The 288,358-nt window shown below is 32.1% G+C and overlaps 2 protein-coding genes across 2 annotated transcripts; both read right to left on the bottom strand.

Annotated features, from left to right (window-relative positions):
• Positions 1-32,750: 32,750 nt before the first annotated feature.
• LOC114338353 (uncharacterized) lies at positions 32,751-42,033 on the bottom strand. The gene is made up of 5 exons (XM_028288946.2): positions 40,959-42,033; positions 38,088-38,184; positions 34,710-34,811; positions 34,144-34,299; positions 32,751-32,951 (listed from the first exon to the last, which is right to left on the bottom strand). Exons 1-5 carry the CDS (start codon positions 41,528-41,530, stop codon positions 32,886-32,888), a joined length of 993 nt encoding a protein of 330 aa, XP_028144747.1. The 5' UTR covers positions 41,531-42,033; the 3' UTR covers positions 32,751-32,885.
• Positions 42,034-74,564: 32,531 nt separating this feature from the next.
• Positions 74,565-237,088, bottom strand: LOC114338381 (D-beta-hydroxybutyrate dehydrogenase, mitochondrial). The gene is made up of 6 exons (XM_028288975.2): positions 236,922-237,088; positions 194,786-195,111; positions 156,740-157,063; positions 118,801-119,011; positions 114,916-115,100; positions 74,565-74,857 (listed from the first exon to the last, which is right to left on the bottom strand). The coding sequence occupies exons 2-6, from the start codon at positions 195,101-195,103 to the stop codon at positions 74,702-74,704; spliced, it is 1,194 nt and encodes a 397-aa protein (XP_028144776.1). The 5' UTR covers positions 195,104-195,111; positions 236,922-237,088; the 3' UTR covers positions 74,565-74,701.
• Positions 237,089-288,358: the final 51,270 nt, after the last annotated feature.

Raw genomic sequence — 288,358 nt, 5'->3', positions numbered from 1 at the left:
TTAACAGAATATAAATATTATGAGGTAGTATCTAAAGTAAAATCATTATTGATATTCAAGTTTCATTATTGATATTGTCAGTTTCAAGAAGGAACGAATAGATCTCTGATATTTGCTTAATATTTGCTCTTTTATTAATTGTCTGTTCAGTCTGATTAATAAATGCCAATTCTAGAAAAGTCCTCTTGAGACAGTTCTTTTTATTTGCCAAAATCTTTACAGACTCAAAGTCCATATTATGGCCTTCGTTCAAAACATGTGTAGCTAAGAGTATCTCTCTGAATATAAGCTACAATCACTTTTATGATATGTAATACAATCTCTAACTCGTCTAGTAGTTTGACCAATGTATTTTTTGTCACAATCAATAAAGGGGATACTGTAAACTATATCAGACAACAGCTCCTTTGGTCTCTTGATCTATCTTTCATCTTTGAAAATAGTGTTAACAGTGTTAACTATTATAACCTATTTTCAAGGATGTACGATAGATGACTGCTGTCTGATGTAGTTTACAGTATACCAAGTATTGATTGTGACAAATAATGCATTGGCGAAACCACTAGACGATTTAAATATCGTATTATCTCTCATAAAAGTTATTGTAGTGTAGATTATATCCAAATAGGTGCTCTTTCTACACATGTTGTGAATGATGTCCAAAATATGGACGTTGAGTCTGTAGATTTTAGCGAATAGAACTTTTCTAGAAATGTAAATTTATATAAATATACACGTAAACAGTATTCTTTTTACAAATATCTATTAATAATTGTTTTTTGTTCTAGGTGGTCGCCGCAATATCTCCCCAGGTAAAAAATTACACGAAAATAAGACTGATTTGCCAATAAGTAAATGTCATGGCATAAACTATTTGCTCAAATCACAAAAACACGTCTATGACAAACACCAAATTTGCAATGTTACATCTTCATAATAAAACTAAAATAAACAAGCATTATCTATAAGCATTTGTAATCATGATCACTGATAAACCGGTCACCAATCACGTATTTTAGTAATAGCCACCCCTCTTTTTGTAACCACGTATTTTAACAATGTATAGTATATCTAAACCGTCAAAGATAGAACCATAGTACTTATATTAATGGAACCATATTTACTTACTTATATTAATGGAAGGAAAAAGTGTTGTTTCTGCAAGAGACAATGCATCGAATTACAAGAGTTTTATGACAATGGTAAAAATTTATGAGTTGGCCCTCTTCGATTATTATAGTTCTCAAATCTGCAGAGATTGTAAAGCATAAAGAAGTTGGAAAATTGCTGGAAACCTATAGTCCAGAAAGCCACTGCGCATCTGCCAGGAAAAATATTCTGATTCGGATTTTTTGCACAATCTTACTCAAAAAGGACTCCTTTTAACAAATTTGCATGTTGCCAGGACCAAAAGATGGCCAAAAATTTTTTAAACGTTTTTTTCTCCTAAAATTATTTTTTTTGCATGGAAAAATGTTTTTTTTTAGGTTTTTTTGGATCATTCCAAACAGAAAAGGTCTTTAGTGACTTTTCTCTAAAAATGATAGTTCTTGACATATGTATAAGCGATTAAAAATTGAAAAATTGCGAAATCGGCCATTTTTAACCCTCATAAACTATGAGAAAAACTGAAAATTTGAATGTTGCCAAGGTAGGTAGATATTCTTTAAACATCGACTGATGAAATCCCGAAAAGTTTTTTGCAATACATATTCAAAACTCCTTTGTTTTTTAATTGCTAATCAAGCGTGCGCGACACTATTTTCCACCGACAGTATGGTGCAAATGAAAGGAATAAATTCGTTATTTCGTAAACCGGCGACTTTAAGAAAAATCCCGAATCAGGTCGATTTTTATTTTTAAGTTATGATATTGTGGCATATATGGTATACTAGTGACGTCATCCGTCTGGGCGTGATGACGTAATCGATGATTTTTTTAAATGAGAATAGGGGTCGCGTGGTAGCTAATTTGAAAGGTTCTTCAATTCTCTATTCAGTAATGTAAACATTTACATAATTATTTATACATGGTGTCCTTCTACTTCTTTTTTTGTCAAATAATTTAATTTAATAAAAATTTTTTGGACACCCTGTATAAATAATAATGTAAAAGTTTCTATTACTGAATAGATAGTTGAAGAACATTTCAAATGAGCTAGCACACGACCCCCATTCTCATTTACGTCATCACGTCCAGATGGATGACGTCACTAGTATACCATATATGCCACAATATCATACCTTAAATCAAAATCAACCTGTTTCGGGATTTTTCCTTAAAGTCGCCGGTTTACGAAATAACGAATTTATTCCTTTCATTTGCACCATACTGTCGGTGGAAAATAGTATCGCGCACGCTTGATTAGCAATTAAAAAACAAAGGAGATTTGAATATTGTATTGCAAAAAACTTTTCGGGATTTCATCAATCGATGTTTAAAGAATATCTACCTACCTTGGCAACATTCAAATTTTCAGGTTTTCACATAGTTTTTGAGGGTTAAAAATGGCCGATTTCGCAATTTTTCAATTTTTAATCGCTTATATGTCAAAAACTATCATTTTTAGAGAAAAGTCACTACAGACCTTTTCTGTTTGGAATGATCCAAAAAACCTAAAAAAACTTTTTCTATGCAAAAAAAATAATTTTAGGAGAAAAACAAAAAAAATTTTTGACTACCTTTTGGTCCTGGCAACATGCAAAGGGCCTAGCCGGGTAAGATGGTGAAAAGTGCCCCCAACCCAATCTAAATTCCATATAGGCCACTTTTTAGCACATATAGAGGAACTCACTTTCTGAAATTTTTAGCCCCCTAGGTGGTCACATGACCCCCCTAGAGCCTAATTAGGCTTTTTATGTTTTTATTTTTTATCTCAGCCGCATTAAGAGCTAGCCAAAAACTTTATTTAAAAAAGTTGTAAGTTTTAAAAAGATCTATATGAAAAAATTTTTTTTAATTTTTTTGGCGGGAAATTCGAATTTTTAGAACAATTTTAAACTTTTAAATAAGTCTGAAAAAAAACTATGACACTCGTTTTTACAAAAATTAATTATAATGTGTATTTTTGCACAATCTTTCACCCTGAATTTTTTCAGATTTTTAAAATTGGTGAAACGTACCTTTAAAAATAAAAAACCGCATTTTTTCGGTTTTTTTTTCGTTTTTTTGATACAATTTTATACATATTTTTCAAAAAATTTAACACCGTCACTAGAATAGGTAAAAAACTGAAAAATAATTGGGATTTCCTTCATAAAAATTTTTTGTAACGCCATCCATTTTCAAGATACAGGGCGTTGAAGAAAACAAAATTTTACATATTTTTTACGATTTTGCCGAAACTACTGGCAACATTGTAATAAAACTTGGCGGGTTTTAAGAGGTAGTTATTGTGCATGTTTTGACATACAACTAAGGATTTAATATTCATCATTGGCGCGCATAGGGGTAATGGTCTGAACTTTTCAAAGAAAAAAAGATAGTACGCCACTGACATATTTCAAATTAACAATCATTTTTGAATTCCTCCTTCAATTTGCAATAAAAAATCGATCTTCTCATTTTTTCATACGACGCGTTGTTTTGCTGCAAAAAATAAAATATCTTAACGCTTCCAAAGTATTCGAATTAATTTTGATAATGGATGTATGAGTTTATTATGTATGTAGATGTAGAAACTACTAAAGGTTCGAATACTTTGTAAGGGTTAAGATCTTTTATTTTTTGAATAAAAATGGCGCGTCGTATAAAAAAATAAGAAGATACATTTTTTGTCACAAATTGAACGAGAAATTAAAAAACGATTGTTAATTTGAAATATGTCAGTGGCGTACTATCTTTATTCTTTAAAAAGTTCAGACCATTACCCCTATGCGAGCCAATGATGAATATCAAATCATTAATTATGTCAAAATATGCACAATAACCAGCTCTTAAATCCCGCCAAGTTTTATTACAATGTTGCCAGTAGTTTCAGCAAAATCGTAAAAAATGTGTAAAATTTTGTTTTCTTCAACGCCCTGTATTTTGAAAATGGATGGCTTTACAAAAAATTTTTATTAAGCAAACCCCAATTATTTTTCAGTTTTTTACCTATTCTAGTAACAGTGTTACCTTTTTTGAAAAATATGTATAAAATTGTTTCAAAATACGAAAAAAAAACTGAAAAAATGCGGTTTTTTATTTTTAAAGGTACGTTTCACCAATTTTAAAAATCTGAAAAAATTCAGGGTGAAAGATTGTGCAAAAATACACATTATAATTAATTTTCGTAAAAACGAGTGTCTTAGTTTTTTTTTCAGAGTCATTTAAAAGTTTAAAATTGTTCTAAAAATTCGAATTTCCCGCCAAAAAATAAAAAAAAATTTTTTTCTTATAGATCTTTTTGGAACTTACAACTTTTTTTAATAAAGTTTTTGGCTAGCTCTTGATGCGCCTGAGATAAAAAATAAAAACATAAAAAGCCTAATTAGGCTCTAGGGGGGTCACGTGACCACCTAGGGGGCTAAAAGTTTCAGAAAGTGAGTTCCTCTATATGTGCTAAAAATTGGCCTATATGGAATTTAAATCGAGCTGGGGGCACTTTTCACCATCTTACCCGGCTAGGCCCTTTGTTAAAAGGAGTCCTTTTTGAGTAAGATTGTGCAAAAAATCCGAATCAGAATATTTTTCCTAGCGGATGCGCAGTGGCTTTCTGGACTACTAGTATTTAGCTAAAATGAGAATATGTCGAATAAAATAAAAGAATTTTTAGTAAATCATGTTTTGTTTTTCTTTTCAAAGGAGGCTACTTATCAGGGTTTACGTATAGCCAACTTAAACGAATTTCAAAGTACTGAAAATTTAAAAATGACACGAGTTTGCTTCCTATTTCAAATAATCATGCAGGAATACCGATTTTTAAAACTATTTATGGTTCTATTTTTAATGACAAATCTTCATAATATGCGAGTCCTTACAATTATTATATTTAAATAATTATGTCATAAATTATTCATCTCATTCCAATTTGTTATTTTATCTTTTATGTTCAATTTTATAACCAACTAATAATACTGTTTAGCCTATGTGGACAAGGGTGCGTTCACTACGGAGACCAAAGGATGGTATCCTAGCCTAGAGCATGGTATCGTACTCTTCATATTCGTGAATTCTCGCATTTAAAATAATGTATTTATTTTACCTGGCGATCGAAACTATATTATCGATCGCTATGTAAAATAAATGCATTATTTTAAATGCGAGAATTCACGAATATGAAGAGTACGATACCATGCTCTAGGCTAGGATAACATCCTTTGGTCTCCGTAGTGAACGCACCCTAAGAAGCATTTTACAGTTCGAAACACACAAAAATAGGTTTTGATCAAAATTATTAATAGAATTGCAACATATAATATCAAAATTGTCAGTAGGGTTGGTTGTAAAGTCCTTTATTCATAAGGCCTATTTGTAATGTATTTACCACATACTATTTTAGCTTAATGATGTTCTATTTGTGACTTGACATTGTGAAGTTTGGTTATATACTTATATTTTTAACAATTTTTTTTGAGACCAACATGGATCTTTTTAGCACGGGAAAAAACAATAATGATTGAATGTTGCTTTAATTATATTCACAAGTAAATAGCCAGTGTCAATGTCAGTATTCACCCTCATTCACTAGTTTTATATTATATTTTTTAGAGTTTTAATTTATCCTTTTCATTTAATCAACACCTTTTTTGGTGGATGAATTGTTTCTTTTTTTGTTCGCATCCACCATAATCTTTTATGCTTCTAAAAATGTTAATATTTATTACACGTCTATTTCATAAAAATGGATGATAACAGAATAAGTACATAGTCGTCAAATATAAATTAAACACTGAAAGGTACACAGTTGATTACGATGTGATATACGGTTTTTATATAATTTTTTATATGTATTAAGTTTTTTTATTTATTTAAAGCGAAAAGAACTCGATACAAATGATTTTAACACAGTTAGGGCATCAATGAGGGTATTTGGCTGCGAATTCCATCCTACTACATCGATTTACTTGATATTTTGACAGTAAGTAGCGATTAGCTTAAGAAGTCTACCCTATGACGATGTGCGCTTTTATCTTGGGGGTGGTTTCCACCCCTTTTTGGGGGTGAAAATTTTTTTGCATTTTAGTTAAAATAGCCACGGAAGAGGCTAGAGAACCTAATTCTAAGCTAAAAATGTTCTATATTTTTTTTGAAAACTCAATACTGTTTGAGTTATTCGTGGTTGAAAATTGGCCATTTTCATTGAAAAATGACACCTTTTCGGACGGATATTTGCTAATACCTTAAAAACTATGCATCTAACAAAAAAACTATACAAAATATTTTTGTACCTTTTAAAAAAAAACAAAGAGATTCGTTCCTTCATAAATCTTCTAGTTATAATACAAAAAGAGATATGGTAGGTGAGAAGAGTTTGTTTTTTTGGTGCATGCTCAAATCGGTGTATTCAACTTGAAATGACAGAGAAACGGTCGATTTTTCGGTGTATAATCATACTAATAACTTTTGTAGTGCTTGAAAAGGCATTTAAAATTAGCAATATTAAATATCGATTACATACATTCAAACTAAGCGAGATATGATACAAAAAAATTGATGACTAATGTATTTTAAAAAAATGAGAAGTATATTTAACCCCTCATCCATCAGAATTATACATCGTTTTGCTTTTACAATACTTTTTATTATAGTGTTATATCTATGTCCAAAAATTTGGACTGGTTTAAAATTAACGGTTTTTGAAAAAAATAAGATCAAATTATACAGCGCATTTTTAATCCTTTTTCTCCATGTAACTCGAAAATGATAAGAGATACGAAAAAAAAATACACAAAATGTGGGGTTATTTTGAATAAAAATTTCTTTTTTATTTTTCATTACTGTATCTCTTATCATTTTCAAGTTACATAGAGAAAAAGGAAGATTTTTAAGAAAATTTAAAAATGCGCTCTATAATTTGATCCTATTTTTTTTAAAACCATTCAGCTTAAATCCGTCCAACTTCTTGAACATAGAAATAACACTATAATAAAAGGTATTGTAGAAGGAAAACGATGCATTTACATTCTGGCAGATGGGGGTTAAAATTACTTCTCATTTTATCTTAAAATACATTAGTTATCAATTTTGTTTGCAGCATATCTCGCTTAGTTTGAATGAAATGGATCTTTAATATTGCTTATTTTAAAGGTCTTTTCAAGCACTACAGAAGGTATTGACAGCATTATACACCTAAACTCGACCGTTTCTCTGTTATTTCAAGTTGAATACACCAATTTGGGCATGTATAAAAAAAACAAACTCTTTTCACCTACCATATCTCTTTTTGTATTACATATAAGTGGAAGATTTGTGAAGGCAAGCATCTCTTTGTTTTTCTATAACCTACAAAAATGTTTTATATAGTTTTTTTTAGTTAGATGCATAGTTTTTAAGGTATTTGCGAAAAACCGTTCCAAAAGGTGTTATGTTTCAATGAAAATGGCCAATTATCAACCACGAATAACTCAAAAAGAATTGAGTTTTCAAAAAAAAAATATAGAACAGTTTTTGCTTAGAATTAGGTTCTCTAGCGAATTCCGTAGGTATTCTAACCAAAAAATTTTTCACCTCTAAGAAGGGGTGGGAATCACCCCCAAGATAAAAGCACACATCGGCATAGGGTAGACTTTGAATTAGGAGATAAGTAGAAGCTAGGCACAAAATTTCATTAAAATCCATGCAGTAGGATAGAATTCGGAGGTAATATCCTATTCTTGCTCCCATTGACTGGCGTAAGTGAGAAATCTTATTGGAACCAACAGGCTGTGGTTATATTACATAGTAATAGCACGGATGCATATCAGATAAGCAGAGGAGTTAAACAAAACATGTGTACTTTCACCATTACTATTTAATATATACTCCGAAAAGTTATTTACACACACACACTTGAAAACTGTACAGAAAGTATCAAGATAAATGGTGAAAATATAATTACATTTGCTATGCCGACGATACAGTTATTATCGCTGAAAGTGGGAAAGACCTGCAGACGCTACTAAACATAATTTGTGATATTAGAGAACAGTTTGGTACAGATAACAGGCATCCAGATACAAAACGAAAAAAAATGAATAAGTGGACAAAATGAAATACTTAGAAATCAGGATTACAGAAGATCTAAATCCGAGATCAGATATTCAAATTGAATATTTTTTAAAGGTGAGGAAATTTCTGATTAACCAAAGACTCAATCTGCAAATCCGATATCGGATAGTAAAATGTTATATCCACTTCTTTATGCTTAGACGAAGCTTTAAAAGCTTGGGCTGTTACTGTTGGCTTAATGAGAAAGATGGAATCTTCTGAGATGTGGCTTTTTGGGAGAATGTTGAAAATACCATATACCGATCAAATTACGAACGAACTGGTGTTACACAGAATGGGAAAAGACACATAACTTTTGACCACCATTAGGAGAAGAAAGGCAGCATATTTGAAGAAAATACTCAAAAATGATAAGTACGAGTTATTGCAGCTGATTATGAAGGGTAAAATCGAAGGAAAAAAGGTCCTGGTAGACGCCAAATATCCTAGTTGAAAAACATTCGCGACTGGACTGGGTTAAACACACAGACGCGTTTAAAAAAGCAGAAGGTGAAGACGAACTTCTAATGGTTATAGCCAAACATTATTGGAGTCGGCACTAAAAGAAGAAGAAAAGTTTTTTATAAGATATTCTAATTTGAGTATAATGGCTACTGTAAATATACATATTGTACATAAAAATAAGTGCAATACACCTTTGGATTATAGATCTTTAAAACGTTTTGACATTTTAGAAGATAATGATGAAAAGACGTTAAGTAAATTAAATATCCAAGCGTTCAAAACCAAGACGAACAAATATCCAATACATCCAGGTTGATCTATTTAGAATAAGACCGTTCATTAGATTTCCAGAAAAACGGAAGATCTGACACCAATGCAAACACCACCATAATATCGCGTCACAGGACCCTTACACACCAAAATCTATCAAATTGTATAAGCAGTTTCCGGGATTTTCATACATCAAACTCACTCTTTATGTATCTGAGAATTTTTAATATACCGTTTAGTACAAAATTGTGGACCGTTTGAACATTTGATAGTGGTTATATTTACACATATTTATATTCCTAAGTTGTTATACAGTACGTAAATAGTTCAGCTGGACATAGGGAATATACTTTGAGAGAATTGTGGCAACTGCGCTAACCTGTGTTAGTTGAAGCTTCTGTTCGAGTACGAGTTTTTGGTGCAATAGAGCTGTTAGAACGAATAGTTTTGAAGTAAGTCTGCCCATAAATAAATTAAAAACAAAGTTTGTGATTAATGAGTTTACTTTAATTTAAATTTTTTTTTTAAAACTAATTTTAAAAAATTAACAGGTTTCCCATTCTATTCTATTCTATTCCCTTAGGCCAAAAATATTTAGTTAATACATTGTCATATTTTGACATTTATTTGTGTCAGTCGAAATGATTGGTCAATTTTGAGGTTAATGCCCCTTAATGCTAACAACCATATTGTCATCGAGAGAGCTCAGTTGCCACAATTATCTCAATATAATACAATGTACATATATATGTAATATACATTGTAATGTTCCCTATGTCCAGCTGAACGATTTACGCACTGTATATAAATTTCCTATTTCAAACTTTATTTCACTAACAATGCACCACAACAATAATAATACTGAGAATTCCCATGGTTTTTGCAAAACAAGATAAAGTCATTTTAACAGTTGACAGCAGATTTGTACAACAATCTCAAATATCATATTTATTTAATACGAGTTTCAGTCTGTTAGATATTTACTTTGGACGTAAAATAATTGGAGAAGCAGAAATACAAGCAGTTGGGATCTCTGATTGCATTTCCCATTGTGTTCTACTATTTGCTCTATGTAATTATGTATTACCGGTAGCGAACAAATTTAAGAGGAAGGAACTGTTTCGTTTATTGGGAGTTGGGATTAAAGAATAACGTCTCTCTTTTTATTTTGTGGATTTCAATTTATTTCCAATAATATTTTTCGAGAATTCGAAATGAATATTTGGAATTGAAGTTTTTGTGTCGGAATAATAGTTCTTATGCTAAAGACTTAAAATACACTAAGTCCGATTTTGGTGATTTTTTTAGTATATTATAGCCTTATTCTTCAAGAATATCGATGTAATAATATTATTGCTAAACAGGTAAGTGTCATTGTATATCGGGTGTAACAATGATAGTGTGTTTTTTTCTCAAATTTTGGAACACCCTGTGGAATATTTTAGCGTATATAAAATATTGAAATTAAAACTCAACTGTAGCCTTAGGCTTTCTTAACATTATGCTTTTTGATTCATTCGTTTATGTGGGATAATAAGAAAGTTAGGTACTTTAACAACTAGCCATGTTCTTCATCAATACAGGGTGTTTCCAAATAAGTGCGACAAATTTTCAGGGGTAATTCTACATTAAAAAAATAATGACCGTTTGCTTTATAAACATATGTCTGCAAATGCTTCGTTTCCGAGATACGGGATGTTGATTTTTTTCTTACAAACTGACGATTTATTTATTGCTCTAAAACCGGTTGAGATATGCAAATGAAATTTGGTAGATTTTAAGAGGTAGTTATTGCACATTTTTGACATACAATTAATAATTTTATATTCACCATTCACCATCTAAAATGTTTATACCCCTATGAACGCCAATGGTGAATATAAAATTCTTAATTGTATGTCAAAAAATGCGCAATAACTACCTCTTAAAATCTACCAAATTTCATTTGCATATCTCAACCGGTTTTAGAGCAATAAATAAATCGTCAGTTTGTAAGAAAAAATTTAACATCCCGTATCTCGGAAACGAAGCATTTGTGGACGTATATTTATAAAGCAAACGGTCATTATTTATTCATGCACAATTACCCTGAAAGTTTGTCACACTTATTTAGAAACACCCTGTATTGACGAATAATATGGCTAGTTGTTAAGGTACCTAACTTTTTTATTATCTTACATAAGTGAATGAATCAAAAAGCAAAATGTTAAGAAAGCCTATGGTTATTGTTGAGTTTTAATTTCAATATTTTATATACGCTAAAATATTTCACAGGGTGTTCCAAACTTTGAGGAAAAAATACAATATCATTGTTACACCCGGTATACAATGACACTTACCTGTTTAGCAATAATATTGCTACATCGATATTCTTGAAGAATAAAGCTATAATATACTAAAAAAATCACTCACATCGGACAACAGGTTTAGGAAATACGAGACCCATTTTTAAGGTGGTGCGTTAATTTTGATGCTTAGTGTATTATTTAAAATTGATAATGGGGTGAGGTTTTCTGCATTAAATCATTACAATACATTCCCGGATTTGAAATTACAAATAATTTTATAACCTTTCATTTTTTCTTTCTCCCCTTCCTTTTTCCTTATCAGGGTGTAGGATTGGGGCTACCTCTTTTAAGGTACGATTCCGACAGCGACTGCAGACGGCAGGCGGCAACTGCAGGCGGCAGTTAGAGTTGTCACCATAACGACGTCATTCTCTCTCTCCTGTAGTTTCCCCATTACTGAGGATCGTGATTTCTTCCAATATTCCTAACAATGTTTCTCCATTGGTCTCTATCTTCAGCTGCTCTAAGAGCTTCGCAGAATGAGTTTCCAGCTGAATGCTTTATTTAGTCAGACCATCTAGTTGGTGATCGTCCTCTTGATCTTCTCCCCGGAACGTTTCCAGAAATAATTAATCTCTCCAAACTGTCGTCACCTCTGCGAACCACGTGACCAAAGAATTCAGCATTCGTTGCAGACATATTGTTGACAGCCTTTTTTTAATATTGAGTTGGTTTAGAATGGAAACGTTTGTCCTATGAGCTGTTCAAGGTATACGCAGCATTCTTCTCCAGCACCACATCTCAAATTCATCAATTTTTTGGAGCTCGCATGCGCTAAGAGTCCAAGTCTCTGCTCCGTATAGAAATATTGAGAATACAAGGGCATTCACCAGTCTCATCTTGATATTTTGAGAGATAGATCTGTCTTTACAAACTTTAGTTAGGCGACTCATCCCATTTTTTGCCATACCAATACGTCTCCGAACTTATGCTTCACAGTTACCATCGTTAGTTATACTAGACCCGAGATAGACAAAGGTGTTTACTATCTGGTATTCCTGTAATATGTTAGTCAGTTAAATAGTGTCAAATCTGTCGACTACCATTATTTTTGTCTTAGCTTTATTGATTTTCAGACCAAATTTATTGCTTTCGTACTCTACTCTTCGCAGAACATAAAACATTTCTTGCTCATTTCTGCTATAAGTGTAGTGTCATCAGCAAATCTTAAATTGGAGATTTTCCTACCAGCTACTGTTTCTCCACCGGCCCATCCTTCTAAAACCATCCTCATGACATGTTCACCATAAATGTTAAATAAGTCAGGTGACAACCCGCATCCTTGTCTAACACCTCTCTCGGTCTTGAATTGGTTTGAGAACTTCTGATCTAGTTGTACTGTCGCTATATTAGACTGTACAGATTTTTAATAAGTGTCACCAGGTGCATTGGTGCGCCCATTTCTATTAAAATTGACCACAGATTTATCCAGCTTACACAATCAAATGCCTTTTGGTAGTCAACGAAGCATATAATCATAGGTACTCGAAATTCTCTAGACTTTTCAATGAGTTGTCTCAGGTTCAGGATTTGTTCCCTTGTACCTTTACCCTTTACAAACCCCGCTTGTTCCTGAGGTATTTGGTAATGTAGAGATAGGTTTTTAATCTGTTTTTGATGATATGCAACAAGATTTTACTAGCATATGTTATTAGTGACAGTGTGTGGTAGTTTTCACATCTGGTAGTAGTTCCTTTTTTGTGTAGTGAAATATAAATTGAGGTACACCAATTAGATGGCCATAATTATTTTTTGATTAACTTTTACCGCCTCTACTACTTTATCCATTTTTTATTACTACTTAATCCGCTGTATCCATTTTTTTCTTAGTCCGCCTCTTTCTTTGCTTCGTGGACTTTTCTTGTAATTCTGTTGAGTTGCATCCTCATCAGTTGCCCATTCCAGTTAATTTATGTCTTTGCTATTTTATTCATTATTGGTTCTTGGTTGGCCATTCGCGTAATAGTCTCGATACTTAATCTGTCCAATTTTGCCTTTCCAACTATCTTTCTTAGGTGTCTCATTTCCATTGAATTTATTCTGCTCTTATGTTTCTCCAAAATTGTCCAATTTCCACTTGCATACAGCACAATCGGTATTACTATTGTGTTATATATTTTGATCCTTGTCTCTCTTGTAAGTTCCCTTTTTCCCAGTATTAGAGCTAACTCATAGAATAACTTGTTTGGTTTCTTTGCTCTATTTGTTATTTCCCAGTCTATTTTTCCGTCGTTAGTAATTATACTTCCCAGGTATTCGTAATTTGTAACTATTTCCAATTCAAAGAGTTTTTATATCTTATCCTTATTTCATTATCTTCTTTATCTTGTTTTCTGCAGATTATCGTTATCATCCTTTTTTCCTCGTTTATTTCCATTTTTAGTTCTTCTATTTGTTCTACCTATATATCCATTTTAGTTTCTGCATTTTAATCTTCTTGCGGAATCTGCTATTAGTACTATGTCGTCCGCATACATTAAGAACTCTATTGTTACCGGTTGTAATTGTCTATGGTATCCTATTATTGTCTGTACTTGGTAAGTTACTTATTTACTCTAGTATTTTTTATCAATTCGTTCATTACTATTATGAATAGCAAAGGCCAGAGACTATCCCCTTGTTTAATACCTCTCTTCCAATTAAATTCTTCTAATTTTTCTCTGTTATTTCTACTCTTCCTTTACCTCAAGTACTTTCTATAATTTTTATTAAGGTGTTTTTTTACATAAAAAGCGAAGTATTAAAAAATAGTACCTTTCAGTGATTTAGAATAAAAAAAAAGCATTAAAAATATGGGTAGATTACTTTATATAAAATTATTTTTATCTAGAATCTATTTATTGGCTCATACACAGTCAGTAGATTTGTTCTGAAAACGAGTGAGAGTCAAAAAGATAGTTGTTAGGGCTCGTAGTAACATTCCAATCCTTGAGGATAAAATGTACTTACTACCCTAGCTGTGATAATCCGATTATACATACCCTGTAGATAAATAGTATTCGTTTATAGGCCTTGGGCACACGCTTAAAAATTATTACCCCTCTCTATTACTTTTTTGGAAAATTTTCGAGAGAGGCCGTTTCGTAAATATAGAGGTTTCTTAACTTTGGTGCCTCCAACAACTGGAGAACCCTTAAAAATTTGTCTTACAATATTAACAGTTAATTGTAAATATTTTTATCAAACAATCCTGCAAAAATCAGGTGTCAGTAAATTGTATGACTCTCTATGATGCGTGTGCCCCTCATATGGGGGCACACTATGGAGTCATAAATGATCATTTTTTTGCAGGACTGTTTGATAAAAATACTTACAATTAACTGGTAATATTGTCCGACAAATTTTTAAGGGTACTCCAGTTGTCGGACGCACCAAAGTTTAGAAACTTCTGTAAAGTATTTTGCAGCTAAGAAGACCGCTTTGCCATTAAATGCTAATAACTTTATTACCAGCGGACCAGATAAGCGGCGATATAACGAGCGATCCACAATTACTGGGATCAAAGCTATCTGTGCAAAAAATTACTTATGTCTTGTTTTTAATCTGAAAGGCCGCCAGAGTGTGACGTCACGGTCAACTGCGGCTATCTTCAGTGTTGTTATGATCACTTTTCCAAACAGAGAATAGGTACAGATTGAAAACACGTTGAAAAGTTACCCAATCTCAAGACCTTTTATTTCGTATAAAGTTACAATTTTGGTTCCTCTGCTACTTTTTATGTTCAGTTATAGTGTTTTTTTAAGTCGACGTACGTACACTGACAAGTATCTGTCAAAGTTGACGTACACTAGAAAGTATATCTGAATTAATAATAGACATGCACTGTATAGCTATCTGTCGTTCAGAGCCACCTATAGTGACAATAATTTTGGATCACACTTTATTTTACACTATCTTCATGAATATCATTTTATTGCTCTGTTGTATCAATCAGCACTACTCAACAAGTTTTCGTTTATTCGTTTTAATATTTTATTGCAATAGTAGGGAATATAATATATTTTTTTTATGTAATTATGTTTATTTACTATCTACATCATTAAAATAGTATTAAGTAAATTTTTTACATGTTTTTGGTCATGAAGAAGAGACTTCCAATGATGTCTCATCTTATTCTATTTATGTTTAAAGTTTTAAAATAGGTCCTGAGGCCAGGTTCTATCTAGTCTCCTTGTGACAGGGCCATTATGAAATAATTCCCTTACTAATTCGTTGTCATGGTGAATATAATATATCTGATTAAAACAGTGAATTTATTACATGTTAATTATTTTTAATTTCTTGTGACGTATCTAATGTAGGTTTAGCTAATAAATCAAAGTTATGCGTTTACAAGAGCATATTATTTGAAAAATAAGGAGTAGCATAATACAATCATTGGAAAATAATTCATGGTATTTAAAAAGATCTGTTAATGACACCGTTAAACGACAAAGTAGATCAATTTCAAACTTGTCATCATATTAGACTTTTGTTTATCGTTAAAAATTAAATGATGGTTGTGAATTGTATTTTTTGTGTTATTTAATATTTAAGCAAAATACATAATCAGCAAAAATCTTATTTAAAACATGTGAACCGTTTTTGAAATCACAATCAATGCAGTGTTTAACTTATGCTTGTTATTATAAAGGTATGCATACATATGCGCTCCGTTCGGTGTGCGAGCCGCTCGCGCGCTGCATGTTCGTCAGATTAGCACGTGTTTTCAAGTGGCGCACAAACGGCGCGCACACGACGCACCACAATTTAACTTCTGTTGGTGTTTCAACAAACGCTTTGAAGGTTCGCAATACGTATTTGGACGGGTTTGCGAGTGGTTTCTTGGTTTTGGGGAGCCGAGTTGAATATTTCTTGTAATGTGGAAGGCGGAAGGAAATATTATCAAACTTATTGATGTTTACCGTGGAAAATCTTTATTGTAACTAATACCGCGGAAATCGTTATGGTATCGTTGTTTCAAGGTTATATTTAATACAGTGTCTGCAGAAAGTAAAGTCCCAAATGTATGTTATTCAAATTTGGACATACCAGCAACTTAACAAGTATTCTCCAATTTTTCTGCATGCAAAAGCATTCGTATAATTTTCGACAAATAATTTTGAGTTTTTAAAATATCCCGTCCCACTTCTTTTAACACGCCCTGTATATACATATTATATTAATTTTATTTGCCTTTGATAGAGTAAAATCCAATATTATTACTGAACATAAAATACAGGAAATTAAATATTTTTACTTTTCAAGCGATCGGAATTAAATATTAACGCCCCACTGTTTGAGACCCACTGATCATCTCTTAATTGCAAAGCGGTCTTCATAGCTGAAAAATACTTTATTTACGAAACGCCCCCTCCCGAAATTTTTTCGAAAAGTCCTGAAAAGTTGTCCGACTCGACATGAATAACTATAATATAAAAAAAGTCTAATGAGGGAGGTAATAAATTTTTTTTTGAGTGTGTGCCCAAGGTCTATTATTAGTTTATATCCGTCATACGTCAACGATTGGAATGTGCTTCTTAGGGTACTTCTTCATGATACCGTATAAATATAGACAGTTTTAATAATGTAACCTATTACTTGTAACGTGTAATAAGAATCAGAATAAACATAGTTGCGTTAAAAACGTTGTTTTATTATAATCCCCAGAATAACATCAAAAATTCAAATTCCAAGTTTTTCAATAGGTGGAGAATAAAAGACAACGAATTCGTCTATTTCACCTATCTATTGAAGACGTTTCGTTTACTAATCAGTAAACATCCTCAGTTCATCTACAAATGGGTAGGTATAAGAAAAAACATCCATAGAGAAATGTAAAAGCACATGGTGTTCCTTATCATCAATCAATCAATCAATCAATCAATTAATAATCTTTATCTACGACTGATACATAATATATGTATTATACTTGTGGTGTTTGCAATATAATGCCATATAATAATCCCTTAGGGATTAATAATGCGGGATTAATAGCTATTAATCCCTCTGGCACAACAATCACAAAATTCACCACGGAAACAAAATAATCAACCTCAAAAAGTGTCACTGTCAAACGAATAGTATATTTGACAGTTTGTGTTGAGATGGACGAAAATGAAGAATCTTTTAATTTATCTAACAATAAAACACGAAAACGTTTGTTTTCTATACTTCCACAAAATTTATTATAACTAAGTGACTACAGCTGTTTCGGCGGAGTGCCTTTCTCAAGTGAAATAGCAACTCTCAACTTAAGCAAATATATTAAGAACAATAAAAGTCGAAAGAGAAAGCAACTACAGAGTGGTGTGTACAAACTAACTTGTGGTGACTGTCCGAAAACGTACATCGGTCAAACTGGCAGAACTTTTGACAAACGGATAGCAGAACACAAAAGGGCATTCAACAATAGAAAAACAGACACTTCTACATACGCACTTCACCTTCTAGATCATAATCATTCTTTCAATGAAGAGTTTCAAATTCTACATATTCAAAATAAAGGCCTTAAGCTATCTTTTTTAGAATCTATGGAAATTAATAAACTGAAAAATACAGATATAATTCTGAATGACCAACTCGAGACAAACAGCTCCCCACTCCTCAACCTCTTCAGTTGAAGACTTAAAAAGGCAAACACATTGTAAACTATTTCACTTGAGAAAGGCACTCCGCCGAAACAGCTGTAGTCACTTAGTTATAATAAATTTTGTGGAAGTATAGAAAACAAACGTTTTCGTGTTTTATTGTTAGATAAAATGAACTTCCATCAAGTAACGGTCGAATCCATCAATCTTTTAATTGTACACCACCAGAAATTGTAGAACTAGCTACAGCAACAGCATCTACCTTAATACCTGAAACATCGAAATCCATTTATAATAAAACGTACGCAACCTTCAACGAATGGCGTGTTCGAAGTCAACACAGGTAGCTGAAGGATACATTAATCAGTCTATGAGAAACAAGGCAACTACAGCAGATACTATCGCTAAAGAGATAAACAGTAATGTACCATCTTCTTGTTCTACAGCAATCGAGATCCCAAATATTTGTATTAAAAACTCTACTAAAGTTAATGATGATTCTCAACCAATTCAGTTTATTAATTGTACTATTACTAATTTTAATGTTTTTAACAAATAAAGTTGTTCATTAAAAATCTTAAATTAATTGATTTGTCGTAGATAAAGTAGAGTATACTACTCGCAATAATGGCTCTCATTCCCTCGGAATGTTACTCCCTCGCCGCTAACGCGGCTCGGTTCGTAAATATTCCTCGGGAATAATAGCCATCATTATTGCCTCGTGGTATAATCTACTATTATTTCATCTGACTTTTACAAGTATTGAAATGCGTCAAATACAATCTATCAGTAAAAAACTATAAATACATAAAAACAGTTAACATAAAAACATATAAAATATACACAAAAGCATACAAATTGTTAAAAAGATGCCTGCAAGTATTCCTCTAACGAATAGAAAGTGTTTACCAGAAGTAAGTTCTTAACTGTTCTCTTAAATACATAAATATTTGACTCTTTAACATAATTAGGCAATTTATTATACAAACGAATGCATGTTGGGTAAGGACCCTTGCCCACAACGGTCAAGTGGCGAGCAGGGGTCACCAAATCATTTCCGTAACGAAAATTGTAGCCACTCTTTAAGGAAACATCACTTCTGCTAATAAAATTGCATATATGTGACTTTACATAAACAACACAACTGAAAATGTACAGTGAAATTACAGTTAAAATATTTAATTGTTTAAAAACTGGTCTACAGGAATCCAAGCGCCTTCTAAACGTCATGGTACGAATAATTTTTTTTTGAAGAACAAGCACCTCATTAATTCGCGAACAATTTCCCCAACAAACCAAGCAATATTGCAAAATTGACTGTACATGAGCAAAATAGTAAAGTTTTAAGATATCTAGGGAGACAAAATTCCTAAGTTGCCATAGAACATAACAGACAATGCACAGACAATCTTCCCACTACATAATCAACGTGAGAGCTCCAAGACAAATTAGAATCCAGGTAAACACCTAACAACCTAGTGGAGTGGCTATTTACCACTGACCCATTGTCAAGTTTTACTAATGGACTCATCTGCATAGTAGAAGGTGAAAAGGTTACCATATTGGTGTTTGATCCATTTAAGATTAGGGCATTATTTAAACAGTAATGAGTCATACTTTTTACAAGACAGTTTGCTTTTTGTACTACATGAAAAAAATTATTGGAATTTAGTGCAACTGTGGTATCGTCAGCAAATTGAGTGACATAACAGCCTGATTGCTGTTCCACGTTTTCTACTCGAACGCTTATTGCATCAGAAAAATTATTTAATGGATTCCGAGCCAAACATGTTGAGCTATCGTTTATCAGTTGATTTAAATCATTGACAAAAATCAAAAATAAAAGAGGGCCAATGATACTTCCCTGTGGAACTCCGGAGAGGACACTTTCTTCTGAAGAAAATATTATATTCCCATTCACATTGACCTTAACCTTTTGAAACCTTTTCGATAAAAAGGTGTGGATCCACTTTAACGCAGTTCCTCTAACACCACTATGATAAAGTTTTTCCAGCAGTATTGGATGATTTACAGTTTCAAAAGCTCGTGCTAAGTCAAAAAACAAACAGATAACTTTATTACCCTTATCAAAGTTCGTTAAAATATGATTGCACAGCGCTAGTAGTGCATCTTGCACACTTATACCTTCACGGAAACCAAATTGAGACTTTTCTATAATGTTGTGCTTGTTAATATACGAGAGGAGACGTGTATGAAATGCCTTCTCATATATCTTTGAAAACACAGATAAAAGTGACAGGCCTCGATAGTTATCAAATTTTGATTTGTCACCTTTTTTATGTATAGGCACAACTAAAGCAGTATTTAGAATTTGAGGAAAAATCCCTTCCTGAAATGAAAGGTTTACGAGAAATCTTAATTGTTTATACAGTCGGAAAAATGAAAGAATACCCATGAACGAACATATAAAACACGCTGTATTTTCCTGTCACCGTGTCACAAAGAAAATTGTCCAGTGCAAGTACATGTAGCAATAATTATTACATGTACTTGCGCTAGCCAATTTTTTGTGTGACACGGTGACAGGAAAATACAGCGTGTTTTATATGTTCGTTCATGGGTATTCTTTCACTTTTCCTAGTGTATATGTTATGAGATACATGTGTTAACATAGAATACGGGATCTCATCCAGTCCAGCCAAGGATTTTTTGGAGATATCTTTAATTATACTTTTCATTTCTTCATCACTAACAGGATAAAGGAAAAGGGAGTATATAGGCGAAGAAAGATTCTTAGGATTATAGTCAGGTGAAGTTTGACTAATTAAATTTTTTACGGAATTCGAAAAATGTTGACTGAAAGATTCTGCTATGTCATGAGGGTCATCCACAGAAATTCTCAAATTATTTTAAAATTTACTTGGGTATTTAGAAGAGTATTATAAGGGTATTTATCCTTATAAAAGATATGCAGCTATACAAGATGTAAGTAAAGAGAGCTTACTCGCCATGGTTATACTCTAAGGGCCAAACCAGACGGACCACTCTGCAGCTCTACTCTGTGGATCCACAACGCAGCTTCCGATGATTTACCGTGGGTTTTTATGTGAAGTGGACGTTGCACCCCAGACGAGCGACTGTGGCCAGCCACAGTCGCCAAGCCTCACTGCTAGTGGCGTCCACTAGTGGCAAAACCCATTCAGACGGACCACTTTTGTAGCTGCCGCAGATGTTTGCGAGAGTTTATAGGGTGAACAGCTAAATGAATTTCGATTCAGAACGGTTTTTGATTGAAGTGCAAAACAGACCGGCTATATGAGATACAGGAACCCAAGGACAGATTTATAGGGCATTAAAAGGAAAAGCGTGGGACGTCATCTTTGAATTATTTGTTTCTGATTTTAAAGTAGGAAGGCCTATCGAAAAGAATAAATCCTGTAAGCAATGTTTTCTCTATTTATATTTACATTTTATTATACATTGGCATTTGAACTGAATAAAACAAATACTCACAATCTTGTTTGTTTATTGTTGTTAAATAGTGGGGTCCCATCCTAGGCCGAAAAAGGTTTTATGTATTGTTTTTTGTTGAAAACAAAACGATAAGATATCAGTTAAAAGAGGGTTGCAAGCTAACATGTTTCTTCTTCTTCTTCTTCAGGTGCCATCTCCGCTACGGAGGTTGGCAATCATCATAGCTATTTTTATTTTTGAGGAAGTAGCTCTAAATAGTTGTTTTGAGCTACATCCAAACCATTCTCTCAGATTCTTCAGCCATGAAATTTGTCTTCTTCCGATGCTTCGTTTGCCATCTATCTTTCCTTGCATTATGAGTCGTAGGATGCAATACTTCTCGCCCCGCATCACATGTCCGAGATAATGTAGCTTTCTTTCTTTAATTGTAAGTTCAACTTCCTTCTCTTTACCTATTCTTCTCAGTATTTCATTGTTCGTAACTCTATCTACACAGGAAACTCTCATAATTCTTCTATAGGTCCACATTTCAAAGGCGTTAAGTCGTCTCATTGTCTCTACATTTAAGGTCCATGATTCCACTCCATAATATAGTACACTGTCATCATCATCATAGTCATTAACATCTTAGTAGATGTGTTGTGGTTCATAATTGGGCTTCAGCAGCTCGGACAGTTTGATTGATAATATTTCTCCACTGGTCGCGGTCATCAGTTATATGTATTGCCTCAGTATACTGTTTGTTGAGAAGCTTTTTAGTAATGTCCGCCCATCGCTGTGGAGATCTTCCGCGTTGGCGTTGAGTCTGAGGCCTTCCTTGGACCACCAACCGCTCCATTTTGTGATCACTCCGATGGATATGACTAAAGGACTTTAAAATTCTAGAGTAAACGATACTGGAGAGACGCTGATCCGGTTTAATTTCATCCAGAAACGAGACATTTGTACGGCGAGCCGTCCATGGAATTCGAAGCAGGCGTCTCCATGTCCACATTTCAAAGGCGTCTATACGTCGTCTATCTGATTCTTTGACTGTCCATGTCTCGCATGCATAGTAAAATATGGAAAAGACCAGAGTTGAAACGAGTCTCTTTTTGTTTGTCATAGTAATGTGACGATCACGCCAGACCCCGTTTAGTTCACTCATTGCTGCTCTTGCTAGTTGAATGCGTCTTCTAATTTCGGGTTCACAACTACCTGTGTTGTTAACTAGAGCTCCAAGATATATCATAGATGAGACTACCTCGCATCCCGCAATAGTTTGGGTTTCAGGAAACTGTTGTTGGCGATCAATAACCATGATTTTGGTTTTGTTGTAGTTAACCATGAGTCCAAATTTAGCACTTTCTTCCTCGAGTTTTTTTAATAATTCAATAATTTCTTCTGGAGTAGAGGCTAGAAGCGTAGTGTCGTCTGCGAAACGCAAGTTAGATATCTTAACACCACCTAGGTTTACTCCTCCCTCCCAACCATCCAAGACTCTGCGCATTATGAACTCCGAATAGATGTTAAATAATAAGGGAGATAAAACGCATCCTTGGCGTACTCCCTTCTCCAAAGTGCATTTGTCAGACAGGTATCCGTCCATTCGAATATATGCCAGGTTATCTTGGTACAGTTTGCTAATAAGGTGAGTCAAGTGTTTAGGTACACCCATTGTCGTCAATATGTTCCATAGTTTGTCCCATCTAACATTATCAAAGGCCTTTGTATAATCGACGAAACATATAAATATCGGGATCTGGTATTCTCTGGCTTTTTCTATGATGTTTCTTACATTAAGGATTTGTTCTCTAGTACCTCTGCCCTTTACAAATCCAGCCTGCTCAGGTGCTATTTGCCAACTTATGAAGTTTTCTAGACGCCGTTGCAGTATGTAGAGGATCACCTTACTGGCGTGTGATATTAGAGCTAATAGCCTGTAGTTGTTACAATTATTTGTTGAACCTTTCTTATGAAGAGGTATGATTATGGTCTTTCTCCAATCCTCAGGCCAAACGCCTGTGTGCCATATTTCATTACACAATCGATGTAATATTTTCACTACACATTCCGGAAGATGCTTCAAGACGTCTGCAGTAATGAGATCATATCCTGCTGCTTTGTTTAACTTAAGTCTTTTTAAAGCGAATTCCACCTCGGAAAAAAGTATGTCAGGTTCAGATTCAAAACTAGTGTGGTGTGTCTCTGTTGAAGGAGAATGGAAATTGGAGGTCTGGCAGTCAGGTACAAACGGGGTGTCCGCTGACATCTGGTCCGTATTGGCGTATAAAGACTTACAATACGCCCTCCAAACATCAATAACCTTGTCCAAATCCGTCTGTACATTACCTTCATCATCTTTGATAGACCAAGATTTCTGTTTGAATTTACGTGTGAGTAGTCTGACTTTATCAAAGAGTTCTTTGGTGTTATTTGTGTCGGCATGTAGTTGAATTTCTCTGCAGATTTTCTCTATATGCTTATTTTTGTCTCGTCTACAAGTAGCCTGAATAGCTCTAGATAGCTGTCGGTACTGGGAATTCCTGAGAGGGTTCTCGATTCCAGCAATTTTAAGTTTTCTACGTTCTTCAACGAGGTCAAAAGTATCTGCAGACATCCACACTTTTTTTGGTCCGGTTGAGACGGCATTAGACTGTGCCTCGCAGTCAGCCAAGGTCTGTATCAAGGTATTTTTAAAAGATAACCAAATCTTTTCGGAATCATGAGTGGCGATAGTTGGTAAAATATTTTCGAATCTTTCATTACAGTGGCTTTTAAATTGTTGTGTATCTTTTATTTTTGATATCCTCTTGTTTCGGATCCTAGCACATGCCTTGAATTTTTGCTTTAGCGTTGCAAAAAGAAGTTGGTGGTCAGAGCCGCAGTCAGCGCTAGGTCGTGTTTTACATTGGCTAATAGATGTTTTCCAGCGATGTTTAATCATTATGTAATCGATTTGATTTCGGTGTCGTCCGCCAGGTGAGATCCAAGTGTACAATCTTCTGGGGTGGTGCCTATACATAGAGTTCATTATTGTCAAGTCATTGTCAACGCAGAACTGGATAAGGCGGTCTCCCCTTGAATTACGTTCACCTATTCCATAGTACACTGTAGACGTAACATTTTGTTAGGCGTACTTTAAGAGCTAATGTTAAATCTTTGCTACATAGGACCTTTTTCATTTTTATAAAATTAGAACGTGCTTTTTCGATTCTGACTTTTATTTCTGTATTCCTTTTCAATTCTTACTATTGCTCGCTGATTGTAATAGAGGTGTGTTGTTATTCTTAAATCTCTTTCATCTAGGTTTTTATTTTTTAGGATTTCCATGAGTCGATCATGTTTTACTTTATCAAACGCTTTATTGTAGTCTATAAAACATACTTAAAGAGGATGGTTAACATCCAAACATCTCTGTGTCAGCACATTGAAGGAGAATAATGCCTCTCTGGTACCCACACCATTGCGAAACCCATATTGAGTGTCACTAATATCCAGCTCCAGTTTAGAGTGTATTCTGGCGTGGATAATTTTCAATATAATTTTCAAGGTATGTGACATTAAGCTTATGGTTCGGTAGTCACTGCATTCTTTGGCATTCACTTTCTTTGGAAAACACACAAATGCTGATGTCAACATTTCTCTAGGGATGATTCCTGTAGTATAGATAGCGTTGAACAGTTCTAATATTATGTCCAGGTTTTTCTCGTTGACCAACTTTATCAGCTCGCTAGGCAATTCATCTGAACCAGCAGATTTATTGGTTTTCATAGAGTTTATTGCCTGACTAACCTCTGATTTGGTTATCTCTGGGCCTGGGGCCTACATCTCCCGTTTGGATATCTACGGATGTACTAGGTTCTCTTTGGTCATGAAATAGTTCCTCGACGTACTCGTTCCATCGTCTTAGTTTTCGTTCTGTCTCCATTATAATATTTCCATTTTTGTCGAGCAGTATATTTGAGGTTCTTCGATTTCCTATTCCGGCTAGTTCTTTGACTTTTTTATGTAGGTTGAAGTTGTTATATGTGTTTTGCAGTTCTTCTATCTCTTTACATTTTTCAGAGAAGTAGGTTTCTTTAGCCTCCCTAATTGTTCTTCTTATTTGGTTTTAAAGTTGTTTATAGCGGGCCTTATTAATGGTTTTGTTTTTTCTTCTTTTATTCATCAACTCTAGAATTTCCTCCGTCATACATTCTTCTTTCTTACATTTGGTTGTAGTAAATGTTTAGATATATTCAATCTCATCATCTCCTTAAGGGCCTCTTTCACTCAGTTGACAGGTTGTATCAAACTATTTTACGCCTGTAGGATACCAGATGTACTGGTTGATTTTTTATGTACTTCTTTCTGTGATATAGCTGTTTTTGTCTGGTTCTTCTTAATTACATTTATGGAGTTTATTGGTATTTTTTCAAAAGCGTTGAAATTTTATAAAATATACACTCACCGGCACAAAATTCCGCCACCCAAAATTTTTGATTAAGTTTGACAATCTATAACTTTCATATTTATACTCCGATTTTCAAGATTCTTGCATCAATTTGTAGGTACATGTATTGATGTCGTCTGTTATTATTCCGGTAATAAAAATATTTTGCTTAGATGGCATTATACGGGGGTGAATGGAAGCGTTGTATTTTCTCCTAACTTTAAAAAATTCGGTGGAAAAATTGGAAGGCTGATTTTGTTTCATACTCCTTTTGTATTATCTTGAAGGTATTACTAAGGTTTTTTTTTGAATTATTCAAATATCTCTTTTTTTGTAAGAGCTGCAATAAAAACACTGCTTTGAAGGTTTATTTAATTAAAAATATCAAAGTCACTAAAATTACCAAAACAAAACAAAATTAACAACAAAACAAAACAATTCAATAGCGGATATGTCCACCTGTTACAGTAACGACTGCTCGCAGTCTGTTTGACATCGAATAACCTTGCCTGGGGAATAGCATGATATTCCTCTACCAGGGCCATAATTGTATCAAATTTTCTGGATGCCTAGGATGACGGCGAATAGCTTTTTTAATTCATCCCATAAATGCTCAATACGATTGAGATCTGGGCTGCATGCGGGTCATTCTAATCTTATCGATCCAACCTCTATTTTATGAGTCCATCAGTGTTTTTATTTACAAAAAATGGTACAGCTCTTACAAGAAAAGAGATATTCGGATAATTCAAAAATCAAAATTTTAGTGATGCTTCCGGGATAATATGACAGGACTATGAAACAAAATCAGCTCTTCCATGTTTCCACAGAATTGTTTAAAATTAGGAGGAAATACAACGCTTCCTTTCACCCCTGTATAATACCGTGCAAGCAATTTTTTTGTGTTACCGGAATAATACCAATCAATACAAGTACCTATAAACTGGTGCAAGAATCTTGAAAATCGGAGCACAAATAATAAAGTTATAAATTGTCAAACTTAATCAAAAATTTTGGGTGGCGGAATTTTGTGCCGTTGAGTGTATAAAACTATGGACATTACAAACACTGATTTTGACGAACACACTTAAAAAAAAATTAGTCGGCAAGTTTTTAATCATTTGAACAAACTTACTGTTTTTTCTCACACATTACATTAAACGCCGCACCCTTCAAAACGATCCACTTCGCAGCGTAGTCGCCGGCGCTAGAAAATCGCCTGTTTCAGCCACTCTGTGGTAGGGATGGGAAAAACCTACCGGTTTAAACCTAAAACCGGTTTTTTGCTTCGCAATAACCGGTTTCACCGGTTGTTTTTTGTCCCAGTTATAACCGGTTTTTTCTTTTTAAAGTAAAAAAGCTGGTTATTAGGTTTTACGGTGATTAGGATTAGGTTAGGTATTATTTTGGATCCCAATCATAATTATTATTCTCAAGTAATTATTCCAAACAAAACCATAATTCAAATTTTATTTTATTTTATAAAATACAGAAGCAAACTGAAAGTGCAATCTCACATCAGCCAGAAACAATTATTTTATTATAATATTTCCTTGAAAAGGTATTTGTAATCATAATATTTACATAAGAAGTGATCTGGTTGAATTAGACGCAAACATCATCTATTTTTCACACTTAACTCTTGACATTGAAAGTGAGTGAATGCCTTTTTCTGATTACCAAAAATAATGCTCTGACTACGAATATCGAATTACTGATTACGAATACGAATCTCCAAGAATTTCGCTACGTTTTCAAAACGATACACTCATACAGGAAGTATTAAATGAGTTAAAATGTACCTATTCTACAAATATACAAACGTGTTACAAGTAATACATGTTATTTCGATAGTACTAATTTTGATCATATTGATATCAAGTCGAATGGAGTATCGCAAACTAAAGTTTATTGTAAATGTAACTTTGTAACCTATTGGATTAAAAAAACCGAAAACCGGTTTTTCCAAAAACCGTTTTTTTGGCCGGTTATAACCGCCAGGTTAAACCGTAAGCAAAATAAACCGGTATAACCGAAAACCGGTGTTTTGTCAAAAACCGCCATCCCTACTCTGTGGATCCACAAAAGTAATTTCCGATGATTGGCCGTGGGTTCTTTTGTGGAGTGGACGTTCCACCCCAGACGAGCGACTGTGGCTGGCCACTGTGGGCAATCACGGTGGCCGATCATCGCCACTATGGCGTCCATTACAAAATCATTGGGGCTACAAAAAATCGCCTGTTTCAGCCACTTTGTGGATCCACAGTGTAGCGCTGCAGAGTAGTCCCGTCTGTTTTGAACCTTAATCTCCTTTTGATTGTTACTTAGATTAGACTATTAGCACGATCAGGGAACACAAAATTTTACGAAAACCTCCAAAAAAATAAAGGAAGGATGAAAATTTGGGAATAGGTAGTTGAAGTTGTCTATTATTATATAAGAAAAAGTTTACAATTCTACATCCCTTCCATTTTACAAAAATTGGAAAATACGGGGTGAAAAATATTTTCTCGGGAGTGAAAAAATTTAAGTTAAATTTCAAAAGAAGTCCGGAATTGGATAAAATGACTAATTCTAAGCAACTTTTTTCTATAGAGATTTTTCACTAAGTCAATACTTTTCGAGTTATTTACGAGTGAATATATTCATTTTTAACGAAAAAAACACATGTTTTGGAACGGTTCTTCGCAGATAACTCAAAAAAATATTCTTAGTAAAAATATAGCTTATAAAAAATTGAAAAAAATGGAGTACACTTGAGGTCTGCAGACCCAGCAGAAGCAGAGTTGTAGCTAATGAAAAGTAGGTTCTTCTTCGTCAAATTCCAAATGGAATATTTCAATGTGAAATAACCAAAAAAACAGAGCACTTTTCGGGGAAAATTCATTACAACATTTTTTAAAGGTTTAAAAAAAGGTTTATTTTTGTTTTTTAAAAAAACTTCTGATATTAAAAATAAGTGAGTTACGCTCAAAATATTGTTGGTTCTTTTCATTTTTTGGTACAAAAATCACGAAAATCACCCCCTAATTAGCTTCCCAAAATAAAGTTAATCATTACCATTTCACAAGTTACTTTACTTATGTATTTTTTATATTATCTATAAGTTTCATTGGTTCAAAGTGCTCATTTTTGAAAAGAATTGGGTTTAAAATAAAACATTCTTTTTAATTTGGAAAAAAAATGGAATTGTTCATGAAATTAACTTAAAAATTATAAGAAATATCAAAAATCTTAAAGAGTAATAAAATGTACGTTTTGCTTTTCTGAATATTTGTGCTTTTTTGTTTTCTTGTTAGACCAAAATTGGTTATACTATGGCTGTTCAAAATTTACCTAAACTCGTGATTAGTTACTCGTTCAAGCAATTTTAACTACAGCTTTTTCAAAAATAAGTACTTTGAACCGATGAAACTTACAGTTCATATAAAAAATACATAAGCAAAGTAACTTGTGAAGTGATAATGATAAAATTTATTTGTGATGCTAATTAGGGGTGATTTTCGCGATATTTCTACCAAAAAATAAAAGGGACCAAAAATATTTTGAGCGTAACTCACTTACCTTTAATGCTAAAAGTTTTTTTAAAAAACAAAAATAAACCTTTTTTTAAACACTTTAAAAAGTTAAAATGAATTTTCCCCGAAAAGTGCTCCGTTTTTGGGTTATTTCACATTCAAATATTCGATTTGGAATTTGATGAAGAAGAACCTACTTTTCATTAGCTACAACTCTGCTTCTACTGGGTCTACAGACCTCAAGCATACACCATTTTTTTCAGTTTTTTTATAAGGTATATTTTTACTAAGAATATTTTTTTCGCTCAAATACTTACTATTTGAGTTATTTCTGAAAAACCGTCTAAAAACATGTTTTTTCTGTTAAAAATGAACATATCCACTTGCAAATAACTCGAAAAGTATTGACTTAATGAAAAAACTGTATAGAACAAAAGTTGTTTAGAATTAGTCATTTTATCCAATTTCGGACTTATTTTGAATGTATATTTTTCACCTTCGAGAGGGGGTATTCCCCTCCATTTTTGGTAAATGGGGGGGGGGCGATGTAGAATTGTAAACTTTTTCTTATATAATAATAGACAATTACAACTACCTATTCCCAAATTTTCATCCTTCCTTTATTTTTTTTGGGGTCAGATTGTTCTTTAATCGGGCTATATGTATACTGAAATTGTATTGTTTTTATTCCATTTATTTCGCCAAAATGAATATGTCTAGTTGGAGCACAGAATATTTCCGTAATACCTGAAAAATATATAAAGCAACTGGCACATAATCTGAAATTATGATTTTCAAAAGAGTATTACAAAAAAAAACATCAAAAGAAATACCTATAATGGCCTTTTTTCTTTTGAAGTATAAACGAATCCTCTCAAAATTGTATTTTAAATGCAATACGTTTGGTTCCCTTTAAGAGTAAAGACTTTTTCACGTGTACAATGTTGATCATTACAATAGTCTAAAAGAAAAAAATATATAAAAAACTTACTAAGGAAGTAAAACTTCACTTGTAGGCAGATGGTTTATAAATTGATTAAAAAAATTTTATCTAAAAAGATCCAAATTGGATTGAAGTGGGTATATCACTAGTACAAGAAACACAAACGTTTTCGGACCAATCAGTCCATCAACAGGTTGAAAACTTTAGATCCAAATTAGTTGGAACTAGCTACATAGTTAATAGTTAGGTCGAAAGACCTTAGTAAAGCAAAAATTAGGCCATTTCGGCTACAACAATGTCGACAATAAGTCGATGTTAAAAGAATATAAAATTTGTTAATGAGTCTTGGCTTCCAAGCCAAGATGAAAACTCCCTTACAGTCTCATTAAAAATTTTTATATTCTTTTAACATTTACTTATTGTCGACATTGTTGTAGCCGAAATGGCCTAATTTTTGTTTTACTAAGGTCTTTCGACCTAACTATGTAGCTAGTTCCAACTACTTTGGACCTAAAGTTTTCAACCTGATGATGGACTGATTGGTCCGAAAACGTTTGTGTTTCTTGTACTAGTGATGTACCCACTTCAATCCAATTTGGATCTTTTTAGATCAAAATTTTTTAATAAATTTATATACCATCTACCTACAAGTGAAGTTTTACTTAGTAAGTTTTTTTATGGTATACAGCCAATGAGAATAATCTTTTCCTTTTTATTTTAAAAAAATATATTATATATTATACACAGTGTGTCTGCGTAAGTTGGGACCATATGGGAATCTATTTTATTATTAATTTTACGAAAAAAGTTATTTTTCATAAAAAGCTCATTTTAAAGCTGCTAGCCGATCTTGAGCCTCAGAGCGCGCTCTTAAAATATCGATATCTTGGAGAAAAAAGAATGTGTGTGTACTTTGTACGCACGTAAGAAGTTATACTTCTACTACATATTATGTGATTTTTAAGACAATACCAAAAATTTAAAAAAATAAAAGAATAAAACGCACACAAACACATTGAAAAATGCCACAAAGAAAAAATGATTTCTGAACAATAATAATTGTTGGCAAAAATTTTAAATACGCATTTTCTGAAAAAAAAAATTATATAACAAATATACTTACAATCATAAAATGCATAAAAAAATAAAAAAATAAAAACTTGCTTTGGGAATTGAACCCGTGAATTTCGGGGCGCTTTGATTCGTAATCGAAGCCTAGACTCACTCGTCCAATTCCACATTATTTGTCATGTGGAAAAATAGGGTAACTGAACGTTTTACTGTTTGACAGTTGTTTTGAATATAATTAAATTATGTAGTTTAAATTTTGTGGAAGAAAATATTAAAATATAACAAAACAGCAAGAAAACAATATATTAGATGAGGATTGGTAGAACTTTTGTTGGTAATCAAGTTAAGTATGTAAATCAAAGCATTACATACCTACTAGATAAATAAATCTACGCCAAAAAATCATAATTTAAAAATAAAAATCGGACCTAATTTGGGAATTCTCTCTAAAATCCCCATTCTTGAGAAAATAAATGTACAGTAGAGCGTCGATTAGCCGAACGTCGATCAACCGAACTACCGCTTATTCGAACTATCGACTCCCGCGTCCCGCACTCGAATACCGAGCAAGCGTTAGTAATTGACGCTTAAAATATCTTCAATTTTCTTCAATATTGTATCCAAAAATAATTATGTTATTGCAAAGACTGCACTTTTTTGTTTAGTTGCTAGTTGTCATTATCAAGATATAAATAAATATGTAGGTATATAAATATGGCTTTTATTCACTTGTGGATAAATATGTATGACTATAAATATGTATCAATATATTGTAGTTCGATTATCCGAACAAATCGGTTTTCCGAACACCTATGTCCCCCTATTAGTTCGGATAATCGACGCTCTACTGTATTTCAACCTAATCCAAATGTATAATTACAATGTGATTATAATAAAAACTACTTACCAAATTAGAATGAGTTTTCCTTGTCCAAAATAGTCCAAAAGTCCAAAAATATAGGTACATGAAAACTATTTAAAAAGGCAGTATAACTATTAACTAAATTTTGTTTGTTGTTTCTTTTCACACAAATTTTAAAACGCAACAACCATAAATAATCTAACTACAGCTGTGCCACAGCCGCCATATTGAATAATTTTTGACATGTCATTTGAACATCCAATCAGAACAAAGTTATAATGCGCATGCGCCGGGATCATAGGTTTTAACATATAAAAATTCACCCTCATATCGCCGGTAAAGAAGTATAACTTCAAAAATAAACTTACGAACATTTTCTTAAGGTCAAAATGTTTCCTTGGAGTTCTTCTACCATCACTGTTAATAAAAGTATAAATGTTTTGTAAATGAAAATCTAAAAAATATACGTTTGCAGAACGTCAGTTGCATTTAAAATTTTGGTGCAACAGGAAAACATATATGTAATACGGGTTATATGATACTACATAAATTATAGTGTTTATCACGGTTGAATAATTACATCGGTCTAGACTTTGCCAAATTTATTTAATCTCATGGGACCAGGTTTGTAAAATGCTATGAAGCAGAAAATAGTTTGCATTAGGGATTAATAAAAATTAAATTACTAAAATTGTTAAACTACATATTTATTATATAAATATTACAAACTATCCATATGGTGCTTGAAATTTTAATAGTTGACTCATTTATAATCTCGCTTAATATATCCAGATCAACAACAAACAATGTGCTGTGAAGACTCAGTTTTTACTCTTCGCACTTACAGTCTTATAGTAAGTTAAAAATCCATGTATTATTTTTATCACCTGAAAAATGATATATTATATTATATTATATTATATGTGGTAATTGTAAAATAGAACTAGAAACTTGTGAAATATGAATTTATCAACGAAAAATTTTTTTTCGATTATAAATTCGCAAAATATGTTAGTTTCTTCGTTTTTTGCATTGCCGCCCTTGCAATACTTGAAACCGATCTACCGACTAATTCATATGCAGTTTTGTCTCTTGAATCCTAATCTGAAAACGTCATTTCGATATCTCGAACCATCTTCGAGATAACCGACCTTAAAGTCGAAAATTGTGTTTTCGTTTAGAAATTCGCAAAATCTGTTAGTTCGTTCATTTTTGCGTTGCCTTCCCTGGAATACTTGGAGCCGATCTACCGATGGATTCATATGCAGTTTTGTCTCTTGAATCCTAATTTGAAAACGGCATTTCGATATCACGAACCTATCTCGAACCATTTTCGAGATAACCGACCTCAAAGTCGAAAATTGTGACGTCAACATCCTTCGTTTCGGCTGACACAAATAAACGTCAAATCGAAATCGTAACGTCAAATAAATAAATATTATTTATTAATGTTATTTTAATGTTAAATGGTAGCTTACTATTTTTTTATTTGAGCTGTCTACCCAATAATATGCATATATTATATTAATGTCCAACTGGTATATTATTTGACAAATAATGTCATGATTTCAAAGTCAGTTAAATATAATATATTTCCCTAGGGCGTTATTTTTCAAAATAACACCCTAGGGCAGTGGTTCTCAAACTTTTTTAGTCATGCACCACAACATACCTTTTATTTTTTTTGGTAGGTACCACACAACTGAGGTAATCTAATTAACTATAATAGTGTCAATTAAATTCTGTCAAGTTGACAAATAACAACCTAATTTAAACTATGGTTACCATAATTACGTTACGACTATTGCTGGTTAATCTACTAAGTAAAAACTAATTAATTCAAAATTTATTCGAATTTTTTGCATATAAAGGATATTTAGTCGGACATTAAACGTTGAAGCCACCAAGGGTATTATGGATAATAACGCTTTCGGTTAACGTATATCCCTCGGACCAAAGGCTCTCGGGTTACACACCATCTATCTCAAGTGTTATTATCCTTATAATACCCTTGGTACCTTAGTAACTATATTGGGTAGTATTATTCTTACTTTGTAAGTTTTTTTGAATTTATTTTACCTTAAGGATCACTTGGCGATTCTGCGTAAAAAATCCGTGACAGCTAATTTCTATAGGTTCTTCAGTTATTATTAAAAACATAAGTAATAACTGTCGGTTTTCTTTATTCCAGCCATGCCAGTTTAACTGTTGAGCACTCAAAAAAATTGTTTCGCACTGAAAAATCGTAACATCTCTTCTAACAGGCCATTTTGTGACATTTGTTTAGCTAGGTACTCATAACTTTCCAGATAGAACTTGAACACTCCTTTTCATATATTATTTACACATTATTTTTATACTTTGTTTAAAGTAGAAACTAGCATTCTTTGATATTTTATAATTACTATCAGCCGCTATCTAGTTACCTTAAAGATAAGAGACAGATTAAGCTCAAGGTAATAGGTTGCTTGCAAAAAATCCAGATTGCACTAGTCTTCAAATGACTACATGGTTGTGTATTAACCACCATTTTTAGAATAGGATATTCTCTTTGCCTCGTCTTTCAACTAAGTTCTGTCTGAAGAGCTAGAAAGAGCGAAACACGTATCACATAATGGCGGGTTAGACGAGATTTTTTTTATTACCTCTGACCTTATCCCTTCGCCTGATTCTGCGATTACCAACATTCCCATAAATGCACCTGCAAAACTACAGTAATAGGGCATTGATTCATATGTAGATACTGCCTAAAATAAATAAATCTAAAATAATAAATTTTTTTATGGGTACCCAATTTTGCTTATTTAAAGTAGGTACGCCTCAGCGTATTTAAATTCAACTTTCAAAAACACGCGTGTTTTTGAGTTACCATGGCAACATAAACAGTTTTAAACATTGATCTGACCTGATAGTAGTTGGTACATACCTTGTAACGTCAAATAAATAAAATATTACTATAATAACAAAAGTTTCAAAAGCTTTATTCAAATATTTGAAAATCTTATGCCCGGTTGCACCAACAGATCTTAAGCTTAAGACGAGAATAAGATAAAAATTAATACAACATAATTATAATATATTATAATAAGAATATTATAATATAATCATAGATATAATTGTTAATAAAGTAAGAATCGAAAATTATGGTGCAACGTAAGTGATACTCAAGGAGACCCTACCTATAAGTAGAGCTTAGCTAAGCTGGAGCTTAAGATCTGTTGGTGCAACCAGGCATTAATCTTTTAAATGAATGTGAAAAGTACAGTGGGTATTCTTTGAAATATTTATATTCTGTTTTTTAAATCAGAGGAAATACTGTTCAAATTAATACTACTCTTCCGACATTTTTTGAAGGTAAGCAAGCACAACTCGTTCATCTGTATCTGTTACCTTTTGCTCTTCCATCCATTTAATGAACTTCTCGTATTCTTTTTTATAAGCGTCTTCCGACTTTTGCGGTATTAACCGCGATTCTGCTTTACTATTTAAGTAATCAATGTTAGAACTCAATTTTAAGCAATATACAACCAGTAATAACAATTAATCTTATGTGACAGATTGCAAATTAATTTTTGTTTTTCTCATTTTCATAACAACGTTATCACAAATTCAACCATATTACATTACTAGCACTTATTTCAATTTTTTGTAGTAATAATACATGGTTTCAAAGTGTACCAATAACAAAAAATAGCGTAAAGTATTTGTAGATAACTGGTGTTTAAAACACTTGCTCGAAAAATCGCGCGTTTTAAAGACCTCAATATTCACTTATATTCTATTTAGTCTATTGATTATGTTCAAAATAAGAGAGCTAAAAGGAACTACAACGTTAACGGGATTTTATTGTCTCATATGGTCAATGGACCTCTATGTTTGAAAAAAACCGCGGAGTGCTACCATTTAAATAGGTGCGTTTTTGAGAAAGGGGCGAATTAGTCCCTAGGCTCAGGGTGAATTAGGGTGAGTTCTATGCACTTTTGGTACAACTACAGGAAAATTGTTCCAGGTTAAATTTACTATCAAAATTTCACATTTTAGAGTCAAAAATATTTTTTTTTGGAAAAATATATTCAAAAGAAAAGCAAGAAAAATACACCAAAGAAAGCAATTTTGTCTTTGCCTTATAACTTTTTTCCTCAGGGATATAAGTATAGGTATTGCTTCAGCAAAAAATAACTTCAGTCCTTTCTCTTTAAAGTGACGTTTAGTAGAAGTCACTAGAATTTATATTTTCCGAAATAGAATTTTTCAAAGTTCGCCGCTCACAGCATTTTTACGGCCATTTTCCCCATTATTTCGTAAACATTGTTCTGCAACTTTTTTCTACGCATTTCTAGGTATATGTAATGGTACATTTAGTAGAAATAGAAGTCAATTACCTTTAAAATAGTCTATTGTATAAGGTTGTGCGACTTTTTTTTAAGCAAGTTAAGCTTTTTCAAGATTTTATACTTTTAATGATTTTTGATATTTTTTATGATTATTGTTTAAATTTCTTATTATGTATGACTTTTTTTCTTGTACATGTAGGTATATACATTGTGCAATAAAAAAAGCTTACTTAATTTACTTTAAAATGGTGTAATGCAAAACATTCTAGGACTATTTTTAAACAAGATATCTGTAAGATATCCAAGGGTATCCGTAATTTGAGAAACATTTTAAAATTTCTTATTTTTTTCAATTAGAAGAATATAGTTGCATATTATAATATAATTTTTAATTTCAAATAACTTTTCTTAATAACACTTTTCGATATTGTGAAATATAAATGCACTTCACTCTTGAGCGAAATTCATATTTTTTAACATACCTCGTACACTATTGATAAAATTTTATATCTGATGATTGCATCTCACGTTCTAGATTATGCAGAGAATTTTATAAAGAATAATTTTTTTTCATAAAGTTAATAATAAAAAAGTTTCCATATGGTTCCAGCTTAGTGTCACATTTTGAGAACCCATATCTTGTTTCAAAATAGTCCTAGAATTTTTTACAATACACCATTTTAAAGTAAAGAAAATAGGCTTTCTTTTTATTGCACAATGTATATACCTAAACATACAATAAAAAAAATTATAATGAGAAATTCAAAAATAATCGAAAAATATATCAAAAATCATTAAAAGTATACAATTTTCAAAAACCATAATATATTGCTTAAAAATAGTCATACAGCCTTCTACAATAGACCATTTTAAAGGTAATTGACTTTTCTTCCTACTAAATGTACCATTGTATATACCTAAAGCTGCGTAGAAAAAAGTTACAGAACAATGTTTGCGAAATAACAAAGAAAATGGGTCAAAATCGCTGTGAGTAGCGAAGTTTTAAAAATCATACTTCGAAAGCTATAAATTATAGTGACTTCTACCAAACACCATTTTAAAGAGGAAGGATGGAAGTTTTTTTTCTGTGAAGCAATGCCTATACCTATATCCTCATGGGAAAAAGTTATGGGGCAAAAAACAAAATTGCTATCTTTCGTGTTGTTTTCTTGCTTTTCTTTTGAATATATTTTTGCAAAAAAAATATTTTTCACTTTAAAATGTGATAGTAATATACTAAATAATTTTCAATAGTAAATTTAACCTGGAACAATTTTCTTATAGACGTATTTGTACCAAAAGTGCATAGAACTCACGCTAATTCGCCCTGTGCCTAGGGACTAATTCACCCCTTTCTCAAAAACGCACCTCTTTAAATGGCAGCACTCCGCGGTTTTTTCATATTTAGAGGTCCATTGACTATATTAAACAATAAAACTCCGTTAACGTTGTAGTTCCTTTTTTAATACATAATAAATAGCCTAATTAATATGTGTAAATTTCAGGAATGTGTCCTTTCTTCAAATTAACGCCATATTTTGACATCTGCCCTGCATAGATGATGTTGTAATAAAGTTGCATAACGTAATGTGTAATTGTTCAAAAGAAATACTAAAAAACAAATCGTATCTGTAATTTAGAAAAAAATTGCATTAACTTAAAAGTATAAAAAAAAAGACGAATACATACAACGATAAATACTAGAGCTGATCCAAGTATTCCACTTATTCCAATAACTAATGAAAATATTCGCCATTTCGAAAAATCAGTGTAACTATTAATAGACCTTAAAATTAAAAAAGTAAACATTAACTTATTTCAGGAGTTTGATTAGATAGGTACGTATGTCACTATACGTCAATATAGCAAATGTTACCCCACTATCGTGACCAGACACCGACAGTTCGTAATCACACAAATGGTAATGGACAATTCGTAACAGCGATAGTTCGTAACGGCGACAGTTTGTAACTATATATATTCGTAACGGACAATACGTAACGTCAAAATTGATTTATTCTGTTTATTTTTGTTAACTTGATTGACTCATCCCAGATACCTACGGTATCAAAAGGATTAAGCTCTGGTGGGGCTCTTTCCGTGTTATCGAGCCCTAGGTGTGGGTTACATAGGGTGCACTAATATCCAAGCTGTCCGGGACTTGGTATGCAGGTGTCTTATCAAAATGTTCATCCAGACCCAGCTGCTTTTTTATGTTTTCTAGGAGGTTCCTTGGAATGACTCCAGTAGTAGAGACTATAATAGTTATTGTTTCGGAACTTTGCATTCTCCATTGTCTTCGTATTTGAACTTCCAGATCTCTGTACTTGGCGATCTTTTCAGTGTGTTTAGCACGCAGGTTATTGTTGTTAGGAATCGCCACGTCAATGAGTGTTGTTTGTTTAATTAATTTATTAACTAATACGAGATCTGGTTTATTGTGTGCCACTGTTTGGCCTGTGAGTACAGTGCGGTCCCAGTATAGCTTGTAGTTGTCATTCTCAAGCATACTCTCAAGAACATATTGATAATATGGAAGATGGTCCGTTTGGAGAAGTCACAGTTTGATAGCTATCTTTTGATAAAGGATCTTTCCTACTGAGTCATGCCGTTCCTTGTATTCAGTTGCAGCAAATGCCTGGCAGCCCCCTGTGTTAAATGATTTCTTGGGCTTGATATCCATATCGGCATTTGTCGTTTTGGACCTGAGGGTCTTTGACGATATATTTCAGGTAATTTTGGTTAATATAACCTTATCCTGAATGCCCAGTAATGAACCTTCTGTTTCCGGAAACATCTTTCCTGATGTCAACCAATAGTTCTACGCTGTATTGTCGACATAATCCTGGCTGACCTCATTGGGATGTCGCCCGTGCAGAAGTTTACCCATCCAGGTGCGCATTTTTTCCTCCCTTGTAAGGTGGTTTATACGCATTTCTGGTTCCCTCAATTTGATCGGTGATATCTACTGCGCAAATAGCGCGATGTAGAGTAGATGTCTCAGCCTGAATCTGAAAACAAGTTTTTAAATTAGCAATTTGTTTATCTAATTGCTCACCTATACTCATAAGCCCCCTTCCTCCTAAATTCCGTGGTAATTTCGTTCTTTCTACTTCACTTCGAGGATGGTGTTTTTGTGCCTTTGTGAGGTGTGTTCTTACTTTTCGCTGAAGATCCTCTATGTCCGTTTTTGTCCGCTTAACAATGCCAAATGAATAACTAAGCGCGGAACAGGCTTAGGTGATATATCACTTACTCACTTACCTATATTCTATGATACATCACTCAACCTAGGTTGCCATTTAAAAAAAGCTTATTTTTTTCTCTTTTCAGCAATACTAAAAAAGTACCTTAGGTATTACAAATGTAATACACCATATCATAATTTTGTCATTATTCTTAAATTACTTTTAAACACTCAAGAGTGCAGATATCAAATACAAGTATGACTAATACAAACTTAACATTTTATTGTATACAAAATGGTTTTTGACATTTTTTCAGTGCTCACTACTGGATTTAGTTTTAGATTATCTATCTATCAGTGGTGTACCAAGAATAGTGAAAAATAACAATGAATTAATAAAATTGCAATGTAATAGAGTTTTTCATAAATAATATAGTACTTTTTTGTGAACAAGAATAGTGAAAAATAACAATTAATTAATAAAATTGCAATGTAATAGAGTTTTTCATAAATAATACAGTACTTTTTTGGTATTGCTGAAAAGAGGAAAAAAATAAACTTTTCTATGATATATAACTCGACCTAGGTTGCCATTTAAAAAAATCAAGATGGCGGTGATACACTAAACGCTGACGTCACATTAATTTGAAATGTTCTCTAGAAAATGCAGAACATCATTACATTCATGATCCTAGAATTTCATAAATATATATTCATCGGTTTCAGAGAAATTACTATGTTTCCATACTCTTTCGCTACCCTGTATACAAGACCTTAATAAGACCGGTTTTGATATATGGGGCTGAATCGTGGACCTTATCTCAAAATGATGAAAAACTTCTTGGTAGTTTTGAGAGAAAAATTCTTAGAAAGATATTTGGGCCGTAAATGAAAATGGGCTATGGCGTCGAAGATACAACTTTGAATCATATCAGTTATACACCGATCCAGATATTGTGAAATTCTTTAAGGTGCAGAGATTTAGATGGGCTGGACACATTGCTAGGATTTTAGATCACGAATACAAGAAGAGATTAACATTTTCAAAACCAGAGCGTACAAGAAGTAGAGGACGACCATGAAGAGGATGGATTGATGATGTGGAAGAAGACCTAAAGATTCTAAGGGCCAGAAGATGGAGCGCAGTTGCCAGGAATCGACAGGAATGGCGACTTCTTTGTGAACAGGCCAATATCCACAACGGATTGTCGAGCCACTTATGATGATGACGAAATACAATTATGCATTTCCACCTATTTTTCTATTGTAGACTTATTTCCTGAGGTCACGTCATCCTGAGCAGCATGCAAAAAGGTGTAAGTCGATAGGATGTGAAAGTTCTCGCGAATATTCTTTAGAAAAATTATACTTACTTTTTTATTCTTAGGTATTGGTTCAAAAAGTACGTCATTTCTCCAAAAACCTCTTGTTGACAATGAGTACATTGCATTTGTTCTGATATGTCATGATGTTTGTTCTTCTGAAGACTTAATTTTATGATTTCTTCATTTAACCTTTTTAGCAAGAATGAATAATGCCACGAAAAGTAGGACATTAAACATAATATACCGTAACTAAAAAAAACACTGTGTGGTATCACAAACGCAAATGTTATTATCTGTACTGCCGGACCGCCTGCGCCTGGAAGGTGTCGAAAAATAATTAATGCAATATTTGTTTTGGAATTACGAATCATCCAATAGCTTGCTGTGTAATAAGGTAACAACATACTAATGAATAAACAAGAATATAACTTAAATTTGTGTCCTAGCCGATTCATTTTACGAAGTAAGTTTGTACTAGCTGGTCTTGTATTCAGTGAAACGAGATCTGCAATTTTCTTTAGATGTCCTTGAATTACTGCAAAATTTCTCATCAAGCTCCCATATAATAATGAAAACTGAAAATTTAAACAAATAATTATTAGTCTAGCACACCTCCTCATTCTCTTTGCGTTATCCCCATGCAGGGTCGGCTTTCCTAATTGCACTTCTCCACACAATACTATCTTGGGTCATATCAACCCTTTACCAACATGTCCTGCCCTATCGTCTCCCCCCAGGTCTTCTTTGGTCTTCCTCTCCTACTCCTTCCAGGAATCTGCACTTCAGCTATTCTTCGTATTGGGTGATTAACTTCTCGACGTTGAACATGACCAAACCATCTTAACCTATGCTGTCTCATTTTGGCATCAATTGGTGCCACACCTACACTTCCCATAATATACTCATTTCTAATTTTATCCTTTTATGTCACTCCACTCATCCATCTAAGTGTTCTCATTTCATCCACATGCATTCGTTGTTCCTCTTTATTTTCCATGGCTGTTTTATAGAATTTTCCCTTCAGCTTCATTGGAATTTTTGTGTCACACAACACACCACTCGCTACCTTCCACTTCATCCATCCAGCCCCAATTCTACTGCATGCATCTCCATCTATTTCTGCATTACTCTGTAATACCGATCCTAGGTACTTAAAACTATTGCTTTTCACAATCATTTTACCATCCGAAGACACCATTTTATTTGTAGTAGCTCCATCTTTAAATGAACATTCCAAATACTTTGTTTTTGTCCTACTAAGTTTTACACCTTTTTCCTCCAGAGCTTGTCTGCACTGTTCCAGCTTGTATTTTAAGTCTCTTTCATTATTTCCTATTATCACTACATCATCAGCATACATTAAGCACCATGGAATGTTACCCTGTAGTTTCGCTGTTATCTGGTCCAAAACTAATGAGAATAAATAAGGACTAAGCACCGAGCCTTGGTGCAATCCTACTTTCACATGAAATTTATCAGTCTCTCCCATACCTGTCCCAACACTAGTCGTTACTCTCTCATACATATCTCTCACAATCTTTACATATTCACCAGGAGCTTCTTTCTTTTTGAGTGCCCACCACAGAATCTCTCGAGGAACTCTATCATATGCTTTCTTAAGATCAATGAATACCATATGAGCGTTGGTTTCTTTATTCCTGTATTTTTTCATCAGTTGTTGAAATTATAATGAAAATTGTATCTGTTGTTGATCTACCCTGCATAAAGCCAAATTGATTATCGGATATTTCGGTTTCTTTACGTATCCGTCTACCAATTACTCTCTCCCATATTTTCATGGGGTGGCTAAGTAGTTTTATAACCCTGTAGATTGTACATTGTCGTATGTCTCCCTTGTTTTTGTAAAAAAGTACTAATATACTGCTTCTCCATTCGTCTGGCATTTGTCCAATTTCCATAATTCTATTAATAGACCTGCTAGCCAACTTGTTCCTGTCTCTCCCAGTGCTTTCCATACTTCCCCAGGAATATCATCTGGTCCGACTGCTTTTCCTTTCTTTATTTTTTGAAGCGCTTGAGCCACTTCCTCGTTTGTTATTTTGGTGACCATTGCTTTGCTGCTACTGTCTCCGTTAACTCCACAGGTTGTCTGTCAAATTCTTCATTTAATAAACTGTCAAAGTACTGAAACCTATGGAGTTAACGAAGAAAGTAACAGCAATGGTCACCAAAATTATTCTAGCACACCTATGTACGACTAATTGTTAAAGTTTTTGATATATGTGTAATTAATATACGAAAAATAATATTTACACCTAGTCTATCTCGCCATTCTGTGACACTTGTTTCGCTATTTTTAGCTCTTCAGACAAACCTTGCTTGAAAGACGAGGCAGATAATATCCTTTTCATTTAAGAGTGGTTAATACAACCATAAGTCATTCATAACTGCACAAATGAGTGCCAAAATCTAAAAATTGATTGAAAATATAAATACTAACGAACAAAACGACTGCAGCAGAAGCTAGATATTCCAAAAGTTCCACTGCTGTGGATTTACTTAAGTACGCAAAAACTGCCATAAGGTATAAACTCGAATTATGATAGTAAAATACTCCACCACTAATATATCTTTGGCAAGGTTTACGATAAAGTAAAGTTCCCCAAAATAGATTCCAATAAAATGGGTCGCCTAAAAAATTATAATTTAGTTAAATAAATGATAATTAAATTTAATTAAATAAATGTCAAAAATAGGAACTGGTAGGGGAGCTCCAGCGGGGATTTTTGCAGTTACTCGAGCGCGTCATATTATCATATAGGGAGAAACCTTGTACCCTGTAAATGTACCTGTACCATGTATTAGCTCTTAATACAGGGGAGTTCGTTAAGGGGGGTCCGAAAACAAAAATCTCTCCTTAGAAAAACTCGAAATCGTCAGATTAAGATAAGGTAAGTTAAGTACATGCAAAACAGTGTACCTATATTTAAAAAATCTGACGACTTGAGCGGGGCGCGTAAGGAAATGGATGAGTCACAAAGTTTCACAAAAAAAGCGAATATTTCGCGAAATGAACGTCAGATCGAAAAACTGAAAAGTACGTGTTCAATATTTTTCAAAAATCTATCGAATGATACTAAACACGACCCACACGGTGAGGTGAGGGGTTGAAGGGTAAATTTAAAATTTTAAATACGAACTCCGCGATATTTTGCGAAATGAATATCAGATCGAAAAACTGAAAAAAAAACACGTAGTCAATATTTTTGAAAAATCTATCGAATGGCGCCAAGCACGACCCGCCACGGAGGTGGGGTGGGGGTTAATTTAAAATCTTAAATAGGAGCCCCCATTTTTTATTGCAGATTTGGATTCTTTACGTAAATAATTGTAAATAAGATTTATTTGGAACAATTTCAGTTTCTACCATTTTTGTCGAAAAGTTAAAAATGGCGGAGATATTGAGCAAAACAGGTTCTCCTTTAAAATCAAGATGGCGGCTAACGTAACGGAGGAATTCATTCGTGATTTTAAATGTAGGCTACTATTGACTCCCCTAAAGATTAGAAAAATAAAATTTTTGGCAGGGCGGCATGCAAGGTCAAATGCTATTCCGGCTGGACTAATATACTTTTGAGTCTGATATTACTGCATGTAACTTTTTTGGTATTGTAATATAATTCAAATCCTTCTAACCACTTAAAGTCCTATGTTTTGGCTATCTGTGGGCAAATTTTCAGCCAAATCGATGATGATATATTTTGGGAATGGAGAAAAAATGTAAAAAACGGTATTTTAACGTTTTCTACACTATAAAATTTGATCAAAACCTTGTTTTGAATCATAATAACTTGTTATAATGCCATATAATGACATTTTTGACTCCCTTCTATTAAAATATTATGTTTTTCATTGATACTTTGCGACAGAAAATGCAAATTTGTTTAAATAAACGCCAAATCACTGTAAAATCGCATAAAATAACATTTTGAGAAAAAAAGAAGAAGAAGATTTTTTGACCTTAAATATCTTATTTTTACGTCACGCAGAAGCTATATACCAATTTTCAGACAAATCGGAGATCCAAAATTTTTTGCCTGAGTGATTTGACATGGAATGTATCAAAGACATAGCCCGACAGGTAAAGATTTATCCAGGGTTATGATGCCAAAAGAAGAAGCAGAAGTGATGGATTCGACAGTTACTTGATGGAAGTTTATTTTATATAAGAATAAAAAGTTTTCAGTATACTATATTCTTATATAAAAAGAACTTTTGAATCACTTATATAAAAAATATCCCTGAAACAGCTGTAGTCACTTAGTTATAATAAATTTTGTGGAAGTATAGAAAACAAACATTTTCACTGTTTTATTGTTAGATAAAATGAACTTCCATCAAGTAACGGTCGAATCCATCAATTATTTAAAAAATATCCATTTATTGGTAAAATACCAAAACGATACTGCTGAATTAAGAGGAAACAGTAGCGATCAACAGCTAGCAACAAACGCGTTCCAACATTGCGGCTCTAATTTTAAATATTTTTTCGAGATATTTGGCACATATATTCGTAATATAATAAAGAATGGCGGTACAGAGTCCGATTTCATAAATATGTTAGTATGTGGAAATTACTCTACAACTAAATAAAATATTGAAAAAAGGAGCCTGTACCGCCATTAAGAAAGACAAAAAAATACACTTTCTTCAAATAAACTTTTTTATCCCATGCCTAGATTTTGTGTAATCTTGGAACTACTAAAAATCGATTTTTTTATAACAAGAAATCGAACGTCACTGACTTGGCAACATTTCGCGCCTATGTGTATAAAAATTATTGTTTTTGATAGTATAAACGTCACTGTCAGTGTCGAATTACCGACGCACTGTTGCCTCACTTTTGAAAGTTCGCAGAACTTTCGCAATATTGGACCGCGTTTGTTGCCACCTGTTGATCGCTACTGTATCACCTTAAGGAGATCAGTTAATCATTAATAGGCCTGGATCCCGCGTACCAAAAAAAGTTGATTAATAGCAAGCTGAAAATTTATTAATAGCTTAACGGCTATTCGGATAAAATTTGATGTACGGGAACACTGGAACAGTTTTAATTGTGGAACAGTTTAAAAATTTGAAACGTCAGATTACGAAAACGTCGCATGTATTTTGTCGGACAGAAAACGTCCCATGTATTTTGTCGGACTGATTTGTTACTCTTTCATTAAACCCTCATGGAAATATCAGACTGCTATTACTAACCAACATGATTCATGCCATTTGACATGTTCTTCATGTTCCATGCTGCCGAATACGAATGCTGCGATTTTATGGCTTTTTCACCCTGTTATATGGAGTGGAGGCTTGGACACTAAAACTGTCAACCATAAAAAACATCGAAGCATTCAAGATGTGGTGCTATAGGCGCATTCTAAAAATATCATGGATGGACCGCGTCACTAACACGCAAGTATTCCAAACTTTAGAAAAAATATGCGAAATTATAAATGAGATAAAAAGTAGAAATATGGAATACTTGGGGCACATTATGAGGGGTGAAAAGTACGAACTTTTAAGAAATATCATGCAGATCAAAAGAAGTGTGGGAGACAAAATATATCGTGACTTCGCAATCTACGTGAATGGTTCGGGTGTAGTTCGATTGAACTTTTTAGGCGCGCTGCTAACAAAGTCGCAGTGGCCATGATGATTTCCAATTTCCGCTAGTAGTGGCACGTGCAATGCCGGTTTATCCACTGGACGCTTGGGGCTGGCGCCCAGGGGCCCGGGGCCCGAAGGGGCCCGTTCCTTTTAATTATAAAAAAAATGAAGACGCTAAATAATCTACATATTCTCCGAAAAAACCTCATACGCAGATACGCCAATAAAAAGCCTATGTTCTATTATTACATTTCTTCACGCCTATACACAGTGGCGTAGTCTAGCTCTACAGGGGCCCCGTGTCAGTGTTTGTGGCGGGCCCTTTTCCAAAAACTACAGAAAGTTATCAGATTTAGCTATGTCTCGAATTGTATTCAAAATAATCGCATAAACGGAGTTTTTTTCGTTTCTAATAATTTCATTTTGAATTGTGGGGCCCAAATAATAATAGGTATATCTCACTTTTCGGCTTTAAAATAAGTTCTCTTTTAAAATAGGAACAAAATAAGTTCTTTTAAAATAGTTAAACGAAAGACAAAAATAGATGTACTGATGTGATCTTGATTATTGATATGAGATAATATTCTTATATGTCATTTAATTTAATCAATGCATTTATAATAATCTAATTAATTTACCAGATCACATATCAATATGTTTTCAATCTCAGGGCTTTTTATAAAATTAATTACTTACTCTCGTGGCTTCTAAGTATTTCTCAATGGTTCCTAATCGGGATAGGAAAGAAAAAGAGTAAAATAATACACACATATGGGTTACAATTATAATCAAAATATTGTTTATTTTATTTAAATGGCAATCACTGCTTAATATTTGCTAGATCTTATTTTTCTTAAACATAACATTTACAAATGGGAATCTTATTTCCTTTTGGTTTCCAATTGAAAGTTTTTATTAACATTTAACTATTAGGATTTATTAGCAACAATTCTATTTAAGTTTGATGAAGCTTTTCTGATATTATTTATTATGTTCTTCAATTTATAATGTGGTATTTAATACGAAAAACCCATACATTCATGTCCAAACAAATGAGACTGACCTTTTTCTGGTGAACTGAGAATGTCTTCACACAAGACCCGTTTCCTGCTATCCTTGGCTGCGATCAAAACCTCGTCCTGGCTTTCAGTAATGTTCTCCTTTGAAAACTAGCTCGTATAGCTCTCGTACCTGCTTCTGTCGTGATGCTGTATTCTACCTTTTTCGAAACTGCAATCAGCTACCGGGACACTCTTGGCTCAAGGAGGTTCTTTTACTCTCAACCTGGCCTACCTCTCGTTCCACGATAGATACTCCACACTCACGGAACTACACCGGCTTTCTCACTCTCCGTACACTACCGTCTACTACTGGACTTCGCTTCTCGACAGCTCCAAACATTCTGATCTATCTTTTTCATTCATTCCCCTACTTTCTAAATATCCCTTCCAGATTCACAAATCAACCTTCCACCACCAACTCTCATTCGCAGTCTTCCTCACAACCAATTTTTAATCTTTCTAAATATGCTTAATGGATTTCCAAAAAAAATAGTTAATTCCCATTCTAAAATTACTTTCTACTATTTACAAAATTTAATGACCTATTATCTACTTCAACTGAGTCTCATTTAGCATAGGCTAATGATCGAACCTTCCGCGAACAACGATAATGACCTATTATCGATTTCACTTGAGTCTTATTTAGCATAGGCTAATGATCGAACCTTCCGCGAACAACGATAATGGTACGCGCCATTCACTTTGTTTATTCTAAGCGCATTGTCCCGAGTTTCGTATGCTTCTTCTAATCACTTCTTAAAATTAAATATAACAATTTGTTGTATACAGGTTGTTCTAAATTTATATGCCCGTGGTTGAGAAAATTGAAAATATTTTATATTAAATTGAATTCTGTTTATAATTATCAAAATTTAATTTTCATATCAAATAGAAATATAACAAATTCCCGCCTTGTATTCGATAAAATTTATCTGCATTTTTAAATAAATTTTCTCGAGGCAAAACCAACTCCCTGTATATTTCCTTACTTTAATCTACGTCTTATACCCCTTCTTCTTGTATTACTCTAATTAGTCCCACCTGTAGAGTAATTGTTTCCTTATTTTCAGTGTACTCATCCTGTGTTAGAGTGTCGGCTATTATGTTGTCTTTCCCTTTTTCCCATATCAATCTTCTGTCTTTTCCTCAGATTTTTCACATACTTTTACCGTGTATTCTGCATCCTCGTTTTCATATGCCTCCTCTTCAAATGCCACTGTTTCGATCATATCTTTTTCGCTTTCATTTGTTAACTTTATTTCTTCTTCTCCTGAGCTCATCTCTTCTTTTGAGGAATCCCAGTTTTCTTTTGCTTTTGATACTCTCAATTTTTCTTCTTCTGGGCTCAACTCTTCTTTTGAGGAGCCACAGGTTTCATTTTCTTTTGTCTTTTTCTGACTTTTTCTCCCTTTTCTTCTTTGTCCTTGCTTCGTTGCCAAATTCATTTCCACTGTTTGTTCTTTACATGATTCGTCCGTATTTTGTTTCTCCTGTTCCTTGTCCTGTTCTTCTTCTTTTTCTTCTGTTAGATTCATCGTATTATTTTTAAAATCTATCACTACATGTTTTTCTGCCAATTCGTCAACTCCTACTATCATGTCATGTGACATGTTTGGCATTATTACACATTGTAGTGCATACATCTTCTTACCCAGTCGTACCATTACTCGTATGCCTTCATTTATAGTTGCCAATGTCCGTTTGTTTGCGCCCACTAAATTTACCCTAGGTATTTTGTAAATTAAATTTGTTAAGTTAACTTCTTCTATTAGTTTTCTGTTGACCAATGTTATTTCAGATCCAGTGTCTATCATAATTTTAATTGGTTTCTCGTTGATAAATCCATCCACAAATTTTAAATTAACTCCATTTTTCTTTTCGTTGTTTCTTGCCAATTTAATAAACTCCTTGGGGTTACAAAAGATTCCTGTTTGATTTTTGGTTTTTAGTGAGCGCCGTCGTGAAAAGACGCCGCGGCCGGTTGCTCATCGTTGTTTATATTTTCGTCATAATGTCTCTCTCCGTCATATTCATCTGTCTGGGTATTATTTACTTCTCTTCTATTTTCTCTTGGTCTGTCGGATCTGTTTCGGTTTTCTCGATATCCCTGTTCATTTTGTCTACCATTATTTCTGTTTTCTTGATTTGCGAGTGTGGTGTTTCTATTCTGGTATTCTCGATTTCTGTCCTCATTCTATTGCCTATTTCTTTGTTCATAATTTCCTCTTCCGTTGTCTCTATTTTCGTTTTCCCTTCTGGGATTAAAATCTCGTCTTGTATAGTCCCTCCTATTTTTATTTCTATCTCTGTAATCCTGTGTTTCTCGGGGCCTGTAATCTTCTCGCGACCTTCTTGATTTTCTTTCTCTTAAACGTGATTCTCTTATTTGTAGGAATTGGCATAAACTATCTATGTCTTTGTAGTTTTGCAATGTGATATGGTCTTCCAGCGTTTCTTCGAAATGTCTTGCAATCAGTTCGACTAATTGTTCCGATGAGTAATTATATTGTAAATGTTTTGCGTTATAGTAAATTTGTAATGCATATGTCCTTTCTGATATACCCATCCTATCATTGTATTTCCCATTTTGCAATTCCTTGTTAATTTCCAATTGTTGGACTTTTCCCCAGAAATAATTCAAAAATTTTTGTTCAAATTGTTGCCAACTGTCAAATTCTTCTTCTTTGCAATCGAACCATAGGCTTGCTTCATATTTTAGATGGTTTCTGATAGTTTCTTTTGCTGTTTCGAAATTTCCGATGTGCTGTATTTTCTTTTTCAGGCTATTTATGAACGGCACTGGGTGTAATCTTCTTACATCCCCGCCAAACCTTATCTTCACGTCATCTGTGCTATGTATAACCATTTCTCTTCTTTCTCCTACATTTTGTTGAATATTGATTTCCGCAATCTTTCTTTCCATTTCTTCTCTGATTGCTTGAATAGCGTTTTCAAACTTGTTTTCCAAATTTTCCATTTCTTTTTTCTGGCAATTCGTTAACTCCTTCATTTTCATTTCTTGTTCTTGCATGTGATCTTTAATTTTCATTTCATACTTTTCTATGCGTTCCTCCATTTTCTTGTTGTTCTCTTCTATTGCTTGTTTCATTTTTTGTTGTGTTTCATCCATTTTTTGGTCCAATTTTTGTTGTGTTTCATCCATTTTTTGATCCACTTTATCCATTTTCTTTGATGTTTCTTCCATGGCTTGTTTCGTTTCACGTTGATTTTCATCCATTTTTTGTTGTGTTTCATCCATTTTTTGTTGTGTTTCATCCATTTTTTGATCCACTTTATCCATTTTCTTTGATGTTTCTTCCTGATTTTTATCCATTGTCCTTTTTGCTTCATCCATTGCTTGTTTTGTTTCTCTTTGATTGTCATCCAGTTTTTGTTGTGTTTCATCCATTTTCTGTTCTATTCTTTGTGACTGGAGTTGCATCATTTGTAATAATTTATCTATTCCTGATAATTCTTGCTGTTCTGATGCCATGATTGTCGTGTCTAAAATATCTTCTTGGTCTGTATTATCCTCTTGATTTGAATGTTCTTTTTGTTTTTTATTGTCTTTGCTTTGGCTTCTTGTCACAGACATTTGTTTTCAAGAAGTACTGTCCCCGCCAAATATGAAATTTTACTAGTATGTTACCAAGACGACTTTTTCTCACCCAAATAATATAGAGAATGAAGAACTGGAAGTCAAGAAAAAAAATGATCTAATTTTTGTCTTTATGTATTTTTTAGAATATGTTTTTTTGCTTGTCATGTGTTGTTTTGTGGAACTTTCTATTTTTTATTTATTTTTTTCGATTATTTATTCCTGTCATTTGACATGTTCTTCGTGTTCCACTCATTAAAATGCCCAGTTGGTGATAAACACCAGTCTGATTTTTGCATGAGAGTTTAATGAAATGGTAACAAATCAATTGGAAGTTCTGTTCGACAAAATACATGGAACGTTTTCGTAGTCTGATGTTCCAAATTTTTTACCTGTTCCACAATTAAAACTCCAGTGTTCCCATACATCAAAGTTTGTCCGACTAGACATCGTTAAGCTATTAGCAAATTTTCAGCTTGCTATTAATCAAATTTTTTTGGTATGCGAGATCCTGGTCTATAACCTTAATCGAAAGGGAAAATAGTTTTAACAAATATAGATAGCATATACGAGTATACAAACAATAATACACGACAACAATAATAGAAGGCATAGATAATAACAGATGACGGAATCACCAAAAATATAGAAATACCAACTACTGGCTACTGGAGTACGACTGGGTGAATATCTATCAACGTCACTATATTTAATGTCGCTATAGAAGAAACTTTGCAAACAAAAACATTATTACAGATCAACTTCAACTAGTAGCATATGCAGATGATCTAGTCATCATAGCGAAGACAAAGATGACATTTATAAAAGCAGTAGAAAAATTAGATAAGTAAGCGAAGAGAATATGGCTACAGATAAACCAGTTCAAAACATAATACATGACGATAGCGAAGGACAACACAACAACTCAGAAATATCTAATAACACAGAACCATAAATTTGAAACTGTATTCACCTTTAGCTACTTGGGAATAACAATAGGGAAAACCGGAAAAGAGAGAACAGAGGAAAGAATTCTGAAAGGCAAAAAAACATATGGAAGGAATAGAAATATTCTGAGAAGCAAGACCCTAAGTAAGAGAACCAAGATGAACCTATATAAGACCTTAATAAAACGTGTTGTTACATATGGGATGGAAACAACAACGATTAACAAGAAAGAGGAAGCTAGCCTTCTGAAATTTGAAAGAAAATTAATGAGAAAAACACTGGGCCACAATGTAACAAGAGAGGGAGAAATACGAATAAAAACAAATGCCGAAATTGAAGAAGAATTAAAGAGAGAAAATATAGTCAGATGTCAGATACATAAAATCGCTTCGCTTAGAATGTATAGGACATATACAGAGATAACTAACTGGACACCACTATGGCCCAGCTGTAGAGGAAGACCCATAAGAAGATGGCTGGATGACGTAGAAGAAGACATAAGAGCAATGGATGTGAAAGACTGGGGTCAGTGCAAGGACAGGAAGAAATGGAAAAGGGTCACAAGAACGGGCGGAGGTAAATTCCTCACCAACCAGTAAAACCATATATTCCGACAGGTATTTTCCTCACCAAACTTAAGGGTTTGTATTAATCCGGTAGGTATTTTCCTCACCAACTCGCTCAGGTAATAAAATAAAAATGTAGATGTAATTTAAGAATGATTATTATGAAAGCATCCGAAATCCGAATAAAAGACATATTTCCTTACATTATAATAATAGTTTATAATATAGATAATGTGAAAAACGTATAAACTATTATTTAATATTTACTACAATAAGAGAAACATTTACAAAATCCATTATAGTTATTTGATTAGACTGATAACTTACATATTAATAAATTTTCTACATTTTTCTCAGCTTAACATCTTTATCTTTGATAGGTTTTGCAATATGCAAACTTGCAAACTGCAATAATCAAAAAATTTCATTTTCTGGTTTGCATGACATTAAATCAAACACAAAACAATCTGATACGTCTTCTGGTTTTATATAATGTAAGGCCAAAAGTATGTTTGAGCCACTTGTCTACTTCAGAATCATTTGTATATTCTGATGTTAAATCAAGAGACTGAATTTTTCTACACCAAGTTTGGTGTAGGTGAAATCTACAATCATGTATAGTTGAGTCCACGAGTCTTTACCCGTGCGTCATTAATACCTGGCGAGATAAAAGACATATTTGATAACTCAAATTTTAACCCGTAATATGAGCAGTAGCTACTTACTGTCACTTGCGGTTGCGTTTAGTAAATTTCAATTTCCGACTTATCATCGACTTTTTCGTATGCTTTAAATGATGACGCACGGGAAAAGACTCGTGGACTCAAATGTATTTTAGTGTTCGGACACATTTGAACGATTGCATTATGTATATAAAGCTTTTTCAAAATCTACAAAAACTTTACTAGGATTAAACTCAATTTCGAGAGCTTTAAAAATTTCTGATTATAACAAATAAAAAAGATTGTTGTAATTTTTTGTTTTTTGTTTGGCAATAAACAGTAGGTATAATAAAGAAATATAATGCCCATTAATTAGCCCATGAATAGTGAATAATTACAAGTAATATGTGGTACAGTGTAATTGTGCCATACATAATATACGAGAGGAGCAAAATTATGGAATAAATTAATTTTCTCTAAAATTGACGATTTTGGAGAAAAATCCCGAAGGAGGTCCATTTTTTTTAAATTACAATTTTTTGGCCTATATTTCATACTAGTGACGTCATATATCTGGGCGTGATCACGTAATCAATGATTTTTTTAAATGAAAATAGGGGTCCTGTGGTAGCTTATTTGAAAGGGTATTAAATTCTTTATTCAGTAATATAAACATTAACATAATTATTTATACAGGGTGGCCAAAAGAATAATTTTTGGATTTAATTAATTGACGAAAAAACAAGAATGTATTTAATTTATTTAACTCCAAATACATTATATTGCTGCCATAAAATAGAAAAAAAAAATGTTTATTTCGTAAATAAACACTGCTTTTCGCTTACATTAAATGTTCCAACTACCAAGAGACAGGAGGGGAGGCTGTTTGAGATTTAATTTAAGTGAAAAGAAATAATCTTTATTTGTAAAATAAACATTTTTGAAGATATTCTTCTTTAGCGGCGAATCGATTGAGGGTAAAATTTGATTGATCCGCGCGCATGCGCACACCGACAGTATGGTATTAGTTGTTATACGGGCTCTGATTGGGTGTGGAAATTTTAAAATGATCTGTCAATAATTGTTCAATATGGAGGTTATCGGTAAACAAAAATATTGTATAATATTAGTTTTTATTGATGTGTGGACAGAAATAAAATCAAATTTATAATTATAGTGAGTTTTTAAATAGTTTTGAAAAGCCGCAGGTAAGTAATTCTAAATGTTTCAGTTGGAAATACCTAATAGTTTCAATACCTATCGATTTGGAAAATGTAAACAAAATAATGTAGTTACCTATTAGTAGACAATGCTTTAATTTACATAATCTGATTACGAACAAACTTTCTACAAATCTTCATCTCATATATCGTTTTCTTACTCTATATTTTGTTGTATTTTATTTCGACAAAAATCAAACTAATAATTTTATTAAATTCATATAAATTTATGGTGTAAACGTTTAGTTTGTGTATATTCCCACATGACGTATACGAGAGTTTGGTGCAGTTTGAAATGTCGTCAACTTTCGTACGGCGCGGTAGACGTGAAGTGGGTTCAAGCCCCAAGCAAGTTATTATTTTTTTATAGATTTTATGATTGTAAGTATATTATTATATAATTTTTGAAGATATTCTTCTTTTTTGAAAGTGGTAGATAATAAAGTTAGTTTGATTTTTAAATAAAATAAGTACAAATAACCTTTTAAGTATATTTACTTCGTTTAAATTACCTATTATATAATAGAAGAATATCTTCTTACGTGCGTACAAAGTACACACACACAGTAATGTGTTGGAACCCAATCGATTCGGATGTACGGTAAAAATTGCTAACGACTATAGTGTTTCAAGTTTTTACGGTCGCCGTAGTTTGAGGATTACAAAAACAAATACGTACCTTTAAAATAAGTAAATTTTAGTGTATAAGTTATATTTTTAATAATAGTTTTAGTGTATAGTTTGAAAAAATAATAACAGTGGTTTGGTTTATGTGCATTTTTGTGAAGTAAGTGACAATGGAAAAAGAAAGTATCCCGCCAGATCGGGGTAAATCAAAAAGGAGTGAACAGGATGAGGAAATTATGGAGACGGAGATCAATGGAAAAAGAAATAAGGAAACCGAAGAGGAAAACGAGAGACTAAAAAGAAGAAAACTAATAGAAAATCCAAATAATGAGGCATCGGTAAGTATTGAAAAAAATGAAGAAAAAAATAAATATGCTGAGACAGACCAAGGACCTTATTTTGTATTTATACAAAACCTGGAGGGGAACATCGGCAGGCTGCACAAGGTAGGGACTGCTCGTTTGATTATTAATTCAGCTCCAGAAATTAAAAATAATATCATTAATATGACAGTCGTAGGAAAAAATAGGGTTAAGGTAGAGTTAAACTCTTCTAAAAGCGCAAACATTTTAGTCAATTCACAAATTTTGAAAGAAAAAAGATACGAGGCTTACATACCAACTTTTTTAACCCAACGTAAAGGTGTTATTAAGGAGGTTGACCTTGAGCTATCTGAAAAAGAACTAGCAAAAATTATTGAATCTCGATATGGAAATAATTTAGAAATTCTAAATGTAAAAAGAATGGTACGAAAGAAAGATAACGAATTGGTCCCAACTTCTACTATAATTGTGACATTCAGAGGTCAAATCGTTCCAAATCAGGTAATAATAGAAAAATTGATTTACAACGTTGAACTATATGTTCCAAGAGTCATTCAATGCATCAAATGTATGAGATACGGACACGTAATGGACAACTGTAGAGGAACTCTGCGTTGCAGACACTGTGGAGAAAATCATGAAACGGATGTATGTGAAAAAACAAGTGAACCAATTTGTATTTTATGCGGAGGCGATCATTCAGCAACAGATCGTAAAAATTGCCCAGAATTCGATACCCAAAAAAAAATAAAAAAGATTATGGTAACGGAAACCATACCATATAATGAAGCAAAAGAGAAAGTTGAAAAAAGTTATGCTAATGTAGTATTAGACCGAACTTCAAACGTAGGACATCGATTTACTTCCTACAAATCGCAATATAGATATAAAAATATCACATCTAATGCAGAATCGTCGGGATATTCCCAGCAACACAAATCAATTTTGGAAACTCCTAAAATAACATCTCACCCTGTATATGAAAAATATCCGAATATTCCAGAATATAGTGAACAAAATTTTACACAATCTCAAAATAATATACACCAACAAAAGTCAAAAATAGAAGAGTTGTGCTCTATTATCTTAACCTCATTTAAAGAACTTTTAACAAATAAGAATTTACAATCCGCAGAGGATTCAATGTTAGTAGATACATTAATAAAAGAGTTAAACAAAACAATAAATAGGTAAATTCAATATCCTTCAGTATAATATAAGGTCATTAATACACAATAAAGGGTTACTAGAAAAATTTTTGTTTGATAATAATATACATTTGAGTATTTTAAGTGAAACTTGGTTGAAGAAACATTTGAGACCAAACTTCAATGGGTATCATTTGTTTCGTTCTGATCGCGAGGACGGTTTCGGTGGCGTTGGTATTCTTCTAAAGAAAAATATTGCTTTTAATAATACAAAGATTTTTAAGAGTATTGAAAATTTAATGACTGTTTCTCTAAGTGTTAAAGTAAGTAACTCATTTACGCTAAATGTTTATTCGATATATGCTAAACCGAAATTAAATATATCTGAAAGAAATTGGACATTGTTTTTTGAAAGCTTGGAAAAACCTTTTATTTTGGCGGGAGACTTTAATTGTCACCATCAAGTGTGGGGTTGTGATATTACTGATAGAGCAGGAATTAATTTACTTTCAGCAATTGAAAATTGCAACTTAGTTTTTCTTAATAACGGTGCAGAAACTCTCATTCCTACATTAAATCAAAAAAATAAATCGGCAATAGATATTTCTATTGTATCTCCTGATTTGGCTACATTGTGCAATTGGCAAACAAAAATAACTAGTTTAGGATCTAATCATTTTCCCATATTAATAGAAATTAAAAGTGATAATGATATTATAAACACAAATAAAAACAGATGGAATTTAAACAAGGCAAATTGGTCGCTTTTTTCTGAAAGTATTGAACAAGGTATTAATCAAAATAATATAAAAGGATATGACAAGTTTATAGCAGAAGTAAACAAAGCTGCAGGCAATTCAATACCCAAAAAGAAAAAAGTGATCAATTCGAAATTTAATAAACATTGGTGGAATGAAGAATGTGACATATTAATGAAAAATCAAAAAGATGCTCTTTTGCGATTTAAACAAAATTCAAATGCAGTAAATTATATTTGCCTACAAAGAGCAATGGCTCTATGTAAAAGACTAATAAAAAAGCGCAAAAAAGAATCTTGGAAGAATTTTTGTACTTCTATAAATAAAAATACTCCAATAACACAAATATGGACAGAGGTTAGAAAGTTAAAAAATATTTATAAAGAACCAGTCAGTAAAGTAGTAGCAGGGGAGTGGACAACAATTTTTATAAACCAAGTCACGCCGCCATGGGTTGCAGAAGAAGAAGAAGCTTATCCTCGTCAAGTAGAAAACATCAATACAATTGAAATGGGCAGTCTACTAAAGAAATTTAGTCTAAAAGAGTTGCAGAACAGTATTAAAAAACACAAAAATACAGCTCCTGGTATGGACAACATTCATTATGTAATGTTATACAACCTTCCATTGTCCTGCAAAATTACTTTGTTGGAAATAATAAATAATATATGGGAAACTACGCAGTATCCAGAAGATTGGAAGAAGTACATTATGATTCCAATGTTGAAACCACAAAAAGATCCAAATTTAGCAGAATCCTACAGAGGTATATCACTGGCTTCCTGTGTTCTAAAAACATTCGAGCGAATGATCAAAACAAGAATGGAATATTGGCTAGAATCCAACCTCAAGCTACCAAAATATCAGTTTGGGTTTAGAAAAGCTCATTCCACAATAGAAAATATTACTCATTTAGTAGCTGACATTAATATTTCGTTCTCTTTAAATCGTTCCACTATAGCGTTATTTATGGATATAGAGGCAGCCTACAATAAAGTAAATCTTGAAACTCTACATCGACAAATGACACGAATTGGATTTAGTTATGAATTCTCTACAAAAATAATAAAATTATACCGGAATCGAATAATTAACTTTAAAGTAAACGAGGAAATTTTAGATACAAGAACAACAAGTCTGGGATTACCTCAGGGCAGCGTTTTAAGTCCTCTATTATACACAATCTACACTTTTGACCTAGAAAGGCTGTCAGACGAATTTAGGGACATTAAGATACTGGAGTATGCGGACGATATATGCATTTACATTGATAATTGTGATCTTGAATCTGGTTACAGTTCTTTAAACCAATTTTTTCTTCAATTTAACGAATGGTGTCATGAGAAAGGCTTAAATATTTCACTAAAAAAATCAAAATCATGTATATTCACACGAAAACGCGCAGTTCCCAACCAGATTGTACTACAAGAGCATAGCTTTCCCGTTACTTCTCACGTAACATACCTAGGAGTAACTATTGATAGAAAATTACTCTGGAAAGAACACATAGAAAGAATATTAAAAAAAGCCGAAAAAGGACTAAATATATTAAGGGCTGTAAGTTCTTACAGCTGGGGAGCCGATCCAGAAATGTCCCTGTTATTATATAGATCATTTATTAGATCAATTCTTGATTACGGAAGCTTTCTATACTCCCAAGCAGCCTCCAGTAACTTAAAAAAGATAGATAATTTAGTAAATAAATGCCTAAGATTGTCCATTGGAGCCTTTAAAAGTACACCAGTTTCAAATCTTTACGTGGAATGCTGCGAAATGCCTTTACAGTTAAGAAGAAAATATCTCTGTAATAAATTTTTGTGGAAAATTTTATCTAAAAATAGTAGTCTAGTTAGTAAACTTCACAACCTATTTATAATGGATTTGACTAATAAGTACTGGAAGAAAAAGGAATCACTTATTTTATGTGAATCATATAAAGACTGTTTAGAATATAAAGACACAATGTATAGAAACGAAATGTTACCAATATACCAAACAAACTTAACTGATGTGCCTGAGTTAGAAATACGATTTCTAAGAGATTATTCCATGTATCCGAATTCGTTGAGAAATATGATGTTTAATTCAGACATAGAAAATTATTTTAAAAATCATCATATCGTATTTACAGACGCATCTAAAAAAGACGATAAAACGTCTTGTGCATTTTGGGACCCTATAGAAAACTATTTCGAGGCAAAAAAACTTCCGAGTGAATTTTCAAGTTATTCAGCTGAGCAAATCGGTATATTAGAAGCCTTAAAATATATAAAAAATAGCTTATTTAGTAAGCAAAATTTTTTAATAATATCAGATTGTAAAAGTATTTTAGATAAACTTAAAAACATATCAACTAATTGTAATATTAATTATCTCTTACTAAATATTTTAGTTAATTTTAAAAACTTGCACGAAGAAGGAAAAATAGTTAAGTTTGTTTGGGCTAAAGCTCACTGTGGGATTATCCATAATGAAAAAGTAGACATGCTCGCCAAGGAAGCATTAGATTCTGATAATTTTGTGAAATATTCGTTCATTCCAGAAGACCTATATACTATTTCCAAAAATATAATTAGGCAGGAATGGATGGATATATATAGTCATTCCACCAAAGGACTTTTTTATAAAAGTATTCAGCCGAAAATTCCTACTAAACCATGGTTCTCTAATGGCATTGTAAAAAAAGATGTAATTAGAATTATTTGTAGAATAAGATTTAATCATTCACTAGCACCTTCACACTTATTTAAATTAAAAATGGTAAATTCCCCAAACTGCGAATGTGGAGAATATAGCACACTAGAACATATGATATTAAATTGTAATAAAAATAGAACGAAGATCAATATGTTTATGGAATTAATTATGAAAATGAAATTTTTAGTAAAACCAATCAATCTTTATGAATTAATAGTGTCTAACAATTTAGAAGTTTATAAGTTGTTATATCAACACATATGCAGTTTAAATATAAGAATTTGAAGTATTAGTTTATAAATAAAATGTATAGCAAAATTGTACCTAATTGGAAAAGATAGAAAAAAAAAAGTAAACAAAAAATAAAAGAAAGATCATTTTAATACAAAAAAAATATTGGTTAAAAAAGATAAAAAAATAAAAAAAAAATAAGACAAAAAAAAAGACCAAAAAATCAATAAACAAAAAAAAAGAATTATGAGCACAATAAAAAAAATATAATAATAAAATAATAAAAAAATATTTCAAAAAAAAAACCAAAAAAAAAATCAATCACTGGGAGCGACACTGAACAATACGGGAGAAATATAACCATTGGATTCGGAACTAGATATGGAACTGGATAGTATTAGAAAACTGTGTACGAACATTAATATTATGTGATTTGCAAGTTTGCCAATTGTAGAATGTAGAATTTTTTACCATACTGATATTGTTTAAAAACATTAATATTATTGATATAAAATGTTAATAAATTTTATTTTTTGTTATAAGAATCAAAGGTAAATATGATTAGGCGAATGAAGCCTTAGGTTTCGCAGTCAATATCCCAACCACACACACACAAGTACACACACATTCTTTTTTTTTTTACTTTCTGACAGCAGTACAATGTATTTTGAGTTAAATAAACTACATACATTCTTCTTTTTGTGTCAACTAATTTAATTCAAAAATTATTTTTTGTATTAGTATAAATATTGATTTTAATGTTTAGGTATACTACTGAATAGAAAATTAAACATTTTTGAGCTACTAAACGTCCCCTATTCGCATTTAAAAAAATCATCGATTAGGTACCTACGTTATCACGCTTAGATGGATGACGTCACTATTATGAAATATAGATATGCCAAAAAATTGTAATTTAAAAATAAAAATCGACCTGTTGCGGGATTATTTTCCAAAATTGTCCATTTTAGAGAACATGAATATATTCCACAATTTTGCCCCTCTCTGTATAAACTTCAATGTTGCTAAAAGTCTTATATTTGTTTCACAACTAAATATAGTTAACTTAGTTTTGACACAGCTTATAAAGAGACAATTTTCCCCCTTGGTTGTTTTTTGAGCACAGCTCTTCACAAATTCTTGAACCTCATCAATATTGGAAGGAAGTCGACCAGACATCATTTTTCGTCAATAATTATGTATACATATATATTTTTTCTTATGTAACTGACATCAATCGTAGTAATTGTTTCGGGAAAATTAGCTGCAAGCTCTTGGCGAATAATTTTTGCTGGTTTTTCAATATATTCTCTTCAGCTTTACGTTTACAAGAGTTAGAAACAATTTTTCGATCTATCTTCTGACGATCTGGTTCATGATTATGTTATAGGCTACTTCTACTTCTAGTCATTGTAAAATTTGCCCCAATAGTAAACAATTGTGCACTACAAGTTGTTTTATTACCTCCAGAAAACTTCTTCACTTTTTAAAACTTTCACCTTATAAAAAATAAAATTTTCAAATACCAGTAGGTAAAGGTTTACCTCGATTACTTTCTATTAAACATGCCATTTTTGTCAAAATTCCAATTATGACCAAAAATAAAATACTACAATTAATTAATTATTATAGGTACCTACTGTAATTTTATAGTAGATAAATAATTCCCTTGAATGCCTTTTAGTAAAATCTATTTACCTGAAACAACCATTTCAGTTTTGGTGAGGAAAATACCTGTAGGATTATGACATACCCATCCAAACGTAGGCAAAAAATTATTTTGGTGAGGAAATTACACCCGCCGCGCCGACGAGAACAGCAAAGACACACAGCAAGCTATAAATGACAGAGGAGTAATCTACCTCACCCAAGAATAGGATTTTAAACGTCATGACGTTAGCTATAATCCCTAGGAAACCCTTAATGAACGAATGAATAGAAAAAACAATACAATCACATATGTTGCTGAAGTAATGTGTCTAACACAGAAAGATGAAGATATATTGAAGATCGTACAGAAAAAATCATTCGTAGAATAGCAGGCCCACTAAATTTAGGTAATAATGAATTTAGAAAACTGATGAACTACGAAGTAAGCGAAATATTGAAAGGAGAAGACATCGTCAGATTTATCACGGCACATAGACTCAGATGGATATGACATACAGAAAGAAGAAACCCAGAAGCAGTTATCATGAAAATCACTAAATGGAAACCAATATCAGGCAGACCACGAGGAAGACCCAAAACTAGATGGGAGAACTAGATAGTTGAGGATATTAAGGGCACCCAAAGTCCAAAAATTGAATTTTTTAAGTTTTTTGGGTTATGATTGAAAATTATTCTCTGAAATCTTCTCTTTCTAACGGTATATAATACATTATAGTATAAAAAATTTCCATGGTTACAAAACTATTTGTTTTCTGAACGTCTGCACTCAACTTACCGTGTACCGGTATAGGCCAGGGTAATAAGACAAAAATATACCCTGTTCGTGACACTTCAGCAGCCAGGGTACTGAAGCGTTTTTTCGACAGGTAATACCTATAGGAACAAATCATAACTATTTCCTGCGTAGGATCTGGCGGCCATTTTTATTTATAAACCAATAACTGTCAAAAAATGGCACTTCCCCCTTTTTTTTTCAAATCAACGGAAAATAGTGAAGCTTATGATTTTTTTAGTACAAATATCTTCGAGATTATGGAAAAAGATTTAAAATGACGTATTACAACTAGTCCTGTCGCCAGGGGGGGTACAGGGCTCCTTAATTAAGATGGACTTACCCAAGTTTTTTTTATATATTTTGACCCGTAGAATACGAATTTTTTGGGTAACAGTTGATCCGGATGTCGATAAGATTGTTATAGACAAAGAACTTGAGGAATTACATAACAGTGATTTCTCGCAAAACAAAACATATTTTTGTATTTTTTGGGTCATTTTAAGCAAAAAATATTCCTACAAGTTTTTTCGTAGAATGCATAGTTTTCGAGATAATCGCGGTTGAACTTTCAAAAAATCCAAAAATTGCAATTTTTGAACCCGAATAACTTTTGATTAAAAAATAAAGTAGCAATTCTGCTTACCGCATTTGAAAGTTTAAGTCAAATTATATCGGTTTTGATTATTTGCATTGCTAAAAATTTATTTTTTTATAGTTAAACTAATCTATAAACACATAGGTTTCCCGTGCCTAATACCTGCGTTTTACCGCATGCTACGTAGAAATTGCCTCGCTTGCACTTGTAGCTACTCTACCTACTCGTTCGATTTTAAATGAGAAATCATAGAAAACATCACTCACATACTCGGTGTTTACTACAGTTTACAGCTTTGTTTAACAATAAAATAATAAATTTTTAGCAATGCAAATAATCAAAACCGATATAATTTGACTTAAACTTTCAAATGCGGTAAGCAGAATTGCTACTTTATTTTTTAATCAAAAGTTATTCGGGTTTAAAATTTACAATTTTTCGATTTTTTGAAAGTTTAACCGCGGTTATCTCGAAAACTATGCATTCTACGAAAAAACTTGTAGGAATATTTTTTGCTTAAAATGACCCAAAAAATACAAAAAGATGTTTTGTTTTGCGAGAAATCGCTGTTATGTAATTCCTCAAGTTCTTTGTCTATAACAATCTTATCGACATCCGGATCAACTGTTACCCAAAAAATTCGTATTCTGCGGGTCAAAATATATAAAAAAACTTGGGTAAGTCCATCTGAATTAAGGAGGCCGTTGTACCCCCCTGGCGACAGGACTAAACGTTTGATATACGCATTTATTGCTACTATAATTGCGAAAAAAATCAGAATTGCAAAAAAAATATTTTATCAATAACTGTTGTAAAAATTAGTGTACAGCTTTGAAATTTTTGTCAAATGAGAGTTCTTTGGTGCTTAATATGTGATAAAAATTTCAAAGCGATTCATTCAATTGTTTAAATTTTATTTAAATTGTTTATCCCAGAGAGCATTTTTTTGCAATAACGTAAGTCAGAAAAAAATGACCCTAGAACCATTCCACAGGTGTCCAATGAAAGAGCATGAGCTACATTTTCAACATGTTTTAAAAAAGTGAATAAAAACGGCATTTATTAGTAATAAATAATTATGCAAAAGTATCGTCAATTTTCCTTTATAAAATTTTTGAATAACTTTTTCCAAAAAATTAACTTTTTTACCCTGATTTAAGTGCACAACTACCAAGTAATGTTATCTATATCATAATTGATAAAAAATTGTAATAAATATGTATAATTTCTTATATAACAAAATAAAAAGTTTATAAGGAAAGCTTTACGATACTTTTGCATAATTATTTATTACTAATAAATGCATTTATTATTCACTTTTTTAAACCAAGTTGAAAACATAGCTCATGCTCTTTCATTTGACACCTGTGGAATGGTTCTAACGTTATTTTCTTCTGACTTATGTTATTGCAAAAAAAATGCTCTCTGGGATAAAAAATTTGAATAAAATTTAAACAATTGAATGAATCGCTTTGAAATTTTTATCACATATTAAGCACCAAAGAACCCTTATTTGACAAAAATTCCAAAGCTGTACACTAATTTTTACAACAGTTATTGCGAAAATATTTTTTTTGCAATTCCGACTTTTTTCGCAATTATATTAACAATAAATGAGTATATCAAACTTTGTAAAACGTCATTTTAAAGTTTTTTCCATAATCTCGAAGATATTTGTACTAAAAAACCATAAGTTTTCCTGTTTTCCATTGATTAAAAAAAAAGTGAAAAATGCCATTTTTTGACACTTAATTGTTTATAAATGAAAATGGCCGCCAGATCCTACCCAGGAAATAGTTACAATTTGCTCTTATAGGTATTACCTGTCGAAAAAACGCTTCAGTACCCTGGCTGTTCAAGTGTCATGGAAAAAACCTTATTACCCTGGACTAGTAGCTTTATAGCCTATTAGAGTGTTTTACGTCTTTGCGATTTCCCCAATACTAGGTTTTTAACTTTTGATGTCAGATATCTCTGGTTACTTAGATGATCGAAGGTCCAAATTTTTACAATAGTTGTAAATAGATAATATCTAGTCCCGCGTAAAGTTTTATTGAAAAATGTGGAAAAACAAGTAAAATAAAAAATAAAATCTTAACTTTTTTGGGTTTTTTTTTGTAAGAGTATTTTAAAAAAATTTAAAATAAATGTTTCTTTCACTGTAACTTTAAAAAAATCTACGCGGGACTAAACAATACATGTAGTTTCAAAATAAAACAAAAATTAGGTCACTAAGTGCTTTGGTTACAGAGCTATGTGACATAATGTTAACATTGTCGTTAAATGGGACTTTGGGTGCTCTTAAAAAGATGGGATTTAGATACCATAAGCAAAAACAGGAACGAATGGAGAAAACAATAATGCAATTTACTCATCAGATCAAACATATAATGTATATAGTTACCTTGGAAGGAACTTATTTCTCCAAATAAAAAAATTAGTAATTTGTTTCTAAAAGCCATTTTTAAAATACTGTTGTTTCTACTTATATAGATAGAATGATAGAAGATGAAAATTAACCTTCTGAGACGATCAATTTGTTTAATATTATTCCTAATATTAATATAATGTTAACAACATTTTATTTTATTATCTCTTCCATTCGAATTAATTTGTAAATTATTATAATAATGGAAAAAATTGAAATAATATGAAAATATAAGAGTTAATTAAATATATTATAATTGATAGATGGGAATAAACATTGGACTTAATTACTACATGTTGACCATGACTTTTTGAGCTTTATCCTGAAAGTCGATCACAGAATAGCGCAAATAACCTATAGGTATAAATGAAAAAGTAAAAGTAGTATATTTTCTGTCTTCTTCTTCTTATTGTGCCACTTCTATCGGATATTGCAAATCATCAAGGCTATCCTGACCTTGTTTACAGCTGACCTAAAAAGTTCATTAGTGGTGCAGCCAAACCACTCTCTCAAATTCCGCAACCATGACATTCTTCTACGGCCTGGATTGCGGTTTCCTTCTATTTTTCCTTGCATTATAGCGTATTTACGTCCTCTTATTAGTTGACCCAGATATTCGAGTTTTCTTCGTTTTATGGTTAACAAAATTTCTGGGTCTTTTCCTATCCTTCGTAATACTTCAAGGTTTGTGACTCTTTTAACCCAACTTATCTTCAGCATTGGTCGGTAGCACCTCATCTCGAAACTTTTTAAAATTTTTTATGTTGTTTTGTTTGAGCGTCCAGGCCTCTACACCGTATAATAGCGTGTTAAATACCTAGCAACTTAGCATTCTTAATCGTAGAGGGATGCTTATATCTCTGTTGCAGAAGAATTTTCTCATCTTTATGAAGGTCAGTGGCGTAGCTGACAGGCCCGCAGGGCCCACAAGGCGGAGGCTTAAAGCCTTCAAGCTTAATAATTCTACTTTCTGTAAATTGGGGACCAAAATATATTTTCCTAATAAGCTTCAAAATATTGAATTTGGAAGGAAGTAATGAAGTGGGTAATTGACGTAACTCTTACTCTTTCTGGATGCAATTTAGCGTTTACTGGACATGTTGGTAGTTTAGATGAAAGTGAATCCCAAAAAGGTAATTTTTGTCGATGGTTCTTTTACTAGCTAAATATGATCCTGTTTTAGCTAAATTAATCGATAAAAACAATAACAATAACTTAAACATTACTTGAGTCCCCGAATACAAAGCGAAGTTATAAATTTGCAGGCTTAAGAAACTGAAAACAAAGTGAACAATTTAATTAAAAAAAGTTGTTTTTATTCAATAATTCTTAATAGCACTCAAGATATCTCCAAAGACGATCAGCTTAGTTTTATTTTTCAGTATGTAAAAATAACTTGCGATGAAAATAATTTACACTCCAAGCAGAAATTGTTTTTGGGATTTATTCGTATATTAGACCAAAGTGTAGAAGGTCCTGTAAATAAAATTTTAAAATTTATATAATCAAAGCACCTTTCCGTACACAACTGCAGAGGAAAGGGGTATGATGGGGCAAGCGTTATGAGTGGTGTATATTCAGGCGTACAAAGGCTCATAACTGACATGAAAAAAAAAACAGTTTCCTATGTTCATTGTGCATCCCATAATCTGAACCTAATACTGAATGTTGCCGTTGCTGGTGTACAGGAGTTGTTTTTTTTTACAATATAGTGAAGAGATTATAAAATATGTCTTTTTTGTGCAAGTATTAAAAGATGGGATGTACTATGTACCATTATGACCTTGGATTCATCGCGTTTGACAACAAAAGGTTATGTGAAACCCGATGGTCATCCAGACATGATGCTGTTATAGTTTTGCGTCGAGCTTTCCGACAAGTAATAAAATATTTAACGAAAATTTCACTGTTATCAAAAAACTATGAAAAATAGAAGCTAAGAGCTGCTTATTAGAGCATATGAATAAATTTGAATTTGACGTTAACATTACTATTCAATCTAAATACTTAACTTTATTCATCTAACATCAAAACTTCTGCAATATGAAACGGCAGAGTTAACGGTCCTTCAACTTTTTGAAAAAACTCGTAATAATTTTCGACAAATGAGAAATTCGTTTTCCGAAATTTTATCAGAAGGAGCAGGAATAGCAGAAAACTGGGGATTACACCGGAATTTAAAAATAAACGGATAAAACGTATAAAAAAATTTACGAAGAGCTCAGCTGCAACGAAAAAATAATTTGTATCAAAAAAAGTTTGTTTTCAATGTATTGCAATATAGTGCAATATAGTATTGCAACAACATAATAATAGTTTTATCGGAATAAGAGACATGAAGGTATACTTAAAAGGTGTTCATGTCTATTCCCAAAAAATCTATTAACACTAACTGATGAAGACTTATTAAAAAAGACCAAATATTGTCATTTACACATATTTTAGAATTATACTGTTATTAGTTATCGTTATGTTTATAACACGGGGGCCCACAAAAATTGTCGCGGGGGGCCCCGCAATCTTCAGCTACGCGCTACGCCACTGATGAAGGTGGCCCTGGCAATTTCGATACGTCTTTTTATTTCATTGTTTTGGTCTCCAGTTTCATTTATTAAAGTTCCCATTTGTAACTTGATATTTTTTCAATTTGATTGTCGTTTATACTAATATGTGCTGGCTGTGTCATGTTTTTACTGAAGACCATATAGGTACTTCATTTTTTTGATATTGATGTTTATGCCATAATAGTTGCAAGCAATATTTATGTTTGTAAGTAATCGTTGTAATTCTTCTACTGTTCTTGCAACTAGTACAGTGTCGTCCGCGCATCGAATATTATTGATTTATATTTTCTGTCAACTGACTGCAACTGTATTCTTATAAAATTGGAAAATTTACCGTTATACTCTTATTGACAATTTTACGCGGAAATGCTTGTTTGCCTAGCAGTTTTACCTTTGTGACCAATAAAGACAGCTGGTTCTATGTTAATTAACTTTACTTTCAAAATATTTGTTACAACAATATTGGTTATTACCTATAATTAATTGAAATTATAATCAGTGAGCTCTCAGAGATTAACATTAGCGTAGAGATTTATTTAATCATCTATATGAATCCCCTTGAATGTTTGACTATTTGGAGAAACTGATATGAATATTTTGATTATTTAGAGATACTCTAGAGATAGAATTTAGAGAAACAATCATTTGAGATGTGAGCTAAATGAACATGGGACCTCAGCCTTGAAATAAAACGACGTATTGAGATGGCCAGAAGTGCTTTCACTAAGACGAAAACAGTATTACGCAATAGAAAACTGGGAATACAAATTAGAACTATGGTTTATTTTTTAACCAGGAGCAGTAAACTAAAAAGACAGATGCACACACTAGAAAATCACTAGAAAAATCCTCAAATACATCTTCTTTTTGGGTTGATCATGTCTGCCCTAAATGGTAATCCATAAATATTATATTATATTAATACGTCGCCAAAGACTTAAATAATTACACTTTTATAAAAATGAACTTTTTATAATAAAACCTTTTTATTATTTTTAGGACCTAATATAAAATTATTTTGTTGTTTCAATTTCTATGTCATAAAAGAATTTTGTAATCGACTTTAAACTCATATAAATCAAAGAAAACTCCGACCCACTACTTTATAAAATTAAAGCTCAGAGCACGCATATTTAACGCAAAAAAGGCCACAGCATAAAATCCACAGAATATAACACTGCGCTGATATCTAAAATTGCTAGAGCTAATTACATGAAAATCTTACCAAGGTGTTACCAAACATTGGTGTGGTGCGATGATAGATCGAAGCGATAGTTAATTCTGCATTATTTTATTAACGCAGCCGGCTGCGTTTTCTGTCGTTGTAATATGGCCTTTCAACCAATTGTGGGATATATTAGATTATTATTAAAATCCTAAGTGCTCTTAACTTTGCTGCAAACACACGCTAAACACAGTTCTCGAAATAACATAGTGTTAGTTTACCTCCGAGGTCCAGATTATAATTCCAAAAATTACACATTCGCTTCGCTCATTCTGCAAACTTTCACATGCGTGCCTTAAAATTGTACTTTTAACACTTATATCATAAATAACTATTAAAATAAAACTAAAATTTTATTTTGCATCCAAATGAAAATATTGTCCTTTTCATGATCATTTTTCAGTGCGTAACAAATGATAGGAAAAAGGGTAATTCCGTGATAATACACATTTATGACATTTATTCTAACATGACATTTTAGTTAAATCTGACAGTTGTCACATTTTATTTTCAATTTGGAATAAAAACAAATCAAATGTGTTTCTTGCATTTATAAAATGGTATTTTCTTTGATTTGTATAGTCTTATAAATTATACAGATTATATTTGTAATATTATTATCTAATTAAAAAAAAATTATTTCTGAAGTTATACTTCTTTACGCGCATATTGAGGGTGAATTTATAAGGATTAAAACCTTTGATCCCGGCGCAGTCGCATTACAACTTTGTTCTGATTGGATGTTCAAATGACATGACAAAAATTATCCAATATGGCAGCTGTATCACAGCTGTGGGACTGTGGTTTGGTTATGTATGGTGTATGGTTGTTGCGTTTTAAAATTTGTAGGAAGAGAAACAACAAACAAAAAGTTAGTTAATGGTTATACTGCCTTTTTAAATAGTTTTCATATTATATTTTTGAACTTATTAACATAGAAGAGATGATTGTTGCATGCCAATGTGAAAGCCTATCAAACTGTGACTAGTATGAGTGCCGCAAAATTACTGATAAAAACCCTATTAGCTCGAAGGCGTAGAGAACTGTGGATAACAACAATCAACCGGGACGATCTACGATCTGCTTATTCAAAGCTAAAGAATCTTACACTGGTAAGTGTTTTAAAAATAGTTGATCAAATTTTGTTATGATATTGTCAAATTGTGAAACGTCAAAATATTTATATTTCATTTATTAACATTATTATTAATAATACAACTTGCGCAATTTGAAAAATGTGGTTTAAAAGGTTTTTTATTATAATTTTGTGTCTTTGGATTTGTCTTCCTTGGGCGTAAAATAATAAAACATCTATTTTTATATTTCACTTGTCACCGTGATGTGTAAATATGTATATCTGACACGTTAATAGTATGTGCCTTGATGGCCTTGTTGGTAGAGCATTGGACCAGAGATTGAGAATTCGCGAGGTTGCGGGTTCAATTCCCGGACGATTCATACTTTTTTCGTTTTTTTTAATATTTGGCATTGTTAAGTTTTGGTTAAATTTTGGTAATTATTGTTAATTTTTTGTATTGTAACTGTTAAGTAGGTATATTTATTTCGTTGAAATTATATTATAATAGAAGTATAACTTCTTACGTGCGTACAAAGTACACACACATTCTTTTTTTTATTATGGCGCCATCTATCGACAACTAGAATAACTAGAATAAATGTTATAAAAATGTCACCGACGAAATGTAATCACCGACGTGCCTTTTTCCTGTCACATACAATTTAATGCGTTAAAAAGAAATCGAAAAACTGTGACGCACTGAAAGATGATCATGAGAAATACTGTACATTTACGCGCCACGTAATATTCATATCACATCTTTTGTAGCTGGAATATTGTATGCGCCACTCATTTTTACGGCGTTTAGCGGTTTTTTTTTAATTCTTGTTAGTCTTATTCTAAGGGCCAATGTTAGATCTCTGCTGCATAAAATCTTTTTAATTTTCACGAAGTTGGCACGTGCTTTTCAATTCTCACTCTTATTTCTGCATTATTACTTATTGCACTATTACTTATTTTTCCACTAGTGTATCTTTTCTCTAAATGAATGTATCAGCTAAAACCCAGTTGCTCCAAATACTGGAAGAATTTGCTATTAACTTTCTCAGTACAGTGGACCGATTAAGTCAAAGCTTTCATTCCTAATCTAAGGTAGTAGATACAGATTACATAAATATAAGAGCTTTGTTTGGAATTTGTAACCATTTTTTCGACGTCTGTGGATACACTCCTATTTTTAACAATAAATAGTAAGTTTTACCGCAAGCTTCTAACATTACTCAAATTTAATAAGAAATAGAGCCATGTTCGTTTAAATTCCTGGGAAAAAACAATGGAAACATAAAGAACATCACTACTCTCCTGAGGATTGTCGCGAATCTCGCTATAATATCGAAAAGTCATTTCTGAGATAGCTTTAAAGAACTATAAAATTCCTTTAAATATAAAAAAGGCTTTTATTTTTAGGGTAGGATAGTAAAGAAAAATAACAAAGAGAGAAAATATATATTGATTAAAGGTCAAAGTGATTAGTCATTTCCAATTTTAATTCTTTCATATAGGGGTCGCACTTACACTTTGTTTCTGTTTTATGTAGCTAGACTATATACGGCATATTTCTGTTCACATACACAAAAATGTCTTTTAACCTTGTGTCTTATGTTTTATGCGGTGTTATTGTATTTATAATGTGTTTCTTCTCATTGATGCTATTTCACCTGCATCACAGACTATTTACACATCTTGCAGATAAGACACTCTAAAATAATTTGTGAGTTTAAAAGTCTAACCCAGATATTTTTGCTCCCAATTTATCCAAGGTCATATTCAAATATTAAAACTGCATTTTTGTACATAGTTTTTATTGTTTTAAATTAGACAATAGATTAACTAGACAATAGATTAAATTAAGACGGTTTGAAAAATTATACAAGGTGTCCCAAAAGTAGTGGAACGGTCGAATATTTCGCGAACTAAACATCGGATCGAAAAACTGAAAAATAAGTGTTCAATCATTTTCAAAAATCTATCCAATGACACCAAACACCAACCCCCACTACACCCCCTGGAGGTGGGGTGGGGGGTAACTTTAAAATCTCAAATGAAAACCCCCAGTTTTTTACAGATTTTAATTCGTTATGTAAAAGTAAGCAACTTTTATTCAAGACATTTTTTCGAACTGTGGATAGATGGCGCTATAATTGGGAAAAACGATTTATCCTGATACCATAGCTAAATTATAAAAACGGTCTAATATCTCACGAAATACACTTCCAAATGAGAAAATAAAAAACAGATGTTTAGTTTTTTTCGAAAACCTTTCGAATAACACCAAACGTGACCCTCCCACCCTTCCCTTGGAGGTGGGGTAGGGGGTAACTTTAAAATCTTAAATAGCAACCCCCACTTTTTATTACAGGTTCGGATCCGTCATGAAAAATTAAGCAACATTTATTTAAAACATTTTTTAGAATTGATAATAGATGGCGCTTTAATTGGAAAAATACGATTTATTAGCGCTATCTATCAGAAATTTTAAAAAATGTTTCGAATAAATGTTGCTTAATTTTTTATGACGAATCCGAATCTGCGATAAAAAGTGGGGGTTGCGATTTAAGATTTTAAAGTTACCCCCACCCCACCTCCAGGGGGTGGGTTAGAGGGTCATGTTTGGTGTTATTCGATAAGTTTTCGAAAAATATTGAAAATCTGTTTTTTGGTTTCTCATTTGGTAGTGTATTTCGTAGGATATTAGATCGTTTCTATAATCTTACCTATAGTATCAGGATAAATCGTTTTTCCCAATTATAGCGCCATCTATCCACAGTTCGAAAAAATGTCTTGAATAAAAGTTTCCTACTTTTACGTAACGAATCCAAATTGGCAAGAAAAACTGGGGGTTTCCATTTAAGATTTTAAAGTTACCCCCACCCCACCTCCAGGGGGTCTAGTGGGGATTGGTATTTGGTGTCATTGGATAGATTTTTGAAACTGATTGAACACGTATTTTTCAGTTTTTCGATCCGATGTTTAGTTCGCGAAATATGCGACCGTTCCGCTACTTTTGGGACACCCTATATAACTTTTCTTTATTCTAAAATCAAGTTTTCCCTGTGGTACGTGCAAAGAATATTATACTCTAAGGTCTATATTCTTTGGTACGTGTTTTATATTTTTTTTATTAATTGCCCTAATATTATATCTCGTTAAAATATTTTATTTTTACTGCCCAATACATCGCTGATTATTCGCAAACGAAATACAAACTTTCTGTTTTGTAATATTAAACACCCTACACCACTATGTGGAAACATGTTTTTTTTTGAAAATACATAATGTAATATTAAACAGGGATCCAATGAAGCGTGGTGTGGTCCTCGTAATAGTGAAAAGAAAAGAGAGCATTTTTGTCCCCCCTTTACTGCGAAATTAATAAATATTTGATAAATATAGATATTTTTGATAAATTTGGTCGGACCGTTCCGAAGGAGCTTGTCCCCTAGAGTATCAAGGGTATACCACCAGTGTTGGCAGTAGAAATTTTAGTGCGTTGGTTAATTCATACAATGAAAAAAATCCAACACAATGTCGTTAGACCACTCCATAATAAAATTACCACGGTACTGACCCTAGCTGAGTTGGAAGGTTCTATAACAGCTTCTGACTTCCTTTGAAATGTGTTTATTTACCGACAAACGATGAGAGATTTCACGCCGGCCACAAATAGAGGGTTTGGTTCTAGTCCAAGGATCGTAAATAACAAATTTTGAAGGAAGTAACGCTATTTTACGTTGGGTTGATTCCCGTCTTTAGTTTTTGTCTTTTTCTATTACCTATTTCCTATTTCTCTTGGTGTGCCACGCCACGATCCGTTGGATCCGAGCTTTATATAGGCATCTATCCTGAATATTCTAAAATTTACTGTTAAAAAATTTATTTATATACTATTTACAAAATGCAAATTTTGTATTGTGCAACTATAGTTAGACTAGACAATTACAAACAATACATAAAATATACGTTGTAAATTGAGCTGATGTTCTAAACTTTTAACCTAAGAGTAAATCACGTCGTATACAGCGCGTGGAAGGTATTCAGCGATGAAGACTTGGACCTTTTCCTTGCGGGAGACTGGCGTGTATCTTGTCAAGGGAAATGTGCGGATACAGGCGTCGTTCAAAGAGCGAAGAACTGGAAAGAGGTCCACTTCCTGAAAATAAAAAAAATAATTATACATAATGTTAACGGTCATTATAGTAGGAGCGCTAAGTATGCTAAATGTGCAGTCACTCGAGCGCTTTTGGGATCTATTGGGTTGTGAAGAGTAGGTCCTAAAACCAAAAAAAGTTAAGTAAAGTTTTCCATTTTAGTGGGCGCTTACCATTTTTTAATTTAATTTTTCATTTTCAACAATCGTTTTTTCCGATTATAGCGCCATCTGGTATCTCGGACATGTGATGCGGGGCGAGAAGTATGGCATCCTGCGACTCATAATTCAAAGAAAGATAGATTACAGAAGAAGCATCGGAAGAAGACGAATTTCATGGCTGAAGAACCTGAGAGAATGGTTTGGATGCAGCTCAAAATAACTATTTAGAGCTACTGCCTCAAAAATTAAAATAGCTATGATGATTGCCAGGCAATGCGGATCCATGCAATCCAAATCTAGAATAAAACTTTGGGGCTCCTATTTAAGATTTTAAACTAACCCCCCACCCCACCTCCGTGGGGGTCGTTTTTGATACCATTCGATAGATTTTTCAAAAATATTGATTAAGTGTATTTTGCAGTTTTTCCATCTAATGTTTATTTTGCGAAATATCGCGGGATTTGTATTTAAAATTTTAAATTTACCCCCACCCCTCTCCGTGGGGGTCATGTTTGGTATCATTCGATAGATTTTTGAAAAATATTGAACACTTATTTTTTAGTTTTCCGATCTAATGTTCATTTCGCGAATTATTCGCTTTTTTTTTGTGAAATTTTTAACTCACCCATTTCCTTACGCCCCGCTCAAATCGTCAGATTTTTGAAATATACACTGTTTTGCATGTACTTAACTTACCTTATCTTAATCTGACAATTTCGAGTATTTTTAAGGATAGCTTTTTTTTTCGGTCCCCCTTATCGAACTCCCCTGTGTTAAGAGCCAATATATGGTAGAGGTACATCTGCAGGGCTCCAGGTTTATCCCCATATGATAATCTGACGCGCTCGAGTAACTGCAAAAATTCCCGCTTGGGCTCCCCTACCATTAATAATAAACAATCACATATACGTATATACAGGGTGCATCATGAGTGATAAGAGATAAGAAAAAAATATTTGGGTAAAAATTAGGGCATAGATAGGACCCTAATTTAAAAATATTTTCAAATATACAAGCACCCGTATTGACAGGGTGACACAAACTTAGGTTTTTTTAATGGAACATCTTGTATATTTTTACATTTTTGGATCCTCCTCGATGTTTTCTTTCTTAAAATAGGTTTTTTAATGTTGTACGAGGTCGCTTAAAAGATAATTACCTTTTTTTTATTTTCGTGGCACCCTGTAGAATTGTAGTGACTTGACATTAAAAAATATATTTATGTTCAAATGATTTTTAATATAGTCACCTATTGTTCAAAATTATTTATACCTAACTAAATGTTTAATTCTGGTATGTATACTGGGTTAGTAGACACTAGGAATGAGTATTTTTCGATTTTTGTTATATGGAACACCCTGTATTTGAAAATTGTAATTAAATGGTATTTTATGGTACTTTTTAATTTCTTAAGAATTCCCTATACTAGACCTGGATCCCTCGTACCAAAAATAAGTTGAGTAATAGTAAGCTGAAAATTTGTTAATAGCTTAACGGTGTCTAGTCGGACAAAGCTTGATGTATGGAAACACTGGAACAGGGGAAGTTTTAATTGTGCAACAGGTAAAAAAATTGGAATGTCAGACTACGAAAACGTTCCATGTATTTTGTCGGACAGAACTTCCAATTGATTTGTTACCATTTCATTAAACTCTAATGCAAAAATCAGACTGGTGTTGATCACCAACTGGGCATTTTAATAAGTGGAACACGAAGAACATGTCAAATGATAGGAATAATGTTGGTTAGTAGTAGCAGTCTGATTTTTGCATGAGAGTTTAATGAAAGTGTATAAATTGGATGTTCTGTCCGACAAAATACATGGGACGTTTTCGTAATCTGACGTTCCAAATTTCAATCAGTCAGTTAAAACTTCCCCTGTTTCAGTATTCCCGTACATCAAAGTTTGTCCGACTAGACACCGTTAAGCTGTTAACAAATTTTCAGTTTGCTATTAATCAGCTTTTTTTGCCAAATATTAATTGCAACAACAATTAGTTGAAATTTATTAGGTTGGCCGTGAAAACATTAAATCAAATATAAATTTTAGAAAAAAAAATACATAATAATCTAAACTGACCCATAATTTGTTAATATCGGATGCTATAACAAAATACCTAGGTAGTTAAGATTGTTGATGTGTAAAATATTAATAAAAATAAAACAATTGTTGGATATGTCGTTGAAACTAAACTTGCTTACAAATTGACATTATACCATTTTTATAGTTCCAATTTCTTTGTTACTATTACTCAACTGATTATTATAGTTTTTGCGCTAGAAAAGTATAAAAAATATGCTACTAGCAATAAGAATTTAACATCAGCAATTCCCAGATAAAAGACAACCAAGAAGAGAAACTTTTCAAACTTTACTAGAACGGTTTCAACGGAATGGACACGTATACTACGAGAAATCTGATTGAAGAAAAACTTTGTGATCTATAGCAAACCACGGGCTGTTCTGAGGAGTTCAAGAGAACGAAATATACATAAATAGATGTTCATGGTCTCTGAAACGAAAATAAATTTAAAATTGTCTTTCATTTCATGAAAGACACTTTATTATGTCTAACCTTTATGAGCTTAAGAATTCAATAAGCTTGAATGTAGCATATTCATAATAATTAAACAATATCACAACGAATGTTATATACTGGAGTTTTGAGACAAATTTTTGAAATGAATTTCGACTCGATTCAAGTTCTCTATTTACCCAGGTATAACCATACCAACAGGCACTGCTAGGAAAACATTCCACTTTGCGGTTCAGAGAACCCGTATGAAACGAGTCTGTGTACTCTATACAGAGTATAGCATTAGTAAAATAAGAATATCTACGGTTTATTTTTGATTAAAATCTGGCTTCCTCCATCCCCCGATAGTACTATTTATAGGTCTACCTGTTGTCAAGGAGGCTCTGAGGAAGACAGATTTTTACCATCACGACCGCAGATTCTCGATATAAATTAAAACAATTTATATGGCAGTATGGTTAGAACGCCCTCTAACGGGGTATAAGCGAAATTAATTTCGACTCGATTCAAGTCCTCTGTTTACCCAGGTATAACCATACCAACAGGCACCGCTAGAAAAACATTCCACTTTGCGGTTCAGAGAACCCGTATGAAACGGGTCTGTATACTCTATACAGAGTATGGCATTATACTCTGGGCTAATTAGCAAAATACAAGGAAAAGTTATTTACCAGCAATTTTATTGCTGGAATCGAATCTTATTATTGTATGTATTAATAATATAGATATGCAAATTCCGCAGATAGTGTGCTACTTTTTTTATAAACAAAATGGCGCCCGAAAATCGTGTTTATTTCAATTTTTGCTCTATAACTCCAAAGATTTTAACTTTAGACCAAAAACACCCAAATAAAAATTCACCGCAACTAAATTCTGCATAGAAACTTTCCCCGGAACAAGCGGGTTTTTCCAACAAAATCTTTAATTTTCAACTTAACTTTTAGATAAGTAGTTGTTTAATCAATAATTAAATAACTCGGTAACGTAAAATCCTTTCCATATATATTATAATTCCAGAAGTCTATGGAAATTGAGTGAACAGTTTAGCAACAATTAAAATGGTAATTAAAAATTTACGGTCGCTATAATAACGACAATAATTATGTTGCATAAGAATAACTATGATTTTTTCATAAAAAGACACTATACCTATCTAATGTACTTTACAGAATTGAAATTGGACTATTTAAGCGGCCTCAGGAATATTTTAAATTTATAAACAATTTTTTCGTTTATAAACAAATAGAATATCTCGGGAAATATTAAACTAAATTAAATTCTGAAAACGGTATTCGAAAGACAGCGGTAGGATGCTTCTTTTAAAAGAAAAAAAGTTTAATTGTGACGAGTGGTTCCTGAGATACAACCGGTCAAAGTTTACCGGAATTTACGGCAAACATATAAACAAAAGGATCATAATTTTCAAACCATCACCTTTTTATTTTTGTTCTCTTTCTACACACCAATTTTCATATCTTTAAAATCCTCATAACATATATTATTATAATAAAAACTATCGATAATACGTGTGAAAATTGCCAAAAATAGCAAAATTCCAATCAAAAATTAGGTTGGAGAAAATGTAACCCTCAAAGTTCAAAATCGGTATACGTTAACAAAATGCATTTGCTCGGCTTCCCATGGAGCAATTTCCTTCATTCTTTTTTTGTTCCCAAATAACTCGAGTAGAGCCATCGAACTAATGCATTATTAAATGTCAAACTTGCTTTTGTTTTGTTATAATATATTAATTTATTTATAAGAACAGAAAATTACATCTTTTCCAGTTGTAGGCTTTTTTTAGATAAACCTACTACAAGTGTACCTTTTAAAGTTAAAAACATAAATATTCTCATTTGAAAGCTGTATAATTATTTAAACAATTTTTATTTAAACAAATTAAAATACTGTGTTATAATAAATAAATTAATTTATTATAACAAAAAAAAGCAAGTTTGATATTTAATAATGCGTTAGTTCGATGGCTCTACTTGAGTTACTTGGGAACAAAAAAAGAATGAAGGAAATTGCTCCATGGGAAGCCGAGAAAATGCATTTTTTTAACGTATACCGATTTTGAACTTTGAGGGTTACATTTTCTCCAACCTAATTTTTGATTGGAATTTTGCTATTTTTGGCAATTTTCACACGTATCATCGATAGTTTTTATTATAATAATATATGTTATGAGGATTTTAAAGATATGAAAGTTGGTGTGGAGAAAGAGGACAAAAATAAAAAGGTGATGGTTTGAAAATTATGATCCTGTTTCTTATATCTTTGCCGTAAATTTCGGTCAACTTTGACCGGTTGTATCTCAGGAACCACTCATCATAATTAAAAGTTTTTTCTTTTAAAAGAAGCATCCTACGGCTGTCTTTCGAATACCGTTTTCAGAATTTAATTTAGTTTAATATTTCCCGAGATATTCTATTTGTTTATAAACCAAAAAATTGTTTATAAATTTAAAATATTCCTGAGGCCGCTTAAATAGTCCAATTTCAATTCTGTAAATTACACTAGATAGGTATAGTGTCTTTTTATGAAAAAATCATAGTTATTCTTATGCATCATAATTATTGTCGTTATTATAGCGACCGTAAATTTTTAATTTCCATTTTAATTGTTGCTAAACTGTTCATTCAATTTCCATAGACTTCTGGAATTATAATATATATGGAAAGACTTTTACGTTACCGAGTTATTTAATTATTGATTAACAACTACTTATCTAAAAGTTTAGTTGAAAATTAAAGATTTTGTTGGAAAAACCCGCTTGTTCCGGGGAAAGTTTTCGTCGAAGTAAATCGGAAAAAACACGTCTCTATGAAGAATTTAGTTGCGGTGAATTTTTATTTGGGTGTTTTTGGTCTAAAGTTAAAATCTTTGGAGTTATAGAGCAAAAATTGAAAAAAACACGATTTTCGGGCGCCATTTTGTTTATAAAAAAAGTAGCACACTATCTGCGGAATTTGCATATCTATATTATTAATACATACAATAATAAGATTCGATTCCAGCAATAAAATTGCTGGTAAATAACTTTTCCTTGTATTTTGCTAATTAGCCCAGAGTATAATGCCATACTCTGTATAGAGTATACAGACCCGTTTCATACGGGTTCTCTGAACCGCAAAGTGGAATGTTTTTCTAGCGGTGCCTGTTGGTATGGTTATACCTGGGTAAACAGAGAACTTGAATCGAGTCGAAATTAATTTCGCTTATTCCCCGTTAGAGGGCGTTCTAACCATACTGCTATATAAATTGTTTTAATTTATATCGAGAATCTACGGTCGTGATGGTAAAAATCTGTCTTCCTCAGAGCCTCCTTGACAACAGGTAGACCTAGAAATAGTACTATCGTGGGATGGAGGAAGACAGATTTTAATCAAAACAAAACCGTAGATTTTCTTATTTTATAAATTTTTTACTTATTTCTTAATGATATCTTCAAGGAAACACCCATTTATACCATTACTTACGTGAGCAAAAGACAAGAATTAAAATTCAATTTATCAATTTGAAAAACAAATAATAAAACTGAATGGAAATTTGTTATTTATCGTGTACCTACTTTTATTTGAACTTTAACTTCGCGCTGCTCTAATAAATAAAACAAAACCGAGTCAAATGTAGAAACCTGCACAAGTTTAATGTAGGACCTGACCTGAAAATAAATGCAAATACAATCGACTTTGTGTGAATTATTCACATTTTCAGTTGCGAACTATTGGGTCACGTTTGGGAATATTTGCTCAACAATTGCAAACTTGCTGTTGCACATAAATGTTTTTAGAACGAATCTAAAACAGAACTGTGAACACAAAATAAAATATGCATTTAGCCAATTTGGTTAGGCTTTCAGTCAAAGATAATAAGTTTAAAAAGTACTTAAATTTTTGTATCATTAACCTATAATTACTAGAGTTAGAACGAAGACTTATCCCAAAAATCTTTAAACATATCTCAAAAATCAAAACATGTCAAAAAATATACATACAGTGGAACCTCGATAACTCGGATTAATCGCGACCGCGGCCGATCCAGGTTATCGAAAATCCGGGTTAGCCGGATAATATGGTAAAAATTAATAAAATACAGTATACTTACAGATAAAATTAGTTATAATTGAAATTACATGAAATATATATGCACAGTACACATCTAAATTACGTATATTTGTATAGAGTATTGTTCATTTCTTGGTAAAAAACTCATGCGTAGACAAAAAACACGCAAACACAAACTTATCTGAAGCACGATTACAGAACGGAAGCGACTCTAAAATACGACTGTAATACTACACACAATAAGGTCACAATCGGAACAATGTTATGTTATTTAAGAACAGTGGAGACTAAGACCATTGTTTAAAATAAAATTTTTTAAATAGTCTTTTATTCTTTTTTGAACAATGCTAAAACAGTTTGAAATAAATAAAGGAATACAGGTGCCTGTTGTTTCCGATAATCTGAGTCAATAAACGTCGCTCTGCCGGCGTATGCCATGAGTCATTTTTACTATCGTATAGTAATATTTCACAGATACACATTATCTCTCAAATATTATATTACATATACAGTGGAACCTCGATAAGTCGGCCCTCGATAACCCAGAAGTCCGGCTAACCCGGACCGATTTTCATCGGACAGACATATCAACAATAAAAATGTATGTATTATGTTAAAACATTTTATCTGCAGCTGCTTCTGGAATGTCTTAAAAATATCGAATTTCATTGATAAAACTTCCCTTCAATCATAATATAATATTTGAGAGATAATGGGTATCTGTGTAATTTGAACTATATGATAGTAAAAATGACTCATGCACACGCCGGCGGCAGAGCGACATTCATTATCGCAAAAAACAGGCACCTGTTATTCCTTTATTTATTTTCAACTGACTTTTAAAAAATTGTTTTTTAAACAATGGTCTTTTAAACAATGAAATAGTCACTGTTCTTAAATTATAAGCAGACCAGACGAAATTATTGACATAACCAAACTGACTGAGTTTTTTTACCTAGAAATTAATAATACTCTATATTGTCTATACTAAACACTATACAACCATAGGTAACTGTACATATATATTTCATATTATTTTGCTTATAAGGGACTTTATCTATAAGTATACCGTATTTTATTAATTTTTACCATGCTCTCCGGCTAACCCGGATTTTCGATAACCCGGATCGGCCGCGGTCCCGATTAATCCGAGTTATCGAGGTTCCACTGTATTTTTATTGTTGAAATGTTTGTCTGATGAAGCCGGGTTAGCCGGACTTCCGGGTTATCGGGGACCGACTTATCAGGGTTCCAATATATTATTCTGAATCTGTTTTCTTATCCACGAGGAAAATAAACTTCCTGTAGCTGGTTGTATACCATAAATCACAAAAATACTAGATTTGTTGTAAAAGGTTTATTTTAAAATACCCTAAATAAGGGTCACAAGACAAAACGTTTTCGGATTAAGAAATCCATCATTGTTCTAAAAGCCCTAAAATTAAGTGTAACCTAATTAATTGAGAAAAGTTAAAAAATTGACAGGTTTTAAAAAACAAGAGGCCATACATACAAAAAATAGCTTGCCTGTGCCACCAAAATGTGTTGGGTAAAAACCCTTTAAATGTAAAAGATGATGCTATATTACACATTTATATAAAATGCAAATGATGTTCTAGATATTCCTGGGTGTTACCCAGGGCAACACAGGACTCTTCCCACTTGGTTGGAATTTTTTTTTTGGAGAAAACCTCACATATTGGATCGCATACTATCGCATACTATATAGCATATACCACCATATCTCCCAGAATTGATTCTCATTCCAGCCAACCTCTTCTTCATAGTCTTATCTCATAGCTTATCGATTAGAAAACTCTCCTATCATAACAACACACTACACATCTTTCATGGTCCAATATTACAACATACTCTGTCAGACTTTTCATACCCTCCAACTCTTCCCATATTTTACGATCAATTCATTTTCAAACAATTTGATGTCAAAAGTCTCTGGAGGACTTAGTTTCATCAAGCTACTTTTAGTCTCATTTTCAGTCAGATACAAAAAACAGTATTTCTTTAATATCATATTACATATTCCATCTTTATCCAATTTATGTTGGGTCCACTTACATTTTACACTTCTAAGCAAGTTATCAGTCATCAAACTGTAATTAATACTCTTAGATTTGTACACATATGTACACATTACATACAATTTTGTGTCCTTAGACGTCTATACGTATAAGGCCTTTTCCCATTATTTGTCTAATTGTATTGATATCATACCACTAATACAACAACTATTGGTATTATTGACTGCATAACTTCTGGTAACGTAAACATTTTATTTTCCTATTTGATTACTTAATTAATGGATTATTTTAAAGAATTTTTTTCATCTATTTGCGAATAACTTTAACTCCAACATATGTAAATTTGATACTGTTTTTGATCTTAAATATTAAAATAATCTTTAAACGTTGTGGCTGAAATAATAATACAACTAGGTTACATTGACAGTTCTTAACGTCATTCTGGGTTGCTCTTGAATTCAGTTGTCAGTTGGTCATTGAAATCCAATATGTGTGGTTTTCTCAAAAAAAAATCCAACCACGTGGGAAGAGTCCTGTGTTGCCCTGGGTAACATCCAGGAATATCTAGAAAATCATTTGCATTTTATGTAAATATGTAACATAACATAACCTGTTACATTTAAAGGGTTTTTACCCAACACATTTTAGTGGCTCAGGCATGCTATTTTTTGTAAGTATGCCCCCTTGTTTTTTAAAATCTCTGTCAATTTTTTAACTTTTCTCAATTAATTAGGTTACACTTAATTTTAGGGCTTTTAGAACACTGATGATGGATTTCTTAATCCGAAAACGTTTTGTCTTGTGACCCTCATTTAGGGTATTTTAAAATATACCTTTTACATCAAATCTAGTATTTTCAATTTCTTATGGTGTCTTCTAAGAGTGGTTGCAATGATATGCTTTCAGCAGATCGACAGCAGCGAACCGTACGCGTGCTGATACCTGCGCAACCCCACTCATTTCCACTTCTACTCCGAGGCATCCAAGTAGGGCACCCGAGAGCGTATTTAAGGAGACAAACGAAGGAGAATAATAAAATCAGTCTTGCGGCGATCAAGCTCTAGGCTCCCTGGCTAACCAGTGTTGTGAACAGGTAGGCCAACCTCAAAGGTGGAACTTTGTAGTGAAGAGATCCGCCGCTCGTAATTGAACAGGATCCGTGCAGCCGTGGAGTGAACAGCTACCGCCAGCTCCGATCGGAGTTGTATGGGTGTCCGTATAGTTTTTGATATTTTGATTCAATCTTCTTTTTGTCTGAATTAATTTAATTCAAAAAAATTTATTTCTGCACCCTGTATAAATAATTATGATAATGTTTATATTAGTGAATACAAAATTGAATAGCCTTTCGAATGAGCTATCACACGGCCCCTATTCTCATTTAAAAAAATCATCGATTACGTCATCACGCCCAGATGGATGACGTCAAAAGTATGATATGTATACCAAAAGATTAGAATTTAAAAATTAAAATCGACCTGTTTCGGGATTTATCTCCAGAGACGCCCATTCTCGACAAAATGAATTTATTCCAACTCAAACGTCCTCACTGTATTTGTTTATAAGCCAAAAAATTGTTTATAACTTTAAAACAGTGCTGAGGCCGCTTAAATAATCCGATTTTAATTCTGTAAAGTGTACTAGATAGGTAGAGAACCTTACTTATATGTTAAATAATTAGAAAACTTCTAAATAGTCTACTTTTTCTTCAGAAAGTTTTTAAAAAATTTGAACTTTTTAAAAAAAATTTAGATTGCAAAATTATTCTTGCAAAATCTATTAGGTCGACTTTAATGAAATTTGGTGAACGATTATCTTATAAGAATTTTTTAAGCGAATTACGAAAGTTCTATGTGTAACCAAAGTGGTTTAAAAAAATTGAATAAAATCAGCCTTATTTTGCCCCCTTATTTTGTATTTATTGCTATTTTGCAGAAAGGACAATAATTTAAGACATTTTTAACCAGTCAGTTATCATACACAATTTAATTATGTATCTTTATTTTATTTCTTTACGACTTTGTTCCAAAATGAATCGTTTTAAAGTTATAAGCAAAGAAATTAGAAAAAAATCGATGTTTTTCGAAATTTTTAAATATTTTAATTTTTTTATTATGTTCCGGGCATATTTGAGAAGGAGCATAAGTCAATTATTATTGTTGAAGTTGTCACCTAACTTTATCTGCAAAAATCCGAATGCCACCTCGCACATCTATAAATGGACGTTTTTTCACAGATCCGTCCTGGTCTATCACCCCTACTGTGACCTTTTCTTGAACTTACACAAATTTCAACAGCTACCAACAATTTAAATAAATTCGATAACTTTAAATCAACATAAAATGATTTTCTAAATCCTGTGTCTAATCACAATAGGATTTTTTTTCTCTGATTCTGGCCTTAGTTTAGAACTAGAACCTTTAGCCACGTAATTGTATAACTTATCACTAACTCAGGTGTAATGTGTAGTGTGTGTGTGTTGAGTAAGTGTCTTGTTACTTTGCAAAGTCGACGTCATTGTCTTTGCAAAGAGACGCTAATTGTATCCGAACGTCTGCGGTCCCTCCGGTGAGTACAATAGGATTTAATATTATCGATTTTAGTTTCAATTTATATTCAAATAGTATCATGTGTAATGTGGTTTGCCTACCAACTTCATTGACAACATACTCGACTACATTTACAAAGCTTTACACCAGAGTCTTCAAATCTAACAGAATATTTATATTTACGTTTATATGAATATCAATATTTATGTAAATATTTGTCAGGCTATTAATATTTAAAATATTTTAAGGAAAAAATAAATATAGAATACAATTTCACTATAGAGTCTCCGAATATAACACTGTCATTTTAACCGTGCCGTTAACATTGTGAAAGTACTGTCACGATAGATTACTTGTGTTTCAAAATCTATAAGTATAAGACGCTTCAATATGCAAATACCCCTTAAGGAATACATAATTTTAGAAATTCTGTATATAAGAATCACGGACGCACGTTTTTTTCTGTCACTTCGAGCTTAATGCGTTAGAACGAATTCGACAACTATGACGCACTGAAAAAAGGGTTTGGGATAAGCTGTATATAATTTGCAGAATACTTGGTCAAACACTAATTGAATATCCTTGCATACATACACAAACAAACGTTATTTCGAGAAAAACCAAATCCTATCTGTCAACTCATCAGATAAATTAATAGATGTGTAAATTCTCTACCTACGTTAAATTGTCGAGCTACGTCAATTACATGTTCAATTTAACCGCATCTAATTACGGTTTTTGTTATTAGGAAACCAACATTGTGGTCATTTCATCTGATCCAATAGAAATTAACCACCACTCTAATTAGTAATAAAATTGACTTCCTTTAATCCAAAAATCTTTAGGATAACCGACATGAAATAAACACGTTTCGGCATATTTCCAAATATGAAAAAACCACAAACTGAAAACGTGTAATTCTCGTAACATATCATAGTCCCACATGAACTTTTCCTGCCAAAACAGTGTTCGTTCATTGTTTGCTATTTGGTGTCAAAATGTCGAACATTTCATCAGTTGTTGTCGATGTGATTTAGTGATTTAATGTAGTTATGTCAATGCTTAATATCTGGACCGAGAGGTATGATATACCAGTACCGGATTGTAAGAACAAATTAGTAAATCCTCGATAAATGGAGTTAGGAGGAAAATACGGTATTTCAAGTTTATATATTTTTGATATTTACTAAAATTAATGTCATGAGCTAAAACAAATATCATAAACCCAGTACATTACCATCAGTTGAGCCTCGACCTGCCTAAGCTAATTTCTCCATTCCGTTTCATTGTGTGAAGCTTGATGCCAGTTGATAATGATAACATCAAGCTTTCTGGTAGCCTCATCTACACTATCCCGTCATCTCAACCTTGCCCTACCTCTTTCTTCATCTAGTTCCCTCGGGCTTTACCAGTGTTCTGCTTATCATCCATCTATTCTATGACTCTACAGCCCAATTTGAACCCTGCCCTTTACTCATCAAATCTCTCCATTCGTTACAGGTTGTAGCCTCTTCCCTGTAGTTCTCCTTCACTGCCTTCACATCGACTGCCACGGAAATTTCTTGTGTCCTCATATACATCATCTTCCCATCTTCGTTTAGGTCTTTCAGTAGCCCACTTACCTTGCATTCGGACCTTCAAAAGTTCTTTTGAAAGCCTGTTTTCTCTCATCCTAAATATGTGGTCTACCCATTGAAAACCGTATAGGCGAATATACTGAGATAAATGTGGTTTTTTATATACGTATCATATGTGTATATTTATTTTGAAATGAGTTGACTTGAATCACATTTGAAATGAGTCACAGGTTGATTTGCAATCTGTTTTTCTCATTTATAAGGCCTAGTGTTCGTCCCAGATTTTTGAATTAATTTCATATTCACAGCTAACCAACCGTCTACTTTTCGGAACAATGTTTTTCTAACCACATATTCCAGTGCTGAATTAAACAGTGTTGGTGCCAGCTCATAACCCTGTTTTATTAGTTGTATTATTTGAAATGTTTCTGTCATCTCATGGTATATCTGCATCTGATCAATTGGTCCGTCATCGTCATCTGCATGAGCCTAACTAGTTTGAACAGTATTTCAAATTCAGTTAATATTATTTGGTATAGATGTGGCATGTTTATTTGTACCCTGTAGTTTTGATGATGATTCTCTTATTTCATTCTTTTGGCATTTTCTCTTGTCTCCGTATTCTCTGTATGACACATCATAATATGTCCTTTTCGTTGTTTTCCTCCCTTTTAACTTAAACAATTATGCAGGTATTCCATTATATCCAGAGGCCTTGATATTTTTCTGCAGTTTGATTGCTCATTCAACTTCTTCTATCTTTGGAAGTTTTGTTGTCTCATTCTCTTCATTTACTGCTTCTTTCAATAGTTTATATTCTGCGTGTTCTACATCATCATTGAACACAATGCCGATCATTTCGGCATCCTTATCTACACCATCCTTTCATATCAACATTGGCCTACCTCTTCGTCTAATTCCCTTAGGCTTCCCAAGTAAAATATGTCGTTCAGGCTAGCTATCATTTCCCTAATATATCTGTCGGTCCTAAGTGTCAGTTTCTCTTATGTTTTCGGAATGGCATTAGACTTATTGGTCTTAGAGACTTTGGCTTTTCTGTACTTCTCCCCGTTTTAAGAATGAAAGATACTCTAATTTTTCTCCACTGTTTAGGTATGTACCCGAAAGCTACCCTACTTCTGAGTACATTGCATATTCTGGAGTACAAAAGTTCCGATTCCTATTGTAATAATACTGGATATAGGATATAGTCCAGAAAGACACTGCGCATCCGCTAAGAAAAATATTCTAATTTGGATTTTTTGCACAATCTTACTCAAAAAGGACTCCTTTTAACAAATTTGCATGTTGCCAGGACCAAAAGGTGGTCAAAAATTTTTTAAATGTTTTTTTTGTTTTTTTCCTAAAATTATTTTTTTTGCATGGAAAAAAGTTTTTTAGGTTTTTTGGATCATTCCAAATAGAAGAGGTCTTTAGTGACTTTTCTCTAAAAATGATAGTTTTTGACATATAAGCGATTAAAAAATGAAAAATTGCGAAATCGGCCATTTTTGACCCTCAAAAACTATGTGAAAAACTGAAAATTTAAATGTTGCCAAAGTAAGTAGATATTCTTTAAACATCGATTGATGAAATACCGAAGAGTTTTTTGCAATACAATATTCAAAACTCCTTTGTTTTTTAATTGCTAATCAAGCGTGCGCGACACTATTTTCCACCGACAGTATGGTGCAAATGAAAGGAATAAATTCGTTATTTCGTAAACCAGCAAATTAAAGGAAAAATCCCGAAACAAGTAGATTTTTATTTTTAAGTTATGATATTGTGGCATATATGGTATACTAGTGACGTCATCCGTCTGGGAGTGATGAAGTAATCTATGATTTTTTTAAATGAGAATAGGGGTCGTGTGGTAGCTCATTTGAAAGGTTCTTCAATTCTCTATTCAGTAATGTAAACATTTACATAATCATTTATACAGGGTGTCCTTCTACTTCTTTTTTTGTCAAATAATTTAATAAAAATTTTTTGGACACCCTGTATAGAGAATTGACGAACCTTTCAAATAAGCTAGCACACGACCCCTATTCTCGTTTAAAAAAATCATCGATTACGTCATCACGTCCAGATGATGACGTCACTAGTATACCATATATGCCACAATTTCATAACTTAAAAATAAAAATCGACCTGTTTCGGGATTTTTCCTTAAAGTCACCGGTTTACGAAATAACGAATTTATTCCTTTCATTTGCACAATACTGTCGGTGGAAAATAGTGTCGCGCACGCTTGATTAGCAATTAAAAAACAAAGGAGTTGTAAAAAACTCTTCGGGATTTTATCAATCGATGTTTAAAGAATATCTACCTACCTTGGCAACATTAAAATTTTCAGTTTTTCACATAGTTTTTGAGGGTTAAAAATGGCCGATTTCGCAATTTTTCAATTTTTAATCGCTTATATGTCAAAAACTATCATTTTAGAGAAAAATCCCTAAAGACCTTTTCTGTTCGGAATGATCCAAAAAATCTAAAAAAACTTTTTTCCATACAAAAAATATAAATTTAGGAAAAAAACAAAATAAAAACGTTTAAAAAATTTTTGACCAACTTTTGGTCCTGGCAACATGCAAATTTGTTAAAAGGAGTCCTTTTTGGTGAATACCATACATTCCTGGTGATTTATACGGCTCCCCTGAGTTTATTTCCCAGGCTACTTTTTCATAGTTTACAATATTTTTGACTGTCTGCCAGTTAGTTCTTTATTAGTTCTGCAAAGCCTCGTTATCTTCTAATCCCTAGTCATTTGGTGACTCAACTATTTGTGATCTAGGGAGGTTCACTCTGAAGAGCTCTTTACCCGTGTCTCTTCCTGTATTGGTATACTCCCCCTTATACTTTAGGAGTGAGCTAATTGGTTGTGTTTCCTTCATTAAGAGCATCTTTTTAAGTGTAGCACAAAGATATGTTCCTTCAATTTCCTCACACAAAACGGACACAGGTATTGACATTAAAATATATTCCAAGTATTTTCTGGAATTGGTGGGGTGTCATAAATTTGGATTTATATAATGATTGCTACATCTATGTATTTGATGCAACAAATAAGTGTTTATTTCGATTACTCAAAGCAACGCTTACTTTTTTGCAATAGTAATAACAAAAATATTCCTTTTTCAGTCTAAAAACATCAACAAATGATACTCAGTGGCGGCTTTACCTATTGTGCATGGTGTGCGGTGCACACGGGCGCCGATCGCCAAAGAGCGGGTCGTTTACTTTGTTTCAATATATAAAATATGCTTTAAAACGATTAATGAAAAATTACATTGGCAAGCGCGATTTATAGATTGCTGCCCGCCCGGCTGTCCGTCCAACGAACGAACGACGATCTTTTGATTCGTTTGAAGACATACCGACAATGGTTCCGAAATCTGTTGTGGAACCTATAAAGGTCAAATTGTTTGGAACTTGTCGGGCATTTTTAAAGCCGTTTGTACAGGTGTCGCGGGATAATTTTGCGAAATAAGCTTTGACGGAATGGATTAAGTATTTTATTTAACTTAACATGTAAATATAAAGTAAAGCGGGTTTTCATTTGACTAAAATTATTTAAAAGGAAGATTTTCTTTTATTACTACCACACTTTACCGAAAATGCGAAGAACAAATTGCGCTAAATCAGTTTGGATTTGTGAACGCTGTTGGTACGAGGGAGGCTTTATTTAGCGCGCAGGTGTTGTTTCAGAAATGTAGATGATATTTTTGCATGCCAGCTGTGATATTTTTGCATGCCTGATTGACTAAAAGAAGGCTTTCGATAGAGTCAGGCATGAAAAAATAATGGAAGTGCTGAAAAGGACAGAGAATGTACAGATCAGGTCAAAATGTTAAGGGAAGTGAGACAGTGATGCATAATTTCACCGCTGATATTCAATCTGTACTCAAAGCATATTTTTGAAGAGGCTCTAAACTGTAAAAGATATTGATGAAGGCATCTCAATAAAAATGGAATCAAGCTCAGTAACCTGCAGTATGCAGATGATACAATAGTGAAAGAAGTAGAACATATGGACTAGATATAAACACCACAAATCGAAGTTAATGATCATCAGCAAGCAAAACATAACTGGAGCAAATCTGTATGTGAGCCAAATGAGAATTGAACGTGTCTCACAATACAACTACTTGCGATCTATAATCAATGAGTCATGGGACAATACTCAAGAGATTAGATGTCGCATTGGAAAGGAAAAAAATGCATTCTTGACTATGAGTTCTGTGTTCAAGAGCCATGACCTCACCGTAAAAACAAAAATAAGACTCCTTAAATGTTACGTGTACTTAGTGCGTCTATAGGGAGTAGAAACGTGGACATTGAAGGCAGGAACTCTATCGAAACTTCAGGCTTGCGAGCTATGGTTCTACAGAAGGATCCTGAAGATACCATGGACAGACAAATTCACCAATGAAGAAGTACTACGGAGGATGAACACAACCGCAGATTTAGTCAACATCGTGAAGGCCCGTAAGCTGTAGTAGTTGGGACATATAATGAGAAATCGAGGCAGATATGAGCTACTCCAATGCATTTTACAAGGTACAATTGAAGAAAAAAGTGCCCCAGGAGGAAGAAGAATATCCTGGCTTGCTAACCTAAGAGCATGGTATAGAAAGAAAGACCTCAACACAACTATTTGTTAAAATTATCCATATTAACAATTTGTTGTTGGTTTTTTAAGTAATACTGAAAATACGTAGTATGTAGTTTATCATTTTATCAACCTCAACCAATTTTCAACCTTACCTCATAGATAAAAAGTTCATTTTTAATTAAATATTTTTAACAGACGCCGCGGATATTTATTGGCTCCCGACATCATTTAATAGGTAGGTAGGTACCCATTCAACTACTCCATTTTGACTGCGCGTCTACCACAGGGCGCTAGGGCATCGACTGCACACGGGCGCTACATGGGCTAGAGCCGCCTCTGATGATACTTAAGTAGTTTTTAATTTCTCTTGGTCTAAAAATTGTTTGAAATACTGCCTTACTTAGAAAAATACCTAGAAAAATTTATAATTGTGTTGTGGGATATTTGCTTAGTTAATATAATGTTTCCCTAGTAGCATATAAAACAGTAAGTAATTCTCTTTGCACAGTAACAAAAAGTAAAAATTCCTATTATATATCGTGGGATAAAGTTTTATGCAATATGTTCTAGTTTACCGCTGCTTAATGCGACTCTGAAACGGCTGTATAATTCATTCCCTTATCCAATATGCCTTTTATCTGACAGTAATTGTCTCTATGGGTATCATATCCTTTCCATCTTTTTAAATGAAAACCATTTACATAGTAGTAAATGTTGCATAAAACTTTTATTAATTCTTTGAAACTCTTTAGGGTTGTCACTATTTTTTTTTTGTAAAAAAATACCAGGGATTCATCATTGACCTAATTTATTGACAATAAAATTGTCTAAAACTAAGAACTCATCCTTATTTACAACTATATAGTCTATATTTGTGACTTTTTGCAGACTTCTTGGTTATCACACAGTTCAGAAGAACATTAAGTTCTTCTGTTATCTTTTACACCTCTCATTTTCTTTGCTGTTTTGTGTCTTCTAGACTACATTATCTCATTTTCGCCTTTTCTCTTATAACGGACGGAAGGCAGAAGAAGACAGAACATCAGTATTGGTAGGCATGAGACAGAACTAAAAGATAAATGAGCTGCCGACTCTGCCTGAAGAGAAAAGTAGTTGATCAATGCGTCCTCCTGGTGTTGATATTTGGAGCAGAAACACTTAGATATTTTAACTAAAGCCTCGGATACCAAACTCAGAGTCACACAGAGAAGAATTGAGGCGCTCAGAGCAACAGTGGCCTAACCCACATCCCACAATTTTACCAAAACGCTTTTATTACATTAAAGTTATGCATTACTTAAGTATTTTCAGATGCAGAGTGGCTCAAGCAACCATTGCTTGAGCTACTCTGCATCTGAAAATGCTTAAATAAGCGATAACTTTAATGCAATTAAAGTGTTTTGGTAAAATTGTAGGATGTGGGTTAGGCCACTGTTGTTCTGAGCGCCTCAATTCATGTTATAAATAACTCTGTGAGACAAAATAAAAAACGAAGAGATCATAAGAAGAACCAAGGTGACTGACGTCATCAAAAGGACAGCCAGACTAAAATAGAGATGGGCAGAACACATAGCTGGAATGACAGACGGGCGATGGACAAAGAGGTTATTGAATTGGAGAACAAGGGAAGACAAGAAAAGCGTCGGTCGACCACCTACACGATGAACTCACGATTTAAGAAGGTTAATAAAAACTGGATGAGAGCGGCAGAAGATAGACAGGATTGGAAATACTAGTCCAGAGAAATAAGATTTTTCTCGTGACCCAGGCCGATTTTTTTTCTCCAGGCCGAAACCAAATTTTTTGAGTAGTATGGACATCCATAATAATAACCTATGTTTCATGCAGCCAGTTTTGATGATATACATACATAGTTATAAATAAATGAAGATAAAAAAACGGTAAATTTTCGCTTTATTCGTCTATTACTAAAAAGTGAAGCATTCTAAACAAATTTGACAATAAGAAACTCATAAATCATATAAAAAACTTCAATATGGCGTTCGCTGAATATGTCCATCCTTACTTGTTGCTTAGTAAATTGCAAAATAAATCATAAATTTTGAGATTTTATAAATGTTCTTAACTTATGCAAAAATTAAGTTCGAATCTTCTTATTATACGGTATGCTGAGACTTCTTGTATTTTTCCATATTTTAAATTTCAAAGCAATTACTCAAATAGTTTAAATGTTATTTAATTTGTTTATCCCAAATTCATTTTTTTTGCAACACTATAAGTCAGAAAATTATGAGGTTACAGTAATACTTCGGACAGTTTATGAAAGAAAAACATTTATACTATTAACTTAGTTAAATAAAAATGACAAAAAGTAATTTTAAACAGTGTAAAATTATTTTGCAAAAACATGTCGATTTTTTGCTTACTTATAAACAATTAGAATCACTTTTTCACCGTTACCCGTAGAAAAAATATGTTTTCATATATAGAAAGACTGAATTTTTATACACATTTAGAAAGAAAAACTATTGTCCTAGGACAATTAGGGACGAAGTTAGCCCCCCTTTTTTTTAATTCGCATGTTTTTGCAAAATAATTTTGCAGTATTTAAAATTATTTTTTGTCATTTTTTTTTTATTAAATTAATAGGTAAGCAACCAATAAGGATAAACATCTTCCGCGAACGCCATATTGAAGTTTTTTTTTATATGATTTATGAGTTTATTATTGTCAAATTTGTTTAAAATGCTGAACTTTTTGGTAATGGGCGAAAAAAAAAACGAAAATTTACCGTTTTTCAATCTTCATTTTTACTTTATCGTACTATATACGTAGTATAGTATAATAGATAAAGTTATAGGATCGTGCAAAAATTTTTTTTTCAGATTTCACTTTTTTTTTACGTTTTGAGTCCCCCTGAGTCTAAAAAGCAAATAAAAAAAACATGTCGGAAGTATGTACGTATGTACGTACGTATGTACGTAAGTACGTATGTCGCCACCGCCCAGCAAAAACTACCGGACCGATTTCAATGAAATTCGGTATGAGTAAGTTTAAGAGAATTTTGTCGAGAAACTAAGCTTTTAAAAAAAATCTCTCAAAGGGGGGCCGAAATAGGGGGGTTATTTAGGGTCCATTTATGCAAATTTTGACCGAAACGAATGAAATTTAACTCAAAGTTAGCTCATTGATAGGTTAATCTAAATACGAAATTTGACATTTCCAAATTCAAAATGGCGGCCAAAATGGCCGACTGCCCACCCGACACATTTCTCTACCTATCTAAAAACTTGTTTAAGATAAGTTTAATTTGAAAAAGTCGTTATATAGCCTAAAGATGGGGCTCTAAGAGGAAGATTATTATTTTTCAGAAAAAGTTATGGGTTGCCTATATTTAAGGGGTCAAAATTTGACATAATTTTGAACTAGATTTTCTCAAAAATGGCTCCAAGGAATTTGTTTATTTTTTGATGTAGTTTTGATATCCTCTAGGTAAATGGAATGACATCAGCCAGATTTCTTAATTCCCCATAAGAGGGGAGTTATGAATTTTTTATAAAAAAATATTCGGCTGCCCGTAACTTCCTTTGTAATAGAAACTAAAATCTGAAATTTTGCAGATATACATGATACTTTATTATCTATTATAACAATAAATTTTACCCAAAATATGGCTTCCGGTTGAAACGGAAATGAAAAAAAAATCTTAATTTTTTTAGATACGCCCTATATATTTTTACATATTTTGAAAGAATCCAAAATTACCTTTCCAATGACATAAAACTCGTTGCTGTAGCTCAAAAACTCGAAAAGTTACAGTAAATAGAAATTTTGCTATAATCTTGTGTGTGTTCTCTCTCACGCGATGATAGCAGAGCATTATTATAGGGCAGTGAATGAGGGTACTTGGCTCCGAATTCCATCCTACTACATCGATGTACTTGATATTTTCACAGAAGGTAGGGAATTGCTCAAGAAACAAAATCTACCCTATATACTATGGCGCTTTTTATCTTGGGGCGGTTCCCACCCCTTCAAGGGGGTGAAAAATTTGTTGGTCAAAATAACGAAAGTGGCTAGAAAACCTATTTCTAAGCAAAAACTGGTCTATACTTTTTTTTTGAGAACTCGATACTTTTTGAGTTATGCGTAGTTGAAAATTGGCCATTTTCATTGAAAAATTACACCTTTTCGGACGGTTTTTTGTGAATACCTTAAAAACTATACATCGAACTAAAAACACTGTATAAAACATTTTTTTAGATTATAAATAATAAAGAGATTCGTTCCTTCGTAAATGTTCTGTTAATAATACAAAAAGATATATGGTAGGTGAAAAAGAGTTTGCTTTTTTGGTGCATGCTCAAATTGGTGTATTCAAGTTGAAATAACAGAGGAACGGTAGGTTTTAGGTGTGTAATGCTATCAACGCCTTTTGTAGTGTTTGAAAAGGCCTTTAAAACGAGCACCGTTAGATCGACGCTGTCAAGCCAAAACGGCATAAACGACAATAAATTGATTTTTCAAGAAAGCCAAAAAACTGATTATTTTTATTTTTACCAATTCTGCTTATCTGCACAGTGACTCAAAAAAATTGGTGATTTTTTTTTCAAATTTTAATATTTTATGAACATTAATGTGGCTGAAAATACTGTCTGACATAAATTAAAAACTAGAAAATGGCGCTTATGTCAAATCGAGATATAACATTGGTGAATATGCCAAACGTACCTCTGGCGTTTGTGTCGATCGCATCGTTGTAAGGTTAGCCAATATGGCGCTTAAAAGGGATAGTTTAAACATATTGTACAAATCTCATTGTTGTCTAATTACTTCAAAGATAATACAGTAACATTTTCGAAAGCAATCAAAGATAAATATAGTTAAAATTGAAAAACCATCTTAATTGATTCTTTGCATTTTTGCATAAAATTTGATTTTTGAGCATGTTCCACCAATTTTAAATAGAAATAAACATCATATTTAGATTCAGCGACCTCGAAAACATAAAGAATCATCAAAATTTGTCATTCACCTTAAAGTTGATTTTCGTGGTCGGTATAACATCATTTTAGGGGTTGCTGCCGCTTGCCTAACACTAGGTGTGCGATTTTTAAAGTCATATAACTTTTTTCCTATTACATATTTTGACTGGAAATTTTTCAGAAAACTTCTTCATCACTTATATTTTAATACTGTATTGGTTAAAATTATAAGCTAAAGACTTCGTCGCTCAACTTTTTTAATTAAACATGAAACTAACGAAATCTGACGACAAAATGTTTAAAAATTAATAACTCCTTTTTGAATTCGTTTAAACACTTTAGACAAAGCTCGTTGGTATCTAAATACTTAAAAAATGACACAGTAAAATTTTCAAAAGGAAATATTTACAGCGACCAAAGATACAGTGAGGTAAAGTTGAAAAATCATCAAAATTGATTTTTTGAATTTTTACATGAAATTTGATTTTTGAACATGTTCCACCAATTCTAGATAAAAATAAACTTCATATTCGGATTCAGCTACCTCGAAAATATAAAGAATTATAAAAATTTGCCATTCACCTCCCATGGTCGCTTTTTCGATTTCTAAGCCTCAAATTAGGAGTGTGCCGTTCGCCGCCGTGTAAGTGAGCTATGGAGTGACGTCAGAATTACGCCTCTTTTCGCTTTGACAAGTTGTTGCTAAATCAGTTTTAAGCGTACCCTAATTATTAATTGTAATTCTATATTTTTGATAGATTAATAATATAATTTGTGTGTTAATTTTAATTGATTTCATATTTTTAGTTTTGATTTGATTTTGTTCTAGTGTTACTTTTAGGTGATATTATTCTAGGTATATAAGGTAAGAAATACTTAAATTTTTAAAATATGTTAAACAATGTTGTTTTGAAGCTATTTTCTTGTGGCATTTTTGTAACTAACTATTTTTAATGGGAAATAAGCCACAATTTTACTAAAAAAATGATTTTATTAACGTCCAAATAGGATCCGATTTAACCGTCGAAACGTTAATAAAAACATTTTTTTAGTAAATTTGTGGCTTATTAGACAAGCCGAAAACGGCGGGTTCGTCGGAGAAAATATTCCCATGACATTTTTTGCATAATCACGTTCGTGAGACATCCCAGAATAAGGTTCAAGAAGTCGCCCAAGGGAAAAGTGGTCCAAATTAAAAAAAAAAATTTTTTTAATCAAATTGCAAAAATCAATATTTTTGGCCCGGACAAATTTTGTTTAGATTTTTTGGACCATTCTGGATAAAAAAGATCTCTTATAATTTTTCTCTAAAGTTGATCGTTTTCGAGATATAAACAATTTAAAATTGAAAAAAACGAAAAATGGCGATTTTCAAGGCTTAATAACTCTATTAAAAGTTATTACTATGAAAATCAGAAAGTGACTAAATCAAAGTTTAAAGCACCCCCTACAAGATCCTGGAGAAATTTTTGTCATTATTTTATTACTAAGCTGTTATTTTTAAGTAATAATAATGAGCGTCTGCACGTATCAGGTGCCCGTCTATAGTGAGTGCAAGAGAGATGCCATTCCGGTAGTGTATCTTACTCGCACTCACATTTACAGTTGCGTCAATGCGATCTTACGGCTTATTGTTAATGATTAAAAATAACAGCTTACTAATTAAATAATGACAAAAATTTCTCCAGCATCTGTAGGGGGTGCTTTAAACTTTGATTTAGTCACTTTCTGATTTTCATAAATAATAACTTTTAACAGAGTTATTAAGCCTTGAAAATCGCCATTTTTAGTTTTTTTCAAAATTGTTTATGGTACATTCCATGTCAAATCACTCAGGCAAAAAATTTTGGATCTCCGATTTGTCTGAAAATTGGTATATAGCTTCTGAGGGACGTAAAAATACGATATTTAAGGTCAAAAAATCTTCTTCTTTTTTTTCTCAAAATTGTTATTTTATGCGATTTTACAGTGATTTGGTGTTTATTTAAACAAATTTGCAGTTTCTGTCGTAAAGTATCAATGAAAAACATAATATTTTAATAGAAAGTACTCAAAAATGTCATTATATGGCATTATAACAAGTTATTTTGATTCAAAACAAGTTTTTTACCAAATTTTATAGTGTAAAAAACGTTAAAATACCGTTTTTTACATTTTCCTCCATTCCCAAAATACATCAGTCGTGCTAAAGAAACCTATTTCTAAGCAAATACTGGTCTATACTTTTTTTTGAGAACTCAATACTTTTTGAGTTATGCGTAGTTGAAAATTGGACATTTTCATTGAGAAATGACACCTTTTCGGACGGATTTTTTGTGAATACCTTAAAAACTATGCATCGAACTAAAAACACTATATAAAACATTTTTTAGATTATAAATAATAAAGAGATTCGTTCCTTCGTAAATGTTCGATTTATAATACAAAAAGAGATATGGTAGGTGAAAATAGTTTGTTTTTTGGTGCATGCTCAAATTGGTGTATTCAACTTGAAATAACAGAGGAACGGTAGGTTTTAGGTGTATAATGCTACCAACACCTTTTGTAGTGTTTGAAAAGGCCTTTAAAACGAGCACCGTTAAATGTCGGTTACTTACAAACTAAGCGAGATATGGTGCAAAAAAATATATGACTAATGTACTTTAAGGAAAAATGAAAAGTATATACATTTAACTCCCCATCCACCGTAATTTAAATGTATTGTTTTCCTTCTACAATACCTTTTAATATATATAGTGTTATTTCTACTTTCAAAAAGTTGAACGGGTTTAAAATGAATGGTTTTTGTAAAAAATGTGATCAAATTATAGACTGAATTTTTAAATTTTCTTAAAAATCTTCCTTTTTCTCCATGTAATTCGAAAATAAAAATATTTCACCCCTGAGAAGTGGTGGGAACTTCCCCCATGATAAAAGCGCCATAGTATATAGGATATACTTTGAATTAGGAGATTCAAAGAAAATCCATGCAGTAGGATAGAATTTGGAGATAATATCTTGTTCTTAATCTCGCGCATTGACTGGCGTAATCGAAATAGAATGAAATGCAAATATTGTAAACTAATAATTTCTCAGAAAAATGAACCAATTTGAAATGAAAGTATGACTATAATATTCTATTGATTTATGCAATAAGCTACACATCTATAGTGTGTCCCCGAAATATGGCATCGAACATTCTCTCAAATGCAGGAATTAATGATGCGTAGAACCATAAAATACTTTTAAGTACAGTAGGTGTTTCTAAAATATCAAAATAATGAATAACTTTGTTATTTTTATAGAATTCCAGTATCTAGTACCATAACGATAATAGATCGGTACGATAAAGTTCTCGGGCGGCCCTTCCGTCCAGCGTTTTTTATAACTATGTATATCATCAAAATCGGTTGCAGGAAACATATAGGTTATTATTATAGATGTCCATACTATTCAAAAAAATTTGGTTTCGGCCTGGAGGGGGTTGTGTCACCAACAAGATATTTTTTTTCCTTATTTCTCTGAACTGTACGAGGAAAAGGCTTATGTTCAGCAATGGACTTTTGAAGCTAGATGATAAGACAACTATGCAGCCCATGGATAATTAATTTATTCTAAAAATCACATACCTATAGTATTCATATTTCTCTTTTTCATTTATTTTTCATATTTTTAATTTTCTTTATTTTTTAGAATAAATTATCCAGCAACTGAGTATATTATTTTACATCTATTTTTAGTTATAAACGAATATAAGAAATTGCTTTTTAAATTATGTGGAAACTGGTAAAGACAAAACACTTTTAAATATTTACGTGAAATAGTTTTTTTAAGTTTAAACCAATTTCGAAGTTAATTTAAAAGTTTGGAAAAACTTCCTTTTGTGGGATGAAAAGCATTAATTTGGAACATTTATCCCACTTCGAGAACTCTATTTTACGTACACCACGAAAACCTATATCAATTATACTTTATCTGCAAAGTTTATTCTACTCTTACGTTGAAAACGATTCATTTAAATTCAAATAGTTTATAGTGGTGCTATCTAAAATCAATAAATCGAAAAAGACATGAGAGACTTATTCACTAAAGCAGATACTGTAGCAGGCATGCAGTAATTTCGTATATGCAAAGCTCCATAAAAGAAATGACTGCAGACATAAAATAATTCCTGGATAATTACATAAAGGAGCTCTTCCTGGATACGAAAGCACCACTTAACACCGCAAAGTATACGAATACGGGTCCTAGTATTTTAAAAACGGAAGTAGAGAAAGCCATCAAACAAAGCAAAAATGGTAAATCTCCAGGCCCTGAGCAAATACCATCAGACCGGCTAAAACTTATAGATGACGATAATGTCTGAGAACTAACAGACATTTATAACTACAATACTAAACTGGAATGCCACAAATATGGTTGGAGTCTACATTTAGCATCATCTTAATCATCATCAATGGCATTAGAACTCTTCGTGAGTCTGCCTTCCACGTTTGTCGGTCCTGTGCCACTATTTCATTTTTGCCTCACTCCAATTTTTCCAGATTTTCTCTAACGGCATCTTTTCACCTTTTTCTTGGCCTTCCTACAGACCTTCGTCCATCTGGCCTTTCCCAAAATAGATTGTTTATAAGGCTATTGTCTTTATTGTGTATTACATGCTCTACCCATCTGAGTCTATTTCTTCTTAGGGTGCCTGTCCGTTCCGAACGTTGCCGATCATTCTGGCTATGATGACTTTGTTAGTTGCTATGCGGAATAGTTTTGTTGAGGTCTTTCTATACCATGCCCTCAGGTTAGCAAGCCAGGATATTCTTCTTCGTCTAGGGGCCCTTTTTCCTTCAATTTTACCTTGTAAAATGCACTGGAGTAGCTCGTATCTGCCTTGATTTCTCATTATATACCCCAAGTACTGCAGCTTACGGCCCTTCACGACGTTGACTAAATCTGCGGTTGTGTTAATCCTCCGTAGTACTTATTCATTGGTGACTTTGTCTGGCCATAGTATCTTCAGGATCCTTCTGTACAACCATAGCTCAAAAGCTTGAAGTGTCGATAGAGTTTCCGCCTTCAATGTCCAAGTTTCTACTCCGTATAGAAGCACTGAGTACACGTAACATTTAAGGAGCCTTATTTTTGTTTTTAGAGTGATGTCATGGCTCTTGAACACAGAGCTCATAGTCAAGAATGCACTCTTTGCCTTTCCCATGCGACATTTAATCTCTTGAGTATTGTCCCACGACTCATTAATTATAGTTCTCAAATAGTTGTATTGTGAGACACGTTCAATTCTCATTTGGTTCACATACAGATTTACTCCAGTTATATTTTGCTTGCTGATAATCATTAGCTTGGTTTTGCTGGTGTTTATATCTAGTCCATATGTTCTACTGATTTCAGATATTTTATTCAATAAGTTTTGCATTTAACATTATTCTATGGTATTGGAAAACACTATTGTATCATCTGCATACAGGTTACTGAGCTTGACTCCATTTATTGAGATGCCTTCATCAATATCTTTTAGAGCCCCTTCAAAAATGTGCTCTGAGTACAGATTGAATATCAGCAGTGAAATTATGCATCCCTGTCTCTCACTTCCCTTAAGATTTTGACCTGATCTGTATATTATCCATCTATTCGGAGCACTGCTGATTGATTCCAATACAGATAAGCTATTATTTTCAGGTCTCTTTCATCAATCCCTGTCCTTTTCAGCACTTCCATCATTTGTTCATGTCGGACTCTATCGAAAGCCTTTTTGTAGTCAATCAGGCGTGGAAAAACATCACAGCTGACATCTCTATATTTCTGAAACAACGCTAAATAAAGCCTCCCTCGTACCAACGACGTTCACAAATCCAAACTGATTGGGCGCAATTTGTTCTTCGAATTTTCGGTAAATTCTATTATGGATGACTTTTAAAAACAGCTTGAGAAGATGGCTCATTAGACTTATAGTCCTATAGTCTTCACAAACTTTTGCTCCTGGTTTTTGGGCAACAGTACAAACTCAGATTTGAGCCACTCTGCTGGCATTTTTCCTGCCTTGTATATGTCATTAAATATTTCAGCTTTCATTTTTATTTGTGCTCCATCTAAGAGCTTTAGAAGTTTTGCAGGTATTTCATCAAGTCCCGGTGCCTTTCCATCCTTCATTTGTTTGATGGCTGTGGTTACTTCTTCTGGTAGGATTTCGGGACCTGAATTATCTTCAATGGTGGGTTCTTCTCCTGTTCTAAGGTCGTGGAAAAGTTTCCCCAAGTATTCTTCCCATACTTTCTTTTTATCTTCTTTGGTTATGGCAAGATTGCCTTCATCATCTGTTATTTTTCCGCTGCTGCGTTTTCGGAACTTTCCAGCTATTTCTTTCACCTTTCGATGGACATTGAAATTGTTATATCGACTCTGATACTCCTCTATTTCTTGACATTGTTCTGTTTTTTGTTTCTCTTTTGCTTCTCTTGTCTTTCTTCTGACGATGGTATGTATTCTTTTATATTCTTTGCCAAGCAAACCAAGTATTGTGGTGAGTCCTGTGTTGCCTGATGTTAAATCTAGGATTAATGTAAACATCACATCCAATTTAATATAGTATTGTAACTTTTCTTCTACTTTATAAAATTTAAAAGGTTCTCACCCATATACTTTGGTGCGTCAAGCATATTAAAAACCTATTAACAGCACTGATGATGAACCTTTTAGTTCGGAAACGTTCTGTAATTTCCCTTTGTGAGTCCTTTTAAGGAATTTCTAAATAAAATATAGCTTTTATAAAGGATTTTACTAATTTTTTGTCATTGATGGTATATAGCCAGCAACAGAAAAATACTTTCCTTGTGGATTTTAATATAATTTAATTAACATTGTACAGTAAAAATTTAAAATATTAATTATAATAATAAAAAAATACAAAATGTGAAAACAATCTTTCGGTTTTATCTAAATATACAGGCAAAAGAATTTAATTTAATTTTGAGAAGGTATTTTTGCATGCCGAGTACTTTTGAAATGGCGTTTAAATTAAATTCCGATAAAATTTTTATTAAATAGCATCTTCACTGCTCTCATGCGGAAATGGCAATCCATTCGGATTTACTTTTAAATCTTCTCCTGCAAATAGTTATTGACGAAAAATTAAATTACTTAGCAATTTGTGGAAGAACTTCGCAAAAGACTATGTGGTTACAGTTGAACGTCGAAAATAAACTACAAGTTTCTAGACCTGGATCCTGCGTATCAAAAAATTATTTTTGCTATAATTGCGTTATAGCAAGCTGAAAATTTGTTATTAGCTTAACGGTATCTAGTCGGAGAAACTTTGATGTATGGGAATACTGGAACAGGGGTAGTTTTAATTGTGGAACGTCATTTTAATTGTGGAACTTGTCATCCTGACAAGTTTATGATTGTGAAAACTAGCAGGTTGTTATTAAGTTTATACGATAGCAAACTTTATATAATATATGAAAAAAATTTTGTCGGACAAATATGTTGGACATTTTAATAAGTCCGACACGTAGAATATGTCAAATGGCAGGGATTATATTGGTGGTAAATATCAGTCTGATTTTTCTAATGAGAGTTTAATGAAAGGGTAACAAATCAATTGGAAGTTCTGTCCGACAAAATACATGGGACGTTTTCGTAGTCTGACGTTCGAAACCTGTAACCTGTTCCACAATTAAAACTTCCCCTGTTCCAGTGTTCCCGTACATCAAAGTTTGTCCGACTAGACACTGTTAAGCTATTAACAAATTTTCAACTTTTAGGAGAAATGGTTCTAAGAATTTAATTTGGTCTGGTTTTAAAGTTAATAATTAACACGATAGGAAGGGTTGTGCACATGAGAAATAAAAGTGATAACCGACAAAACCATTTATTAAAAACAACGAGTTTGACAGATAAGTGGCTTAACGATAAATTGTCTTAGTAGCGAAAGAGAGAGATATAGCCTATTATACAAATTTCCGCAAGAGGAGTAATTATTTGCGAGAGCGTAACGTATTTTTACCACGAGAAGAGGAGAGCACACACGTAACACCACGCCTAAGAGAGGCTGGGTAGAGACTGCTCAAATTCTATTCAAAATGACTGCATCATCTTATTTTACACTTTTCTGCCTGAAAAGGGACCACACACATGTTATTCTTCTAAAACTGCAAAATATTTTCTCGCTAAGGGTAATGGAGAATTCTCACGACGAGGTCGAGGCGCGTGTTGAAGCGAGATTCAAGTGGGTCCTAATTTAAACGTCGGCAAAGAGAGATATAATGTATATAATAGTGGAAAAGAAAGAGAACGCAGATACCCTACAAGACGGTAAAATTAGTAATATTTACACTTTTTGATAAAATGTCCCGAAGAATACAGGCAACCAAAAAGTTGACCGCTCTCAGTGGTGGAGATAAAAATATTAGTTGGTTTTTTTTAATTCTCACAATGATAAAAATTAGAACAAAACGTAGTTTGACCATAAAATTACCACGCCACTGATCATACCCTCGGCTGACGAGACATCCACACTATCCACAGGCTAATAAATTTTAGCATTTGGTGTTATTTTAAGGGTCATAAATACCAAATTTTGACAGAAATTTCTCTATCTCTTCTTACGTTTAATCTTTTTCACGTTGGGTTGAATTCCGTCTTCAGTTTTTATCTTTTTCTGTTACATTTTTTTATTTCACTCATAATGTCGCAACACGCTCTGTCAGTTTTCCTCTTAAGAATGTCACTTAACAAGAGCGTATCCATGGCATCCACACATGTTTATACCCTTGACCACCGAAGACGCCAAAGCAGCGACCATATGTCCGTTATCTTTTGTGCCCTAACACAACACTTAAAAACAAAATTCTAAAATCTCACTAGCAAATGGTACAGATTGTCCCAACAAATTTAAGAGCGATATTTTTATAAAAGCGAATTAATTTAAATAACTGTTGTTTTCACAACACTGTTAATATATTTTTTTGGTACGCAGGATCCACGCCAATTCTGCAGTGGGATCTCGTACTGTAATTTTTATAGATATCTTATTAAAAATTCATAACATGTACTATATATTGTTATAAACACATTTTGATTCTCAGCTAACGAAATAATTAAATTCGATCTAAATTGCCGACATATATGTTCAGGAAAGGTATAGCAATCATTAAAAGTTTTAATTTATACTGTTGTGTTATATTCTTTGATTTATGGCGGAATAATAAAGCTGAGCGTAAAGTAATACCTACCACCCGTTTTTAGCCAAATGAAACAAAGTAATTATTTTATGTCAAATAAAATTAATTGGGGATGTCTAAACATTGATTGATAAATGGTTATTGGCAAATTGATCATATTTGTCTATAACTAAATTTATTTTAACTCTTTTAATATCACCAAACTAAAAGAGCTCTTTACAGTGTAAAATACAGTAATTATTGTACCTTCAATCTTTTAATAATCTAGCCTCGATCAAAAAAGATTTCAATCTGGTTTTTTCTTTGTCTAGTATGTTAATTATTTTGTTAATTTAAATAAATGTCTACAACATTTTGGGATATCTTCCTTCCTTCTTTTAACAAAAGGCCCCTGATGATGTATAACTCTGGAGCGAAAGTACTTGTGCAAGACTAATAAAAATAGCTGTGCTCGTTATCTTCCTTTTATTTTTTAAAATTCATAAGTTCTTCTATGTCTGTATAAGTCCTTCAAATAGACTTCAGGAATGCTATAGGAATCACGGTATAGCTGTCTACAATAAGAAGCAGCATTTTGGAGTCAAGTTTAAGGATTCCTTGACCAATAAAAAATTTTCAGCTACAACCTACAACAGCTAGACATGTTTTACACCGCCTCCAGTGGGCTCAAGAACACATAGAGCACATATTATTATATTAAGTATAAAAATATAAATTAGATTAATAATTATGTGTCCAAATCTTGTATTTCTTCTTCAAACTCTTCTTCTGAGCTAAAATACTCACTTTATGCTTCTCTTTTATTAGACTTCTCTCTAGACTCGGATTCAATCAAAAACAATAATCGAATTCGATATTTATCAGTCCAAGCCAAATGCAGCACATATTATTATATTAAGTATAACAATATAAATTAGATTAATAATTATATGTCCAAATCTTGTATTTTTGCTTCAAACTCTTCTTCTGAGCTAAAATAGCTTCTCCTTTGTTAGACTTCTCTCTACACTCGGATTCAATCAAAAACAATGGAGGTGATTAGATGCTAAGGGGTACAAGTGACAAAATATTGTAAACTGGGTTAAGCGCACAAAGTAATACTAGATAGTACTAAAAATTTAGTGGCAAAGAGATGCAGGTAAAATTAAACTACTGGTGGCGACATATCTAGGCAGGTTCTAGTTTGACTACTTACGAAATATTTAAAAAGCATTTGCGGCAAACAGGTACATACATTATACAGGGTGTCCCGAAAAGAATTGTCATAAATTATACCACACATTCTGGGGTCAAAAATAGTTCGATTGAACCTAACTTACCTTAGTACAAATGTGCTCACAAAAAAAGTTACAGCCCTTTGAAGTTACAAAATGAAAATCGATTTTTTTCAATATATCGAAAACTATTAGAGATTTTTTATTGAAAATGGACATGTATAATTCTTATGTCAGGAACATCTTAAAACAAAATTATAGTGAAATTTGTCCACCCCATAAAAAATTTATGGGGATTTTGTTCCCTTAAACCCCCCCAAACTTTTGTGTACGTTCCAATTAATTCATTATTGTGGTACCATTAGTTAAACACAACGTTTTTAAAACTTTTTGCCTCTTAGTATTTTTTCGATAAGCCAGTTTTTATTGAGACGCGGCTTCTTTTTCGATATATTTACGTAAAAATTTTATGGGGGTTTTGTTCCTTTAAACCCCCCTAATGTTTGTGTACGTTCCAATTAAACTATTATTGTGGTACCATTAGTTAAACACAGTGTTTTTAAAACTTTTGTCTCTTAGTCTTTTGTTCATAAGTCACCTTTTATCGAGATGTAGCTTCTTTTTCAAAATATACCTAAAAATGTAAATTATAAATAAATTTTCAGATTATTAACAGGTATTAAATAACCGTACTTAACCATATACAAATATGTGGTGGATTCGACAAATATTCAAAATGTCTCGATAAACACTGGCTTATCGAAAAAGTACTAAGAGGCAAAAAAGTTTTAAAAATAATGTGTTTAACTAATAGTGACACAATAATAATTTAATTGGAACGTACACAAAAGTTTGGGGGGGTTTAAGGGAACAAAACCCCCATAAAATTTGTATGGGGTGCACAAATTTTACTTAATTTTTTTTAAGATATTGCTGTCGTAAAAATGCCACATGTCAATTTTCAATAAAAAATCTCTGAGAGTTTTCGATATATGAATAAAAATCGATTTTCATTTTGTAACTTCAAAGGGCTGTAACTTTTTTTGTGTGCACTATTGTATATAGGTAAGTGAGGTTCAATCAACCTATTTTTGACCCCAGAATCTGTGGTATAATTTATGACCAATCTTTTCGGGACACCCTGTATAACAGATATAACTACACTTACATAAACAGCTATTTTTTTATTTAGCTCCATTTAATTTACAATCTCTTATCACTCGTAACAATAAGTAAATTTTATGAAAATTATTAGAAGAAAAAAAATGACTTGTAGGAATTCTATCCAGTGAGAAGCTTCCTTTAACATATAGTTAATAAACAAAGTGAAAAAGAATGTGTGTGTACTTTGTAGGCACTTAAGAAGATATTCTTCTATTATATAGGTAATTTAAACGAAGTAAATATACTTAACAGGTTATTTGTATTTTATTTAAAAATTAAACTAACTTTCTTATCTACCACTTTCAAAATTTTTTTATTAAAATAACGAAAAATAAAAAAAGTATGAATCGTCCAGGATTAGAACCCGCGACCTTCCGTGTGCTTCCGTTCTCTGTCCCACCGCTCTGCCAACTACGCCATCGAGCTACTTGAATTGACACGTAAGTTTTGGATATAATTACACAACACGGCGACAAACTGTAAAAATGTTATGCCTACATATTTTATTATTTTACTACAGGGAAACACAAATACAAAAACACAAGAATTATAATAAATAATACATTTCCTAAAACCACTAATATATTCTTTAAATGCCTTATTTGCACGGTTACAGATACATGATTAGCAATGAACTACATACTGTCAGTGTACGCAGGCGCGTGGTTCATGTACAATTTTACCCTCAATCGATTCGCCGCTAAAGAAGAATATCTTCAATAATGTACTGGTAAATGTTAATTAATTTTATTTAAATCTGTTTATTAAGTCTGTAGACTTAAAACGCTTTAGTCGACGCACTTCATCGTTGACATTAAACAGTTCGCGCACTAAGTCATTAGAGTGAGCACTAGTTTTGTTTTTGTATTTTTCACTGTACTTTGTGTCTTCAGTTTTTATGGATTGAACTTGGAGGTCTTTTTCTATTATGTTGTTCGAAACATACCACGGAGCATTGGTTATAATTCGAAGAACTTTGTTCTGGAATCTTTGTAGGATTTCTAGGTTTGAATTGCTAGCAGAACCCCATAATTGAATTCCATACGTCCATATTGGCTTCAGTACGGCTTTATATATATTAAGATCTTATTTGTGAGATTTAATTGTGATTTCCTGCCAGTAAGCCAGTAAAGTTGTTTTAGTTTGAGATCCAATTGTTTTCGTTTTGTAATTATATGTGTTCTCCATGTTAATCTTCTCTCAAGATGTCAACCTAAATATTTGACTTCATTTCTCTGAGTAATCATTTGATTATTTAATAACACTGCTGGACATATACCTCTTCTTAGTGTAAAGGTAACATGGATTGATTTGGTCTCATTAACTCGAATTTTCCATCTTTTTAACCATGCTTGGATATTATTAAGGCTGGCTTGTAAGTGTCATGAGGCAGTTACTGGATCATGATGTGAGGCGAGTATTGCAGTGTCATCTGCGAAGGTTGCTGCTATTGTAGTTCTTGAAGTTGGTAGATCTGCAGTAAAAAGCTGGTACAACATTGGTCCTAACACGATGCCTTGCGGTACTCCTGATTTTATTTGGTATAATTCTGAATATTCTGAATGGTATTTAACTGAAAATAATCTGTCAGATAAGTAAGACTTTAGAAGTTCATAATACGGATGAGGCAGTAGTTTTTTTAGTTTATAGAGTAGACCTTTGTGCCAGACTTTATCGAACGCTTGGATTATGCCAAGAAACGCTGCTGAGCAATATCGCTTATTTTCAGAGTCGTTGCTGATATGTTTTACTAATCTATGGACTTGCTCTATGGTTCCATGTTCTTGTCTAAACCCAAACACAAACAGATATAACTACACTTGTATCCCTTTACCTATAAGGTGTTTGATATTATTTTTAGTGAATCGCCTAGCATCTTTACAAATCAAGTTCTTAAAAAAGTATACAAAATAAGTGAAATAATAACACAAAATGTACCAAGTAATTTTTCATAATTAAAACGTTTAATTTTTATCTAATTTTTCTTTCCTTTTACTTAAAGAAATTCGTAAGGTACTCAAGTAGTAAGTGGCAAAGACAAACAAGTGCAAAATTTGAAGCAGAGAGGTACAAGTGCGAATGTTTTTTTTTCAAAATTTCAAATATTTTTAATGCAAATAAATATTAACTTTACACAAGCTTTTACAATTAGATAAATAAAATGTATAAAATTAATTCAAAGTAAGTCCATAAGTGATTAATTCGCTGTAGAAATTACTATGTAAATTTAACTTTGACTTCGTTTTTCTCAACTAAATCATTTTATCACTTGTACCCCTTAGCATCCAATCCCCTCAATTATTGTTTCAAATTTATTGGTACAAGCCAAATGCGGTCAACAGACTTTGACAAGGAATTAAAAAATATTAACGGAGAGTATGTGTAGTTGTATATTTTATATTGGTTGTATTGGTTTATATGTATTATGGGCCATTCCATTTCAAATCACTCAATTTTGGAGCAAAAAAAATTTTGGACCTCCGATTTGTCTGAAAATTGGTATATAGCTTCTACGGGACGTAAAAATAAGATATTTAAGGTCAAAAAATTTTCTTCTTCTTTTTGTCTCAAAATGTTATTTTATGCGATTTTACAGTGATTTGGTGTTTATTTATACAAATTTGCATTTTTTATCGTAAAGTATCAATTGAAAACATAATATTTTAATATAAGGGACTCAAAAATGTCATTATATGGCATTATAACAAGTTATTTTGATTCAAAACAAGCTTTTGATCAAATTTTATAGTGTAGAAAACGTTAAAATACCGTTTTTTACATTTTGTTCCATTCACAAAATACATCATAATCGATTTGGCTGAAAATTTGCCCACAGATAGACAAAACATAAGACTTTAAGTGGTGAGAAGGATTTGAATTATATTACAATATCAAAAAAGTTACATGCAATATTATAGTCAAAAATATAGGCGCCTGCTGTAAGTACAATTAACTCGAAAATATCGACCTCACGACAAAAATTGTTAAAAAGAAATTGTAAAAATTGTAAATACGATTTATTTGGAACAATTTCAGTTGCTACCATTTTTGTCGAAAATTTAAAAATGGCGTAGATATTGAGCAAAACAGGTTCTCCTTTAAAATCAAGATGGCTGCTAACGTAACGGAGGAATTCATTCGTGATTTTAAATTTAGGCTACTATTGACTCCCCTAAAAATTAGAAAAATAAAATTTTGGGCAGCTCGGCATTCAAGGTCAAATGCTATCCCGACTGGACTAATATATACTTTTAAGTCTGATATTACGGCATGTAACTTTTTTGGTATTGTAATATAATTCAAATCCTTCTAACCACTTAAATTCCTATCTTTTGGCTATCTGAGGGCAAATTTTCAGCCAAATCGATGATAATGTATTTTGGGAATGGAGGAAAATGCAAAAACGTATTTTAACGTTTTTTACACTATAAAATTTGATCAAAAACTTGTTTTGATTCAAAATAACTTGTTATAATGCCATATAATGACATTTTGAGTCCTTTCTATTAAAATATTATGTTTTTCATCGATACTTTACGACAGAAAATGCAAATTTGTTTAAATAAACACCAAATCACTGTAAAATCGCATAAAATAACATTTTGAGAAAAAAAGAAGAAGATTTTTTGACCTTAAATATCTTATTTTTACGTTCCGCAGAAGCTATACCAATTTTCAGACAAATCGGAGATCCAAAATTTTTTGCCTGAGTGATTTGACATGGAATGTACCGTATATATTCAGATACAACCCCCTGAAATTTAGATGCACCTCCTGAAAATAATCCTGGTGGGTCAATGAAAGTACCTTGCAGAGTTAAAATCCCTCGTAAATCTCCTGTCTTGTTTACTTTTTTAATATTTAAATTTACTTTAAAAAACTACAAGTCGCCTTAAAGATATTTTTTGTAATACATTTTTTTATGTTTTTTAATTTAAAGGGGTTAATTTTAGAGGTAAATGGTAAATGCCCGCTACCCTTCGACCATGCCTACATTTTTGTATTAGGTTATTAAGTAAGAGTTTTACAGAGAATTATTTTTAAGAGTTATATGGAAGAGTTATGGAAAAGTTAATACAAACACAAGGTTAATTTACAATACATACAAGAACGCAACTATGTCGGTGAAAATACATAAAAACACGGACCATATCCCAATAGGCAGAGGACTCCGACAGGGCGATACCTCATCGCTTAAACTATTTACCACAGTACTAGAATATGCTTGTGAAAAATTTAACTGAGAAGGCAGAGGCCTGAACATTGACGGTAGAAGATTAACAAAAATTTGAAATTCGCAGATGACATAGTTTTGTTCTCTGAAAACTTTAAAGAAATATGTACATACAATGCTACATGAACTTCAGTTAGTGTGTGCCAGTGTGGGTCTTAAAATAATCATCTCCAAAACAAAATTCATGACACACCTAGTACCTAGCGGAAATATAAATATTGGAGACAACGAAGCAGGGCTGGTGGAAAAATATATATACCTTGGACACTAAATAAAGATTACAAGAGACAACCAAACATGCGAACTACGAAGAAGAATAAACCTAGCATAGGCAGCCTATGGAAAACTCAAAGACATCTTTAAAAGCGATATACCAATTTCTTTAAAACGTAAAACACTTGACCAATGTGTGTTACCTGTGATGATCTATGGTGCCGAAATTTTGACATTGACAGCTACAACTTCTAAAACGCTGCAAATAGCTCAGAGGAAAATGGAAAGGTAAATGCTGAGTGACCGAGTTACAAATGAAGACTTAAGACGACGAATAGGAGTTGCCAATGTAATTTCCCGAATTGCCACACTGAAATAGAACTAGGCCGGACACGTCGCCCGAATCAGTGATGAAAGGTGGACGAAGAGATTACTTGAGTGGAGACCTAGATTAGACAAAAGAAGTAGAGGAAGACCCCCTACTCATTGGACAGACGATCTCAAGAAAATGCCAAGAAATTGGATGGAAAGTGCCCAAAATAGAGCACAATGGACAAAATGAGGGAGGCCTATGTCCAGCAGTGGACGCAATGGGTTGGGTGATGATGATGATGAATGATGATAATTATGGAAGTTACCTGAAACATTTTCAAATTGCTCAGTAGCTACCCTAAAAGGTCTACCAGCTCTCGGACCATACAATGCATTTAGAATAATGCCAAATTTCTCTCTCCCTTGATATTCAACATTTTCCATTAACAAAGCTCTATTGCCGAGCGGGAGCGGGAGCGCGAATAAGCTGTGGTAATCAGTTTTAACAATAATATACGGAGTTGGCATACTTCGTCGCCGTATTCATATGTCGGACTGTAAATGGGACATTAGGGCTAGTCGAATGGCATATGTTATGCACTACCACGTGCAAAATAAATGGACTTAATCCAGGCGGATGTCAGTGAAATTAATATAAGGTAAGCAGGTACACAGTTATAAATTGGTGGGTTTGAATATAAATCACTGATCAAAATTAATTAATACCTTTTAGTCAGCGATTAATTTCATGCAGAATATAGGCAGTATTATATTTCACTTTGACCCAATAAATCGTTGTTAGATAATTTAGAGCCAACTAGAATGTTACACTGCGGAATAATAAAATCCTAGGAAATGAACTAACCTGATAATATACCCCAAACTCAAGCCCTCAATTCAAGTCCGACCAGGGCTTTTCTCAATTTTTTCTGAGTTCCTCTTATTTTATTGTATCTCCCTTCCATTTTTTTTGCGACCTCTCCAATTTTGTTTGACTCCCTCCCATTTTTCATGACTCTAATTTTTCCTTGCCCCCTCTAATTTCTTCTAATGTTCTGTAATTTTTCCTGGCTCTCTAATTTTTCTTGTCTTAGGATCGTTATCTTATAGGAGAATAGGACTTATTGAGAATGTTGTTTCCGTTTATATTATTCAATCTTACAATGTATCTTACATGTCTACAACCATACCAACGATATATAAAGAAAAAAACTAACCTAACCTTATCTAATCTAAAATATGTATTAAAGTGCCACTTACTTGATTTTTGGTGTGCTTTTCTAAACTTCTTAACGCGTTTTCGAAGTAGTTTTCACCATATTCTGTTTTCTGTTCTTGACCCAGTTGTTTCCACATGTCTTTAGCTTGATCGATTATGTGTTGATCTGACAACCACGATGAACCAGCAGTCAATTCGCCTGGGGCTACTACTACTACATCAACACCTAAAACAAGAAAATTTTGTAGAGGAATTTTATCCATGATGATTCAATGTTGAATATAAAATGCTTCGTTGTATGTCAAAAAATGTACAATAACTACATCTTCCCCTTCTTCTTCTTCTTCTTTTTGTGCCACTCCTATCGGAGATTGGAAATCAAGAAAGGCTATCCTGACATTGTTTACAGCTCATCTAAGTTCATTCATGGTGCAGCCAAACCACTCTCTCAAATTCCGCAACCATGTCATTCTTCTACGACCTGGATTCCGTTTTCCTTCTATTTTTCCTTGCATTATATTTTGAAGTAATGAGTATTTATATCCTTTCGTCAGGTGACCCAAATATTCGAGTTTTCTTCGTTTTATCGGTAACAAAATTTGTGGGTATTTTCCTATGCTTCGATTACTTCAAAGTTTGTGACTCTTTCGACCCAACTTATTTTCAGAATTCGACGGTAGCACCGCATCTCGAAACTTTCAATATTTTTTATATTGTTCTGTTTGAGAGTCCAGGCCTCTACACCGTATAATACCGTGTTAAATACGTAGCCTCTTAGCATTCCTATTCGTAGAGGGATGCTTTATCTCTGTTGCAGAAGAATTTTCTCATCTTTATGAAGGTGGCCCTGGCAATTTCGATACTTCTTTTTATTTTATTATTTTGGTCTCCACTTTCGTTTATTAAAGTTCTTAAGTATTTGTAACTTAATACTTTTTTAATTCACGGTCTGTACCCTACATACCTGCATAGGTTTAATTCAAAAGATGATGAATACTGTGAATGTGGAGAAATAGGCACACCAGAACACATATTATTTAATTGCGAAATCCAAACAAATACACAAGAATTACAAAGAATGAGAAGATACCTTGTTGGCATAAATATAAAAAACATAATACAAAATGAAGAATTATATAATACATTATATAATTTAGCGGACATAATATCAAAGAAACAATTAGAATTATATAATATCAGACGAAGAAGAAATCAATAAATATCCAACCTATTTGAAATTGAATAAGAAATTATAAAATAAAAAATTCAATGTTGTTTTGAAGCTATTTCCTTGTGGCATTTTTATAATTAAGTATTTTCTATGATTAGTAAAATTGTGGCTTATTTCCCATAGAAAATACTTAATTAAAAAACTAAAATTATATATAAAAATATGGATTAAAATAAATATTTAACCTAACTAAATAAATATTTATATAATAAAAAATTAAAAATTAAACATTAAAAATTAATATTAAATGTAAAATAAAATAAAATAAATAAAAAATAAAAAATTCAATGGATATTTTCGGCTAAGGGTCTGAGGCTCACCGAAATACCATTGGGAATATTATACAAGTCGAATAGATCTACACTTACAATTATTTCTGACTATTTTTAGATTAATGGTGCTGATTTCTCATCTGAGAATGAGAACTGGAACTTAACTTAACTTAGATTAATGGTGCTGGATTTCTCATCTGAGAATGAGAACTGGAACCACTATAAAAATTATTTTCACAAAAAAAAAATAAATAAAATTTAAAATAACAAAAAAAATAAAAATTATATGTATCAACTATTGTAATCCCATCAGGAAACGACCTGGATTAGTCTCAAGAGTCCAGGTCATTGGTATTTACTATAAATAAATAAATAAATAAATAAATAAATAAATAAATAAATAAATAAATAAATAAATAAATAAATAAATAAATAAATAAATAAATAAATAAATAAATAAATAAATAAATAAATAAATAAATAAATAAATAAATAAAAAAAGAATGTGTGTGTACTTTGTACGCACGTAAGAAGTTATACTTCTATTATATGATTATATGATTATAAACGAAATTAATATACTTTTTATTTATATTTTATTTAAATATTAAATTAATTTATAATTAATACTTCTCAAACATTTTTATTAAAACAGTGCCAAAAATTAAAATAATAAAAAAATAAAACACACACAAACACATTAAAAATGCCACAAATGATTTCTGAACATTAATTGTCGGAAAAATTTTTAACTAAATACGTATTTTCTGAAAATAAAATTATATAATAAATATACTTACAATCATAAAATGTATAAAAAAAATAAAAAAATAAAAGTTTCTATTGGGATTCGAACCAACTTACCACGCGGCTGGTATTTGCGTTGTATTGGGATTCACCCGCATTAAAACTGCGCTACAGACACAGCTTGTCATTATGTGCGAAGATCGTCTAACTAAACAGATTAACCTTTTGACATTTTTAACTTATGTAAATCAAATTATTTTGATTTTGAATTGAAATGATTTAGAATTGAAAAAATACAACAAAACATAGGGTAAGAAGACAATATATTAGGTGAATATTAAGGTGTAAAATAAAAGTATTACATACTACTTATGTATTTTGGTAGGTTCAAGGTAGGTATCGGAGCCCGTATAACGACTAATAAATTTCGCAATCAATTGCGTCGTGCGAAGTGGCTATGTTCAAATATCATAACAAAATTTGATCAACTATTTAAAAAACACTTACCAGTGAAAGATTATTTAGCTTTGAATAAGCGAGATCTGCGGCACTCATACTAGGCACAGTTTGATGAGCTTTCACATTGGCATGCAACAATCATCTCTTCTATGTAAATAAGTCCAAAAATATAATATGAAAACTATTTAAAAAGGCAGTATAACCATTAACTAACTTTTTGTTTGTTGTTTCTCTTCCTACAAATTTTAAAACGCAACAAGCATACATTATAACCAAACCATGCACAGTCCCACAGCTGTGCCACAGCTGCCATATTGGATAATTTTTGTCATGTCATTTGAACATCCAATCAGAACAAAGTTATAATGCGCATGCGCCCGGTCGCTAGGTTTTCCCATATAAAATTTCACCGTCATTACGCCCGTAAAGAAGTATAACTTCAATAAATAAATAAATAAATAAATAAATAAATAAATAAATAAATAAACTTTTTCAATTGAATGCCGTGTTTGAATGAACTACCTCTTAAAACTAACCAAATTTCATTACAATGTTTTCGGCAGAATCGCAAAAAATGTGTAAAGTTTTGTTTTGTTCAACGCCCTGTTTCTTGAAAACGGATGGCGTTACAAAAAAATTTACTAAAGACCCCAATTATTTTTCAGTTTTTTATCTATACTACAGACGCAGACGGTCTCATCATGTTTTGAAACACCCTGTTTATGAATATTTTTTTATATATATTTTTTTAAAATAGATATTTACAATTATAATAATAATAATAATTCAATATAAAATAAATAAAAATAATAATTCAATAAATCATTCATTCATTCAATAAATTCATTAAATTAAAAAAAAAGAAAAAAGACTACCAACTCTCTTCTGAAAATAGAGGGGGCTGTCTTTGTAACTTAGAACGGAGTTGATAGTACCAAAAATATTTTAACAAATGTATATTGTTTATTTAAATTTGTTAAATGTACTTGTTAAATGTAATTAATAGATTATGGCAAATTAATTAATAAATTGTAAAAATAGATTAAGTAGTTTAGGAAAAAATGTATAAATATAAAAAAATATCTGTAATCCCTTCAGGAAAAAACGACCTGGATTAGTCACTAGAGGCCAGGTCATATGTATAAACAATAAATAAATAAAAATAAAATAAATAAAAAAAACACCCTGTATAAAATCTATGCCGTTTTAATTCTTACCTCTGCTTTTCAGTTCCTTCCTTAAGCACTCAGCTTGAGATTCCAAAGCAGCCAGCAGTCCACAGTGGATCCCCCTAACTGGAGATGCAACTCTGCAAAGACCGGATGTGATCATGACGATGCGACCTTTAGCGCGGCGGACAAGAGGAAGCATAATTTGGGTAACTCTGGTTGGTCCAATGAAGTTGATGTCAGCTGCTTTCTTGATTACCTTTAAAAAAGAAATTTAATTAAAGATATGTTTTTAATTTTGTTAACATCTGTATGATAATAATAATAACCATAATTGTAACATAATTATTGAGACTCCTCCAAACCAATCATCTCCTTTATTATTAATAGAGTTCGGATTTAAAAGCATAAAGAAACGCAAAAAAGTGCTTAATAAGCATAACAATTTTAAGAAAAAAAGCATTTTATTATACAAAAAAGCATGAAAATAAGCATATAAATTTTGACAAACCATTTTTTTAAGAAAATATATGTAATTATCTCTAGTCTTAGGTAAGAACTAGTAAATACGTATTATAAATTTAATAATAAAATAGAATAAACAAAAAAATAGATAACTGAAACAAAAATGCTTTAACCTAATTTTTATCGACACGCTTTAGATGAAGGAAAATATATCATTTTTGTTTAAAGCATGAAATAACTAATTACTCATTTAAATGTTCCATCGTAAAGTTTCGGCACCTATAACTCAAAACATTTTGTGTATATCTAAAAGCTTCTTTCAACGTCCACATTGGTTATCGGTGCATACTGATACTTTGCCACTACTGCCGGATCCATATTTATATCTTCAACGTGTTCTCAATTTAAAACTGAAAATATTTTCTTCATCTTTTGAAATCCTTCGTTTTTGGCTAATACATCTTTGAATTTTGTTAATACTATCTGACCAATTTTTCCAGGGATCCTTTCCATCTTTTTTTCAAAACTGTTTATTTTGTGGATCGACTCAACTAATGACATTTTCTGTTTCTCCAAATATTTTATTGTTTCACTCACAGAACAGTTGCTATTTTTTCGATTTGCTAGCAGTCTCTTCAAGTTCCAATACGAAGATTTTAAAATTTTCGAAATATTCGGCGTAGTATAAAGCTGCATCTAACCATCTACCCCACCGAGTTAATACTGGTTCCGGTGGTAATGGAATGTTAGGGAATTTGTCTCTAAAATGTTGTACCCTTAAAGGAGCTTTATTGAAATTTTTTCCATTTTTTATCAACTCACTAACAAGTGGAAATTGCAGCCGTATAGTCTCAGCAACGCGATTCAGGCCGTGTGCTAGACACGTACAGTGAATTAGATTTGGATAAAACACTTTAAGATTTTGTGCCGTTTTGATCATATATGGTGCAGCGTCGAAAATCTTTAATAATATTTTGTTGGTGGGCACAGCCTCGGGAAAATAAAAATTTGTTAAAGCGTCATTTACGAATCTTGGAACTGTATTGTTATTTATTGCTTCTAGTTCTTTTGAGCACACTAAATAACCCTTCGTCAAGATTTCTTCGTGAAGTACGCCTATGAAGTAATTAGCGACGTATCTTCCACAAATATACGTAGCCTCGTCCACAGCAAACCAGATGTAATTGTTTCCCACTAGTGTTTTTACTTTTTTTCTGGTTTTATTTTAAATGCAATTAACATATTTTTTCGCAGAGTATTTTCATCCGGCATATGTCTTCGATAGTAGGTACTTTTCCAAAAATGATTTAAAACTTTCATTTTGCAATTTATTTAAAGGGAGATCAGAGTCCAAAATTGCACTACATAGATCAAAATTAAATTTCTGCTGTTCGCAAATGCAAAATATGATAATATTATATAAAAAAGCACCAGATAAGCACAAAATTCAAAAAAGGCATAATAATTTAAAAAAAGCAAAAAAGCATAAAAAAGGGCTGTCAAAATGACTTATTTTTGCATATTTCGTTCATATTTAAAAAGAAAATAGTCCTGCTTGTATTATTTACCATAAGCATTATGCTTAGAAATCCGGAATCTAATTATTAATATGTCCCTGCCAGGACGCTTGAAAACGACAACCACAAGTTATCCTGGGATCGCACTGTGCTCACAGACCAACCAGTGGCACACAATAGACCGGATCTCGTATTATGTAGTTAATAAACTGACTAGACAAACAACACCAATAGATGTGGTCATACTAGATGATGTAACACGCAGTAATAATCTGCGTGTTAAATACAACGAAAAAATCGCCAAATATAATATAAATCTCGAAATACAAATATAAGGAGATCTACGCAAACAACACCTATTTATTGCTTTTACTACTGAAGTCATTCCGAAGAACCACCTAGAGAATATAAAAAAGCTGAGTCTCAACAAACATTTCACTAAGATTATGCAGAAAGCTGTGCTATTATCGACGTTCAGATGCGTAAAAAATTTTTGGGAGATACCCCGGCTTATCAAGTCACCTAGGGCTCGGTAATACGGAAAGGGCTCAACACCAGAGCTTAATGAGTGAATTTTCCCCTTAGAGGGAGTGTGAACCGTATGTCTTAATCTGGATTGTAACATTAGAGAGATAAAAATAAATATGTGTGTGTGTGTGTTTTGTGTTTGATTGGCACTGGTTTTCACAACCAATTGGCCAGCCAATTTCATAATGATTTTTTAGACTATACCTTTAGCCCAATAAATGACCGTTTTGGAGTGTAATTTCCAGGGGCAACTCCGAATTGCATGAAAATTTGGATTTAGGTTCTACTTACCCTCCACTTCAAAGTTGAATTTGTGCCGTTGGTTGCTTTTACTTGGGGGGGGGGTGACATTTACCCCTTCTCGGGGGGTGAAAAACGGGTCTTTAAAATAAGGCCGGAAATGGATAAATTGACTTATTTTGACCACCTTTTGTTCTATAAAGTTTTTTTTTACTTAAGTCAATACTTTTCGAGTTATTCGCGATTTAAAATGTTGATTTTTCGACAAAAAAACTACGTTTTCAGACAGTTTTTCCCAAATAACTCAAAAAGTAAATATTTTATCGAAAAAAATATTTTTAGCAAAAGTGTAGCCTATAATAAAACGAAAAAAATGGTGTACCAGTAAAGTCTACAAATTGAATAGAAGCAAAGTTGTAGCTCATGAAAAATACGTTCTTATTCGTCTAATTCCAAATCGAATAATTCAACGCGAAATCACCGAAGAAAGAAGAGTTTTTCGGGAAAACCTTATTAACACTTTTAAAGCATCGAAAAAAAGCTTATTATTTGTTTTTTACAAAAGTTTACAGCATCAAAAATAAACGAGTTACAGTGAAAAAAAAAGTTGGCCCCTTTTTTTGTAAAAAAAAAATCGTGAAAACCTCCCCCTATTTAGCACCCTACATGAAATTAATCGTTTGACTTTACCATCTATTTTAACTGTATGTGTATTATTTATATGATCTGTAAGTTTAATTGGTTTGAAGTGCTTATTTTTGAAAACATTTGGTTTTATATTAAAAAAATATTTCTAAAAATTTTTGAAAAATTTCATTTTTTCAAAATAACTTAAAAAGTATTAGTGATAAGAAAAATCTTAAGGAGTAAAAAAATGTAGGTTTTGCTGTTATAAATATGCTAGTTGTATTTTGTTTCTCCGTAAGACAAAAATTGGTTAAGATATGGCTGTTCAAAATTTGCATACACTCCTGATTACTGACCCATTCAAGCTTTCTCAATTATAACCCTTTCAAAAATAAACACTTTAAACCGGTGAGACTGACAGATCATATAAAAAATAAATAGGTAAATCTAAAACTTTTGTTAACGATTAAAACAAAGCTTTTTATGAACACTTTAAAAAAGTTTAAATGGGTTTTTCCCGAAAAGTGCTTAATTTTTCGGTGATTTCACCTTGAAATATTTGATTTGGAATTAGACGAATAAGAACGTATTTTTCATGAGCTACAACTTTGTTTTTATTTGATTGATAGACTTTAATGATACACCATTTTTTTGGGTTTTTTATAAGCTACATTTTTGCTAAGGACATTTTTTTCCATAAAATATTTACTTTTTGAGTTATTTGCGAAAAACCGTCTGAAAACGTAGTTCTTTTGTCGAAAAATCAACATTTTCAATGGCAAATAACTCGAAAAGTATTGACTTAGGTAAAAAACCTTATAGAACAAAAGTTGCTTAAAATCACTTAATTTATCAATTTCTGGTCTTATCTTGAACCTATGCTTTTTCACCCCTGAGAAGGGGTGACTGTCACCCCCCAAGTAAAAGCAACCAACGGCACAATTTCAACTTTGAAGTGGAGGGTAAGTAGAACCTAAATCCAAATTTTCATGCAATTCGGAGTTGCCCCTGAAAATTACACGGTATCGCCGAATTTCCCGTTCATTTACTGGGCTACTTATCACTAACTCAGGGGAGTAATGTGTAGTGTGTGTGTTGAGTAAGTGTCTTTTTACTTTGCAAATTCGACGTCATTGTCTTTGCAAAGAGACACTAATTGTATCCGAACGTCTGCGGTCCCTCCGGTGAGTACCGATCCCACAAGGACAGAAACTATTTTCATTTATTAATTTATAATAAACGATAAAAATAAATAGAAAAGGTATAATATACTAAAGGCTAGTGAGAATGACGTTTAGGAATACGATAAATAGGGAACAATGGAAGAAAACTTTTCAAGGCAGTTCACAGAGAATAGAGGTTTAAAACAAGGGAAACTGCTATCAATGAATTTATTTAACCTAGTACTGGAGCAAAAACAGGGCTAGCTAATATTGTTGCTAAGGAATAGTGGATAGCGTATACGGATGACTGATGCTACTAGCGAGAACAAAATAACATCTAGAAAAAGATTTCCAGAAATACTTAAGAGTAACCATATCGAACACGGGAAAAGAAGGAAAAGAAAAAGACAAAATCTTAGTGAAGAGAAGCAGAGCGATAGGATCACTAAGTTTAAGAAAAACATATGTCAATAACAGCAAAATTGTGAGTCTACGAGGCAGTAATAAGACCTACAATGATGTATGTCAGCGAAACGTGGATTATAAAGCAGCAAAAAGAAAAGAAAATAGAGATATGGGAAAGAAGGTGCTCCGAAAAATCTTCAGAGGAATACAGAGGGCAGATAATATTTGGAGAAGACGAACAGATAAAGAAATAATGAGGATGTAGTTGATTTTCGGTTCAGTGGCATTATAATGCGGCTAAATCATGTAGCCCAAAAGTCACTGTCATAGAACCAAAAGGTTAAAACAATATTGAAGGAGGAATAAATAGGGAAAAATAAGAGGACATCCAAAGAAGAAATGTATGGAAGCAATGAAGCAAGACTTCTCAGAAATTAGCATGTGAGATATGAGAGAAACAGCAAAGGATCAGAAAAAAGGGATACACTAAAATACACATATCGGTAAATCTAAAGGAACGCTTCTAGTCCAGGAACCAAAGCTTTTCACCTCGCAATTTTTACAGAATGGATCGATTTGCTTGAAAATTCGAGAATAAGTAGTGAATAGTCCATGGATTAATATCTATATGATGCCGACAAGCGGTTTAACCATGGGGATGGTTGCCACCTAATCTCGGGGGTGGAAATTTTTTATTATATTTTGACCGAAAAAGTTAATAAAAACATTCATTCTAAGCAAAAAATGTTCTATACATTTTTTTGATAAAATTAGCAGTTTTTAATTTATTCACTATCGAAAGTATTAGTTTTATATTTAAAAAATCAATGTTTTTCGATGGTATACTCATTTACGATTCACTCAATTTTTGCTGTAAAACAAATTTTATTAAACCGATTTCGTGGGAATTAAATTACCTACAATTTCATATTTAAGCATTTTTTCGTATCTCTGATCCTAATCTTTCTATTCTGAAGAAAATTACATTGTTTACCAAACTACAAAAATTCGTTATTCGCTTTAAACTTCAGTTTTTTTAGAACTAATCTTGCTAAGCCAGTCAAGCGTCCAGAATCTATTAATAATACATAAATAAAGAAGAATAAATAAGGCCAATGACTAAAAACACCGCATAACTTACATTATTATGCTTCCAATTAAATTTCTCCTTTTTTTTTTCAAAAAAATATATTGATTTTTAACCGTAACTTTTTTTATTTTTTATCTTAGAAAGTTCGTTAAAAAATAATTTTTTAGGTTTTTACAAAATCTATAAGGCTATAGTCTTTTTAAAATTCTCAGTCACAAAAAGAGGTGGCATCGAAAGGGTTGATAAAGGTGGTTTTTGCATGATATTACAAGTTTTAATTATCAATACCTCACTCAATTTTTGCTGTAAAAAAATTTTTGTAAACCAAGTTCTTGGGAATTGAATAAGCTACAATTTCATATTTAAATATTTTTTCGTATCTCTGATGCTAATCTTTCTATTCTGAAGAAAATGGCATTTTTTACCAAACTACAAAAACTCGTTATTCGCTTTTAACTTCATTTTTTTTAAACTAATTATTCTAAGCCGATCAAACTTCTAGAACCTATTAACAATACATAAATCAAGAAAACCAAATCAGGTCAATGACAAATTTTAATTAGGGTGGTGATTAGGGGATTGTTTACGATCACTTTTTTGCTGAAAAACATAGGAACTGACATTCTTTTCATTATAAGTCACTTATTTTTTTTAGCTAGACATTTTTTTTTATTTCTGGAAATACATATTTTTAAATACTTTAAATTAGTTGCAACAAGTTATCCTCGAAAAATGCATAGTTTTCCCATCCTTTGACTTTAAAACTACAATATTTAGTATTTGACGAAGAAGAGCCAACATGTAATTAAGTATAGCTCGATTACTATTGGCCTTAAAGAAAAAAAAAAAAAACGGTTTTGTTTATTTTTTCAAAAGGTACAGTTTTTTACGTAAATTTGTTTTGATAAAACGAAAACTTTTGAGTTATTAGCAGAAAACTGATTAAAAACATTGATTTTTTTTTTATATAAAAATAACACTTTCGATAGCGAATAAATCGAAAACTATTAATTTTATCAAAAATATGTATAAAACGTTTTTTGCTTATAATGAATGTTTTTACCAACTCTTGTGGTCAAAATATAATAAAAATTTCCACCCCCGAAGTGGGGTGGCAACCACCTCCATGGTAAAAGCACATTTTGGCATGATATAGATTTTGATCCTTGGACTATCCACTACTTATTCTCAAATTTTCAAGCAAATCGATCTATTCTGTAAAAATTGCGAGGTTTTGACCTATTTTAAGTTTCATTACTTGGACTATTCTATGAAATGTTGTAAGCTTTCATTCGACACCCCATTTGTCATTCTATCTAAAAACGGAGGAGTTGTATTTACGGACGGAAAGACGGACGTGGATAATTCAACGTTTTCACATTTTTTCAAAACAGATGAAAACAAAAAAACTTTTTGGCAGTTATTGGATTAATATGAGCCATATGTTCAATTTACTTTGTATTTAAGTGTGTTGACACTTAAAACCGATCGTCGAGTTTGAATAAATTTATAAAGCTGTATTGTGCCGTATTTTATTTATAAAGTGAGTTTCTACCAAGTATTGGTCGAATCAGTCACCTGTTTAAAAATAAAATATAAGCGTTAAAAATATAAACTCTTAAGAAATATCTCGCTCCAGTATTTCTGATTCTAGCTCATCTAAACAACTGTGGCCACGGTCAGTGTTACCAAATTGTGTCACCTTTAGACTGAACGGAAATAATCTTAGTCAGATTAAATATAGATATCTGCAAACCATCTGAAACTTCAAGCCGAAATTTATTACAAGCAGCTGCAAATTCTTGCAAAATTTTCAAAACCATATTTTGAAATCGTTTATTGCCAATTTATATCTATTGTTGATTATAATTTATTGAAAAAACAAGTCGAGAATGGAATTTATATTTCATGGTATAATGTATTTAGGACGATGTTCAAAATAAACCATTAAGGCTATGGGTACATAATTCGCAAATATTTTACGTGTACCTCTGCTTTTTCTGTCTTTACACGGCAAATTACGTGTAGTAAAATTCACACTGGTATGGATATGTAAACATTACTAGAACGTCATTCTACTTGACAATGTCATGATTAATTTTAAAGAGATGTCTTTTGAATGTTCTTGGATAACTGTTATTTTTATAATTGCAAATTATTAATTCAGTTAATAAATGTGATAATTTTTTCACTAACTATGTATTCAGTGATTGTAATAATTTATTTGTACAACAAAGACTAATACTCAATCGAGAAAAGAGGAAAAGTTTAAAGTGATTTTTTAATAATATATTGTTATGGAACGCTTACAATTTTGAACATCTTTAACAACAAAATACTTGGATCACAGAATATATTATCCTGATGTATTCTCTGCTTGGATCTTCCACAAATAATACACAATAAATAACTTTTTATTTAGGTGATACAGTAGCGATCAACAGGTAGCCAAAACGCGTTCCAAGATTGCGGCTATAATTTTGAATATTTTTTCGAGATATTTGGCACACATATTCGTAATATAATAAAGAATGGCGGTACAGAGCCCAATTTGAAAAATATATTAATATGTGGAAATTACTCTGTAATTAAATAGAATATTAAAAAAACGAGCCTGTACCGCCATTAACAAGAACAAAAAAATACACTTTCTTCAAATAAAATTTTTTATCCGATGCCTAGATTTTGAGTCATTTTGGAACTACTAAAATTTTTTATTTCATTAGTAGTTCCAAAATGACACAAAATCTAGGCATCGGATAAAAAAGTTTATTTGAAGAAAGTGTATTTTTTTGTTCTTCTTAATGGCGGTACAGGCTCGTTTTTTTAATATTGTATTTAATTACACGTCACTTACAGTCACTTACTGTCACTTGCTGTTGCCTTTAGTAAATTTGAATTTCCGACTTATCATCGACTTATTTCGTATGCTTTAAATGACCACGCATAGGTAAAGATTTCCGGACTCAACGTAAGTATGCTTACACCATAGTATAATGTTAACGAATCAGTAGTGTCATTTTCTATTTTGATGGTTCCAATTTTGCAGTCCACTCCGAGAAAAAAATTTGAATGCGCGACTATAACAACCAATCACGGTAAATGCGTGACTCTAACGACAAATCACTGTCATTCATCTTCGCAAAGGACTAACATTTTTGATGAATTCGGTGTCGTCAAAATGAAACATAGAGAACAAAAAATAATGATATTTCGCATTGTGACCCTACTGATTCGTTAGCATTATACTGTGCTTATACTTAGGTCAGCTAGAGAGTGGGGTCGAGTCAGTAATAGCATATTATTAAGGGTTGGATGAAGTAATTATTCAAAATTAAGAATTGTATTTATGGGTTTAATGCAGTAAAAAATATAATATTAATTTTTGTATGTGAAAAATACCGAGTCTGTTAAATTTTGTTGAAGCGCCTTTCTTGCTCAGTTGCTGGTAATTCGCCACACTTATATTGGCATTTCTTATATTATTTTCTGTAAAAAAACTACATACTTTTTTTTGTCATAGTAAATTTCGATTTTAATTTGATCGGTTTTCCGATGATACTAAAATGACAGTAAAAATACTTTTAAATAGTTTATTCAAAAATAATATATTTCTAGTTTTACTGTCAACTCTCACCAATTCAATCATCACTCCACAAAGGAATGGTAATTAGTTTTAGTGTTAACTTGCTGCTGTCAAAGGAAATTTAATAACTTGCAGGCAGAGATTAGAAATGTTTGGAACTACTTCTACTATGATCAAAACTCGGAATACTACGAATATTCTCAATTAACGGTGTAAAGTTTCAGCAAGTCATGTAGTTAGATTTTAAAATTATATTTGGAAAATGTGATAAAAGTGTGGACAGTCGCAATTTGCTTAAATGTGTTTTTAATCAACATAATCCATTTATTCTCAAAGTTTAGTTAGTTTAGTTATTTTTAGTTTTAAATAAATTAGTTATGTTTATATGGGATTAAGCGATAATTGATTGCAATGAAAATTAGATTTTATATACTGACAGACAAAAACATTGCATATTTTATACTCGCTCAATATTTTCTTCTTCTTAACTCAGGCTAGACTCGTTTGTCTCTGGCACTTGGCCATAAAACCTTTGTATTACACCTTATTTTTTCCTAAAACTCAAATGAGTTTTGTGGCCTCAACGAAGGCCAACAGTTTTATTATTGGTAGTCTTAGGATCTCTTCTTGTTCAAACTTCAGTTGACCAGTGCCTTACATCACCTAGCACACTGCAATGGCATACTATGTGTATGGCTGTATCTTCTTATATTGCGCACTTTCTGCACCATGGTTAATTCACCTTACCTAATTTTTTTAGGTGATTTCTTAAACGGCAATGTACAGCCACCATTTCAAAAACACACTTAATAAAATATGCAATATTTTTTTCTGTGAGTGTATTTTTATTTTTGACTTTTCGCTTTCCCATCAAGAGAGCGTTTTTAAACGCTCGAGAACGTTGAAAACGAAAGTCAAATATTTGGTCTGCAATTAAACATATCAAAGACAAAGATCATGATAGTGGATAGACTACATAACAATCATCCACACAAAACCACAATTGATCGGTTTGAGGTTGTGAGCTCATACTTATATCTGGGATTATTAATCACAAACACAGAGTCACTACAGGAAGAAATAAAACGTAGATGTGATCTAGCAAAAGTCGCCACAGCAAAAATGACCACAATATGGAAGGACTCTCAAATTTCAAGAGCGTTAAAGATGAGGTTGATCAACTGCTTAATATTCCCAATACTGACCTACGGATGTGAATCTTAAACCCTGAGAAATTCGGAAAGAAGAAAAATAGACGCCACTGAAAAGTTCTGTTGGAGACAAATGCTACGAATTCCTTGGACCGACCATAGAACACATAATTCAATTTTAAGAGAGCTAAAAGTTAGCCATCGACTCTCCAGTAGAGTTCATCTCCAACAATTAAAATACTTTGGACATGTTATGAGAGCAAACACAGAAAACATGGTGTCGCAAATAAGTGTGATGTTAATGCAATCTGGTTCTAATTAATTAAAAAGAATAAATACGTCTTCGATACATTATACTTTATTCACTGGTAACGACCAATATGTAAATAATAACACTAATGATTCATAGCTTCTCGACTTCTACAAACTAAGTTAATAATTATCTGTCTATCTCCAATACTGATTCCTCAGCATCAGCATGTCTTATACCGATCTAAATCATAACAAATATAGTTCAAGTTCACGCATAATAAACATGTGATACAAAACTATAAACTATTGTTTTTATATCTGTTCAATACCCTAAAGGTTAATAACATCTCCTTTAAATTATGATTTATACAGAGGGTTCATATTATACTACAATGGAAAGACTCCTTATACAAGGAAAGGTGGAAGGCCGAAGATCACGAGGAAGATCCCCAACAAGATGGATCGATCAGATTACAGGAATATGCAAAAGACCTATGCATGAGTTAAAAGAAATGACCAAAGACAGAGATCTTTGGAGACGGACAATACACAACATCACGTCGACCACTACACTCCCTCCAGGGGGTCAGGATTGAAGAGAGAGGTCAAGAGAGTGTTTTCAAAAAATAAAAAAAAATTAAATTAAAATGTGGAGGTTATAGACCTGTATGTTGAGTAGTTTTGGCGGTTGACCAAATTGACAGGCAACTCACTCGGCCTCGATCTTGAAAGCAGCTACCCATGGCTTGAGTTGTTTGAGATCTGTGAGCGAGATCAAATTCTGATTTGTTGTGAGTTTATGTGTTGTGTATTTGTGCATTGTTTGTCTAATTATTGCTTATGACAATGTGTAGGTAATGGGTCTCTGACCTTCTATTAGTGGATGAAGGTTTGCTACACATTTTCCTTTGTTAATTAAGTAAGGTGAGAGCTACTTCTTTGATTTTCCTCTTTATCAGGTCTATTTTTAATGACTGCTGACGCATCTTTTCGTTGTAGTCAGTATTCCCTTTCCTTAATCATGATCATCAGTTGCGTTACAGCGCTTTATGAGCCAAAGCTTTCTTTAGAACAATCCTCCATTCGCCTCTGTCTCTGGCAACTCTTCTCCATGCTCTAATTCCAATAGATTTTGGTCGTTGTCCTGTCGACCCTCTTCGGACAAGAACTTTTCTGACTATGGCATCTTCCTCTCGCCTGATTACATGATCTATCCATTTAAGACATGCTACCTTAACGAGTTGTACGTCAGGTTCTCCAAAACTTCTATACAACTCAAAGTTGTAACGCTTGCGCCACAGACCTTGTTCTTTTATCCCTCCGCATATTCTTCTTGGTTCCTTTTCCTTGGCACCCCTTTATATTTATATGGTACTGTTGTCTTCAAATCTCCTCTTGTGAGCGTTTCTGGATTGCTTATGACATTATCTTGTTTCCTTTCTTGAATCTAGTGAAATTGCAGGTTTTAAGTGATTTGATGGCGGTGCACGCCTACTTAATTTTTAAGGAAAAAATGGACGGCCTTGTTATTAAACTGAAGAAATTAAAGTTAGCAGTTGCAGCAGGTTTGATTGTTGGTAATGCTAACGTGTCACAAGAAACAAATCAGAAATACAACTTTCAAAAATTCAGTCAAAATATAGGTGGGTGTCTATTAAAATAAGAGCTGACAAAAAATTTTCCAACATGTGCAAGAAAAGTTAGATGTTCTAGTTGTATTACCAAAAAGGAACCAAATCGCGCACATGTTGGCACAATTGGACATTGTTTATCAGACAAACGGAACCGTTTGATTCAAAATAACTATTCATTCAAGTGACCTAGTGGTTCCGCTGTGGTACCATCATTTTTTTTAGATTTCAAAAATTAAATGAAGGAAAAAATTATTTTTTCCATTATTTTATGTCTTATACTACTAAAATCCACAAAATATTAGCTAGTTTGCCAAAAATCACATTGCAGTCCTCTAAGGGTTAATTATGCGGTATTTTTAATAAGTAACAAACACGAATTAATTATTATCAGTCTTTGCATGTTTTTGTTCCTTTAATAATTACCCCGCATAACCTATTTTTAAGAGATATAAATCAGATGAAAAGCAAATTAAGTCTTGAATGCGAAAGCTCTAACTCAACGAACTAAGACAGCTTTCACTTTAAGCTTTTCAATTTAATCTGACCTAAAATATTAGAGTGCTATCTCTGTTTATTAGTGATCATTTTGCGCAGCATTTTCTGTTAGCGATTTTTACATTTGGGTAGATAAAGTTTTTTTATCTATAAAATTAAAAGGCTATATCTATAAGATCAATGTTTATTAACAGTCTGAAAAAGTTTATACAAACTACGATTTCACAGAGTATTTTGAACCTTTGATCAGATTTTACTACAAACAGTGAATTTGTATAGTCCGTCTAGAAAGTATCCGGAAAAAAGAAAGCAGAATTATAATTTTACGGTATTTATTTCTATCACTTGAAATATAAAATTTCAACAAATAATTCATCTAATTTACATATACAACCTCCATTTAAATCTAAACACTTAACTAAACGTCCAGGTACACCCGAAACTAGGTCAAGGCCATAATTTTCAGTAATGGTGTTCCAGGCCTGTAAAACTGACCGAACCAAACTTTCTTTATCTCGTGGCGCTGCTCGTTCCACTTCAATCTTCATCAGTCGGATCAGTCCCCATATGTTTTCAATGGGGCTAAGATCTGGAGATGCCGCTGGCCACGGGATTGTTGCCAATTCGTGTTCTTGCATCCAAGCTTGCGTATAAGCAGAAGTATGGCATCTTGCATTATCTTGCTGAAAACGCCACCCCTCTGGATATAAAACATGAGCCGTTTCAAGAAGAAAACCATTTAGGATGTCACAATATTTCGCACTATCAACAGTACCATTAAGTATAAGATAGGTGTAGCACCACGCTTAGATATTGCTCCCCAAACCATTATTTTAGTGGGAAATTTGGAAATTTGAACGGTAACATTTTCTCTTGATAGGACTTTTAGATGATTTGCACCAAGCTGGAAACAGCTTTCATCAGATATAAAGACATTACATATTAAAATTATCTTCTCGAAAACGTTGACAAAAATCTATTCTTCGTTGCCTTTGCAGAGGTGTCATTGTATGGATTTTTTTTGGATTCCTTGATATGTAGCCTTGCCTTTTCAGTGACATGCGGACAGTTTCTGGGCACACTTTTATTCTTCGTCGATTTCCAAATCTGTTCGCTAATTTTCGAAACCCTAGGCGCGGATTTTGTCATCCTAAAGCCACTACAGCATTTAAATTGTTTCCGCTAATCTTACGCGGTCTATCCGAAAATGGTCTATATCTCATATCTATGCCATTTTTTATCCTCTTTATTGTCTCATACACTGCACTTTTTCCGAGTTCAGTCAATTGCACTAATTTTTTAACGTTTCGAACACCCTTTCTATACAAATATTCCACCACTTTTCTTTTTTCTACTTGCGACATTATTTCACAAATCTTAAGTCTGTTTATAAACAAAAATATTTGACAGATGGTGTTGTCATGCGATTTGTCCATAACCTACTATCGGCACAACCTACTTGATGCATTACTTTTGTCTTAAAATGTTACAAAAAGGAAATCTATTAAAATTAGGAAAAATATAAAATTCCGGATACTTTCTAGACGGACTATACTTATGCCCTTTAAAGTGCAGACCAGAAAATTGTGAATTAAATACACTTGAATTGCGCCTTTCATTTTCCGTTACTACATAATTCCATATATTGAATTGCATTCAACCATATTACAGGGTACTTATACAACCGTATACAGTATTTCTCCACTGTATGAAAATTCCTTTTAAGCTGGTATTTTAATAAAAGCGCTTTATCTTTCCATCCAGCGGCCAACCGCATCAAAGCTGGATTAATAAAATCTTGCGATCGACTCTTCAACATGCACCTTATAATGGTTAATCAAAGATTTTTTTTGAGTCGACGAAAGCCGGTAGAGAGGGGATGTCTGGATAAGCTATTAATTATTGAGTAAGAGTTACCTTATGGGACGAGAGAGAAAACTTATTTCCTCAAGAAACTGCTGACAATGACAGTGAGTATGTTGGTCAATTTTGTTGTGATCTTACTTTTGAAATCTAATGATGTTCTCAGATGTAATTTATCTTAATTAATTAATCAATAATTATCTCATTAATCAAACAGATCAAATACCAATATAGTGTCAATCTCAGGGCTAAATTATAATGTCAATTACTTACTTTCGTGACTTCAAAGTATTTCTCAGTGGATTCCTAATCGGGATAGATAAAAGAGAGTAAAATAATACACACATACGGATTTCAATTAGAAATTATAAAAATCGTTTATTTTCTCTAAATGGCAATAACTGCTTAATATTTCTAATATCTTATCTTTCTATCTTTATTTAATACAACAATTACAAAAATAGGAATCTTATTTCTTTTTGTCTCCAAATTTATTTTATTTATAATGAACTATTATGATTTATCAGTAACAAATTGATTGAGGTTTGATGACATTTTTATAGTGATTGTGTAGCTCAATTTTCAATGTGTTATTTAATACACAAACCATACATTCACGTCATAACAAAATAGACTGACCTTTACTGATGATTTGACAATGTCTTCACACAAAACACGTTTCCTATTGGCTTGGGTTGCGATCCAAAGACTCGTCCAAGTCTTCCAGTAACGCCTCTGGTCCTTTGAAAACTAAGCCTCGTACAGCCCTCGTTCCTGCCTTCTCCTGATGCCGTGTTCTACCTTTTTCAAACACTTCAACAAAACCGGGATACTCTAGACTTAAGGAGTTATATACTATCTCGACTCGGTCTATCACTCGTTCCACGACACCTTACTTTTTATTTTTTAAAGACAAAACTAACCCACCCGGCGTTTCACTTTTTTTTGTCACTCTTCTCGAAAACTGGCCTTCGCCTCTCGATCGCCCAAAACATTCTGACTCTCATTGCTCATTCATTCTCCTCCTTCCAAATACCCCTTCCAGCATTCAAAAATCAACCAATCCAAAGCAACTTTCAATTATCCGTATTTACCAACACAAACTTTCCTTTTTCTAAATATCTTAATGGATTTCAAGAAAAAATAATATTCCCCATTTCAATTTTACTTTCCACATTAACCCTCTTTACAAATTTAATAACCTATTATCTTATTTGCTAGAATATGAATTATCGGTGGTTATTCACACCTTTCCACGAACACTTTCTTTTTAAACATCACTCTAATTGTTTACTTGAGTCGTATTGTTCCTGGGGTTCGTAAACACTTCTGCGAAACACTTTCTTAAAAACTACCTATACATAATTTGTTTTATACAGGGTGTTCCAAATTTACATGCCCGCGGTCGAGAAAAACGAAAACCTTTATTTTTATTTGAATTTTAAATATAACTATAGACTTTTATTTCTTATGTCAAATAGGAATATAACAATAATGATCATGCTTCTGAGTTGGACCCAGAGAAAAATGAACAAGAAATACAGAAGAAGGAGGCAAAATGGTGACAGATCTGTGCTCCCATAAATGTGAAAGCAAGAAACACAACAGAGTTTCAGTTGTGTCAGTGCCAAGACAGAAAAAAATAACTGCATCAACACCTCAAAAGGTGTTGATGCAGTATCATCATTCAGATCCTATTCTTTATAAAAGTATATATTAAACAAGAGAATTCCGCAAAAAGTTGAAAAAAAAAGATTAACAATTGGTATTTTATCACATTTGGCTCTGAAGCTTGAGTGTTTGACAAGAATACAATAACTAAACTACAAATACACCAGAGTGATCTGGAAAGAAAACTTTTAGTTTATTCAGGAAACAGACAAAATATAAAAGGATTGTTTCACAAAATGGAACTGGGCTGGAAGTCAAGAAAGCTGAAGTGAAAATGGGACTAGATGAAGATCATTGGGGAGAAAGAAAAAGTTTAAGAAGACCGCAACAAAGACGGTACGAATACATAAAAAGAACAGCGGAACTAAATGGTACAACATGGGACTTTACAACCAAAGTCCTGACAGTATCTATTCAAAAACATCTTTGTATCTAGTTTCCAAATGTCTATCCCCTACGATATTATAGATGAAATTTCTTCTTCTTGACTCGCTTTACAACTCGGGTTGAGTCTTCGTCGCATCACTATAGCCCTCCATCTTCTACCGTCTTGCGCATCCATTTCCCGTTGTTGTACTCCAATTATGGATAAATCGGCTTCAACCATCCTTGCATCTTTTTCTGGGAATGCCTACTGAACTTATACCGTTAGTTCTGTCAAAAAGCACTGTCTTTAACATTCTGTTTTCCTCTGATCTTACCACATGGCCTGCTCATCTTATTCGATTAGCTTTTATATGTCTGACGATGTTTCCTAACCATACATAGCCACCAATTCAACATTGCGGCGCCTTTTCCACTCTCTTATCAGTTTACCTCTTTGAGAGTCAAATATCATGTTGAGAACCTTCCTTTTAAATACCAGCAGCTTATTTATTTCTTGCTGATGTAGAGTCCATGTTTACTTCCATATGTAATAATTGAGCGGATAATTAACATGTACAGTCTTAATTTATATTGTTTTTTTAGCAGCTTGATAGGGAATATATTGCTTTATTTCCTGCAGCTGTCCTTGCTGGGGAGAAAGCTCGTAGAGGAACCGGAGTGAAAGATATTATCGAACGTATTACAAGGCAAAAATGGAAATGGGCAAGACCTGTTCCAAGAATTGAAGATAACAGCTGGAAGAAGAAATTACTTAAGTAGAGACCACGTGCAGACAAGCGAAGAAAAGGAAGACCCTCAACGCGATGGACGGACGACCTCAAAAAATTGTGACCAATTTAATAACCACAAACTGTGGTTATTAATTTCTTGTAAATAGTCAATTTCAATTTACTATTGTATTATTTGCAATCCTGTACCAATTTAATCATTTACTTTATAGTTTCAACGTATAAATAACAATTTGTAGTAATCGTGTATCTAAGATTAAAAATATAGAGCACCGTGTAGATAACCTCTAATCGTGTCTGTATTCGTCTCCCATGGCATTTCCATTTAATTAATACTGATTAGCGCGCTCATTAAACATTTACAGACTAAATCTGTTTCACAATGCCTCCTCTGTAGCTGTACCTGGCATATTTATGTATGTGGAAGTAGGTCATGCAAAAAGTTATTAATGTCTTGGGAATCTGATGCAAACTTTCCCCACACTTTTATTAGGTAAAAGGTAATGGAAAATAAATGTAGAAAGTAGGATAGGATTACTACTATTTATAGATTTAATTCAAGTAGGTAATCATTATAAGAATAGATATTAAAACTTTTTCCTATACGCGCCATTATTTTCTATCGGGTTTAATAGATATTGATGCTATAAGCGCAATAATAAACTAAAATGCATAGAAATCGGCTCACTTTATACTTTTCTTTGAAACACTGAAAGATAATGGGTACCCTTTACAGCTAGTTATAGTCGAATTCTTTGTTTTAGCTCATCCCATAAATGTTCTGTGTGACTGAAGTCTGGACTTCGCGCTGACCATTCCATGGTTCTAATGATCTATAGATTCTTCCTATATATGTAGCATCATAACCAGAGTATTGTAATCTATAGATTACAATATTACGATTCATACAGTTGATAGGGTCTTTAGAATTGGTAAGACACTGTCCTAGATTATTTGGTACTTTTAAAAGAAATGTGAGTGTTATCAACTACTCTTTTAAGAAGATATCTGATATCATCGGAAGATCACTAGCTTTTCGTTCTTTAGAACATACCAAAAGAGAGAACACTTCAACTTTCTCACAACATCCCAGAAGACGTCTCATTGTTACATAACATCCCTCAAAAAAACTTGCTAAAATTGGACCTGTATGAGGACTTAGAAGAAATAGTTAAAGAGAAGCAGAAAAGTCCTAATTGTGTTAATCGCCATATTTCTTTTAATCGAGATTTTCAAGCCCTACATCGACAACTTTTTTCATAACATATATCATCTATATCCTCTCATCTTATCTGTATCATCATACTATGACTATCATCTATGTTTTTATTTCTATACACATTTTCTATAAGCAACATCCTAACAATACATTTTATTCACATTTCATCGTTCCACACTCTTATTATTTCACTTCTACAGTACTTTAGACATACTTCTACATTTTTCGTTATATTCTCTACATTATTGTTTATCAACACATCATACCATCCTGAACCTCCACCCATTTTGCTTATTCATTCATTCATTTTCGGGTGGTTTGGGGTTGAGTCTCTTGGGTTTTAAGTCTCATCAAGTGTTTTTTAGTCTCTTTCTCATTCTCACATAACAACAAAATTTCTTTACCCAAAGGAAATATATCATCACTTTCCAATTTTGTTTGTCATGTCATCTGTACTCAACAAATTAGATCAAATTATCAGTCATCAAAACACTCACATATTAATTAATAACTTAGAATTGTAATATACAGGGTGTTTCATTAATAATTGTCCATATAGTAACTGGAGAAACCTTAGCACAAAATACGAAGATTTAACCCACAACACTTAAATAAAATATGGTTTCTTACTGAGTTACAGGGTGTTTTATCTAAAAATTTAAAAATTATTTTTGTTCAGCATTTTAAAACTATTCGACGTGTCCTTTTCATACTTGGCAGAAAGTGCGACTGCTATACCCCCTACTAAATTATGATAAACAAACGTTTCTAGTTACTACCAGAGGCGTACGACAGGGGATAGTGAATGGTTGACCCTTCTCAAATTCGACGTCACTGGTGGAATTACTATTTTAGTGCCATTTTTCGATTCTACAACACTTTCTACGTAAATAATGTACTCCTCATTGGTAACGATAAAGTCATTTGTTTTCGAGATATTTGAAGTTAAATATGAAACGGCACAGTTATTTTGATTAATTTATGATTAAAGTATTCATATGATTAAAATTTAAAAATTATTTATACCCAGTACTTTAAAACTATTTGGCGTATCCTTATCATACTTGGCAGAAAGTGTAGGTACTGTACACCCTACTAAGTTAAGATAAATAAACGGTTCTAGCTACTACCAGAGGCGTACGACAGGAGATAGTGGCTGGTTGACCCTTCCCAAATTCTACGCCACTGACGAAATTGCTATTTTAGTGTAATTTTTTGATTTTTCAATACTTGTTATGTAAATAATATCCTCTTCATTCGTAACGATACAATGATTAGTTTTCGAGATATTTGAAACTAAAAATGAAGCGACACAATACATTAATCAAAATAACCGTGTCGTTTCATTTTTAACTTCAAAGATCTCGAAAACTAATGACTTTATCGTTACGAATGAAGGGTATGTTATTTTCATAGAAAGTACTGGAGAATCAAAAAATTGAATTAAAATAGCAATTCTGCCAGTAACGTAGAATTTGGAAAGGATCAACCATTCACTTTCCCCCGTCGTACGCCTCTGGTAATAGACAGAAACGTTTGTTTAACATAATTTAGTAGTTTGTACAGTACCTATACTTCCTGCTCAATATGAAAAGGATACGTCGAATAGTTTTAGAATGCTGAACAAAAATATTTTTTAAATTTTTAGATAAAACACCCCTGTAACTCAGTAAGGAACCACATTTTATTTAAGTATTTTAGGTTAAATCTTCGTATTTTGTGCTAAAGTTTCTCCAGTTACTATATGGACAATTATTAATGAAACACCCTGTATACACATTAAACACATTCTGGTATCCTAGACGTTATTACGTAAAAGGCCTTTTTCAATAATTCTAAGTCTATTCACACATCAGATTCTAATGTATTGCTGACTGCATATCTCCTAGTACCTATTTATCATTTGTCATGTTCATTTAATCATCACATACTTCACAATTTTCTACATTTAAGTTCGAATATTTCTAACACCAATATATGGATATTTGATAATGTTTTATTTTTAACATCCAACATAAACTTTAAATTCGTTGGCTGAAGTAGCAAAACAGTTACACAGAACAGTTACAACAAATAACGTCACATTGACAGTCTGTCTCTGTCATACTTCTGAAGTTCCTTCACCTTTCAGTTCAGTTGACACTCAATTTTCAATATGTGAGGTTCATCCCTGTCATATTACATCAACGTGGGTTAGAGTCCTGTGTTGCCCTGGGTAATATCCAGGAATATTTGCAACATACACCTATTTTAATCATAATATGTAGTATTATATATAAGATCTTATAACTTTTAAAGGGTTTTTACCCATAACTTTTTTGTGGCTGACGCAAGCATGCATTTGTAAATATGACCTCAGTCAATTCTTAACCGTAGTCAACTTTTGCAACATTGTATTTTATTAATTAGGTTATACTTACTATTTTAGGGCTTAACACTGATGATGGATTACTTGTTTATCCGAAAACGTTTTGTTTTGTGATGTAACCCTTATTGGGGTCTTTTAAATATACCTTTTACAAAGGATCCTGTATTTTTTGTGATTTATGGTATACAGCCTGCTACAGGAATTTTATATTCCTCGTGGATTTTTATTGTTTTGTTCTGGTAGATATTTTCGATCATTTTATTTATTTCTAAAGTTACCTCTATTGTGTACAATAGATGGATAACGTTCTTTAATTTGATTCTGTCAAATGTTTCCTTAAGATCTACGAAACATAAATTTGCCGGTTTGTTTTATTCTAACGATTTCTCTTGAACTTGCCTCATTATAAATATAGCATCCGTGCATGATCTTCCCGACCTAAAACCTTATTGTAAAGTTGTTCTTCTGCTGTTATAATTTTATTCAGCTTGTTCCTTATCACTTTAGTTGTTAATTTTAATAAAGTGTTTATATATTATAACTTAACACATCAATACACCTTTATATTCAAGCGATGAAGATAGTTTTGGCTTCGAGGTACGAGTTTAATTAGCCCGAAAAATTTTAAATCAGGTGTTTTTGTTTTGTAAATTTTTATTTATAAATTTTGTTTTTGTGTGTTAATTTTATAGCCGTTCTGTAGGTTTTCGGCTTTACATAATTCAAAGAAAAGTCATTCATGTCAAGTTGTAAACAACTTATTTAAAGTTATTTATTTTGAAATTTTTGGAAAAAAATATATTTTAGGCATGTAATTCTAAACATAACGTATAATATATTATTTTATAATATTTCTGCTTTTAGCATGGTATGCAGTTTTTTTTGTTTTTTTTTGTACAGACCATCTTTGCATTGCTAACGTTGTCTAAAAAACAATAAAACTATCGTAATAATGTATTATCATAACAACAACAATATAAATATGTGGATAATACACGAATAAATTTATACATTACTAAAAAATTACTTGATAAAAAAACTGTTGACAAACCAATTCACAAAGTTCTAGAATAAAAATGGTTCATTTAAATGAAGAGATCGTATTTAAATATTAATAATAATGGATTAAAGTGATTGTGCTAGAACAGCATCAAAACAGTTGAACGTTTGGATGGAAATTATACAAAATATATTTTATAGACCCATTATTCATAGATGTAAACTTGACTGGTGACAAGTATTTAGATTTATCAAATAACCAATTTTTTTCTGCACTTCAACAGATTAGCCAATTACTACAAATTTGTTTTCCATTATTATTACGGATTAGAAATTTTTAAATACGAATAAATTTTCCAAATTGATGGATTGTACTTATACTCCAGGCTGTGGGTGAAAAATAGGTCGATTTCAGGATATAATTCAGGAATTTTTGAAACCTATTAGGTGTTGTAAAAGACGATGCCAGGAATAACTTCTACTAAAATGTGACCAAAAATATTGTGAGCTTTTTTTTATTGCGATTTTCATTTGTTAAATTTGCAATTTTTAAAGATTTTTAATTTTGCAGCTTAGGATATTGATTCTAGAGAAAAACTTTTTAATAGAAAGTTGTAGTAAATTAAAAAACCTACAATTTGAGCTATTTCAAGTTTAATTTCGTTTATTGGTTATTGCGAAACAGCCTGCGAAATGTCCAAAATGGCCGTTTTTTACAATTGCGTTATTTATTGTACAAATAATTTTTTTTATTTCTTAAAGCTTTAAAATGAAGATCTTTCAATTCCAAACATAAAAAAAATTGTAAGGCAGGATTAACGAATTTGTTGCTTTGACATTATAAATTGTTTATCCCAAGAGGTCAAATGTCGAAGGCTATAACTTTTTGAAAAAAAAAATCGTAGATAGTTGGTGAAACATTCAATCTCCTTCTAAAGAGTTATGTTTTCATATTCTGATGTAAATAAATCCGTAAAACATTTTTAAACCTCTAATTTTTGGGTTTGAAAATAAGGGGGCAAATTTTGTTATAAACATTTAGAGCTGAAGCGGCCCTGTACATCCTATGAGTTTTTAACTTACAGATTATTGTTGCTGAAGATGAATTGAAGATTTATAAAAAAATAAAAAATTTCTACGACCAACTGAAGCCGAGCTAAATGTTGGGTTTGAAAATAAGGGGGCAAATTTCGTCATAAACATTTAGAGCTGAAGCAGCCCTGTACATCCTATGAGTTTCTACTTACAGATTATTGTTGCTGAAGACGAAACGAAGATTTATAAAAAAATTAAAAAATTTTACATCCAACTGAAGCCGAGATAATTGTTTTTTTTTTCTTAAACCGTAGTGCCTTTATTTATTACAATTAAGAAATTATTTTACAGTCATTGACTAAAGAAAGACTTATATTATCTTATAATAAAAATTATTATAAAATATAGTTATATTCAATTATTAAAAATTATTTTTAAGTCAGTGCTTTTGCGAGCGGCCGAATTTTGCAAATCGAACGGCTCGCTTCAAATCCGCGCGCTCGGAAAATTTTTACGTAACTTGTATTAAATTTTGAGAAAACAATTTAATAATATTACCATTATAATATACAGTCTATTTAACTTTTTTTATATTTTGTATTTGTTTTTCTTGATAAACTTTTATATGTGAAATCTTATTTCTGAAGAAATAATATTACAAAAATGATACATATGTATGAAATATATAACTATATTTTAAATTTTTTCATTGTTATATAAATATAATAATAATAATGTTACTACTTATTATACAATATAAAACATTTTCTTCTTGTAGTGACTATCCGTTTTGAATGTTGGCGACCATCATGGACATCTGTACTTGCACACTAAATCGGTACTGCTGCTCTAAAGAGATTTGTAGTTGTTGTGTTGAACGACGTACGTAAATTTTCTAGCAAGGTAATCCTTCGCCTTCCTGGTTCTCAGTTTCCAAATGGGGTTTGCCAAATTGCCATGATGGTCGCCAACATCCAAAACGGATAGTAGTACTTGTAGTAAGAAGAAAAGTTTTATATTGTATAATAAGAAGTAACATTATTATTATTATATTTATATAACAATCAAAAAATTTTAAATATAGTTAGTTTCTTCAGAAACTATTATTATTTCTTCAGAAATGAGATTTCACATATAAAAGTTTATCAAGAAAAACAAATGCAGTGGTAAATAGACTGTATATTATAATGGTAATATTATTAAATTGTTTTCGGTCAAAATTTAATACAAGTTCCGTAAAAATTTTCCGAGCGCGCGGATTTGAAGCGAGCCGGGCGATTTGCAAAATTCGGCCGCTCGCAAAAGCACCGATTTTAAAAATAATTTTTAATAATTAAATGTAACTATATTTTATAATAATTTTTATTTTAAGATAATATAAGTCTTTCTTTAGTCAATGACTCTAAAATAATTACTTAATTGTTATAAATAAAGGCACTACGATTTAAGAAAAAGAAACAATTATCTCGGCTTCAGTTGGTTGTATTTTTTTTTTATTTTTTTATAAATCTTCGTTTCGTCTTCAGCAACAATAATCTGTAAGTTAGAAAGTCATAGGATGCACAGGGCCGCTTCAGCTCTAAATGTTTATGACGAAACTTGCCCCCTTATTTTCAAACCCAAAAATTAGAGGTTTAAAAATGTTTTACGCATTTATTTACATCAGAATATGAAATATAACTCTTTAGAAGGAGATTGGATGTTTCTCCAAATCTCTACGACTTTTTTTCAAAAAGTTATAGCTTCCGACATTTGACCTCTTGGGATAAACACTTTATAATATCTAAGCAACAAATTCGTTAATCCGGCCTTACAATTTTTTTATGTTTGGAATTGAAAGATATTCATTTTAAAGCTTTAGAAAATAAAAAAATTATTTGTACAATAAATAACGCAATTGTAAACAACGGCCATTTTGGACCTTTCGCAGGCTGTTTTGCAATAACCAATAAACGAAATTAAACTTGAAATAGCTCAAATTGTAGGTTTTTTAATTTACTACAACTTTCTCTTAAAAAGTTTTTCTCTAGAGTCAATATCCTAAGCTGCAAAATTAAAAATCTTTAAAAATTGCAAATTTAACAAATGAAAATCACAATAAAAAAAAGCTCACAATATTTTTGGTCACATTTTAGTAGAAGTGATTCCTGGCATCGTCTTTTACAACACCTGATAGGTTTCAAAAATTCCTGAATTATATCACGTTTTTTCACCCACAGCCTGTGGTATTAGAGTATACATAGAGTGGTCTGCTTGTTTTTCGGTCTTTAATCCGGTAGATTTTTTGGCTATTTTTGTTGATATCTTGCCTGTATACATATTATGTAACTGATCAGAAGTTTTATAGGGCACTAGGTTTTTTCTCTGTACATGGGAAGACTAATTTCAGGGCTTTCTCATGCAGTTTCTGGTTTAAAATATTGCTTATTGTTTTTCGTGACGCTGTAGTGACATTGACTTTTATATAAATATTGGAAATAAATAAATTTTGTGAAAATATTGGAAACACAAGTTTTTCAGTGTTTTATTGTTAGATACTATTGTTATCTGTTTCTCCTGCTTTCACCGTATACTAAAAATTATTTCGTTAAAGGTAGATAAAATAATCAAGATCTACCATGAATTGACGAATAAATTGACTTTAAATAAAGATAGATCGGTTTGGTTAACTTACTTACACGCTTTAATGCAATTCTCAAGGGTAGAGAGGGCATAGAGAATGCGTTTTTAAATGAAAGTTGGAAGAGTCGTAATTGAGTTTGAATGTTTTGAAGCTGCTTAATTGCAATCCGAAAGAGTTTCTGCATCGTTTCATGACCGTGGACAGTCGAAATAGCGGACGTCACTCCACGAGCATGTTTCAAAGGAAGCGAAGACAAAAATAATTACTGGGCCTATTCGATGCCAATTTGCAGAAAATACGGCCTTACGTGGCGAAGAAAAAAGTTCTTCCACTATGACAACGCACTGGCCCACACCTGCTTCATTGCCACGTTCGATCAAATCGGTCGGACTTAGCTACAAACTGCTGTCACGTCACATCCACCTTATTCTCCAGATTTGGCCCCGTGTGATTTTTTTTTGTTTCCAAACTTGAAGAAGACGTACTTTCTTTCTACCAAATTTGATATGAATGTATATTGAAAGTTCATAAAATAATAACATATTGATGAAATAATCAAGATCTGTCTCGAATTGAAGACTAAATTGACTTTAAACAAAAATTGATCGGTTCGGTTAACTGACTTATACCCTGTAATACAATTTTCAAGGGTAGGCGCGCATTAAGAGTGCTTTTTTAAAGGGAAGTTCGAAGAGTATTACATTCTATTACATTCGTAATTGGGTTTGAGCGGTATCAATTAAATGTTGTGGTGGTGCCTGCTCGGGCTGAAAATTTCATCAGCAGCTATTCAGCCTCGCAGAAATAATTAACTACGAAGTTTATTAATACACTGCGTGTCAGAGAAAGCGGGCACCTCAAAAATGGGTCATTTTTGATGTCTCGTATCTCCTAAACCTGTTGTCAGATTTAAGTAATTTTTTAATATGTTATAGCCCTATTCTCTAACAATATCGCTGTATACCCCAGGCTGTGGGTGAAAAATCGTGATATAATTCAGGAATTTTTGAAACCTATCAGGTGTTGTAAAGGACGATGCCAGGAATAACTTATACTAAAATGTAACCAAAAATTTTGTGCAGTTTTTTTATTTATGACGATTTTCATTTGTTAAATTTACAATTTTTAAAGATTTTTAATTTTGCAGCTTAGGATATTCATTTTAGAGAAAAACTTTTCAATAGAAAATTGTAGTACATTTGACATACAACTTAAGCTATGGCAAGTTTAATTTCGTTAATACGTTATTGCAAAACAGCCTGCGAAGAGTCCAAAATGGCCGTTTATTGCAATTGCCTTATTTATTGTAAAAATAACTTTTATGTATTTTTTAAGGCTTTAAAATGAAGATCTTTCAATACTTAACATAAAAAAAATTGTAGTGCCCGATTGGTGAACTTGTTGTTTAGATATTATAATTTGTTTATCCCAAGAGGTCAAATGTCCAAGGCTATAACTTAAAAAAAAATCGTACAGAGTTAATCCAAGATCCGCTCTCCTTCTTAAGACTTATATTTTCATATTCTGGTGTAAATAAATGCGTATAACATTTTTCAACCTATTATTTCGGGTTTGAAAATAAGGGGGCAAATTTCGTTAAAAACATTTAGAACTGAAGCCGCCCCTGTAATCCTATGAGTTTTAACTTGCAGGTTATTGTTGCTGAAGACAAAATAAAGATTAAAAACTAAATAAAAATTTTCTACGACCAACTGTAGCCGAGATAATTGTTTTTGTTTTCTTAAATCGTAGTGATTTTATTTATAACAATTAAGAAATTATTTCACAGTCATTGACTAAAGAAAGACTTATATTATCTTAAAATAAAAATTATTTTAACCGAAAATTACATTTAATTATTAAAAATTATTTTTAAAATGTAATGGAGATTTATTTTTCGTTACGACTATGATTTATTGTGTCGGTTGCCCTTAGCAACGGCTAGCAACTTATAATACATTGTATCACGGTTTTTGCTTTAAATTTAAAAGCACCGCTTGGATTGACATGAAATTTGGCAAACATATAGATAATATGTTAAAGAATAAAAATGATATTGGGCCTCTGTGTACTTTTGTCCTGGGGGTGAGTTTCACCCCTTATGAGGGGTGAAAAAAATATATGTTCAAAATAAGTTCGGAAATGGATAAAACGTCTAATTCTAAGCACTTTTCGTTCTATAGCATTTTTTTCACCGAGTTAATACCTTTCGAGTTATTTTCGAGTAAATACCTTTATTTTTCAACAACAAAAAAACACGTTTTTAGGCGGTTTTTGACAAATAACTCAAAAATAAGTGTTTTATTGAAAAAATGGGTTTTAACAAAAATATAGCAAATTACAAATTGAAAAAAATGATGTATGCATGAAATCTCTAGACCTAGTATAAACAAAGTTCTACCTAATGAAAAATAGGTTCATATCCGTCAAATTTCAAAGTGAATTATTTCAACGTGAAATAATAAAAAAATCATGCACTTTTTGGAGAAAAATCATTTTTTAAAGTATTTAAAAAAATATGTATATCTGTTTTTAAAAAATGTTTATAGCATCAAAAGTAAGCAAGTTACTCTGAAAATAAAGTTGATCTCTTCTTTTTTGTAAACAAACTCGAAAGTCAACCCCCAATTAGCATCTTAAACCAAATTAATCATTACCGCTTCACAAGTTATTTTGCTCATGTATTATTTATATGATCTGTAAATATCATCGGTTCAAAGGGCTTATTTAAAAAAATTGGTTTTAAAGTAAATCTGTTTTAATTTCTAATTAAAAAAAAAAATGTTTTTTTCTAAATAACTTAAAATTTATTAATGTGACCAAAAATCACAAAGAGTAAAAAAAAATTAGTTTTTGCTGTTATGAATATTTTGGATTTTTTGCTTTTTTTTGGAAGGCAAAAATTTGTTAAGATATGGCTGTTCTAAATTTGCATACACTCGTGATTATTGACTAGTTCAAGTCTTTTTACCTACTGCCCCTTCAAAAATAAGCACTTAACTTACAGACATAAACGACACATACACGAGTAAAACAACATTGAAGTAAAATTGATTAATTTCATTTTTGATGCTAATTAGGGGGTGACTTTCCCGAGTTTTTTGACCAAAAAAAAAGAGATCAACTTTATTTTCAGCGCAACTTGCTTACTTTTGATGCTATAAACTTTTTTTTTAAAACAGATATACATATTTTTTTAAACACTTTAAAAAAGTTGTAATGATTTTTCTCCAAAATGTGCATGATTTTTCGGTAATTTTACGTTGAAATAATTCACTTTGAAATTTGACGGATATGAACCTCTTTTTCATTAGCTAGAACTTTGTTTCTACTGGGCCTAGGGATTTCACGCGTACACCATTTTTTTTTCAATTTTTAATTTGCTATGTTTTTGTTAAAACTCTTTTTTTCAGTAAAATACTTACTTTTTGAGTTATTTGTCAAAAACCGCCCAAAAACGTGTCTTTTTTGTTGTTGAAAAATGAAGGTATTTACTCGAAAATAACTCGAAAGGTATTAACTTGGTGAAAAAATGCTATAGAACAAAAGGTGCTTAGAATTAGACGTTTTATCCATTTCCGAACTTATTTTGAACATATGTTTTTGCACCCCTTATAAGGGGTGAAACTCACCCCTAGGAGAAAAGCACACAGAGGCCCAATATCATTTTTATTCTTTAACATATTATCTATATGTTTGCCAAATTTCATGTCAATCCAAGCGGTGCTTTAAAATTTAAAGCGAAAACCGTGATTCAATGTATTATAAGTTGCTAGCCGTTGCTAAGGGCAACCGACACAATAAATCACAGTCGAAAGGAAAAATAAATCTCCACTACATTTTAAAAATCATTTTTAATAATTAAATGTAACTTTCGGTCAAAATAATTTTTATTTTAAGATCATATCAGTCTTTCTTTAGTCAATCACTGTGAAATAATTTCTTAATTGTTATAAATAAAGTCACTACGATTTAAGAAAAAAAAATTTGCCCCCTTATTTTCAAACCCGAAATAAGAGGTTGAAAAATGTTATACGCATGTATTTACATCAGAATATGAAAATATAAGTCTTTAGAAGGAGAGTGGATCTTGGATTAACTCTGTACGATTTTTTTTTCAAAAAGTTATAGCCTTTGACCTTTTTGCGGGTCCTTAAAAAATACATAAAAGTTATTTTTACAATAAATAAGGCAATTGCAAAAAACGGCCATTTTGGACTTTTCGCAGGCTGTTTTGCAATAACGTGTTAACGAAATTAAACATGAAATAGCTCAAATTGTAGGTTTTTTAATTTACTACAATTTTCTATTTAAAACTTTTTCTCTAAAATGAATATCCTACGCTGCAAAATTAAAAATCTTTAAAAATTGCAAATTTAACAAATGAAAATCGTCATAAATAAAAAACCGCACAAAATTTTTGGTCACATTTTAGTATAAGTTATTCCTGGCATCGTCCTTTACAACACCTGATAGGTTTCAAAAATTCCTGAATTATATCCTGAAATCGACCTATTTTTCACCCACAGCTTGGACTAGTAATAATATCTTTGCTGAATGGGTAAATTTTCATTGTATACTGGATGTACGAATCAAACTGTGTTTTTTTCTCAAAGTTCGCAACACCCTGTGGAATATTCTAGCATTTATAAAATACTGAAATTAAAACTAAACTATAGCCTCAGGTTTTCTTAACATTCTGTTTTTTGATTCATTCGCTTATGTTGGATAATAAAAAAGTTAAGTACTATAACAACTAGCAATGTTCTTCATTAATACAGGGTGTTTCTAACTAAGAGCGACAAACTTTAAGGGGCAATTCTGCTTTAAATAATTGCTTCGTTTCCGAGGAAACTGACGATTTATTTGTTGCTCTAATACTGGTTGAGATATGCAAGTGAAATTTGGTGGGTTTTAAAAAGTAGTTATTTCACATTCTTTGACGCACAATTAAGAATTTTATATTCACTGAATTTCAACTATATTTAGATTGCTTCCAATCTTACTTGGATGATAGGAAACAACTGGTTAGAGCAAATGATACAGACTCTAGTCTCAAAAACATTGTATGTGGGGCACCTCAAGGTTCAGTATTGGGTCCCCTACTTTTTCTTATCTTTATTAATGACATCACTAGTTTAAAAATCGATGGAAAAGTCTTTCTTTTTGCTGATGATACCAGTATCACTTGGAGCAACTCAAATATTGTAACTCTTTATGCTACTATAACTTCTGATCTACTTACAATAAAAACCTGGTCTGACTCTAATTTACTCTCGTTTAACGTAGATAAAACAGTAGCATTGTCTTATAAAGGAGTCCTTCAACCCTTACCTCTTAATAACAGCCAGATCAGTACCGTTGATTCTGTAAAATTTCTTGGTATTTTTTTAGACAGCAACCTTAAATGGTCCCACCATATCGATTTGTTAAGGAAGAAACTATCCTCAGCTTGCTATGCTATAAGATCTGTTTCGAATGAACTCAATTTAGCATCTTCCAAAATAACATATTTTTCTTTGTTCGAGTCACATCTTCGTTATGGTCTTCCTTTTTGGGGTTCTGGTACAGCTGCCCAATTCGATGTTATTTTCAAATTACAAAAAAGAGCAATTAGATATCTGTTTGGCCTCAGAAGAACAACACATTGCAGAAGTTACTTCAAAGATCACAGAATTTTAACCCTTCCATCTTTGTATATTTTAGAAACTGTTTGCTTAATTCGTAAACATCTACATGTCTTTCCACCAAGACCTAATCATGACTACTTCACGAGAAATTCTACGTTTGACGTCTATATGCCGACCCCGTCCTCTGAGTTAGTAAATAAATCTATATTATATTCCGCAAAAAAACTTTACAATCATCTCCCTCTACAACTTAAATCTGCAGCATCTTTCCCCAAATTCCGTAAACTGACCACCTATCTGAAAGACCATATTATTCAGTAGAAGATTTTCTTAATCAATAACTAAGAAATTACAGTAACCTTTGCACAAGTAGTATTTTTATTATCATTTTTTTTGTCTATATTTGGGTGTCATATGCAGCAGCTTAACTTTTAAACTTATTAATTACTAGGTAGACTATGCATTTGCAATTTACTTAAATTTTGCAATTGATTACTTCTGTTTAACTGCATTATTATTGTTATGGTAGGGGAGCAAAGTATGCTAAATGTGCAGTCACTCGAGCGTTATGGGGACCTATTGGGTTGTGAAGAGTAGGTCCTAAAACCAAAAAAAGTTAAGTAAAGTTTTCCATTTTAGTGGGCGCTTGCCATTTTTTAATTTAATTTTCCATTTCCAACAATCGTTTTTTCCGATTATATCGTTATCTATCCATAATTCGAAAAAATGTTTCGAATAAAAGTTACCTATTTTTACGTAAGCAATACAAATCTGTAATAAAAAATGGGGGCTCCTATTTAAGATTTTGAAGTAACCCCCCACCCCACCTCCATGGGGGGTCGAGTTTGGTGCCATTCGATAGATTTTTCAAAAATATTGAATAAGTGTATCTTGCAGTTTTTCGATCTGATGTTCATTTCGCAAAATATCGCGGAATTCGTATTTAAAATATTAAACTTACCCCCACCCCTCTCTGTGGGATGTCGTTTTTGGTACCATTCGAAAGATTTTAAAAAAATATTGAGCACATATTTTTTAGTTTTTTGATCTGTCATTCATTTCGCGAAATATTCGCTTTTTTTTTGTGAAACTTTGGGACTCACCCATTACCTTACGCCCGGCTCAAATCGTCAGATTTTTGAAATATATACTCTTTTGCACGTACTTAACTTACCTTATCTTAATCTGACAATTTGGAATTTTTTTAACGATAGATTTTTATTTTCGGGCCCCCCTTAACGAACTCCCCTGTGTTAAGAGCCAATATATGGTAGAGGTACATCTGCAGGGTACCAGGTTTCTCCCCATATAATAATCTGACGCGCTCGAGTAACTGCAAAAATCCCCGCTTGGGCTCCCCTACCATTATTATTGTAAATATATTGACGATTTATGTAATTTTAGTAAATTGAATTGTTATTGTTTTGTTTTCTTGACTTTTTATAAGCTTTTTCGATAAAATTGTACAATTTTTCATGACAATAAAGCATATTTCTATTCTATTCTATTCACCATTGGCGTGCATACGGGTAATATGATCGGTCATATTACCCGTATACGCTCCAATGGTGAATATAAAATTCTTAGTTGCATGTCAAAAAATGCCCAATAACTATCTCTTAAAACCTACCAAATTTCATTTGCATATCTCAACCGGTTTTAAAGTAAACGAATCATTTGTTTGTCGCCTATATTTAGAAACACCCTGTACTGCTGAAGAACATGGCTAGTTGTTAAAATACCTAACTTTTTTATGCTCCGACATAAGCGAACGAGTCAAAAAACAGAATGTTAAGAAAACCTGAGGCTATAGTAGGGTTTTAATTTCAGTAGTTTATAAATGCTAGAATGTTCCACAATGTGTTGCGAACTTTGAGAGAAAAAACACAGTTTGATTCGTACACCCGGTATACAATGTAAATTTACCTGTTTGGCAACAATATTATTACAGCAATATTGCTAAAAAATAAGGCTATAACATACTAAAAAAATACTTCAATCGGATAACAGGTTTAGGAGATACGAGACATCAAAAATGACTTATTTTTTGGGGTGCCCGTTTTCTCTGACGCGCAGTGTATTTGAAGGTAAATTAACTTTACTATTTATCTACTAACCATTATTTTGTTAAAGAGATTTGTTTTCTTAAAAAAAATTGAAAATGCACCACTTTCAAACTCATCATAATAATATAACATGAAAATATTAACTTAAATGAAAGGCATTTTATTTCATATTACAGTGGAACCCCGATAAGTCGGCCCCGATAATCCAGAAGTCCGGCTAACCCGGACCGATTTTCATCAGACAAACCTTTCAACAATAAAAATGTATGTAATATAATGTTTGAGAGATAATGTGTATTTGTGTAATTTGAACTATACGATTGTAAAAATGACTCCCCGGCGCGGCGGCAAAGTGACGTTCATTGTCTGGGATTATCGGAAACAACAGGCACCTGTTATTCCTTTATTTATTTCAAACTGTCTTAGCATTGTTTAAAAAAGACTAAAAGGCTATTTAAAAAATTCTTTTTTAAACAATGGTCTTAGTCTACACTGTTCTTAAATAACATAACATCGTTCCGATTGTGACCGTATTGTGTTTAGTACAGTCGTATTTCAATTATAACGGAGTTTATTTGTAAGTATACCGTGTTTTTTTCATTTTTACCATATTCTTCAGCTAACCCGGATTTTCGATAACCCGGATCGGCTGTGGTACCGATTAATCAGAGTTATCGAGGTTTTACTGTACTTTATATTGTAATAGGTCTGGATCCCGCATATAAACACAAAGTTGATTAATAGCAAGCTGAAAATTTGTTAATAGCTTAAGGGTGTCTAGTCGGACAAACTTTGATATATGGGAACACTGGAACAGGGGAAGTTTTAATTGTGGAACAGGTTAAAAATTTGGAACGGTCAAACCACGAAAACGTCACATGTATTTTGTCCGACAGAACTTCCAATTGATTTGTTACCCTTTCATTAAACTCTCATGCAAAAATCAGACTGCTATTTATCACCTGTCATAATTTCTGTTCATGTTCTACGTGTTCCACTCAATATAATGCCCATTTAGTGATAAATAGCAGCCTGATTTTTGCATGCACGAGAGTTTAATGAAAGGGTAACAAATCAATTGGAAGTTCTGTCGGACAAAATACATGTGACGTTTTCGTGGTCTGACCGTTCCAAATTGTTAACCTGTTCCATATTTAAAACTTCCCCTGTTCCAGTGTTCCCATATATCAAAGTTTGTCCGACTAGACACCCTTAAGCTATTAACAAATTTTTAGCTTGCTATTAATCAACTTTATTTCATACGCGGGATCCAGACCTATAAAACAAACAGATTTGCTTTTCTCCAGTTCTCACCAGTGATGTTCTCATCCAGTTCATTTCAAATATGGACCATCCGTTGTTCCAGTTCCTGCAGATTGTTTGGTTGACTATGAGGATTCCGCAGACGTCTACCAAGCAAGTCTCAAACATTCTCTATAGGATTGAGATAGGCACTATTCACTGGTCATCCCATAACGTCGTTTCAATCTTCCTCTAGATAATTTTGCACTAGATTTGCAATTGCAACGTGCTGCCGTGCATTATCGTAGATTACAACAAAATTTTACCCAATATAAGGGGCAAATGGCACAACGTCCGTAAAGAAAGCCAACTATTTATCGGTGAGCATTGATGGTGCCGTTATTCAACATCTACTCTCATCTATAAACAGCACACTATGCTAATCAGCTTTTATCCCACTGTGACTTTTTGCCCAAATAAATGTTACATCTTTGTTTCTAATTTTATGTTTAATTTCACATATCAGCTCACATTAGAATATTTTTTTTTATTTAAAAACTAATTTCAAAATTCAACACACAAAGTTTTCCTATTCCCTCGGACCAAAAATATTCAGCTCCTACCCTGTCATGTTTTGACGTTTATTTGTGTGTCAAGGCATGTCGTCAGGGGTCAAAGGTCAAAGTGTCCTCAAGTGGTTACCTTAGTAGTAGTTAATCAATTCTAAACGCGCTCTGAGATTAGCTAAGGTCAAAGCTGCACTCTGGCAGGTTAACGATTGACCAAATTACTTTCCTTGAGACGTTGGCGAACAGTACCACAGCTGATTTGGACATTATGAACATCTTTAAGTTGGGATTGTAAGCTTTTGGTTCCACAAATATTTATCTTAACGTAAGTCGTAAAAAACGGTCTTGAACAGGTTGTTACACGATGTTGACCTTGTCCTGGATGCCTAGAGTGATTACCTGTTTCTATGTACCGTTCCATTATTCGTAAAAACGATATATGGTGTACGCCGAACCGTTTGTAAGAAACTAGTTCAATTTTAATGGACTGTATGCTGGTTAAGAACTTTTCTTGAATTGAAATGTAAAATAACGAGACTGATTTGTCGAATATTTATTCTACTACAATTTTGTCGGATTCAGGCAGACTTTTTTTATAACGGTTGCTTGGCAATGCAGAACAGGGTTTGTGACGCAAAAATTTGCTTATATACCGGGTGGACCAAAAGTCAGTTAACCGTTTTTATATTAATAAAAGCAAAATTAACAAAGTAAAAAAAAGTTTATCGTTTATTGTAAATAAATAGGTACACAGAAGTGCATGCTTTATATTTTATGTCCAAAATGTAGACCACCATCATCAATTCATTTTTGGCAACGCTTTTACACAGTGAAACAAGTCTTTCTACAGACTTCTAAGTTGGCACGGAGAACTTCAAATTGGCAAAAAATTTATCTTTAAGTACTCCCCACAAGGCAAAATCACAGGGCGTCAAGTGTGGCGAACGCGTGGGCCATTCAATTGTGTCTCTTCTCCCTGTCCAATCACTGAACTGGTCATTTAGAAACTCACGAACTTTTAATCCGTAATAAGGCGGTGCACCGTCTTGCTGCAAATATCGAATACCTTGTAACTGTGGATTATTTGCAAAGCTCTTCACAAAGCAAACTTTTTTTTTTCTTATAGACGCCTCAAACCTGCGCGTGACTATTTTTGATAGCGTTAACTGACTTTTGGTCCACCCGGTACATTAAGAATAATAAGAGGCAAAAGAAAAAGCAATTACGGAGTGATGTATACAGAACCGACATGTGGGACTGTCCAAAAACTCACATCGGTCAAACTGACAGATCCTGTAACAAACGTATAGCAGAACACAAAAGGGCTTTCAATAATAGAAAAAGAAATTCTAAGTACGCACTTGTGTAACGAAATAAGCGTTGGACTATCCCAGCTAATTGAAATAATATTCGAAAATATTACCTCAATCATCTAAGATAGCCATTGCTACACCCTCAGCTTAGCTCAGTCTCTCAAGGTGTGTGTTCGTCTTGTCTTATTCTTAGAAATGAACTATGAAAGTTTGGAATAAAAGCAAACACACCAAGTATTTTTAAATAATCATGTTTTTTGTTCGATAAAGATATAATAAAAATATGACTTGTAAAATTGCATTAACAAATATATTCAAATTCTTGCCAAAAACTAACAATTTGTAGATTATACTTATGGCTTTTGGTATCTGATGGTAACTTCTTGATGTTGAATGGTACTGCTGCTGGTTCTGCAACGGGTTCTGGGGTCCTAAAGGCTGTACTCCACCAGATCTACAGATGTTGGTCGTTGCAGTCTAGTTGCTGTGGTTGCAGTATGGATGACATGTCACTCGTTTTTGTATCGTTGTTGTCTCAACTTTTAGATCATAATCAATCTTTTAATTACCAGTTTAAAATTCTCCATATTCAAAATAAAGGCTTAACCTATATCTATAATCTATGGAAATTAATAAATTAAAAACTACAGATATAATTCCGAATCACCAACTTGAGACAAACAGCTTCCCACTCCTTATCTTATTCGGTTAAAGTATAGACACAGTAAAATATATTACTTTTGAGAAAAGCACTCAGCTGAAACAGCTGCAGTGACATTAATTTGTAATAAATTTTATGGATGTATTGAAAACAAAATTTTAAGTGTTTTATTATTAGATAAAATGATCTTCCATCAAGTAACAGTCGAATCCATCACTTATTAATGGTATTATCAACTTCCGGTAATACCGCTGAAAATATAAGAGTAAGTACTAAATTTCTTTCAGGCATAAAAGTAGTTTTATTTGCGATCTATGTGAAACATCCTGCATACCAGGAAATACTCATATTTTTTTATAGTGCTTAGTGCTACTAAAATTTCGTTAAAATATAAAGATAAATAATTAAAAAACAAACTATCTACTAATAGACCTAATAAAATAATCTACATTAAATGTACCTGAGGTGGAATCCATTCAATTTCTCCTAACGCCACCCATGATTGAGCATGTACAACAGCCCACAAACCAGGAGCGCCATCTGGCAGATGCTCAACGGCATACAAAGATGCCGCTAAAATTTGAGTTTCCGAGGACACGTCCAACTGCAAAACATGCAGTCTCGCAGAACAAACTTCCTTCAACTCCTCTGCCGCGGAGCTTCCTGCGGCGTTCTGGAATCCTGCAAACACGGTGAATCCTTGTTCGTCTAGCTGCCTGGCGAGGGCGCTCCCTATCCTGGAATCGCATCCGGTAATGAGGACGGCTTTGCCCGCTGCTGTCACCTGCAGAAAAAAAGACAAAATGAAATGCTGATCGATACACAGGGGAAGAGCATTTATTTACATATTTGTTTGTGCCAAATAAATACAATCTATATTGTTTATCGGTTTCTAATACTAAGAATTGATAATTTGAAATTCACATATCATTATCTACTTTACTTCCTTATATAATTTTTTGCTAGTACCTAATAAGATAGAGAAACGCCGAACTCTATATCACCACGAACAACAGGTATCTTTATATACCATGTTCTATTGGGATTTTAGAAACCATTCTGAATACACTAAAATAGGGTGATTGAAAGAAAATAAATTAAAAGAAAACAGCAAATAAATAAACAAAAATACAAGACATTAGTTACACGAGAAGGAATACTAGTAATTAGAGAAAATGGTCCCATATAACAATATATCGCTGTCCCGGTGGAACAATGACGCAACTACAAAAGTGTAACTTTTCAGGAGAGCCAAAAATATAAAATTATTTTACTTAATACCTCATGCAATGAAGCATAATGGAGATACTGGATTAGTATTGCAGTTATACTTGGCCACCGTGATATACTGTAACTCTACTACACATTCGAAATTAATTCTTAATTTTACATCCCTAAATTTGATCCCCAATTGCAATTACGTCATTGTTGCCACAGTCATTTTGTGGCAACAATGACGTAATTGCAATTGGGGATCAAAAGGGATGAAAAATTAAGAATTTAGAATTTAGTTTTAGAAAGAAAAATTTAGAATTTAGTTTGAAAGATAATATCTTTAAAACTCAATTCTAAATTTTCATATAATAATCTAAAAATTTTCCACAGACATACTCATTTTGTAAAATTTTTGGTTATCTAGCTAGTTCTGAAAGGTGGCGTGGAAATAAGGACAAAAAGTCATTGAAAAAGTTTATTAAACAAATTGAAAATTGTAGTAAAAGCAAACATTTTTAATAAAAAGGAACTTAAAAATAAAATTGAAATTACAAAAATAATATCAACAAAAAATTGAATCGTAAAAGGCTTTAAAAAATCCAGGAATTAGGTATCTGTTTTGAAAGCAATTATTTCAAATCTTTTAGTTTTTGATCACCTAAAGGAATTTTTAAAGAGTAAGCCTTACGTAGCTGGCATTTTGGTGAAAACTATTCGGACGAACTCAGACTCTTTCTTTTTTGACAAACATCAATTTTTGTCCACGTTGGTTGTTTATAACTTTCTTTATACAGGAAGTAATCTTTCCCTTTTAAGATTTAAAGTAACATTACTTCAGTTATCATTAAGTTAACATCCAGTCCATTTCATTGTACAGCGCTTTTACATCGTCAAACTCGGTGAAATCCATTTCTTTAACCGTTAAAGGTGCTCCTGTTTTTTAGCATTACCAAGTATTGATGTTTGGGGATCTTGGTGTATATTTATGTCTGCTTCTTCTTCTTCTTCTACTTCTTCTTCTTCTTCTGATGATGATGATACCTCAGTAGTGGAAGTATGATAGTGTTCACTGGAACATTTATCATGCATTTAAATCTAATAATATAAAAATAGAACTTACATAAAATGCACTTACGTCAATGTTGCCCCACAATAAAGAGAAATTCAGATGAAAAATGACACAAAATACAGTTACGTCAAGGTTTCAATCACATAAAATACAATTGCGTCAATGTAGCACCGTCTAATCTAATCTAAGCACACACTCGACTTATCGAAGCACAACTGTATATTATGTCATTGTTTCTCCGAGGTCGGCTGATTTTTCAACTATGACGCATCTGTCCCCTGGTGGCTAAAAGTTGAACAACACGTCTGACAGTGATCTGCCGAATGGGATAACCAAGTTTGGACACAGCGACGACATAAACTCATTTTCTATAAATTTGCAGTTACGTCAATGTTCCACCGGGACAGCGATATGAGAACTCTCACGTTACAGTATCATCATCATGACATCAACACTCCTAGTGGAGTGATTTTCGCCCTTTTTTAAGTTATACTTCTTTAGGCGCGATTGGGAGTGAATTTTTATTATTCTGCGCGCATGCGCACACAGACAGCATGGCGTTAGTTGCTAAATATTTCAAGTTATGTATATAGTTATATCAATGCAAAAAAAGGTGTGAAAAGAATATGTTAGTGCTTTAGAATATGTTAGTGATTTTTGTTTTACTTATTTTTGGTTGTAAGTCAGAGTTTATATTCTTTATTTTTGTGTTTAATTGTTTAAGAATTTCTTGCTGTGGTTTTTGTCTTGTTCTGTATAGGTGCGTATAGTATTCTTGTGTCAATTTTATTATTTGTTTTATATCATTAATGGTTGTTCCTTCGCTGTTTATCATTTCATTTATCTGTGTTTTACAGAGTCGTTGTTTTAAGCATTTCATATTTTTGTTCTGCTGGATTTTGTTCTGCCGGCTTTCAATCTTTGCCTCATGTTTTTTTCTCTTGGTTTTCTTTATGTTTTTTCTAACTGTTTTATTGTTTTATACAATATTGAAATAAATTAATTATGTATTTGTTTTAACACTTGTATACGGCTTTTGAATTAGTTATCACTTCATATGATTATGAGTTTTCGTCGCGTTGTTTTCTTGATCATTGTAGTATGTATGTTTTAATTAAAACGAGTAGCTTATTTAAATTCTGAATGCAATTTTATATAATAGAAATTTATGTAGATAGAAAACTTGTTTTAGCTATATGAAACACCAACCACCTACAATATTATAAAAGGTTTCAAGTAATTATTTTAACTTGAAAAACAAGTTCTATTCAAACTACAACTGTAATTAGTTTGGGTAGTTATTATAAAATGTCAACTTAACATTTTACATCTTTAATTAGTATTTATTAATTGACATAATAGACCCGCATAAAATCAAGAAGTTTAACAATCTGATAAGGAAAAGCATATAGATACGGGAAAACTGTATGGTGAGTTGTAACGATATCCTTCGCGAACGGCTCCACGGGCGAGAAATTGACGCTAGCAGTAGCCGTAAAACGAACTTAAGGTTCCGCGGAACGGAATAGGAATAGCCGAACTGTACCGACTACAGGACTTGTGCGTAGTCGGTTCAGTTCGGCTATTCCTATTCCGTTCCGCGGAAGATAGCGTCAATTTCTCGCCCGTGGAGCCGTAGGCTTCCACCTGGCATCCAACAGCTCGTCAGAAGAGAACCGGACGCGCATTGATATCAACGCACTCCCACTAATTGCCACCTCTCTGATGGAACCAAGGAGTGATGGCTTCCGAGAGTGTATTTAAGAAGAGAAACGAGGAACATGAAATCAGTTCCAATCAGTGTATTGAACTGAAAATTGTTTTTATTCAGATGTTGGAAATCATCATATCTATTTTAATTTTTGAGACAGTAGCTCTAAATAGTGCATCCAAACCATTCTCTCAGGTTTTTCAGTCATGAAATTTGTCTTCTTCCGATACTTCTTCTTCCCTCTATCTTTTCTTACATTATGAGTCGCAGGATGCGATACTTTTCGCCCCGCATCACATGTCCGAGATACTGTAGTTTTCTTTCTTTAATTGTAAGTTCAACTTCCTTCTCTTTACCTATTTTTCTCAGTACTTTATTGTTCGTGACTCTATCTACCCAGGAAATCCTCATAATTCTTCTATAAGTCCACATTTTAAAGGCGTTAAGTAGTATCATTGTCTCTACATTTAACGTCCATGATTCCACTCCATATTATAGTACACTGTGTACGTAACATTTTGTTAGGCTTACTTTAAGAGCTATTGTTGAATCTGTGCTACATAGGACCTATTTCATTTTCATAAAATTAGAACGTGCTTTTCCGATTCTGACTTTGATTTCTGCAGTGTAGTCATTATTTTCTGTTATAAGTGTTCCTAGGTAAGTGTACTTTTTTACTCTTTCGATCTGCTGGCCCTCTACTATCAAGATTTCGTTATTATTATGGTTGCTTTTACTAATTTTCATAAACTTTGTCTTTTTGATATTGAGAGAGAGGGCCCGTACTCCCTATTACACCTTACCATTTTGCTCATGAGTCTTTCCAGGTCATGTAAACTATCGGCCATTATTACTGTATCATCTGCATATCCGATGTTGTTAACTAAGACTACATTTACTCTTATGCCGACTGTTTCATCTTCCAGATTTTCTCGCATTATCTCTTCAGAATAAGCGTTAAACATTAGCAGTGATAGTATGCTACCTTGCCTGACTCCTCTCTTTATTTCCATTTTTTTCTTAACTGAAACGGAAATATACAAAAATAGCGAGTGATACTAACAGAGACACTAGTAATCATATTTACACTTATTGGAGAGATCCGTAAACATTCGGAAACCTAATGTTTCCGATCTAATTTGTCACTGTTTCAAATAAATTCCTGCATTGCCAGTTGTAAGATAATTAAAGTAAATTAAAGTAAAATAAAATTAAAATTAATGGATACGTTAGAATATAGTCTAGGCGCCAGAGGGGTCACCGTGTCATATTCAATTCTGATGGACAAACTCAACGGTTTCTTATGGATTTTTAGCTGCTGATTACGAATTTCGAGGGTGGATTTCGATCCGAGTGGTCAAAAAATTGTTATGAACAATTTAATTGTTTATAAATTGTTTATAAGGCTCTGGCTCATAAACTAAAAGAGATAAAAAAAATGTTTCAAATAAAATTTGTTCCTTAATAAAAAACAAAGAAAAGACCGTTTTTAAATCTAACAATTAAAACTCAAGATATTGTAAAATTAGTGAACAATGCAAATTGCAAATTGCAAAATAAGTATTTTTCGAAGCTTTATCGATGGTAACTCGGCTTCTACGCATACAAATAAGTCTTAGAAGGTGTCGTTTTAAAGCTTAATTAACAGGCTTCCAAACAAAGTTTGCTAAATTACTTGATCTTCATTTATTTTAAAGTTATACCCGTTTGAAGTTACAATTTTCTTAAAAATATTGTACATTCATTTGTTTATAAGGGTTTCAAGCAAATTTGAGCTATAAACATTTATACTTTAATGAACAATAATGATAGAAAAACTCAAAAGGAATAATTTGAGGTTATGAAAATGTTCATAAATTTATTTTTGGCCAAGGTGTTGATATTTTAATGGCGCGCGTTATGAGGCGCAAGATCGGCTCACCGCGTAAAGGTTCACGCGCTAACTTCTCGATGCAAATTATAATTTCTATGTATACATACGTTATCTTCATTTTTCATTTTTGAAGATCCTAATAAAATTTTATCATATAATTCTTATAATTAAATCATCATACTGTACCTCGTATCACCTTTCATTCTATTTACATTGTCTTCTATTTTTTGCACTAAATGAGAAAAAAACATTAAAAACTAATATTTCAGAAGCATAACTAAAAAGTAAGTTGATATTATTTATTAATACTATTTTTACAAACTTTTTTTTCATGAATCTGCAAATCTGCATAGAGATATACAGGGAACATCAGCTTTTTTACATCTGCATAAGTTCTTAGCGAAATTTTAACAGTTACATGGTGGTACAAGTCTGTTCTTGTAGGCAGTAAAACTACAACTTTTTGAGGCTTCAGAGTCTAATTATCTAATATGATATCCATATAAAGTGGATCGAGTTCTTTTGCAGCATCATCAAGGCCCGTCAATTGTGTGTATGCCGCCACATCATAAATGCTCGTTTTATATGCAATGATGATGCTGCAAAAGAACTCAATCCATTTTTATATGGATATCACATATTGGCTCATTTTCATGCGTAGAAGCCGAGTTACGATCGATAAAGCGTCGAAGAATACATACTTACTTGACTGTGAGCTAATCTTGCGCCTCATAGCGCGCCATTAAAATATCGACATCTTAGCCAAAAATAAACTTACGAACATTTTAGTAAGCTCAAATTGTTCCTTTTGAGTTGTTTTATCATTATTGTTAATTAAAGTATAAATGTTTATAGCTCAAGTTTGCTTGAAACCTTTATAAACAAATTAATGTACAATTTTTTTAAGAAAATTATAACTTCAAACGGGTATAACTTTAAAACAAATGAAGATCAAATAATTTAACAAACTTTGTTTGGAAGCCTCTTAATTAAGCTTTAAAAGGACACCTTACAAGGCTCATTTGCATGCGTAGAAGCCGAGTTACGATCGGTAAAGCTTCGAAAAATACTTATTTTGCAATTTGAAATTTGCATTTTGCACTAATTTTACAATATTTTGAGTTCTAATTGCTAGATTTAAGTTTAGTAAACGGTTTTTTCTTCGCTTTTTATTAAGGAACAAATTTTATTTGAAAAATTTTTTTTTATCTCTTTTAGTTTATGAGCCAGAGCCTTGTAAACAATTTATAAACAATTAAATTGTTTATAACAATTTTTTGACCACTCGGATCGAAATACCCCCTCGAAATTCGTAATAAGCAGCCCAAAATCCATAAGAAACCGTTGAGTTTGTCCATCAGAATTGAAAATGACACGGTGACCTCTATTTGGCGCCTAGACTAATAGGAACTATTTTACTTATGATCGGCGTGGCGTGGTATCGCCTTGCCATGGCATTGGGACGCTTCTATCGTCCATAAGAAATACGTAGCCCTATCTCTGCAACATTCTGTTCTTAACGTTAAACGGTTCATAGGACCAGGTTCATTACATATATGAATATTAAACGTTATAGAGTATTGGAGACAGTATGTATCCCTGTTATTCTCCTCTTTTTATTCCTATTACCCACGTCAATTGACTTCCCATCGTAATTGTTGCAAACAATTACGATGGGAGCTCTAGTTAACTATATTATAAAGTAAACAAGAATAAAAAACCGCTAAACGCCGTAAAAATGAGTGGCGCATACAATATTCCAGCTACAAAAGATCTGATATGAATATTAAGTGGCGCGAAAATGTATTTTCATTTTGATGCAAAACAAAATTCTAGTTTTATTTTAAAAGATTTTTCCATAATATTTGCTAAATTTGAAGTAAAACGCGCCACAAAAGAGTAACTTTGATACAGTTTTAATTTTGAAACTCTTTTGTGGCGCGCTTACACTTCAAATTTAGCAAACATTATGGAAAAATCTTTTAAAATATAACTAGAATTTTGTTTTGCATCAAAATGAAAATATATTTTAGCGCCACGTAATATTCATATCAGAATTTTTGTAGCTGGAATATTGTATGGGCCACTCATTTTTACGGCATTCAGCGGTTTTTTATTCTTGTATCAGGAGTTTTATAAAGTATATATATATATATATATATATATATATATATATATATATATATATATATATATATATATATATATATATAAATTCGGGTTCAAAACGTCCTCCGACGTTGTCCGATGCCTTGTTGCCAATATCTCTTCTATCATTGCAGTTTTCATCTTCTAATCCTCGTACACTCATTGATCGTCTTACTCCCTGTATCCATGTCGTTCTTGGCCTTCCTATTTTTCTGTTTTCTGTAGGTATCCATTTCATAATTTTCTTTGGCAGTCTTTCCTCCCCCATTCTCTGAACATGCCCGTACCACGTTAATTGTTTCTTCTCAATGCATTCTACAACCGTTTCCTGTAAATTCATTCTTCGCTTTACTTCCTCATTTCTAACCCGGTCCAATCTCGATGTTCTACTTGCTCTTCTTAGGGCGTCCATCTCAGTAGCTTCTATTTTTCGTTTTTGGTGTTCCTTTATTCTCCATGTTTCGGATCCGTATACCAATGTGCTCTTAATCATGGTGTTGTATATTCGCATTTTTCTTTGTTTCCCTATCTCGGTACTCCATAAAACTCCGTTCAATGATTTAATTATCGTTCTTGCTTTATTTATTCTGCTCTTAATTTCTGCATCGTCAGTACCTTCCTTGTTGAAATTAATGCCCAAATACTTATTTATATTTATCACAGCTAGTTATTTTCTGATTATTGTCCAATATCATATCAGTTGAATCCTCACCTAGGCATAAATATTGTGTTTTTTCTACATTCATCTGCAATCCCCATTTTTCGTATTCTTCCTTCAATTTGCGAGTCATATATTCCAAATTTTCTTTATCGTTTGTTCATATTGATCGTCTGCAAACTGAAGGGTGTACATGCAGGTGTTGTCGTCGATTTGGATGCCCATTCCACTGCATTTTCGTATTGTAAGGGCTTTGGCGACATAAATATTAAACAGACTTGGTGATATGCAACATCCTTGTCGTAGACTTTTGTTGACTGTAAACAAATCTGTTATTTTGTTTCCTAATTTTACTGCAGATTTCATGTCACTGTATAAATTTTGGACAGTTTTATAAAGTTATTTATAAATTAAATGTATGAAAGAGATAAAGGCAGTTTTTGTTTATATTTGATTTAGAGTTGGACCACCATATCCATATAACTATTTCAGCATCCTCATGCATCCTCAGTGAAGCTATGCAGTCACAACTCTGAAAGAAATATCAACAATCTGCCTATTTAAGGGAAACCATCGCGATACAATGATTCCACCTTTTGAGACGCAATCTAGCGACATCTTTCGTATTATGAGAAAAAACGAAAAGCCCTAGATACAAAGTTTACTACTTTTTAAACAATTAGGTATAAGGTATACACCGTTATATTCGTCTAGAGTCCTTATACAAACGCTCAGTTATTGGCGCAATTCGTAGGTTAAAATTTTGAGTAATTGTGGAAAAACCAAAATTTTCAAAGTTTAGTTTTTCAGTTTTTCGGCTATACTGAGCCGTCTGTATGTCTGATTCTGGCGGGTTAGACACCATTTGAAAGCTTAACTCATTACTATTGATTTGGTGTATTTACGGTTCTCCTGTCTCTTCTTGAACCGAAGATATATACCCCCAAAAATATGCCGTCTTGTACCTACCAAGTGCTATAGCTGGCTTATGGGTAGTCAAAAGTCACAAACTACATCGGTTCTGAATCGGCCCTGACCCCCTCTTCAAACACAGAAAAAAATTCATATCGGTTTAACTTTTCCACATACATACATATCGACAAACATTTTCCCTTTTTGAAGTTATACTTCTTTACGGGCGTAATGACGGTGAAATTTTATATGGGAAAACCTAGCGACCGGGCGCATGCGCATTATAACTTTGTTCTGATTGGATGTTCAAATGACATGACAAAAATTATCCAATATGGCAGCTGTGGCACAGCTGTGGGACTGTGCATGGTTTGGTTATAATGTATGCTTGTTGCGTTTTAAAATTTGTAGGAAGAGAAACAACAAACAAAAAGTTAGTTAATGGTTATACTGCCTTTTTAAATAGTTTTCATATTATATTTTTGGACTTATTTACATAGAAGAGATGATTGTTGCATGCCAATGTGAAAGCTCATCAAACTGTGCCTAGTATGAGTGCCGCAGATCTCGCTTATTCAAAGCTAAAGAATCTTTCACTGGTAAGTATTTTATAAATAGTTGATCAAATTTTGTTATGATATTTGAACATAGCCACTTTGCACGACGCAAGTGATTGCGAAATTTATTAGTCGTTATACGGGCTCCGATACCTACCTTGAACCTACCAAAATACATAAGTAGTATGTAATACTTTTATTTACATAATTTGATTACCATCAAAATTTCTATCAATATTCACCTAATATATTGTTTTCTTACTCTATGTTTTGTTGTATTTTTTCAATTCTAAATCATTTCAATTCAAAATCAAAATAATTTGATTTACATAAGTTAAAAATGTCAAAAGGTTAATCTGTTTAGTTAGACGATCTTCGCACATAATGACAAGCTGTCTCTGTGGCGAAGTTTTAATGCGGGTGAATCCCAATACAACGCAAATACCAGCCGCGTGGTAAGTTGGTTCGAATCCCAATAGAAACTTTTATTTTTTTATTTTTTTTTATACATTTTATGATTGTAAGTATATTTATTATATAATTTTATTTTCAGAAAATACGTATTTAGTTAAAAATTTTTCCGACAATTAATGTTCAGAAATCATTTGTGACATTTTTAATGTGTTTTTTGGCACTGTTTTAATAAAAATGTTTGAGAAGTAGTAAGTATAAATTAATTTAATATTTAAATAAAATATAAATAAAAAGTATATTAATTTCGTTTATAATCATATAATCATATAATAGAAGTATAACTTCTTACGTGCGTACAAAGTACACACACATTCTTTTTTTAAATAAAAATTGAGTCATAATTTTGAGCTCGGTAACTTTTGAATGGTATAATCGATTTTCAAAATTAGACATGCGTTATAAAGGTAATGATCAGTACTATCAGAAGCCACAAAGGTCGGAGTTAAATTTTTGAAGTTTTTGGGAGTTTTGGGGACGAGAACGAAAAACAGACCCTAAATAGGAAGGGCCGTAAAATCCACACCCGTAGACCAAAATGGATAGTTGACCTATGAATGGGTGAGTCTTTTCCTGAACATTAAGATGGAAGTTGGCCCAATTTTTAATTCGGTCAGATTTAGAAAATCGAAAATTTCGTGTATATATAGTGTCGCGTGTAGGGGAGTGTGGATGTGCGCCACTGGCTAGAACTACCGTTCTCTGGTAATTATATCTTTAGTTAATCCGACTTGGAAAAATTCCAGTTTTAACATAATAAGTATTTCGCCGATATTTCTTTAAGCTGGAAGGTTTAAATAAAATCTAATTTTTACCGCGACTAGAGTTATCAAAAAGAAATTGAAAGAACTTTCTCAAGATGCTCTTTTTGTCGGAAAATTCAATTTCGCTTTTACTTTTTTGATACTGTCCTTTATTCGGTAGAATAGCTTTAAAATGAAAAAGATTTTCATTGATATAAGGAATATGCATTTGGGAGTTGGAAAATAATGTCTGCTATAACGCTTCGATGTATATTTTTCACATATTGGATTTTAGTTATAGTTTTACCAATATTTCCATTTTACTTTTTCAAAACACAGAAAGGAAAAATATAACTACTATGGAAACTGAAGTTACTTATTTGAAGGAGCAACTAGCGGTTAGTAAAAAGTAAATAGAAAAGTTAAGAAATCAATATTGCAAGAGGAGTACATATAAGGTAACTCGAAATGATGCAAAAACTATATAGTCCAATCTTGAATACAAATGTCAGAAATTGATGAAGGAGAAGCATGTGTTTAATAAACAATTACAAGAATTACAAAATGCTTTAAATTATATAGGTTCAAAGCCAGTGTCAGCAAGAACAAAAAGATAATATAACCTAGGAAGTAAGTCTGCGGATGACCGCACTTGAACAGGAAAAATTATGATCAGAATTCTTTAAAAAAACCCGAAAAAGAAAGATAACGACTTAAGAGTTATACGAGATTGGCTTAAAAATGGTATAATTATAAATAGTCTAGGCGCCAAATAGAGGTCACCGTGTCATTTTCAATTCTGATGGACAAACTCAACGGTTTCTTATGAATTTTGGGCTGCTGATTACGAATTTCGAGGGGGGATTTCGATCCGAGTGGTCAAAAAGTTGTTATAAACAATTTAATTGTTTATAAATTGTTTATAAGGCTCTGGCTCATAAACTAAAAGAGATAAAAAAATTTTTTCAAATAAAATTTGTTCCTTAATAAAAAACAAGGAAACAACCGTTCACTAAACTTAAATCCGACAATTAGAACTCAAGATATTGTAAAATTAGTGCACAATGCAAATTGCAAATTGCAAAATAAGTATTTTTCGAAGCTTAACCGATCGTAACTCGGCTTCTACGCATGCAAATGAGCCTTTTAAGGTGTCCTTTTAAAGCTTAATTAAGAGGCTTCCAAAAAAAGTTTGTTACATTATTTGATCTTCATTTGTTTTAAAGTTATACCCGTTTGAATTTATAATTTTCTTAAAAAAATTGTACATTAATTTGTTTATAAAGGTTTCAAGCAAACTTATGCTATAAACATTTATACTTTAATTAACAATAATGATAAAACAACTCAAAAGGAACAATTTGAGCTTAAAACGTTCGTAAGCTTATTTTTAGCTAAGATGCCGATATTTTAATGGCGCGCTATGAGGCGCAAGATTGGCTCACAGTCAAGTAAGTGTGTATTCTTTGACGCTTTATCGATCGTAACTCGGCTTCTACGCATGAAAATGAGCCAATATGTGATATCCATATAAAAATAGATCGAGTTCTTTTGCAGCATCATCATTGCATATAAAACGAGCATTTATGATGTGGCGGCATACACACAATTGACGAGCCTTGATGATGCTGCAAAAGAACTAGATCCACTTTATATGGATATCATATAGATAATTAGACTCTGAAGCCTCAAAAAGTTTTAGTTTTACTACCTACAAGAACAGACTTGTACCACCATGTAACTGTTAAAATTTCGCTAAGTACTTATGCAGATGTAAAAAAGCTGATATTCCTTGTATATCTCTATGCAGATTTGCAGATGCACGAAAAAAATGTTTGTAAAAATAGTATTAATAAATAATATCAACTTACTTTTTAGTTATACTTCTGAAATATTAGTTTTTAATGTTTTTTTCTCATTTAGTGCAAAAAATAGAAGACAATGTAAATAGAATGAAAGGTGACACGAGGTACAGTATGATGATTTAATTATAAGAATTATATGATAAAATTTTATTAGGATCTTTAAAAATGAAAAATGAAGATAACGTACGTATACATAGAAATTATAATTTGCATCGAGAAGTTAGCGCGTGAACCTTTACGCGGTGAGCCGGTCTTGCGCCTCATAGCGCGCGTCATTAAAATATCGACATCTTGGCCAAAAATAAACTTATGAACATTTTCATAACCTCAAATTCTTCCTTTTGAGTTTTTCTATCATTATTGTTCATTAAAGTATAAATGTTTATAGCTCAAATTTGCATGAAACCCTTATAAACAAATGAATGTACAATATTTTTAAGAAAATTGTAAATTCAAACGGGTATAACTTTAAAACAAATGAAGATCAAGTAATTTAACAAACTTTGTTTGAAAGCCTGTTAATTAAGCTTTAAAACGACACCTTCTAAGACTTATTTACATGCGTAGAAGCCGAGTTGCGATGGATAAAGCATCGAAAAATACTTATTTTGCAATTTGCAATTTGCATTGTGCACTAATTTTACAATATTTTGAGTTCTAATTGCTAGATTTAAGTTTAGTAAACGGTTTTTTCTTCGCTTTTTATTAAGGAACAAATTTTATTTGAAACATTTTTTTATCTCTTTTAGTTTATGAGCCAGAGCCTTATAAACAATATATAAACAATTAGATTGTTTATAACAATTTTTTGACCACTTGGATCGAAATCCCCCCTCGAAATTCGTAATCAGCAGCCAAAAATCCATAAGAAACCGTTGAGTTTGTCCATCAGAATTGAATATGACACGGTGACCCCTCTGGCGCCTAGACTAAAAGGCGTACTGTGCTCAATGGAAATCTCTATATCTTTCGAATGGCCTATTATATCGGAAGTTGGAAAGTCCCGATGGAGTACGTACACTTCAACAAGTGGTACTGCCAAAATCACACACTAAAAGTGTACTGCAAGAACATCCTGCCTGGAGGACATTGTGGAGTCAAAAGAACACTGACCAGAGTTCGAGACAAATTTTATTGGATTTTCTGTCGCTGAGATGTAGAAGATTGGTGTAAGAAATGGGATTTATGTAACGGTAGAAAGGTAAAATGGTACAATATCTTTCCGGAGAGCCTTTTGAACGACTTGCAGTTGATATTTTCGGTTCATTTCCGACGACAGAGAGAGGTAACAAGTACTTATTGGTTGCAATGGCTTATTTTTCAAAATGGCCTGAAATTGCACCCTATCCTATACTAATCAAGAAGCAGGCTACAGTAGCAGAGGCATTAATAACACACGTCGTAACAAGACATGGAGTTCATTTAGAGTTGCATTCTGATCAAGGACGAAATTTTTAATCATAATTATGGCAAATATTAATGAAAACCTTGGGTATTAAGAAAACTCGAACTACGCCTCTACATCTACAATCAGACGTAATGAAAAACATAGAACCATTTGCCAATACCTGTCAATGTTTGTCGCTGATTATCAAGAAGATTGGGATATTTTAATTCCAAAAGAATGTTCAGAACATCGAACAATATCTTTAATGAGCCATATACTAAAGATATTTCTAAAAATAATCCACAACCGAGTTTATCAAAAGTTGGAGTCAGATATTAGTAATACACATATGGGGTTCAGAAAAGGACTATTTACTCGAGAAGTCCTCTTCGGTTTGAATGTTCTTACAAAAAGATGCCTAGACGTTAATCAAGAAGTACATGCATGTTTTATCGATTTTGAAAAAGCGTTTGACAGAGTACGCCACGATAGGCTAAGAGACATTCTTGAAAGAAAAGACATAGATAATAAAGATCTGCGAATAATTCTCAACTTATATTGGAATGAGAAAGCTAACATCAAAATAGAAAATGAGATATCAAAAGCAATAGAAATACGTAGAGGAGTACGACAGGATGCATTTTGTCACCACTGCTATTTAATGTATATAGTGAAAGCATCTGCCAGAAAGCCCTTTTGCAAGCAAATGAAGGAATCGTAATCAATGGAGAGGTTGTAAATAATATTCGATACGCGGACGACACTGTACTAGTAGCAAGAACAGTAGAAGAATTACAACGATTACTTACAAACATAAATATTGCTTGCAACAATTATGGCATAAAAATTAATATCAAAAAAACCAAGTATATGGTCTTCAGTAAAATCATGACACAACCAGCACATATTAGTATAAACGGCAATCAAATTGAAAAAGTATTAAGTTACAAATACTTGGGAACTTTAATAAACGAAACTGGAGACCAAAACAATGAAATAAGAAGACGTATCGAAATTGCCAGGGCCACCTTCATAAAGATGAGAAAATTCTTCTGCAACAGAGATATAAGCATCCCTCTACGATTAAGAATACTAAGATGCTACGTATTTAACACGCTATTATACGGTGTAGAGGCCTGGACTCTCAAACAGAACAACATAAAAAATATTAAAAGTTTCGAGATGTGGTGCTACTGTCGAATGCTGAAGATACGTTGGGTTGAAAGAATCACAAATCTTGAAGTAATACGAAGGATAGGACGAGACCCAGAAATTTTGTTAACGATAAAACGAAGAAAACTCGAGTATTTGGGTCACCTGATGAGAGATCATAAATACACATTACTTCAAAATATAATGCAAGGAAAAATAGAAGGAAAACGGAATCCAGGCCGTAGAAGAATGTCATGGTTGCGGAATTTGAGAGAGTGGTTTGGCTGCACCACTAATGAACTTTTTAGGTCAGCTGTAAACAAGGTCAGGGTAGCCTTGATGATTTCCAATCTCCGATAGGAGTGGCACAAGAAGAAGAAGAAGAATTCCTCTATTCCTGTTAGCCTACAGAAGTTCCGAACATGAAGCAACCTATTATTCTCCATCGATGATGATAACCGGAAGAGAAATGGAATCCAGGCCATAAAAGAATGTCATGGTTGAGGAATTTGAGAGAGTGGTTTGGCTGCACCACTAATGAACTTTTTAGGTCAGCTGTAAACAAGGTCAGGGTAGCCTTGATGATTTCCAATCTCCGATAGGAGTGGCACAAGAAGAAGAAGAAGAATTTCTCTATTCCTGTTAGCCTACAGAAGTTCCGAACATGAAGCAACCTGTTATTCTCCATCGATGATGATAACCGGAAGAGAAATGAAGCTTTCTCCAGATCTTGTTTTTGGAAGATTGCCTCCCTGCTAAGAAGAACATTTATCTGTGACGTACATTGAAAATCTAACAGAAATATTAGAAAAAGTCCACGAATTTGCTCTTAAAAGTGATAAAGCCAAGGCCAGACTTGACATGCATGCAACCGAAACAACTTTCGAAAGAGGTGACCCATTATAGTTATACAATCCCACACGTAAGAAAGGACTTTGTCCGAAACTTCAACGAAACTGTGAAGGCCCGTACATCGTCCTGCAGAAAATAAACGATCTAACTACTAAAACTAAACCCAAGGTAGTTCATATCGAGAGATTAGCCCCATACCATGAAACTGATCCACCCTGTTGGCTTCAACCAGTAAGTGATAGACCAGTTATTCGAGGCGAATAACTATAAAGGACAGTTCTGTCCTTTATCTGGACCGAACAGGTATTACGACTGTTCTGTAAGATTGATCTTCTTCTTCTTCTTCTTCTTCTTCTTCTTCTTCTTCTTCTTCTTCTTCTTCTTTTCTTTTGCTTCTTCTTCCTACTTTATAAATAGGCTCAATGCCTGTTTTACTTCGATTTTTAGCCTCAATTGACATTGTCTGGCCATATTTTCCTCGGTCGTCCCAATGATCTTCCATTTGGCGATTTGTCTCTTGCTATTCGTACTATTATATTTTCTGTCATTCTTTCTATGTGTTGATTCCATTCTATTTTTCTTCTTTTGGTCCCCATGTTTAATTTCTTCTATACCACATCTGGCTCGTATTTCCTCACTTCTTAAACTGTCTCTTAGAATTTGGTTTGTTATTTGTCGTAAGACTTTCATTTCTGCTGTTTTCAGCAGTCTTTGTGTTTCTGCCGTATCTGCTCTTGTTTTCGCTGTGTATGTCATTATCGGTGTTATTGTTGATTTATATATCCTGGTTTTTGTTTCCGTTGTGAGGTATTTGTTTCTCCAGATTGTGTTGTTGAGACATTTTGCTGCTCTGTTCGCCATGTTCACTTGTTTTTGTACTTCTTCTTCCACTTTTCCGTAACTTGACAGTTTAATTCCCAAGTATTCCGTTTCCATCACTTGTTCTATTATTTTGTTATTTACGACCCGTTTACATCGTCTCGGTTCCGCTGATATTACTATCGATTTAGTTTTCTCTGTTGAGATCAACATATTGTATATGAGCTCCGTGACTTCGAATTCTTTAATTAATCTTTGCAGGTCATCTTCATTTTCGGCTGTTATTATGGCGTCGTCGGCGTAGCAGATTATCTTTATTTCCTTTTCTCCCATTCTATATCCTCTTCTTTTTTAACTTTATTTATGATTTCATCCATTATCAGATTAAATATTAATGGGCTCAGCGAATCTCCTTGTCTAATGCCATTTTCATACTTGATAGGTTGCGATAGTTTTCCCTTACATCTTACCATAGCTATGTTGTCTTTATATTAAATTCTCAATGGTTTTTATTAAATCTAGTGGTATTCCCTTTCATATAGGTAATAAATGTACCGCGTCCCGAATTCTCACTCTATCAAACGCTTTCTTCAAATCTATCAGGCACATATATATGCTGGTTTGTTGTATTCCAGCGACTTTTGGTGAGTGATGTTGCCGGTCCCAAGCCCGGATAAAGGAGGAGGGTTGTAAGGTTAGGTTAGCAGCCTGCCATATATAAAAAAAATAAAAAGAGCTCAAAGAACCGGTAAAGAGCCTCGGACTAAGATTGACCACACATAGAAAAAGTCCATTGACGAAAAAGAAGAAGTAGGAGAATATTCGAGATGTCATGGAATAACCCAGAAATGTCTAGTGACGTCTAGAACGTCCGAAAATGAAAACATATATGGCGTTGACGTTTCTAGAACAGTTGTAATTGAGCATTTGAAGTTTAAATTTGTCATTGTGTTTAAAAGTATTGTATTATTAATTCAGGAACCGAAGCTTTTCACCTCGAAATTTTTACTGAATAAATCGATTTGCTTGAAAATTTGAGAATAAGTAGTGGATAGTCCAAGGATCAAAATCTATATGATGCATGGGGGTGGTTACCACCCCATCTCGGGGTGGAAATTTTTTATTATATTTTGGCCGCAAAACATGATAAAAACGTTGATTCTAAGCAAAAAATGTTTTATACATATTTATGATAAAATTAACAGTTTTCGATTTATTCGCTATCGAAAGTGTTAGTTTTATATCGAAAAAATCAATGTTTTACCACACTACAAAAATTCGTTATTCGGTTTTAACTCTAGTTTTTAAAAACTAATCATTCTAAGCCACTCAAACTTCTAGAATCTGTTAATAATACATAAATGAAGAAGAATGAATAAGGCCAATGACTAAAAACACCCCTAACTTACATTATTATGCTTCCAATTTGATTTCTCCTTTTTTTTTTCAAAAAAATATATTGATTTTTAACCGTAACTTTTTTATTTTTTATCTTAGAAAGTTTGGTAAATAAAAATTTTTGTAGGTTTGTTATTAAATCTTTTAAAAATCCTCAATCGCAAAAAGAGGTGACTTTGAAAGGGTTGGTAAAGATGGTTTTTGCATGTTATTACAAGTTTTAATTGTCAATAGTTCACTAAATTTTTACTGTAGAAAAAATTTTTGCAAACCAGGCTCTTGGGAATTAAAAAATAAGCTACAATTTCATTATTAAACATTTGTTCGTATCTCTGATGTTAATCTTTCTATTCTGAAGAAAAACCCATTTTCTTCCAAACTACAAAAATTCGTTATTCGCTTTTAACTCCATTTTTTTTTTAAAACCAGTCATTCTAGGCCGATCAAACTTCTAGAACCTATTAATAATACATAATTAAAGAAGACCGAATAAGGTCAATTACTAATTTTAATTACGGTGACGATTAGGGCGGTTGCTTCCGATCACTTTTTCGCTGAAAAAAAAGGACTGACATTCTTTTCATTATAAGTCACTTAATGTCTGAGCTAGAGACTTTTTTTCTATTTCTGGAGATAGATGTTTTTAAATACTTTAAATTAGTTTCAACAAGTTATCCTCGAAAAATTCACAGATTTCCCGTCTTTTGAGTTTGAAACTACAAACATATTATACAATATTTAGCATTTAACGACGAAGAGCTAACATATTATAATAAAGTATAGCTCGATTACTATTGGTCTTAAAGAAAATAAAAAAAACGGTTTTGTTTATTTTTTCAAAAGCTACATTTTTGTTAAGTAAAGTTGTTTTGATACAACGAAAACTTTTGGAGTTATTAGCAGAAAACTTATTAACAACATTGACTTTTTCCATATAAAACTAACACTGTGGATAGCGAATAAATCGAAAACTATTAATTTTATCACAAAAATATATAAAACGTTTTTTGCTTAAAATGAATGTTCTTACCAACTTTTGTGGTCAAAATATAATAAAAAATTTCTACCCCCCAGATGGGGTGGCAACCAACCCCATGGTAAAAGCGCCTGTTGGCAGCATATAGATTTTGATCCTTGGACTAATCACTACTTATTCTCTTTTCAAGCAAATCTATTCATTCTGTAAAAATTGCGAGGTTTTGTCCTATTTTAAGCTTCATTACTTGGACTATATTGTTGTGTTAATAAATTCATTTTAAAGCTGAGTTATATTATATATTAATAGTTTACCCCGTAGATTTCCATTTATATTGAAACATCGTTATGTGCCTTCAAACCAAACACAAAAAGCAAAGTCGTTGTTTCGACACTTTTGTCCTAAATCTAGTGTACGTGATTTGGATTCACTTATAAGTTGTACAATTGAAGATGGGGCTTTACGCTGTAACTGTAAAACCAAATTGACATTTATGTTGGTCACGCACGGCCGCTTTGGAAGACTTTGGAATAGTTTTTAAAGCGTCCACATAACTAAAAATAACATTTTGGCCAACGCTTTAATCTTTACTTGATCTTTGTAACTATGTACACTTAGAAAAAGTAACTATGTACATGGGATTCTAGAAAATGCATCATTTGGAAGCGATAAGTTATTTTTTGGTTTACATTATTAAAAATATTACAGACTACAGACATAGCATGTAGTTTGGAGAAACATACTAGAACGGCTGTAAAAGGGTACCGTATTGTCTATCTCAATATGGAACTGCGCCTTAAGAGGGTGGAAGACCAGCTACATTAAGAAATAGTATTTCCTTCAAAAATGGGTAACAAAGCTGAATAAATGTTAGTAACATGTATGTGTACTAATTTTCTGAAAGATATCTTAAAGACCTAGCGGCGTTGCCATATGGCAACATGCATTTTTGAAAAAACTACAAAATTTTTTTGAAAATTATAAATATTTTGGTTTAATTTAACTTATTGTGGTGGATTCACTTAAGCAAAAAATCGACAATTTTTGAAAAAAATAATTAATTCGGGCTTTAATGGGTTTGTTGCGGTCATTGTCTTCGCCTCCATTCTATATATAGTCCAGAGAAATAAGATTTTTCTCTTGACACATCCCCCTCCAGGCCGAAACCAAATTTTTTGAGTAGTATGGACATCTATATTAATAACTTTTATGTTTCCTGCAGCCGATTTTGATGATATACATAGTTATAAACAAATGAAGATCAAAAAACGGTAAATTTTCGCTTTTTTCATCTATAACCAAAAAGTTAAGCATTTTAAGCAAATTTGAGAGTAAGAAACTCATAAATCGTCCAAAAAATTTGAATATGGCGTTCACTGAATGTGTCTATCCTTATTGGTTGCTTAGAAAATTGCAAAATAAATCATAAATTTTGAGTTTCCATAAATATTCATAACTTATGTAAAAATTAACTTAGAACCTTCTTATTACACGAATTTCTGAGACTTCTGGTGCTTAAATTATATTTTAAATCTCAAAGCAATTGGTCAAGTAGTTTAAAAGTTATTTAATTTGTTTATCCCAAATTCATTTTTTTTGTAACACTATAAGTCAGAAAATTATGAGGTTACAGTAAGACTTGTGACATTTTATGGAAGAAGAGCATTTATACTATTGACTTAATTAAAAAAAATTACAAAAAGTAATTTTAAACAGTGTAAAATTATTTTGCAAAAACACGTCGATATTTTGCTTACTTATAAAAACAATTAGAATAACTTTTTAACCGTTACCCGTAAAAAATAATTTTTTCGTATTTGGAAAGACTTAATTTTTATACACATTTAGAAAGAAAAACAATTGTCCTAGGACAATTACGGACGAAGTTACCCCCCTTTTTTTTAATTCACATGTTTTTGCAAAATAATTTTGCAGTATTTAGAATTATTTTTTGTCATTTTTTTAAATTAAAATAATAGTATAAATCTTCTTCTTTCATAAACTATCCAAAGTATTAGTGTAACTTCATCATTTTCTGACTTATAGCGTTGCAAAAAAAATTAATTTGGGATAAACAAATTAAATACCTTTTAAAATATTTGACCAATTGCTTTGAAATATAGGGTATGGTTTAAGCACCAAAAGTGTCAGCATTCTCTGTAGTAAGAACGTTCTAAGTTAGTTTTTACATAAGTTATGAATATTTAAAAAAACTCAAAATTTATGATTTATTTTGCAATTTTCTAAGCAACCAATAAGGATAGACATATTCAGTGAACGCCATATTGAAGTTTTTTATACGATTTATGAGATTCTCACTCTCAAATTTGTTTAAAATACTTAACTTTTTGTTTATAGACGAAAAAAGCGAAAATTTACCATTTGTTTGATCTTCATTTGTTTATAACTATGTATATCATCAAAATCGGCTGCAGGAAACATATAGGTTATTAACATAGATGTCCATACTACTCAAAAAATTTGGTTTGGGCCTGGAGGTGGTTGTGTCACCAACAGGATATTTTTTTCCTTATTTCTTTGAACTAATAACAAAACCGGAAATAATAACATTTGACAAGTCGGATTTTGAGAGGTACGGTGGGGTTGTTAGGGATAAAAATTTGATTCATGCTAGTCTCTTGCTTTTTCTATTCTTATAAGTATCACCTTTGCTTGATCCCAACTTGAATTAACTGTTGTTCCTCAGTAAGTGTACGAATCCTAATATCCAATTCTTTAATTGTCTAATATCAGTTTAGCCCAGTCGGGATAGCATTTGACCTTGCATTACGAGCTGCCCCAAATTTTATTTTTCTAATTCTTAGGGGGGGGGGTCAATAGTAGTATAATTTTAAAATCTCGACTGAATTCCACCGTTGCGTTAGCCGCCATCTTGATTTTAAACAAGAACCGTTTTTGCTCAATATCTCCGCCATTTTAAACTTTTCGACAAAAAGTGTATAAACTAAAATTGTTGGAAATGAGATTTTCTATAATTTAGTTCATTACAATTTTTTTCGTGCGGTCGATATTTTCCGAGTTATGGGGAGAAAATAGTGACAGTTAGAGCATAATTACTGAATTATTCAATTATCTCGTTTATTATTACTTTTACAACAAATTTTAACCTATACAAAAATGAAGAGAATTAAATTTTGTACAATCTTGGTCTCTTTAATTTTTTTGATAAAATCAATATTTAAGGTAGTCCGTATGCGGTAAAAATGCGAGCGTAAGACCTGATTGATTTTATAGCAATGGTTTTTGTTCAATATCTCCGCCAGTTTCAACTTTTCGACAAAAAGTGTAAGGACTGAAATTGTTGAAATTGCGATTTACTACAATTTCTCGAAAGAACTAGTGGCGGGTCTTCGAGGGAGGGGGGAATGGGGAAATTTCCCCCAACAGGGTCTAAAATAAAAAAAAAATTGTTGAAATATTAAAATATATTAGCTGACATGAAACTTAAAATATCTACACACAAATTCAACCAATAAAACCCGCTAGTTAAAAAAATTAAGTGAACTTAATGCATATAAGTTATTATTTATGTCTTTTATGTACTTAGTTTGGTTGGTGTTTCATTGGAAGTTTTAAAAATTGTATAAAATATAATTCTCTTTATTATTGTTTATGTACAATTATGTCGTAAAGTTAATATTAAATGAGACAACTCAATAATTATGCTTCCCCTCCGCTTCCACTATTTTCCCCCTTAATTCGGAGAATATTGATCGCATAAAAAAATTGTGCAAAATAAATTGTAGGAAATTGTATTTCCAACAATTTTAGTTTCTACCGTTTTTGTCGAAAAGTTGAAAATGGCGGAGATATTAAGCAACAACGGTTCTCTTTTAAAATCAAAATGGCGGCTAATGCAACCAAGGAATTCAGTCGAGATTTTAAATTTACACTACTATTGATCTCCACTAACGGATAGATTTACAAAATTTGGGGCAGCTAGAATACAAGATTCAATACAATAATTATGCTCCCCCCACCACTTTTTACTATTTTCCCACTTAACTCGGAAAATATCAACCGCATGAAAAAAATTGTTAAGAAGAAATTGTAGGAAATCATATTTGGATCAATTGGACCGCGTTATGTAATAACGGATTAACCGCCAAAAGTCCAAAATCGAGATATTAGTGCCATCTTGCAGCTAGGGTGCAAATCTATGTATAAAAATATGTTTTTTGTAAAAAAAATTTAAAAAAGCTGTTTTTAAATGCCTGTATTAAGCGACATTTTTTATTTTATTAAAAAAAATCTCACACTAGGATTTGTAATATCGAACTAAACGCCAATAATGGTACATAATCCATTGTCATAAACAAAAATCCGCATCTTTGTAAGTGTAATAACGAATCAAGCGCCACGAATAGTCGGTTAATTCTTTATTACAAAACATAACATATTTACTAACGTTTAAGATATCGAATTAAAAGACATCCTTTGTAAGGTAACATCAAATTAAGCGCCAAATATGTCTCTTAATCCGGTATTCGGATCTTAACTCATGCATATCTTAAAAAAGCATTAACGAATTAAGCGACATTTGATCGAATAACTTTTAAAATATAAATTATTTTTAAAAAATTTTAAACACATGTAAAAGTCTATTTACATTTGCATTAATATATTAAATATGAAACATGTCACTACTATATTTTAGAAATAGTACCAAAAACAAATTTAAAATCTTTAAATCGATTTATCTCAAAACTACATTTTGGCGCTTAATCCGCTATTACATAACGCGGTCCAATTTTAGTTGAAAATGGCGTAGATAGTGAACAAAAACAATTGCTATAAATTCAGTCAGGTCTTACGCTCGCGCCATTACCGCATACGTACTACCTTAAATATTCATTTTAGCAAAAAACTGAAAGAGACCAAAATTGTGTAGAATTTAATTCTCTTTATATTTGTACAGAAACATTTTTGTAGTAAAACTAATAATAAACGAGATAATTCAATAATTGTGCTCTAATTGTCACTATTTTCCGCCATAACTCGGAAAATATCGACCGCACGAAAAAATTGTAACAATAAAAATTATAGAAAATCACATTTTCAACAATTTTTGTTCTTATACTTTTTGTCGAAAAGTTGAAAATGGCCGAGATATTGAGCAAAAACGGTTCTCGTTTAAAATCAAGATGGCGGCTAACGCAACGGCGGAATTCAGTCGAGATTTTAAATTTACACCACTATTGATCCCCCTAAAGATAAGAAAAATAAAATTTGGGGCAGCTCCAAATGCAAGGTTATGCCTGTTATTCGTCTAACCCGACTGGACTAGTTGCCTTGCTCGTTGTTGTGTTTTTCTTACTAGCATAAATTTGGTTTTTATGATGTTCACTTTAAGCCCGCAATGCAGACTTGTCCTTTGTACCTTACCCATCAGGCAACTCAGCTACCTACCTACCTTACATTTAAAAAAATATGAAGTGCACTGAGGTAAATGACACAAAGAAGTTTGTTGATTCCTTCCATTTCCCGCCTAATGGAAGGTGGAATTGCCACCTTCCATTAGGTGGGCGAGAAAGAGATAAGAAATGCAGTGATCTTCCCAATTCTCCATTGGGTGCGACGACAGCAGAGAGAGAAACTGACAGGAAAAGTGGAACCATATTTATGCCTTTACAAAGTAATGCCTTCGCTTACTTGCTTAAAAAATGCTGTTGACCATAAACAAGTTAATAAATGGATGGATCTCTATCTTTGCCAAACGTCTATTTAATAATTGAATAGCTTCTTAAGAAAAATTTCAATACAGTTAAGTTATTTTGTGTTTGAACTGTAACATAAATAATAGCTGAAAAACAATAAAAAATCTAGAGTTGTAAAAAAATTAAATATAAAACTAAAAGGAACAACATTTTGTTACACTATATATCACATTTGTTTATAAATATATCTTTTGAACTACCAATAAAATAGATTTGTGTTTTATATAAAGTAACTGCTGAAATAATTGATTTTTTCCGAAAATAAATTATGAAGTTATTTATATAGTTTTCGCGCTCCATATTTCTAAAAATAAATATAATTGTCGCATAATTTTAGATCAAAAAGGAGGTTTTTCTGTATTTACGAGCCTAAATAGTTTTTGGTATAACAAATAGTCTTTTTCAATATCCGATTAATATTCAAAATTTAAATCAACAAATCATTGATAAAAAATTAATCTACTTTTGAGCCCAATTATTCCGTAATTCACCGAATGAATACAATATACAGTGATGAGCGCGCTAATTACCGGCAAAATAGCGCAAAAGATGGAAAACATTATTACTTAAGGTTGATCTGAACCCCCCCAAAAAAAATTTTGAAGTTCAAAAATTTTGAAAAAATTTGAGAAGGTGTATGTGATTACTAGAAGTATTTTGACAAATTTTGAGCAAACTTCATGTTTTCGTTTTCGAAAAAACTCAAAAATACTCTTTTTTTCCAAGTATAAAACGGGAAAACCAAACATACAATTTTGTTAATTTTCTTACAGGATAAAGATATAATCCTAAGAAATACTTATGAATTTTTTGAAAATTTTTGATCTTACAGTTTTGCCACAATAGGAAAAAATAATATGTTTTGGCTTATAATTAAGCTACCGGTAAGAAATCGGACAAAATTTTAATAACAACATATATAAAACTGTAAGAGTGGAAAATATTTGCAATAAAATGTTCAATATCTTTTCCTAAACATATGAAAAATCTCGTTAAACAAGAATTATATCTTGAATTGCCGCTGTGAATTTGTACCGCCATGACGTGGCTCCACCTACACCATCGGTAATATTTATGTTCGACAGATAGCAGTACCTTCTGCTAGAATCGCGTCAAACAGAACTTTATCCTAGCAGCGTTGCCATATCAATTACTTTGTACAACAAAATGTTTTATTGTATTATAGTTAGTAGGTAATATAATATAGATATAAGACTACTATAACGTCTATTTATAACGCATCAACGTGACCTTCTGAAATTAATTTAACTACTGTTCCTGAAATATTGCCAGTCCCCTTGGCCGTATTAGATTTTGATATATTTGGGGCTGGTACTTTCTGTCTCGATTAAACCCGAGTTGGCTTTTTAATGTTTTTAAGTAACATAAGTTGTCTTTTTTATTTGTATTTTTTCATGTAACTCTGAAGCTTTGTATTTGACTATACATATTTTGAATTGGAGCATAAATAGTCTTCTTTTGTCAAATAGTTTTTCTAATAACTACCATCCATGGTGTTTCTCTTTTGTCGCACTTATGTTTATTAAAGATTTTAATTTAAACCATTATTTTATCTTTAAAATTTTCCTTGTTCATTACTTTTTGCATTTGTGGTGAGCTAAATTTAAAGGAAAACAATTGGACGATATTTAAATAGATTTGGAGTAAGAGTAAATAAATAACCACTTCTGAAATTAATTCAGGGTAGGTTAAAAAATATTTTCACCTTCATATTAAAAATAAAAAAAGAAATAATAACAATCAATTTTAAAAATCTTACATCTATATTGATTTCTTCTACATATGTACAAAAACAACAGAAATAAACATATTGATTAGTCTGATGCAAGTAGAACTAGAACTGTTATATGGAGCTAATCTGGATCGGTATAAATTAGATGAGAAAGAAAAAAATCTAATAAACAGTTTCTTTGAGAGCAGGAAGAGAAAGAGTAAGGAATATTAGAAAACGGCGCGGCAGAATAATCATCGATAAAGAAGTAAAAAGGAAACGCGATAACGATATCTAGTTTTATCTGATAAGACACGAAGAAAAGCCAGAAATTGCTATTAAAACAAAAAATATAGTAAAGCAGTGTGGATTGTTTGTGTGCTTGGAATTTGGAAAAAGGTTATCGCTTTTTATGAGCTTCCCCGGACGGTTAGTAGGTGATAATAAGATTGTGGAAGTTAAGTGACTGTATTCAGCCCGAGAATATACACCTCTAGAGACAGCCAAATCCATAAAAACATGTAGCTTGTCAAGCGAATGTCCCTAAAGAAAACAATAACTTCTTCTTTAGCCTGTTTGCATCCACTCCTCGACAAAGGCCTCCCATGAGTTCTCCACTCTTCTCTGCTTTGTGTTATTTGGTACCAGTTTCTCCCCACTTTTGCTTTGAAGTCATCTAGCCATCGTTTTTGTGGTCTTCCTCTGCTACTACTATGCTCGCGTGGTCTCCAATGTACAATGTTCTCGTCCACCTTTCGTTGTTTTGCCGTGCCACGTGTCCTATCCAGTTCCATTTCATTTGCGCAATTCTTCCAATTACATATTCCACCTTCGTTCTGTTTCGTACGTCCCATTTCAAATATGTTCTCTCAGAGATACTCCTAACATAGCTCGTTCGATACCCCTCTGTGTTCTTAATCTATTGGCTGATAACCCTGTAAGTGTCACGGTATCCAATCCATCAGTCATAACTGGTGGAATACAACTGTTGAATACCCTTTTTTCTAGATTTATTGGTATCTTTTTGTTTTTCAACACATCACTGAGTCTTACAACTGCTACCCAAGTAAATCCTTCTATTATAGTTATCTCTGCCGTTTGATTATGTTTGTCTAGCTTGATCGTGTGACTCTTCGACAGTTTCGATCTCACTTGCATCTAAGTCCATTCTGATATTTTGATTTGTCATCACTTTTGTTTTATTTAAATTTATTTTTAAACCGCTTTTCTCAGATTCCTGTTTAAGCATCTTTAGTATGTAGATTAGTTCTTCTGTATTGTTGCTTATGAGCACTACGTCATCGGAAAATCTTAGATGACTTAAAAATTTAAGTGACAATTTAACTTTTTCTTTTAAGACATAAGGCATCTTCTAATGCAAGAGTAAATAATTCTATATTCTATTGTCTTAATATTCTAACTTATTGGTCTGGAATTTTCGAGTTTGTGTTTGCCTCCTTTATTTTGTAGTAGAAGTAGCTGCGCATTTTGCCAAGTGGTTGGAATAGCAATATCAAAGAGGCACTTCTTCATTAGGATTTTAACTGCCTTCAAGGTAGTTTGACCTCCAGCTCTAATCATCTCTTTTGTTATTCCGTCGTCTCTATATTTTCCATTTTTCATTTGATTTAAGGCATTTATAACTTCCTCGTTAGTAATAAACCATACCATAATAATAACATTAGTAATAAACTATACCATTTATACTACAGCCAACGATCAAATGTGTAATTTGGAAGAGAACTGTCAGAAGAAATGGAGATAAGGAGAGGGGCCAGGCAAGGTTACATACTGTCGCCGTTATTGTTTAGTGCTTATTCTGAAGAAATCACACAAGAAGCTTTGGTAAACGAGACAGTCGGCATAAAAGTGAATGAAAATTTAATTATTAAAATTAGGCATGCCGACGATACAGTCATAATATCAGACAACTTGGAAGACTTAGAAAGAATAATGAACAAAATATTAAGATATATGTGGTGGAGAATACGGACTCTCTCTTAACATCAAAAAACCCAAATTTATGAAAAATAGCAAGAACAACAATACAAATGAAATATTAACGGTAGGCGGCCAGCAGTCTGAGAGAGTAAAAAATATACTTACTTGGGAACGATAATCACAGAAAATAACGATTAGACTGCAGAAATAAGAGAGAGAATTGAAAAAGCACGTGCCAACTTCGTGAAAATAAAAAAGATTTTATACAGCAAAGATCTGATACTGGCCCTCAGAATAAGGCTAATTAAATGTTATGTACACAGTGTGCTTTACTATGGAGCTGAATCATGGACATTAAATCGAAATGCAATAAATCGACAGTTCTCTTAGCAAGACAGAGACGAACTAGTTTTGGTGTTAGTGAAATAGTTTTGAGTATTTTTTTCTGTTAACAGTCATTTTTAATATCTTTATTATAACCTTTCGGGTCTTATTCTGCGGTATCTCATGAAACTGATTAGGGTGCGTTCAAGTATTACGTAACGCGATTTTTGAAGATTTTAACCCCTCCCCTACGTAACGCACTCTTATGGGAGTTTATCTATTGCGTAACGCAATTTTTGAAGATTTTTGACCCCCCCTAACCTGCGTTACGTAATACTTGAACGGTCCCTTACGCAAAAAGATCTCATGGGAATATTTTTCCCAAGAAACGCGAGGTTTTCGCCTTGCTTAAACATTTTTGCTGAATTTAAAACAAAATCCTATTATTACATCTACAGATGCATATTATGAAATATGATACTACATCCATGGTCGTCGTCCCCATGTTTACAAAAAACATATTGTTTCCATAAACTATAAGCGCTAAAACAAATTTAGCAATTTCCCTATTCTACTTTGCAAAATTCATAATAGTGTCACAACACTTGATTATACTTTTGACGCACTGTCCGTCAACGTGTTAAAAGGTTTATGTGTATAAACAAAATTTGTGCAATGCAATACATTTTTACATGATTTGTCGACAGTGAATGGAAGAGGTTGTAAAATTTTATTACCATCTTTCAGTGTGAGATAAGATGAATGCCTGACAAACTGGAATATTTAGTTACGGAGAAACATAATATGTAATTAGTCGATGTTGTGAGGCCGCTCCCGTGTGAAAAAAAATTGATTTGGTTTCTTTGCGGATTCCTATTCAAAAATGTCCCCTTTAAATAAATCATAAGGGTGCCGTCGAAATTTTTGGACAGAAATTGTTTAAAAAATGTTTCTAATCAAATTCACAAGATTACCATTTTTTGTCCAGGAAATATTTTTTCTTGTTTTTGGGTCATTCTAAGCAAGAAAGATATCTTGTCATTTTTCTCAAAAGTTGATAGTTTTCGAGGTGAATTAAAATCTGAAAAATGCGAAAATACACATTTTCGAGGCGTAAAAACTCATATTTAAATTATTATATTTAAGGTTGGCAAGTTCTTAAACTGAAGTTTAAACATTCATTTTTGAAATTCTGAGTAGTAATCTGGTCTAACTTCAATTTAGACCGTTGTTTTTTAATTGCTAATTATGCGCGTCCATCCGATTTTAATGCCAATGCGGCAGGCTCTATTTCAACAATCTCCTATTTTGCCCTGTAATTTTTTAGGTTTTTTGGCTCCTTCTAAACAAAAAAGATATCTTCTCATTTTTCTGAGAAGTTAACAGTTTTCGAGTTACAAGGGATTTAAAATCTGAAAATTGCGAGAATACACATCGCTTGCTGAGAACATTAGTGACGTAACTTCAAAAACGTAGTTTGTAGCGCCGTAACTATTTCATGTATGGATATTGCACGGAGAATATAATATGTTTAAATGTAATACCGCCACATGTTGCGAGTTCTAGGGGTCTTTTACAGAAACGTTTGCACAATATTCCGAAGTATGGGAGAGTTGTAGAAGGAAGTAATAGGACAAACAATTTATGTTTTTATTTAACTATAAACAAATTAAGGAGAAGAACATGCAAAATATTTTTATGAATACCCTTATTATTGGAGATCGATTTATTCGAACAAGTTGGGCTAAGTCAAAAGATTATAACATCGTTCAGAAAGATAATACAGAGAGGAAATCATCAAAAACGCATAACTATAGACGAGAAACTTAAGGAAACCGTCGTAAGAAAACACATAAATAGCTTTGAGCGCGTAGAGTCTCACTATTTAAGAGCTCAAACTCGTAGAGAATTGATCTTGATGGATCATTAACCTTAGCTCAGATGTGTAGATACTACAAAGAGTAACGAGAAGAAAAGCAGTTGCCATCTGTCAAAAGATGTACATATGAAACATTTTTTAACACAGAATGTAATATCTCTTTTTTTAAACCGACGAAAGATCAGTGCGCAACTTATGAGGTGTATAAACAATGCAATCAAGAAGAAAAATACAAAGGCCAAGAACAATACACAAAAAATACAAAGGCCAAGAACAATACACACGTCACTTTCGTAGTAAAGAAAGAAGCCGAGAAGAAAAAGCAAAAGATATTACAAAGCCTACATAAAAAATAATAAACTCATAGTAGCTTGCTTCGATTTGCAAGCAGTATTAGAGTTGGTGCAAAACCTCGTGAACCTTGAAAATGCGTATGTATAACCGAAATAAAATGAAGCCTAAAAACATACGACTATTTTATTTGCTGTGAATTGCGCGACAGGGTCCCATCTGCACCCTGATGTTTTCAGTAAAGTCGAATTCACTCGTTTCGTTCGTATATTGACGTCACCAAATGAATGAATTAGGTTCACGAGATTTTGTAACAGCAATACCTACACATTGCGGAGATATTTCTACATTTTTTTGTAAGTCCTGCCTCAATTGCTTTAATTTTACGATTTTCGAAGTGGCATCGCAAACGGTTCCTCCTTTTTTTGGCACGAAGCCATTGCTATGCGAGGAGCAAATTAAATTGCAACAAGCCTCTCTAGCTATCGTGAATGAAATGACGCTGAAGACTTTTTTGACTTCAAGTACCTTCCAAAAATTTTTGGGCAAAAATTCACCAAAAATTCGGATAACGAGAAAGTAATATGGAATAATATACAAATTCTTAAAGTAGAAAATGTTATCCTACAAAAGTTTTTTACAAAACTAACTTTGACTATATAACCTATAAAACTATTGACCTTTCTACTCGTCGTTTTTCTGATAATAATAATATTTTAGAGCAATATAACTCAAAACCAGCCTACGAAAAGCCTCCTACTGTAGGAGAGAAAACAAAAGAGCATTTACTGGAATTATGCAAAAAAATCTTATTGCAAATGTACGGCAATCATTTTTTTTCAATTTGTTGAGTTAATTTCTTGTAAGTGATTTATAATATACAATTATGATTATAAAATTTATCTAATAAACTACCATTTATAACTTTGTCTGGTTTTTCATTGTTAATCTGTATAATCGTAGCAGTTATGGTTGATGAGTTATTTAAAAAGATAATGCAAGACGGTATTGCCAATACCGCCATATCTTACAAATATTTATAACGGTTAAATATTGCTTGTTTTTAAAAAAAGATATCCATTCGTGTGCTATTGAATTACTAATATTCTAATATTCAATTACTTCTCTTAAAATATCTATTTTATAGAAGAAGAAAACCGCAGTTGCATCGGTATTTAATGGGATGTGCGATATAAATCTGAGCTTTCAAGCTTCGAAAATGCGTATTATCGCATTTTTCAGATTTTAAATCGCCCCTAACTCGAAAACTATCAACTTTTGAGAAAAATGACAAGATACCTTTCTTGTTTAGAATGACTCAAAAAACCTAAAAAACATTTTCCGGAGCAAAAAATGGTGATCTTTTAAATTTCTTTAAAAAAATTGTTTAAACAATTTCTGGCGAAAAATTTCGCCGTCAGATTTCCTTAAGTGGACATTTTTGAATAGGGATCCGCAAAGAAACCGAAACATAATTTTCTTTCAGACGGGAGCGGCCTCACAACATGGACTAAATGTTTCTTGCTATTAACATTGTTATTAGGCATTGATAAAATTAGTGTTTAAACAATTTGGCAACATAGCCAATTGAGCCGATGGGTGTAACGATAAAAAAGTGTTCAGGTTTCTACATATTACTGAGTCATCATGTAGAAATCTACAATTAAGTTGAAAATGTTACCACAATGGTATGCTACAGTAGAGCCATCTCTAGGGTCAGAAACAAATTAATTAAGGGTTCATATCAACCTTAAGTTGTGAGAAAAAGAGGTGAAACTAGTAGAGGTGGGAAATTTTAGCGATAGTGTAACGTTACAAAGGTCACATCTTTGATATTTTATTTTTAAATAATTATTTTACCTTATTTCCTTTAATATTTCATTAATAATTATCTTCTTCTATTTGGTTTACCCATTTTCCCCTTTAAAAATCGGTTGGCGCCCGTTCTATAATAGGCAACCCTATTTATATTGTATCATCTCTTGTGTTCCATGTTAGTTATTTCAAATTTCGTCCAAGGTTCGTTGTCATATCATTTTTATGACAGTGACAACCCCCATATTTTAGAATAGAATAGAATAGAAATATGCTTTATTGTCATGAAAAATTTAACAATTTTATAGACAAAGCTTACAAGAATCATAAATAAAAACAATAACAAATACAATTTACTAAAATTATACAAATCGTCAATATAAATAAAACATAATAAAGTAAAATAAAAATCAGTAACAATCTATTGCAAAATTAAAAAAAATTGCAAATTGCGTAATCTACCCTAAGAAATTTAATAAGTAATTTAATAAGTTATGCTGCTGCACATGACACTCAAATATAGACTAAGGTTCTACTTATACATAACAATACTGTAATTTCTCCAAAATAGTGGTGGTAATGTTTTAAAAGGCAGAGCAGCTTCAAAAATAAATCATTTTTATTCTATCAAATTATCTTCCTCTTGGGGTGAGTTTTTCATAAAGTTTTTTTTTTAATAATTTCTTACAGTCATTATATTCCACCCATACCTAGCATCTTATAACAGTTTTTCTAATATTTTTTATATCTAACCTAACTTTCAATGTAAGACCATGTGTCTGATATTTTAGTTTTAAATATATTATCTTTTTAATTTACATATATGCACGTTTATTAATCAAAATTTTAACTATTCTCCTCATCTAAATTCCATCTAATTTACCCTTGCCAATTACTATTTCTGAATATTATTTGGCAAAGGTACAATTTGGTTTCCTTCTTGATTGTTGATATGGTTTTACTGTTACAGTTTTTGGGAATAAAATCTACTTTCTCCTTTCGGGAGCATGAAGCCCATCGCCGGCGATGCACCAGATGGCTGACAACGTGAGACCATGACATGTAGACTGCACAACCACCATCTCTAGCTGCAGGGGCCTAGGGCCGAAGATCCGTCCAGGCCTACTAGAAGTCTACAACAGCAGTACCATTCGACATCAAGAAGTTACCATCGAGCCGAATACCAAAAGCCATAAGTATAATCCAGAATTGTTAGTTTTTGGCAAGAATTTGAATACATTTGTTAATGCAATTTACTAAGTCATTTATGAACAATAAACATGATTAGTTAATTATTGTTGTTTTGTTTGCTTCCATTCCAATTTTCATAGTTCATATCTAAGGTTAGGACAAGACGAACATACACCTGAGTGACTGAGCTAAGCTAAGGGTGTGACGATGGCTATCTTGGTTAGTTGAGGTAATATTTTCGAATATTATTTCAATTGGCTGGGGTAGTCCATCGCTATTTCGTTACACTGGCGTCCAACGTGGGGCGCCAAAAGTGAGGCGACAAAGTACCCCAGATAATTGAAATAATATTCGAGAATAATATTTCAATTAACTATGATAGCTATCGTCTACCCTAGACTAGCTCAATCTCCCAAGTTTTGAATCCACCTTGTCCTAATCAAAAACATGAACAATGAAAATGCAGAATGGAGCAAATGAAACAATAATAATTTACTAAGTCATATTTTCTTCTGTATTTCCATGTTCCGTTCTGCATTTTCATTGTTCATGTTTTTGATTAGGACAAGGTGGACACACAACTTGGTAGATTGAGCTAGTCTAGGGTAGACGATAGCTATCATAGTTGATTGAAATATTATTCTCGAATATTTGTCGCCTCAATAGTAACCTATAAATTTATATTACGTTGATTGTTTCCCACCTTTACACATATCAGAGGATAATGTCAACTAAAACTGTCACTGTCACAGTGGTAGTTGCCAAACTCGTCCAGTACGTCTAAAGGTGAGAAACAATCAATACAAGGTAAATTTATAGGTTACAGTCACTAAATTTCCCACTTCTACTAGTTTCATCTCTTTTTATCTTACAACTTACCGTTTTATCGCCCTTTCTAAACATTTGGATCGTTGTGCTAGTGCGCCAGGTATTGTATGTCACGAAATAATTTTTTGTACAAATATCCAGTTGTTCAGTTAATATGTTTCCACCGTATAAAATATGAATTTAACTAATTAGGTATATTAGAATTATCCTAAAACTCTTCCATAAACTTATCAAACCAAAAGAAAATTGTTTTATGTAAAGAAGTATTTCCATTTATATGTTTTATGTAAAGAATCATTGATTTCCCTTTATCCGTTTTATGTATAGAATCATTGAATATATTTAAGCAGTATTTGAAAAACACCATGTGGTCTCTGTTGTTCACTGACTGAAAAGAACGTTAGAAATCAACAAAAACGGTGTCTCGTCATTTCAGAATATTCCTAGTAAAGAAGCTCGTATTCTTTTATTTTCGGCTTGAAGGCAATTTTTCTGTTCCTTTATACGGGTTTTCCAAATCATTTAATCCATCATGTAATCATCGTTTTATCCAACATTTTGTTTTTTGCCTCTAGTTCCATTCAATTATTTTTGCGATTATTGAATTTCAACCGTTTTAAAAATACAGTGTTTTATTAAAAGTACAGCAACGTTACTAAACTAAATAATGATCTAACATCTACAAGCTAGCATAATAAATTTAAAGTAGTGGATATAATAATATTAGGTTACGATTTTTAGATAGAAAAATATGTCTCATTAAGAAGCTATATTTTTTGGCAGGTAGATATACACATAAGAAACAACTTAGTAGATGGCATTACATCTGAAGAAGTGAAGAAATCTTTGAAAACTGGATAAAGTTTTATCCAAGAGTTGTTGTTGTAAAATCATCCATTTTATTTCTACTACAAACATTTGAAAATTAAAAAAAAGGCCCAGTTTCTGGACCAGGTGGAGTGTACATGGAATTATTAAAGGACGAACCTGATAGTTTACCAAGTTTAACAAGAACAAGAAGGAGAACAACTACCTGAAGACTGTAGAAATGGCTATGTCACTAATATAATATACATATAGAAAAAGTGACAAAAGGCGGTGTTCACACTCTCTTGGAATTAGCATCCTCAGCAGAATTGGACGACTATGTGGAACATCGGACCGAACTGAAAGCCAGTTTGTAGAAACTGAAGACCAAAATGGTTTCAGAGCTGGGAGATCCTGAAATTACAGATAAAAGTCTAGCGCATAACGTAGAAAGGCTAACGTAGAAAAGTTTACGATGTGTTTGCCTTTTTAAGTCTTTAACTGAAGAGGTTGAGGGGTGGGGAGCTGTTTGTCTCGAGTTGGTCATTCAGAATTAAATCTGTATTTTTCAATTTATTAATTCCCATAGATTCTAAAAAAGATAGCTTAAGGCCTTTATTTTGGATATACAGAATTTGAAACTCTTCATTGAAATAATGATTATGATCTAGAAGGTGAAGTGCGTATGTAGAAGTGTCTGTTTTTCTATTGTTGAAAGCCCTTTTGTGTTCTGCTATCCGTTTGTCAAAGGTTCTGCCAGTTTGACCGATGTAATTTTTCGGACAGTCACCACAAGTTAGTTTGTACACACCACTCTGTAGTTGCTTTCTCTTTCGGCTTTTATTGTTCTTAATATAACAACTTAAGTTGTTGTTAGTTCTGAAGACTGAACAATAGAAAAACAGACACTTCTACATACGCACTTCACCTTCTAGATCATAATCATTCTTTCAATGAAGAGTTTCAAATCCTGCATATCCAAAATAAAGGCCTTAAGCTATCTTTTTTAGAATCTATGGAAATTAATAAATTGAAAAATATAATTCTGAATGACCCACTCGAGACAAACAGCTCCCCACTCCTCAACCTCTTCAGTTAAAGACTTAAAAAGGCAAACACATTGTAAACTATATCACTTGAGAAAGGTACTCTGCCGAAACAGCAGAAAGGAAGTATAGAAAACAAACGTTTTCAGTGTTTTATTGTTAGATAAAATGAACTTCCATCAAGTAACGGTCGAATCCATCAATTATTTAGAAAGGCATTTAGTTTTAAGTAAGTAAAATAATGCAGTACTATGAAAATATAACATTAGGATAATAAAAAACAACGTCAACAAGTCATAAGAAGAGTTAACAAAAGAATGGAAGTACTTTTTATTATATATAAAGTACTTTATATATATTGTTTAATAGCTATTTGTATAACAAGGGAGGAAAGTGCTAATTTTCCTCCCGAGAATGAAGTTTACTGCCCGACGCGTAGCGGAGGGCAGTAATCATTCAAGGGAGGAAAAGGCACTTTACTCCCATGTTATACATATGGTTTTTCCACCTTCCTCAAATAACAAGTCATTTTTTCATTTTTACTTAATTTATTTATGTAACTAACCAACAAAATTTATTAGAACTAAAACTAACAAGTAGGTACAATATAACTGTCAACTGTCAAATATAAGTCAAATTATTAATGTAAACATTGTTAAATCAGAATAACAATTTACTGTTTTTCACCATTCCGCAAAATACAGAGTGTTTTTAGATAAACGTTAAAATGTATAGATACTTACGTAATAGAAAATAGATATTGTACAGGGCGTCAATAAGTTATATTTCATGAATGAAATACCATGACGTCACTTTTACTTTTCCTCCCTAGGGAGGAAAAATATTTTCCTCCCTAGGGAGGAAAAGTACAACTTTGCTCCCTACAATCAGGCCCGGAAAGGTATACTTTCGGTAGAGGTAGGTGGAAAAAATATTTTATGTTGTATAAAGACAATATTTTTACTGTAAAAAAGCAAAATAAAACAATAATACATTGAAATTAATGTCATGTGAAGCATGTGAGCATTTATGTATGTAAAATCCATGCGACTACTTAAAGGTTAATAACTAATATACCGTGTATTTGGCCATAAACCTGTATTCTTACCTTAAGATTATGGTAAAAAAGAACCGCTCCAATAGTCACAATCGTAAACCATATAAACAAAGTAAACGTCGTCACTTGCCAAATTTTGAGCACATTTAACGCGTTACTAGCGATGACAGCCGCAGCATGACAGAACACCACGGGTAGCAAACATCTGTCTAGAATATCCCAAGGAACTTCCTGTTGGCCGGCCGTTTTGGTCTGTTGTCCCAAGGCTACCGATGCCCTTCGAATGGAAGCCCTGCGCATTGAGTCGACGGGAAGACTCATGGCAGGCAAGGTCTTGATCGAAGACCTTCTCTTGAAGGGACCGCTCATGGCTTAGTCTGTAAAGAGATAATCTGTTAATTATGTATAAAACTGTTGCAATTCACTAAATATTAAGCATGTATGTAAGATAACGTGTGATCCAAAATTATTGTCACCATAGGTGGCTCTGAACGACAGAGAGCTATGACATGCACTGTGTCTATTATTAATTCAGATATAGGTACTTTCCAGTTTACGTCAACTTTGACAGATACTTGTCAGTGTACGTACGTCAACTTAAAAAACACTATAATTGAACATAAAAAGTAGCAGAGGAAGCAAAATTTTAACTTTATACGAATTAAAAGGTCTTGAGATTGGGTATCTGTTCAACGTGTTTTTAATCTTTATTCTTTGTTTGGAAAAGTGAGCATAACAACACTGAATATAGCCGCAGTTGGCCGTGACGTCACACTCCGGCGGTCTTTCAGATTAAAACAAGACATACGTAATTTTTTGCAAGGATAGCTTTGATCCCAATAATTGTGGATTGCTCGTTATCTCAAAAGTAGTTCATAAAGATCAGAGGAAATAGAGATCAGAGGATCAGTATAATACTGAGAAAATACAAAAGGTGATCGAGAAAAATGGAAATATGAAAATACCTAAAAGAAAGTTTTGTTGATATTAAAACGGAAATTGTTAAACTGTTAAAAGACATGGAATGTAACATAACAACAGAGAGAGAATACTAGGGATAACAAAAAGTTTCTATGACCAGGGCGCATCTGTATAAATATTAGTACATTTGGACGTTGAGAGGTGACTCATATTTTTTTGCAGAAATTGCTTGGAAATACCTCAATAATAATTGAGTTATCCTCCCACTCAAAAAGGTCCGAAACATTGTTTAAATAATCAAAATGTCAAAAAACTAATGAAAAATTCGTTTTTTTCTTCCTTTTTTGATTATAACTTTAAAAGTGTTTATTTCCGAGAAAAGTTGCATTGACATAAAAGTTGCGTAATTAAATTTCCTACAACATAGCATTAGTTAAAAATTTTAAAAATTATCACCCTTGTTGCAAAATAGCAATAATTGCGAAAGAAACCATAAAAAACAAGTATTCGCATTTTACGTTTTTCAACCATTTATGCTACACTTAGGACTTTCATATTTCACTCAGAAAAACTATATGATATAGTAAAACAATACTCTGAATTTCATTAAGATCGGTTCAATAGATTTTGCAAAATAAATTTTGCAATCCAGCTTTTGCAAAAAAAGTTCAACACTATTCTTCAACACTGTTATTAGTTCTATTTTTAGTAGCAATAAACAAAATCTTAGAAAACTTTCCAAAACTTGTCAAAGCGAGATTATACGCTGACGGTTTAGTTATATATTCAAGAGGAAAAAATATTCTTTCTATACAGAAAAACTTACAATGTGCATTAAATCACCTTGAAAACTGGTCGAAAGCTGTGGGATTGCAATTCTCTACAACCACAAAACTAAATGTATATTATTTTCAAAAAAACGGCAGTCTACAACTCCAGATTTTCAGTTATATAGAAACAACTTAACTTATGTGGAACACTTAAAACTATCTTGGAAGTACCACATTATGCACATTAAACAATCTTGTCAATCTGGTCTCAATTTAATGCGTACACTGTGCAATCGTAATTGGGGCTCAGATTGTAAAAGTTTGATTCTTATTTACAAATCTCTAGTACGATCCAAACTGGATTATGGATCAATACTCATCTGCAAAGAAGACACTTTTTGCTCAACTAGAAGCCATACAAAATACAGCATTAAGAATAACCACAGGAACATTCTGTACTAGCCCCATTAATAGTTTATAATGTTTAACCGGAGAACCACCTTTAAATTTCCGAAGAATATACTTGTCGTCAACCTACGCATCGTCCATATATGCAATAAAATCTCATCCCACTTTCCATCACACTATTGCAGAACGTTTCAAAGAAACTTATGTAAATAAAAAAAGAACGAACCCTCCTCCCCTACTCCTCAACCTATTCAGCTTAAGACATGGAAGTGCAAATACAGAGTAAAATTGAGCAAAAACAATTGAGAAAGGCACTCTGCCGAAACATCTCTAGTGGCATTAACTTTTAATAAATTTTGTGGAAGCGAAAACAACAGTTTTTCAGTGTTTTATTGCTAAAAATATTTATATTTAAGTTCAGTAAGATAAAACATAACTTTTTAAGAAATATCCAAAAAAAGAAAAAGCATAAAACAAAGCAAAAATGCATAATATAGTAGTTATTTTTTAGTTGATGGTTTTCATTATAGCTTTGTGTATTCCTGGCATATAAAATCTACCATTTTATGATACCTTACTTACACATTGCTGCCTGTCATTATTGTTTTAAGTTTTTAGTGGTTGTAGAGCATTTGGCACTTATTTTTATGACTCTATTAATAGGTAATATGAACATAAATAAAACAGCATATTTTCTAACCGAAAATTTTTGGATAATTTCTTAGTGTTTAATTTATAGATATTGGTTAGAGATTCAACACTAATTGTGTAAAAAGAAACGAAACGATTGGCGAAAAACAAGGAGCAAATAGAACTAAAATACAACAGACTAAGTTTTCACTCTAATGGCATATAGGCCAGGGTAATAAGACTAAAATATACCCTGTTCGTGACACTTCAGCAGCCAGGGTACTGAAGCGTTTTTTCGACAGATAATACCTACAGGAACAAATTGTAAATATTTCCTGCGTAGGATCTGGCGGCCATTTTTATTTATAAACAATTAACTGTCGAGAAATGGCATTTTCCTTTTTTTTTTCAAATCAACGGAAAACAGTGAAGCTTATGATTTTTTAGTACAAATATCTTCGAGATTATGGAAAAAGCTTTAAAATGACGTATTACAACGTTTGATATACGCATTTATTGTTAATATAATTGCGAAAAAAGATCAGAATTGCAAAAAAAAATATTTTCTCAATAACTGTTTTAAAAATTAGTGTACAGCTTTGAAATTTTTGTCAAATGAGGGTTCTTTGGTGCTTAATATGTGATAAAAATTTCAAAGCGATTCATTCAATTGTTTAAATTTTATTTAAATTGTTTATCCCAGAGAGCATTTTTTTGCAATAACATAAGTCAGAAAAAAATGACCTTAGAACCATTCAACAGATGTCAAATGAAAGAACATTTTCAACATGGTTTAAAAAAGTGAATAAAAAATGCATTTATTAGTAATAAATAATTATGCAAAAGTATCGTCAATTTTTCTTTATAAAATTTTTGAATAACTTTTTCCAAAAAAATTAACTTTTTTACCCTGATTTAAGTGCACAACTACCAAGTAATGTTATCTATATCATAATTGATAAAAAATTGTAATAAATATGTATAATTTCTTATATAACAAAATAAAAAGTTTATAAGGAAAGATTTACGATACTTTTGCATAATTATTTATTACTAATAAAATGCATTTATTATTCACTTTTTTAAACCAAGTTGAAAATATAGCTCATGCTCTTTCATTTGACACCTGTGGAATGGTTCTAACGTTATTTTCTTCTGACTTATGTTATTGCAAAAAAATGCTCTCTGGGATAAACAATTTGAATAAAATTTAAACAATTGAATGAATCGCTTTGAACTTTTTATCACATATTAAGCACCAAAGAACCCTTATGTGACAAAAATTTCAAAGCTGTACACTAATTTTTACAACAGTTATTGCGAAAATATTTTTTTTGCAATTCCGACCTTTTTTCGCAATTATATTAACAATAAATGAGTATATCAAACTTTGTAAAACGTCATTTTAAAGCTTTTTCCATAATCTCGAAGATATTTGTACTAAGACAAGATAAGTTTTCCTGTTTTCCATTGATTTGAAAAAAAAAGTGAAAAATGCCATTTTTTGACACTTAATTGTTGATAAATAAAAATGGATGCCAGATCTTACGCAGGAAATAGTTACAATTTGCTCTTATAGGTATTACCTGTCGAAAAAACGCTTCAGTACCCTGGCTGTTCAAGTGTCATGTAATAGCTATTTGTATAACAAGGGAGGAAAGTGCTACTTTTCCTCCCGAGAATGAAGTTTACTGCCCGACGCGTAGCGGAGGGCAGTAATCATTCAAGGGAGGAAAAGGCACTTTACTCCCATGTTATACATATGGTTTTTCCACCTTCCTCAAATAACAAGTCATTTTTTCATTTTTACTTAATTTATTTATATAACTAACCAACAAAATTTATTAGAACTAAAACTAACAAGTACGTACAATATAACTGTCAACTGTCAAATATAAGTCAAATTAATAATGTAAACATTGTCAAATCAAAATAACAATTTACTGTTTTTTACCATTCTGCAAAATACAGAGTGTTTTATAAATAAACGTTAAAATGTATAGAAACTTACGTAATGAAAATAGATATTGTACAGGGCGTCAATAAGTTACATTTCATGAATGAAATACCATGACGTCACTTTTACTTTTCCTCCCTAGGGAGGAAAAGTACAACTTTGCTCCCTACAATCAGGTCCGGAAAAGTATACTTTCGGTAGAGGTAGGTGGAAAAAAACCTTATTACCCTGGACTAACATAAAACAACCTAATGTTACTCTACATTCCACCAGACTGAAAACAATGGGAACCTTCTCTGGTTACACCTCTGAGGCTTCTACAATTTGCAAGCCATACTGATGCTGAGACTAAGGAAGATAATGGAGTTTTACAATTTATAATTCACGTGCCATCTGCTCAGCGCGGTAAAGTTCCAACGAGAATGATTCCCTTCGTTATCCAATCAGAGTAAACATGTAAATCAAAAATTAATAACCATTTTCAATTTCGTTGCAAAACGAAAATACAGCCGTACCATATTCTAGTCCAATCAGAGAGTGCAGCAAGCACCTCTACCGGTTTCGAAACTTATTAGTCTCTCATCAGGAGACACATATTCTGCCCTCTCTGATCCAACGAAAACAAACCGCGGCGTGCATTCCCGGATTGCAACGAACGAAATGGCATAGAGGCTCAAAGAAACATAGAGGTCTCCAGGAGGAAGATACAGAAATCAAATCGACCATGTACTGATTCAGCCAAAATAGAATAAACTGTCTATAAAATTAGCTACAATGAGCACATGTGGGATCAAACCACGTGCTAGTAAGGATGAAATTAGCTAAAGACAAGGACCAGAAGAAAAACAGCAGAAGAATACAAGAATACAATATATAAGCTCTTAAACAATTAAGACAAGAGTTGAATTCACAGAAACACTGAAGATAAACCGAACAGCAGTGATCTGAAAAAGGGGCAATGGAGGAAATATGGAAGATCTTTGTGGTGGTATATCTTAATGTAGTTCTGTGAAATTATTTAACAAGTTTACCAATAAGCAGTAAGTTTTGTGTTCTGCATCATAATAGTTAATTACTAATTTTGATGGTTTATATAAAATTTCGATAAGTTGTTTGTTAGAAAAAAAAATCAGACACATAAAGTTTGCAAAGTATGTAGTACGTAAAGTAGTTTACTTATGATCAGTTAATCGTTTTAAATCCAGTTTTATCTAACCAGCTGAAACTTTGGCCATAGTCGCAGTAAATTCTTCAATTATTTTAATGCGTGGGTGAAAAATTAAATATGCGTCCAAACAGCAGCATCTTACCTACCTCAGTAGCCGCACCTCAAATAAACTCTAATTATAGCTCAACGTACCTACTCATCATCAGCAGCAAATGTGCAATTAGTCCAGGGAAATCCTTTTTTTTTTCAGGACATCTCACCAGCCAGGCAGTTGATAAGTTTTTTGATAATAATATACCTATAGTAGCCAAACCTGTATGTCTGTATCCTGTAGTTTCCTAACTATTAAGAATTTAGTGCGGAAAAAGTGATTTTTCGAATTGTTGCTTATCGTTAAAAAGCTATATATTAGTAGGTAGGTTAATCCCACTACAGCTGTTTCGACAGCATGCCTTTCTCAAGTGATGCAATTTATTTAGTTATTTATTTATTTATTTATTTATCTATTTATTTATTTATTTATTTATCTATTTATTTATTTATTTATTTATTTATTTATTTATTTATTTATTTATTTATTTATTTCTTTATTTATTTATTTATTTATTTATTTATTTATTTATTTATTTACTTATTTCTTTATTGACGGGCTAAACCCTTTTTCAATTTTTGTACAATATGTATAAAATACAGTAAGATACATAAGCTACAACAGTTTTTTAACATGTTTTTTAAACGATGCAGTTGAAGTATTAAATAATTCTAAATCTGTTTGGTAATTGTTCGCTGTACGTAACATCCTAGAAATAACTTCATTAAGTCCATAATTAGTAGAATGGAAATCTATAAAAAACAGGTCAGAATTACGGGTTCTTCGCATAGGTATATTAAATGAGATTAAACCCAAAATTTCAGGGCAATTAATAAATCCATTTAGAAGCTTATGTAAAAAATATAATTCGAATTCAGCTCTTCTTGTCTCTAAATTGTTCATTTTAAGTTGATTAAGAATATAACTGTAATTATAATCTAAACGTCTTAAACCCATTTTATAACCACATATCCTTAAAAATCTGTTTTGAACTTTTTCTAATTGAGTTTTTGGGTACCTATTATAAAAAGGACACCATACAATACAGCAGTATTCTTTAATTGATCGCACTAGCGAACAGTATAATATTTTAAACGTAAAAACTGAAAATTCCTTTGAATTTCTCTGGATAAATCCTAACATTTTAAAGGCACGTGAAGTTATGTCATTAATATGATCATTAAAGTTCAGTTTTCTATCCAGTGTTATACCCAAATCCCGTACCTGATGTATCTCTTGCAGAACAGTACCATAAAGTGTATAATTATTATTAAAAGAAGCCTGCGTTTTACTAAACGTGATTTTAAAACATTTTTTTAGATTTAAGTTTAAAACATTTACTTCACACCAACGTGAAAAATTATTTAAGGACAACTGCAAACATTCACAATCAGAGAGGCAAGCAATGGGTCTAAAGATTTTTATGTCATCAGCGAGTAAGAGAAATTGGTCGGAGTTAATTACTGTTTGTAAATCGCTAACAAATATATTAAAAAGCAGTGGACCCAAATGAGAACCTTGTGGAACACCTAATGTTATATGAATTGGTTTTGACAAAAAACTACCATATTTAACCATTTGAGAACGATTAGACAAATAATGTTTAATCCAATATGAGATGTTATCGCTAATTTATTGTGTGTCTGCACTTTACGTACTTTAAGTCTTAAATTGAATAGGTTGAGGAGTGAGGAGCTGATTGTCTCAAGTTGGTTATTCACATTTATATCTGTAGTTTTTAATTTATTAATTTCCCTAGATTCTAATAAAGATAGCTTAAAGCCTTTATTTTGAATACGAAGAATTTGAAACTGTCCAATAAAAGAATCATTATGATCTAGAAGGAGAATAGACCAGGGCGCATCTGTAAAAATATTAGTACATTTGGACGTTAAGAGGTGACTCAAATTTTTTTGCAGAAATTGCTTGAAAATAATTCAATTATTAATATTCGAGTTATCCTCCCTCTCAAAAAGGTCCGGAACATTGTTTAAATAATCAAAATGTCAAAAAATTAAGGAAAAATTCGATTTTTTTCTTCGTTTTTTTGATTATAACTTTAAAAGTATTCATTTCCGAGAAAAGTTGTACTGACATAAAAGTTGCATAATTAAATTTCCTACAATACAGAACTGGTTAAAAATTTAAAAAATAGTCACCCTTGTTGCAAAATAGCAATAATTGCGAAAAAAACATACAAAAACAAGTATTCGCATTTTCCGTTTCTCAACCATTTATGCTACACTTAGGACCTTCATATTTCACCCAGAAAAACTTTATGATACAATAAAATAATACTGTAAATTTTATTAAGATCGGTTTAATAGATTTTGCAAAATAAATTTTGCAATCCAGCTTTCGCAAAAAAAATTTATTTTTTCAAAATGTTACAGGACTGAAAATAAAGCAGATAGCAAGTTGAAATCTTTTTTGGCTATAAAAGTGTATTGTTCCTTTCATTTGCAATCTGCCAAATTAAAATCGATTAACTACCACGGCGTCAGGAATTTTTTAAATAAACATTAATTATTGGTGCTACGCGCAGGACAGCGGATAGTTTGCTCTGATCGGGTGCTCCAATGACCTTTGATAATGATTGATACATTTTAATTTTTATTACATTTCGATATAAATAAATACATTTGTTTATTGCAAAATAAAAACACATACTCTATCCTTTGAAATAACACTTTTTGTTAGCAAAAACTTTCTTTGTTCATATATTTTAACTTAGAGAATAAAAGTTTATTATTTTTAAACATATGCAATTGTTTAAACAATATTTCAAAAACAATAATAAAATTAGTTTGGCTTTTGTGGAATTAAAATATTAAAATACAACAAATTATAGAGTAAGAAAATAATATATTAGATAAAGATTGGAATAAATTTTGGTGGAAATCAACTTGTGTGAATCGAACACCGCTGTCCTGCGCGTAGCACCAATAATTAATGTTTAATAATAAAAATTCCTGACGCACTGGCCGTTAATCGATTTTAATTTTGCAAATTGCAAATGAAAGGTACATACACTTCTATATGCAAAAAAAGTTTCAACTTGCTATCTGCTTTATTTTCAGTCCTGCAACATTTTAAAAAATGAATTTTTTTTGCGAAAGCTGGATTGCAAAATTTATTTTGCAAAATCTATTAAACCGATCTTAATTAAATTTACAGTGTTGATTAAATATATCATAAAGTTTTTCTTGGTAAAATATGAAGGTCCTAAGTATAGCATAAATGGTTGAAAAACGTAAAATGAAAATACTTGTTTTTCTATGGTTTTTTTCGCAATTATTGCTATTTTGCAACAAGGGTGACTATTTTTGAAATTTTTCGCTAATTCTATATTGTAGGAAATTTAATTACGCAACTTTTATGTCAGTACAACTTTTCTCAGAAATGAATAGTTTTAAAGTTATAATCAAAAAACCAATAAAAAAATCGAATTTTTCCTTCCTATTTTGACATTTTGATTATTTAAACAATATTCCGGACCATTTTGAGAGGGAGGATAACTGAAATATTATTATTTGATTTATTTTTAAGCAATTTCTGCAAAAAAAATTGAGTCACCTCTCAACGTCCATCTCAAAACAGATGCGCCCTAGACTAGAAGTGCATACGTAGAATCTGTTTTTTTATTATTGAAAGCCCTTTTGTGTCCTGCTATACGTTTGTTAAAAGTTCTGCCAGTTTGACCGATGTAAGTTTTTAGACAGTCACCACATGTTAGTTTGTCTTTACTTTTTATTGGTAGACAGAATTTATTAAAATTTTTGGTCTTAAATTGGTAGTAACTTAAAAATCCACCGAACTGACTGCAAGAAGCATTTTTGTTTTTGATATCAACATCCATAAATGAAGGGTACAGGGAAACAAGGAGGTATGTCAATTATGTTGAATTTTTCAGGAGAGCATTTTCAAAGTTATAAGACTAATATTATTGATCGTATTTTTTTTCAAAATCATATGTTTGGAAAATTTACTCTGTGGGCACACACGAAAACAATGTGTTTTCACTTATTTCTGCGTGATTCACAACTGACATTTCCCCTTCTTCTCCTGTATAAGTATTTTATTATTAGTATTATCTCATGACACAACCCATTTTTAACCAGTGTTATTTACGTATAGTAAAGTAGAGAATATAACCTATTTAATGAATTATTAAAACAAAAAATGAAAATTTCTGACATTTCCCCTTTTCCCTGTACCCTTCAAATATGATCAGATACCTGACTAAGCCAAAGTCATGGAAATAAGTACCTTATTTCTCTGGACTATTAAGAGGGAACTAAAAATATACAAGCGTTCAAAAATGTGAATGAACTTCAAATTACTGTTGATGGATTTTGATGTTTGTTTTTTAGTTCGTACCTACTTTTTACGTACATTACCAAAATTCACTGTTTTAATAACATTATTAATAAACGAACAATGTAATAATTTGTTTAAACACTAATTAAAATAAATCGACAAGGAATAGCTATTTGTATAACAAGGTAGGTAAGTGCTACTTTTCCTCCCGAGAATGAAGTTTACTGCCCGACGCGTAGCGGAGGGCAGTAATCATTCAAGGGAGGAAAAGGCACTTTACTCCCATGTTATACATATGGTTTTTCCACCTTCCTCAAATAACAAGTCATTTTTTCATTTTTACTTAATTTATTTATGTAACTAACCAACAAAATTTATTAGAACTAAAACTAGCAAGTAGGTACAATATAACTGTCAACTGTCAAATTATTAATGTAAACATTGTTAAATCAGAATAACAATTTACTGTTTTTTACCATTCTGCAAAATACAGAGTGTTTTTAAACAAACGTTAAAATGTATAGATACTTACGTAATAGAAAATAGGTATTATACAGGGCGTCAATAAGTTATATTTCATGAATGAGGTACCATGACGTCACTTTTACTTTTCCTCCCTAGGGAGGAAAAATATTTTCCTCCCTAGGGAGGAAAAGTACAACTTTGCTCCCTACAATCAGGTCCGGAGAAGTATACTTTCGGTAGAGGTAGGTGGAAAAAACAATTTCCTGTAGGTCAGCTGTATACTTTAATCACAAAAAATTAGCTAAAATCATTTATAAAAGGTATCACAGAAAGTTTTTGAACAAAAAGGTTCATCATCAGTGCTATTGGAGTGGAGTGCGGTGCTCCTATACATGATAGTGAAGAAGACGCCACAAGGCTGAATTGGTGACTCTGTATGGAACTGAAAACTTCGTCAGACAATATAAAAGCTAAACTAATAAGAATGGGTAGGTCATGTTGTAAGATCAGAGGAAGACAAAGTATTAAAGACAGTGATTTTTGAGAGATAAAACGGTAGAAGATCAGTAGGCGGTCCCAGAAAAAGACGAAAGGATGAAGGATAGTCGAAGTCAATTTATCTAGGATTCCGGTACAACAATGGGAATTGGAAGCACAAGATCGTAGAAGATGGTGGGCTATAGTGGATACGATGACTCACCCCGAGTTGTAAAGCCACTCAAGAAACAGAAGAAGAGATATCTCGCTTTCTTTGGATGTTCCAAATTATCAGTAGTAATTGCACAAGAGCTCTAAAATTATCGAATTTTTCCCGAATGACACTTTGACAGTTTTAATTATGTCAAAGTGCCACGAAGGTAAAAATTCGATAATAATTTTAGAGATCGAGTGCAATTTGTTGCGAATATTTCTTGAATAAAACTGTTCAAAACCAAAATTTTATTGTAATTTATTTATGAAAGTACAAATTAGTACAATTAAACACACAGTTGTTATAAATATTTGACGGTTGAAAGTCATCACTTTTATAATTTTTAAAACATTAATTTTGATTAATGTCACTGAAGGTATTTTTTCGTAGCAACGAAGGGCATCTGACGTAATATACTTGACGACGGGATATTATCAAACATTATCAGTTTAATTTTAATTTCTGTAGCCTTTCTATTGGTCAGAATCTCCTATGAATGAAATAATCAGGTATAATATCACAAGAGAGTAAGAATAAATTGAAAACAATGCGACAGTTTTTAGAAAATTTGTTGTCTGTATTACTCAATAGAGAATTATAGAACCTTTCAAATGAGCTAGCACACGACCCCTATATGGTATACTAGTGACGTCATCACGCCCAGATGGATGACGTCACTAGTATACCATATATGCCACAATATCATAACTTAAAAATAAAAATCGACCTGTTTCGGGATTTTTCCTTAAAGTCGCCGGTTTACAAAATATCGAATTTATTCCTTTCATTTGCACCATAATGTCGGTGGAAAATAGTGTCGCGCACGCTTGAATAGCAATTAAAAAACAAAGGAGTTTTGAATATTGTATTGCAAAAAACTCTTCGGGATTTCATCAATCGATGTTTAAAGAATATCTACCTACCTTGGCAACATTCAAATTTTCAGTTTTTCACATATTTCTTGAGGGTTAAAAATGGCCAAGTTAGCAATTTTTCAATTTTTAATCGCTTATATGTCAAAAACTATCAACTTTAGAGAAATGTCACTAAAGACCTTTTCTCTTTGGAATGATCCAAAAAACCTAAAAAACTTTGTTCCATGAAAAAAAAATAATTTTAGGAAAAAATAAAAAAAAATATTTAAAAAACTGTTGACCCACTTTTGGTCCTGCAACATGCAAATTTGTTAAAAGGGGTCGTTTTTGAGTAAGATTGTGCAAAAAATCCGAATCGGAATATTTTTCCTAGCGGATGCGCAGTGGCTTTCTGGACTAAGTATAATTTTAATCCGATTGGACAGAATTAAACACGTGATCAAATATCTTACTATACGATTGGAAGTTAAAATCATTAAAAAATAATCGGGTATAATATCACAAGAGAGTGAGAATAAATAGAAAATAATGCGACAGTTTTTCGAAAATTTGTTGTCTGGCAATAGACACGAGAGCCCGTAGGGCTCGAGTGTCTATTGCCCAATGACAACAAATTTGAGTAAAAATGAAGCATTATTTTCTTATTTATTCTTACTGTCGTGTGATATTCGTAAGATTATTTTTTAATACGTATATTATTGATATTTTCTTAAATGTGACAGGTGTCAAAACTAGGAAAATGGTTGCCATTAAACAGAACAGAAACAATCTACTTAAAAAAATTCTATCGGTAATTTTCTACAGTATATAATTCACAGTATAATTTTAATCTGATTGGACAGAATTAAACACGTGATCAAATATCTTACTATACAATTGGAAGTTAAAATCATCAAAAAATAATCGGGTATAATATCACAACAGAGTGAGAATAAATGGAAAATAATGCAACAGTTTTTCGAAAATTTGTTGTGTGGCAATAGACACGAGAGCCCCCAGGGCTCGAGTGGCTATTGCCCAATGACAACAAATTTGAGTAAAAATGAAGCATTATTTTCGTGTGATATTCACAGTGTGATATTCGTAAGATTATTTTTTAATACGTATATTATTGATATTTTCTTAAATGTGACAGTTGTCAAAACTAGGAAACCGGTTGCCATTAAACAGAAACAATCTACTTAAAAAAATTCTATCGGTAATTTTCTACAGTAGATAATTCTCAGTATAATTTTAATCTGATTGGACAGAATTAAACACGTGATTACTATACGATTGGAAGTTAAAATCATCAAAAAATAATCAGTTTAATTTTGATTTCTGTAGCTTTCTATTGGTCAGAATTTCCTATGAATGAAATAATCTAAAATGTATACTTTTATATTACACAATTTAAAATGCCTCAATAATTGTGGATCTACACTGTAATTTTTTTTCCTCAATACTCATGTAGTTATGCTGTTAGGTTAAAAATAAGCAAACAAATCAGCCTATTATATGCAGTAAACGCTTTACTTCTAAAGTAAAGAAAAATGTTATTGATTTACTTAAAACAATAAATAAGTTTGTATTCCTTTTAAAACATAAGCATAGTTAAAACAATCTTTCAAGCTAACAATCTCTTTTTTATTTACTTTACTAGTTTTTATCACATTTCTATTGTGTAAGTTAAACACAGTTCAGCAAAACACCGTTTTTGTTCATAAACGTTGGAAATAAGGGCTGAGAAAGGTAAGGCCGAAATACGTTAGACAGGGTAATAAAAACAAGAATATTAGGCTAGATATTAAGCAACAGAGAAAGGTTTGGCTGAACTTATTTAGATAAGACTACTGTATTTGGTGACAAAGAACATAATGTTAACATTATTTGTGGGCTATTGATTATTTATAAAAAAAAAAAGAATGTGTGTGTACTTTGTACGCACGTAAGAAGATATTCTTCTATTATATAATAGGTAATTTAAACGAAGTAAATATAATTAAAAGGTTATTTTTACTTATTTTATTTAAAAATCAAACTAACTTTCTTATCTACCACTTTCAAAAAAGAAGAATATCTTCAAAAATTATATGATAATATACTTACAATCATAAAATCTATAAAAAAAAATAAAAAAAATAATAACTTGCTTGGGGCTTGAACCCACTTCACGTCTACCGCGCCGTACGAAAGTTGACGGCACTTCAAACTGCACCACATTCGCGTATACGTCATGTGGGAATATACACAAACTAAGCGTTTACACCAAAAATTTATATGAATTTAATAAAATTATTAGTTTGATTTTTGTCGAAATAAAATACAACAAAATATAGAGTAAGAAAACGATATATGAGATGAAGATTTGTAGAAAGTTTGTTCTTAATCAGATTATGTAAATTAAAGCATTGCCTACTAATAGGTAAGGTAACTACATTATTTTGTTTACATTTTCCAAATAGATAGGTATTGAAACTATTAGGTATTTCCAACTGAAACATTTAGAATTACGTACCTGCGGCTTTTCAAAACTATTTAAAAAGTCACTATAATTATAAATTTGATTTTATTTCTGTCCACACATCAATAAAAACTAATATTATACAATATTTTTGTTTACCGATAACCTCCATATTGAACAATTATTGACAGATCATTTTAAAATTTCAACACCCAATCAGAGCCCGTATAACGACTAATACCATACTGTCGGTGTGTGCATGCGCGCGGATAAATCAAATTTTACCCTCAATCGATTCGCCGCTAAAGAAGAATATCTTCAAAAACTACCCCGTTAATGTGTTTTATGGTTTCATATGACCAATGGACCCCAAATATCAAAAACCGCTACAGTTTTAGCTGTATACACATAGTAAATTATAGTTTGTTATTTCCTGACCGTGAATTTTTATGAAGAAACTTTTTTATTCCTGGTGGGTATGTATTCTTTGTCCTGGGTTTGTCGGTCTGATAAATAAAACACTTTAATTTTTGCTTAAAACTTTCGGCTACTTGCCATTTTCAATAAGCACTTTAAACTTTAATGATTAAAACATTACACTTTTAATATTATATTTTCACATACACATGCATGCTTCATTCTCGATGTTTTAAGTGAGCATTCTCACTAAAAAAAAAACAAGTTTAAATATATAAAATTATAGTTTTGTTCCTTCTCCGACTAAGAAGGTCTCTATTGTTGTATTGAAAAATCGTTTAATTTTTCCCTAAATGCTCTGGTTCAAGAAAAGGTTTGGGAAGAAAGAAGAAATCTTGGTTGAGGAATATCAGATATTGGACCAACCTTACTGTCGAACAAATATTTCACGTTGCAAAAGATAAGGAAGCGTTTAAAGAAGTAATCGCCAACCTTTTATTAGAAAACCGCACAATAAGAAGAAGAAATGCCCTTGCCTATATACTATTGGGTCTGGAAGTTTAAGGACATATTTGGATTGTAATTGTCTCAACCCAAGTTGAAAGATGTCTCAGCCCAAGCAGCAAAGCTTAAATGGAAGTTTGCCAAACACACCTTACGGCAGAAGAATGAAAGATGGACAAAGACGATTAGACATTGGAGACCGTGGAACCACAAACGAAAAACGGGAAGGCCAAAGATTAGATGGTCAGATGACCTGAAGAAACACACTGGCTCAAAATGGATGCAAATTGCTTAAGATAGAGAGGCATGGAAGAAGGAAGAGGAGACCTATATCCAAGGATGAATAGTCCAGTCGGGTTAGACGAATAACAGGCCTAACCTTGCATTAGGAGCTTCTCCAAATTTTATTTTTCTAATCTTTAGGGAGGGTCAATAGTAGTGTAAATTTAAAATCTCGACTGAATTACGCCGTAGCGTTAGCCGCCATCTTGATTTTAAACTAGAACCGCTTTTGCTCAATATCTACGCCATTTCAACTTTTCGACAAACAGTATACGAACCAAAATTGATAAAAATGTGATTTTCCATAATTTCTATTTTTACAATTTTTTCGTGCGGTCGATATTTTCCGAGTTATGGCGGAAAATATTGACAGTTAGAGCATAGTTATTGAATTATTTCGTTTATTATTAGTTTTACGACAAAAATGTTCCTATACAAAAATAGAGAGAATTAAGTTCTACACAATTTTGATCTCCTTAATTTTTTTGCTAAAATTAATATTTAATGTAGTACGTATGCGGTAATAGCGCGAGCGTAAGACCAGATTGATTTTATAGCAATTGTTTCTGTTCAATATCTACGTCATTTTCAATTAAAATTGTTTAAAATATAATTTCCTACAATTTCTTCATGGCAAATTTTTTCATGCTGTTGATATTTTCCGAGTTACATGGGAAAATAATAAAAAGTGGTGGGGGGAGCATAATTATTGAATTGAATCTTGTTTCCGAGCTGCCCCAAATTTTATAATTCTATGATTTACGAGAGATCAATAGTAGTGTAAATTTAAAATCTCGACTGAATTCCGCGGTTGCATTAGCCGCCATATTGATTTTAAATGAGAACTGTTGTTGCTAAATATCTCCGCCATTTTCAACTTTTCGACAAAAATGGTGGGAAAGAAAATTATTGGAAATGCAATTTCCTACAATCTCTTTTGCACAATTTTTTATGCGATCAATATTCTCCGAGTTAAGGGGGAAAATAGTGGAAGCGGAGGGGAAGCATAATTATTGAATTGTCTCATTTATTATTAACTTTACAACAATTATACATAAACAAAAATAAAGAAAATTATTTTATTTACAATTTTTGAAATTTCCAATGAAACATCAACCAAACTAAGTAGGTATATAGAAGACGTAAATAACAACTTATATTATGCATTAAATTCACTTAATATTTTTAACTAGCTGGTTTTACTCGTTTAATTTTTCTGTCGATATTGTTTCATGTTAGCTAATATATTTTAATATTTCAACAATTATTTTTTTAAATTTTGGACCTTGTTGGGGGGAATTTTCCCTTTCCCCCTTGTAGACCCGCCACTGGTTCTCTCGAAAAATTGTAGTAAATCATAATTGCAACAATTTCAGTTCTTACACTTTTTGTCGAAAAGTTGAAAATGGCAGAGATATTGAACCAAAACAATTGCTATAAAATGAATAAGGTCTTACGCTCGCACCTTTACCGCAAACGTACTACCTTAATATTGATTTTTTCAAAAAAATTAACATCAGAATTGTACAAAATTTAATTCTCTTCATTTTTGTATAGGTACATATTTGTTGTAAAACTAATAATAAACGAGATAATTCAATAATTCAATAATTATGCTCCATCTGTCACTATTTTCCCCTCATAACTCGGAAAATATCGACCGCACAAAAAATTGTAATAAACGAAATTATAGAAAATCGCATTTTCAACAATTTCAGTTTCTACACTTTTTGTCAAAAAATTGAAAATGGCCGAGATATTAAGCAAAAACAGTTCTCGTTTAAAATCAAGATGGCGGCTAATGCAACAAAGGAATTCGGCCGAGATTTTAAATTTGTACTACTATTGACCCTCCCTAAAGATTAGAAAAATAAAATTTGGGGCAGCTCTTAATGCAAGGTCAAATGCTATGTCGACTGGGCTAGAATGTTTAGAGCTGATTAGATAGATATATAGATTTCAACATGTCACTTTTAAATAAACATTGTACCGGGTGTCCACTTATATTTTCCCCCATTTTAACTGCCTATAACTTCTAAACGGCTTAAGATAGAAATATGCGGTTTTCGATGAAATGTTTTATTTTAGTAAAAATTTTGTTTGAATGGATTGAATTTTTTATATCGCTTTCAAATACGAAAAGAAAAATGGCGGATTTAAAAAAAAACGTTGTTGACTTTTTTTTAATGGAACACCCAGTATATTTTTTGTAAATTGAAAGAAAGGTCATTCACCTATCCAGCGATAAGAAGTTTTTCAAAATCGGTTGTCAAATCACTGAGTAATTAATTTTTAAAATGAGCGGTACAACGTGGATATCACATACCTAAATAACATGACTAAGCAAAATGATATTATGTTATGTGATTTCCACATTGCATCTTTCATTGTAAAAATTATTTGCTCAGTCATTTGACAACCGATTTAAAAAAATTTATTATCGCTGGATAGGGAAATGACCGTTTTTTCAAGCTACAAAAAAATATACTGGGTGTTTCATTAAAAAAGTCAACAAAGTTTTTTTTTCCAAAAATCCGCCATTTTTTATTTAAAAGCGACATAAAAAATGGTCATTTACCTAAAAATTTGAAAAAACGGTCATTTCCCTATCCAACGACATAATTTTTTTTAAAATCGGTGGTCAAATGACTGAGCAATTAATTTTTAAAATGAGAGATGCAATGTGGAAATCACATAACATAATATCAATTTGCTTATAGGCCTTGGGCCCGCATATACAATTATTATTTATGACCACACCGTTGAAACTTTTTGTACTTGTTATTTGGGTGGAGTCGGACAAATTTTGAGCTTGGCGCATTATGGTAGTGGGGCGTTTGTCTGTCAAGCGGTGACGAAGTTGTCAATTTTATGCAAGAAAAAAATTTATTACCACATTGGTCATTCTATTTTAATCAATGGATTTTATCATATAAACAACGAAAACAATTTTGTCGGACAAAAATATTGGGGCATATGACGCGTCGGACACGCTAAATATGTCAAATTTATGAAAATAATAAATTTATTACCACATCGATAATTTTAACGGTATCTATCATAAAACCTTTTTACAATAATGTGGTAACCTTGTCGGACAATTTTCACGGGGCATATGCGCAGTCGGACGCGCCGAAGATGTCAATTTCCTGAAAATTTTTTATTTATTACCACAGATGTCATTTTTATTTTGTACTGTTCTTTTACATGTGTAATGCATATTGGATCACTTGTCGGACAAAAATAATGGGGCGTTTTGGTACAATTAAAATAAAAAGTAATTTTTATGCATACAGGGTGTTTGGTAAAGAATGGGCCATAGCTTAACCTCAGGTCCCTGAGGTTAAAATAGGCCGATTTAAGCTAACTTACCTTAGTACAAAGTTTATAATAGCCGAGATACAGGGTGTCAAAGTTAAACTTTTTTTTTATTTATTATTGAATATTTCCTGATAGGTATGAGATAACAACACGAAATTTTATATCTGGGGGTTTCCTGGGTCGAGAAATCTATATTCCTTACCAAAAATTATGCATTGCCCAGAGGGCGCCACATATGCCTTTCAGCACTCATTTATTACGTTCAATTTTTTTTATCCCTCACTCTGTATAATTTTGACATTAAAATTTTTATTTTCCTATTAGTTTTACTTAAAAAAGGTATACTTCTTTCATCTTCCTAAACTCAACAGTTTTCGAGATAAACGCATTTTAAATATGCGATACACCATCATTTTTAGCATAATATCATTGTAGTTACACCCGAAAAATAACTTAAAATTTATGAAAATAATAAATTTATTACCACATAGCTAATTTTAACGAAATCTACCATAAAACCTTTTTACAATAATGTGGTAACCTTGTCGGACAATTTTCACGGGGCATATGCGCAGTCGGACGCGCTGAAAATGTCAATTTCCTGAAAATTTTTTATTTATTACCACAGATGTTATTTTTATTTTGTACTGTTTTTTTACATGTGTAATGCATATTGGATCAGTTGTCGGAGAAAAATAATGGGGCGTTTTGGTACAATTTAAAAAAAATTAATTTTTATACATTTTTGACTTCATATTAAATTACGTATTTTTCGGCTCATATTACCCGTATGCGCGCCAATGGTGAATATTAAATTCTTAACTGTAGTTAAAAAATGTAGTTAATAATGTAACTGTAGTTAATACCCAAAATTAATTTTGGGTACAACTCTAAGTCATCATCATCATCATCATCATTTGGCTCTACAACTCTATGTGAGTCTTGGCCGCGTTTACTATTTCCCTCCATTGTTGTCGGTCCTGAGCAGCTATTTCCTATTGCTGTACTCCCATTTTGCGTAGATCGCTGGCTACTGCGTCCTTCCATCTCTTTCTTGGGCGACCAACTGACGTTTTTCCATCGGGCCTTTCCCAGAATGTGGCGTTTAGAAGTCTTTCGTCACTTGATCTTAGTACGTGACCCGCCCATCGTATTCTGTTTGATTTAATGTAGCGTACTATGTTTTCATCTCCGTATATTGTCTGGAGTTCATCATTGTGTCTTCTTCTCCATTCTCCAAGTCATACCCTTTTAAATTTTTTACTTAATGTGTGTAACAATTTTCAGCTAAATCGATCTAAAAATAACCGAGAAAAACTGTTTTAAAATTTTTTTTGATAATACCTCCTCGTCGATAGCCTAAAATAATGAAGTTTTCTGTTCGTTTGCCCCAACATTTTTGTCAGACAGTTACATGTTTTGGTTAAGAATATAATTAGTTGTAACTTACTACTTTGTCGGAAAAATGGTTGTAAATATAAGGGATGCACGAACCCAGCATAATTTAAAAGTATAGTTTATTAATAAACATTAAATTTTTTGTCCGACTTTGGATTTGCCCCAATATTTTTGTCCGACACTTAGATTTTTTGATTTGGAATAAAACTACTTATAACCCGATTTGTGTCGGAAATTTTTTTTATTTCGAGAAAAAAAACTACAGAACTATGTTTGTCGTTGTTCAAGGAGTATGTACGCAAATATCAGATCACAATTTTTCTAAAATTTTCCCTCTTGTCGGAAATTTTTTTGGAAAAATTTTGAGTACAAGTCTGCGTCTACCATTTTAAATGTTTTACTTAGTGTGTGTACCAATTTTGAGCTAAATCGATTCAAAAATAACCAAGAAAACTGTTTTAAAAATTTTTTTGATAATACCTTCTCGTCGATAGCCTAAAAGAATTAAGTTTTCTGTTCGTTTGCCCCAAGATTTTTGTCAGACAATTACATTTTTTGTTTAAGAGTATAATTACTTGTAACTTACTACTTTTGTCGGAAAAATGGTGGTAAAGATAAGGGATACACGAACCCAGCATAGTTTAAAAGTATAGTTTATCAATAAAAATTAAATTTTTTGTACGAATTTGGATTTGCCCCAATATTTTTGTCGGACACTTAGATTTTTTTATTTGTAATATAACTACTTATAACCTGATACTTGTGTCGGAAATTTTTTTTATTTTGAGAAAAAAAACTACAGAACCATGTTTGTCGTTGTTCAAAGAGTATGTACGCAAATATCATATCACAATTTTTCTAAAATTTTCCCTCTTGTCGGAAATTTTTTTGGGAAAATTTTGGGTACAGCTCTACGTCATACCCTTTTAAATGTTTTACTTAGTGTTTGTACCAATTTTCAGCTAAATCGATTCAAAAATTACCGAGAAAACTGTTTTAAAATATTTTTGGATAATACCTCCTCGTCCATAGCCTAAAAAATTAAGTTTCCTGTTCGTTTGCCCCAACATTTTTGTCAGACAATTACATTTTTTGTTCAAGAGTATAATTACTTGTAACTCACTACTTTTGTCGGAAAAATGGTTGTAAAGATAAGGAATACACGAACCCAGCATAATTTAAAAGTATAGTTTATCAATAAAAATTAAATTTTTTGTCCGACTTTGGATTTGCTCCAATATTTTTGTCGGACACTTAGATTTTTTGATTTGGAATATAACTACTTATAACTTGATACTTATATCGGAAATTTTTTTTTATTTCGAGAAAAAAAACTACAGAACCATGTTTGTCGTTGTTCAAGGAGTATGTACGCAAATATCAGATCACAATTTTTCTAAAATTTTAACTCTTGCCCGAAATTTTTTTGGGAAAATTTTGGGTACAGCTCTACGCCATACCCTTTTAAATGTTTTACTTAGTGTGTGTACCAATTTTCAGCTAAGTCGATTCAAAAATAACCGAGAAAAACTGTTTTAAAATATTTTTGGATAATACCTCCTCGTCCATAGCCTAAAAGAATTAAGTTTCCTGTTCGTTTGCCCCAACATTTTTGTCAGACAATTACATTTTTTGTTTAAGAGTATAATTACTTGTATCCTACTACTATTGTCGGAAAAATGGTTGTAAAGATAAGGGATGCACGAACCCAGAATAGTTTAACAGTATAGTTTATTAATAAAAATTAAATTTTTTGTCCGACTTTGGATGTGCCCCACTATTTATGTCGGGCACTTAGATTTTTTGATTTGGAATATAACTACTTATAACCTGATACATGGGCTGAAATTTTTTTTCAGTTCGAGAAAAAAATACAGAACGATGTTTGTCGTTGTTCAAGGAGTATGTACACAAATTATCAGATCACAATTTTTCTAAAATTTTCCCTCCTGTCGGAAAATTTTTTAAGAAAATTTTGGGTTCCGATCTACGTCATACCCTTTTAAATGCTTTACTTAGTGTGTGTACCACTTTTCAGCTAAATCGATTGAAAAGTAACCGAGAAACACTGTTTTAAATTTTTTTTTTGATAATACCTCCTCGTCGATAGCCTAAAAGAATTAAGTTTTCTGTTCGTTTGCCCAAACATTTTTGTCAGACAATTACATTTTTTGTTTAAGAATATAATTACTTGTAACCTACTACTTTTGTCGGAAAAATGGTTGTAAAGATAAGGGATGCACGAACCCAGCATAATTTGAAAGTATAATTTACTAATAAAAATTAAATTTTTTGTCCGACTGTCGAGTTGCCCCAATATTTTTGTCCGACACTTTGATTTTTTGATTAAGAATATAATTACTTATAACCTACTAATGTTGTCGGAAAAATGGTTTTAAAGGTAAGGGTTGCACGAACCCAGTATTTTTTAAAAGACAGTTTATTAATAAAAATTAAATTTTTTGTCCGACTTTGGATTTGCCCCAATATTTTTGTCGGACACTTAGATTTTTTGATTTGGAATATAACTACTTATAACCTGATACTTGTGTCGGAATTTTTTTTTTATTTCGAGAAAAAAACTACAGAACGATGTTTGTCGTTGTTCAAGGAGTATGTACGCAAATATCAGATCACAATTTTTCTAAAATTTTCCGTCTTGTCCGAAATTGTTTTGGGAAAATTTTGGGTACAGCTCTACGTCATACCCTTTTAAATGTTTTACTTAGTGTGTGTACCAATTTTCAGCTAAATGGATTCAAAAATAACCGAGAAAAACTGTTTTAAAATATTTTTGGATAATACCTCCTCGTCCATAGCCCAAAAGAATTAAGTTTCCTGTTCGTTTGCCCCAACATTTTTGTCAGACAACTACATTTTTTGTTTAAGAGTATAATTACTTGTATCCTACTACTTTTATCGGAAAAATGGTTGTAAAGATAAGAGATGCACGAACCCAGAATAATTTAAAAGTATAGTTTATTAATAAAAATTAAATTTTTTGTCCGACTTTGGATGTGCCCCACTATTTATGTCGGGCACTTAGATTTTTTGATTTGGAATATAACTACTTATAACCTGATACATGTGCTGAAATTTTTTTTTAATACGAGAAAAAAATACAGAACGATGTTTGTCGTTGTTCAAGGAGTATGTACACAAATTATCAGATCACAATTTTTTTAAAATTTTCCCTCTTGTCGGAAAATTTTTTTAGAAAATTTTGGGTTCCGACACACGTCATACCCTTTTAAATGCTTTACTTAGTGTGTGTACCAATTTTCAGCTAAATCGATTCAAAAGTAACCGAGAAACACTGTTTTAAAATTTTTTTTTGATAATACCTCCCCGTCGATAGCCTAAAAGAATTAAGTTTTCTGTTCGTTTGCCCCAACATTTTTGTCAGACAATTACATTTTTTGTTTAAGAATATAATTACTTGTAACTTACTACTTTTGTCGGAAAAATGGTTGTAAAGATAAGGGATGCACGAACCCAGCATAATTTGAAAGTATAGTTTACTAATAAAAATTACATTTTTTGTCCGACCGTCGAGTTGCCCCAATATTTTTGTCCGACACTTTGATTTTTTGATTAAGAATATAATTACTTATAACCTATTAATGTTGTCGGAAAAATGGTTTTAAAGGTAAGGGTTGCACGAACCCAGTATTTTTTAAAGGACAGTTTATTAATAAAAATTAAATTTTTTGTCCGACTTTGGATTTGACCCAATATTTTTGTCGGACACTTAGATTTTTTGATTTAGAATATAACTACTTATAACCTGATACTTGTGTCGGAAATTTTTTTTCATTGGAAAAAAAAACTACAGAACGATGTTTGTCGTTGTTCAAGGAGTATATAAGCAAATATCAGATCCCAATTTTTCTAAAATTTTCCCTCTTGTCAGAAAATTTTTTAAGAAAATTTTGGGTACATCTCTACGTCATACCCTTTTAAATGTTTTACTTAGTGTGTGTACCAATTTTGAGCTAAATCGATTCAAAAATAACCGAGAAAACTCTTTTAAAATTTTTTGATATTACTTTCTCGTCGATAGCCTAAAAAATTAAGTTTTCTGTTCGTTTGCCCCAAGATTTTTGTCAAACAATTACATTTTTTGTTTAAGAATCTAATTACTTGTAAGTTACTACCTTTGTCGGAAAAATGGTTGTAAAGATAAGGGGTACACGAACCCAGCATAATTTAAAAGTATAGTTTATCAATAAAAATTAAATTTTTTGTCCGACTTTGGATTTGCCCCAATATTTTTGTCGGACACTTAGATTTTTTGATTTGGAATATTACTACTTATAACCTGATACTTGTGTCGGAAATTTTTTTTTATTTCGAGAAAAAAAACTACAGAGGGATGTTTGTCGTTGTTCAAGGAGTATGTACGCAAATATCAAATCACAATTTTTCTAAAATTTTCCCTCTTGTCCGAAATTTTTTTGGGAAAACTTTGGGTACAGCTCTACGTCATACCCTTTTAAATGTTTTACTTAGTGTGTGTACCAATTTTCAGCTAAATCGATTCAAAAATAACCGAGAAAAACTGTTTTAAAATATTTTTGGATAATACCTCCTCGTCCATAGCCTAAAAGAATTAAGTTTTCTGTTCGTTTGCCCCAACATTTTTGTCAGACAATTACATTTTTTGTTTAAGAGTATAATTACTTGTATCCTACTACTTTTGTCGGAAAAATGGTTGTAAAGATAAGGGATGCACGAACCCAGAATAGTTTAAAAGTATAGTTTATTAATAAAATTAAATTTTTTGTCCGATTTTGGATTTGCCCCACTATTTATGTCGGACACTTAGATTTTTTGATTTTTTAATATAACTACTTAAAACCTGATACATGTGCTGAAATTTTTTTTTTTTCCAGAAAAAAATAGAGAACGATGTTTGTCGTTGTTCAAGGAGTATGTACACAAATTATCAGATCACAATTTTTCTAAAATTTTCCCTCTTGTCGGAAATTTTTTTGGGAAAATTTTGGGTACAGCTCTACGTCATACCCTTTTAAATGTTTTACTTAGTGTGTGTACCAATTTTGAGGTAAATCGATTCAAAAATAACCGAGAAAACTGTTTTAAAAATTTTTTTGATAATACCTTCTCGTCGATAGCCTAAAAGAATTAAGTTTTCTGTTCGTTTGCCCCAACATTTTTGTCAGACAATTACATTTTTTGTTTAAGAATATAATTACTTGTAACCTACTACTTTTGTCGGAAAAATGGTTGTAAAATAAGGGATGCACGAACCCAGCATAATTGGAAAGTATAGTTTACTAATAAAAATTAAATTTTTTGTCCGACTGTCGAGTTGCCCCAATATTTTTGTCCGACACTTTGATTTTTTGATTAAGAATATAATTACTTATAACCTACTAATGTTGTCGGAAAAATGGTTGTAAATAAAAAAATTTCAGGAAATTGACATCTTCGGCGCGTCCGACTGCGCATATGCCCCGTGAAAATTGTCCGACAAGGTTACCACATTATTATAAAAATGCTTTATGGTAGATACCGTTAAAATTATCCATGTGGTAATAAATTTATTATTTTCATAAATTTGACATATTTAGCGTGTCCGACGCGTCATATGCCCCAATATTTTTGTCCGACAAAATTGTTTTCGTTGTTTATATGATAAAATCCATTGATTAAAATAGAATGACCAATGTGGTAATAAATTTTTTTCTTGCATAAAATTGACAACTTCGTCACCGCTTGACAGACAAACGCCCCACTACCATAATGCGCCAAGCTCAAAATTTGTCCGACTCCACCCAAATAACAAGTACAAAAAGTTTCAACGGTGTGGTCATAAATAATTATTGTATATGCGGGCCCAAGGCCTATTAGTTATGTTATTTAGGTATGTGATATCCACGTTGCACCTCTCATCTTAAAAATTAATTACCCAGTGATTTGACAACCGATTTTGAAAAATTTTATATCGCTGGATAGGTGAATGACCTTTCTTTCAATTTACAAAAAAATATACTGGGTGTTCCATTAAAAAAAAGTCAACAAAGTTTTTTTCAAAAATCCGCCATTTTTCTTTTCGTATTTGAATGCGATATAAAAAATTCAGTCCATTCAAACAAAACTTTTACTAAAATAAAACATTTCAGGGAAAACCGCATATTTCTATCTTGAGCCGTTTAGAAGTTATAGGCAGTTAAAATAGGGGAAAATATAAGTGGACACCCGGTATTTGTATTAATATTTTTTATAACTTACTTTTGTATGTAGACACTATTCACTGTAATTGGAATTATTTCAATCATTTAGTTTTTATCACCCGAATCTTCTAAGTAAAGATATTTCTATTTTATTTTGTACTAATTTCGATAAATATTTCTTAATAAAAATTATTTTATAACTTAAAAAAATAAATTAAGAACTACCAATCCTCTTAAATATAATTTGTACAAGTATTTTATAGCAATTTCTTGCAGTATTCTAGTTTTTAAACAACCTACACTTCATCATATGCAAGTGTGTAATGTTATGGACCTTAAAAACTAGTTTTCTACACTCGCCAAAAAGCGACTAGGTATGTTAAACAAAAAACAATAACACAAGTGGGCTGTGATCGCTTTCTTGTGTGCAATTTTATATTCACGGCTGATTTTGTGTGCATTAGGTGAAGCTCAGAGCAGACATTTTTATTAACAGGTGTAAAAATGTTAATAAATCGTTAATTAGTGCGTGATTTCGTGGAATTTATAGTTTTGAGTTGTAATTGTATAGACCTTATTGTCTTTTGTCTCCGATTTCGATATGTGTGAGTGATTTAATGGTGTAAAACGATGGAAATCTGCAAATTGTGGTAGGTCATTCTTGAATATTATATAATCGTATTAGATTCTTCCTATACTTTGTAATTGCCTGTTAAATAAACAGAGTATGGTAAAATAAGGATTAGGCTAACATAATTATTGTTTATTCGAAATAATTTTGAAGTGAATAAAGACCGCAAAAATGAGCAATTATATTTTATGTAGGTATTCATTTTAAATTTTTACGTTATTATATTGTTTTATATGGCAATGTCTGTCTTTGGATCTGGATCGTATTCTTCATCACTGCTTTTACCTTATGTTCTTCTTGAACGACGCTACAGAAAGGCCGATTTGGTTTCTTCCGTATTTCTAGTTATCAGGCTTTAGTTTTTACTAAGTACCTACTTTATTTAGTTTTCATTTTGATTTCCTTAAGTTCTTGTATTCAATTTATTTAATATGCTCTACAGACCTTGTAGGCCTAGGGTTATGTTGTATTCTACTATGTTTAAAAAGTCATGAAATGGTAATTTCTTTTGTAATAAGATACTCTGTTTACCAATTAGAAAAAAGGGCCTAGCCGGGTAAGATGGTGAAAAGTGCCCCCAGCTCGATTTAAATTCCATATAGGCCACTTTTTAGCACATATAGAGGAACTCACTTTCTGAAATTTTTAGCCCCCTAGGTGGTCACGTGAACCCCCTAGAGCCTAATTAGACATTTTATGTTTTTATTTTTTATCTCAGCCGCACCAAGAGCTAGCCAAAAACTTTATTTAAAAAAGTTGTAAGTTTCAAAAAGATCTATATGAATTTTTTTTTTATTTTTTGGCGGGAAATTCGAATTTTTAGAACAATTTTAACCTTTTAAATAACTCTGAAATAAAAACTAAGACACTCGTTTTTACGAAAATCAATTATAATGTGAATTATTGCACAATATTTCACGCTGAATTTTTTCAGATTTTTAAAATTGGTAAAACGTACCTTTAAAAATAAAAAACCGCATTTTTTCGGTTTTTTTTTTCGATTTTTGATACAATTTTATACATATTTTTCAAAAAAGGTAACACTGTCACTAGAATAGGTAAAAAACTGAAAAATAATTGGGGTTTGCTTAATAAAAATTTTTTGTAACGCCATCGATTTTCAAGATACAGGGCGTTGAAGAAAACAAAATTTTACACATTTTTTACGATTTTGCTGAAACTGCTGGCAACATTGTAATAAAACTTGGCGAGATTTAAGAGGTAGTTATTGTGCATGTTTTGACATACAACTAAGAATTTGATATTCATCATTGGCGCGCATAGGGGTAATGGTCTGAACTTTTTAAAGAATAAAGATAGTACGCCACTGACATATTTCAAATTAACAATGGTTTTTGAATTTCTCGTTCAATTTGTGACAAAAAATGTATCTTCTTATTTTTTCATCCGACGCGCCATTTTTATTCAAAAAATAAAAGATCTTAACCCTTACAAAGTATTCGAACTTCTAGTACTTTCTACATGTAATAAACTCGTACATCCATTATTATCAAAATTAATTCGAATACTTCAGAAGCCTTAAGATATTTTATTTTTTGCAGCAAAACAGCGCGTCGTATGAAAAAATGAGAAGATAGATTTTTTATTGAAAATTGAACGAGGAATCCAAAAATGATTGTTAATTTGAAATATGTCAGTGGCGTACTATCTTTTTTTCTTTGAAAAGTTCAGACCATTACCCCTATGCGCGCCAATGATGAATATCAAATCCTTAGTTGTATGTCACAACATGCACAATAACTACCTCTTAAAACCCGCTAAGTTTTATTACAATGTTGCCAGTAGTTTCGGCAAAATCGTAAAAAATATGTAAAATATTGTTTTCTTCAACGCCCTGTATCTTGAAAATGGATATCGTTACAAAAAATTTTTATTAAGCAAACCCCAATTATTTTTCAGTTTTTTACCTATTCTAGTGACGGTGTTAAATTTTTTGAAAAATATGTATAAAATTATATCAAAAAACGAAAAAAAAAACCGAAAAAATGCGGTTTTTTATTTTTAAAGGTACGTTTTACCCATTTTAAAAATCTGAAAAAATTAAGGGTGAAAGATTGTGCAAAAATACACATTATAATTAATTTCCGTAAAAACGAGTGTCTTAGTTTTTTTTTTCAGAGGTATTTAAAAGTTTAAAATTGTTCTAAAAATTCGAATTTCCCGCCAAAAAAATAAAAAAAAAAATTTTCGTATAGATCTTTTTGAAACTTACAACTTTTTTAAATAAAGTTTTTGGCTAGCTCTTAATGCGGCTGAGAGAAAAAATAAAAACATAAAGAGCCTAATTAGGCTCTAGGGGGGTCACGTGACCACCTAGGGGGCTAAAAATTTCAGAAAGTGAGTTTCTCTATATGTGCTAAAAAGTGGCCTATATGGAATTTAAATTGGGTTGGGGGCACTTTTCACCATCTTACCCGGCTAGGCCCTTTCAAAGATTAGGAAGCCGGCATCGGGCATCGTAATCGGTAATGTAGGTATCTACACGCATTACTGTCATCACGATGGGATGGTTTGTAGCTTTGGGAATGGCTTCTAGGTGTTAAATTTTTGATCAGTGTGCAGTGATTTAATGGTTTTAATTCCGTAATTTTGCAAATTAATATTATTTTTCTTCTTCCTCTTTATTATTCTGTTGGTTGATAGGCGAATTGATATCTCCTTTTATCTTTTGCGTGGTAGAGAGATATTTCTTCTACCGATTGCTGATTTATCTCTTGCTATTTTGACCACAGGTGTCCCCCATTCCGCTTATGTGGTTATTCCATTTATAATGAGTTTGTTCCTCATTTGATCTCTCAGCGTATTTCCTGTAATTATTCTCAGTACTTTCATCTATGCCATTTCCAGTAATCTTTGTGTTATGTCTTGCTTCCGATGTCTCTTTTTTTCTTGACAGAAAAAAAATGAAAAAATAATAACTATGATAGATCTTTTTCAACATATAATAATAAATAATATTATTTTGTCTATAAATTGTCCGTGGATTAGGCCTATTATTGAGGATACGACACAAAAAACGCGCCTCCAGACTCTACCTCAAAGGTGGCCGGGAAAAGGGTCAAAAATACCTTAAAAATTGCAAACAGTATTAAAATCATAATAAATAAATATATTATAGATTGAAAAGTAAGCCCAAGGTTTTGTTTTTATTGTATTCCTATGAGAATTCGAGAAAATGGTCAAGTTTGGAGCGCTGTAAATCTTAGATAAATAAATAAAATTAAACAACTTTATAGTGGAAAATGAAAATATAGTTGAAATATAGGGTGAGGCAGATAACTGGCCTATTAGAAATATCTCGAGAACTAAAGGCAACAGAATCATGAAAATTGGACAGAAGGGGTTTGGAAGGATGATCTATTAAATGAAAATATTTTCATCTCTTTGTAACTTCCGGTTATACCGGAAGTTGCTTATATCTTCGTTTTTTTTAAATGGGACACCCTGTATATTTTTACATTTTTGGATTCTCCTCAATATCTTCTTTCTTAAAATATGAGGTTTTGTAATTTTATACAGGGTATTTTAAAAGATATTTACGTTTTTGTATTAATTCCGTAGCAATATTCACACCCTGTAGAATTGTAATAGTTTGACATTAAAAACTCTGCTTACGTTCAAGTGTTTTTTAATATAGTCTACTATTGTTAAGAATCATTAGTATAGCTAATTTTGAAATTTTAGTATACAGGGTTAGTCGAAATTCGGAATGAATATTTTCTGAGTTTTCTTAAATGGAACACCCTGTATTTTAGTATTGTAATGAAATGATATTTCATGGTACTTTTTTATTTTATAAGTATTCCCTATACCTAATTGCTTTAATTTGTGAGTTGTTGCTGATACAAACTAAACATTAATTGCAACAAAAAATACGTAACATATTCTTAGGTTGGCCGTGAAAAAATTCAATCACAAATAATTTTTCACAAATAAATACACATTAATCCAGACTGATCCTTAAAATTACCAATAATGGTTTAGCTATCAAAATACCTACGTAGTTACGATTGTTGGTGCGATTAACAATTAAGCACAAATTAAAGCAGTTAGGTATAGAGAATGCTTAAGAAATAAAAAAGTACCATAAAATATCATTTCATTACAATACTAAAATACAGGATGTACCATTTAAGAAAACTCAGAAAATACTTATTCCGAGTTTCGACCAACCCTGTATACTAAAATTAAAAATTTAGCTATACTAATGATTCTTAACAATAGTAGACTATATTAAAAGTCATTTGAACGTAAGTAGAGTTTTAGATGTCAAACTACTACAATTCTACAGGGTGTGAATATTGCTACGAAATTAATAAAAAAACGTAATTATCTTTTAAAATACCCTGTATAACATTACAAAACCTTATATTTTAAGAAAGAAGACATCGAAGAGAATCCAAAAATGTAAAAATATACAGGGTGTCCCATTTAAAAAAACGAAGTTATAAGCAACTTTTGGTATAACCCGAAGTAGAAAATAGATGAAAATATTTTCATTAAATAGATCACGCTTCAAAACTCCATTCAAATTTTCATGATTCTGTTGCCTTTAGTTCTAAAGATATTTCTAATAGGCCCTTTATTTGCCTCACCCTGTATAGTTAGTTAGAATTATAGTATAGGAAATTGAAATATAGTTGAAAAATCCTCTATAAAATGGCTATGATCTTATTTTATTGTAAAATGAACGGAAAAAAGTTATAACCTCCAAAAAGAAACTTCTTACAAAATTTTCTCTTATTTTTATATATAATTTTTTTTTGTTCACTTAACGATAAAAAGTAATATACAGGGTGTAACAAAAATACAGGTCATAAATTAAATCACATATTCTGGAACAAAAATAGTTCGAATGAACCTAACTTACCTCAGTACAAATATGCACATAAAAAAAGTTATAGCCCTTTGAAGTTACAAAATGAAAATCGATTTTTTCGAATATATCGAAAACTATTAGAGGTTTCTTATTGAAAATGGATATGTGGCATTCTTATGGCAGGAGCATCTTCAAGAACAATTATAGTGAAATTTGTGCTCCCCATAAAAATGTTATTGGGATTTTGTTCCCTTAAACCCCCCCAAACTTTTCTGTACGTTCCGATTAAATTATTATTGTGGTACCATTAGTTAAATTTGATATTTTTAAAACTTTTTTGGCTCCTAGTATTTTTTCGATAAGGCAGTTTTTATCGAGTTGCGGCTTCTTTTTTAATTTGTTTACATAAAAATTTTATGGGGGTTTTGTTCCTTTAAACCCCCCAAATGTTTGTGTACGCTCCAATTAAACTATTACTGCGATACCATTAGTTAAACAAAATATTTTTAAAACTTTCTTGCCTCTTTGTATTTTTTTGAGAAGACAACTTTTATCGAGATATGGCTTCTTTTTTAATACGGTTCAAAATATACCTAAAAATGTAAATCATACATAAATTTTCATATTATTACCAAGTCTCCATAATCGTACTTAGCCATACACAAATATGTGGTGGATTTGACAACTATTCAAAACATCTCGATAAAAACTGACTTTTCGAAAAAGTACTAAGAGCCAAAAAAGTTTTAAAAGTATTGTGTTTAAGTAATGGTACTACAATAATAATTTAATTGGAACGTACACAAAAGTTTGGGGAGGTTTAAAGGAACTAAACCCCCATAAAATTTTTATAGGGTGTCCAAATTTCACTATAATTTTTTCTTAAGATGCTACTGATATAAAAATGCCATATGTCCATTTTCAATAAAAAATATTTAATAGTTTTCGATATATTGGAAAAAATCCATTTTCATTTTGTAACTTCAAAGGGTTGTAACTTTTTTTATATGCACATTTGTACTAAGGTAAGTTAGGTTCAATCAAACTATATTTGGTCCCAGAATATGTGATTAAATTTATGACCTGTATTTTCGTATATCAAATTGTAGAAAATTTAATTTGTTACATTTTATGTATTATTAAATTTTCTGTATGGTTGCTAGTTTAGGAGATACAACGCGAAAGCCCTTTGCACCGCTTTTTCCAAGATGGCGACCAGAGGACAAGGGTGGCAACCCCAAAAACTTGAACTTAAGCTTCTACTGAACTCCCCTATGCATTAAAAAAAAATAAAATTGAACCCTCTAAGAAATGCAATCCTAAATGTAACATTTTAATGGACTATGATTGATGGGCCCAATGACCTACTATTATATTTTAATTTTAATAAAAATAATTTGTAAATTTGGGATCTACATACACAAAAATATAAAATAACTCAGTTTAGAAATCTTGTTGAATTAATACTGGAAGTGTGTCGTTTTAGTTTTCAATTTGGTAGTGGCCCCATAAGGTTTGTTTCAAGATTGTTAGGATGTTTTTGAAGCCTCTTCTCCTTCTTTTTCTTATTGTGTATACATGACTCTCTCTGTTTTTTCCATGTGCCTCCAGTAAGTTGTCATTCCATCGTTTTCGTGATCTTCCCACGTGATCATCTTCCTATTGGGGAACCGCCTCTCGCTGTCCTTACTACTCCATTTGTTGTCATTCGACTTATGGGGTCATTTCTATTCTACTCTTCTGTTTTTTCCCAGTTATTAACGTTGTCCCCTTGCATCTCCATCGTATATCTGTACTTCTAGCTCTGTCTCATAGTGTCTTACTATCGATTTTTCGTAGGATTTTCATCTCAGCTGTTTCTAGCATTCTTTTTGTCCTGTCTGTATCAGGTCGTGTTTCTGCAGTGTATGTCATTATTGGTCTGATAACTATTTTGTATTCTGCCTTTCATTTCTTTTCCGATATTTTTATTTCTCCATAATGTTACATTCAGTCAACCTGCGACTCTGCTTGCTTTATTCAATTGATCTTCCACTTATGTTTCGAGTTTTCCGTAGCTAGATAGTGTGATGCCTTTATATTTAAACTTTATTATTTATTCTAAGTTCGTTATTCGTGCAGAAGTTTATCATCAGTTCTCCATTTTCGTTTTTATCATTTTCATTGTGTTCTTGCTTAATTCCGGGTATTACTTGGTTACCTATTCGAGCGTTAAAATCCCCCAGTATTATCATTTTCCCTCTAACTTGATCTACTACTTGTTGTAATTCGTCATAAAAGATTTCCCTTGTTGTTTAAGGCTTTTTATTTTCTGGACCGTATATATACTCCGATGATGTTCAGGTCTTCTTTTCCATTATAATTTTTGCTGCGACAATCCTTTCCGATTTGTTTCCTTTGTTATACTCGAGAGAGGTAGAATAATTAAAACGATCGAAAACATCTACCAGAACAACACAATAAAAATAAAAGTGGACGATGAATTAACTGACCCAATTGAAGCCGGCAGTGGGATAAGACAGGGGGGTTCCTTGAATCCTTTATTGTTCAACCTGATCATGGACGAAATAATAAAAAAATAAGAACTAAAAAAGGATACCAAATGGGAGAAAAACAACTTAAAATAATCTGCTACTCGGACGATGCAATACTAATCTCTCAAAGTGAAGATGATTTACAACGTACGCTGCACCAATTCAACATAATCGCCAGAAAATTGAACATGTTAATTTCTTCCCAAAAGACAAAATGAATGGTTATAACAGCAGATCCAATAAGATGTAAATTGGAGCTGGAAGGTCAGATAATAGAACAAGTGATGGAGTTTAAATACCTAGCCATCACACTATGTAGCTACAGAAGGCTCGAAACAGAAGTGGAAGATCAAGTGAATAGAGCAAATAAAGCCGAAGATTTCCTGAATGACACAATATGGAGAAATAAAATTAGCGGAAAAGAAATGAAAGGCAGAATTTACAAAACAGTAATCAGACCAATAATGACATACGCGGCAGAAACACGACCCGACACAGAGAGGACAAAAAGATTGCTCGAAACAACGCAGCGGAGATGAAAACCCTTCGAAAAATTGATGGTAAAACTCTATGGGACAGAGCTAGAAGTACAGATATACGACGGAGATGCAAGGTGTGTAACATTAATAACTGGGTAAGAAACAGAAGAATAGAATGGAATGACCACATAAGCCAACAAATATGATAGTCAGGACAGCGAGAGACGGTTCCCCAATAGGAAGACGATCAGTGGGAAGACCACGAAAACGATGGAACGACAACTTACTAGAGGCACATTGAAAAAAAGAATGTGTGTGTACTTTGTACGCACGTAAGAAGTTATACTTCTATTATAATATAATTTCAACGAAATAAATATACCTATTTAACAGTTACAATACAAAAAATTAACAATAATTACCAAAAATGAACCAAAACTTAATAATGCCAAATATTAAAAAAAAAAGAAAAAAATATGAATCGTCCGGGATTTGAACCCGCAATCTCGCGATTTTTTGATCTCTGGTCCAATGCTCTACCAACAAGGCCATCAAGCCGCATGCAACTTACCTTTCAGATATACATAATTATACATCACGGTGACAAGTGAAAAAAAAATAGATGTTTTATTATTTTACGCCAAAGGAAGACAAATCCAAAGACACAAAATTATAATAAAAAACCTTTTAAACCACCTTTTTCAAATTGCGCAAGTTGTATTATTAATATTAATATTAATAAATGAAATATAAATATTTTCACGTTTCACAATTTGACAAATTCACTTTTAACTGCAGTGCCTTAAAAATTTTAAAGCACTAGTGCCTTAAAGTAGCATTTTTAACGCTCCTATGGAGTCCTAAAAATTGCATTTTTAACACGTTTGTAGAAAAATATATTTAAAAACACTAATATATTCTTTCCGCACCTTTTCTGGACTGATACATACATAAATTAAAACATTCTGAAGTATAACTTCAAAAATATAATATGAAAACTATTTAAAAAGGCAGTATAACTATTAACTAACCTTTGTTGTTTCTCTCCCCACAAATTTTAAAACGCAACAACCATACATAACCAAACCGTCAACCGTCCAAACCACAGCTGCGCTACAGCTGCCATATTGGATAATTTTTGACATGTCATTTGAACATCCAATCAGAACAAAGTTATAATGCGCATGCGCCGGGATCGTAGGTTTTAACATATAAAAATTCACCCTCATAGCGCGCGTAAAGAAGTATAACTTCAAAAACAGAGAGAGTCATGTCTATACAAAAAGAAGATGACTTATTTTATTATCTGACCCTCCAGCTCTTATTCACATCTTTCCCTTATCTGACCCTCCAGCTCTAATTTACATTTAGCAGATTTGCTGTTATAACCACGCATTTGTTCTTTTTTGGAGAAATTATCATGTTAAATTTTCTGGCGTTTATATTAAATTGGTGCAGTATAAGTTATAAATCATCTTCACTTTGAGAGATTAGTATTGCATCGTCTGCATAGCAGTTTATTTTAAGTTGTTTTTCTCCCATTTAGTGTCACTCTTTAGTTCTTATTTTTTTAAATTATTTCATCCATGACCAGCTTGAACCATAGAGGACTCAGGGTATCTCCCTGTCTTATCCCATTGCCAGCTTCAATTGAGTCAGTTAGTTCTTCATATACTTTTGCTTTTATTGTATTGTTCTGGTAGCTATTTGGATGGTTTTAATTAATTTTAGAGGTACCCCTCATAAGTACAACAAATGGATAACGTCCATTAATTTAACTCTGCCAAAGTGTTCTTAAAATCCACAAAAAAGCTCATTTTTTGAAGAGTGGTATTAGAATGCCTGATCTTGATTCTTGTGGTATTTTGTTTTTTGTTCTATTAGTTTTAAGGTATGCTGTTAACATGTCCAATAATTATAAATCCATATTTTTGTGCATGAGTATTTTATATAATTTTCATTATTTGAAGTCGGAACAAAAGTTTTGAACTGTTTATAAAAGAATCAGATCTAAATGGACAACCTGGCAGAGCTTTAAAGGGAAAAGAACAAACTGGAACTATTTGTACATTCTATTAATACTCTTTGTTTCTCTAATGGATAAAGAGTGCTTAAATACATGTCATTCCGAACAATGTAAAAACTAGTTGCTGTTCAACATCTTTATAATTTCAAAACAAGTGGGTAGATTGATGAAACTTATTTTTAAGATCCAAAATAACTTTGAGCTTTGGAGTTAGTCCAATTATTATGTATTCATTTGATATTTTTCAAATTCAGTTTAAAATAAACCTATTAATTGAATCGGTAGTAAATTTTATTATAGACGAAACTTCAAAATAATGTAAAGGTAAGTACATTTTTGAAAGAGTTCCACAATTTAAATATTTGGGAGTAAGAGTGAATGGCCAAAATAAGAGTAGCAGATAACAAACATACTGGAGATATCATAGGCTAATGAAGGATATGCTCTTATCCAAAAATACAAAACTGAAAATATACAAAGTTGCAATCAGACTAGTAGTTATATACGCAGTTGAGAAAATGTGGTTCATAGAAAAATATGAAGAAAAATTAAGAATACTCGAAAGTAAAATCCTCAGATGGATTATGGGCCCAATATGAATGAAAAACGGAGAAATGAGAAAAAGAATTAACCATGAACTAACAGACATAATGAAAGGAGAAGATATAGTTAGATATATTAAAGAGCAGAAACTGAGATGGCTAGAACACATAGAGAGGAGGAAAAATGACCTACTGATTAAGAAGTTCACCAGATGGAAACCAGAAGCTGAGAGACCAAGGGGAAGACCCAGAGAGAGATGGGAGGAAATAAAAAATGGTACCCAAGTTTCCATATCTAGTATTGTTCCAGTGATTACCTACTTTAGCAAGGAAATCTGCCGAAACAGCTGTAGTAGCAATAAATTATAATCCAAGACTCTTTCCAATAGAAACCACAATTTAACACGATATTTTAAGTACGACCCTTAGCTGGCTATATTTTAAATTCTATAACATGTTTCAAGAGTCAAATAATGTTGTCATGCAAGCATTCCATCACAAAAAGCCAACAAGTGCAGATGTAACTTTAGTTTGTGTGTATATAATGTAATGTTTCTATTATTATAAATGAAAGTGCTTTAATAATAAAAAACAATAAGTTTAAGTAATAATCAAGTATTTTTGCTGACAGTTCTGAAGGTCTCCAGAAGTTAATGAATAGAGGAGTCACAGAAGTAAGTAAACATCAAGAATAGAAAATGTATGATGATCTCTAAGAAGGAACAGCAATTTGGACGAATAAGTGTGTACGGTCAACAAATAGAAGTAGTAAAAACAGACACATGCTAACACAATGTCAATGAAAATTGGGACCATTCACTTGAAATCAAATATAGGAAAGAGAAAACAAGATCTGCGTTTCAAAAAATGGCTAAGCTATTCAAACCTCATGATTGATCAATATCCATAAACATTAGGTTACTATGATGTTATATCTATCGTGTACTGTTGTATGAAGTTGCGTCGTGGACTCTCACAGACGCCACCTGAAATAAAATTGAAGCTTTCGAAATGTGATTTTATCGTCGACTCCTGAAGATTACTTATACCCAGGGTGATTTTTAAGAATACAAAAAGAAAAAGAGCTGTTAACTACAGTAACAGAAGACAAAATCGGATACCTCAATAACAGCATGAGGAACAGCGAAAGATAGGTACTGCTGCAACTAATTTTACAGGAAAAATTAAATGGAAAAAGAGGACTATAGAGGCGAAGAGTTTTCAGGCTGAAAGATCTACGTACGTGGTTCAACACAACAGCCACAAATGTTTTCAGAGCAGCAGTGTTTAAAATACAGATTGCCATGTTGGTCGCCAACATCCTAAACGTATAGTCTAGATCTAGATGACATAGTGTTCATAAGCTGAAGCATACAGAAGAACTAATCTACATACATACATGCTAAAGGGACTAGAATCTCAGAAAATCGGTATCAACATGAATTTAAATAAAACAAATGTGACGACCAATCAAAATATAAAACTGGACTTAAAAGGAAGTGAAGTCGAAAGTATCCTAGCATATAATAATATATCCTGAAGAGTATATATACCTAGGTCACACGATCAACCTAGACAAACATAATCAAACCGCAGAGATAAGAAGAATCCGAATGACTTGAAAAGCAGTAGTAAGGATGGGAAAAACCTACCGGTTTAAACCTAAGACCGGTTTTTTTACTTCGCAATAACCGGTTTTACCGGTTGTTTTTTGTCCCGGTTATAACCGGTTTTTTCTTTTTAAAGTAAAACCCGGTTATTAGGTTTTCACGGTGATTAGGATTAGGTTAGGTATTATTTTGGATCCCAATCAAAATTATTATTCTCAAGTAATTATTCCAAACATAACCATAATTAAAATTTTATTTTATTTTATAAATACAGAAGCAAACTGAAAGTGCAATCTCACATCAGCCAGAAACAATGTATAAGTTGTATTATAATATTTCCTTGAAGAGGTATTTGTAATCATAATATTTACATAAGAAGTGATCTGGTTCAATTAGAAGCAAACATCATCTATTTTTCACACTTAACTCTTGACATTGAAAGTGGGTGAATGACTTTTTCTGATTACCAAAAATAATGCTCTGACTATAAATATCGAATTACTGATTACGAATACGAATCTCCAAGAATTTCACTACGTTTTCAAAACGATACACCCATACAGGAAGTATTAAATTAGTTCAAATGTACCTATTCTACAAATACACAAACGTGTTAAAAGTAATACATGATAAATTTCTTTTGATGGTAGTAAAAATAAAAGATAAATTGCATTATCCAATTTATTTTTAAGTAAAATATTTATGTTGATATTATTTTTTTTAAATCCCATTGCAAAGAGTCTGGGAAATTTTTTATCAGTTGAAATGGTTGGGGATTTTTTTGGGTTTGGGAGGAGAGGAAAATTGGTGGGTATTTTAGAGGATTATATTTTTAAATGGTAAATTAAATTTGCATCATTAATTGAATACAATAATTGCATATTATATTCTACTCTCATAATATATTCAATGACGATAGAACCTGAATTATTTCAGCGCTCTCTGTTGAGCAGTAGTATAATAATAATTTTGGTTTACTGTTCTCTACATCTGACCAATGAAATTCACAAATCTTTGGGATTCACACAAATCAAATTGTATTTCGATCCAATGTATATTTAATCTTACGCTATATTATATTTAATAATAATCAATAAATAATAATAATAAAATAATAAATAAATATATTAATTAATAGAATAAAATGGTTTTATTAAAAATTGTGTTTTATTTATATTGATATTGATGTTCTTTCGATAGTACTAATTTTAATCATATTGATGTCGAGTCGAATGGATTATCGCAAACTAAAGTGCATTTTAAATGTAACTTTGTAACCTATTGGATTAAAAAAACCGAAAACCGGTTTTTCCAAAAACCGGTTTTTTGGCCGGTTATAACCGCCAGGTTAAACCGTAAGCAAAAAAAAAACCGGTATGACTGGAAATTGGTGTTTTGTCAAAAACCGCCATCCCTAAGCAGTAGGAAGACTTACTAATGTACTGAAAAACAAATGAAATGGAACTGGGTAGGACACGTGGCATGACAAAACATCGAAAGGTGGACGAGAAATATTGTCTATTGGAGACCACGTGACCACAGTCGTAGTCGAGGAACACCACAAAAACGATGGCTAGATGACATTAAAGCAAAAATCAAAAAGCAAAAAGAAACAGGCACCAAATAGTACAAAATAGAGCAGAGTGGGGAACTCATAGGGAGATCTTTGACCAGGAGTGGATGCAAGCACGCTGAAGAAGAAGAAGGAGATAAGAAGATATTGATTTATATAAGCTCCATACATCTAAGCAAAACTATAAAAGCCTGCATGTCCACATTGTGATTTTAAAAAGCAAAAGCATCACCATCATAACCAAAATTTAATTACTACTGAAATTGTGACAATATCCAGATCTAAAAAATTGAAAGCTGAGTTATTCGACAGGGATATATACTATCACCACTGCTGTTCAACATATTCTCTGAAGAAATCTTTCAAGAAGCTATCGAAGAACCAGAATTCGAAGGATTTCCTGGCTAAAAAATCTACGTACGTGATTCAACACAACAACTACAAATTTCTTCAGAGCAGTAGTGTGTAAATTTTAGGTTGCCATGATGGTCGCCAACATCCGAAACGAATAGGCACTACAAGACGAAGAAGATACGTATATTGACTAGCGTTAAACAATCAGATTTTAAATTAATAGGTAAACTACAATATATTGGTTTGGTTATTTCAAAATTTCGAAAAGAAATAGATTCGCCGGTGTTATTTTTTTGTAATTACCATATCAATCAATCAAGATATGCAATTTATCCCTCGTTTAGGCTTAAGCCTCTTCAAGGTGAAGTATTTCCTTTTTTGCGGGAGCGTAGGAGGGGGGAATTGCAAGAGTTTGCATGGTGGAGAAGCAAATACTGCTACTGGAGTGAGGACTTGGAAGGCGGTTAGATTTATTTTACAGAAAGGAGTGTAAGGTGAAGAATTTATGTTATCAAACCAAGCAACAAGCGAAGGGTACATTGGATGTTACCAACAAACTTTGGAAACGGTTCTACATAGATCCGCCTTTGTGGAATGCAGCTTATATCATCTGCGATGTCTAAGGGGGATTTTGGAGAATTATTTACGTGAGTTTAAAGCAAACCTATTAAAATCTGCATTGTGATTTTAAAAAGCAAAAGCATCACCATCATAACCAAAATCTAACTAATACATACTGCTTTTGTTATATATCCAGGTCTAAAAAATATATGAAGCCGACTTATTCGAATGCGAAAACCCGGGCGACTGTGTCAAACACCGATTTTGCGGTTCCCGGTCTATTTTAAAACTCCAAGTTATGCCGCGAGTTTATAAAATATGTCTCCTACTTATACTATTTAAAATTAAACTTAAAGATTCGGCGAGAGGTCGAAATATTGAGGAAACACCTTTTATTTCTGGCAAGCCGGTTTGTTTCGATTTAGGTTATGTGCGATAACAAATTTAATGTTTTTGCATTTTGTTTTTATTATTAGGAATGAAAGCTGCGTATTAATCAACAAACTCTTTAAACTAAAAAAAATTAACAAACTAAAGAATCATCGCTTGAGTGTTCTTGTAAAGAAATAGAAGACCTCCAAATAAACACCATGGTTTTAACCTCCACAAGAAACAAATGGACCATGTACCTACCTCCAGAATTAGAAAACAGAAAAATGCTCACGTACTTACAATAGTCTAGTCGCAACATAGGGGGTCCCGTGGACACTTTTAGTTCGCCGCGATTTGATGGGGGTATTATAGGTTTTTGGGTCGCTGAATCCAATGGAAGTGGTCTGGAAGCCCAAATGTGGCGCGTTTAATTGTTATTAACAAATTATGGTAAAATTAAGGGTTTTTCAGGAATTATTAGAAGCCCTGTAAATAAATTGATCGTGTTAAGGTCTTCTCTGGTGTATTTTTGGTCGCTGAATCGAATGCGACTAGTGGCGATTTCTCAAAATGTGTTATTATTTTGTTAATAACAAAATAATTGTTTATTAGCCGAAAAGCTCGAAATGCGTTATCTACAGCAAGTTTGCAGTCTTTTTCATAGTATTTTTATAAGCTAAATCGATTGTCGCTAGTCGTGATAGCTTAAACCACGTTCCGACTTTGTTATTAATAAATTGTTGCAAAAATAACGGTTTATAGTACGTTTACTCACAGTTTTTGCTCTAAATTTTAAAAAACAACTTGAAATGACATGAAAGGTATGCACGTAGCTAACATGTCAAACAAAACAAGTGATATTGTGCCGATGTGTGCTTTTGCCCTGGGTGTGAGTTTCACCCCGTTTCGGGGGTGAAAGAAGAAACCTTTAAAATAACTCCGGAATTGCATAAACTGACTAATTTTAAGCAATGTTTGTACTGTACAGTTTTTTCACTAAGTCAATACTTTTCGAGTTATTTGCGAGTGAATATTTCATTTTTCAACAAGAAAACCAAATAATTCGAAAAGTATTGACTTAGTGAAAAAACTGTATAGAACAAAAGTTGCTTAGAATTAATCAGTTTATCCACTTCCGGACTTATATTAAAAGTTTCTTTTTTCACCCCTAAAAAGGGGTAATACTCATCCCCAGGGTACAATCAGACATCGGCACAGTATCACTTATTTGGCTGGACATGTTAGATATGAGAAATTTCATGTCAATCCAAGCGGTTCTTTAAAATTTAGTGAAAATTTGAGTGAACGTACTATAACCGTTATTTTTGCAATAATATATTAATAACAAAGTCGGAACGTGGTTTAAGCTATCACGACTAGCAGCAATCGATTTAGCGTATAAAAATACTATAAAAAAGACTACAAAATTGTTGTAGATAGTGCATTTCGTGCTTTTCAGCGAATAAACAATTATTTTGTTCAAATATTGAATGTGTTGCATATGTGAGTCCATATTAAATGTAGTAATGAAACACAGACTTACTCACAATCATTTAATTATACTTTGACGACCGGTTTCGATCTCTACATTATACAGATCATCTTCAGGTCGGCGTTACAAGTAGTTAAATGCTACAATAAAGAAAACCAGAGTTAGAACATTATCTGGTTGCACAAATGTTAACAGAAAGCCAAATTCGAAAAAAAATTTTTTTTTTTTTTGAAATACAGGTTTTCAACTATTGACATTTCAGAATATTGATACCTACAAATGCACACCTATGAGTTAAAATGCTTATAGGCATATATGAGCAAATGGGTGCATGTAGTTTGTGAATATGTGTTGAAATTTAAATTATTAATAATTAAAAACAAATTAAACCATTAAGCAAACTTAAATATGCATCCAACCTCAAAATAGTAATAACAAATAGATAGTAATATTGTTCAAACCTACTTACATGCCGTTACAAGGGATGCGTTGCCACTTAGTTGTTATCATATTAATTCGTTCAACTTATGCTAATTGGTTTGCTGGTAGGGTTATACGGTAAACAGACATGTTACGCAGGTCAAAACAAAGTAAATTTTTGAATTTGGAAAGGATCCTGAAGGAAGATGCGTGCTGTGAAACAGGTGATGTCTTGTTAGAATGGAGAAAGACAATGCTCAAGTGGTTGTGTATTGAATGTAGCCAGGTATGAAAATCTTATTGTAGACACTTGTACAAATGTGATGGTCTTAGCTCGTAGATGTTTTACGATACGGGCAGATGTCAAAGCATAGGAAATGACAAATAGGAAATTATTTTAATAATTAACTTGAATTATAATGTCTTGTTCCCGGTCAAATGACTAAGGGATGTCATAAATTTAATAAACTAGTAGGTGCCAGACACTTTGAAATCTATGAACTGCATAGAAATTATAAGAAAGAAAGCAAATTAAATGAAAAAGTAGTAAAAATTATCAAAAAAAATTGGTTAAGAAACTGTAAAAGTAAATAATAAAAAGATCAGAAAAACCAGGGTTATTTTGTTTGAGCTATTATTTAAAGGAATATGTTCAAAGAAAAGATATTGGTAGGGTGTTGGCACTTACTTGAGAATATATATATATTTTTTTTTATTTTGTTATTATTATTTATTTTGTTATTAACAAAATAAGAACACATTTTAAGTAATCGCGACTAGTCGCATTCGATTCAGCGACCAAAAATACACCAGAGAAGACCTTAACACTATCAATATATGTACGGGCTTCTAATAATTCCTGAAATACACCTAATTTTACCATAATTTGTTAATAACAATTAAACGCACCACATTTGGACTTCCAGACCACTTCCATTGGATTCAGCGACCCAAAAAACCTATAATACTAACGGCGAAGTAAAAGTGTCCACGAGTCCCAATATGTTGCCCCTAGACTACAAATGCAGATGGAAAAATTTGTGATAACGAACAACAGTGCAAAGGATGGGAGAGATACATCAGTGACCTTTTTGACGATTCTTTTCGAGAAAGTGACATATACTACCTGTAACAACCAGTTAGACAGAGGTCCAAGGATATTAAAATTCGAAGTCAGAAAAGCAATGCAGCAAGCTAAAAATAAAGCACCTGGACGCCTGGACCAGATCAACTCACTGTGAGCTACTTATACTTTTGGACGAGGAAAACATTACCTACTTAACCACTTTCTTTAACAAAAATGTACAAAATGGAAAAATATCACATGAATGGTTGGCATTATGTTACAGTCTGATCTAAGTCATGTGGCTGGTTGGTTTAGAATTAATAAGATGTCACTTAATATTAGCAAATGTTCAGTTGTCACATTCACTGGTAAATTAAATTTCATCATTGAAGATTATCATATATATATGGTGTGGTTATAGACAGGAAAAATGAATTTAGGGATCTGGGGGTCAATTTTGAGTCAAACATGAGCTTTCATAAACATCTTTATAGTATTGTAAATAAGGCATATAAAGTATTAGGTTTTATTATACGTAATTCTAGGGACTTTGATATTGACACAATTATAAGGCTCTACAATGCCATTGTAAGACCAAATCTAGAATATGCGTCAGTCATATGGTCCCCAACAACAGCTTTTAAAACGGATTTAATTGAAAAGGTTCAAAAGCGTTTTTAAAGATATCTTTATTTCAGAAAATATAGAGTGTACCCTTATATGATCTCATATTATTTAATGCTAAGGTATTTCAAAGTCGAAAGACTCTCTGCTAGAAGGGATCGGCAGTCTGTGATGTTCATATATAATATTGTAAATAATTTTAAGTATAAAAGCTGTGGAATGGTGAATTTTGTACATTTTAAGATACTAAAGATTAGGCTGAGAATTATAAATAGGAAACCTTTTTTTGTATGGAACAGTTTATCTCCTATCAATAATATGCTCAGAGTTTGTAATGAATTTTTAGACCAGCATCCAGAACTGGATTTTTTCGATGCAAGTTGTAAAGATACTCAGAAACTTCTGGTGGGCTGGGATAATTTTCAGATGCAATTAGAAGTTATATAACATATAGATCTATATCATATATGTGTATATATATATATATATATATATATATATATATATATATATATATATATGTATATATGTATTTTCTTTTGTTATTGTTAGTCTGTTGTTTTGTTTGTTAGTTTGTAAGTTGCCATCACCTGTGATTACCATTGTAACATTTTTTTTGTTTATTACTGGTGTTTGTGATGTGTACCAATAAATAAATAAATTATTTTTAACGTTACTAAAGAAAAACAGGCCCACCAAATGCAGCGCTTTTAGACTAATCAGTTTGATGAGTCAAACTTAAGATAACTTTACGAATTATATAAAAATTTTGGATATGGAAAAGCTCTAGGAATTATAGACGCACTATTTTGTATGAGTGTTCTCCTACAAAAAGTTGTAAGTTCCGAAAGAACGTTTATGTTTGTTTCACCGACTTCGAGAAAGCATTCGACCTAGTATAATACGATACACTTTTCGATTGCCTAAGGGAAATAGGAACACTACTGTAAAAGACTGCTACAATACTTATATTACAATCAACTAGTCTCTATCCAACTTGCAGATAGTCCTACTGAAAAACTACCCCTCAAACGTGGAGTACGACAGGGTTATATTTTGTCACCCAGTGTTTTTAATCTATACTCTGAAGAAATCTTTAGGGATGCTTTGGAAGACAGACAAGAGAGAGTAAAGTCGACTTTACACTACATGATTTATCATGTGATTTGTCATATGATTTTTCCCATCACGAGCCGCATGACAATGCTTATGACAAAGCGAGCCGTATAAACAATGCAAAATCATATGACAAATCACACAGTGTAAACATGTAAATTTCACTCCATGACCAAATCATATGACAAATCACATGATAAATCATGTAATGTAAAGTCGACTTAAGACTAGGCGGAGGAGTACTCAACAGTATCAGCTGACGATACAGCCATTCTTCTTCTGTCCGACAAATTACATGAGACGTATTCGTAGTCTGACGTTTAATACCTATAACCTGTTACACAATTAAAACTTCCCCTGTTCCACTCTTCCCGTACATCAAAATTTGTCTGACTAGACACCGTTAAGCTATTAACACATTTTCAGCTTGCTATTTGTACGAATAAGCATGTACATAATTTGAGATTATTATTAATTGCAGAGTTGTGTGGACTGTATATTTTAGGGGTATGTTTGCTGGTTTAAATGGGAATTTATAAGGGTTTATATCAACAGACAATAATATGAATAAGTTTATACCACTCTTACCAGGAATTCTTCTTTAACTTTCCACTGCTTGCGTTTTTTACACAAGTGGACCAGTTCGGCAATTTGCTCGCGTTTTGGTTAAACAGGTGTATGAGCTCACTCACGTTTTGATTAATCAGAGATTCGTGCACGGTTAACCTTTATTCGTGGATTCACGAGTACTTTTAAAGTAAATAGCGTTTGTTTCACGTCATTGGAACCCAGATAGAAAGGTCCAATACGATAATATTGGTGTGACGTACGGGATAGCACTACGGGTTCGTATGCTATGGGTACCAGCACCAAAGAGAGCGAATGTATCCTCAACGCTAGGTGAGTGCCACTCGATATACAACTTCATGCTTCAACTGGCAGTACTGGAAGAGAGCGATTTCTCTCTCGCAAATGTCTCAAAAGTATATTGTCTGTAAGGGTAGGGATGGAATTGCGGTACCGTTGAACCTATTGAACAGGGTTGGCTTAAGACTTATTTAAAATTAAAGGTTGTAATTACGGATTTAATACAGTAAAAAGTATAATATTATTTTTTACATGTGAAAAATTGAACATACTCGGGAGAGGGGAGAAAAGAGTTACGCCACTGAGCCAGGGAGTGAATGATTATCTTTACAATAAATTTTTGTTTTGTACGCGGGATCCGGACCTATTAATTTGGAACAACATAGATTCTACTCTTAAATAAATTACCAAATAAAATACGGGCATCTTACCATTTTCGCTATTAAATCAATAAGCATATAAAGAGAGTGGAGGGCTATAATTTCTAATAAACGCCTACATTATGTGAACCTGGAAACGTAGCTGCATAAATTTTATTAACGTTTGTCTAACGATATTATCTTTTAGCCATAAAGAATATTATTAGGGTAAATGTCAGAATGGTGAACGCTTCATTTGACGATGGTAATAAAAAGAAGTAACAAAAAATTATAGCTGCTTATTAAGTACTCACCTAACAAAAAATTACTTTCAGTTTACTATGAGCATAATTATACCTATATAAAGTAACGAAAAATCATTTTCAGTTTAATCTGAGGCTAAATATATCTACAGAGTGGGTCAAAGAAAAGAGTCCACCTTGATATTTGGCAGTATTTATTAGATTTTAAGGAAATTACCAATCAGGTCGATTTTTGATTGAAGGGGGACACATTTTTACGGTACATACATCTGTCATCTGTCAACCCCCTCCCTTCCACATCACCTACCCCTTATTTTTAAATAGGGAATAGGGGTCGTGTGCTAGCTCATTTGAAAGCTTATTCAACTATCTATTCAGTAACATTACCACTGACATAATCATTTACACAGGGTGTCCAAGAAAAATTATTTTGAATTAAATTAATTGACAAAAAAAGAAGAATGTACAATATGTAATTTATTTAACTCAGAATACATTCTACTACTCTCAGATAACAAAAAAAATGTTTATTTGATAAATAAACATTGTTGCTTAAATTCAATATTCAACCTACCAAGAAGCAGATGGGCGGCAGCTTGAACATGGAAATTAAGCGAAAAGCATTGTCTATTTTTCAAAAAACATTTTTTTCTGTTTTGTGATATCAGTAGAATTTATTTTGAATTAAATAAATTACATACATTCTTCTTTTTGTGTCAATTATTTTATAATCAACTACTTTTAATGGGAATAAGCCACAATTTTACCAAAAAAATGATTTTATTAACGTTTCGAAGCCCAACAAAATAGCTTCAGAACAACATCAATTATTTTAATTAAAATGTTTTTTCTTGGACACCCTATATAAATAATTATGTTATTGTTGATATTACTAAATAGAGAATTGAATAACCTTTCAAATGAGCTAGCACACGACCAGTATTCCCTATTTAAAAATAAGGGTGGGGAAAGTGGAAGGGAAGGGGTTGACAAATGACAGATGTATGTACAGTAAAAAGGTGTCCCCCTTAGATAAAAAATTGACCGGTTTTTTTATTTCCTTAACTTAAAATCTAATAAATACTGTCAAATATCGAGGTGGACTCTTTTGTTTGGCCCACTCTGTATATTGGCTATTAGGTCTGTATATATCACAGCAGACCCCCACCTAGCAATGCAAGTTCCGTGTTAACGAGTGAAACGACGATTGTCGCATCAGCCAGTGATCGGCAGCGTAACTATATGCCATATGGCGGTGGATTCAAAAGACCTGTAAAATTAACTGGAATTGAGAACTCATTTTAATGTAAAGGATAATCAATATAACCTTAAAATAACAAAAGAAAACAAAATTCTTATCCTATATACGATAATATTTATATCGTTGATTGATAAAAATATACCTGTATGTATTTATCAATCAACGTTTATAATTCGTATACTATTTGGATTTTCTTGTGTTATTTTGAGGTTATATTTATTTTCCATTACACTAAAATGCCAAAGTGGTTAAAAAATTAAAGAATAAAACATAAAATACAATATTTATTTATAAAAATGTTTATATGTATGTTCATAAAATATGTTTGTTATCAACTATCAATGTAAAAACTTAAAACACAGCTACCTTATTACACATAATTATATTTACACAATATTATTTATTCATCAGTTTAAACCACACCAAATTGTATACATTTGGAATAAAACACAACTGCTGTAATTCATTTTATACTTTTTGCTATTGGATGCACTATTTTGCACTATTTAAACGCTATTTATGAAAAAATAAAACAAAAAAATATGGCGTCGTATTTTTAGGGAGCGAGCAGAACGAGCGAACGAACAACGTGCAGAAACCTGCAGAAATGAGGCTAGTAGTGCTATCCCGTGCAAGGGAGCGAACTAGCAAACGTGCGTTGACCTTGAATATCTCTGTTACATTGCTATGTGGGGTGGTGCTGTGGTATATATGTGGTCAATTCTGCTGTTAATCAAAGAACATTTCATTGCCCAATGTTCGACACTGTCGAAAGCATTTTCGAAATCTGTGAACGCTTATATAGAGGAGTGTGGTATTCAGTTGCTCGTTCTGTAAGGATTTTCATTTGTAGCATTGCTTTATCGTAGCCATGTCGTCTAATATTTTTTTGTTCTCCTTCAATGCACAAGTATTCGGTTTTCTTTTTATTCACTTCTACACCCCATATATCGTACTCTTCCATTACTTTTCGCTATATAGTTTCAATCGTCATAATCTTCAATCATTATTACTTGATCGTCTGCAAAGTTGAGCGAATATATTATTGTGTTGGTGAGTGGTATCCCCTAATATAGCAGGAGACCTGAATACTATGGGCGTGGAGAATTGGATGGAGGTTGCTCAAGACAGAAAACAGTGGAGGAATGTTGTCGAGTCGGCTAAAATCCACGAAGGGTTTTAACGCCACGGAGTAAGTAAGTAAAATTGGTATCCCCAATTTTTCTACATTTTTGTTTCCATCTTTTTAAAGCTCTTTCTAGGTATATTTTAAATAAAGTGAGAGACAGGCAACATCCTTGTCTTAATCCTTTTGATTTTACCACAGTATAAAGAGGGACAGTAAAACCACTCTCCTAAAAATTGGAAGTAAAATCTGTAGTCGCGCATGGCGACCGCGCAATGTTCTTAGTCGCTTTTGTCACACTCTCGCATTGCTAGTCTCATAGAAACGTACGGCTTTTAACAGGGAAAACCCGCATCTACCACTGGTGAATTACCAATTGCGTACTGCCGGTATTACTTCTTGAGATCAAAGCGCCGACACAGGAGTGGTTTTACTGTGGAACCTCTATATACTGTGATTTTACTAATCCTGTTTGTACTTTGTCGACTTTTATTGCTTCTATATTAATATTCATGCTTTCCATTGCGTTCCACAGCGTCTTCAATGAAACGATATCGTCAGTTTTCCCGTAGGTCGACGAATAATACACGAATTTCTTGATTTCGTGACATCTTTTTTTCTATTATCTGGGTTAAGAGGAAAGGAACATTTTGACGTCTGTCAAAATTTTCAATGTATTTTAAATGTAATCATTTGTCGAATCCTGAGAAAACTAATAAGTATTTTTAAAAAATTTAAACGCAGAATGAAAAATTTCTTTATTACCGAGGGCGGAATGAATAAAAAGTTACTTTTAAATGAGATATTTGAAATTAAATGTCACACTAAATTTTTTTTTAGTTTTTTACCCCTGTAACTTATTAAAACAAACATTATAGAACTTTTTAGAGACTTTCGGCCCTCGGTAACAACGTAATTTTTCATTCTGCGTTTAAACCTTTCAAAAATGTTTATTAATTTTTCCAGGATTCGAAAAAAAAAATGAATCCCATTAAAATAGCATTGAAGCCGAAAGTTCGTACCCATTCCCTTAAAGAAAAAATATTGTCAATAGTCGATCGAAATATAGTCAATAGTAGGAAATCCTGCTTGCTTTTCTGCTTCAGAATCTAAATATTCTTTCTCTCGATTCGTTTATTCAAAATCTTATTTAATAGAACTGTGTGATGCAATATTATCTTTAGGGAATATTGTTTCGAACAAACCCGAGATTTTTGTTAGTGTGGTTTTGTAATCCAAGAAGTGCATGGCATTTAGTAAAATACAACCAAATGAAATGTAGATATTATATAGCACTTATTGACGATAATTATTTTTATTTCTTGGAAGACTTCCAGATAATATTCGTTAGTTTTTTACTGAAAGCACATTAGTCACTCGTTGGATTTGGAACGTGAAATACGGGTACTAAATTAAATTGGCCTAGCAAAAGGTGTTTCTATCTGACGGGAAGCAACTCTTAAATTATATTTATCTTTATTATGTGGTCAAAAGAGGTACCTGTTATTTAATCAAGTACTAAAGGCGTTACAAAACAAACTACATCCTGGCACGGTTTTTAAAAACAAAAAATTAACAACAATACCGTGATATTGCCTATACTCTATCTTTTCAAACACACCCATCTTTTTTCTCTAAACCTCTTATTTATATTTACTAAGGGAGTAAAATTTCTCTTGTAGGTAGATGGTATATAAATTTAATAAATTTTTTTTCTAAAAAGATCCAAGTTGGATTTAGGTGGGTACATCACTAGTACAAAACAAACGTTTTCGGACTAATCAGTCCATCATCAGGTTGAAACCTAAAATAAGTAAACCACTGTATAAAAAGGCAAAGTTGAAATTTCGACTGTTAGAAAGTTAGGAAAAAATTAAAACATGTGGTTACTTACTTCATATCCAAAGTAGTTGGATTTAGCTGCATAGTTAGGTCGAATGGGCTTAACGTTACAAAAATTAAGCCATTTCGGCTACAACAATGTCGACAATAAGTCGATGTTATAAGAATACAATTAGACTATCATGGAGTGGATCTTGCCTTCAAACTGACGGACTGAAATATGACATTGAAATAATGTTGACAAGACCTTTGTATACACATAAAATTCCCTATCTAGAAGGTCTTGTCAATATTCTTTCAATGTCATATTTCAGTCCGTCAATTTGAAGCCAAGATCCACTCCATGATAGTCTAATTGTATTCTTATAACATCGACTTATTGTCGACATTGTTGTAGCCGAAATGGCTTAATTTTTGTAATGTTAAGGTCATTCGACCTAACTATGTAGCTATTTTCAACTACTTTGGATCTGAAGTAAGTAACCACATGTTTTAATTTTTTCCTAACTCTCTAACAGTCAACATTCCAACTTTGCCTTTTTATACAGTGGTTTACTTATTTTAGGTTTCAACCTGATGATGGACTGATTAGTCCGAAAACGTTTGTTTTATACTAGTGATGTACCCACTTTAATCCAACTTGGATCTTTTTAGAAAAAAAAAGGATGTGTGTGTACTTTGTACGCACGTAAGAAGTTAGAACTTCTATTATAATATAATTTCAACGAAATAAATATACCTACCTAACAGTTACAATAAAAAAAATTAACAATAATTACCAAAAATGAACCAAAACCTAACAATGCCAAATATTAAAAAAAAAGAAAAAAATATGACTCGTCCGGGGATTTGAACCCGCAATCTCGCGATTTATTGATCTCTGGTCCAATGCTCTACCAACAAGGCCATCAAGCCGCATGCTACTTACCTTTTCAGATATACATTATACATCACGGTGACAAGTGAAATATAAAAATATATGTTTTATTATTTTCTGCCCAAGGAAGACAAATCCAAAGACACAAAATTATAATAAAAAACCTTTTAAATCACCTTTTTCAAATTGCGCAAGTTGTATTATTAATATTAATGTTAATAAAAGAAATATAAATATTTTGACGTTTCACAATTTGACAATTCACTTTTAACTGCAGTGCCTTAAAATTTTTAAAGCAGTAGTGCCTTAAAGTAGCATTTTTAACGCTCCTATGGAGTCCTAAAAATTGCATTTTTAACACGTTTGTAGAAAAATATATTTAAAAACACTAATATATTCTTTCCACACCTTTACTGGACTGATACATACATAAATTAAAATATTTTGAAGTACAACTTCAAAAATATAATATGAAAACTATTTAAAAACGCAGTATAACTATTAACTAACCTTTGTTGTTTCTCTTCCCACAAATTTTAAAACGTAACAACCATACATAACCAAACCGTCAACCGTCCAAACCACAGATGCGCTACAGCTGCCATATTTGGCATGTCATTTGAACATCCAATCAGAACAAAGTTATAATGCGCATGCGCCGGGATCGTAGGTTTTAACATATAAAAATTCACCCTCCTATCGCGCGTAAAGAAGTATAACTTCAAAATTTAATAAATTTATATACCATCTAACTACACGAGAAGTTTTACTTCCTTAGTAAATTTTTTATTGTGGTATACAGCAAATGAGAGGAATTTTTTCCTTTTTATCTTATTTATATACTAATGACTTTTCCCGTCGCCATATGACTGAGAATACAATTCATTACCATCTACTGTAGCTTTATTCAAATTTTTGTGACTTCCTCCTATTTTTTCCGTGTCTCTCCACTAATTTTTTCTCCCTCAAATTTTTTCTGACTTTCCAATTTTTACTGGCTCTTTCCAATTTTTCCAATTTTCCAATTTTCCCCATTTCCTGCAATTTTTGCTGACTACTTCCGATTTTTTCCCTCAATTTTGTTGTGCTTCCTTCTAATTTTTCACGACTTCCTCCTATTTGTTCTAACTCAATCCAATTTTTTCTAATAACCTTCAATTTTTTTGGCTTCCTCCAATTATTTTTATGACACCCCATTTTTTCTAATTGCTTCCAATTTTTCTTACCCACTCCAGTTTTTCTGACATTTTTCAATTTTTTTTGACTTCTCCAATTATCCCTCTAATTTTTTTTTAATCTCCCCTATTTTGTCGTCTCTCCCTCCAGTTTTACCTAACTTCCTCCTATTTGATCGTGTTTCCCGTGTTCTCCGTGAAATAAATTTCCCCAAAAAGACACAATGCATGGTTATAAGAGCAAATCCAATAAGATGTAAATTAGAGCTGGAGGGTCAGATAATACAACAAGTGATAGAGTTTAAGGTATCACACTATCTAGGCGTGGAAAGTTCGAAACAGAAATGGAAGATCAAGTGAATAGAGCAAACAGTGCCGCAGGTTGCCTGAATGAAACAATATGGAAAAATAGAAATATCGGAAAAGAAACAAAAGGCAGAATTTCCAAAACAGTTATCAGACCAATACTGACATGCGGAGCAGAAACACGACCGGACACAGAGACGACAAAAAGATTGCTATTAGATAGAGCAGAGAGGAAAACCCTTCGAAAAATTGATAGTAAGACACAATGGACAGAGCTATAAATAAAGATATACGACGGAGATGCAAGATGGAGAACATTAACAAATGGGTAAGAAACAGAAGTGTAGGATGGAATGACCATATAAGCCGAATGACAACAAATAGAGTAGTAGCGATAAGGACGGCGAGAGATTGTTCCACAATAGGAAGACGATTAGTGGAAATACCACGAAAACGATGGAACGTTAACTTACTGGAAGCACGTTGAATATCGATACACAAAGTAGAAGAAAGTCGGTAACGCTGGAGATAATAATTGAGCAGCAATGTTCATCAGTAGACTCTACAGGCTATATTATGATTTATGATGATCATTAGAGAGCGGAATATATGCAACACAACTTTACCAAAATATGCGCATATATATGCATTACTTTTACTACAAATATGCAGGTATTTTTTCTAAATTTGTCTAAATATGCAAATGCATATTAAAAATACTCAAAAATAAAACAATATATTAAGTCGTAAGATCTTCAGAAAAGTTGCCTTCAACAATACGTACAACTTTCCTAAAACAATCGAAGCCCTCATTTTTTTCTAAAACATTTTTTAATTTATTCCTAATTGTAATCCCTGTATTTCCGGGAATTTTTTGACAATGAGCAGAAAAAGTGTTAACAAGATTAACCGAATCACTTAATTGTAAATTCCTTTGTTCTAATGACTTTATTAGATCTGGTAAAAAACTAAAATTAACTTTTATGAACATAAGTTCTTTAGCAATTTGTACGTTACTTAAAGAACAAAGTACGTTACTTAAGCTGAAGAACAAAAGCGGATTTGTCTACAATTTGATGGATTTTTGTATTTTGATTCTTCTCTCTATGTCCGTCTTTATAGAAGTAAAAGCGAATTTGTTGAATAAAAACACTCTTTCCAGAAAAATTTCTTTTGTGGGACATGATGCTTTTGTTTGTCAGTTCCTCATTTAAAAAATGAAATGTGAAAATGAATGTAACTTACGATTTTGGAAGAGGCCTTGCAAAATACTTTGTCTCCACTTAGCTTTAACTCGGGAAAACACTTTATCCAAGCACTTTTTTGAATGGTAGCTATATTTAAATTTAATATATACCAATCACTTCAAAAACACTAAATACGATACAACGTTTACTTTAAACAAATGTTGGCCGGAAACTGACAAAATAAATATTAGACTCTTAAAAGCAGGTAGGTACCTACGACTTGCTACGCTAATAAAATAATATTTTTCTGGGAACACCCATAATTGTTAAACTCAGGTAGTAATGGGAAAGTCCAGATGAGCGATAGATAGATAAATAACGAGCTCGTTCATATCGAAGTTATAAAATTCCAAATAAGAGAGGAAAATTTTAAACTTTTATATAATTTATTTTTAAAATATACAAAATAAATCGTGTTTAGCTTAAATATGCAATGTTGTGTTTGTTGTCTGAAAATATGCAATATATGCATCTATATGCACTTTGCATATATTCCGCTCTCTAATGATCATAAATCTACAAATAAAATCATTTGGCATTAAAGGCGTAACACTACAAAAAATTAAATTCAAAACCAATGTCTGTAAAGATAGGCCAAACAACCTTTAACAATGCCATGTCTTATTTAGTGGTCTATTTTTCATATTATTTCCTTCTGACATTTTTTGGGCTTGATTTATGTTCAGATAGTAACGGTGCAGCTATCTCATTTGCTTCCCTTTTTTTGTAATATTAAAATCTTTTTCATGTATAAAATATTCCATAGTTACGAGACATCTATTTTAAATGCAAAAAATGTGTATTATTCATAAAAGAAATTCAGTCACATAGAAAACTAAGGCCCACAGAAGAGAATAACATTCTGTAGAAAGAAAAAGTTAATATACTTTCATTTAGCCAACGTCAAAAACATTTCAACCCGGCTTGATGTGACCATTGGGGCCAAATTGAGTTTATACAAAGCGGATAGCAAATATACAACCCGGGATATCTTTTAGTTGACACGTGATTGAAATAAATGAACATGAAATATCGTGGAATCTGATGATATAAAAAAAATCCTAGGTTAGGGTAGGTTTAACGAGTTAACTGTATTGCGTTTACAAAAAATGGTTTGCTATTCACAGCACAGGTAATATGGATTTATATGAATGTATTCAAATTTTTGTTACTTAGTTTATGCCAAATGCAATGAAAATAAAAGACAATTTTAAAGAATTTATTTTGAATATGAAGACTTTTCTCAGTGCCATTTCCCAATCTTTCGGAATTATCTCTGTTTTCCATATTTCATTAAACATCTCCAGTAGTCTTACAATAAAACACTGAAAACGTTTGTTTTCTATACTTTCACACAATTTATTATAACTATGTGAATACGGCTGTTTCGGTAGGGTGCCTTTCTCAAGTGATTTAGTTTACTATGGGTTTGCCTTTTTAAAGTCTTTAACTGAAGAGGTTGGGGACTGGGAAACTGTTTGTGTCGAGTTGGTCATTCAGAATTATATCTGTATTTTTTAATTTATTAATTTCCATAACTACAGAGTGGTGTCTACATACAAACTAACACCCGTGTTGAGCTGCCTCCCCCCCACTTGGAAAAATTAAAAAACAAATAGCCATGATTTATGAGCTATTTATGAGCTTTCATATTCCGCAAACTAAAAATTTTGAGCTCGTTCCACTTAGCAGGAATTTAATACTTTAGTGGGGGGGGGGGGGCTGAGTCAGTGATTTACGAAAAACCGCTTCAAAACATGCATTTTTTTCACGAATAATTAAAATCTTTGATCATTAATAACTTAAAAATTATTGACTTATTTTAATAACTTTATGTAATAAATTTTGTTTATATTTTGTTCTTTTATAGATTTGTGCCGTTATTTTTTATAAAATAATTTTCACCCCCGAGAAGGGGCAGTATCCACCCTCAGGGTAAAGGCGCAAGGTGGTACAATGTCACTTTCGTTTTTTTGAAGTATTCTCTAACCACTGACCAATTTTAAATGATAATATGTAGTCGCCAAATAATTAATTTAATGCATTTTAAGTACAACTTTCTCTTAAGCCGGGAAGATAGGGTGGTTTTCTTGCGAAGGGGTTGTAGCTCAATAATCGAAATGCACGTGATTTAATAGTTTATTCTTAGAGTATATAAGCTATAGGAATTATATCCGCAATACGATATATTTTAAGTTTTCTCAGCATTTTTCTCTTAAGTTAAAACAATTAAAGGGTTAATCGGGGTGAAGGGGATGAGCTCAAAAATCGAAACTATATAATTTTAAGAGCTCATAAATAGCTCGTAATTCTACCGCAAAAACCGAATCAATATTACTATTTTTAAGTAGTGGGGGGCAGCTCAACACGGGTCAACTTGTGGTGACTGTCCGAAAACTTACATCGGTCAAACTGGCAGAACCTTTGATCAACGGATAGCAGAACACAAAAGGGCTTTCAACAATAGAAAAACAGACACTTCTACATACGCACTTAACCTTCTAGATCATAATAATTCTCTTAATGAAGAGTTTCAAATTCTGCATATTCAAAATAAAGGCCTTACGCTATCTTTATTAGAATCTATGGAAATTAATAAATTAAAAAATACAGATATAATTTTGAATGACCAAATCGAGACAAGCAGCTCCCCACTCCTCAACCTCTTCAGTTAAAGACTTTAAAAAGACAAACCCATAGGAAACTAAATCACTTTAGAAAGGCACTCTGCCGAAACATCTGTAGTCACATAGTTATAATAAATTTTGTGGAAGTATAGAAAACAAACGTTTTCAGTGTTTTATTGTTAGATAAAATGAACTTCCATCAAGTAACGGTCGGATCCATCAATTATCTCCAGGAGTACTTCATTTCCTTTATCTCTCATGTGCTTCAGCATTTCGTTCGTTATTCTATCGAACCTAGGTGCTTTCCTTTTTTTAGCCATTTAATAGCATCCTCTAACTCTTCTAATTTTATCTCTTCTATTTCTATCTGTTACATTATGTTTCCTACTTCCTTCTCCCTGTATCTGTTGGCGTTGCTTCCAGAAGTTCTTGAAAATACTCTTTCCATCTACTCAGTATTTCTTTGGTTTCGGTTAACAGTTTGTCCTTCTGAATATCTAATATATGTATTTGTTTCTTTTGTATATTGTATTTGTTTATAAAGTAAATTGTAAAGACTGCAATTCGACATACATTGGGCAAACACATCAATATATACATAGAAGGATGGTTTCACACGAACATAGTGTACAAACCAACAAAGTAAACACTACAGCATTAGCCAAGCATTCCATAGAAAATAACCATGCTTTTGATTTTGAAAATGTACAAATTTTAGAAAAAGAACAAAACTACAACAAAAGATGTATATTGGAGATGATTCATGTAAAGAAAGACCAAAATTGCATAAATAATAAAACTGACATCAAGGATCTCTCCAATGTATTCATAATTTAATAAATTGATTTAATTTTTATAAATGTACAATTTGGCAAATAATTTAAATACGGTCCTTAACGGACGTCAATTTTGAATTTTGCCATATGGTTTCAAGAGTCAAGCACGCATTCCACAACAAAACGCCAAGCCAACAAGTGCAATGTAAATTTTAGTCTTTTTTTTGTTTTATGTAATGTTTATAATTATTCATTAAAGTGCTTATTGAAAATGGCAATTAGCCGAAACGTTTAAGCCATAACAAAGTGTTTTACTTTTATCAGACCGAAAACACAGGAATTAAAAATTTCTATTTAAAAATTTACGGTCAGGAAATAACAAAACTATAAATATATATGTATATATGTATAAATTATATATACGTGTGTGTGTATTTTGGAATACATTTTTGATTTATATGTTCAGTTCAAGTAGAAGTAAGTAGGTGTTTATATAATATTTAATTCTTTATAGGTTTACAAGACACCTGTTTATAAATACTTATTTTGGGAGTACGTCGGATAAAATTCGATGATCTTGACATTATTACATTTGTCCCCTTTATGTGTTACAATTGTCCCTTCAATGAGTACAGATGTAACACTTGTTGTTGCATCTGTAAGTAAAAATGATGCATTTTTCTAATTACCTAATCAGTGAAACTCACAAAATAAAATTGGAAATTGAAGTTAAATGTTCAAACTATATTCCCCTATTTTTATATCCCAGTTATATAGAACTCAATTTTAAATAAAAATTTACAAATAAAAAATGTTACAATTGTACCCGCTCTCCCCTATATTATTCTAAAAATGCTCAATTTGTGGCTTAGGCCACTGTTGCTCTGAGCGCCTCAATATCTCCTTGTAGTTGGGTTTATCTCCTTGTAGCCCAGTAAATGAACGGAAAATCCGGCGATACCGTGTAATTTTCAGGGGCAACTCCGAATTGCATGAAAATTTGGATTTAGGTTCCACTTACCCTCCACTTCAAAGTTGAAATTGTGCCGTTGGTTGCTTTTAATTAGGGGGTGACAGTAACCCCTTCTCAGGGGTGAAAAAACATACGTTCGGCATAAGACCGGAAATGGATAAATTGACTGATTTTAAGCAACTTTTGTTCTATAGAGTGTTTTAAGTAAGTCAATACTTTTCGAGTAATTTGCCATTGAAAATGTTGATTTTTCGACAAAAAAACTACGTTTTCAAACGGTTTTTCGCAAATAACTCAAAAAATAAATATTTTATCGAAAAAATGTCCTTAGCAAAAATGTAGCTTATAAAAAACCCCAAAGAATGGTGTATCAGTAAAGTCTATGAATTAAACAAAAACAATGTTGTAGCTCATGAAAAGGAGGTTCTTATTCGTTTAATTCCAAATCGAATATTTCAACATGAAATAACCAAAAAATTAAGCACTTTTCTGGGAACACTCATCAGAACTCTTTTAAAGTGTTTATAAAAAGCTTTGTTTTAATTGTTAATAAAAGTTTTAACATTAAAAATTAGCGAGTTACGCTCAAAATAAAGTTGGCCCTCTTTTTTTTTGTAAAAAATCATGAAAATCTCGCCGTGTTTAGCTCCCCAAATGAAATTAATCGCTACCGCTTTACAAACAATTTACTTACCTATCTATTTTTTATATGATCTGTCAGTATCACCAGTTTAAAGTGTTTATTTTTGAAAGGGTTATAATTGAGAAAGCTTGAATTGGTCACTAATCACGAGTGTATGCAAATTTTGAACAGCCATATCTTAACCAATTTTTGTCTTACGGAGAAACAAAATAAACAAACTTGCATATTTATAATAGCAAAACCTACATTTTTTTACTCTTTAAGATTTTTCTTATCACTAATACTTTTTTAGTTATTTTGAAAAAATGAAATTTTTCAAAAATTTTTAGAATTTTGTTTTTAATATAAAACCAATTGTTTTCAAAAATAAGCACTTCAAACCAATCAAACTTACAGATCATATAAACAATACACATACAGTTAAAATAGATGGTAAAGCCAAACGATTAATTTCATTTACGGTGCTAAACAGAGGGAGGTTTTCACGATTATTTTTACCAAAAAAAGGGGCCAACTTTTTTTTTTCAGTGTAACTCGTTTATTTTTGATGCTGTAAACTTTTGTAAAAAACAAATAATAAGCTTTTTTCGATACTTTAAAAATGTTAATAAGGTTTTTCTCGAAAAACGCTTCTTTCTTCGGTGATTTCGTGTTGAATTATTCGATTTGGAATTAGACGAATGAGAACGTATTTTTAATGAGCTACAACTTTGCTTCTACTTAATTTGTAGACTTTACTGGTACACCATTTTTTCATATTTTTATAGGCTACACTTTTGCTAAAAATATTTTTTCGATAAAATATTTACTTTTTGAGTTATTTGGAAAAAACGGTCTGAAAACGTAGTTTTTTTGTCGAAAAATCAACATTTTAAATCGCGAATAACTCGAAAAGTATTGACTTACGTAAAAAACTTTATAAAACAAAAGGTGCTTAAAACAAGTCAATTTATCCACTTCCGGCCTTGTTTTAAACAAGCGTTTTTCACCCCCCGAGTAGGGGTAAATGTCACCCCCCAAGTAAAAGCAACCAACGGCACAAATTCAACTTTGAAGTGGAGGGTAAGTAGAACCTAAATCCAAATTATCATGCAATTCGGAGTTGCCCCTGGAAATTACACTCCAAAACGGTCATTTATTGGGCTATTGAGGTTATTTACATGTTTCACTGGAGCTATTTCTAACGGATATTAATTATCATTCGTTTTTGAACTAAAAATTAAAAATGAATAGCCACTCTAATATTTTGTTGTTTTAGCAACTTTTAATAATTCATATTCTACAAAACAATTATCTATTGGGATATAACCTCTTCAGAAGTTCCGCAACTCAACAACAGAATATTAGAAGAGGAGAAAAATAAAATTTCAGCGAGACACATAAAATTTTATTTGTAAACTTTGACAGTTAGTGGGTATCCTGTATCTAAAGCCAAAGCACAATGCGAGAAGGTGTTTTTCAGAAGTTTCTTTACATAAAAAACAAATTGTAATGGATTATTTTCTTGGGAATTCTTTTATTAGTGTTTTCCCGAGGGTAGAAATGGCGCTTTCTCAACAGTTTAATTTCTTTGCGTACGAATAGAATCTTCGCGTTTTTCAAATGAGTGAAAACATATATTTTCCAATAAAAGTGTAAAAGCTTACAATCATAACAATTATGTGGCACATTTTCTTTAATTAAGGTAACAGATAATCGATAATTTTTTTTTTGGGAAAGAACTGAGGCATTTTCCTTATTTACAAGGATCATTCGTAAAGAAAGGTTCCAAATGACGAAATCTGGCACCACTGCCTAACACATCAACACTCCCTTTCTCTCACCCCACCATTTTACCATTTTCGCCTCGCTGCTTTGTTCCATGATACAATGAGGACGAAGATATGGTCAACAGCGTGACCAAGTGTCGCCCGTTGTGCGCAGTGACGTCAGTGGAGAGTGGCGTTCTTAAAATACAAGGAAGGACTGCTTTAATTTCGTCAGTTTAAATGTTTTTATTATTTTTTTTACGATGAATGTGATATTAAACGCCGGATTAAGTATTTTTTGGGGCCGGGAACTAAATAGCAAGGGAGCCCATCGTTCATTCAGAACTGGTGATATTAAATCAAGGCTTTGGTATTTAAAACTAATTAATGTAAAAGTCTGCTAAGATTATTAAAAACTTCTTTTATTAGCGGACACAGCATGATTTTATTTCGATTATAATACAAATAAATAAAAGTAGTTTTATGTATCATGTACATATATTTACATTTTATTGACATTTAAAATTAGAAATTAAACACCATAATATTTTTAAATGGTACCTACATACGTTATTAAAATAAGTCCATACAATTCACAAAAATATGAGGGGTAAAAACACTGATTATAATGATACATATAATCAGCCTATGTAACAAAAACCTTGTCACATATGTAACAACATTTTTTTTTAAACTTTGCAATAATTATATGGTCACCTGTTATAATAATATATGGTTTCGTGCTTCAAAACAAATGGGGTATTTAGTACTTTTGGCTGTTTTTTAAATGCAAAATTATTAATTGGAAAAATTGAATTTTCAAGAATATTTAAGCGAAGAAAACAAATGGGTCAAAAATCAAAACTCGCCGTTGAATATAAACTGCATCTGCATAAATCTATGATACAACTAATTTGGATCTATGGTGTTCTCTGGGGTTGTTCAAAGTCATCAAATATCAAGATAAAATAAAGAGTCCAGTCAAAAATATTGAGAATGATATATTCAACGCGCCCTGGTATGTAAGCAATAAAACCCTACACAAGGATTCAGCTACACCTTTGGTAGAGGAAGAAATTCAAAGAATCACAAAGAACTACTTTGATGGTCTGAGAAGTCATCCAAATGATGAAGAAAGACTGCTAAACGCTCCTCCCGGATTGCAACTGACCAACAGACTTAATCAATTAAATTTATGATCTAATGTATTTGGGCCCACCCCGAACGGCGATTTTTAGAAGACACTCCCATCAAGTTCATATTGCAAATCCCTCGTGAAACTATCTGCAGTAAAATGTTTTGAACAAATCCTTCCATTTTTAGGAAGAAACTGGTCCTTTCGTTTACATGCATCTACCCAAATTTTTGCCATCTTTGGATCGTTTAGAAACCGAAAAAACATAATGTTTTTGTGAACCATTTTACTTTGGTTGTCACTATTGCATAGAGCTATTGAACACCTCATCTTTAAATAACGAAAAGAGTATCTTTCGCTTACAAAAATTCAATGGTAAACCTACACTTAACTAATAAATACTAGTTCGATAATCGAAAGTTTTAAAAACACACAATTACACTATTTAAACCTCTTAAAACACAAAAAAACATTCAAAATAAAAGCAAATGACACCTTCTTACGGCAATAAGCGTGCTAAATTAAAGCCAGAGTATGTTTTCACTCTCCACTTACGTCACAACGTCACACCATATAAACACGCCCACTTCACCGTCATGCGCATGATTATATCAGCAAAATAACGGAAAAGACAGAAAACATAATACGTTGTGAAATAAAAAGAGATAAAACTAGTAGAAGTGGGAAATTATCATTAGAAACCAATAAATTTACATTTTATTTGGCAACTGTCACAGGATAATTTTATAAAATTCTCCTGTCACAGTGGCAGCTGCTAAACTCATCCAATACGTCTAAACATGCAAAACTATCATTAGAATGTATATTTATAGGTGTGTATTGATAATTTCCAACCTCTACTCTATAGTTTCATTCTTTTTATTTCACAACGTATAATATTTTCCGTCTTCTATTAGTAAATAACTGCCACAATGATTATCTCTGCAAATGCTGCGTTTTAATTAAATATTTAATACTCTGAAACCAGCCCTCAAACCTAGAATTCATTTTTTTTAAATTCTCCAACCTCCTTCCCCGTCCCACGCCATCAAAAAACCGCATTTTTTGGTTTTTATTTTTTTTTTAGATGAGATACAATCAATCTAATAGGTCTGGATCCCGCGTATGAAAAAAAAGTTGATTAATATCAAGCTGAAAATTTGTTAATAGCTTAAGGGTGTCTAGTGGGATAAACTTTGATATATGGGAACACTGGAACAGGGGCAGTTTTAATTGTGGAACAGGTTAAATATTTGGAACGGTCAGACCACGAAAACGGCACATTTATTTTGTCCGACAAAACAGGCTTAAACTCTCCGAACAGAGATTAAACTCTCATGCAAAAATTAGACTGCTATTTATCACCTGTCATAATTCCTGTCATTTGACATATTCTACATGTTCCACTCATTAAAACGCCCATTTGGTGATAAATAGCAGTCTGATTTTTGCATGAGAGTTTAATCTCTGTTCGGAGAGTTTAAGTCTGTTCTGTCGGACAAAATACATGTGCCGTTTTCGTGGTCTGGCCGTTCCAAATTTTTAACCTGTTCCACAATTAAAACTTCCCCTGTTCCAGTGCTCCCATATATCAAAGTTTGTCCGACTAGACACCCTTAAGCTATTAACAAATTTTCAGCTTGCTATTAATCAACTTTTTTTTCATACGCGGGATCCAGACCTATAACCATTTAAAAAAAATCCACACCCATAGTTGAGTATTAGAAAATATGTTTATTTTTTATAGACCCATAGTTGAGTGTACATAACCTCAAAATGCATTTTTTTATGGAAAAAAGCGTATAACTTTTTTTGGAGATGGCTACAGTTTTTTTATTGTGTGTATTTTATCAAAATAACATTAAAAAGATTTTAAAAATCCTTTGTAAAAGTATAAAATTTTATGAAAATCCCTACAGGGCTACATCACAACAAAACGTTTTCAATTTTATAAAAAATCATCATCAGTGTTAGATCTAAAAATAAGTATAACCGATTTAATGAATGTAAAGTTGGTATTTAAATTTTGACTAAGGTTAGAGCAAGTTACTTACAAACTGGATGATAGCTGAGCCACCAAAGAAAAATATTCGGGTAAAAACCCTTAAATATAATATAGATGCGTTAAAAGTGCATACTTTAATAAAATGCCTTATGATGGTCACATGGCAACTAGTATAATGCCCTAAGGTAATGTATTGAATACATTGCATAACACATAATGCAGAATACATGAGCCCTGTCAGTTAAATAGTAACGTGTGGCCTAACTTTTACACACATACCTACTGTGGCAAATGTATTATATTTTTAAAAATTTTGAAATGGGTTTAAACCGTAGAACAATTTTAACTGTTGATTTTAATACAGATTTCAATCCGCTACAAATATTCTCTCATGACTTTTGATGTAAAATAATTAGGGAAGCAGGAATTCAACAGTTTAGAATTTTACATTGAGTTTCCTATGGCCCCTTTTTACGATTCACCACCCGGTATATATTTTTATAAGATATTGAAAAGTTGATAAATTAAAGTTAGAATGCAATTTACAAACAGACTATTAGATTCCTTTTTAATTCAAAATATTCGTTTGATGTTTTTATCAATGAACTCATTCATACAAGTATCCTGATGTAATTTTATTTTTTCCAGACGTTATTTTGCAGCCTTTTCTCTAGTTAGGGTTGAATACGATGAAAAAACAATTTATTACGTCAAGTAACCTGCTAATTGCCTTTCAGTGAGAAAATTAATTTGGACTTGTGTTTCGACAAATGGAAGTAATTAATAATAGCGTGAAAAGGCTTTGAGTTGCAAACTGCTAATTTTGGAATAATTTGCTTATCGGGTATGTATATACATACATGGTTGGGCAATTCTCAACCTGTGTAGGTTGATTATAGTAATGGCATAGTATGGGACAGTGTTTCTTTAAATATAATGTTTTCAGTAGTAATTGCACAAGAGCTCTAAAATTATTGAATTTTCCCAAGTGACACTTTGACAGTTTTAATTTCACGAGCCGAAGGCGAGTGAAATTATGTCAAAATGTCACGAGGGTAAAAATTCTATATTGATTTTAGAGATCGAGTGCAATTGGTTGCGATTATTTCATGAATAAAACTGTTCAACACCAAAATTTTATTGTAATTTATTTATGTAAGTACAAATTAGTACAATTAAACACACAGTTGTTATAAATCGTCGGTTCCCTGCGAAAAGACACTAACTGACATTTTACTGTTTTCGAGATACATTAATTTGAAGTAATAATTTAAATTTATAAATTAACCGTTGACAAAATATTTTCCATATTTATTGTTTCTAGTGACGCTGCAATAAGTAAATAATGAGTGCTATGTATAATCCGAGAGTCGTTAGTAATACGTCTGATTTTTGGCAAAAAAAAGCATTCAGTGATTTTTCCCAAATACTAAACAGAGCTCATATGCTAGTAATGATTTATTAAAAATAAAGACAATATTATTATTATATTTATTATAGTTATAACAAGTTACAATGAGTTGTTATTCTGAGAAGGCTTCTTCATCATCGTCTTCTTCATCAACGGCTGGTTCCTGTGTTAAATCCGGTACATTCGCTGTTGCTAAGGAAGCATACCATGCATGAAGTTCCTGAGGTATTACTTCTTTCTTGCAAAGTTGTAACAAATCCTTTTTTTAATGAACTGATCGGAATAGGGTGCTGATATGCTTTCTTAATTTCGGTAACGACCTTTTCCACTTACATTGAGTTTGACGTAAGGTCCAATGTACCCATATCTAAACTTTATAACTGCATAAATTGTAAATACACAGTTTACGGCTGTAATATAATAAAGGTACATTTCCTGAGGGTATCTGAAGAACAGCTTGCATATTAAATGTTGCTGACATAAATGTAGCATCTTCTTGTGACCTAATTTTGTCATTGGCTTTTACCTCATAGGCAAAGGCTTTTCGTTGAATATGCTCATTAAAGGGCTGTTCCAGCTCTTCTGTTAGTTCTCCTGCTAATTTTGCCTCAGCAACTTTATTACACAAAGGACACTGTTCTTTCGTTGGTACAAAAAATGACAAATTGTACGATTCACAAAAAACTTTCCTTTATACTGAATGACCCACTGGAACTTTATTTTTTTCTTCACATAATGTAGTATAGAGTGAGTACATTTTGCGAATAGATAACTTAGAGTTTAAGTAGTATCTCTTTGTACTTTTCCTACAGTAGTGCGACTCCATTGAAGGAAACATATTAATATGTTCTTTGACAAAGTCAATATGCGACTTTGGTTTTATCGTTTTGTAGAGAACACTATTGTGGCAAAAGTCACTAACTGCCATTAGTGATATTTTAACATACAATATTCCTTATAATATATTATATTATAACACATTGATCTTATTGGAAAAAGTCGTTCACTCCGTTAGTGAATTTTACCAGTTTTATATTTTTGTTAAATGTCATATAATGATTAATACCAATTTTAAATTACTATGTTCCGTTCAATTTCGCAGTTAGTGACTTCTACAGATGAACAAACTGCCCACAGTAGACCACTAGATGTAGTTAACTAAATTTCACACAAAATGTCAGTTAGTCACTTTTCGCAGGGAACCGACGAAATATTAATTTAACGGTTGAAAGTCATTACTTTTATAATTTTTAAAACATTAATTGTCATTAATGTCACTGAATGTATTTTTTCGTAGCAACAAAGGGCATCTGACGTAATATACTTGACGACGGGAAATTATCAAAAATTATCGGGTATAATATCACAAGAGAGTGAGAATAAATTGAAAATAATGCGACAATTTTTCGAAAATTTGTTGTCTGGCAATAGACACGAGAGCCCGCAGGGCTCGAGTGGCTATTGCCCAATGACAACAAATTTGAGTAAAAATGAAGCATTATTTTCTTATTTATTCTTAGTGTCATGTGATATTCGTAAGATTATTTTGTAATACGTATATTATGGATATTTTCTTAAATGTGACAGTTGTCAAAACTAGGAAACTGGTTGCGATTAAACAGAAACAATCTACTTAAAAAAATTTTATCGGTAATTTCTTACAGTAGATAATTCTCAGTATAATTTTAATCTAATTGGACAGAATTAAACACGTGATCAAATATCTTACTATACGAATGGAAGTTAAAATCATTAAAAAAATAATCGATTTAATTTAGATTTATATAGCTTTCTATTGGTCAGAATCTCCTATGAATGAAATAATCATCGTAGTTCGTTTTAAAATTGTCCATAAAATTATGCATTTCGTCTTTTAGCTTACAGCACCGCATAAGTCATTTTTACCAACTTTACAGGAGACGAAAAAAACTACTTTTTGAAACACCACCTAAGTTAAAAAAAAAGAATGTGCGTGTACTTTGTACGCACGTAAGAAGCTATACTTCTATTATATGATTTCAACGAAATTAATATACTTTAAACAGTTTATTTATATTTTATTTAAATATTTAACTAATTTTAATACTTACTACTTCTCAAAAATTTGTATTAAAACAGTGCCAAAAATTAAAGTAATAAAAGAATAAAACACACACACACACACACACACACACACACACACACACACACAAACAAACACATTGAAAAATGCCACCGATGATTTCTGAACAATGTAGGAAATAATTTTAACTAAATACGTATTTTCTGAAAAAAAAATTATATAATAAACATACAATCATAAAATGTATAAAAAAAATAAAAAAATAACAGTTTCCATTGGGGTTCGAACCCGCATATCAGCGCAGTTAGTATTGAAATTCATTCACCTTAAACTTTTACCCACGGAGACCATGTGTAATCATGTGCGAAGATCAACTAACTAAACGGATTAAACTTTTGACGGTTCTGATTTTAACCAAATTATTTTGATTTTGAATTGAAATTATTTAGAATTGAAAGAAATATTAGAATACAACAAAACATAGAGTAAGAAAAAAATATACATTATACAATATGTGTTAGGTGAATATTGATAGGAATTTTGATGGTAATCAAATTATGTAAATCAAAGCATTGCATACTATTTTAGTAGGTTCTTTTTAAATTTTCCAAATAGGTAAGTCCTACCTATGAAATTTTTTATTAGGGTACTGAAACATTTACAATTATTACGTACCTGTCGCTTTTAAAAACTATTTAAAAAGTCACTACAATATTATAAACTTACATTTTTCTGTGCAATCACAACAATAAAAACTAATATACACAACATTAATTTGTTTATCAAAAATCTCCATATTTAACAATTATTAACAGATGATTTTAACACCCAATCAGATCCCGTATAAAGTTTATACCATACTGTCTGTGTGCGCATGCGCGCAGAATTATGAAATTTTACTCTCAATCGCGCCTAAAGAAGTATAACTTCAAAAAATACCGTTAGTAAACACCGCTTAAGTTATTTCTTTATTATTTCTTTCTATATGAATACCCGTAATTGAATAAACATTACTTTAAAAGAAAATGAAATAAATGGTAGTAGTAGTATACCGAGAACTACGGAAGTTTTGATTTAAATTTGTCTTCTTGCATAGCCTCCTTGACAAAAGGTAGACCTAGAAATAGCGCTATCGGGGGATGGCAGGAGACAGATTTAAATCAAAACTAAACCGTCTATTTTTGTATTTTTACTAATGCCATACTCTGTATAAGAGTACAAAGACTCGTTTCATATAGTTTCTCTGAACCGCATTTTTGGAATATTTCCCAGCGGTGCCTGTTGATATTTTGATATCTAGGTCAACAGAAAACTAGAATCGAGTCGCCATTTATTTCACTTATTCCCCGTTAGAGGGCGTTCTAACCTTACTCCGGTATAAATAGTTTTATTGTATACCGAGAACTACGGAAGTTTTGATTTAAATTTGTCTTCTTGCATAGCCTCCTTGACAAAAGGTAGACCTAGAAATAGCGCTATCGGGGGATGGCAGGAGACAGATTTAAATCAAAACTAAACCGTCTATTTTTGTATTTAAACATTACTTTATTATATAGCTTACCTCTTAATTTTCTATAAAAACTTTACTAGACTTTTCAGCAGTAAAACTCACGTACAAACATATAATCACAGAGCGACTTGTGCGGTGTTGACCATGATACAGGTGTTGACGACTTGCGCGGTGTCACTACTTTCTGAATTACGGCATCTGATTGACTAAAATCTAAATCATGTGACAAATGGTTAGATGCGCAATGAGAAGACCTATCCAACGGTATGTATATGTCAAAACCGTTAATTTTCGACTTGAGCGGTGTTGTAAGCTAAGGGATGATTTTTATAATTTTATAAGCCTTGTCAGCATATAACACTATTTATGTCAGAATAATTTGATTATTTTTAAGGATTTGAGGTAAAATAGTTTAGATACATCGGAAAAAGACTGAGAAAATGTTCAAAGTGCCGTCTTTAAAATAAAATCTGGATTATTAATATAAATAAATTAATAGTAAATGTATATAAATTAAAACAAAAACTAAATAGATTAAGTGGTTAAGTCATCAATAAATTAAATAAAAACTTATTCTCAATAAAAACAATACTCTTACTAAAATATTTAACATAGGCTCTATGTTTTCAGCTCAAGTCTTACGATTAAATTCAATGTAAATTCATTCATCTTTTATCGATAATACTTATATTGAAATTATTTTGTATTTTGTTGGAAATATTCCAGATCTCTTTTTTTAAACCACCTTCAGATTAATACGAATATTGAATAGCTATTTGTATAACAAGGGAGGGCAGTGCTACTTTTCCTCCCGTGAATGAAGTTTACTGCCCGGCGACGCCCAAGGGAGGAAGAGGCACTATACTCCCATGTTATACATATGATTTTTCCACCTTCCTCAAACAACAAGTCATTTTTTCATTTTTAAATATTTATTTATGTAACTAACTAACAAAATTAATTAGAGAACTAAAACTAACAAGTAGGTACAGTAAGTAGAACTGTCAACTGTCAAATATACGTCAAATTACTAATGTAAACATTGTTAAACCAAAATAATAATTTACTGTTTTTTACCTTCTGCAAAATACAGGGTGTTCTACAAATAAACGTTAAAATGTATAGATACTTACGTAATAGATAATAGGATATTGTATAGGGCGGCAATAAGTTATTTCATCAATGACATACCATGACGTCACTTTTACTTTTCCTCCCTAGGGAGGAAAAGTACTTTTACTCTCTATAATCACGTCAGGAAAAGTTCACTTACGGTAGAGGTAGGTGGAAATCCAAAAACCTGTATTGTTCTTGTAGCATGTGTGTACCAAACTCGATTTTCGTTTGTCCAAAATTTGTTTATGAAGAGTTTTATTATACACTCTGAGCTTCGCTGGTGTCGCTCCTAGCGGATTACTAATGCAACTTTCACCGGTAATTTTTAAATTTAGTATTTAATTGTTATCGCTTAATATTTACCAAGCAAAAAAGTAATTAAATTGTAATCGATTTTTTAAAGATTTTGCTAATCACTTTAACGTTCTATTAATGAAATATTAATTTCTTACATCGGATATTTTCACAATTATCGTGTAGATGGCGCTTAGATTAATTTATAATTACATATTACGAAGTATTAAAAAATCTTAAATTCAGTATTTACAACGTAAGTATATTTAAGGTAAAAATATACACCACAGCTTTGACTAACTAATATTATTTCCTATTAATGTTTTTAATTTCAATGTTTTAAATTAATCACTTTGACATTTATGTCAAATTTCCAGTAAAAGCTTACAGACTTGTCACTACGAGCTCATAGCGTATAGAGTGATAATTGTCATTTTTAATCTAGTCAATCGATACATTCCATACATTTTCTATTCACTTTAGTTGAAATATTATTCATTTCAATATCGAGAAAATTTTTTTTGTTCTGTAAAAATCTGTCGAAATTATAGTTTTGAATTCCATGTCAGGATTTAATAAATTTTTCTTCCCAGATCTTAATCTTTGTAGAGTTTTCTATTCTTCTTTAATTAATTTTCCTAGTCTCTAACGTTATGTGGTTATTTACCAAGTTAAATATTTTTATTTATAATATTTCAATAAATTTGATTTTTGCACCTAACGTTATAAAAAGTGATGATAAAAGAGTTCGGTCGTCTGACAGTCAAAGAGTACCTATTTTTGCGTAGCAGTTATTAGCAGGCAGTATGTTCTGCCCATTGGGGATGGCGGTTTTTGACAAAACACCGGTTTTCGGTTATACCGTTTTATTTGCTTTCGGTTTAACCTGGCGGTTATAACCGCCCAAAAAACCGGTTTTTCCAAAAATCGGTTTTCTTTTTTTTTTAATCCAGTAAGTTAAAATGTTACATTTACAATTAGTTTGCGATACTCCACTCGACTCGATAATAGATATCAATATGATCAAAATTAGTATTATCGAGAGAACATCAATATCAATATAAATAAAACACAATTTTTAATAACACCATTTTATTCTATTAAATATTATATTTATTTATTATTTTGTTATTATTATATATTAATTGATTATTATTAAATATAATATAGCGTAAGATTAATATATACATAATATACAATTTAACCCAACCATTTCAACTTATAAAAAATTCCCAGACTCTTTCAAATGGGATTTAAAAAAAATAATATCAACATAAATATTTTACTTAAAAATAAATTCGAGAATGCAATTTATCTTTTATTTTTACCACCATCAAAAAAAATTATCATGTATTTAACACGTTTATTCATTTTAACTCATTTAATACTTCCTGTATGGGTGTATCGTTTTGAAAACGTAGGGAAATCCGTGGAGATTCGTATTCGTAATCGGTAATTCAATATTCATAGTCAGAACATTATTTTTGGTAATCAGAAGAAGTCATTCACCCACTTTCAATGTCAAGAGTCAAGTGTGAAAAATAGTTGATGTTTGCGTCTACTTCAACCAGATCACTTCTCATGTAAAATTATGATTACAAATACCTTTTCAACGAAATAATATAATAAAACTTAATTGTTTCTGGCTGATGTGAGTTTGCACTTTCGGTTTGCGTGTGCATTTATAAAATAAAATTTGAATTATAGTTTTGTTTGGAATAATTACTTGAGAGTAATATTTATGATTGGGATCCAAAATAATACCTAACCTAATCCTAATCACCGTAACAACCTAATAACCGGTTTTTACTTACAAAAGAAAAAACCGGTTATAACCGGGACAAAAAACAACCGGTCAAACCGGTTATTGCGAAGTAAAAAAACCGGTTTTAGGTTAAAACCGGTAGGTTTTTCCCATCCCTACTGCCCATCTTCATTTTTAACTTTTAACGCTAGAATCCCATGGAACGCGGCATGGCAAGCCATGGAAAATAGAAGATATGTAATAGAATTTGGGACAGATTATAAAAATAAATAAGGAAAACCAAACAGCGGAGGTAAAGAGAAGGGTCAGATTAGCCTGGGCAGGATTTGGAAAATTAAAATGGGTCCTAAAGAATAAAAAAATACAACAATACTTAAAAACAAGAGTGTTTGACCAGTGCATACTCCCAATTCTCACATACGCATGCCAAACATGGACCTTGACCAAGGCAAACATGGATAAAATAATAAAGGCACAAAGAGCCATGGAGAGAGCAATGTTAGGAGTAAAATTGACAGACAAAAAGCAAAACAACTGGGTCAGAAATAGAACAAAAGTCAAAGACGCAGGTCAACATATAACCAGGCTTCGCAGGTCATAACGCTAGACAAACGGACAATAGGTGGAATAGCACGATACAACAATGGAGACCATGGACAGGAAAGAGAGCAAGAGGACGACCCCAGATGAGATGGGGAGACGACATTAAAAAGATAGGAGGAACGCACTGGAAACAGAAAGCACTAAACAGAAGCGAATGGAGGAAACTGGGGGAAGCCTATGTTCAGAATTGGACGAATTAAAGGGCAAAAGAAGAATAGAATACGATAAAAACTAAAGATGGTAATTAACGCAACGTGAAATAGCGTTATTTCCTCAAAATTTGTGATTTACGATCGTTGTGCTAGGACCGAACCCTCTATTTGTGGATAACGCGGATTGGCTCGAGGTCTCCCACCGTTTGTCGGTAAATTAACACGGTTCAAAGGAAGTCATAAATTAATACTTCTTCTTAAAGTGCCGTCTCCTCAATGGAGGTTGGTTACTACAATTGCAAACTCTTCTCTGTCATCAGCTGTTCTTATTAGCTGTTCAAAATTTAGCCCTGTCCATTATCGGATGTTTCTGAGCCACGATAGTCTTTTCCTTCCTAGTCATTTCTTTCCCTCGATCTTTCCTTTCACTATAAGTTGAGCATATTGTTACTTATTATTTCTCAATATCTGGCCTAGATATGATGTTTTTCTAACTTTCACTGTGTTGAAAAGTTCTCTTTCCTTGCCTATTCTATGCAGCACTTCCTTGTTTGAGATATGAGACGTCCATGAAATTTTGAGGTTTTTCCGGTAAATCCACATTTCAAAGGCCTCCAATTTTTTTACGGTTGATGTTCTAAGGGTCCATGCTTCAACTGTATAGAGAAGAGTACACCAGACGTAGCATTTTGATAAACAGTCGAATTTCGAGTTATATTCGAGAATCATAAAGCAGGTTTTTAATTTTTTTCGAAAGATTTTCTGGCCTGTTCTATTTTGATGTTATTTCTAGATTAGGATTTAGGCTGCTATCGATACAATATCTCAAGTATTTAAATCTATTGACCTCTTCTAAAATGTGCCCGTTTATTGTGCAAGGTTGAGCTACGTTTTGGTTTTTTCGGATTGACATCACTTTGCTTTTTTTAATGTTTATTCTCATACCAAACTGCTCACAGGTCCAGTTAGTTTTGTCGATGAGTCGTTGTAGACCCAAATCGGAATCCGCAACCAACACCCTATCATCGACGTATCTGATGCTGTTATAGGTCTGGATCCCGCGTATGAAAAAAAGTTGATTAATAACAAGCTGAAAATTTGTTAATAGCTTAAGGGTGTCCAGTCGGACAAACTTTGATATATGGGAACACTGGAACAGGGAAAGTTTTAATTGTGGAACAGGTTAAAAATTTGGAACGGTCAGACCACGAAAACGGCACGTGTATTTTGTCCGACAGAACAGACTTAAACTCTCCGAACAGAGATTAAACTCTCATGCAAAAATCAGACTGCTATTTATCACCAAATGGGAGTTTTAATGAGTGGAACATGTAGAATATGTCAAATGACAGGAATTATGACAGGTGATAAATAGCAGTATGATTTTTGCATGAGAGTTTAATCTCTGTTCGGAGAGTTTAAGTCTATTCTGTCGGACAAAATAAATGTGCCGTTTTCGTGGTCTGACCGTTCCAAATTTTTAACCTGTTCCACAATTAAAACTGCCCCTGTTACAGTGTTCCCATATATCAAAGTTTATCCGACTAGACACCCTTAAGCTATTAACAAATTTTCAGCTTGCTATTAATTAACTTTTTTTTCATACGTGGGATCCAGACCTATTAATATTTACGCCATTCACCTTGACTCCATCCCTGGAATCCTCCAGTGTCTTTTTAAATAGAAACTCGGAATAAAGATTAGACGGCATAGGCGGCAGAACACATCCCTGTCTAACTCCCCTCCTAATTTCTACTTCTGCGGATGTGGAACCTTCGACCCTAACTCTGGAGTTTTGGTTCCAGTACAAGTTTTTTTAGTAATTTGATGTCTTTTTCATCTAAACCGACTTCTTGCAACTGTTCTAATAGTAGGTCGTGTGTTACTCTATCAAATGCTTTTTCAAAGTCTATAAATAAAGCATATAAATATATCTTTCTGTTGGTCGTAGCATTTTTGGGCGAGAACTAGTAAATTGAAGAGGACGTATCTAGATTTCAGTTCCCAAAAGCTGATACAGATCCTTAAAACTCGGTTAAGGACTGGTACAATCAGCGCCGTGGTCATTTTAATATGAAGTTGTCTAAAGACGATCTCTAATATTTAAAATAAATAGATTTTGTCAAGTTTTCTTCTTTTGCCAAATAAAAAACATTTTTTCAACACAACTTTGACATTAGTGCCTTTCACTTCTCAGTAACTCAAACAATATACGTTTTCTCTTGGCTTCATTATTTTCCGATTTTTGAAGTTATACTTCTTTAGGCGCGATTGAGATTGAGAGTGAATTTATATTGATCTGCGCGCATGCGCACACCGACAGTTTGGTATTAGTCGTTATACGGGCTCTGATTGGGTGTTGAAATGATCTGTCAATAATAAATAATTGTTCAATATGAAGGTAAACAAATGTATAATATATTAGTTTTATTGTTGTGAGGACAGAAACAAAAATTTTTATAATTGTAGTGACATTTAAATAGTTTTTAAAAGCAAAAGGTACGTAATAATTGTAAATGTATCATAGGTACCTACCTATTTGAACCTACCAAAATACATAGTATGTAATACTTTTATTTACATAATTTGATTACCATCAAAATTTCTATCAATATTCACCTAATATATTGTTTTCTTACTCTATGTTTTGTTGTATTTTTTCAATTCTAAATCATTTCAATTCAAAATCAAAATAATTTAATTTAATTCAAAAATGTCAAAAGCTTAATTCGTTTAGTTAGTCGATCTTCGCACATAATGACACATTGCCTCCGTGGCGAAGCGTTTAAGGCGAATGAACCCCAATATACCAACCGCGCTGATAGCTGGTTCGAATCCCAATAAAAACTTTTATTTTTTTATTTTTTTTATACATTTTATGATTGTAAGTATATTTATTATATAATTTTATTTTCAGAAAATACGTATCTAGTTAAAAAATTTTCCGACAAATAATGTTCAGAAATCATTTGTGGCATTTTTAATGTGTTTGTGTGTGTTTTATTCTTTTATTATTTTAATTTTTGGCACTGTTTTAATAAAAATGCTTGAGAAGTAGTAAGTATAAATTAGTTTAATATTTAAATAAAATATAAATAAAAAGTGTATTAATTTCGTTTAAATCATATAATAGAAATATAACTTCTTACGTGCGTACAAAGTACACACACATTCTTTTTTTTATAACATTTCTAACAATTTTCTAATACATATTAGAACAACTTGTTGTTAATTGTTGTACAACTTAATTAGTGCACGTTCACAGCTTGAAGTGCAGTTAAACTTTTTCAGTAACAAGATAACCTGACAAAGAACATTGAGTGAACGTGTATTGTGGGTCTGATTCCATTAATCTAAATGCTAATCTAATCCATGCCGTATGTCACCCCCCTTATTCGTAGTCCTTTGAACAAGGTAAGGACGGTTTTGTTCCATTATATGAGTTTAATTTAAAGACCAAATTGGGGACACATTTGTGTTACCATGATTTTATCTGATTTATTTCTTGCTTGGTTCTATCAATTAGTCTGAGATGTTTTACAAGTAGTATAGTATACTTACATTAATATACAAGAATTAAAAAAACGTTACTTTACCAATAGCGTTTTATTCACCTAACACAATATCTACTTTACATTATACAGGGTGAGTCATGAGGAACTGTACATACTCCTACCTCGTATAGAGGCTCCTATGGGGAATAACAAATGACCATTAAAAAGTGTCTGCTCCCATTGTTTAATAATATACAGGGCGAGTTTCGCATTTTGACAGAAATTTGTATTCGTCATAATTTTTGAACGGTCAGATCGATGTGTCTCTTATTTTGGCCAATCATTACACTATTACCACCTAATCAAATGATTTATTCAAACTAGAAAAAAATCAGGCCCGGCTTTAAAAAATTAGTTCGTTTGAGTCTTAGAAAAAATTTCACCCTGTATACGCTTTTTAAAAACTCTAATATGAATTTTACAAATTAGACAAATAGGCAATTAAAATGGCATATTTATTTTTTTCCGCACACGATTACTTAATTTTTTATAAAAAAACCAAATTTGACTATGAATTAAAAGTTTGATAAAGTGAACCATAGATGTAAAAAAATTAACTTTTATTACAAAAATAAATTTTTTTTTGAACAAATATTTAATTTATGTTACCATCCAATCAACTGATTTATTCAAATTAGAGAAAAATCAGGCCCGGATTTAACAAATTAGTTCGTTTTGGTCTTAAAAAAATTTCACCCTGTATACGCTTTATGAAAACTCTAATATGAACTTTACAAATTAGAGAAATAGGCAAGTAAAATGGCCTATTTATTTTTTTCGCCACACGATTACTTAATTTTTTATTAAAAAATCAAATTTGTCAAAATCGGAATTTTAACCTAAAAATGAAAAAAAAAAATGAAATCACGGTTTAACTCGCTACAACTCTGTTCCATTTTAATATTTTTTTTTCTGAAATGTTCACAGCATACATCTCTTACCATTGTGAAGACTATGAAAATTGTTGTAGACTTTCAATCTTCTTCTCGTAAAAGTTATGAATTTTTTAAAATAAAAGGTGCAGATTCGTGAATTGCAAAGTTAAATCGCAAAAATTAAGTGAAAAAATTTAAAATTTATGTATTTGATCACGTCTATGTTAAACTATAGAGTCCAAAAGAAGTGTTATGGGGAGTTTTAGATCTAGACGTGTTATAGAAAAAAAAAATGGTAAAACTTTCAATTTTAAGAAAAACCTTGTTTTTGTAAATTAATTTTTGTAAAAAAAGTTAATTTTTTTAAATCTATGCAAAAACTTTGCCAAACTTTTTATGCATAGTCAAATTTGATTTTTTAATAAAAAATTAAGTAATCGTGTGCGGAAAAAATAAATATGCCATTTTAATTGCCTATTTGTCTTATTTGTAAAATTCATATTAAAGTTTTCAAAAAACGTATACAGGGTGAAATTTTTTTAAGACCCAAACGAATTATTTTTTTAAATCCGGGCCTGATTTTTTCTAGTTTGAATAAATCAGTTGATTGGGTGGTAACATAAACTAAATATTTGTTAAAAAAAATTCATTTTTGTAATAAAAGATAATTTTTTTAAATATATGGTTCACTTTACCAAACTTTTAATAATTATTCATATTCAAATTTGATTTTTTTTTATAAAAAATTAAGTAATCTTGTGGGGAAAAAATAAATATGCAATTTTAATTGCCTACTTGTCTAATTTGTAAAATTCATATTAGAGTTTTCAAAAAGCGTATACAGGGTGAAATTTTTTCTAAGACCCAAACGAACATATTTTTTAAATCCGGGCCTGATTTTTTTCTAGTTTGAATAATTCAGTTGATTGGGTGGTAACATAAATTAAATATTTGTTCAAAAAAATTTAATCTTGGTAATAAAAGTTAATTTTGTTAAATCTATGGCTCACTTTACCAAACTTTTAATTCATAGTCAAATTTGATTTTTTTATAAAAAATTAAGTAATCGTGTGCGGAAAATAATAAATATGCCAGTTTAATCACCTATTTGTCTAATTTGTAAAATTCATATTAGAATTTTCAAAAAGCGTATACAGGGTGAAATTTTTTCTAAGACCCAAACGAACTAATTTTTTTTAAGCCGGACCTGATTTTTTTTCTAGTTTTAATAAATCAGTTGATTAGGTGGTAATAGTGTAACGATTGACCAAAATAAGAGACACATCGACCTGACCGTTCAAAAATTATGACGAATACAAATTTCTGTCAAAATGCGAAACTCGCCCTGTATATTATTAAACAATGGGAGCAGACACTTTTTAATGGTCATTTGTTATTCCCCATAGGGGCCTCTATACGAGGTAGGAGTATGTACAGTTCCTCATGACTCACCCTGTATAATCAGCTTAGTAGGATTAACATCGTCTCCACACCGTCACACACCGTTAAAACATCGCTAAAATGGAACCTTTTAAAATTTAGTTCACGATTAGATAATCAGTGTTTGCTATAACTAAAGTAAAAATATGAAAAATATACTAATATTAAGCCAAAATTATTGGTGTAATGAAAATTACATTTTTAATTAACTAATGTTTGACATTTCGATTTTCCCTGAGGAAATCGTTCTCAAAAAATATTATTTTTTAAAATTTCGTAAAAAACGAACAACCTGGTTTTATCATGTAATATGTCTTTCAAAAATTGACCTACCTGGCCAGGATCTTGTAGGCCACATCATAATAATATTTGTAGTTGAAAACACAAAATAGTACGCAAAAAAGACAAACAACGCACAGCATGGTGGAGATAATATGTACCTTGTTTGTAAAATTGTTTACATACCTGCCTTACCGTGGTCTACCTGTAAGTTTATTTAATCTGACATCGATTTCTGCTACTTTTAAATGCATTCTGTTCTATTGTAATAGTTTCCATTTTTCTTTTTTTATTTTCTTCTCTATTATTCTAAACCTTTCTTCTCCTGTTTTCGCCATTGTTGTGATTTCTGCACCATACATCATGATTGGTCCTATCAGTGTTCTCTATATTTTTATCCTTGTCCTGTATATTAGTTATTTGAACTATAGGATTATGTATTTGCTTGAAAGGTTCTATTCGATATTATAATGTATTATTTAATTATACCTTATTATCCTATTTAGAGGATGGTTACCAATTCTATATCTATCCATCTTATGGCTCTAAAGCCCAATTCAAGTCCTGGACTCCCTCAGGAAATCTCTCGATTCGTTACCGTCTGTAGTCATTCTCCTCCACGATCGACTGCAAAGGAGATTTCTTACGTCCTCGTTTACATCATCCTCCCATCGCTTTGTCGGTCTCTTTCTCCATAGGTGTCTTTCCCTTTAGCCTAGAATATTGGATTATGTATAATGAAACAGTATGGATAATTGGATCCTGCATGCTAGAGTAATTGGATTATGACAGCCTCCGTGTGAATACCTCGAAAAATATGCATTAAATAAAAAAACTGTAGATATCGAAATTGTATCTTTTAGTGACACAAACCAAATTCTTTTCCTATAATATCTTTAAGACCAACGCAAACCGAGATACGGCATGTTAAAAGTTAGCTTTCTTCGTCAAATGCACAATTTGAAATATTCAAGGCCAAATAATGGGAAAAATTTGCATTTTTCAAGGAAAATTTAAATAATCTTTTTTCAAGCATACAATTAGACCTTTAAAAAAAATAAAAAAGAATGTGTGTGTACTTAGTACGCACGTAAGAAGTTATACTTCTATTATAATATAATTTCAACGAAATAAATATACCTACTTAACAGTTACAATACAATAAATTAACAATAATTACCAAAAATGAACCAAAACTTAACAATGCCAAATATTAAAAAAAAAAAGAAAAAAATATGAATCGTCCGGGATTTGAACCCGCAATCTCGCGATTTTTTGATCACTGGTCCAATTCTCTACCAACAAGGCCATCAAGTCGCATGCTAGTTACCTTTCAGATATACATAATTATACATCACGGTGACAAGTGAAATATAAAAATAGATGTTTTATTATTTTACGCCCAAGTAAGACAAATCCAAAGACAAAAAATTATAATAAAAAACCTTTTAAACCACCTTTTTCAAATTGCGCAAGTTGTATTATTAATATTAATGTTACTAAATGAAATATAAATATTTTGACGTTTCACATTTTGACAATTCACTTTTAAGGCTATGGGTACATAATTCGCAAATATTTTACATGTATCCCTACTTTTCTGTCTTTACACGGCAAATTACGTGTAGTAAAATTCACACTGGTATGGATATGTAAACATTACTAGAATGTCATTCTACTTGAAAATGTCATCATTAATTTCAAGAGATGGGTTTTAAATGTTCTTGGATAACTGTTATTTTTATAATTGGAAATTATTAATTCAGTTAATAAATGTGATAATTTTTTAACTAACTATGTATTCAGTGATTGTAATAATTTATTTGTACAACAAAGACTAATACTCAATCGAGAAAAGAGGAAAAGTGTTAAAGTGATTTTTTAATAATATATTGTTATGGAACGCTTACAATTTTGAACATCTTTAACAACAAAATACTTGGATCACAGAATATATTATCCTGATGTATTCTCTGCTTGGATCTTCCACAAATAATACACAATAAATAACTTTTTATTAATTTCACGTCTTAAATCAATTATTTATCAAATACACTATATTTCAATAATATTTAATCTAACTCAACATATTCCCGATGCAATGTCAAATATTTAAAATTGTCACTGATTGTCAGTGTCTGACTGAAAATATATGCTGACAATATTATATTCGGCTGAGTGCGTTGTAAGACAAAGATAGATTTGGAAAATATTACCACGGCATTGTGTTTATTTTTTTCGAATCCTGAAAAAACCAATAAATATTTTTGAAAAATTTAAACGCAGAATGAAAGACTAAATTATTACCGAGGGCCGAAAGTCCCTTAGAATAAATAAAAAGTTTATTTTGAATGATATATTTGAAATTAAAAATCACACTAAATTTTCTCTTAGTTTTTCACCCCTGTAACTTATTAAAATAAACATTATAGAAGTTCTCAGGGACTTTCGACCCTCGCTAATAACGTGATCTTTCATTCTGCGTTTAAATTTTTCAAAAATACTTATTAGTTTTCTCAGGATTCGAAAAAAATGAATCCCCATTTGAATTGCATTGCAGCCGAAAATACGTACCGATCCTCTTAACTGCAGTGCCTTAAAATTTTTAAAGCACTAGTGCCTTAAAGTAGCATTTTTAACGCTCCTATGGAGTCCTAAAAATTGCATTTTTAACACGTTTGTAGAAAAATATATTTAAAAACACTAATATATTCTTTCCACATCTTTTCTGGACTGATACATACATAAATTAAAACATTTTGAAGTATAACTTCAAAAATATAATATGAAAACTATTTAAAAAGGCAGTATAACTATTAACTAACCTTTCTTGTTTCTCTTCCCACAAATTTTAAAACGCAACAACCATACATAACCAAACCGTCAACCGTCCAAACCACAGCTGCACTACAGCTGCCATATTGGATAATTTTTGACATGCCATTTGAACATCCAATCAGAAAAAAGTTATAATGCGCATGCGCCGGGATCGTAGGTTTTAACATATAAAAATTCACCCTCATATCGCGCGTAAAGAAGTACAACTTTAATAAAAAGTTTCTAGCATGAAAATTAAGCTACTTACAAAAAAATGTCGGTACCGGCTTTTCTCTACGAAAAAATCAGTGAAAACAACCCCCTAACTACCTTCCTAATTCAAAATTGGTCTTCACCTTTCTGTAGTTCCTTTTATATTTATATTATCAATACACTCAAGGAGTTTAACCTATTTAAATGCCTAATTTTGGAAAAATTGGATTTTAAAGAAAAATAGACTTTTTGCAATTTGGTATTTTTCACCTTTTACTTCAAAATATCTCCGAAATACTGAAGATATGAAAAAAATTATATACTACTAAATTGTAGTTTTTTAATGACTAAAATTACCCTGTACATAGATTTTCATTACAGTGAATATCTAGCCAGATATAGCTGTTTAAAACCTCTATTTACCAGCAAACACCCCCTTATTGGAGCCCTTTAAACCCGTCCCAATTAAAATCTAAGGCATCTTACGGAATTTAATTTACACAGTCTTATAGCTCTTTAAAAATCCTACAAAATCATATTTGAGGGGTCTCATTACTGGGAGGGTACCAAAGTTGCTTTCCTACGAAGGTAATTAAATCCATTTACTAAGACTGAAAATCAGTACACAGTGAGATATAATATTTTCCAAAATTAGGCATTTTAAATAGGTCAAACTGCTTGAGTGCATTGATAATATAAATATCAAAGAAACTACAGAAAAGTGAAGACCAATTTTGAATTAAGAAGGTGGTTAGGGGGTTGTTTTCACTGATTTTTTCGTAGAGAAAAGCAGGTACCGACATTTTTTTGATTAAAGTCGCTTAATTTTCATGCTAGAAACTTTTCATTATTTTTTTTTCAAAGGTTTAATTGTATACTTGAAAAAATATTATTTAAGTTTTCCTCGAAAAATGCAAATTTTTTCCATTATTTGGCTCTGAATATTTCAAATTATGCATTTGACGAAAATAGCTAACCTTTAACATGCCGTATCTCGGTTTGTATTGGTCCTAAAGATATTATTGAAAAAGAATTTGGTTTGTGTTACTAAAAGATACAATTTTGATATCTACAGTTTTTTTGATTAAAAAGTCGATTTTTTCGTCGAAAAACTGTTATTTTCAAGCGCGAATAAATCGAAAAATAATAGTTTTACGAAGAAAATGTAAAAAAACATTTTTTCTAAGAATTACTTTTTCCATCGAATTACATGGTTAAAATGTAATAAAAAATTCCCACCCCCGAGATGGGGTGGCAACCTTCCCCAAGGTGTTAGCGTATGATAGCGGCATGATATAGAAAACGATCCTTGGACTATTCTCTACCTTCTGTGAAAATTTCAAGTAAATCCATGCTGGACAAAAAAATTGCGAGCCAAAATGCTTCGTTTCCTCAATCGACTATTGGGGCCGACCGACCGGTTCTGTCCCGTCATACAGCTGACCGACTATAATAAATTTTATTTATATTAAATTTAGAATGTGTGTACTGATTTTCATCCTTAGTAAATGGAAATAATTACCTTCGTAGGAAAGCAACTTTGATACCCTCTCAGTAACCCCTGTTCTACGTTTCGCTTGACCGACCGCAGTATGTTTCTCTACACACTCACAGTAATCAACTGTGAAAAATCTAGCTTTAGTAAATTCACATAGATTTTTCAGCGCTGCCTCTTCGTCTAAAATGACGGGCATAAAATAAACCATGGTTTTTGTTGCAGTAAATATAAGAAGATGTGTACCACATTTTTTGAAGAACTGCGAGTACCCATCAAAACTGTGTTTTATATATTATTGCTTTGGGCAGATCAAACACCAATTAAAAGTGCCGCAGAATTAATCAAAAAAAAAATTAATAAATAATAAAATCACTTTATTCAATTTTAAAAAAACATTTAAATTTTAAAAATACAGCAAACATAGTATGATGAAGCTTCGAGCTAGTCTACAATACCGCCTATTATATCACTTTTTTTATTTTGTTTCAATTTTTCTTCTATTACTTTGTTTGTTTCAGAAATGTACACTATAGTTACTTATTTAAGACTGAAATCCAATTCTAAATTTCCAAGTGGAATTCGATATTAGTTTTAGCAGAAAAACCAGTAGATATTTATGGTTGAACTGACTGAAGTATATTTTTCATTTAAAGTGCATTTTTCAATCAGTGGCATTTTGTGCGCTATTTTTGTCTCAAATATATCTTACGATTTTTAGTTATAAATAGAATTGAGGTGAAATAAAAGTATATAACTTGAAATAGTTTTTGTGGTAAGAAGCGTGTTTAAACGTTAACGTCTTATATACAGGGTGTAACAAAAAAGTAGATTATAAATTAAATTACATATTCTTGGACCACAAATAGTTGAATTGAACCCAACTTACTTTAGTGCAAATGTACACATAAAAAAATTTACAGCCCTTAAAAGTTTGAAAATGAAAATCGACTTTTTCCAATATATTTAAAACTGTTAGAGATTTTATATTGAAAACGGACTTGTGGCAGAAACATAATAAGCAGAATAATAAAAAATTAACAGTGAAATTTGTGCACCCCATAAACATTTTATGGGGGTTTTGTTTCTTTAACCACCACACCAATGTTTCTGTACATTCCAATTAAAGTAGTTCTGAAGCTATTTCCTTGTGAAATTTTTATGATTAACCATTTATATGGGAAATAAGCCACAATTAAATTTAAGTATGTGGAAAAAATAATTTTATTAACGTTTCGACGCCCAAATCGGGTGTCGTTGTCAAAATACAAAATACTACTAAATTAAACAAAAATGTTGTTGCTAAGTAAAAAAATTCTTCTAATAATTTATTTAATCTGACTCATTTATATTGGCAATTCAGACGTATATTATACATTTTAAAGTAGAAAACTTTAAAATGATATCGCCAATATTTATGAGTTGTGTTCCTGGGACGACTTTACTAAAAGATAGTTCATTAGATTACATGATATCAACCCCAACTCAAGAATATACGTCACAAAAAAATCATAGCATGTGTTCTGTCTTTAAAAAGACAACCAAATGCAACGATGACAGTAAAATTCATGCGTTAGAGATTCCATAGTAAAGCACGAGGGAAAACCAGGAAAAAACCTCGTGATACTATCCCGGCATCGTAAGTAATTGGTCTTTTTTGAAAGTAAATTAAATGTAAAATTTCTTATTTCTGTATAAATAAAGCAGTTTGCAGGGAGTCTAAATATAGTGAATAACGCTACATTTTATTGCATTTGAGTGACATATTATTTTCCATTATTATGTGTGCGGTGTCCTGTGATAAAAATCCTGGGAACACTCCTTCCCCGTACAAAGAGATCGAAAAGTAAAAATAAGTATTGCAATCTAAACTAAAACGGGCTAGTTCACCACCTTAAAAATGGGACATTTTTGATGTCTCGTATTTCCTAAAACTGTTTTTCAAATTTTAGTGATTTTTTTAATATGTTATAGATTTATTCTTCAAGAAAATCGATATAATAATATTGTTGCTAAACAGATAAGTGTCATTGTATACCGGGTGTAACAATGACAGTGTGTTTTTTCCTCAAAGTTTGGAAAAGCCTGTAGAAGATTCTAGCGTATGTAAAATATTGAAATTAAAACTCAACTGTAGCCTTAGGCCTTCTTAATATTTTTCTTGTTGATTCATTCGCTTATGTTGAATAATAAAAAAGTTAGGTACTTTAACAACTAGCAACGTTCTTCATCAATACAGGGTGTTTCTAAATAAGTACGACAAAACTTTAAAGGGGTAATTCTGCATGAAAAAATAATGACCGTTTGCGTTATAAACATATGTCCGCAAATGCTTAGTTTCCGAGATACGGGATGAATTATTTTCTTGCAAACTTACGATTTATTTATTGCTCTAACACTGGTTGAGATATGCAAATGAAATTTAGTAGGTTTTAAGAGGTAGTTATTGCCCCTTTTTTGACATACAATTAAGAATTTTATATTCACCATTGGCGTGGATACGGGTCGTATTACCCGGTAATATTACCCGTATGCACGCCAACGGTGAATATAAAATTCTTAATTGTATGTCAAAAAATGCGTACCAACTACCTGTTAAAACCTACCAAATTTCATTTGCATATTTCAACCGGTTTTAGAGCTATAAATAAATCGTCAGTTTGTAAGAAAAAATTCAACATCCCGTATCTCAGAAATGAAGCATTTGCGGACATATGTTTATAAAGCAAACAGTCATTATTTTTTCATGCTAAATTACCCCTTAAAGTTTGTCGCACTCATTTAGAAACACCCAGTATTGATGAAGAACGTTGCTAGTTGTTAAAATACCTTGAATGAATCAAAAAGCAAAATGTCAAGAAAGCCTAAGGCTACAGTTGACTTTTAATTTCAAAAATTTGTTTGTATATGCTAGTGCTAGAATATTCCACAGGATGTTCCAAACTTTGAGGAGAAAACACTCTATCATTGTTACATCCGGTATACAATGACACTTATCTGTTTAGCAACAATATTATTACATCGATATTTTTGAAGAATAAAGATATAACATATTAAGAAAAGCACTAAAATCGGACAACAGGTTTAGGAAATACGAGACATCAAACATGTCCCATTTTTAAGGTGGTGCTTTAATTTTGATGCTTAGTGTAGTTAAACAAACTCTAACATGAAGTAAAACCACTTCTATGTAATAGGTATAATTTACTAAAATCTTAAAAAATCCCAAATGGATTGAATAGGATATGTTCATTCAGAACGTTTTCGGACCTATCAGTCCATCATCAGTGAATCTAAAATATTGCTAACTAGCCTCAGAACCAAACAATGGTTGTAATTATAATTCAATCTACATTATGGTATTGTAAAATTGAAGAGGCTAAACGCCGAAGTTAAAAGATAACCTCTGGAAACATGGTGAAACTCTAAACGAGAACCTTAACCAACTACCTTGGGCCAACGAGGTCTGCTAAGTGTCAAAAGTTTGTAAGGAACTACTTGAGGTGACAGTGACAGTAAAGGAAATAGGTAGTCGATTTTCAAAAGTTTTAACAAAAAGCCATGATCCAAAACAATGATATGATAAAGATTTTAATATCTGAAAATGTCTATCATTTAAATCTATTATTTTAAAAAAGGAAAAGACAAATGTGTTTTACAAAATTTAGAATTTAAAATTATTCTCTTTCATCACCATCTGATTTATCTTTATCTTTATCATTATTACTAATCAGTTCACATTCTTCTTTTTTTTAATTAATTTGATAAGTTTAATTTTACAGTCAATTTGTAGTCAACAGTTAAATATAAATAATTTTAAATTCTAAATTTTGTAAAACACATTTGTCTTTTCCTTTTTTAAAACAATAGATTTAAATGATAGACATTTTCACATATTAAAATCTTTATCATATCATTGTTTTGGGTCATGACCTTTTGTTAAAATTTTGAAAATCGACTACCCTTTTTCTTTACTGTCACTGTTACTTCAAGTAATTCCTTACAAACTTTTGACACTTGGCATACCTCGTTGGCCATTACAACCATTGTTTGGTTCTGGGGCTATAGTTAGCAAGTATATATGAGTAAGTAATCATAACCACAATTTTTTAACTTTCAAAATTTTAACCATCTTTTTAATTTTAATAGTGGGATTACTTATTCTATTTTAGATTCACTGATGATGGACTGATAGGTTCGAAAACGTTCTGAATGAACATTTTATTCAATCGATTTGGATTTTTTAAGATTTTAGTAAATTCTACCTATTACATAGAAGTGGTTTTACTGCGTGTTAGAGTTTGTATTGCTCTAATACATATAATCAACAAATAAAAGTAAACTTCGATTAACTTCTAAAATGAAAAAGTAATTAAATGACGTGTTTTAAATAAAGCTGTAAAGGAATATAATTAGTTGTTTAAATGATGAGGCGTGGTAAACATTGATAACGAAGATCAAATAAGCGGCGGCGGCGAGCATATACCGCCACCACAACTCTGTCTGTTCAGTTCAGTTCAACCCTGACCCCTGGACCTGCACCTTTAGCCTCCGGCGATGATGGCGGTAGCAGCAGTGCCGGTGCCGTCCCATCGATCGGCCGCTCCCACTTCACCAGCTCCATCCTCGACTACGTTGACGTCGACCTACCTGTGGCATATCATCGAGAAACGCGTCGTGACGCACTGTTGCGCGCCGCGCCGCCTCACCTGCGAATGCGGTTCGTTATTTTTATGGACGTTTCAGGGTTACGCAGAATTCACAACAAAACTCTCTTGAGTCTCGAAAAGGATATGTATTTATTATTAAATGATGTTTTCCAACTCTTAATAGTATATTATTCAACGAGCATGTAATGATGGCTATTACTCACGATGATGAAGTTTGCGACACGAGCCGTAGGCGAGTGTCGTAATTCATCAGAGTGAGTAATAGCCATTACATGCGAGTAAAATACTATACTTTTTCTACGACCTCTTTTTTTATTTTAATTAGTAAAAAATTTAATTATCAACTACTCGAGATTTAAATTATAATAATTTACAAAAATACCTAAATGCCATTTACCCCTAGTACGTGGCTGAATAATTGGTTACCTACTATTACTAAATTCTTATTTATTGTAAAAATACAACTAGAAATAGTCAATATAAGTTCTATTCGTTTCCGAAAAATTATAAGCTTAAATTTATACCTACTGTCAGTGAATCTAATAAATAGGAAATGGCTGTTGTCGGTGGACGTATTTCATTTATATAGTTTTAATGTATATTTACATTTTACTATATATTATATAATAATATAACTATACATATACAGTTGGAAAAATGAAAGAATACCCATGAAGGAACATATAAAACACGCTGTATTTTCCTGTCACCGTGTCACAAAGAAAATTTTCCAGTGCAAGTACATGTAACAATAATTATTACATGTACTTGGGCTGGCCAATTTTTTGTGTGACACGATGACAGGAAAATACAATGTGTTTTATATGTTCGCTCATGGGTATTCTTTCATTTTTCCTACTGTACATATGTTATAACATATTTAACACAATATAACTTGAACAACAAACACAATACTAGTTATAAAAATTCCAATTAATATAAACAAAATGCGCTAATGTCACTGTCACTAAATTAAATGATAAACGTCAAAATTTTTAGTAAACAATCTATAAACGTAAAAAATATACTGACATTGTTACAGTTAAAATTGCTTTAAAAATTTTTCGAAGTTAATTATTGGTATAAATTACAATAAATATTGTATTAAATAAACAAGTAATTTTATTTGCAGTTTATATACGATTAATATTAAAAGTGGCATGCGCCACTTGAATCTAACTTCAGCCCGTGAGTAATGACCCGTGAGTAACTTCAGCCCATGAGTAATGAATTATTACTCACGGGTACAGTAATGGGTGCTATTATCTATGAAAAAATAGCGAATAATGAGCATGTTATTAAACGGTCGTAGAAAAAATGGAATTAACAGATTCCACCGTATTTGGTGTTTTCATTTATTATTCTATGTTGATTTCCAAAAAAAAGTTTGATAAAATTAGTATTTAATCAAAATTGGGAACAAGGGAGGGATTATACGCAATGACGGTACTATTACAAAAATATAGTAGTGTAGAAAACAGAGGTTGAACCTCGCAAAATGGACACAAGTCCGGTTTTATTTTTTTTTTCTGGTATATAAAGGGGTGCATATTATGAGACTAACTTTTTCTTAAAAAATCTCGCCCGGATCCTCCTTGTCATCCTTTTAAAGGGGGTAATTTGTGGTTTTTGCGAAAAGTAGCCCTTCCTGTCCGTTTTGCAAAAAAACTATTTAATACTAAAATAAGGACGACTATATTTCCTATTATTTATTTCCCGACATCATATGTCTATCACCCACCTTTTAGCGTGGGTGGCGCCCAAAGTTGACAATTTTTTGAAAAAGGATGTTTAAAAAAATTATTTTTCCCTAACTGTAATGGAAATCAAGAAATTTTTTGGTATAGGTTTTATTTAAGGGTAATTACCCATTTAATAATTGCCTATTTTGTAATTACAAGGTGTTACATTTTAAAAAACCCCTTTTTATACCATCGGAACCGCTTATGCTAGAGTAAAAGAACTTTCAGCAATTATCCATGTACTGGTGTTATTTACAAATTTGTATAATGCACACACATTTTTTCCCGAAACCACCCAAAAAAAGGAGAATCAATAAAGAAAGTGATTTTCTTGGAATCCTTCACACACCATGCCCTTTATTAAAATGCTTTATACATTATTTTGTGTACGTTCTTATTACCCATGCATGGACACTAAAAGCAATTTAGTAATGCAACCCTTCTAACCAAGAAAAAAAAATAAAATGGGGGGTTGAAATTTTTTTTTTTTACTTTTTGACCTATATGGGCATATGCTCCATCAACAGGATTTTTCATTAATATATCGTGGGTATACTGCAAAAACTGACCAAGTCAATCTTTATCGATTTTTAGTTTATGTGACCAAGTCACTCCAAAGAACTAACCGAATACCTAAAAAAATTCCCAAGGCAAAATTATAAGGTTTGATGCCGCAACACACATAACATACAAATGTCTATGTCTGGGTATGCGTATCAACAGACTGGAAGAAATGAACATGTTGACTTGGTCACTTTTGCATGAAATATTATTCATATTTTATTCATGTCAACATTGAACTGCGACAATTGGATATTATGACTTGGTCACTTTTCTATATTTTAGTTTTATCTATACGTTGTATGTTTATTTGTTGAACGATCACGTGTTGGAAAAATAGATGTTAAGTTTATCTTTCATTTTATCTTATATAACAGCAATTTAAATATTGTGCAGCATAATTTTTTAGAATCTGGGCATTCTTACATGGAAGTAGATTACATGCACAGTGCCATAGAAAATGCTAAAAATAATGTTTCAGTATACACTATGCACGATTAGTTACACATTTTTAGACTGGCCAAAACAAAAAAAGTGATGCATATATCGTACAGGAATTAAGGTATAATGCTTTTCTTGATATAAATACTCTAGCTGCTAATGTAGGTACTCTTAAAAATAGAACCATTGACGAAAACAGAAATCGTGTTAATTGGCTAAAAATTATATGTATGTGATATGAAGAAGACAAACCGCAATATATTGTTTAAGTACAACTATAGTGATCCATACTT

Source organism: Diabrotica virgifera, chromosome 6, assembly GCF_917563875.1.
Source record: "Diabrotica virgifera virgifera chromosome 6, PGI_DIABVI_V3a".
NCBI classification, from domain to species: Eukaryota; Metazoa; Arthropoda; class Insecta; order Coleoptera; family Chrysomelidae; genus Diabrotica; species Diabrotica virgifera.
Note: the sequence above shows the minus strand (reverse complement) of the source record. Positions and strands in the feature narration are given on the sequence as shown.

Coding starts and splice junctions, on each gene's coding strand:
- LOC114338353 (XM_028288946.2), bottom strand. CDS start 41,530: ATGAGGAGGTGTGCTAGACTAATAATTATTTGTTTAAATTTTCAGTTT. Junction 38,185..40,958: donor CAATACCTAAGAATAAAAAA/GTAAGTATAATT, acceptor TTTAATTTTAAG/GTCTATTAATAGTTACACTG. Junction 34,812..38,087: donor CAGCTCTAGTATTTATCGTT/GTATGTATTCGT, acceptor TATTTATTTTAG/GCAGTATCTACATATGAATC.
- LOC114338381 (XM_028288975.2), bottom strand. CDS start 195,103: ATGAGCGGTCCCTTCAAGAGAAGGTCTTCGATCAAGACCTTGCCTGCC. Junction 119,012..156,739: donor TTGAATGGATTCCACCTCAG/GTACATTTAATG, acceptor TCTTTTTTAAAG/GTAATCAAGAAAGCAGCTGA. Junction 74,858..114,915: donor AAAAGCACACCAAAAATCAA/GTAAGTGGCACT, acceptor TTTTATTTTCAG/GAAGTGGACCTCTTTCCAGT.